Source organism: Balaenoptera musculus, chromosome 13 (assembly GCF_009873245.2).
Source record: "Balaenoptera musculus isolate JJ_BM4_2016_0621 chromosome 13, mBalMus1.pri.v3, whole genome shotgun sequence".
NCBI lineage: Eukaryota > Metazoa > Chordata > Mammalia > Artiodactyla > Balaenopteridae > Balaenoptera > Balaenoptera musculus.
The window spans coordinates 8,820,541-9,062,319 of NC_045797.1; the positions used below are offsets into that span (position 1 = coordinate 8,820,541).

Here is a 241,779-nt window from a genome sequence, read left to right on the forward strand (position 1 = left end):
GTCTGGCACGAATTCAGCACTTCATAAATATTAATCAGATGAATGAATGAACAGTGTTATTTTGCAGAAAGAGATAGTGGGATGAGACCCAATGGGATGACTAATAGGTGTTGAGGAGATTAAGATATTGAATTTGCACTATTCTTTTGAGAAAATTGACAGTAAAGGGGATGTGAGAAAGTAACTGCTTGGAAAGGGGCAGCAGGGTCAAAGGAAGTTTCCTGTTTTAAACCATCCAAAGGGTGACATCAATGGCATAGATGAGTCTGGTGTTGGCAGGCCTCCTTCTCTATCCATGTCCTCAAGGAACTCAGCCAGTGTGCCATCAGGATGTGACAAGTGCCTTTCTGAGTCGTGTCCTTTTAGGTTCAAACGTCTATGACAGAGTTGCTGGTCCCCTACTCTCAACCCTCTTCTAACCATGGTTGTGTCCACTGCTCATCTCTTACCCCTGTTGTCAACTCAGCCCCACTTCGGGTGGGACTGCAAGACGTTTTCTTTCTAGACAACTCTGGCAAAACGTTAAGTATGACCTTTGAGAACTGCTGACCTGAATATTGGAGGGTTGGTTCCAATAGAAACTAAGAATTTCTTCATTTTTACTTACAGAATTACACGGTGATAATGAAAGTTGAGTTTTGTAATGAGTTTTAAATATCATCACCCGGAAAAGCTTTACCTCTGGCCATACAATCATAGCCTGTTGGAATATACTTGATGAACTGCCTCTTTCGCATGTGTGAGGTTGGACAAATCACTTTGTTTTTCTGAAGCTTCAGTTTCTTCATCAGTAAAATGAATGAGGGGCTGGATTAGACTCAGCTTGCAGTCAAGGATACATACATGTTCAGACCACATGATCCACCCTCCAAATCAGGGTATTTGAGGGTAGGACCAGGCCTATGTATTTTAGGAAGCCTCTACAGATGATTCTGACATACACTGCTGGTTACTGGCTTAGATTCTTTTAATTTCTAACATTTTATATTAATACCCCCCATTTGCTTAAAGTAAAACCTGTCTAAGAATAGCGCTAAAATTTCCCTCACAAAATTTTGGCTACCATTGCATATAAATTGGTATTTTCTTTTTTTCTCAAGAGATACTTTATTCAGATGAATAATTCACTTATAATAAAAGAAACCCAAGTACTAATGTCTTATTAATCTATATGGCTATAGTACATTCCCATGATTTAAATGAAACTAAGTACTTGATTTAGGAAGAATCCTACCGCAATAAATGAGATATCTTAATTAGGAAATGTTCTATAACATTCATGAGGAACGAAGGCAGTGTAAGAGTCTCCAAGCAAAACTACCTCATTTTATTACCAAACCTTTAGGCCTGAGAATCAGAGGAAAGTTCTCATACGGAGGATGAGAATAAAGAACTGAAACTTACCATGGAATTGAGAACAGAAATTACAGGCATGGTTAAAAAGCAGAACATAGTTGCAGGGAAATCACCTTCTTGTAACAGAACCCAGTGGGTGAGTCAGAAAGCAGATGAATGAGAAACCCTGGTGGGACAGGCTCAGAACAGTGATGGGCCCCAGTCTCTCCAGTCCGTGCAGAAAGGCAGGAGCAGCCATCTGTGGATGAAGTCAACCCTCCACCCCACCGCAGGGAATATATACCTCCCACTCCTGGCAAAGGTGCAGCAGGACAGTAATTCTACTGCTGCTAAGTGCCTCCATCATGCCAAAACCAAGCCTCAAAATCAGAACTGGCCTGAGTTATAGAAAGTAAAGTTGTTTTTCTTGCACACCCAGGTTTGTGAACTGCGATCCATCCCTGCCACAGACTTGCTAATGTCATTACCTTCGTTACTGTTATCTCTGTCTTCATGTTGGGAAACTTTCTCCTCTGCTCTGTGGCTGGAATGTAGATAACTAACATACCCTGAGTCCTTCCTGTTCAAGTCACCATCTCTCCTCCCATTTCTCTGGGTATAAATTGCCCGCCCCTCTTTCCTCCCTTCACTAATAGCAGGAGAATTCATTTATTCTCTCCTTCATTTCATTCAGTCATTCTAAAACTGCCATGTGTTAGAGACCACTTTAGGTAACAGAAATATAGCAGGGAATAGACAGGCTCCTTCTCTCCTGAAGATTGCATTCTGAAGGTGAGGGACAGAGAGTAAACAAATAAATATATAATGTGTCAGGTGGTGACAAGTGCTCTGAAGATAAATATAGTAGGGTAAAGGAATGAAGAGAGACAGGAGACAGATGCTATTTTAGAGGTGGTCAGGGAGGCCTCTCTGTTGAGCTGACATTTAAGCAGAGAGTTCTGGGAACTTATAAAAATGCTTTATACACATGATAGCCACAGATAACCAGCCAGCTGGCACAGTAGGGGGACTGTTCCCTTGACAGTATGCCCAGAGCCCTGTCACAATCTAAGGCTAAATCAAATGACTTCTAAAAGACTGGTAAACGCCACCTGGATGCATAGCTTCACTGATGAAAGAGAAACTGACCAAAAATAAAAACTGTAGCAGCAGAAATGGGCTTCCATTTAGGGAACAATGTTCCCTAAAACATATGTAAAATTACTCAGCAAAAGAATAAGATTGTGACAAAACCTAAATACCTAAAACTATCCAATTGGCATTTCCGAATAGTGTTTTCCCTTATGCAGTATTGATTTGCAAATGTTAAGAGAAGGTTGAGAAGTTCATGGTCCCACATTTTCCAAGCTTTCATAGGGAAATGGATAGTATGGGCTCTCAATTGCAAATGAGGGAGGTGACTAGCTAAGAGTAACTAGAGATCCTCGTGGTGATGGAACAGCCCTGTATCTTGATTGAGATGGTGGTTACATGAATCTACATGTGATAAAGCGGGATAGAACTAAACACACACACAAATAAATAAATGAATGCATTAAAACTGGTGAAATCTGAATAGGCGCTATGGATTGTTCCAATGTTAATTTCTTACTTTTGACAGTATATATTTCTGCAAGATGTTACCATTGGGAGAAACTGGGTGAAGGGTACACAGAATTTCTCCTGGTTTTATTTCTTGCAACCACATGTGAATATGATTATATCAAAAAGTAAGTTAAAAACAAACGAACAAACAATTCAGGCATTCTGAGCCCTGAGCCTAAGCCTTAACGATGATGTAGGGCCAGTGGTTGCAAATGTTTTATGTGTCAAGGGATTCTTTAATTAAACAATATAATCTTTTTAAATTTCTGTTATTCTGAGATGTTCTGTTTATCTCCTTAATGGACAAGAAGAATAAATCTAATTTAAAATAGTTTTACAATACATTTATTATTTTAACTAAGTCCTTACCTTCTCATGACATAATCCACATAAAACATCCCAATTCAATGTAGGGGGGAAAAAAAACCAGATTCTAAAATATTGTATTCCTTCCACAATTTCCCATTAAAATACAAACTTCTATAGATAGAAAAGTGATCAAGAGGCAAAAAAGCTTTAAAATGATTCTCAATGTCCAGCAACACAGCTTGAACTCCCCCGCATACCACTTGCACGCGCTGTGCACTTGGAAGCTTTAGGAAGAAAGAAGTATCTTTGCTCTGCATCCCAAGAGCTTCGCTCCAAACCCATAGGAAGAATTCTCTTTTGTTTACCTTTGTTGTTTTGATTTATCTGAAATTTACAAAATAGGCACTGGAGGATACTGCATCACATTTAATTTTTTCACATTTATTTGCTTTTAATAATCTACACAAAATGTTATGCTTAATTGTGGAAAAATGGATTTTTGAAAACTTGCCTTTGAAGAACAGATTGGTTTATCCCAGGATGATGGCCTGGCTGCTGTCTGGATGGTGGTGGGCCGGCTCTGCAGGGACCACGGGCGGGGGGCGGGGTGTGGTCTGCAAGACTGTCTGGAAACCGCAAACCCGGGCCTGAGAAGCTGGAGAGGAAATTCCCCAGGACACATCAGAGCTCAGAGCCCTGGGGACCTGGAGAGTAGGAAAAGGGCGAACCTGACCTCAGAACTCAGGGCAAGAGCTGAGCGGGGGCAAGAATCCTCTCTGTGCCGCAAAGTGCGGTGACCGAGGGACCATCCCACCCGTGCAAGACCCCAGCCAGTGAGGCTCTGGAAAGCCTGTTTCTCCTTCACCTCCTCTGCCTGACCCTTCCCTCTTTCTATGGTAGGAATGGACTAGCTGAGAAAAAATATAAAGAATATTTTAATTGTAACTTTAAAAAATTACGGATTTCCCAGCCCAAGGTATATCATTATTATTATTTTTTTAATCAATGAGAAACATTTTCCTCGAGCATTCTCTCATGCCCTTGGGCCCTTGGCCGCTGCATGACCCATCTCCCAGGAGTCAGGTGCCAGGTGACAATGACAATAGCTTTGACGGGTGCAGTGGTGTCTCAGAGCACAGGAAAGGACAAATTGTGCAAAGATGTGAGGTGCAGCTAAGTTAACTTGCTGCTTTTTAGCGTTCATATTTGATTCTAGATTTTTCTGTTAAGTTATGCAGAACCCAAATCCGGGTGAATGTCACTTACTTTGTAGCCTCCAGCAATAAGTCCAAACACTATCAGATACCTACTTGTGCAACCTAGGAAATTAGTATAATATTTAAGGTATCAACTCAGCTCACAGTGATCCTTTTACTGCCCCTCTTACCAGGAGTGGAAGAGCCCCTGGTAGCCTTGACTATCCCGAAATACTCCCCCACCCTTCCCATCCACCCCTGCACCCGCCCAAACACATCTACTGGGTCCTGCTACTCCTTCCTGAGAATTGACAGTCTGAAATTCTGGTTCTGTCTGTTCTGTGTTTTGAACAGACACTGCAGCCCAACATGTTTTATGCCATGGGGCATAACAGAACACACATCTTCAAGGGTAGGAGTGAAGCACACGAGAGGCACATAGAGGGAAAATGTCCTCCGAGACATTCCTCTTCCAACTCCCTTTCTGAAACCCAGCCATAGCTCCAACTCGGGGGTCTATGAGACACTCCGTTTTTCTTATAATAATGTCTGCCTTTCTGGCTAATCTGGCCTGAGTCAGTTTATTTTACCTTCAGTGGAAGTGTCCTAATGAACCCTGGTAGGGTCTGCAAGGTCACAGACTGCTGATTTGCTGTCACAGTGCCTAGCATGTAGTAGGGACTCAATGAACATATATTGAATTAATGCATAAAGGATACCCTGGGCAAGCATGCCATGCGTGGGAGGAAATGTCCGGAAAGTAGCATTCCCCTGCTTTGTGGGAATGACGGAGGAATGGTGGAGCTAGTTATACAAGAGAACATACTCAGAGGAGAACTGGCAAGCGGGAGTCTATCCAAAATCCTGTAAACATCCTCTCCATATTTTGATGATTTCCCAGATTGTGAATTTACCTTCAACTGTAGAAGCCAGATCTTAACTTTTCCAGCCTCCCTTTCCACTGGAGTACAGATATTTGACTTGTGAGACACCGCTTGGAGGCCAACTCCAAGAGGAAATGGGCAGGACCTAGGGCACCCACATTGCCTGTGTGCTGGGCAGAGGCAGAGGCAGTTCTGGGGATGGACCTTCCTGACCAGGTTGGTTCTGTGAACAGATTGTGGACAATGTCCGTAAAAGCTCAGCCCAATGTGTCCCTTTAGCTCTTCTAAGGACACTGTGATCTTTCTAATGCCTCTTAATAAACTGACTAGAGTGGATGCAGGGAATAGAAGCTGGAGTATTCCTCACGCAGTCAGAGCTGAAAATCACGTCTGAGAGTCAAGATGAGAATCCAAGATGAAAGCAAGGAAAGTAGGAAACCAGGAGAATGATCTTTTCTTTTTTAAAAAATTTTATTGGAGTATAGTTGAATTTCAATGTTGTGTTACTTTGTGTTGTACAGCAAAGTGAATCAGTTATACATATAGCCACTCTTTTTTAGATTCTTTTCCCATATAGGTCATTACAGAGTATTGAGTAGAGTTCCCTGTGCTATACTGAATGGACCTAGAGATTGTCATACTGAGTGAAGTAAGTCAGACAGAGAAGGACAAATATCGTATATCACTGATATGTGGAATCTAAAGAATGATCTTTTCAAACAACCAATTTTGAGATTAATTGATTTTTCTCTATTGTTTGCCTGTTTTCTATTTCATTAATTTTCATTCCTATCTTTATTATTTACTTCTTTCTATTTTTATGAGCTTGATTTTCTGTTTTTATAGCTTCTTAAGGCAGAAGCCTACATCATTGATTTGAAACTTTCTTCTTTTCTAGTGTAAGCATTTAAAGTTATCCTCCTTCTAAGTGATACATAAACTTCATCCCACAGATTTTGATATGTTGGGTTTTCATTATCCTTCAGTTAGAAATATATTCTAAGATTTCCAGTTTGACGCATGCATTAATTAAAGTGTTTAATTTCCAAACGTGTTGGGGTTTTCATATTCCTGATATCTTTCTATTGATTTTTATTTTAATTCCATGGTGGTGAAAGAACATACTCTGTATGATTTCAGTCCTGATGAACTTATCGAGGACTGTTTTATGGCCCAGGAGATGGTGTATCTTGATAAACTCATAAGCACTTGGAAAGACTGTGTGTTCTGTTCTTCTTAGGTGGAGTGTTCCAGAAACATTGATTAGGTCAAGTTGGTGGAAAGTGTTGTGTAAATCTCTGTTCTTATGATTTCTGTCTACTTTTTCTATTAAATACTGATAGAGGAATATGAAAATCAGTTTGGTAACTTTGGATTAGTCTAGTTCTCCTTTCATTTTCATCAGTTTTTAAGGTTTTCTTTTTCTTTTTAATATTCACAACCCCTTGTATCAGGTATCTATTGCTGTGTAACAAATTAGCCCCAACTTAGCTGCTCAAAACAACATGCGTTTATTATCAGGAATCTGGGTATGGCTCATCTGGGTGCTTCTGGCTCAGGTTTCTCACAAGTCTGTCATCAAAGCGTCAGCCTGGCCTGTATTCACAGTCATCTCAAGGCTCCCAGTTATCTTCCAAGCTCACTCATGTGGCTGTTGGCTGCCTCAGGTCTTTGCTGGCTCTGGGCTAGAGCCTTGACTAGGGGGCCTATCCACAGAGCTATTCATAACACGGCAGCTTTTGTCCCCCTGAGGGGACAGAGAGAGACTTTTGTAACCTAATCTTTAAGTAAAGTCATATCACTTTTGCCACATTCTGTTTATTATTATTATTATTTATTCTGTGATGTTAGACTCAGCCCATACTCAGGGGGGGGGTTACAGAAAGCTGTGAACAACAGAATGTGGAGATCATTGGAGATCATCCTGAAGCATCCCACACACTCTTCAAGGCACTCAAAACAGAAAGAGATCTCAATATGTATACCTATGGAGACATATGTAAAAAAATATATGTACATACATATACATACATGTGTAAATATATACATATTTGGTGATACTGGATTGTCTCATGGCATCTGGAAATGCTAAGCAACCAGTCCTCAGGAGAGTGAGGCTCAAGGCAGCTATGGGGACTCTGCAGCAGGAGTTTGTCGATGGTCCTATGTAAGCTCTCGTCATTTACATAACTCAGAATTCATCCCCCATGTCCATATTTCTTAGTCATAAACTTCAAGAGAATCTGATTGGACCAGCCTGGGATAGGAGTTCATAGCCAATCAACTATGGCAGGGAAACAAGATCATGGAGGATAAAACCCATGACCAGAGGTCCACCCCTGTGGGCAAGGGAGCAGTGCTCATAGAGGGAGGATGGGTTATATGCCAGGTAATCACCCTGGTGATGCTCACAGGTAGTGCTTCCGTCAGAATACGTTGGCAGTGGCTGAAGCCGAGAGTGGACTGGCTCAGGGGAGAAGATCTACCTGAAGACCAGGGGTCTTAGGGGGCAGAGGAACATTCATAGTAGCCCTTGTGTCCTACCCATGGTCTTTGTGTGGCCCAGGCTCAGGCCCCACACCTTTCTGTACACCTCAAAGAGATCAAAGGTCTCTGTGCACCCTGTTAATGACCAAAGGAACTTTGGTGTCCTGCCAGGGTCACAGAGTAACCTAAGAAGAGGAGTTTGTCTCAGGGTTGGACTCAAGTCTTAGGTGTTGGACTGTGCCAGCAACTGTGGCCTCAGGAGGCTCTGAGCACTCGGCCTCCTCAGCAGGCAAGAGGAAGTGGTTCTGTGGTCCCACCAGATGTTTCAAGGCATGGGCATTATCTCCTGCCACTCTGGGCTAAGTTTGGTTGTTTCAAATATTTGGCAAGTGCAAAAATTCTTTGGATGAAATATGACCCAGGGCTTGATGACTTGGTGTCTCTGGTCAGGCCCCACTGGCACAAGTGATGGTCTAGGATTCCTTCTTAGCCATATATAGAGAAGCTAGATCTGGGGCTGAAGCAGCTGAAAGCCTATTATTGCTTTTTTTTTTAAAGAGAAAATTCCAAGCATACCTAAAAGTAGAGAGACTGGCATAATGAACCCCTGCACCAATCACCCAGCTGCAACTGATCAATTCATGACTAATCTTTCCTCTATAACCCTACGCACTGCCGCCATTTACCCTGTAGATTATTTTGAAGCAAATTCCATCATATAATTTCATTCATAAATATTTCAGGATGTATGTCTAAAAGATAAATTCTCATTTTAAAAAATCAATAACCATTATCACATCTAAGATAATTAAAAATTCTTCATCAAAAATCCAGCCAGTATTCCAATAGTCCCTTTTATTGCCTTTTTAATGTACAAACTCTAAAAATTAAAATTGGAATCCCCCCAACTGCTTTTAAAAGCATTCATTGGTGATAATATTCACAATAAAATATATTAAACCATGAAACAAAACAAAAAAAGCATAAATGATAAAAAGTTTAAGTTGTTCTTTACAATGTGATAAATCATGAGAAACTGAAACCAGTTTCCATCATCTTTTTTCAGGCTGCTGCTTCTTATTTTCCAAGAAGGAAAGAAAAAAAGGTTAAAGCCTGAAGTTGTCATTAGGGCTATTAGATCATCCCACCCTCTCTCCTTCCAGCCACAGGAGAGATTACAGTTCCTCAGTCCCTTAAAGTGAGGTGTGGCCACATGACTTGTTCTTACCAAAAGTTGTGAGTGGAAGTGATGAAATGTCAGTTCTCATCAGATAATTTAATTTCCATTACAAGCCCCTCTGAAGCATTCTTTTCACCGTGCTATAGTGAGTGACTCAGGTTACTCCATCACCTGGGGTCCTGGAGGAACAGGTAGCAGATGAGAGAAACAAATTTGTTGTTTGAAGTCACTGAGAGTTTGAGGTTGTATGTTATCAAGGCATAACCTGGCCTACCTTGACTCATGCAAAGTGTTTAGGCTTGAGCAGGTGATTTCAGGGAAGGTCAAGCAATGGCTAATAACCTTTTAGCGAGAACCCTCTTGAGGGACCATTGGATTCACCTCTTATGATTTTACTGAATTGATCTGTGCTGTCGTTTAGGTAGAGCAGTGGAATCTTAATTCTTCGGGCTTTGACATTATTATAAGCGGAATACAATAATTAAAAGAGCACCCTGACAAATAAAACACCTTAGATGTATAAAATATTAAATGGACCTGAAGTTGAAACAAAAGATGAAACCCTGGCCTGGAGCGTCATGTCTCTGCCCTTCCGTTACCTTGGACAGCTCCCTTCATTTCTGGGCCTCGGTTTCCTGTTCTGTAATGATAATCATTATTACAAAAGTGACACTACTGGGCATCTTACACAGGCTAGATAGTTCCGTGGAACTTAATTTATTTAATCCTTACAACTAGCTTTCAGTAGTTAATTTTTTGTACCATTTTTAAAAACACAAACCTGGAAACATATTTAGAGAGGCTGCATAATTGCCCAACAATAGCTGCACATGGAGGGGGTACTTCCAAAGCCATCCTCAACTAAAGGTTTAAGGTCCATTTCTTGTTCTAAAATCCTGTGGATTTTTTGGTGTAAGGCTATTCACAACTAGTAAAACCACATTGTCAAAAAGAGAGTAATGTTTTCTCCAACAAAAAGAATCGTTCTTTTATTTGCAATCATATTTTCCATCGTGTGACAGAGCACATACTTTATGAAGATCAAGGACTCTGCTATTAATATTCCCTGGCCTGTGCACTATCAAAGGGATTCAAAGCATCAAACCTTTATGATAGAATTCAGATGCTAACCATAACGTAGACTAACTCTGAAACACAAATATTCCCCCTGAGAGCTTGCGCAGACTTTCTTTCCTTTTTTCTTTTTCTTTCTTTCTTTCCTTCTTTCCTTCTTTCCTTTCTTTCTTTCTTTCTTCCTCCCTTCCTTTCTTTCTTTTTTTTGTAAATTCTTTTCTTTTTTTATTGAAGTATAGTTGTTTACAATGTGTTAGTTTCAGGTGTACAGCAAAGTGATTCAGTTATACATATATATATATCTACTTTTTCAGATTCTTTTCCCTTATAGGTTATTACAAAATATTGAGTATAGTTCCCTGTGCTATTCAGTAGGTCCTTGTTGGTTATTTATTTTATATATAGTAGTGTGTATATGTTAATTCCAAACTCCTAATTTTTTCCTCCCCCCCTTCTCCTTTGGTAACCATAAGTTTGTTTTCTATGTCTGTAAGTCTATTTCTGTTTTGTATATAAGTTCTTTTGTATCATTTTTTTTAGATTCCACATATAAGTGATATCATATGATATTTGTCTTTCTCTGACACAGACTATTTCTTTGCTGACACCTTTCTTTTCAGAATAATTCAAAGACTTGTTAATTCATGGTCATAAAGACATTTTGCCAGACACGTTGTATGGTTTTACAATACCAGACTTACAACACCAAATTTAACTTGTGGTTAAAATATTGGAAATTAAAGTAATGATGTTTAGAGAAGGTAGAATTCACTTTATGGAAAACACTGCTTAGGCATATGTGTCTGTGTGTGTGTGTGTCTGTGTGTGTGTTACAGCTATGATATCTGCTCTCAGACCGCCACTACCAACTCCATACATAATGGCCAATTCTTGATTCCCCATTTAGGGAACTCACACTAGACTTGGCAGAGAGAATTGTGTCTCTCCTTCTGCATCTTCATCTCAGCTAATGTTATTATTTTACTGTCATACATTAATGTTTTAATTTTGTTTTTCATCATTTCTGGTCTCCATCTGAGCATCTTAAATATATTGGTCCTCATCTTAACTGAATATTCCTGAAATCTTTACAGTTAGGTTAAATAATAGGGAGAGGTAGGAACACCAAAGTCTGTCAATACATTGTTCAATGTCATTACCCCGCCTCCCAGTGGCTTTCCAAGGCTGCTAATTAACACCCGACCATGATATCTTAAGTACAGGTGAATGATTACTGAAGTAGGTTTCTTTAATAATGGTGTTCAGGAAAGTTCAGAAAGTCAGGGCAGCCTAAAATTCCATATCAAAGTTCTTATTGAGTATGAGAGAGGACAATGGTACAGGAGGTGAGAGGAACAGGGAAAATACTGGAGGTACCCTCTGTCCTCAAGAATATTATTTTCCTCCTTTGAATGGAAAGACCACCAAACCACATGAAACAGCTCAAAAAGTTATAGGATTAACAGTTAGGTACTGGAGTCTGTTGAGACTTTGAAACGGCAGGCTGAAATTTTGGTTTATTTCCAACTAGGCTGTTTGCCATGGAAATGTTTTTTGAGAATGCTAGAAAGACTAACATAGGCTTGTAAAATGTGTCAGTTAGCTTGGAAGGAAAATGTTGAACAAAACCATAGTTAATTCTAGCATTTAATGCAAAATGCGTATTCGTAGAGGTGTAAATGTGGTAGCAGTTACAGTCATCGATGAGGCCTTAGTTCAAGTAAATTTGGAAACTGCAAAGGCATCTAGTTTTCTTGGAATATCTGAGTAAAAAGCTTCTAATAGGATGAAATCCACATAAATAGTGGGCTCAACCCACCATCTCCCAAAGCTACTATCCTCATCCTGCATCATGAACCTTTCTGGGGTTTATCTGCCTTACCCTAGGCTACAGCAATTTACCTAATAATTGAACAGACTTAAACCTGGGGCTTCATGAATTGATTTTTTTTCTTTTTAAGAATAATGCCATGGAAAACCTACCAAGGAATAAGGCACGCAGCAGACAAAATGAGCAGATTACTCTGTATATTAAAGAAGATTGTCAGTATGCTACATTTCTTCTTATTCCCTTATTGCTGTGGGCTTTATTCATACTCTGAACTAGATGAAAGATAACTGAAAACAAAGGGAAAACAGTAGAAGTTGCAAAGGCTGGATAAATAAAGATATTGGTGGAACCCAGAGTTGCCTTCATTTAATTCTCCTCCTCATCTCTCCTTTGGTTCACTCCCTCCTATTACATTTTGTACGTATCTATCTTATCCACTAAGACTTTAAGTTCCCTTGAGGGAAAGGACTATGTCTTACCCATCTTTATCTTTTGGAATTATTCATTCATTCATCCATACATCAGTCATTCCATAAGTGTTACTGAGAGCCTAATATATTCCAGAAGCTTGGGATACATCAGTGAACAAAACAGATGGAGGTGAAAGACAGATCAAGACAACACATAATGAATAAGTAAATTAAATAGTATTATAGAGAGTGATAAATTTTATGGAAAAAGAAAAAATGAGCACAGGGTGAGGAGGATTGGGACTTGGGGTTGGATATATTATTAAACTGCAGTATTAACAAAGGTGATCAGAGTATGCTTCGCTAAGAAGGTGATGACAGAGCTAAGACTGAAAGGAGGTGAGAAAGTGAGCCAAGCAGGGAACTGGGGGAGGAGAAAGCACTTCAGACAGAGGGAAGAGCTGGGACATAGGCCCTGGAGAAGCATCATCCCTGGTATGTTTGAGGAACACAATGGAGGTGAGTTCAGCTGAAATTAACTGACCCCAGGGGAGTGCAGTAGAAATGGAAGTCAAAGTTCATGGGGGGCCAGATTGTGTAGAGCCACGTGGGCCAGCAGAAGACCTTTGGTTTTTACCCTGAGATGGGAGCCACTGCAGGAGGGACGCAAGGTATCTTATGTTTTAAATGGTCATTCTGCTGCTGTGTGGACAATAGACTATAAACATGCAAATTTATGTCAAAAAAGAAAGTAAATACCACCAGAACTTAAAAAAATAAAATCAAAGCTGAGTTTATATACTTGTCAGGCAAGGAAACACATCAGTGAAAAAGTTTACTAATTCATGAATTGGGAAAAGTCAGGGTTTTTTAAGTGCTAGAAAGAGGAAAGGGGGGTTCATGGGGGTGATGCTAATCTAAGATTGAAAACCAGCACCCTCATAGGAAAGAACAGTGCTGGATCAAACAGGGAACTTTGTTCACTGGGCAGAAACAAGTCTTCAGTTAGGTCTAATAAGGGTCTGGCCTAGGGGTCACTCAAAGTTCACAGTCCTTTATCAGCTTCAGTTGGTTTGAACCAGTTGCGGTATAACATAGCATCCCATTTTGATATCTCCTAGGCAAGGGCTGTAAGTGGAAAATTTTCCTTTTACAGTTGGGCACAGAGAAACCTGTTAGGAAGTTCTTGCAGAAATCCAGGCAGAAGATGATGGGGCTCATCCCAGAGTATACCATGGAGGTGATGAGAAACAGCAACTGATGGTTGGAGTTGCCCTGGAGACCGGAAAAGCTGTGGGTGGAAACGGTTTGGGGAGCAGATTAGGAGTTCATGTGAGTTTAAGATGTCAAATAGATGCAGCAACAGGGACAGTGAGGTCTGGCTGGTGACATAAAGTTGAGACTTGAAAAAGAGTATAGATGGTGTCAAATACCAGGAGCCCATGTGCAGTCAACCACTGGGCCAGTGAGATGGAGCCCTGGGGACTCCAACAGTATTTTCCCCTCCAGGTCCCAAATTTTAATTCATATATATTTTTATTGCAATGAAAGTATTCTTGTAAGCCTCCTTAGATATTTTGTGGAATGAAGTGGGAGTATAAATCAATGATCATTGCAACTTTCACTGTGCCTCATTTGGTGTTTTAATTTCCCCCAATTTATTAGATATCATTATACAGATAAGGAAACTGAGGCCAGAATAGTTGAGTAGTTTGCCTAGCATCATGTAGCTAATAAAGGCTGGGCTGGGATTTAAGCCCAAGTTCACCTGAGTCCCTTTTAACTCTGCTTCCGATAGTTTACTAATCTGGGTAGAGAACAAAGTTGACTAGAAGGTGAGGAGTCCCAACTGTTTGTAGTTCTGGCATGTTCCAACTTAGTGCAATAGTCTTTAAACTTCAGCATGTATCAGAATCACCCAATGGCTTGTTAAAAGACAGACTGCAGGACCTCAACCCAGAGTTTCTGATTCCACATGGCCGGGATGTGGTCTGCTAACGTGCATGTCTGATAAGTTCCCAGGTGATGCTGACGCTGCTGGTCTGGGGACGACACTGTGAGAAGCACAGGTTTAGCCGCTTTTCGCTGATTCTGCCAGTGAAATAGCCTGCCAAATGCCCAGGTCTCTCTAATTCCCCAAAGGGGATTAGAGGGGTGTCTGCTGCTAATTGGAACTTCAGAAGGGTCCTTGGTGATAATTCCTTCGCTTTTTTTTTTCCTTTTTTTTTGGCCGCACTGTGCAGCTCGCGAAATCTTAATTCCCTGACCAGGGATCGAACCCGGGCCCCGGCAGTGGAAGCTCGGAGTCTTAACCACTGGACTGCCAGGGAATTCCCAGTTCCTTCAGTTTTAACGTAGTTCTCTCCTTCCCAAGGCACATGGCTGTTGGGGGAGAGGGGATGATGGGGTGATGGCGGTTCAACTCCAGGTGCTCTCCAACACAGTTTACCAAGCTGTCCAGTAAGTTCTTCTTTTATTATTATTCTCCCAGCAGTCTCTTTGCCCTTTCCTGGGAACAAACTTCCATCATCACCCTTGTGACTCCCAACATCCATCAGGCACGGGGGGGTACAGGTATGGTGGGCCCTAAATGCTTACACAGCTATTGGGGGTGGGGGGCTTAAAGAACAAGAACACAAGCTTATAAACACACAATTAGATGCAGGGCCTTGGAAGAAACTTGTGCAAGAGAGGGGCCCTAAAGCTTAAGCTTCATTAGCTTCATGGGAAATCAGCCTCTGATCAAACAGGTCTGTATATGTCTAAGCTCCAATTATAGCCATATGCTTAGTTCCCATGGGGCTCTTGAGCCTCAGGCTAATCAGAGGATGTGGTCGATTCCTGTGTAAGAGAACCTGAGCATTTCATGGTTGAAGAGGCTTGTCTGCCCTGAACCTGGTAGTCGGTGAAGGGCTGCTGAGTCCTTGTGCCGCACATTGAAGGTAAGTTTTGACCCAGCTAAGGCACTCAGTTACTTATCCTTGGGCTTGATTTCTTAGGTGAGTTAAAAGCCTTCCAGATACAAACATGGAAAAGCCAACTTAGAGATAATACTAATTATTCCTATTTAATTATATCGAGAACAAAATTCGATTAAATTCTGACTCTAATATTCAGAAAAGTAAAAGTGCTTTTCAAAAATCAGGGTAAGGCTATTAAAATATAAAGTGCTTGCTTGACAAAGAAGACTACTGCATAGGCTAGCACTGTGAGTTTCTTTTGTAAGTCTTCCTGAAATTTTATTTTCCCATGTAGTTTGTTCCAAGACCTATTAGGGGTGGACTTGGCCTTCATACGAGGATTCACTCAACAAATCCTCCTAAGCATAAGCAAACGGCTCTGTAGTTAGGGGAAGTTACTAAGATAGTTACTAAATTAGGAATTAGGGGAAGTTACTAATTGATTAAAGAGGGAGTTTGTAGCGAACAGCCACGCCCACGAAAAACCTTGACCTAAGATGAAAAGGGCATCTAAGAGGCATGAGGTGGCTTCCTGAAGGAAGAGAGACCGCATTTGTGTTGAGCCTTGAAGGAAATATGTGAATAAAATGTCTTAAGAATTATTCCAAGACGGAGAAAGCCAGCATGAACATTGGACGCTGTTCTTAAGAACAGTCTGCCCTCTGCCTCCAGGGACACTGCTGCTTTACACACACACACACACACACACCCCAAAGGGCTTTCCCGCAGCAAAGTGGGCACAATCCAAGGGCAGGAGGATTCCATTAAGCGTTCCTGGGTTTTATGTCTTGAAGGCTACAAAGATGAATAGAGCAGGTCCGCGTCCCCAAGGCAGCGCCACCAGGAACTCAATCAGGCCGTGGGTATTCTCGAAGCGGCTGCGAGGCGGAGGTGCGGCCAGGAGGAGTCACTGGAATGGATTTTCCGCGCTGGGCCTCGAGGTCTGGACGCGCACTCAGTCCTCTAGAAGGCTCTCGCATTGCAGTACGAGGGATGCAGGGGTTCGTCCCCTGCTCACAGCAGCGTCCCAGCCTGCCCCAGCGCCCTGCAGCCCCTCCCCGGCACCGCCCCCGTACCAGGGCGGCTGCGCGTCCAGGACTCCCGGTCCTCACGTGATCGCCGTCACTGCCTCCGCGAAGCCTGAGCCGCCATCATAAGTCCTGGCGGCTGGGCCCTGGCCTGCCTCCCTCCTCCTCCTCCCCGGCGGGCCAGCGGTGACGGGTTGGGGGGGTGCTGCCCTCGTCCCTCCGGGCCACTGAAGCCGAGGGCCTCCGAGGGCGGGACGAGGAGTTCCGACCCACGGACCCCGGGGCGGGCAGACAGACGGGCGGGCCGCCCAGGTGACGACACGGCGGGGGCGGTGCCGAGGGCTGCGCCCCGCCCCTCGCAGGCCAGCGCCCAGAGCCCGCGGCCCGTGCCCGTTTCCAGTATGGCCGCCTGCTGTGCTTGACCCGCGGCCTCTCCGCTTCGACTCTCCGTAAGCGATGCCGAGGCCGAGGCCGTGAGTGACACTCTCGCTCACACGCACGCACGGACCCAGACCCACGCCCGGAGCCCGAGCCCTGGGCCCGGAACCGCTCTCGCCCCCGGCGCCGCGGCCAGAGCCCGGACCACGGCTCCCGCGCCGCCGCCGCCGACTAGCCGAGAAGGACCGCGCCGGATCTCGAGCGCGGCGGCCCGCGGCCGGCAGGGATGGGGAAGCGGGCCGGAGGAGGAGCAGCAGGAGCCGCCGCCGCCTCCTCCACGTCCCCCGGGGCCGGTCTGGAGCCCGCGGCCAGCCGCGGCGGGGGCCCGCGGAGCGCGGCCGCCGGCTTCCTGGGAGCGCTGCACCTGGTGATGACCCTCGTCGTGGCCGCGGCGCGGGCCGAGAAGGAAGGTGGGTGTCAGCCGGCCGGCATCTCCCGGGCCCGGCCCCGCGGCTGTCACCGCGCCCTCGCGGAGGCCGCTGCCGGGCTGCGACCGGGGAGGAAGGGCTGCGGCTCTGGGTTCGGAGGGCGGCCGAGCGCGGGGCTCGGTCCGGCGCGAAGTTGCTCGGTCGAGTCCCGTCCCGAGCCGGGAACTTGCGGTTCGGATGCCAACTCGCGGCGTTGGCCGCACGGAGTTGCTCTTGTTCTCCGTGATTCCTTCCCCTCGTCTTCCCTCTTGTCTCCTGTCACTGCCATTTCAAAACTTCCTGAGTTCTCATATATTATTGCCACTTGGCTCAATAGGTAGGAGGGGCATATTTTTAGACTTGATTGCTGTTAATAGGCAAATTTGAGGACACTTTTTTTTTGGTTGCGGTTTTAATAGCGGCGTGCGAACAGAGCTCACTTTAAAATGTAAAAATAGCGAGACTGGTGGAGAGGCTTCAAGACAGCTTACCGAATTTTACTTTGCATTTGTTCAAACATTTTGGGGGGAGGAATCTTGTTTTTTCAGCTTCCCTTTTCAGTATCGCTTTGCAGTATTGATGATTGTTTAGCTAACAGTTCTGTCTTTCTGTAGCACAATTCTGCTTAGCTCTCTATTAAGCTATTGAAAGTCTGTTTATATTTTTTACCTGTTTTAAGATAACTAATTGGGTGTCATTGTCTTTAATGTGAAAGACTTTAAAAACCAATGTCAAGTTTCTAGTTTGCAAACCTTTATCTATAATTTACAGTTAAGGGCTGACCCCTATTTTTAAAACTCTCGTTAGTATTGTATGACTGTAACACCGGTACTTTTACAGGGTTAAAAATCATTTTGTAACCGAGAAGACCAGATCTGTAATTTTGTCATTACTACGTGTTTTTGAGCCTGGGGAAATGAGTGACCGCAGAGCCTTCATGAAGAAATCACTAAAAGTGAATGGTTTCTAAAAACCTAAGCAAAACTTGTTAGTTTAGCTTCTGTTTCACACTAAACTGCCACTGAAAGAAAATAATTTCTTGCCACAATGACTTTAGGGTTGATGTTCTTTCTACTTTACGACTAAAGTCACTTGCTTTTTATTGTTACTGAGGGCAACAGCAAAGCAAACCAAATTAATGTTAAAGTGCAATGTGTTTCAGTTTACTGTTTATTTTTTGGCTCAAAACAGTACATTCTCTCACTTAACTCTAAACAACCTTAGTCTGGGTTAACATAGGTGGAAGTTATTCAGAGAATTGCCATCTGTAGAAAGGATTAATTGACAGAGGCAAGATTATTTCCTGAATAAAATATTGCTGCTTTAGGACTAGTCAGACCTGGGGTTGTCATAGTTAATCTTTGGTTACAGATCTGCAGTTGGTTCTTGTGTGGCCATGGTGCCCAGCACAGCCTGGCATGTAGTTGGTGTCCAATAAGTCTGAAATAGTACAATAAGTTAACGTCTCCTTGAGTTTAAAGTAGTACTTGGCAGGTATTGTGTCCTGCTTTTTCTCTGCCTTTGCTTACCTTGCACAGTGCCAGGCACACAGTAGGCATTTAACATTTGTTTGAGTGAGTGATTATATTCATGGGTCATTAGCACAGGGAAATAAAATGATTGAGTCTAGTAAAACATTAAGTTTGTATTGTCATTCTGCTGCTTATTTTTCCAACAGCCATTTTATGTGCTAATTCTCGGTGTATAGTTAAGTAAACAGATCCCTTGTTTGAGAAATGTCAGCCTAGGTTATATTTGCTAATTTCTCTTTTGTATAGTTTATAAGTTTTAGTACACCTCTTCTAATACCCATAAATGTAAGCGTTAGGGGAGGAGAATACCTGCCAGGGTGTACAAGGATGAAAAGATGTGGTCGAATCAGCCAGAGGTCCTGGCAGAATCAGACACCTTTTGTGGCCCATGTTTTGTCTGGATGAACAATTTGGATGGAGAAATTAGCTATTCAAGGTATTGATGGTAATTATACTAATATAGAACACAGGACTCTGCCCATCATAAATGGATCTGGCTCTAATCAAATATTCCATGAAGGTAGTTCCAAAAATGGCCAGTGCTTTCAGCCTCCTTGCTGATCAGATTCTAGTAGTTTTTGTTTGAGTAGAAGTGAGATTGATTTTCTTACATGAATGTGATACCGCAAATTTGGCACCATTCACCCCCCAAAGGATGCTGTTGGGTTTTTTTCCAGAAAATCTGGGCAGATTTATGAAGGTAGCTGAGTTCACTTTGTCCATTTACATCCTGAGGACTTTTTGTGTTTATTTTGGCAGTATAAACCATCATAATTTTTCAAAGTTAAGACTTACCTGCAATTTTAATGATGTTTCTCTGGGCATTTTGTGTTTTAGTATATTTCTATTGCAGCAGTATCTCACTAGAAAATCTTCAAAACAAAATAAAACTCATTGTCTTTGGAAGGAAAGCAGCAGAAATAGCTAATGCAGTTTTTCATGTTTGGACTAGATCTTGTTAATTTTAAGTCAGAAGCGTGAGCCATTCTTTGTCTTAACATCCTGTATGTCTTAACACTCCTATATCTTAACATCTGTCTTCACTGATCTATGGGGGTGTGAGCCCAGAGAAAAGGGACCTTTGAAGATGTTTTGACTCTGCTCTACAGTTTGTAAGGACCTCTGAAAGAGTTGCCAGAGATAGAAGTTACTGTAATTACTACAACTAACTTACTTATTCTGGATTGGTGTCAAGATTTTTCTTGAAGCGAAGATCTAGATATTAAGAAGAGTTAAAACAGGGGTGTGTGTGTGTGTGTAGTGAAAAAATATTAAAATATATATAGTGAAAATATGTGTGTACATCTTAAACGTATAACTTTTAGTGGTATTTTTATTTGTAAATCAGCCCATTCATTATTACAAGCAAATAAGAGCTTTTAAAAAAAAGCATCATATATCATGTATAATATAGTTTCATTGTGAAATGTGTATTTGGAGGGCATGGTTGTCTTTTAATTTATTATAAATGAAGAGCTACATTTTATGTATCTAGTAAATATAAAGTTGGATAAATTCTCAGGAATGTGATTGTTTTAGTCTGTGACAATTTATATTTGTGTCACGTGTTTTATCATTAATTGGCGATTTATGGCAGGGCGAAGTTTGACAGTCTTTCTTAGGACTTTTAAATTTGTCTACCAGATACTTTAGTTTCGTGCACAAATTAAAGCTGTATTTGTGACAGAAGTGCAGAAGGAGGGTACGAAAGTGTTCTCTCTCCAAAGCATATGAACAGAGTGCTTAGGAATAAAGGCCAGAAGAAAAGAGATAAAAACCTAATTTGATTAGGTTTTTTTGTCTTAGGATGGTAGAATTGATCAGGAGCGGTATTTACTTTCTTCTAATCAAATTATTACTTCCTAATGTAAAAATGTTTTTTAAGAGTGATTTTCTTAAGAGTGAAATGTTTTAATCCTTGCATGGGGGTAGAGTGATTACTTTTTAATTTAGGGCCTAGTAAGTAGAATATTCATTCATAGTGCTTCACTAAAGAACTTTCGTTGCTTGCTTTTACGAAAAGCTGTTTGCTCCTGCCTGGATCATTGGAATCCTCTAGTTGGAAAAAGTGTGTTCTCTCTTCCTCTTGCTAAGGACAGTTTTGCTCCTCTTTGTAATCCCTGCAGCCATCCCCATAGACACCTGCCAAAAAAATCAGCTTTTGGGAGTAGGTGTGAAATCATCTAATTTGTTATCATCCAGAGTAGTAATAAGCAAAACTACTCTTGGGGGAAAATGAAATCATTGTTGGTGCTTGATCTTTCAGAAATTCTCCTTCATCTGCATGTAGCTTGAGCTTTCTGATTGGCCTTGTCAGACTGAGAGGCCTTTTTTCTCTGGCTGAATTTTTCCTTATCTGCTGTAAGCAGCATCAGGCACTGTTGATAGCTGCTGCTTGGAACTTTTCTTCCTTCGTTTCTGTGACTTCGTACTTCTTGGTTATCATCCTGCCCTGTTGTCCCCGTTGTCTGTCTTCCTTCTCATGCACATCTGGCCACCACCACATGCTGCACATGTCCAGAGCAGAACTCTCTGGCGCTACCTCTGGTTTCCCAGTTTTTATTAATGCCATGATTATTCTCTCTGCCACGTTGGTATCGATTTTGACCGTTTACCGAGTGGCATCAGTGTCTGTTAACTTTCTTGGGCAGCTCTCCCACCGCCTCTGGCCTCCTGCCTGGGGCACTGCCCTAGGCCCTCACTTCCCAACTCTCTCCACTTCTCTAAAGTCCTGCAGTCCCCTCTCTGAATTTGCACTGTCTTTGTTACTCAGCTGTCATTCATTTTGACACTTAATCATATACTGCCTTGTTTAGCTCCTTAAATTGTTTTATGGGTGTCATTCTTCACCCAGACTGGAATTTCTATGGGGCAGAACATCTATCAACATCTGCAATATGTATTGATACATAACAGGCATTCAGTTTTTTTTTAACATCTTTATTGGAGTATAATTGCTTTACAATGGTGTGTTAGTTTCTGCTGTATAACAAAGTGAATCAGTTATACATATACATATGTTCCCATATCTCTTCCCTCAGGCATTCAGTTTTAAACAGAGCATTGCCTAGAATGACCTTATCCTCCCCTTCTCATATCTGAAACCTGGATTGAGAGTCCAGAGTACAGGTAAAACTCTGAACTTGGATGCAGGTATTAGCAATTCTGCTACAGTAAGACATAGGGTGACACTACTTTTTTCTTCCCTACATGTTGCTTTCTCTTGTAACTAAAATGAGTAACATATACTTATCTAAACCATCACTTTTGTTACTTTTAGATTTTAATATTTCAAGTCCTCATAAAACCCCAATTTATAGATCATGAAGCAAGCACAGAGAAATTAAGTTATATTCCCAAGGTAACAGAGCTGGTAGGTAGTTGAGCTAGGATTCCCTTGCAAGCCGTCTCTCCCTAGAGTCAAGCTGTTTAATCCTGAATGAGTACTTAAGGTAGTAGATTCTGTTGTGTACCAGCTGGATAAAGAACAGTCCTGCCAGTTCATGCAAAACCAATGTGTTAAGTGTTCAAGTGAGGTGAATTTTTTTTTGTTTTAAACAACCGTAAGCATCTATATCACTTTCTATTAACTTCTTAACCATTAAAATGATCACAGGCCACATCTGGATCATGTACGTTCTTAAAAGGAAACCAAGGAAACTCATGAATGGATGATCCATGGAATTTGCTATTTGGCATTTGGTATTTGGATCCAGGTATTTGGTATTAGAAGCCACTAACTCGACTCTTAGTTCTTGATGATTTAGGTACCTGGTATATTGCTTAGGTTAAAATTACACTGCATTCTGTGAATTCATGTACTTCTTAGTTCTAGATTGGTGTGACAAGTTAGTCTAGACATTTGGAATAGTCTCAGAAACTGGCCCTGTATTCAGAGGAAATGGAGATATCCAAAGGCTTTTAGTGGCATCAGATTTTGACAGTGGTGAAATCTCTTTCAGACTTCTGTGAGAAGTCTAGGAGCTCCAGATGTTCATTTCTGGTGTTTTGTTCATTCTTATGAAGGTGTTTTTGGATTAGGTGGTCATTATCATCCGTAGTAGATCAGTTTTTCTTTCATTCCTTTGTGATTGCTTTAGAAAGATTTTTAGAAAACTATAACTCTTGATTCATTTTGTTGAATATAGCACTTAGGGCAAAGGTCTGAAAAATGTCTAAGGTCTAAGAAGATCCTTGACATGGTCTGTCATGATAGAGCATCAGACCCATTTTATTTATTTATTTATTTCTATATATAATTGCGGTAAAAAACAAAACACATAAAATTTACCATCTTAACCTTTTTTTTTTGGCTGCGTGGCATGTGGGATCCTAGTTCCCCAACCAGGGATCGAACCCATGCCCCCTGCATTGGGAGCGTGGAGTCTTAACCACTGGACAGCCAGGAAGTCCCTGCATCTTATAAGTGTATAGTTCAGTAATGTCAAGTATATTCACATTGTTGGGCAGTGGGTCTCAAGAACTTCTTCATCTTGCAAAACTGATACTCTCTACCCATTAAACAGCAACTCCCCATTTTTCTCTTCCACCCAGCCTCTGGAAGCCACTATTCTACTTTCTGTTTTTTGTGAATTTGATTCCTTTAGATACGTTATATCAGTGGAATCATGCAGGATTTAACTTTTTGTGACTGGCTTAGTTCACTTAGCATATCGTCCTCAAAGTTCATCATGTCGTAGCATGTGATGGAACATCTTTCCTTTTTAAGGCTGAATAATCTGTTGTGTATATATATGTCACATATATATAATTATATATATGATATCTATATTTATAAAATATATATAATATATATTTATATAATGGTATATATTTATAAAATGATATATATATTTATATAATGATACATATATACACATATATATCATTTTCCCATTTTGTTTATCCATTTATCCACCAATGGACATTTGGGTTGCTTCCACTTCTTGGCTATTGAGGATAATACTGCTGTGAACATGGGTGGGCAAATGTCTCTTTGAGAGCTTGCTCTTAATTCTTTTAGGTATATACCCAGAAGTGGGATTGCTAGATCATATAGTAGTTCTATTTTTAATTTGTTGAGCAACTGCCATACTGTTTTCCATTGCAGCTGCACCATTTTACAGTTCCACCAACAGTGCACAAAGATTTAGTTTCTTCACATCCTCGCCAACACTTGTTATTGCTTTCTTTTTTTTTTTTAATAGTGGCCATCCTAATATATGTGAGGTGATAGCTCATTGTGGTTTTGATTTGCATTTCAGTAATAATTAGTGATATTGAGCATCTTTTCTTTTTTTTTTTTTAGACTTATTTATTTTATTTAATTATTTTTGGCTGTGTTGGGTCTTCATTGCTGCGCGAGGGCTTTCTCTAGTTGCGGCAAGCAGGGGCTACTCTTCCTTGCAGTGCATGGGCTTCTCATTGCAGTGGCTTCTCTTGTTGCAGAGCATGGGTTCTAGGCGTGTGGGCTTCAGTAGTTGTGGCACATGGGCTCAGTAGTTGTGGCTCATGGGCCCTAGAGCACAGGCTCAGTAGTTGCAGCTCATGGGTTTAGTTGCTCCACAGCATGTGGGATCCTCCTGGACCAGGGCTTGAACCCATGTCCCCGGCATTGGCAGGCAGACTCCCAACCACTGCGCCACCAGGGAAGTCCCGAGCATCTTCTCTTATGCTTGTTGGCCATTTGTATATCTTTTTTGGAGAAATATTTATTCAAGTCCTTTGCCCATTTTTTAATTGGGTTATTTTTGTTGTTGAGTTGTAGTAGTTCTTTATATATTCTGGATATTAACCCCTTATCAGATAAATGATTTGCAAGTGTTTTCTCCCATTTTGTAGGTTGCCTTTTAGGATTGTATTCTTTGATTCACAGAAGTTTTTAAGTCTCATGTAGTCTATTTGTCTATTTTTGCTTTTGTTGCCTGTGCTCTTAATGTCATATCCAAGAAAACATTGCCAAATCCAACGTCATGAAGCCTTTCCCTGTAGTATTTTCTTCTAGGAGTTTTATAGTTTGGGGTCTTACATTTTGATATTCATTGTGAGTTACTTTTTGTATGTGATGTAAGATAAGGGTCCAAATTCATTCTTTTGCACGTGGATGTCCAGTTTTCCCAGCACCATATGTTGAAGAGACTGTCCTTTCCCCATTCAGTTGTCTTGGAACCCTTGTATAAAGATCATGTGACGATGTACATGGGAGTTTATTTCTGGGCTCTCTATTCTATTCCATTGGTCTATTAATCTCTCTTTATACTAGTACCACACTGTTTTGATTACTCTAGCTTTGTTATTTGTTTTGAAATCAGGAAGTGTGAGACCTCAACCTTTGTTCTTTTCTTTCAGGATTGACTATTGGGTTCCCTTGATATTCCATATGGATTTTTTTTTAACCTCTTTATTGGAGTATAATTGCTTTACAATGGTGTGTTAGTTTCTGCTTTATAACAAAGTGAATCAGCTATACATATACCTATATCGCCATATCTCCTCCCTCTTGCATCTCCCTCCCACCCTCCCTATCCCACCCCTATAGGTGGTCACAGAGCACTGAGCTGATCTCCCTGTGCTATGTGGCTGCTTCCCACTAGCTGTCTGTTTTACATTTGGTAGTGTATATATGTCCATGCCACTCTCTCACTTCGTCCCAGCTTACCCCTCCCCCTCCCCGTGTCCTCAAGTCCATTCTCTACGTCTGTGTCTTTATTCCTGTCCTGCCCCTGGGTTCTTCAGAACCTTTTTTTTTTTTTTTAGATTCCATACATATGTGTTAGCATACGGTATTTGTTTTTCTCTTTCTGACTTACTTCACTCTGTATGACAGACTCTAGGTCCATCCATCTCACTACAAATAACTCCATTTTGTTTCTTTTTATGGCTGAGTAATATTCCATTGTGTATATGTGCCACATCTTCTTTATCCATTCATCTGTTGATGGACACTTAGGTTGCTTCCATGTCCTGGCTATTGTAAATAGAGCTGCAGTGAACATAGTGGTACATGACTCTTTTTGAATTATGGTTTTCTCAGGGTCCATATGGATTTTAGGATGGATTTTTCTATTTATGCAAAAAATGCTGTTGTGGTTTTGATAGGTTTTGCATTGAACCTGTAGATTGTCTTGGGTCATATTGATATCTTAACAATATTACATCTTGCAATCCATGAACATGGGATGTCTTTCCACTTATGTGTGTCCTATTCATTTTATTTCAGCAGTGTTTTGTAGCTTTCAGTGTACAAGTCTTTCACCTCCTTGGTTATTAGATTTATTCCTAGATGTTTTGTTCTTTTTTGATGCTATTGTAAATCACACCTGCATTGTATGACTAAGGGTTGTGAACTAGTTTTTGATAAAAGAAACATGGTCTGCTTTTGAAACAACAAATTCTGCAAGCTTAAGGTAGTTCCTTAGATTACTTGCCTATAAAATGAAATGTATTTTAAGCCTCTTAAGTTCTAACAGTTTGTGACTATTTTCTTAATCAGTTTTGATTATAAAATGTGACAGTCTAACTTTGGTTCTTAAGAACTATTTTTTTTCCTATGTAGTTATAGTATACATTTGAATCAAAACATGTGCTAATAAAAACCTATCTCAGCAGTAAATTTGAGAAATAGCCTAAGCCAACTCTACTGGTACAAATTAATTAGCGTTTGCATTCATGGTATGGCACAGGCCCTACTTAGATTTTATTTGGAGGGGAATGAGTAAATTGGAAGCAGAAGATTTTCCTAGGGAATTGTTTCTGGTACAAAGTTGCTTTCTAAGACTTAACTGTACTTATAAAGAGCTTTGAAATAAGGTTCAAATTTGTCATTCTCAAGTTTTACTTGGTGTCTAAGCAGTGTCTAAGAGAGGGCGGTGTGCTTTTCTAACTGGATCACTTATAAAAAGTGCTTCCATGAATTTGTGATATGGGCTCATGTGAAGTATTGCTTCTTGATTTGCAAATGGATAATAGAGTAGTGGTTAGCACTATCAAGAGGTAATGTCTCTTTTCGGGGCTAGTTCAGCAGTAGTTATGTTTCACAGGTAAGGGAGTTATTTCATATTTAGAAGTTTACCTCGCTGTACTGGGGGCTTCTCTTGGGTTATGGCTGGACTCAAAAATAGGTTACTGAGAATAGTGTTGACAAGAGAGGAAAGTAAGAAGGGAGCAGGCTGGCAATTAGATCTAATTTTATTGGAATCCTAGAGATTCTTGTAAATCGAAAATAATTTCTGAATATTGTCAGTTTCTTCCCAGCTGCATCTGGGTTTATTTATACTTGTATAGGATCTTGAGCTTCTGAAGGTTAAGGACTGGGTCTTATTCTTCCTGGACCTAGCATATTACGGAGTTCAACACATGGAATTCTGTCTTGGTAGGAGAAGCAGTAAACCATAAAGATGGTCATAAAGATGAACCAGAATGAAGAAAAAGTATTTATGAAATGATAATATTTATACAAGTTTGATATTGTACCATTTCAGGAATATATTATGTAAGCAGTTATTGCCTATAATTGGTAATGCCTAGAATTACTTGATGATGATTGCTAATGTTTATCAAGTTCTTTCTTTGTGTCAAGCACTGTACTGATTGCTTTGCATGCCTTACCTCTTTTAATCCTCACATTAATGTTGTGCGGGGCCACAGTCCTTCTTCCTTCTTCTCCTAAACCTCTTTGTTCTTGGCTACAATTCCTCTGTGGCTGTCAGTACTGCTGGGAGTTGCTTGTTTGTGAGAGTACAATAAAGGATTTTAATCTCCAATAAAATGAGACAGTGTAGTATATAATAATTCTTCTTGTGCATACAACTTAGAGGTCAGTTTGAGAAAACTTAATTTCACACAAAAAATTCATGTTGGTTGTAAAAATGAAACATTATAAAATATGGATGAGTAAATTGAGAAAAATTTCTGTAATCTATCAGGTAGAAAGAACCAACATCAGTCATCATCTCTCTTCCTTCTCCCCCATTTTTCTCCCCGCTACTCCCCATTTAAAAAATAGATATTGCCAAAATTGCCTTTGAAGAAAACTATCAATTCATGTATTTCAACAATTCTGTGTGAGGGTGCCTGCTTTCCCACATTGGCTGTTATCCTTTTAAGTCCTTGCCCACTTGGCAATAAAAGACATCCCTTTGTTTAATTGATTTTAAAAAATTGCTAGTGTTTCTTAGGCATGGTTTCATACCAGGTTGAGTGATGCAGTTAGGTGTAAGATGTATCTCAAGTTCAGAGAGAGGAGGGTTAGAGCTCCAGCTGGGGTACTAAGATCACATAACCTCGAGAAATTCTGGGTGACGCAAGGCAGTGTTCTATTTATGGACCTAAATCAAAGTGTGCATCAACAAGGAAGGAATTCTGGGAACCACCATTCCACTGTGCATGGCAAGGAGATGGGGTAGGAAGAACATACCAAACTCACCCCGTGAGTTATCTAAGTTAATGAGAGAGACGTCCACAAGAGGTAGGAAGTTGAGAAGTAGAAATAGTGATTCAGAGTGTGGGTCTGGGCTCTGGCCATCTCCTGCTTTCTGGCGATGTGTCTGTAGGTAAGTAGCATTAACCACTGTCTGTCTCAGGTTCACTATCCATAGAGTAGGGGTAATAATAGCACCTCTGTCATGGAGTTATTGCAGAGATTTACCAAGGTCGTGGGTGTCAAGCCCTTAGCACAGTGCCTGGCACATTAAAAAAAAAAAAAGAATTGCTGCTAAGACTGAACTGTTTTACACGTTTGCTGGCTATTTGTATTTCTTTTGTGTTGTTTGATCACATCTTTGTCAATCTTTCTGTTGGTGTTTGAATTTTTCTTTTTGACTTAAATGAACACTTAATTAAAGATTTCATATTTTTCCAAGTTTCCATTTGCACTTTTATGTTTTACTTTTCTATTTATTATTATTATTTAAAAATGTATTGGCCAAATCTGTCACTGTTTTCTTTATAATAGAATTTTTATAACTGTAGTCATGAGAGATAGTATTCTGTTTTCTTGTAATGTCTTTGCTTTTGGTATTAGAGAAATACTGGCCTCATAGAAATAGTTGAGAGGTATTTTTTCCTTTTTAGTTTTTTGAAAGAGTCAGCATGGAATTGGTGTTATTTTCTCCATAATATGTGGTTACCAATCAAAGAATTACAATTGAAACCATCTGGGCCTGGAATTTCTTTGTGGGTTTTTTTTTTAGTTATAATCTCAGCTTTTAAGATACAGGGCTGTTTAGGTTATCTGTCTTTTTCTGAGTGGGCTTTGGTAATTAAAATCTTTCAAAGAATTTGTCTACTTCATTTAAGTCATTAGATTTATTGAAAAAGTTGTACATAGTGTTCTCCTATTTCTTGAATATTTGTAGAATCTGTAGTAGTGACGCTTCTCTCATTCCTGATATTTATAACTTGTGTCTTTTCTAATTTTTCTTGATCTGGCTAAAGGTTTATCAATTTTAATATTCTTCTGGCAAACAGATTTCAGGTTTTTTTTTCTCCCTATTAATCTCTCTCTGTCTCTCTATTTCTGCTAAGATTTTTTATTATCTCCTTTCTTCTGCTTACTTCATTACTTCTAGTTTTTTAAGGTGGAAACTGAGATCTTTGATTTTGAGGCCTTTGGGGATTTACCAGGGATCTTTTTGTTATTGAGTTCTAACAATACATTGTTATGATTTTTATTTAAACTGTCCTTTTGTTTAAACTGTCAATGATTTTTTAAAAAGATTTCCAAGAGATTTGCATACATAGGTGTGTGAATATACATGTATATACATTTATTTATTTGTATATGTTTATATATATTTACATTTAGTTTATATCATTACTTATAGTTACCATTTCTAGTGATTTTCATTCTTTTGTATATTTCCACCTGGTATCATTTTCTTCTTGAAAGACTTCCTTTAACATTTCTTGAAGTGTGTATCTGCTAATAATGATTTATTTCATCTTTTATATGTCTGAAAATGTCTTTATTTTGCTTTTATTTTCAAAAGATATTTTTGCTGTGTATAGAATTATAGGTTAATATGTTTATTTCATATGTGAAGTGTCTACCTTCACTTTCTTCTTCCTTTCATTGTTTCCCACGAGAAATTTGATGTCATCTTTATCTTTGTTCCTCTGTATGTAATATATCTCTGATGAATTTAAGATTTCTTTTTTGTCACTTGTTTTGAGCAATTTGATTTGATGTCACTTGGTATAGTTTTTTTTCATGTTTCATGTTTGTTGAATTTCTTGATCTATGGATTTATAGTTTTCATTAAGTTTGGGAAATTTTCAGCTATTATTTCTTTGACTGTTTTTCCTATCCTCCTCTCCTCAAACCCAATTTGGGTACTCTGGGTATTCATGTATTAGGCAGCTTGAAATTGTTCCCACAGCTCACTGTACTACTTAGTTTTTGCATTTTTCATTGTGTTTTGTTTTGGTTGTTATTGCTGTGCCTTCAAGTTCATCAGTCTTTTCTTTTGCAGTGTCTCATCTGCCATTAATCCCATCCAGTGTATTTTTCATCTCATACATTGTATCAATAGTTTTCATCTCTAAAAGTGTGATTTCAGTCTTTTTTATATCTTTTATTTCTCTACTTATTAACTTAACACATGGAACACATTTATAATACTTTTTAAATTGTTTTGTCAGCTGATTCTAACATCTGTGCCGGTTCTAGGTAGGTTTCAATTGATTATTCTCATAGTAGTTCATGTTTTCTTAACTCTTTGTGTGCTTGATGATCTTTAATTGGATGCCAGACATTTCAGATTTTACTTTGTTGGGTTTGTTGTTTTGGCTTCCGAAAAATACTCTTGAGCTTTGTTCTCAGATGCAGTTTAGTTAATTGGAAACAGTTTGATCTTTTTTGGGTCTTGCTTTTAAGATTTGTTAGGTGGGTCAGGAACAGGGCTCAGGCTCGGATCAGTTATTTTCCACAGCTGAGGCAAGACCTTCCTGAGTCCTCTATCCAAAAGCCCATGATGTGTGGGTTTTTCCAGCTTGACTGGTGGGAACAGGCACTGTAACTGGTTCTGTGAGTGCCCAGCACTGTTCCTTCTAATCCTTTTGGGTGGTTCTTTCCCACTTTAGGTACTGATCAGTACTTTGCTGAGTACGGTGACCCACTGTAGTTCTCTATGCGGCTCTCTCCTTTATGATATTCCGTCCTGTGAACTCTCACTGCCTTGGTTTCCTTGGACTCTCAGCTCTGTCTCATCAACTCAGAGAGTCCACCAGACTCTATCACAGTTTCCCCTCCCTGTGGCCTAGTAACTCAAGGCAGTGAGCCAATTGTAGGGCTCGCCTTGTTTGTTTCCCATCTCTTAGAGATTGTTTTCTTCGTTGACTGATATTTAGGATCTGAAAACTATCATTTCATGTATTTTGTCTGAGTGTTTGGTTGTTTCAGGTGGGAGGGTATGGTCCCTGTTACTCCTTCATGCCCAGAGGTAGAAGTCTAGACATCTATATCAGTTATTATTCTCCAGTATAGCCAACGTTGTTATTTTCAGGTGTTATTCCCAAACCTGTTGCTACAGAAAAAGTTTTGGTGATTTCAGATCAGATAGTGTGTTAGTATCCTATTGCTGCCATAAGAAATAACCACAAGCTTGGTGGCTTAAAAGAACACTAATTAATTATCCTACAGTTCTGGAGATCAGAAGTCTGAAATGGATACCACAGGCTAAAATTAGGGTGTTGGTAGGGCTGTGTCCTTTATGGAGGCTCAAGGGGAGAAACTGTTTGCTTGACTTTTCAAGCTTCTTGAGAGGCTGCCACATGCCTTGGCTTCAGCCAAGTCCTTCTTATGCTGCCATCTCTCTGGTCCTCCCTTTTCTGCTTCCCTCTTACACTTTTACGGATATTGGGCCCACCCAGATAATCCAGAATAACCTTATTATCTTAAAGTCAGCTGATTGCAATCTTAATTCCATCTGCAACCTTAATTCCCTTTTGCTTTGTGACCTAACATACTCACAGGTTCCTGAGATTAGGACATTGACATCTAGTGGGTGGGGGAACGTCATTCTGCCTGCCAGAGATAGATGGCTTTCAGCATCCTTCTCATCTGCTGCACACGTTTTTCTTTCTCTTTATGGTGAAGAAAAATGATATACTAAGGATTTTCTTCCTAACCTACACACATTAAAAAAAATTATTAGAAACAGTGAAACTCTGTAAACCTACATTTTAAAAAATGTGTTGTATATAGCTTGTCTACCATACATAATATTTAGAGGTAGTTTATTTTAATTTCAGATACAATTCATATATTAATTTTTGTGGTTTATTTGCTCAACTTGTGAATTGAGAACTTTTCAGCCCGTCGTATCTGGCAATCTGTAAAAACTTCTCAAGTGTGTGAAGTATTGCCACAAATGTAATTTTAGGCAGGTGTCAACCTACCTTATATTTCAATATTTTTTTCTCTTAAAATCGTATAATAGTATCTCTGTCCCCACCTCCTACCCCCACACACTCTTATCACAGTTAACTTCTTGTGTTGTTGCTTTTTATCATGTATAACAGCCTCAACTGGCTGAACATCTGTTCCTCCACCTGGCTGGGTTCTGCCTAGGGTCTCGTGCCTGGTAAATAGACAAGGTGAAGGCTTTGCAGATGGATGACTTTTCTTCACATATTAGTTTATCGTTTACTAGCTGTTTGTGTCCTGGGGACAAATTATTTAATTGTGGACTTTTCTCATCTATAAAATTGGAACACACGTGCTTAATAGAGTTGTTAGGCACTTTACATAGGTACTCAAATGTTAGTTTTTGATATCTTTACAGAGAAGACTTCCTACCTTCTTACATTTTTTCTTCTTTTTCTAGGCTGTTTCCTCTGGCCTGTGTCTCTATTTTCATCTTCCCACCACTCCCCCCCAGGTAAAGAAACTGTGCCTGGAGCTTTTGTTTCTTGGATCAGTTCTTAATTCCCTCTTGCCCCTTACTGAGCAAGGAAAGCCCAAGGACAAGGGAAGCCCAAGGACACACCCCAGAGAGGTAGCCATTTCTTTAAGGTGTCGTGTTTTATTTGAATGATATATGCAAATTTTGCATTCCATTCCATGCTGAAAACAATTTTTCCTAAGTGAATATTCCTGGAAGATATTTCATGTTTCCTACTTCTTGTTCACAGCTGTCCATTCCTGGAAGTACTTTTTAACTGGCTACAGCAGCGCTATTAAAGTAGTTCTCAGTCAACAAAGAGAAAGGAATGGAATGTTGCCAGGGTCTTGGTTTGCAGCGGTAGACTAACCTGGACCCTCTCGCGTTCCTGCACAACTTAGCATTGGACAAGTTATGAAAGGCACTGAGTAAAATTTAGAGAAGTGGACGATTCTCCATCCCTTACAGTAAGACCAGGCAGTCCACTGTTGCACGACAGACTGCTTTGGAAGTGAAGGCACATGGTGGCCACCAGCTACTTGTGGGAGAAGGGGTTTGGCTTTCAGTTTCATGGGTCTATTCCTGTAGATTCTTACTACATCAGTTTCTTTTTTTCCTTTTTTTTTTTAAATTTGAGCAGGTTGTATACAGTGATATATGAGTAATTTTCGCCAGATGGGTATGTAGATATGTTTCTGAATCATTGTAGAATGAGTACTCCAAGACTTTGGAATATCTGTGCAGAAAGATACATTCAGAAATATCAGAGAAGGCCTGAAAGTGTCATTCATTAGATTTTGAAAAGGAGATGTTTTCAAAAACGTAAGCTAGGCGTTTGGGTGTCTGCAGACAGAGTTAGGGGAAGGAGGTCTGTGGAAAGAGGTGGATGGGTGGCAGAAAGACCTAAATAAGGTGAGCTTGGCCTGGGGCCTGGAAGAAACTAGTAATAAAGCAACATTGTCTGTCTAACCTCCCCACCACGCCACCTCCAGGGGGATGGTCTTAAGATATACAGGGTGATTTCTCTTCAGAACCTTTGTACAATTGCAAATAAAAGTCTTAATTTATACATACTCAGTGGTCATAACACATCAACAGATTACACTTGATTGAGTTAAGTCAGCTAATTCACCAACATAAGTGTTGTCATTTCCTTTTTGTTCTGGTGGGAAGGCTGTGCCTTAGAAACTGGCTTGGGAGGTGAGCTCGGGAAGGGTCCCCTCCCCCTGATGACAGCTCTCTGTCTTCACCACACAAAGGCGAGTGGAAGCCGTTGGGAGTCACTCTTGCTTTGTGCAGGCTTCCCCCACAAGCACACGCCAGCACTGCTTGGCGAACTTTCTGATTTATGTTTTGGTCTGAACATCTCCTTTCTGGGGTGAAACTCGTTCTCAGAGGCCTGTTTGCAGGGAGATAGGAGTGCCCACTGTTATCTGCATTGTGCATGAACACAGCACGTGCTCAGTACATCTTGACTCAGTTGGAAATTGAATCACACACTGAAGACTGGTTCATGACCATCTCTGTGTTCACCTCAGAACTTCATGTTGATTTCTTAAAATGTTAATACTTAAAACGTTAACACCACATTGGTTTTCTTTTCTTTTTTTTTTAAACATTGCCCTTACCTAGAAGTCATATCTCAGGTTCTTATTTGGCCACCAGACTAGGCTGAACACTGGCAAATTAATTCATTAATTTTGATGCAGTGGGTGCCATGTCCTAGGCTGGGTCTAGAAAGATAAAGACGCAGTTCTGGCCCTGCAGGACCCTCCAGCTTGGTGAGGTGAGCAGGACTGCAGACAGATGCTCATGTCACAGGTCACAAGTGCTTATCAGGATAGGCCAGTTACTGCGGGCAGGGCTCTCCAAGTGTACACGTGAGGTGGGGGGACAGAGGACCTCAGCTGGGAACTGTGAGAAAAGACGTTCACTGTGATCCAGTTTACACGTCTCTTACTGGGACCATTTCTTCCTTATAAGCAAAATGCTGGGCTTTGAATAAAGCTTTTGGGGTCCATAAATAAACACATTTTGAACTGACCTTGTGCTTAGAATTAGTAACTCATATTGGGGTCTTAGGCTTGACACTGTAGCTTTGTTACGATGTGTCTCAAAGAGGGAGTTTTATATTTCTTTTTCCTCCTCCCTTCCTCCCAACCTAAAAAAAGAAAAACCCTAAAAAATGATGTAAGACATCCCAACAGGATGTTTCATGTGGGAAGACAGCATGGTTTGATAAAAAGAAAAGCAGTGAAGCTCTAGTACTTACTAGCCCTATGACTTTGGTCAGGTTACTTACCCTATTTCGTCTTAGATTAAATGGGAATAAAGGCACTTTATGGAGAGGTTGAGGAGATTAAACTTTTGGTTTGAGGGTGCTTGATAAATCTGTCTACCATCACCTTCCCTCCTCCAGTATCGACCCTCTTGAGAAATTCCCCATTGTAAGCTTTGGATTAGCGAGTATACAATCTTTAATGATAGGTAATTTGTTCATTACCTATTAAAATTCCTTATTTCCGTGTGGTCTTTATACTTTGATTTTTTATTCCCTTTTCCTTTCTGCCAGTTGGTTTGTACCAAGGAAAAGTAAATAGGTGGAACCTTTTCAAGGCTTCCTTCCTGTTGTCACACATGTGAACACATTTCCACACTGTCCCATTTTCAGCTACACTTCCCATTCCCTGTCAGTGTGCATCTTTCACGCAACCAGTGATCAGCGAGCCTGCCACTGGGCTCTGAGAATATGTTTAGGAGTAAGATGTAATCATTCACTTCCAAGAATTTCTTGTTAGAGAGCCAGGCATAAACAAATAATTATAGTGTATCAAGGTTGTGTGTGCAAGCGGAGGGACTTGGGTGGACTGTATAAAAAAGCCTGTGTTGTTCAGCCGTATATAGTGGAGAGAACATTACCAGTAAGGCTGTTTGGTCTGGTGGACGTAACCCAGGCTTACAGCGAGTCAGGACACCGCTCTGTAGTTCCATTCAACTCATCTTGCCACCTGTCTAACAAGTGTGCCCCTTAGTTGTTGTTTCAAGTGGCGGGCAGGTGTGGCTGAATTCAAACCTGTGAACACTCCTGGGAGAAGTCTGGTCACAGCAAGCTCCCGTCTTCCTGGTACGTGATCAGTCTTGTCATCTTGCCTGAGGAGCCTGGCTGCCTGTCTCGTGTAGAGACTAGACATACAGTTGACTTGGGAGTACCGCCGTGACTACTGTGACCTTGAGAGGGTTTTCCAGCCCTCACGCTTCGGCTTCCTGATCCGCTTTAATGGAGATGGTTGGAGTATCTCCCTTCTAGGGTTGGTGCGAGGACGGCGTCGGGTCATCTTGGCAGGCAGTAAGTGCTAGATGAGTGCTGGCTCTTGTTGATGTCGCACATTCATATTATGGACCAATCTGTATGACTTGTGTAATCCCAAGAGAGCCAGATTGCAGTTATGTTCAGCTGGACCAGACTGACTCCTTGGTCTGAAGATATTCCATGTATTCAGCTCAGCAAACATTTATTGAGGGCCAAGAAGTGTGTCGGATGCTGGCTTGGTCATTGAGGCCTCGGAGATGCATAAGAGGTAATTCCTATCCTCAGGTAGCTTATACTTTGCATTTGTAGCGTACTCTTTGCCAAAGTACTTTTAAGATCAGGACACTCAAAGAATCAGATTTTAAAAGTGGAACAAATGAGAAAATTAGAAAAGTGTTCTCTCTTTCAAAGGAAAATATCAAGTAGTTTAAGTAAAATTGTCCCTTCCAGACCTTATTAACCACCCCAGAAGGACTTCATCTGAGTTGGATACCAGACACTATGCAGGTTTAACATCTGCTGAATTAATGTTGCATTGAGCAGAGAACCAGTCGGCTTCCTCTGAGGTTTACATGTTCAGTATATGCGTCAGCTCTAGTAATCAGATAGTTTGACCTACTATATATCCATGACAGAATTTTCTTTTATGACAAGGGAAGAAAAATATACCCCTGTCAACTTAATGATGACAGGTTAAATTAAAAGTTAAAGTTGATAATCTTGCTTGTAAAGTTTTTCTTTAGTTTCTAGTTTCACTTTAAAAAATTGTTTTCTTTAGGTTCTGCTGTCTCGCCCTTTACAGAATTTTCCTTACATGACTATTCTTTCTCTGCCCAATTAGATTTTTAGATCTAGTTAAAAGAGCCACACCAGGAAACTTGGCTAATGCCACCTTTTCTACCTTTATGTGAATTTCAGAATTATATTTAAATCATTTCTCCATGAGCAGACTAAAGAAGGATAGAAGCGAGCTTTCAAAGGTAGCCAAGTTACAATCTAAATTCATTGGAGAGTTTCTTCAGATTTCCGGAAGCAGTAATTTTCATTGCACTAGGGACTATGTAAACAGTCTGTGCTGTTCGTGTGATAAGATGAGCTGGTGCCCAGTCATAGGGCTTGTCACACCACCCAGAGTCATTCTTCCTGGTTTCCACTAGGTGCTTAGCTGAATGGCCCTACAAATGGCCCTGATAGTTGGTGCTTAGTAAGTGGTGGCTATTATGTGCCAGATACTGTACACAGTAGTGCCTGTTTAAACAGGAAATGTAAATGCATATTTTATAGATGAGGAAACTGGGGTTTCAAGACCGTGAGTCAGTGTTTTCCCAAACTTTCCTGATAGTAGTTAATTGTATACATTTAATTTTATCCTTTGATAATGCCTCCCTATTTTAGAGATTAATATCTTCCTTACCAGGATTTGCTGGGATTAAATAAGAATAATGCATGCAGATTGTCTAGCTCAGTGCTCAGTATGTACAAGGCATTCAGTAGATGTTGTTAGACATTTTTCTCTGGTTATTTTTATCTTGCAGTGTTTTTCTCTCTGGAAGTGAAGGTGTATAAGGAAAAACAATCTGATTGCAAAAGGATTGATTTAGTCAAGGACATTATTTCTTAAGTATGTATTTAACAAGCTCCATTCTTAGTTACATGTGATTTTTGCTTTCCTCGGCAACATTTGACTGTTTTAAGAAATTGTTGGTAAATATTGACTTCTTCCTTAACTGTATTCCCCTGTGCTTTATATGCAGTGGAACTGAATTTATTCTAAAGGGGGAGGTATGTGACTTGCATACCAATTTCAGTAATAGGAAGTGACATGAGCAAAATTGCAAGGAAACAGAGTCAAAGATCAGTCGTGAAAAAACCCAGTGTAAAAACAGTGCTGTAACAATTCTCCCAATTTCCTAAATTTAACAGCAGTACTTTTGAACTTGTAGGTGGTGGTCTCCTTTATTTTCTTTTGTCTGAGGACAGAGGAGTTCTGATTGAGAAAGAAAAGGAGACCTTTGACTGCAGCTATATGTGGTAATGGGTGCGTAGGGATTGCTAATATCCTATTGGCAGAACGGTCAGGAATGTGAGCGCTTGGTCAGTTTTTTTGTTGTTTTTAAATTTTATTTATTTATTTATTTATTTTATTTTTGGCTGTGTTGGGTCTTTGTTTCTGTGCGAGGGCTTTCTCTAGTTGCAGCAAGTGGGGGCCACTCTTCATTGCGGTGCCACGGGCCTCTCACTATTGCGGCCTCTCCCGTTGCGGAGCACAGGCTCCAGACGCGCAGGCTCAGTAGTTGTGGCTCACGGGCCTAGTTGCTCCACGGCATGTGGGATCTTCCCAGACTGGGGCTCGAACCCGTGTCCCCTGCATTAGCAGGCAGATTCTCAGTCACTGCGCCACCAGGGAAGCCCTGTCAGTTTTCTTGGAAGTAGTTGGACTATTGTAGAACATTACTACCCCGTGTCACTTCTGTGTAAGTCTGTGGGTCAGAAAACTGGATTGACGAAAGTGTTTATATTTGAAAAGATAACTTATTCTTTCAAATATTAATTCCGTATCCAAATATCTTGCACTTTTTTTTGGTCTTTTTTTCACCTTAATTTTTTTATTCCTGGATATAAGATTCTTTTTTTTTTTTTTAATTTTTTTTATACAGCAGGTTCTTATTAGTTATCCATTTTATACATATTAGTGTATATATGTCAATCCCAGTCTCCCAATTAATCCCACCACTATCCCCCCCCACCCCCCGCCACCTCTTTCCCCCCTTGGTGTCCATACGTTTGTTCTCTACATCTGTGTCTCTATTTCTGCCCTGCAAACAGGTTCATCTGTACCATTTTTCTAGGTTCCACATATATGAGTTAATATACGATATTTGTTTTTCTCTTTCTGACTTACTTCACTCTGTATGACAGTCTCTAGATCCAACCACGTCTCTACAAATGACCCAAGTTCATTCCTTTTTATGGCTGAGTAATATTCCATTGTATATATGTACCATATCTTCTTTATCCACTTGTCTGTCGATTGGCATTTAGGTTGCTTCCATGACCTGGCTATTGTAAATAGTGCTGCAATGAAACATTGGGGGGCATGAGTCTTTTTGAATTATGGTTTACTCTGGGTATACGCCCAGTAGTGGGATTGCTGGGTCATACAATAATTCTATTTTTAGTTTTTAGTTTTTTGTTGTTGTTGTTTATTTATTTTTGGCTGTGTTGGGTCTTAGTTTCTGTGCAAGGGCTTCCTCTAGTTGTGGCAAGCGGGGGCCACTCTTCATCGCAGTGCGCGGGCCCTCACTATCGCGGCCTCTCTTGTTGCGGAGCACAGGCTCCAGACGCGCAGGCTCAGTAGTTGTGGCTCACGGGCCTAGGTGCTCCGTGGCATGTGGGATCTTCCCAGACCAGGGTTCGAACCCGTGTCCCCTGCATTGGCAGGCAGATTCTCAACCACTGTGCCACCAGGGAAGCCCTATTTTTAGTTTTTTAAGGAACCTCCATACTGTTCTCCATAGTGGCTGTATCAATTTATGTTCCCACCAACAGTGCAAGAGCGTTGCCTTTTCTCCACACCCTCTCCAGCATTTGTTGTTTATAGATTTTCTGATGATGCCCATTCTGACTGGTGTGAGGTGATAGCTCATTGTAGTTTTGATTTGCATTTCTCTAATAATTAGTGATGTTGAGCAGCTTTTCATGTGCTTCTTGGCCATCTGTATCTCTTCTTTGGAGAAATGTCTATTTAGGTCTTCTGCCCATTTTTTGATTGGGTTGTTTGTTTTTTTTAATATTGAGCTGCATGAGCTGTTTATATATTTTGGAGATTAATCCTTTGTCCATTGATTCGTTTGCAAATATTTTCTCCCATTCTGCGGGTCGTCTTTTCATCTTGTTTGTAGTTTCCTTTGCTTTAATATCTTGCACTTTTAATAGAAATTTACCACAGTACATTTGCTTAGAAGAAAAGCTTTGTAATACATGATGTAGTACAAACAGTTATCGAAGTGAAAATCATATTGTTCTAGCAATCTTAAAACTTTTTAAAGCTGACTACTTCCTAGGACCTTAAAAAAAAAAAAACGCCATTGAGAAGCCTCACAACTCCTTTTCTCTCCCCTTAACACAGAGGAGATTAAGAAAAGACAGATACTAGGTGAAGCTGCATGCCCTAGGGGTATTTATTTAGAGCATATATAGCTGTAGTAATATGTGCCTAAAACAGCCCTGTAAGGTGAGTGAACTTTATTGAACTTGTGCCAGCTTTCCTTTTTTTATGTTTAACAGCTGTATTGAAGTATAATTTGCATACAATAAAATTCACCAGTTATAAAAGTGTACACTTAATTAGTTTCACAGACATACACAGTCATAATATAGGACATTTTCATCATCTCAAAAAGTTCCCTTGTGCCTCTTTGCAGTCAGTGCCATCTTCATATCCTGGCTCCAGGCAACCACTGATCTGCTTTCTGTCACTATAGTTTTGCCTTTTCTAGACTTTAAAATAAATGGACTCATACTGTGTGCAGTCTTTTGTGCTTGACTTGTTTCCGTTTGCATAATGCTTTTGAGATTCATTCACGTGGCCTCTATGGCAGTTTGTTTCTCTTTATTGCTGAGTAGTGATCCATTACATGGATATAGTACAGTTTATTCACCTGTTGGACATTTCAAGTTTTGGTTTATTGTAATTAAAGCTTTTGTGAACATTCAAGTAAAAGTCTTTTTTATGAACAAATATTTTCATTTCTTGTAAATAAAAACCTAGGAGTGGGATTGATGAGTATATTGTACGATTACGTTTACCTTTATAAGAAACTGCCACACCATCACCAGCCAAATGTGAGTTCCAGTTGTTCTTGCTGTACATCCTTGCCTACTTGGTGTCCTCAGTCATTTTAGTGGATGTGTGGTGGTATTTCATTATGGTTTTAATTTTCTTTTGACTAATGGCTAATGATATGGGACACCTTTTCCTGTGGTTCTAGGCTATTTATATATCTCTTTTGTTAATGTTTCTAGTCAAATCTTTTTGAGTTGTTTGTCTTATTAACTTTTGCAAGTTCTTTAATATTCGGTGTGTGTGTGTGTGTGTGTATAGAGAGAGAATAAAAGTGGCAAGAATGGACATCCTTGCCTTGTTCTCTATTTTAGGGGGAAAGCATTTAGTCTTTCACCATTAAGTATGATATTAGTTGTAGGTTTTTCACAGATGTTCATAGTCAGGTTGAAGAAGTTCCTTTCTATTCTTAGTTTACTCACAGTTTTCATCATGAATTGGTGAACTTTGCCAAATGCTTTTTCCTTATCTGTTGAGATGGTTATATAGTTTTTCCTTTTCTTTCTTTTTTTTTTTTCTTATTATGTTAGTACAGTGTAATACATTTTTTTAAAAAGGTTAAACCAACCTTGCATTCTTGGTATTAACCTCGTTTGGTCATTATATGTTATTCATTTTTTTGTATATTGCTGGACTCAATTTAGTAAAACATTGTTAGGGGATATGGATTTTAGTTTTCTTACAGTATTTTTTGTCTGTTTCTGGTGCCGGGATAATGTTGGCCTCATAAAATAAATTGGGAGGTATTTTCTCCTATATGTTGAAATATTTGTATAGAATTGGTCTTAAATCTTTCATGCTGTTTTGGGAAACCATCCAGAGCTCAGACAGGAAAACTACAAGGTGATCCTGCTGAAACATTTTACTTTGACACAGAGCAAAGAACTACTCAAGGACTAATGGGAACATATCAGAAGGACACAAGAGCTGGCTTGAAGGGACACTAATTGGCCAAATTTGGAACATTTTGAGCATCAAAAAAGGAATAATAACAGTAATCAGTTATTGGGGGAAAAATCCATGAACCCGTAGTGATATTCAAAAATGGAAAGTGTGGAAGGAATTGAAAATGGCATTACCAAAGAATGACATGTAGTAAAGTTATAAGGAATGGTTGAATTAGCAAAGCATCATTTTACAACCACCAGTGTAATAATTGATTCAGGCAAGAATCATCAGTGGATGCTAAAATCACTGGTGAAAGGTTGTTGGGTAGATGCACACTATATCAGTGTTCTCCCTATGGATTACTTATTAATTACCAAGGGAGAAAGACATCTTTATTATGGGAAGAGCTGGTGGAGTCTACATTCACTAAGTGATCCAATTTAGCATCACCAGTAATGTCAGACAGACTGGCATATCTGCCTGATGATGGGATATACGATGTCATCTATGCATTATTCTTGCCAAAAACGTTTTATATGAATCTAATTATAAGGAAACAGTAAAGCAAATCAAGATTGTGAGACATTCTGTAGGACTATTCTTTATTCTTCAGAAATATGTCATGAAAGACAAAAAAATTTGAGGAGACTTCTAATTTAAAGGAGACTAAAGCAACATTACAGCCAATTGTAATGCATGATCCTTGACTGGATTCTGGACTGCAAAAAAATAAGACACTTTTGGGTGGATAATTGAGGAAACATAAATGCAGACTACATATTTTAAAATATTATGTATCAATATCAAACTATTTGTGTGTGATAATAGAATTGTGCTTACGTTGAAGAATGTCCTTATTCTTAGAGGATACATGCTGAAGTATTTACTGGGAAATGTTGTGATATCTGTAGCCTACTTTTAAATGGTTTTGGGGGAAAATCAATGTATACAGAGATGGAGAGGAGGAGGGAGAATGTGCTAAAACAAATCTTACAAAATATTATTCTTTCAGTTTTTCTGGAGGTTAAAATTTTCTGAGTAAAAAAAAAAATATGGCAAAACATGTTTTCCTGTTTGAGAAGGAAGGCCTCAGCCTTCACCAGGAGCCTAGAGCAGTTGGCTCTGCAGCCCACCTGCACGTTGACCTTGAGTCTTAGCTCATTGAAGACAGACCCTCCAGCATCAGCTCCTCCTGTTAACCTCTCCCTTCTCCTAACCTCCCTTTGTGTCTCTTTACCTACATGTTTCTTCAAGGCTAGCCCTTCCACTCTTCTCTTGACCCTCTGAGGCAGCCACTTTACGGCCTGGCTTCTGCTTTGCCACTGAGAAACCTGTCTCAGGACTTAGCAGTGGCTTCCAGTTGGCCAAATCTGGTGGCTTAAAGTCTTTGCCTCCTCTTTCCCCCATGCTCTCTACGTGACAGCCTTTGACACTGTTGAACCCTCCTCTCTCGGGGCTTCCACGATACGTGCTGTGCTCTTCTGTTCCTCTTCTCAGACACTGTTACTGTCAGTAATGCCTCTGCTGCCTGAGGGACGTTCTGCTGTGTATTAAACTGTAGGCTTCGGTTCATTTCTTCCTTGGTGGCTTTTTACATCTTACAGCCTCAGTTTTCATATCATTGTGGGTGTCTCTGGTTGTGACCTCTTTCCGCAAGTTCAAATACTGTTTTCGGACTGCTTGCAACAGCATTTTCATGTGCATATTCCATTGTTATCTCAAGTCCTTTATGTCTGAAGTTGGAACTGAGCCTTTTCCTTTCTTCATACTCTGCTCAAAGCTGGTCATCACCTGGCTCATTTGAACAGACATTTCAGTCACCAACCTGTAAAGCATCTGTGTATTACTATAAAATGCAAAATCCCAGAGAATGTGCTTCTTTAGAAGTAGGCCCAGAATCTCCATTTTACTGAGTATTGAGATAACTTGGTGCAGAGATCCAAGGATGCCACGTTGAGAATTTCTGTTTCAGTCATTAGTTTAAAGGTTAGTTATTGTACTAGTTCACTGTGGAAGAAGCCGGTCTTATTGAGAGACTCCCTCTAAGTATGGAAGATTGTTGAGAGGCAGCCTGGACTTGAACTTTGCACACAGGAAGAACTGAGCTCTCATCTTGACCTTGCCATTTACTTGCTGTGTGACCTTAGGCAATTACTAGACAAATGGGAAGAACAGCACACAACTTCTAGGGCTTCCCTTTCCAGGCTCTTCTCTGGTTCCTTCCGATGCTCCCTAAATTCCAGGCCTATGAAAATGACTGTTATTTTCTGAGAGTACCGTAATTTCTTACACCTCCAGTGCCTTTGCCCTGTGGTGCTCTCCGGTAGGAAGGCCCTACCTTAACCTCCTTGCTCACCTGTCTGACTCTCACTTGTTCTTCACATGAAACCACTATTTGGAGACATCTGCAAACCCTTGTGGCTGAATTTGGTGCCCCTAGTTCTTGGTTTACTTGTGTCCCCTCTTAGTCTATGAGCTCCTTGAGGACAGGGCAGTATCTAGCCCTATCCCTAGCACGGTGCCTGTGTGTAGTAGCTTCCTTTTAAAAGTTCTCTCTCTCTTTTTTTAATAAATTGTCAGAGTACCTACTGTGGCATTAGCTAATTGTATTTTGGAGGCCCAGTTTTGAAATTTTCTTCCTCATTTGTTTGTCAACATATTTGGTGGCCTTGCGAACAGGGAGGAAACTTTCCAGTACATTTTCAAAACAGAAAATGTATGTTCTTCTGGAATACAAGTTTTAACAACTTCAACACATTTTTCCCCTAATTTTGAAGGTTAACTTGTTTCTTTTTTTTTAAGTTTAGGTCTGTAATTGACTCACCCCACAATGAGATCATAAAGTAACCTTGCCCCTCCCCATCCTATGAGTTAGTCTTCTGTTTATAGCCAGTAGTTAACACCAAAAATGGTATCCCTAGAGCTTTGAAGCAAACCAGGGCAGAGTAGAAGTAAATTAAGATTTGTGCTTGGTTTCTAGAGAGGAAAAGATATGTATAATGACATATTTATATTCATGTAATCAAAAGTAAAACATATATGAACAAATATAAAAATAAGAAATAAAAATTCATAGTAATGCTAAAATTTATATTTAAGTAAAACATTTAATACTTGGGTACAATAGGATTTTTTTTTTTTTTTTTTTGGTTTGGAACCTGCCAAATTGGTGTCTTTTAATTTTTACTCCTTGTAAAAACTTTCACATTTATTTACATATCCAATTTCATTTTAAAATTAATGCTGTTGGCTAAGTTTTTAAACTTAAAATTTAAATCAGAGTTGGGAAATAAGCTATTAAAGACTAATAGTGAATAAAATTATTGAACCATACATTTACAAAAGTCATGTTTAATAGTAAAAAAGAAATCTAGTTTTTACTACTTACTGAAGAAAGGAGAGAAATATTCTCTAACTCTTTACTTCTAATTATAATTCTCAATTTGACATCACTTATCTGTTTTCACCCCCAATTAGTTCTATACCCGAGAAAATTTTCCAGCTTTTAAGCGTTTTTTTTGTTTACCACTTATGGAATACAACTTAACTGTTACTTGTAAGAGTTCCTTGAACGAAACTTGCAATTTTAAATTGAACCTGTAAATTGTTTGATCAAGGTATAGGAGATCAGTACCACATGAGTTAAAACAAAGAATGGAATTTAAACAGTGTCATCTATATAATCACCAAATTATCTGATGGGACATTGTAACTGTTTCACATTTCTACTCAGCACAAGCAAGAATGAAGTGGTTCTAAGATACTAGAATATTTGGCATTTTTTTTGCTTATGAGTGTCCAGTTGCTCTTTGTTGAAAAGGCTCTTCCTTCTTCCCATGAATTGCTTTCTGCACCTTTGTCAGAATCAGTTGGGCATATTTGTTTGGGTCTGGTTCCGTTCTGTCCCTTTTATCTCTATGTATATATTCCTCTACCAGTATCACGTTGCTTTGAGGGTTCTAGCTATATAGGAAGCCTTAATATTGGGTAGAGTAATTTCTTACACTTTATTATTTCTCAGGATTCTTTTTTTTTTTTTTTTTTTTTTTTAAAGTTTGAGTGAAATACCATTCAATCATTTTTTCAAAATGCTTTGATATATATATTTTTTTAATTTTTATTTATTTATTTATGGCTGTGTTGGGTCTTCATTTCTGTGCGAGGGCTTTCTCTAGTTGTGGCAAGCGGGGGCCACTCTTCATCACGGTGCGCGGGCCTCTCACTATCGCGGCCTCTCTTGCCGTGGAGCACAGGCTCCAGACGCGCAGGCTCAGTAATTGTGGCTCACGGGCCCAGCTGCTTCGCGGCATGTGGGATCTTCCCAGACCAGTGCTCGAACCCGTGTCCCCTGCATTGGCAGGCAGATTCTCAGCCACTGTGCCACCAGGGAAGCCCCACTCAGGATTCTTTTAACTATTTTAGGGAGTGTGCCTTCTATGTAAATTATATAATAAGCTTATCTATGTCTATAAAATATCTCTTGCTGAGATATTGATAGAAATTGCATTAAATCTGTATATTAATTTTGGGAGAATTGATATTTTTACAATGTTGAGTACTCTGACCCACAAATACAGTATATAAGTTCATTTATTTAGGTTTTTTAAAATTAGCATTTTGTAATTTTTAGTATATAGATCATATACATATCTTCTTAAGTATATACCTATGTATTGTGTTCTTTTGGATTGATTGTAAATGGTGTTTTTAATTTTAGTTTCCACGTGATCATTGTTAGTATGTAGAAATGTTTTTTGTTTGCTTGTTTTGGGGGTTCCAGTAAAATTTTAAAATAGGCAGTCAGGCCTTTGGTTATAGATAAAGATAACCTTCAAAATGAATAAATTGATTGAGGGAAATTAATCTGTATGCCAGAATCAAGTTCAACACACTTTAAAGGAAGACAACAATATTCACACATTTGACAATGTGATATTCACAGTGTCCTGTATCCAATTAAAAAAAAAAACTAGATAGAAGCAGGAAATTTTGACACGTAATCAGGTAAAGAGCAATCAATAGGAAAAAAAAAAAAACAGAAATAATAGTTGATAAAATTAATAAAGATTTCAAAAATGCTATTATAAATTCAACTGTTTAAGGGTAAATATAAACATAGAGGGAGAAACAGAAGATAAAAGACAAATGAACATTGTGAAGCTGAAAGCACAGTCTTTGAAATAAAAATTGATAGGCTAAATAACAGATGAGATACTGAGAAAGAACAGTGTATGTAAGGACATAGCAATAAAACGATCAATATAGAAGCAAACAGTAAAAGCAGGGGAAACTCTGAGTTTTGGATGCCTGTGGAACAATGTTACGCAGTCTAGCATATGTAAAAGTGGAACCCTAGAAAAAAGAAAAGGTGGTTAGAATGAGAAGAAATATTTTAAAAATTAATGGTCAGAATATTTCCTAATTTGATCAAAATTATAAATCCACAGATTAAAGTAGTTTAATGACCCTAAGCAAGATAAACACAAGGAAAATTGCATCGCAACAAATCATATTGAAATTGGTGAAAACAAATGATAAATAGAAATCCTAAAAGCAGTCAGAGAAAATAAGCACATTTTATTTAGGCTAACAAAGAAAAGAACTGTCACTCATTTGTCATGAAAACCAATGCAAATTAGAAGATAATGGAATGAAGTTTCTCAAGTCCTGGGGAAAAACAAATATTATCAGCCTACAGTTCTGTGTTCAGTGAAAATATCCTTCAAAAATTAAGATGAAATTAAAGACATTTTCAAACAAGCTAAAGCTCAGATAATTTGTGAATAGCCAACTCGTACACAACAAATGTTTTAAGACGTTTTTCCAGGCTGGAGGAAAACGAAGCCAGATAAAAACAGAAATGCAAGAAACAATGAAGAACAGCAAAAGTTTGTGGGTAAAAATAAATGGATATTATACAAAACTAATGATAATAATGTAGATTTAAAACATTTGAATAATTAAAAGGAATTGCCAGAATTATGCTAATGGTCGCATGGGATTAAATGGCTTTAAGAGTTCCTAACTTTGAGTATTATTGAGAAAGTGGTAAATGTAATAATGTGTATTAGATTGTAGTAAGTAAAGGATGGCTATTCTATAATCACTAAAATAATAGTAAAAATAGTGCATTAAATCAATATCCACATGGAAAAAAAATGAATCTTGACCCCCAACCTAACACCATGCATAAAAATCAATTCCAGATGGATTACCTATTTAAATGTTAAAAGTAACAAGAAAAGCTTTTAGATGAAAACATAGGAAACTGTCTTAATAACTTTGGAGTAAGCAGAGATTTCATATACAGGACATAAAACAAGCTCTTCATAAGGGAATGATGTGAAAAGTTTTGTTAAACAAAAAAAGAACACAAACTCAATACATTTTATTTGATACTGCAGTAACCTTGATGCCAAAGCCAGCAAGTATAGCTCAAAAGGAAAATTATAGTCCAATCTTAGTCAATAGTAGGGATGCAAAATATTAATAGAATATCAAATCAAATCCAGCAATTTATTTTTAAAAAGTATCTTATATTAGAGTTAATTTATATCAAAAGTACAAGGCTAAATTCAGTATTAAAGAACATATTAATATATCACCACATTAACAAATTAAGAGAAAATTGCCCTCTCAGTAGATGCAAACAAACAAACAAAAATCTAGACAAAATTCAGCATCCATCCATGATTTAAAAAGTAAACCAGAGGGCTTCCCTGGTGGCGCAGTGGTTGAAAATCCGCCTGCCAATGCAGGAGACACGGGTTCGTGCCCTGGTCTGGGAAGATCCCACATGCCGCGGAGCAACTGGGCCCATAAGCCACAACTACTGAGCCTGCGCGTCTGGAGCCTGTGCTCCCCAACGAGAGAGGCTGCGATAGTGAGAGGCCCGCGCACCGCAATGAAGAGTGACCCCCGCTTGCCGCAACTAGAGGAAGCCCTCGCACAGAAACGAAGACCCAACACAGCCAAAAATAAATAATAAATAAATTAAAAAGTAAACCAGAAATAGACAAGAACTTCCTTCCCCTAATAAAGGACTTTGTCAAAAACTCTACAGTAAACAGTTTTCTTACTGGTAATATATTTAAAAGCATTTTTCTTAAAGTGAAAATAATAAGGGTATTTACGTGGAAAAAAATGGAAATGATAGCTGTTGGGAAAACTAAAAGTCATTATTCATTGACTATGTTTGTCTCCAGAGAAGACCTAAATAATATGTAAATTATCGTTATTAATTTGGTAGTTTAGCAGGATTACTACAAAAGTAAATTTCATTTTTATGTGGAAATGTAAGTTTTTAAATGGTAGAATTTACCTCAGCAAGTTAAATTAAAAACTGGTACTTAAATCTGGGGAAAAAATGTGCAGTGCCTTTGACAGAATCAAAGTCATAATGATGCCCGTTTTCCCCCATATAAGTAAAAAATGCAATAAATGTCATCAATAATACTGACAGACTTTTTTGCTGGAAATTTATAAGGGGATTCTAAATTATATCTGAGCATGCTAAAGATGAAGAGTCAAGAATTTGGGGGCGTAGAAGAGGGAAGAAGCAGTGGAGGAGGAGGAGTGGGGAACGCTCTTTCAGATATCAAGATCTATTACAAAGTTAACATAATTAAGACAGTATACTGTGGATGCAGGGATACAAACAGGCCAGAGGAACAGAATGGAGATTTCAGATAAGAAATCTCCATTCAGGCGCATCCCGGATGGTATGCCTGTAGACCAGAATGGAGATTTTCAGAAACAGACACGTGAATATATGAGAAAGTGATGTAGACGGAGGTATCACTGCAGATTGTGGGGGAAGGAACAGGCTCTCTCAGTCACTGTGCTGGGATGCCTGGGCACCAGTGTAGGAAAAAAATGGAAGTAAGTTCTGTCTCAAAGCATACACAAAAATTAATTTTAGGTAGATTAAGGAGTCAAAAATTAAAGGTTAAATTTTATTAATTTTATAAATATAGAGCATATAAAATAAAAGAACGACAGGATCGGACTACACTAAGATTAAGCATTTCTCTTCATGAAAAGAAAACAGGAAAGAATGAAAACACAAGCCACAAGCTGAGAGAAAGTATCTGCGGTAGGTATAGCTAACTTCAATGAATCACAAGACCAAAAATAAATAAAATATGAACAGAAGATTTGTGACAAAGCATTTCACAGGAAAGGAAACATGAACAGCCAATAAACATATATTATTCACAGATTTCTTCGTAATCAGAAAGATCCACATTAAAAACTCAAAGATACATCATTGATACCCACCAAATTAAGAACAATTATTAAAATTTTATCATTAAAATTTGTGATTTCTTTTCTCATTCCAAGTAAATATACACTTCCATTCCTAATTTGGGGCTTTTCTTTAAAATAAGGTCCCTATATTGTAAAAACTTCAGACCTACAAAACCCGGATCCATTTTTTACCTCGGTGTATACCCAAGAGAAACTCATGCACACGCAGAACAAAAGACGTGTATGAGAATGATCATAGCAGTACTGTATGTAACAGCACATAATCAAAAACAATGCATATGTCTACGGGCAGAAGAGTGGGTAAAAACAGTGATAAATTCATATATTTGAATATAATGTATATTATAGTGAATAAACTTCAGCTGCATGGATAAATCTCAAAACGTACCCTTAAAATAAAGACTGTGAGTTGGAGAAATAAATATTACGGCATGATGCTATTTATAAAAGCTTCAAAAACAGGAAAAACTTAAAATGATATTTTTTAGAGATACATATATATGTGTTAAAACTATAAAGAATAGCAAGGTAATGGTAAACACAAAATAGAGGATAGTGGTTACCTTGGTGGTGCGGGTAGGAAGGAATATCAGATGGGGGCGAGCAAATGAGTGATGGCAAAAGTGAATTTTTAATATTTAATTTCTGAAGCTGGATGGTGGGTATACTCGTGGCTTTATTATCTTTAAACCATTCATATTGTTTCATAATAAGAATTTCTAAGAGTTCTAAAAACCTACAGCTAAAACTCAGTAACCTCATTAAGGGGAGTGGCTGGCAAAATAGCCCTGTTCTCATTTCATGCATTTCCCTTGGTGATGATGAGACAATTATATTAATAAATGTTATTTAAGCTATTCTTACATAAATCCTTCAAGTTAATTCCTTGAGCCTACTAGAGTAGGAGTAGATTGGAGTCCTTGAAATAGTCACAGTTATTTTGAATATATCTTAAATTTCTGTTAAGGTTGTCAAGTCTTGAGGGGTTGAGATGTGAAAAGTGAAGCTGTTTGATGTCGGAGAAGTTACTTAACATTTCTGTGTCCCAGTTTTCTCAAAAATGTTTATTATTTATGTCCCGTTGACTTCCTGATATCCAAACTTGTTCCTCTTTCCTTGCTTAAGATAGAAAACATAGGGACACATAAAGGACAACCATGGTCCAGGAGATGTCATTATCATTGCATCCACAGTAGGCTGCAACTACCTGGAGTGGAAACATGCTCACAGACCAAGAGATCAGTCACTCAGGCCACTGTCACCTCTGACAGAAGTCTTAAATACCCAAAAGGGAAGCACACCCAGGTTCATGACACCATTTAGGCTGGGGCTAGAGATAGAGAACCTCGTGTCCTTCTTATCTTTCCTTTTGGTTCAGTACCTAATAAATGAACTTCTTTCCTTCAAGAGCCTACCAATTTCTGACGCTTAATTTAGTATTAGGTGAATTAGGAACAAGTGGACCGGGATGCATATGTATTTTTGAAGCAAACCCATATAATCCATTCTGCAAAAAGCCTTCCCAGGAGTGTCATAGAATGAATCAGACCTATCTGTGTCTTTCCTGCCCTCTATCAGAATATTAAGGACCATTCCAGAATCAAATTTTGAAGTAGAGGTCTTGAATGTCTTCCATGCTTCTCTCCCATAAAATGTTATTAAAACATTTTAGCTTGTTGAAAACACAGAATATTTCCCCTCCCCCACCTCACCCCACCTTAACTATCTCTGTGGCTTTTGGTAAGTGAATTAATCTCTCTGGATACACTTTTTTCACGTAACTTGAAGTAGTTGAATTATAATTCTCTATACGTTCAGTTAAATAGAAATCCTCCCTCTGATCTTAAAGGGAATTAATATAAAATTTAATGTTTCTCTTGCTTTATTAGCAAATTTGTTTTACCATGGTATATTCCTTGTGTGATAGAGTACTGTCTTTGAAAAAATATATAATTTGTTTTCTAAGACCTATGGCTAACATTAGCTCAAACTACTTTTTATTTTACCCTTGAGATAGATTCACCTAAGTAATATTTTCTTTGCCAACTTCAACAGCCTGACTCAATATTACTTTTTGAGTCACTGTCCTCCTTTTCATTTCCAGTATTTTCTTAGCCATAAGTTTAAGAAAAGCTTTTGTAAAGCCACACTGAATACTGCTAGCTCTTTATTTCCTTTTCTTTGGAAATTGTAAGTATTGTAGTTAAATTATGGGGCTCTTACTCTTTGCCCCAGAGACTTGACTCCATCCGTATTCATTTTCTTTTTTCCTTCTCTCAGCTCTAGATTCTTTTTAACACTGTGGGTGTCCAGTTTAAAAATCCAGCTTTCCACCAACATGGAGGATTTTCTTGGTATCTCTTTCACGAATTCTTTCTGTGGTCTATAGAAAACCTTGGCCAAGTGTGAACTTAATAAACTTCTAGTTTCTAAAATCTCTAATTCCCGCTCTTGCCATAAAATACACTTTTCTCCTCAGTGCCCCAATCCAATTGAGTTTCTGCTCTGATCCTGTAGCCTAAAATAGATGGCAAAAAGAACATAAAAGCAGTAAATAGATGAATCCATTGAAAAAGGAAAAAAGAAAATGATGGCAATGAGATCTCAGAGCAAAAATGTGAAGAAAAATTTAACAGAAGTGGGGCTTTTTTAAAGCAAAGAATAAGGAAGCAAAACACTAAACAAAATAGATGAAAGCAGTTCTGCATACAGCAAATACTTTTTTAAAAATACCATACAACCAGGGGATGAGTTAAATCTCAGTAGCATAAGACATAAAGATTCTAGATTTAAAAGTATCTGAGAAATGGGATAGAGAGAGGGAAAGGACAGTTGACCTGTTCATTCAGGGCAAAGAGATGATATCCACTCTCTGCAACAGAAGGGTATGATATGTCAACCCAGTAGGACCAGGCAGTGGTCTTCAGCCCCACTCCCAGAGTTTGGGGAGAACATAAGAATAGGAGAGAGAATAAAGATCTTAGTCCTGCAAAAACTAGAGTATATCTGCACCTGGTGTGTAAGTAGAGTCATCTTAATATTGGCAAATAGAAATACTGTTAATTCTAAAGTTAATCACAACATGCATGTAAAACCCTAGTCTTATGTTAGCCAGCAGTCTCCCTCAGGGAACTTTGGGATACAGACATCTAACACCATATTGTCTGGGATTCTGACCACTGAGAGAGAGTGATTGCTGGATAGGATGTGCGATAGACAGGAAGAGAAATTGGCTAAAATATTGATAGTATCAGAGTGTGCAGCAGAGATAGCTAATCCGGATTCCTCTTCTACTTACTAATTTCTTCTAAAATAGGTGTATTTGTTTCTACATGCAGCTATTGGATACAACTATTAAAAACATGCAGTTTTAAGTCACTGGAATCTAGAGAGTGTGCTAGGAGTATTTTTGGAATAAACATCTCTATTAGGTGGGTATTAAAATAATCGTCTTATGACAAATATTTATTGGAAAACAATATTTGCGAGGTAATCGATTCTTCTTTTTCGTCTCCTCCCCTCCTCCTTCCTTTTTTTCTTCATCAAATACTTAAAATTGATTTTAAATTAACACCTATTATCTCCGTTCTCCAACTATGAAACTATTCTAAAATAAGGTTTAAGGAAGATTTTAGAAAATGGAAGTTATGTATTTATATAAACTTACAATTTTGGAGAATACACAAGTATTTGTCATTAAAAGGACTAGTTTATATTAAGGTTATCGTCTTTTCCCCTATACTTAGAGTGAGGATTAATTTTAAACATTACATAAATAGGAGAGATTTAATTAAAACTTGAAAAAATGTGTTACTGTTAGTGGAATTCTTGCTGCAGTTACCTTTGCAAACCAATGTTAATGAAACTCTAGTTCAAAGTGGGTTTGGGGAATTGAGATAGCTATTTATTTTCTTACCTGAGATGCCATGATAGTCGTCTTAGTAAAATAAAGAGCCCAATTAGGAGTGTTCTGATTTGCAGATATTGATGAAGTTTACACAAACTGCTAGGATTTTTCATTTCAGAGCCCGTTAAACAAGGTCAGTGAGTGAGAAAGGGAAGTACTTCTTTGCATTTTGAAAGCCTTTCACCTGTGGAGCCAGAGAATGGACTTGCTCCTATGGCAGAGCCAGGTTCCGCTCTTGCCCTCAGCTGGCTCGTGGTCCCTTCCCCCCAGTTTGGTATCTCTAGGTATTGCCAAGCTATAAATTGCCCTAGAGAAGGGAAGAGGTTCTTCAAATGTAATTGATTTTTGTGTGTTGATCTTATATCCTGCTACCATGCTGAACTCACTTATTCTGGGAATTTGGTGGTTTTTCTTTTTCTTTTTTTTTTTTGTAGATTCCTTTGGGTTTTGTACATAAACCATCGTGTCATCTGCAAATAGGGACAATTTTATTCTTCCTTCCTCATCTGTATGCGTTTTACTGATTCTTATTGCAGTAGCTATGATTTCTAGTACTGTGCTGAAAAAGATTTGTGAAAGCAATATCCTCACCTTTTCCCCAGTCTTAGGGGGAAACCATTCATTCTTTCACCATTAAGTACTGAAGTTAGTCATAGATTTTTTTTTTTTTTTAAACATCTTTATTGAAGTATAATTGCCTTACAATAGTGTGTTAGCTTCTGCTTTATAACAAAGTGAATCAGTTATACATATACAATATGTTCCCATTTCTCTTCCCTCTTGCATCTCCCTCCCTCCCACCCTCCCCATCCCACCCCTCTAGGTGGTCACAAAGCACCGAGCTGATCTCCCTGTGCTATGCGGCTGCTTCCCACTAGCTATCTATTTTACATTTGGTAGTGTATATATGTCCATGACACTCTCTTACCCTGTCACATCTCACCCCACCCCCTCCCCATATCCTCAAGTCCATTCTCTAGTAGGTCTGTGTCTTTATTCCCGTCTTGCCACTAGGTTCTTCATGGCCTTTTTTTTTTTTTTTCCTTAGATTCCGTATATATGTGTTAGCATACTGTATTTGTTTTTCTCTTTCTGACTTACTTCACTCTGTATGACAGACTCTAACTCCATCCACCTCATTACAAATACCTCCATTTCATTTCTTTTTATGGCTGAGTAATATTCCATTGTATATATGTGCCACATCTTCTTTATCCATTCATCTGTCGATGGACATTTAGGTTGCTTCCAGGTCCTGGCTATTGTAAATAGAGCTGCAATGAACATTGTGGTACATGACACTTTTTGACCTATGGTTTTCTCAGGGTATATGCCCAGTAGTGGGATTGCTGGGTCGTATGGTAGTTCTATTTGTAGTTTTTTAAGGAATCTCCATACTGTTCTCCATAGTGGCTGTATCAATTTACATTCCCACCAACAGTGCAAGAGTGTTCCCTTTCCTCCACACCCTCTCCAGCATTTATTGTTTCTAGATTTTTTGATGATGGCCATTCTGACCGGTGTGAGATAGATTTTTGCGGATGCTCTTTATCAAGTGGCGGAAGTCCCATTCTGTTCCTAGTTTGCTGAGAATTTGTATCATGAATGGGTGTTGGATTTTGTCACATGCTTTTCCTGCATCAATTGTTTTGATCATGTGATTTTCTTATTTATCTCTTGGTATGGTGGATTCCATTGCTTGATTTTCAAATGTCTTGCATAGGTGAAATAAATCCCATTCAGTCATGGTATATAGTTATTTTTACGTATTGCTAGACTCAGATTGCTAGTATTTGAGAGTTTTTCTGTCTAAATTAATGAGGGATACTGGCCTGTGGTTAAAAAAAAAAAAATTGTCCGTATTTTTGTCTGGCTTTGATATCAGGGTAATACTAGCCTTATAAAATGAGTTGGGAAGTATTCCTGCTTCTGTTTTTTTGGAATGAATTATGTAAAACTGATGCTCACTCTTCTTTCAGTGTTTGATAAAATTCTCCAGTAAAGCCATCTGTGCCTGAGGATTTCTTTTTCTGGGGAATCTGTTGCCAAATTCAGTGTCTTTAGTGGCTGTAGGTGAATGCGGGCCTTCTAGTTCATCTTGGTTGAGTTTTGGTAGCATGTGGGTTTTGAGAAGTTGGTCCATTTTTTTCTAAGTTGTTGAATTTATGAGCATAAAGTTCATAGTATCCTCTTACTAATCTTTTAGTGGCTGCAGCAATTACAGTGCCATCCCCTGCTTCTTCATTCCTGGTGTTGATGACTTGTGTCTCTCTTTGTTTCCGTCTTGCCTAGAGGCTTGTCAGTTTTGTTGCTTTTTGCTTGACTTCTGTTTAATTCATTTTTCTGTTATTTACCTATTTTCAATTTCATTGATTTCTGCTCTTATTTTTATTATTTCCTTCCTTTTATTTGTTTTGGGTTTATTTGTTCTGCTTTTTCTAGTTTCTTGAGGTGGGAACACAGATTATTAATTTGAGACCTTTTCCTCTTTTCTAATGTGAGCATTTTAGTGCCATAAAAATTTCCTCTTAGAACTGTTTTTGACGTATTACATTTTTATTTTTATTCATTTCTATGTGTTTTAAAAATTCCATTCTTTCTTGGCCCATGATTTGTTTAGAGGTGTATTGTTTAATAAAGAAGTGTTTAGATGTTTTTATTTTGTGTTTCTGTTACTGATTCCTAATCTGATTCCATTGTGATTAGAGAATGTAGTCTGATTTCCGTGTTTTTAAAGTTGTTGTTGAGGTTTCTTTTATGGCCCAGGATGTAGTCTATCTTGAGGAATTGTCCAAGGTAGCTTAAAAGGAATATGTATTGTGTTGATGTAGGTGGAGTGTTCTATAAATGTCAGTTAGATCCTATTGGTTGATGGTGTTCAGGTTTTCAAATATTGGGTTGAACGAAAAGTTCGTTTGTGTTTTTTATAACATGTTATGGAAAAACCCAAATGAACTTCTTGGGTAACCCACTATTTTGCTTAGATGTGTATTCTTTTATATCTTATCTTTCTTTTAGTTTTACCAGTTGCTGACTGTGGGGTGTTGAAGTCCCCAAATATGGGATTTGTTTACTTTTCCTTTTAGCTTTACCAGTTTTGTTTCATTATTTTGCAACTATGTTGTTTGGTACATACACATTTGGGAACAGTATTTCTTTTTGGTAAGTTGATTCTTTTATCTAATGATAAAATGATACTCTGTCCCTGCTCTGAAGTCTACTATATCTAATACATAGCTCTACCTTAAAAAAAAAAAGTTAGCATGATAAATCTTTTTCTAACCCTTTAATAATACAAAATCTGTTTATGTTGTGTTTGAAGTATATGGTTGGATAATCATTTTAATCATTCTGGCAGTTTCTGCCTTTTAATTGATGTGTTTAAACCATTTACATTGAAAGTGATTATTGTTATGTTAGAGCTTAATTCTTCCATTATATTATTTGTTTTCTGTTTGTTTCTTCTTTTTCTTGTTTCTGTATCTCATTTTTCTTATCTTTCTGTGAGTTACTTCAACATTTTTTAGGATCCATATTGTTTAGTTTATATTGCTTTGTGTATTTCTTAAGTGGTTGCTTTATACATTACAGTATATATGTAACTTAACATAGCCTCCTGATATCAGTGTTTTACAGCGTTGACTACAGTGTTAAAACCTTGATTTCATTGAGAGTCCATGGCCCTTACCACTCTTAAAAATATAATTTCCTGAAGTATTTCTTCTCCATACATTGTGCTCAACTGATGTCATTATAATTTTGTTTCAACCATCAAGTATGATTTAAGAAACTCATGAGGAAGAAGAATAGTCTATTATGTTTACCCCTATTTTTTATCATTTTCTTTATTCTTGTTTCCTTTATGAAATTCCAAGTCCTCTTTATCACTTTTTTTTGGGGGGGGCTTCCCTGTGTTTTTACTTCTGTACCAGCATCTTTTAAAGAGTAAAAGTTTTCAAAAATTTTAATCAAACTCAATTTACCTTTTTTTTTTTTTAATAGTTCATTTTTTCTTTTTTTCTTTTTTGTATCCTATGTAAGAAATCTTTGCCAAACCCAGGGTCACTAATCTTCTCCTATGTTGATGTCTAGGAGTTTTAGCTCTTACATTAAGTTATGTCAGTAATTTCAAGTTGATTTTTGTAAGTGCTGAGGCATCTAGGTTCTTTTTTGTTTTTTTCTCTCCTTTCCCATATGACTGACCAGTTGTACCAGCATTACATATTGAAAAGATCATTTTTCCCCTGATTGAATTGCCTTGGTACCTTCGTCATAATCTATTGGCCATATATGTGGGAGTCTATATCTGGAGTATCTATTCTATTCCATTATATATTGTTTTTGTGTCAGTATTATGCTGACTTGATTACTGCGGCTTTATTTTAAGTCTTAAAATCAGGCAGTGTTAGGTTTTCCAATGTTTATGTTTTTTAAAATTATTTTTCCTATTTTGGGTCCTTTGCTTTTCATATACGTTTTAGAATCATCTTGTAAATTCCTACAAAAAAGCCTACTGAGATTTTGATTAGAATTGCATTGAATGTCTAGATCAGTTTCAGGAGAATTGCTCTCTTAACAATACTGAGTGTTTTGATTCACAAACACGGTATATCTTCCTATTTATTTAGGTGTTCTTTAATTTCTCCCAGTCGTGTTTTGTCAGATATATCCCTTAGGATATCATATGTTTTGATGCTATTGTAAATGGTTTTTAATTTTTGTTTCCATTTGTTCCTTGCCAATATTAGAAATACATTTGATTTTTTATATTGCCCTTGCATGCTGCCACTTTGCTAATCTTGCTTATTCTGCTAGAATTTTTGTAGATTCCTTAGGATTTTCTAAATTGAAGTTGATGATATCTGTGTGTAAAGACAGTTTTATTTTCTCTTTTCCAATCTGTATGCTTTTACCTCTTTTTCTTGCCTTCTTGCATCGGCTAAGACTTCAGATATGATGTTGAATAGTTTTAAGAGGGAATATCCCTTACTTTGTTCCGATCTTAGAGGGAAAGTATTTTGTCCTTCACCATTTAGTATGATGTTAAGCTGTGTCTTTTGTAAATGGCTTTTGAAAGCTTAAGGAAGTTCCTTTCATTCTTACTTTGCCAAGATCTTTTTGTCATGGGGGGATGATGAGTTTTGTCAAATGCTTTTCCTGCATCTTTTGAGATTATTATTATTATTTGTTGTTGTTGTTTTTAATGTTTGGTGGGGATTTTTTTGTTTGTGTTTTTAGTTTTATAGGTTGGGTTCCTTTTTTTTTGAATGTTAAACAAATATTGCATTTTTTGGATAAACCCTATATGATGATGATGTATTTATCCTTTTTATACATTAATGGGTTATATTAGCTGAAATTTTAATGAGAATTTCTGCATCTATTATAATGAAGAATGTTGGTCTGTAGTTTTTCTTTTCTTTTAATGTCTTTGTTTTTGGTATCAGAGTAATGCTGGCTTCATAAAATGAGTTGGGAAGTTTTTCCTCTTCTATGTTCTGAGAGAGTTTGTGTTGAATTGGTATTTTTTTCTTCCTTAAATATTTGGGAAAATTCATCAATCTATGGGGGGTGGGCCTACAGTTTTCTTTGTAAGACTTTTAACTATGAAATCACTTCTTTAATATATATAGGGCTATTCAAGTTAACTTTGTTTTTTAAACTGATATTTGGCATTTTGAGCCTTTGAAGGAATTTATCCATATCATAATCTGAATTGTTGACTATATTGACAGACTTTTTAATGATATTCCTTTACCGGACTTACGTCTATAGGAAGTGTAGTCATGTCCAGTCTCTCATTTCTTATTTCTAATATGTGACTTCACTTTACTGACAGGTCTGGCTAGAGATTTACCAACTTTATTCGTCTTCTCAAACAAAAAGCTTTTGACTTCTTTGATTTTTCCCTACTTTCTGCTATGTTGTCAATTTACATTTCTTTTATTTTAGGTTTAATTTGCTGTTCATTTTCTAATTGCTTATATTGGTCACTTCTTTGAGCATGTGGGATAAAAACTACATTAATAAGATATGAATGATTCTCACCTAATATTTAGAATATGATGTTATGTATTGTATACATATATGCAGTGCAGATATTACATATGTACACCATACATCTCATAATATATGATTGCATATTGGACGTACAAGGTAAAATCCCTGCACAATAATTGAACTGGCATATCATTTTAACTGACAGTTTTAAGATGGCTATAATACCACTGTAGTCATAGACACTTCTGTGGTTTATCATTTTTGTCACAGTTAATCTGTGACAGCTGTTGGGATACTAAACACCTCTACAACCAGTATTTCCAACTTGGCATAATTAGGTAAGGAGATTTACTATAGCTCAGTATGTGGTCTTTTTAAAGGTTGAGTGTGTTTAAACATTCAAATTTTTGTAAGTCTTGTGTAAATGATTTTATTTTTTGTGAACTTTTTATTTGGAATATTTTCAAACTTTCAGGAAATTTCTAAGAATCAAAACAAAATAAAAAACACAGGGCTTCCCTGGTAGCGCAGTGGTTGAGAATCTGCCTGCTAATGCAGGGGACATGGGTTCGAGCCCTGGTCTGGGAAGATCCCACATGCCGCGGAGCAACTAGGCCCGTGAGCCACAACTGCTGAGCCTGTGCGTCTGGAGCCTGTGCTCCACAACAAGAGAGGCTGCGATAGTGAGAGGCCCGCGCACTGCGATGAAGAGTGGCCCCCGCTTACCGCAACTAGAGGAAGCCCTCGCACAGAAACGAAGACCCAACACAGCCATAAATAAATAAATAAATAAATAAATTTTTAAAAAAACACACAAAAAAACAAAACAAAACAAAAAAACACACACACATACTTTCACCCAGCTTCACCTGTTGATGACAATTTACCCCATTTGCTTTAGCAATTGCTCTGTATTCTTCTCCTCCCACACACATGTGCACACTAAAGAATGAATTTCTATACATGAAAGAACTGTGAAGCTTAAAGCTCTTCTGGAGTAGGTATCACATTTTGTCCCATGGCTCTACAGTATTTAACGTGCCATACAGGCAACCTTTTAAGAAAAAATTTAGGGAATAGAACACAAAATCATGCAATATCTTTTTGTTGTTGAATTTTAAAATACTGAGATATAATTCCCATATCACAAATTCACCCTTTTAAAATGTGCAGTTGAGTGGTTCTTTTAGTATGTTCACATTTTAGTATGTTCACAATCTAATTTCAAAATATTTTCAACACCCCCAAAAGAAGCCTCATACACATTAGAGTCACATCCCATTTCCTCCCAGCCCCTAGCAACTGTTAATCTACTTTTATTTCTGTGATTTTCCAATCTGGACATTTCATATAAATAGAATCTTAAAATATGAGTCTTTAGTATCTGGCTTAGTTCACTTAGCATTATGTTTTCAAGGTTCATCCGTGTTGTAGCATGTATCAGTAATTCATTCTTTTTTTGTGGCTGAGAAATATTCCATCATATGGATTCATCACATTTTGTTTATCATTCATCAGTCAGTGGACACTTGGGTTGTTTCTACTTTTTGGCTGTTATGAATAGAGCTGCTATGACATTTATGTAGAAGTTTTTGTACTCAGGTTTTCAGTTCTCTTGTTTATATATGTGAGTAGAATTGCTATGTCTATGGTAACCTTTTTGAATAACTGCCAAACTGTTTTCCAAAGTGACTACTCCATTTTTTACTCCCACCAGCAACTTATGGCTTTCCAGTTTCTCCACATCCTCACCAATACTCATTATTATCTGTCATTTTGATTATTGCCATCCTAGTATGTGTGAAGTGGTATCTTGTTTTGGTTTCAATTTGTATTTCCCTGAGGACTGATTTTGAGCATCATTTCATGTGTTTATTGGTTATTTGTATTCTCTTCTTTTAGAGAAATGTTTATTCAGATCCCTTGTCCATTTTTTAAATTGGAATATTTGTCTTTTGGGGGGATGAGTTCTATATATTTTCTGTACCTAACTCTTAACAGATAAATAATTTGCAAAAATCTTCTATTCTCTGGGTCATCTTTTCACTTTCTTGACAGTGCCCTTTGAAGCACAGGAATTTTAATTCTGATGAAGTCCAATTTCTGTGTTCTTCTTTGCTTGCTTAGCTCTCCTAGCTTAGAAACATTGCCTAATCCAAGGTTATAAAGATTTACCCATGTTATCTTCTAAGAGTTTTATAGCTTTAGCTTTTACACCAAGGTCTTTGCTCCATTTTTGAGTTAATTTTTACATACAGTGTGAGTTAGGGTCCAGCTTCATTCTTTTGCATGCAGATATCCAGTTGCCCAACACTACTTGTTGAAAAGACTATCCTTTCTTCTTTCTTCCATAAAAGAATTGATCATAAATATGAGGGTTTCTTTCTGGATTCTCAATTCTGTCCTATTGATCTACACATTTATCTTTATTCCTAGTACCACGCTGTCTTGATTAGTGTAGCTTTGTAATAAATTTTGAAATCAGGAAGTGTGAGTCCCCTACTGTGTTCTTCTTTGTCAAGATTGTTTTGGCTATTATTGGTTTCTCGCATTTTCTTAAGTGTTTTAAGATCAATTTGGAAAAAAACAAGGTGGGATTTTGATAATGATTGCATTGAATCTAAGATCAATTTGGGGAGTATTACGATCTTTACATTGTTAAGTATTCCAACCTATGTCTTTCCATTTCTTTAGATCTTCTTTCATTTGTTTCATTGAAACTTTGTAGTATAAAAAGTATATTAGTCTTACACTTGGTCATGGTGTATAAGCCTCTTTATATGTTGCTGGATGTGTATTTCTTATTTTGTTGAGGATTTGATATCCATATGCATAAGGGATATTGAGCTGCAGGTTCCTTTCTTGTGATAACTTTATCTGATTCTGGTATCATAGAATAAGCCTCATAGAATAAGTTGGGAAGTGTTTTCTCCTCTGTTTTATTTTGGAAAAGTTTGTGAAGCATTGGTGTTAATTCTTCTTTAAACATTTGGTAGAATTCACCAGTGAAACCATCTGTCCCTAGGCTTTTCTTTGTAGGAAGATTTTTGATTACTGTTTCAGTCTCTTGTTATAGGTCCATTCAGATTTATTCTTGAGTTAATTTCAGTTATTTGTATTTTTCTAGGTATTTATCCATTCATCTAATTTGTTGGTGTACAATTGTTCCTAGTTATTCTCTTATAATTCCTTTATTTCTGTAAGTTTGGTAGGTCCTTTTTATTTCTAAGTCAATAGTAATGTTCCCTGTTTCATTTATGGGTGTTTTCTTGGTCAGCCTAACTAAAGATTTGTCATTTTTGTTAATCTTTTCAAAGAACCAAGTTTTTGTTTCACTGATTTCTCTGTTTTTTTGTTATTCTCAATTTTATTGGTGTCCACTCTAACATATTATTTCCATTTTTCTACTTGCTTTGGGTTTAGTTTCCTCTTCTTTTCTCCTATTTTGTGAGAGTTTTTATCATGACTAGGTGTTGGCTTTTCTTAAATACTTTTTCTGATTCAGTTTATATGACCAAGTAATTTCTCTTCTTCAGCCTGTTGATAGTGGTGAATTATTTTGATTGATATTTAAATTTTGAACCAGTCTTGCACAACTTGAATAAATCCCACTTGGTCATGGTGTGTAATTTTTTATACATTGCTGGATTCAATATATTAAAATTTTTTTGCACATTTTTTTGGGGTCCAAGTTAATGAGATATATTCTGTAGTTTTTTAAATAGTCTGTGTGATTTTTCTTTTGGAAAAAAAGTTTAGTAGCATATATATGTAACATAAAATTTACCATTATAACTGTTTTAAAATGTACAATTGAGTAGCGTTAATTACATTCACAATGATGTGCCACCATCATCATCTATTTCCAAAACTTTTTCATCACCCCAGAGTCTCAGTAATCATTAAGCAGTAAGTCCCACTCCCCCTTGCTCTAGTGCCTTGTAACCTCTAACCTACTTTCTGACTCACTGAATTTGCCTATTCTAGACATTTCATGTAAGTGGAATCACAATATTAGTCCTTTATTGTCTGACTTATTTCACTCAACATAATGTTTTCAAGGTCCATGCGTGTTGCAGCATGTGTCAGAACTTCATTCCTTTTTATGGCTGAATAATATTCTGCTGTATTTATACACCACATTTTATTGCTCCATTCATCTGTTGATAGACAGTTTATCATACAGATCCTGTTGTGGGCTGTGGTTCCAATAACCAGCTTAATTTTCAGAGCCCTGGTGGTGGTATTTTGGTCTGCTTGTTTTGTTTGTTTGTTTGTTTTGGCCACATTGCGTGGCATGCGGGATCTTAGTTCCCCGACCAGGGATTGAACCCACACCCCCTGCAGTGTAAGTGCAGAGACTTGACCACTGGACCTTCAGGGAAGTCCTTGGTCTGCTTGTTTTGTGTGGTGCCTCTGGTGCTCCCACTGACCTTTGCTTGTGCTAGGGATGAGGGAGCACAGTAGGGTGAGCTTCAGTGTATTAGTGATTTTCTGTTGCTTGTTTAGAGTAATTGGTGGTTCTCAGCCATTCATTTTGTAACAAGTTTGCTGATCTTTTTATATAAATTAAGCACTTTAGGATAAAATAAAAATTATGGTATTTTATCATAAGCTATAACATTAATTTTGAAAAACATTTGTGACTCACCATTTTAGATGTGTGGTGTATGTCCAACACATCTGAGTTGCGTAAAACTATATTTTGAGTTTTAGTAAACAACATGGACACAGCCTTCCTTTAGGAAGTTGGTAATACTGAGTGGTCTTGATAAAATTGGAATTTGACTTATGAATTCCTTTGCACTTTTTTTTTTTTTAATTTATTTATTTATTAATTTATTTATTTTTGGCTGTGTTGGTTCTTTGTTTCTGTGTGAGGGCTTTCTCCAGTCGTGGCGAGTGGGGGCCACTCTTCATTGCCATGCACGGGCCTCTCACTGTCGAGGTCTCTCGTTGCGGAGCACAGGCTCCAGACGCGCAGGCTCAGTAGTTGTGGCACACGGGCTTAGTTGCTCCGCGGCATGTGGGATCTTCCCAGACCAGGGCTCGAACCTGTGTCCCCTGCATTGGCAGGCAGATTCTCAACCACTGCGCCACCAGGGAAGCCCCTCCTTTGCACTTTTAATGTGGGAAGAAGATAACAAAGTAGGTGTACATTACTTCTTTCAGATAAGAAAATTAATGAGGAAAGAAACAAGGTTCCAGTCATAAAGTATCTTTATGGATAGAAGGGACCCATACAAACCTAGTCCAGAATGTTTAAAAATATTTGTTACTGAGCCTTTTGTTGAAATAAAATCCTGAACAAGTGTAACTATAAAAGAGGCATTAATATCATTAACAATAATTAATTCTGAGATAGTAATGCCATTATTTTAACCAATATTTCTTTTCTTCCATTTTCCAGACTCTGTGCTAGATGACAAGCAAACCAGAAACGATTTACAGGTTGTGATAAGAGTTAAAATAGGGCATGGATAGAGGGGACAGGGAGTGGCTTGGAGCAGTCACTGGGGGGCCCCTCTGAGGGTACTGTTGAGGCTGAGACCTGAAGGGGGAGACACCAAGCATGAGAAGAGCGTTCCAGGCAGGGTGGCTCTTTGACGCAGGATTTGGGAGTCCTTTCAAGTCCTGCCTGTGTGCCCCTTTCTTCTCCTCTTGGTTTTTAAAAAAATCATGGATTTCACTAGTCCAGCCTCCTCCCCTCATGTGAGGAGACTGTGAAGGCCAGAAAGTAAAGACCTGATGGTCACAGCCTAGGATCCTGATGCCCGGTGCACACCCCCACGCCCCCATACACACACCCAAATGACTTGTATTCCTACTAGCTATTTACAACATTCATTGTTTTCATGAATTATTATAAAAGATGTCTGAAAACAAGCATTGTATCTAGTCATCATTTGCAGTGTTCAGAAAAAAGAATCTCTACCTAAAAGAAAAAAAATATATAAAACCCTAATTATAGTAGAGAAAGATTTGCCCTTAAAGTGAAGATATTTTTGTCTTATAAATGTCATTCTTTACTAAATGAGATAGGGAAGTAAACTCAATTTCTGATCTTCTGTTTTGAAAGTAAGTGATAAATAACTGACACACTGAGATTTTTCCGCTGAAAATAAATGTCTTTGTTACTCTCAGACATCATAGTGATGTGGGTGAATATGAGGAGCTTAAAGTAGGTCTTACCAAGCCCAGCTTCACAGAGTAAATGCCAATAGAATCATAAAAGCCAGAACTAAAACCTCTTGTGTTTATATGTCCTCCTTTCCTCCCTTGTTATTGGAAATACATGGCTGATTTTTAAAATTAGGTTGCTTGAAGGTACTGTTGGTTGTGAACATTGGTGTCACTTTACTTTGAAAGTAAATAGTGATGGGTTTAGAAGCACAGGTTCTGGGGTCCCATTGCTGAAATTTATGGCCCCTCTCTAGCCACTTTCTTGCTGAGTGACTTCGAGCCTAACCTCGCTGTGCCTGCTTATCTTCAAATGGAATCCATAAAGTCTATGTCATAGGATTAGTTTGAAGTTTAATAACACAGTGATTGATAATTATTAGATGGTATTCTTATTTCTCATACATCAGATTGCTGCTTTAACTGGGGAACATTGAGACAGTTTGGGATTCCTTTAGAGTGTAAAATAAGGGACAAAAATTCTTGGGAGAGGAAGTAGCTGTCAGTTGTGGTTTCAAATCTAGAGATATGGAGATGTGTGAACTTGACTTGCTTTGGTTACTTTTTGTAATGTATAGCTTAATAACTGTTAACACATTAAATGAATAAGTACATATTCTGTTTTTCTAGGCATATAATTTGAAGTTACTATGATTGATCATTTAAAGCAAAATACTCTAATTTGTTTTATGCCAGAGTTGAATCCTATTCATTTCTACATGTTTTAAGGAAAGCTGTTGATGTATAACACAATATTTCCCTTTCAGGACTTTATAAAATAGCTGCCGCTCTTAATTTTTTTCAACTAAGGTAATTCATGTTTTTGTTTTTTTTAAAGCTCCTAATTAAAAATACAATACACCCAAATTATATTACTGCTTTTCTTTCTTTAGTAAAGTTCTCATCAGTTAGATAAAGGTCTGATCTAGCTTGATGATGGGAACTTACGTGTTGGTCATTATATCATAACTCTAATAGCAGGCACCAAATATAGCACATTTCTATTACTTTTTTTGGTCTGTTTTCTCTGCTAACTAGATGGAAAGCGTCTATCTGGGAGCTAGACTTTTTGTCTGTACATTGTGAGCATCTGACTATTCAGTTAATTCTTGTTCATTGTGTTCTTACATCAGTAAATCTGTATTCAACAGGAGTATAACAAAAAGGTTTTCTGGATCATCTAAAATTTCACTTTATGTTAAAAGGGTGGGGGAGGGGATGAGAAATGGGATGGGTGAGCTGGGCGGAGCCTTTTACATTCACAGTCCTTTTTTCTTAATGGTTTATCACTTTATTTGGAGACATTTTTGTGCACTCCACATGTACTCTATGTCAGTAATTCCGTTGGAGCCATTAGCTCTGATCTCACTTTTGAAATGCAGCTACAAGCTAAGACTAGAGGTAACCAGAAAGAGTTCGTTTGTATCAATGTGTGCAAATACCAGTACTTATACCTGAGCAGAAAGGTGGGATTTCATTCACGCACTCAGTGTTACTGAATGTTCTCTATATACCAAGAACTGGTGGGGAATGAGCAGGGTAGAGCAAGTTGGAGCTGTGGTTGAAGAGAAACACAAGAAATGGAGGACAGGGCTTTCCCAAAATAAAATCAGGGTGTGATTAAGAGAATAAGAGGAAATCGATGCTCAGCAGGCAGGAAAGACACCATCCTAGTAGGTGAAGTGATCTGATTAGCTGGCATCTCATCTGCTGCGTGACTTTCAGCTTTGGTCATACTGAAAAAGCCAGGTACATGGGATTAGACAGTAGGCTTCTTCATGGACTACCCAAAGACCAACAAAGAGGAGCCAGTGAGGATCATGTTAAGCCAAGTGAAGCACCATTGTTTCATGGGTTTTAAAAAATAAGCTTTTCATTTTAGAACAGTTTCAGATTTATATAAAAATTCTAAATATAGTACAGAGTTCCCATATACCCCCCTCCCAGTTTGCCTGATTATTAACATCTCACATTAATATGGTACTTTTTTTGCAATTAATGAACCAGTATTAGTACATTATTATTAAGTAGAGTTCATATTTTATTCAGGTTTCCTTAGTTTTTACCTGATTTCCTTTTTCTTTTTTAGAATCCCATCCAAAATAGCATATTACATTTAGTAGTCATGTCTCCTTAGGCTCCTCTGGTCTGTGACAGTTTCTCAAACTTTTCTGGTTCTTGATGACCTTGACAGTTTTCAGGAGTGTACTGGTCAGGTGTCTTGTAGAATGTCCCTCAGTTGGGATTTGTCTGATGTTTTTCTCATGATGAGCCTGGAGTTATGTGATTTGGGGAGGAAGACCACAGAGATAAAGTGCCATTTTTGTTATGACATATCAAGGGTACTGTCCACGTGACTTTTCCCTGTGGATATTGACCTTGATCATCTGACTGAGGTAACGTTTGTCAGGTTTCTCCATTGTAAAGTTACTCCTTTTTTCCTCTTTTCCATACTGTTTTCTTTAGGAGTCACTGTATGCATCCCATGCTTAAGGAATGGGGAGTTATGTTCCACCTTCTAAGTAGAAGAGTTTCTATATATTGTTTAGAATTCTTCTGCCTGAAAGTTTTGTCTCTTCTCCCCCATTGTTTATTTATTCATTCATTCATTTATTTATACCAGTATGGACTCATAGATATTTATTTTATACTTTGGGTTTTAATCCAGTGCTGCTTTACTTATTTTATTGCTCAAGTTGTTCCAGCTTTGGCCATTTGGGAACACTTACTGTTAACTCTTACATCTGTTTGACATATTCCCATCAATGTAAGGCTTTTTTTTTTTTTTTAAGCACTTTCTGGCACAAGTTGCTCCCATTTCATCTTGTGTATTTCCTGCCCCAGTCCTAGATTCAGCCATTTCTCCAAGAAGCCCCAGTTCCTTTTATTGGAGAATGGTAGTAGAACCCAAGATCTAGGTGCTAGATGTGCTTTTTGCTACTGGGTTGTAATACATGTGTGTATACTAACCTGTGTATATGCACATCTGTAAATATTTCTATATGCAACCATCTGTATCTGTATTAAGCTCAACATGAGTTTGTACTGATGTTGCCAACTCTAATCCATTACCACATAGATTGTTCTAGCCTCCTTCCCTTGCTTTTGTGTAAACTCTTATTCCGACAGTGAGAAATCTCTCACCATCCACCATCCATATATTGTTCAATTCCAGTGTACATGTATAGCAGCGTCAGGATAGTTAACCCAAACCCCTGTGGAAAATAACTTTATTAACTAGAGATGGTGCTTATGTACAGTTTCTGTTGCCTTTAGTCTTACAGATTCCACTCATTTCCAGATTACTTAGGTCAGCACCTTTCCCCACTCCACCCTACTTCAGGGAGATGGTTTCATACCTTTGCTATGTAGTTAAATTGTTTTGTCATATTCTATAGTCTATCCTGGGATTCCTGATCTCCTAAATGATGTTTTTTTAATTGCATACAGTAGGTTCACACTTTGTGCTGTGAAGTTCTGTTTTTGACAAATGCATAGTGTTAATTGCATCTACTATTACAGTATCATACAGAAGAGTTTCACTGCTTTGAAAAATTCCCTATGCTTTACTTATTCCACCCTTCCTTTCTCTCTCCAAACCCCTAGCAACCACTGATCTTTTTACCATCTCTATAGTATTGCCTTTTCCAGAATGGCATATACTTGAAATCATAGAGCATGTAGCCCTTTCTTTTACTTTTTATCACTAATATTCCATTGTATGGTTAATCTACATTTGTCTCTTTATTCAGCTATTGAAGGACATCTTGATTGTGTCCAGTTTTTGATGATTATGAAAAAAAAGCTGCTGTAAGGAATTGCTTGCAGATTTTTGTGTGGACATAAATTTCCAAATCAGTTGGGTAAATATTTAGGAGCACAATTGCTGGATTGTATGGTAATCGTACGTTAGCTTTTTAAATACCCTGTCTTTGCATTGTACTCAGTTTCTTGGAATGGAATAATCTCCTTTTGCCATTCTCCTTGCCCACTCCCCTACCAAGTCAGTTTTGACCATTGATCCCAGGTCCTGTCATCACTACAAATGAGCAAATGATATAGAACTTCAGCTTACCATTTTGGGGGGAAATAAAATCCTCTAGTGATGTTTCCTATGTGCTTATGTTATTTTCAGTTAATCTATCAGTGAAAATAATCAGCTGCATCTAGTTGAATTTTACTGTTTTGTGCTTTCTGGCAGTATAGCAGGAGTAAATATTTTGTGAGTGGCTTACATAGCCTGTAGGTTGTTAAAAATACTTTCTAATTGGGTTGTATTGTTTTGGTTTCATAGTTACTAAAATCCTGAAGTATTAGTCAGATTTTTCTCTTCAACCATCACCATCAAGCAGTATATTTTCAAAATATTAAGTTGTAGTAATTAACTTTAAAAGATTTTATTTAAATGAAATTTATGTTCCCATTAAGTGATAATATGTTTTGTTTCCTTCACAGCATTTATTCAGTCAGAGAGCATAATAGAAGTACTGCGTTTTGATGATGGAGGGCTTCTACAGGTAATTTTATTTTAAACTTGAAGAATTATCTCAGTGTCAAGCCTTGAATAACATCTGATTATTATTTTTCTTTTAAAACGTAACTGGTTCATATGAAATATATTTTATGAGCTTCATATGCAGACAAGGCAGTAGAGTCATTGGTAATAATAAAAACCTCCTTAGCTGTATGGATTACCTTTTAAATAAAATATTTCTGGTGGATGTTGGGAGGTCAGGTGGGGAGAATCAGATCAGGAGCAGTGGAATTGGTGGTAAGCTCTATTAGTGTGGAGCCAGTGAGTGAAACACTGAATTCGGATATTGGACCTCAAAATATTTATCTGGAAGAGAACTTCTCCAGAGGATATAAGTTCTGCAGATTTACATCTATATCATCCTTCCACTAGCCATTCTAAGCCATGTCTTTATATATATTATACATAAAATTAGAAAGTGTAATCTGATAGAAATCCTATTCTGCCTTTCAGACGTAGCTCACTTATCACCGTGAAGCCTATTTTAGTCTTCCCAGCTAAAAATCAGTTCTAGAATTTCAGAGCTGAAAGAGACAGTAAAAGCCATCTTAACCAACCCTGATTTTTGTGGCTGATTTTCTCCTTCCAAACTTTTTTCATATTCTATGCTTGTCTTACAGTACTCACCACCTTTGTAATAATAACATGTGTTTTTAAATACCATGTTATTTGATAGCATGGCTGATAATTTTTTTATTCATGTTATATTCAGGGGAAACCAAGGTTTAGATTAAGAAAGTTGCCCAAGATCCCATGACTTTGCAGTAATGGCACGGGTATTAGAATTCTGGTCTTCTCACTCCAGGTGTGATTGTTAGTCTCTTTGTTATATGATGCTGCCTATGATGTATTTGTTTACTTACTTATAACTAAATACATGACTTAAATAGTTCTCCTGTAGCTTATAATAAAGGCAGGAAAGTGAAAATTAAAGTTAGATCAAGGCAATAGAGAAATAATTCTGCTAGGGACTTGGAATAAGATTTCTCTTTGTGTTTTAGCATAAATTTAGATTTCAGACACTAAGCCAAACAAAGTAAGCAAGGAAAAAAGTGATGGGTTGTAAGGTTCTTTTTCTCTGACAGTGAAGCAAATAAATGTTTCGGATGAAAACTTTTTCCCTGTTTCTAAATTTTTAAATAAACTTATTATTCTACTTGTACATAAGAGATGTTGAGAAACACAGCAGGCAGTGGCTGCATGGTACTTGCAGAAAGTCTTTGTATGGCTTTTTATATTTTAAAAGTGAATAACAACTGAAGATACATAATGATCTCTAGTTTTGTAAAGCCACCTTGCTAGAAAATGATCTTAGTCTCTTGTTCTAGTTCTTTAATCTGTTGCAAGATGAGAACTTGGAGAACCTATAGAAATGACTGTTTTAAACATCTCCCTTTTGGTGATTTGCAGGATCTAGAGAGCAGGCAATTCAGGACTGAATTTCTAAACAATTCTCTGAGTGTAGTTGTCCTTTACTGTTTGAAAAAGGATTTATTATGTCCTTCAGAAACAAGTTGCAAGTTGATAATCCATTTTGAAAATTCTGAAGCTTGACATGCGTTTTTGCTGGGGGAGGCTGTCAATTCACGTCTAAAAGGACTTGGGTGTGGAAGAGCTCGTCAGCTGGGATGTCATTTGCTCATCCTCTTTGGATCTGCTGAAATGCTTGGACCAGAGCTTGGGGGAAGCCTCAGAGTTCTATAGCTAAGGTAATTTTAGACTGGAGTGTTAAGGGCAGGTATTACCACTGGTTACCTCAGCCACAGTGAGACCTCACTAAGCCTCCTGCAGAATGCCTAATGTTGAGATGCTATATATAGTGGATTATATATCTGCAAGTAACAGAACATAAGACCCCTCTGAATAGAAATTTATAAAAATCATTCATTTTAATGTTGAAGAATGTTTCATAGGAACAACTGTTTTGATTTTGACATAATGTCATTCTTTCTGGCGATAATTTGCCAATAAGTTCAGCTATTTCTTAAACAGCTCCTAGTTTCTTGTGACTAGAAGTATGTTCATGTAGCATTTCTGTGGCAGAATGTATATCGGGTTTCTCCAAATTAAATTAAAGCTAAAGCAGGGAGAGAGTCAAAGCAACAGCCTTATTTTACATTATTTAAAATTAGAATTTTGCTTGAGAGCATTCGTTCCCAGATTGTGGAATTTATGTTACATTCATGTGGCTTGGTTCATGGTGATTTTTTAAGTCCTAAAAATTAATTGATGATAAGTCAGTAAAAACTGTAAAAACATTAAAAATTTGCTAGAAAGTTTGGACTTGATTTCCTATTTTATTTTTAAAGAAAAGGAAAATGAGGCTCATAGAATATTCAGTTACTAGAGCGAGAATCCAGCATCCAGTAAGTACCCAGCTTCCTGGTTCCAGAGCTCTTTCCACAGTATGATGCATGTGCATTTCTTTCCAGTGCATTCCATGCATTATCACTAGTAATGTTAGGATATGATTAGAAATTATAGCAATCCTCTTAGCCCATGTTTTCTTTAGTTGGTGTTTTGACCATTGTAATTCCTGCTTGGCAAGGCTACTAAGATTTGGTATGTAGAATGTAGGAAGCTGAGTCAGTTCTTAAGGTGAGCAGACACTGAGGATTCTGCCTCAGGATCTTGCCAAGAACCCCAGCTGACACATATAATAAAGGATATCTATTAAGGAAGAGGGGTGTGGAAAAAACTATGGTAAACAACATACTTAACAGTGAAATGCTGAAAGTTTTATCTCTGAGATGATGAATGGATCAAACAAAGATGCCCACTAAATACCACTTATATTCAACATCATGCTAGTTGTAACGAATAAAGTAAGACAAGAACAGCTACTGAAACTTGTGCACCTAGAGCCTGTGCTCTGCAACAAGAGAAGCCACCACGATGATAAGCCCGTGCATCACAACAAAGAGTGGCCCCGGCTCACCACAGCTGGAGGGAGCCCGCATACAGCAACAAAGACCCAACGCAGCCATAAATAAATAAAATTTAAAAATAAATAAAGACAAGAAAAAGAATTAAAAACTAAAAGGATTGGAAAGGAAGAAAAAAATATTATGCACCTCAGATTATGATAGTTTATGGCGGTCATCCAAAGCATCTACAGATAAGTTACTATATTCAATAAGCAATTTAGCAAGTTTGCAGGATAACAGTTGATACATAAAAAACAACTGCATTTCTTCGTTTATGTTGAGCCATATGAATTATACCACTTCTATAGATCAGAAAAGGCAACAGAGTCTAGCCAGACTCACACATATATGGATACTTGATTTATGAATAAAGTGTCGCTGAAGAATATTGGGGAAAGAAAATATTGGGGAACAGTCAATAAAGGGTGCTAGGACAAGTGAATATCTATATGGGAGAAATAAAACTTTGACCTCACACCAATAACAAAAATAGTATAACAATTTTGGGACTCTGGAGTCTTTTGAAGGCTTATAGCTTCAAGCGGAAGTCTTGAGGTAAATTAAAGTAAAATATGGTCCATTTCAGCTCTTAGCCTAGAAGCAGTTACCCACCCTCAACCCCTGGCCCTGTGGCAAGCAGCTGTGCATGTTCATCAAACAGCTTGCACACAGCTTGCAGAAGCCTGTGGGCAAAAAAGGATTCTGTCCTCCAAAATATTGGGGATCCATGCCCTGATTGCTGCTTTTGATTGCAGAGGTTTAGACAGAGAGGCAGGCAGCCACTGTTGTTGCAACTCCCCCATTGTTAAAAGTTCCTCACCCTGAAGTGAACCAGAAGATTTAAAGGGCTGACAACCTTCAAAAGCCACTGCATATATGGGGGAAATTAGAAAATCACTTTGAATGTTCAGGGAAAGGCCCAGGTTCATAAAACACTTGAGAAGGCCTTAAGTTTACACCTCAGGCTTATCTTTGGCACAGACATAGCCTACATCATAAAACCAAAAACAATAAACAGAAGCAAACAGATAGCAAACTCTGGAAAAGGAGGAGAATCTGACACCCAGAGTTACTACATTATTAAATTCAAATATCCAGTTTTAAACAAAAAATCACAGTGTACAAAAAGAAACAAAGTATGGCTCATTCAAATGAAAAAATTAATCAACAGAAACTATCTGAAAAAGACCTGATGGCAGATCTACTATACAAATTTGAAGTAGATCTACTTTAAAACAGTCATCTTAAGGATGCTCAAAGAACTAAAGGAAGATGTGAAGAACATCAAGAAAACAACGTATGAATAAAATGGAAATATCAATAAAAAGATAGAAAACCTAAAAAGAAAACCAAAAGAGGGTGACATCATCAAGATGGCAGAGTAGGCAGCCCTAGCTCTCATTCTTATACAGAAACACTGACATAAAAGTAAATATTGGTACCAAAATACTTCGAAGAGAAATTCAGAATCCATCAAAGAAGCAGAAGTACCCCTAGAAAGGCACAAACTGAGAGCAGTCAGATTTTGCTGATAAGAAGAGTACTGACTTTTCTTTAATCTTTCATCTTTTCCTCAGAATCGAGAATTTCCACTGTCTTATCTTCAAGTTTGATGATTCTTTGTTTTGCCTGCTCAAATCTGCCTTTGAATCGTTCTAATGAATTTTTCATTTCAGTTTTTGTACAATATTTCAGTTTTGCAAGATGAATAACTTCTAGAGATTTAGTGTACAACATGACTGTAGTTATAATACCGTATTGTATACTTGAAATTTGCTAAGACAGTAGTTAATTGCTCTCACCAAAAAAAAAGAGTACATGAGGTGATCATTTCACAATGTATATGTATATCAAAACATCACATTGTACACCTTAAATATAAACAATTTTTATTTTCCAACTATATACCTCAGTGAAGCTGGGGAAAAAAGAAATTAAAAAGAAAATTGAGCTGAAAATACAATAACTGAAGTGAAAAATTCTCGATGCTGAGGAACAGGAAGATTAAAGAAAAGTCAGTAGAGCCTAAGACCATCAAGTGAACCAACATATGCATTGTGGGAGTCCTGAAAGGTAAAAAGAGAAAGAGACAGAGAGAATACTTGAAGAAATAATGGCTGAAAATGTCACAAATTAATGAAAGACATGAATATAAGCATCCAAGAAGCTCGATGAACTCAGAGACTCATACTGGGACATGTTAAATCAGACCTTAAAAAGGCACAGAAAATCTTGAAAGCAACAAGAGCAACGGGACTCATCACATAAAAAGGATCCTTGATAAGTTATTAAGAGACTTCTCATCACAAACTTTGGAGACCAGAAAGCAGTGGACCCATATATTCAAAGTATTAGAAGGAAAAAACTATCAACCAAGAATCCTATAACTGGCGAAACTGTTCTTCAAAAGTGAGGGAGAAATTAAGACATTCCCACATAAACAAAAGCTGAGGAAGCTCATTACCATTAGACCTGCCTTGCAAGAAATGCTGAAGGGGGAGTCCTGCAGGTAAAAATGAGAGAACACTAGACAACAATGTAAAGCCATATGAAGAAATAAAGATCACAGTAAAAGTAAATACATGGGCAGTTTAAAAGTTGGTATTATTGTAACAATGGTTGGAAACTCCACTTTTTGTTTTCTACAAGATTTGAGACTAATACATTAAAAAAAAAATAGTCTAAAAGCAAGGATTATTGTCACTTTGGTTTGTAACTCCACATTTTGTTTTCTATATAATTTAAAGACTAATGTACTTAAAAGAACTATTATTTTGTTTTTGGATACAAAAAGAAGAAGTTCTGTGACATTAACAACCAAAAGAAGTAGGGATGGAGCTGTAAAGAAGTACACATTGAGTGTGATTGAGTTAAATCTGATAAAAATTCAAATTAGAGTGTTATAACTTTAGGATGTTAGATTAATCCCCATGGTAACCACAAAGAAAATAATATAGGAAATACACAAAATGAATTTAAACATTTCACTACCAAAAAATCAACTAAACCAAAAGATGACAGGACTACAGGAAATGAGGGATGAAAACAGTATAAGGCATATAAAAAACAAATAGCAAAATGACAGAATTAAGTATACTGTTGAAGCTGAGCTGGTAGGAATTCAAACAAGTTTGTTGTAGATTTAAGATATAAATTATAATCTCCAAGGTAACCACTAAGAAAATAATGTAAAATATACATAAAAGGAAATGAGTGGCCAACTTCAGCTTGTGTAAGCTAGAAGAAGTCAGTTTTAGGCATATACAGTCTTATCAAGGGTATGTCGGGAATTCCCTGGTGGTTCAGTGGTTAGGGCTCCACACTTTCACTCCTGAGGGCATGGGTTCAATCCCTGGTTGGGGAACTAAGATCCCGCAAGCCACAAAGCCAAAACAAAACAAAACAAAAAAAGGATATGTCGTAATAAGTGTGTAATAATTACAGATAAGAGCACAAGATTTGAATTCTGACACATACTGTTTGATCCTGGACTGGTAAATATAATTTGAGTGTCTCCAGTGTATTAAGAACTGCAAGGACCACTAGAGATAGAGACAGTTGTGGCAGTTATGCACTTTGAATTATAATGTAAGGAGATGTTATTACAAATGAAAATTAAATTATTGATATGTCTTTATAAAATTCAGGTTACAGTAGGGTTTTCAGTCTTGGCAATATTTATATTTTGGACCAAGTAATTCCTTGCTGGGAGATGAGGAAAGAAGACCGTTTTATGTGTTGTAGGGTGTTCAGCAGCATCCCTGGCCTCTACCCTCTAGATGCCAGTAGCCCTTTCAGTTGCAACCATCAAAAATGTCTCTAGACATTGCCAAATGCCCCGGAGGACAAAATTGCCCCCAATTGGAACCACTAGGTTATAGGGATAAACTTACATATTATTTTTGTGATAAGAGAATTTAATACTGTTTGAGAATATACCACATACTTATTTTTGCAGAGTCTTTTCCATTTGAGTGGAAGAATAGTTCATTTTCCTCCTTTATATCCCTTTGGGGTGCTCTCTGAGAGAGACTGTGCTCAGACTGGTGTGGAATGTGGAGCCTAGCGGTGAGCTAGGCTGAGACTGGAGCCCTTAAATGCAACAGAAGAATGGAGTCTGAATTGTGGGTGGGAATTGTGCTTATCTTTGTAGATGCATAGTGAAAAGATCATTTGCAATATGTCAAGCGTTACCAACTTTAAGTATCTGTGATTCAGTGAAGTTTACTTTGAAATATTGTAGGTATGTCTTATATTTGATAGAAGATACAGAAATACATGGCACAGGCATTTTCTAGGGCCCTGAGTACTCCTGACAGACCCTTATCTCTGAGCATAAAGTTCAAAGGTTTCCACTAATCAGATGGTGAAATAGGAAATCTCAGTCTCTTCTAGGGATTGCTTCATAGTTTGGTGAGCTGACCATCTTTTTTCATATGATTACTGGCCATCTATTTTTCTTTAAGTGATTTGCCTCCTGTTCTTTGCTTATATTTCAATCACAATATTCTTTTCCCCAGTTTCTTTATTTTTCTTTCTTTTTGCTGTTCAGTTATAAAAATACTTACATAAATAGCAAATCTTTTCATTGTTACTAATGTAACCCTTTTTTTGCTTGATTTTTCTCTTCTTTTCTGGGGGGTGGGGTGGGAGGAGGCATTTACCTTGTTTATTTTTGCTCATTCTTTGGCTTTCAACATTTTTGCATCATTTTGTGTTAGGTCTTTACAGTCTATAGTTGGGCTTTGTTTTTTCGACCTGATCCTTTTGTCTTTCTTAACAGACGAGTTTATCTCATTTAATCATGCTATATATGTGTTTAATCTATTCCATCTAATTTTTATGCTTTCCTTTTTGGTTTCTCTCAATTTCGGGGCTTAAGTTTCAGATACGTATTTAAGATATGTTTAAACCTTCATTTCTCAAATTACTTCAGAAACAAAATAGTGTCTATCGTGATCTTTCCTTTTCTCTCAATATTTAGGTTTGTGCTGAGATTTTTATTCTTACTATAGTTAAATGACTTTTCTATTTTGTGGCTTATACTTCAGAAACAACATTTACTTTCTGCTTTTCTAACCTTATTTCCACAGTTCCTTTACTGTATCTGCTTATCTTTCACAAGACAGCTTCCTCATTTGCAATTCTTCATGAGTAATCATCTTGGCCAGATTGTCTTCATGAAGATATTTTTTTCCCCTCCAGAAAGTATACATGGGTGCTACACTTCCTGAGTCTCCTTTCTGTCAGCTCCAGATGGGGACCGCAGTTTGGCATGTCCTAGAATTCTTAGGTTGTACTTTTTATTGAAGTAAAAGTGACACATAGTAAACTGTGCATGTTTAAAGTGTACGATTTGGAAAGTTTGACATATTATACACCTGTGAAAGCATTACTGCAATCAAGATAATAAATATATGTATCCATGGCCCCCAGAAGTTTACTTGTGACCCTTGGTAATCCCTCTACCCTCACTCTCCATCTCTAGGCAACCACTGATTTGCTTTCTGACACCATCAGTTTATACTTTAAATCATTTTATATAAATGGAATCATATAGAATGTACTTTTTGGGAATTTGACTCAGCATGATTATTTTAAGAGTTATCAATGTTGTTGCATGTATCAGTAGTTTATTCCTTTTTCCCCATTCAAATGTTATTTTCTGTTCTTTTAAAAATATTTTTTCTAAAATAATAAAGAAATATTTAATAGAGAAAAAGAAAGGTTCCTAGTCTTTGAGTTTACTCTTTTTTTATTGCTAAGTAGTATTCTACTGTTCTATCCCATACCACCATTCATGTGTCACTTCATCTGTTGATGGAAATTTGGGTTGTTCCAGTACTAACCTATTACAAATAAAGCTGCCATAAACATTCATGTATAAGTCTTAGTATGGACTTATGCTTTTGTTTCCCTTGGGCAAATATCTCGGAGTGGTCATATGGTGGGTGTTTTAAGTTTAACTTGTAAGAAATTGCCAAACTTCTTCTAAAATGGTGATTCTGTTTTACATTCCCGCCAGCAGTGTATGAAAGTTCCAGTTACTACACATCCTTGCCAACCCTTAGTATGGTCAGTCTTTTCCATTTCCAGTTACTACACATCCTTGCCAACCCTTAGTATGGTCAGTCTTTTCCATTTTGGACGTGATTGTAGGTTGTAGTGTATCGTTGAAGTTTAAATTTGCTTTCCCTTGATAACTGGTGCTGAGTATCTTCTCATGTGCTTAACTGACATTTGTAGAATTGCTCATTTTTAAAAATTGGGTGGTTTTCTTATTATTCAGATTCATAAGTTCTTCACATGTTCAAGATACAAGTCCTTCATCAAATAGGTGATTTGCAAATATTTTCTCTCAGTATGTGGTTTGCCTTTTCATTTTCATAGCAATGTCTTTTGGTGAGCGTATTTTTAAAAATTTGATGAAGTCCAATCCATCAGTTTTTTCTTTTATGACTAGTGTTTTTTTTGTTCTGTTCATGAAATCTTTGTCTGTTTGAAAGTTGCAAATATAATCTATTTCTTTTTGTCAAAGCTTTATAATTTTAGTTTTTATGCTTAGAACTATGATTTATCTAAAATTAATTTGAGTGCATGGTGTGATATAAGGGTAAGGGTTCATTTTCCCCCAAGCTTCGTCCACTTGTTCCAGCACCATTTGTTGAAAAGATACATGTTTCTCTACTGAATTACATTGATGCCTTTGTTGAAAATCAAGTTGACTATAAACGTGTGAGTTCGTTCCTGAGTTTTCTCCAGTTCTATTGATCTGTTTTGTCTGTCTTTATACTGGTGCCACACTGTCTTGATTGCTATAGCTTTTTTTTCTATTGTAATAAAATATGCATAACATAAAATTACAATTTTAACCATTTTTAAGTGTACATTTCAGTGGCATTAAGTACATTCGCATTTGTTTCTGCATCACCACCATCTGGCTCTAGACCTTTTATTTTCATCCCAAACTGAAACTGTGTGCCCATTAAACAATTCCCCATTCCCCCTACTGCAGCCCCTGGCAACCAGCATTCTACTGTCTGTCTCTATGAATTTGTCAACTCTAAGTACCTCATGTAAATGGAATCATATAGTTTTTGTCCTTTTGTGACTGGCTTGTTTCATTTAGTCTAAGTGTAGACTTAGTTTTCAAGGTTCATCCATGTTGTAGCATATGTCAGAATTTCCTTCCTTTTCAAGGCTGAATAATATTCTTTTGTATGTATACACCACATCTTGTTTCTTCATTTATTCATCAGTAGGCGCTTGCGTAGCTTCCATGCTTTGCAATTGTGAATAATGCTGCTGTGAACATGGATATCTAAATGACTGTTGAGTCCCTGCTCTCTGCATTCAGTTCTTTGGGGTATAAACCTAGAAGTGTGATTGCTGGATCTTCTAATCCATATCCTACACTACAGCCAAAGTAATGTCTTTAACACTTAAATCGTCTAGACCATGTCTGTGTCTCTGTTTCTCTCCTGCAACTTCAGTCCCCTTGTACTGCATTTAGAGTACAACACAAGCCAGACTTCTTAGCATGGCTTCTTACCAGGGCACAACATAACAGGGCGCTGCCTCACCTCCAGCCTCACTTCTGCTTCTCTCCTGCTTCTCTCTAAACTCCAGCCAAATAGACCTGCCGTCTGTTTCTTGAGCATCCAGGCTCTTTCCTGTGCTAGGACCTTTGCACGTGCTGTTTTCTCCACCACCACACAATCCCACCTCCAAACACAGCTCTTCTTTATCCTTTAGGTTTCAGTATACATGTTATCTCTTCAGACAGGGCTTCCCTCATGACATATTTAAGCATGTCACCTATTTATTCTCTTTCATAGCATCTTTCCAATTTTTCCAGAGTCCTTTATTCAATGTATAAACACATATTTATTTAGTTTTAAAATAACTGACACCCCCTACCCCTACCCCACCCCATACCTCAAGCTCCATGGTGGCAGGAACCATAGTAGACCAGCACCTGCACACAGTTGGGAAGGAGTGAACAGTGAGAGACACGTGTAGCCTCACAAAGTAATTGGAAAGAGGACTCTTCTCATAGGATGTATTGGTTTGGCAAGCTTCTAAAAATCAGTTCTATTACTTTGCATTACTTCCATGTGTGTTTAAAATTTAATCCAAATTATTCTCTCATTTGAATTATATGGTGTGACAAATCATTTCATATGATTTAGGGATCAGGTTTAACCTGAAAGTAAGTATAAGGTCAAAGTTGAAACTGTAATAAAATATGTTGGATATTCTGTATGTCTGTAGTATAAAGATTTGGTTTCCATGTTTTCACCATTGTTTTCTTCCTTCACAGACTGAGACAACACTTGGACTCAGTTCATACCAACAGAAAAGGTAAGGCAGTAATAGGTATATATATTTTTTAATATATAAAATTTTATGTATTTAGTACGATACTGACATACTTTCAGGTCTTTCTCGGGGATTCCTGCTCTCCATTTTCCCCATACTTTTTTTGGTGAGGAGGGAAAACAAATAGTAAATCACATTATATCATGTATTTCAAGTATTGTGTATGGAAGACCAAGTTTAAATCTGAATTTGCATGTCGTGCACTGTGTAGCATTCCTTCCGCATCACATGCAATGGGGTTTACTTGTAGCTGAAACTCCCCTTGCTTTGGAAAAGTTTCGGCTTTATAGCTCCCAGTGACCTCTCCCGTGGTCCTCCCCGCTTTTTATGGGCTGAGCAGTGCTGCCCTCAGTTGTCATCAAGGGTCTACCTGCAGGCCCCTGGCAGAGGAAGTTACCGTATAAGGAGAGATGATTCTAATTACAGGAGACCCTAACTGGTTGTCTTGTTGACCCCCCTTGTTTGACACATGAGGACTCTGAGATTCTTAGAACCAAGGGATGTGCTAACAAGGTTAGACTGGCAGGGTTTCAGGTAGAATTCATTATCTTCTGATCACCAGCCCCGTGTTGCATTCCCTTTGATATTCTTATATCAAATATGGAATCCTTCAGTGTTCGCTGTATTTTCTCTCCTTAGCCAGAAGAGCAATATAGAGTTAGTTAAGAATGAGGGGAAATGCTGTGAAAGAGGCATAGGGGAGCCAGTGGAGGCGCATGAAGGAAAGTAGTGGTGATGGAGCTTCCATGGTGGGGAAGAGAGGTGAGAGTCTGCACAGTCTGCTCTGTGCTGGGGCTGTGGATACACTCCCTGCCTTGAGACGTCTTGAAGGACAGTAGAGACACAGCTTCTGACGAGGTTATAAAGCATATGTGTTGATGAAATGACAAAGGCAATCTGCTCTCTGAAAGAAGGCAGCTCACTTGAAGAGTATATTATAATCCAATGATAGAAGCCTCAGGGCTTAGTTGTAGGGGATCAGGTACCTGAGACACATGGGTGTGCCTCACATGGTGTCTCACTTTCATCATCAAAACAGTCCACAAGGCCTAAGGCACGGCTGAGGTGAAGTTAGCCTCTGACTGCAGCTCCTGGTCTCCACTACTGGCTGCCTCTGCCAGCCTCTCCTCGGGGGTACCCCCGTTCCTGCTGAGCATTAGAGATTGCTGAGACAGACACTTTGTGGCTCTTGAGCTCCTGTGGTCGTTTCTGCACCGATTTCTGACTTCTTGTGCTCCCCCATTGTATAGTCCATTTGCTGCCCTGTGACTTTTCTAGTAAGCCAAGAGGTTCAGCCCCATCCTTTCTTGTGTTGCCTAGACATGATCTCCTGAGTGAAAACTCTCATTCTGTAAGTGAAACGTAACCTGCTCCAGGGAAATTTATATCATGAAAAGCTTAGTTACAAAATGATTCTGTAGCTAATGGTGGCGAAGCTAGTCTCTGGCGACCATTCAGTCCCTCTCCACCACGACTGTTACTATCTGCTTCAGCCCCAAGGGCTTCCAGACATTCTGCAAAGAGAAGAGTTGCTGCTTTCACGAGCTCAGGATCATGGGAAGTAAAACTATGAAAGAATTTTCCAAGATACTGTTTTTTATATTTCTCTCCTACCTTCTGGTTCACCCTTTCTAATTTGTTTTAATACAGTTATCAATTACATGATAATATTTTGTTTAAAAAGATGCCAGCTACATAATATAATGGTGGATAATGTGCACGTAGTGTTCCATTAGTGTTTATTTTAGTTGAACACCAAAATGTTATAATGAGTACCAGTAATGATTTAATATTTTGGGACCTGAGGCCACCTTTTATAAATGTCTTTTCCTAGGGTTGTGGAGCCCTATGGTGGGAGATTAGGAATTAAAGAGACCTGAGTTCTGTGTTCACCAGATGTGTAGCCTGGAGAAAAACTATTTAACTGCTCTGAGCATGACTTTCATTTGCATGCTGGGGAAGATCATTTCTCGGCCTGATGTATCTTATATGTGATATAAGGTTATGCGTTATATAAGGTTGCTGTAAGGACCAAATGAGAGACTTATTTGGGTAACAGTAGTTTGCAAACATTAAAATGTTGTATAAGTTGTGGGTGTTTGTTAATTTATTTGTTCAGTCATTCAGCAAATATTTACTGGAATCTTTACATACACCAGGCATTGTTCTAAGAATTAGTGATTCAGTCATTGTGTTTGTTATCTATTGCTGTGTAATAAATTACCTCCAAACCTAGAAGCTTAAAACAGCAGACATTTATTATTTTTCTGTTTCTGTGAGTGAGAAATTTGGGAACAGCTCTGCTAAGTAGTTGTGGCTCAGGGTCTCTCGTGAGGTTTCAGCCAAGACATCAGCCGAAGCTGCAGTCATCTGAAGGCCTGGGCCCGGTGGGTCCTCTCCAAGATGGCTCACTCACATACCATTAGCAGAAGGCCTCAGTTCCTTACTGGCTGTTGGCAGGAGACCTTAGTTCTTTGCCATGTGGAACTCTCCGTAGGGCTGCTTGAATGTTCCCGTGTCACAGCAGCTGGAGACCCTAGAGCGGGAGATCCAAGAGAGAGCACAAGGAGGAAGCCACAGTGTCTTTTGTAATTGAGTCACACAGTCACTTCCATCATATTTTATTCATAGGAAGTTACCCCCAAGGAGAGCAGAATTAAGCCCCCACCTCTTGAAGAGAGGCAGATCAGAGAATTTGTAAACATATTTTAAAACTACCACAGTGCTGGCTGGGCCAGATAGTCAAGACTCCTGCCCTGGTAAAACCTGTGTGCTAATGGGGAAAGCAGACAATAAGCCACCAAATAAAGGAACAGAATATCAGCTCGAGAAAGGCCTGGGGTAGACAAGACTCCATTGCTTCTTTAGATTTGACCATAACGAAGGCCTCTCTGAAATCATGGTTCAGCTTACCTGGTGAAAGTCTTAGGGCAGAGCATTTCAGACAGAGGAACAGCTAGTGCAAAGGTTTGATATTGGGAGCAGTGTTGTTGTTATTATATTATGTTGTTATAAGAGCTGGAAATGTTGGCGTATACAGTTAGCTAAGAAGGATACATGTGTGTATCTGTGTGTGTATATGTATACACAGTGTCCACAAGAAGAACCAGAGTCTTCTGATCTTTAAGTTTCCTGGTATCTCTAGGATATAAGCCAAAAGTACTGGGCTACGGAGTACTTTTCAAATTAAGGTGGTTGAGGTTCTTTAATTGACTGTATAGTTTGCTTTTTATTAAGTACAACCATTTTGGTTGCCTGCAGTTAACCATAAGCATCTAGAAGATTATAGTTAGAGCCAGAACTTGCTAATACCTTAATGGCAGATAAAGTCTGCTCACAATTGCAGTTTGTCTAATATCTGTTATAAATCTTGTGAAAAAGTTAAAGGGAATGTTCTTAAGTTGTTTTTTAAGATTCCTTTTGGGTTTATACTCAGATTTATTTTCTAGCTCTGGAGCTTTTAGCCACACATGAAGTGACATATATGCAAAAAACAGTACTACTTTGCATAAATCTTGAAGACTGTAGTAATTTTGATGGTAGACTTAAACCCAACCATATCAAATATTATAATAACTGTGAATGGTTTCAACACCAGTTGTCAGACTATATTAAGGAAATATCTAAGCATATATTGTCTACAAGAAAGGTACTATATTTTTCAATTTATATTTAATTTTTTTATCATTTGTTTTGAAATAACTTTAGAGGATAGATGCAAAAAGAGTACAAAGAATTCCCATATATATCCCATGTATATCTTAACCTAGATTGATTCCCCATTTAACATTTTACCACATCTGCTTGATCATTCATAATCTCCCTCTCCACCTCTTCTTTCGTTCTTCTCTCTCTTCCCTATCTTTCTATATATAGGTATATAGGTATATGTAATTATTTTTCTGAATTTTTTGAGAATCAGTTGTAGACATGATGCTCTTTTATTTTACCCCTAAAAACTTAAGTGTATAATTCTTATAAATATAGACATTATTTTACAAGCCACAGTAAAATCAGGAAATTAATACCTACATATACTACTTAATCTACAGACCTTATTTTAATTTTGTCAATTGGTCCATTAATGACTTTCACTTTAACAAGTAAAGAAATTCTTGGTCCAAGATTTTACTTCTCACCCTCACATTTTATGTATTTTGTTTATTATTTTTTAAATTTTATATTATTTTTTGGCTGCGCCATGGAGCATGCGGGATCTTAGTTCCCCGACCAGGGATCAAACCCATGCTTCCTGCATTGGGAGCACAGAGTCTTAACCACTGAACTGCCAGGGAAGTCCTTCCCCTCACATTTTAATTCATTGTGTTAAAATTTACACATATTTTTTTTATTGTCCATTCAATAGCAAATTATTGTAATTTATTTTTAATATGTTTGTTTTTTAACTTTTAAACTAGAGTGGTAAGTGAATTATGTACCATCATCACAGTATTAGAGAATCTGAGTTTGACTGTATATTTACTATTACCAGTGAGTTTTACACATACATTCATATGTTTTTTTGATGTCAATTAGCATCCTTTTATTTCTGCTTAAAGAACACCCTTTAGTATTTCTTGTAAGTCAGAAGTGGCTATGATGAACCCTCTCAACTTTTGTTTGTTCAGTGAAGTCTTTATCTCTCCTTGATTTCTGAATGACAGCTTTGCTGGGTATAGTATTGTTGTTTGACAGTTATTTTCTTTCAGTAGTTTGAATGTCATCCCACTCTCTCTTTGTCTACAAAATTTCTGTTGAGCAATCCACCTGTACAGTACCTCCTCCTTATCTGCGGGGCATACATTCCAAACACTACACTATTACTGCAGATAGTACCAAACACTATATATACTCTGTTTTTTCCTGTACTGACAGTGGGTCACATATACAGCAAGGGTACAGTGGACAAAGGGATGATTCATGTCTCGGGCAGGGCAGAGCAGGACAGCATGAAGTTTCATCATGCTACTCAGAAGGGTGTGCAGTTTAAAACTTATCTATTTTTTATTTCAGGAATTTTTCATTTAATATTTTCAGACCATGGTTGACCGCATGTAACTGAAACTACAGAAAGTGAAACCACAGATGAGGGGGGACTAATGTAGTCTTATGGAGTGGGGAGTGGGGTGTTCCTTGTATGTGATGTGTCACTTTTGCTGCTTTCAGAATTCTCTCTTTGTCTTTGACTTTTGACAGTTTAATCATAATGTGTCTCATTGTAGGCCTTTTCAAGTTCAACCTGTGTGGGGTTCTTTGGGCCTCATAACTCTAGATGTCCACTTATCTCCCCACAACACTGGGGGAGCTAGATGTCCACCGTGGGCTCTCTTTCCCATCTGAGAAACTGTGGGCGCTAGGGGGCCCTCTCAGTGCAGCGCTGCACCAGCCTGGTGGAGAGGCGATATGACCAGAGTATAGCCATTTCTCTTACCTTTCTAATACAGTTTTTTTTTTTTCTTCTTCTTTTTTCCTGCTCTCTGTGGTCCAAGGATATTCTTGAGCCTCACCCCTGTGTTTTGGGATTTTCACAGTGGTATCTCATCTATGGGTAGTTGTTGGTTGGTCTTCTTGTGAGGGGGACTGAAGTCAAGAATGACCTATGTTACCATCTTGATGATGTCACTCCCCAAAAGACATCATTGATAATAGGAAAAGGAGGGACAGGGAGAAAATGTTCACAGTACAGAACATTTGACAAAGGACATGTATCTAGAATATATAAAGAACTCTTACAACTCAAAATTAAGACAGACATGCCAGTTAAAATACTTTGAACAGACACTTTGCAAAAGAAGATATCTGATTGAACAATAAACAAATGAAAAGTTGTTCAACATCATTAGTCCTTAGGGAAATGAAAATGTAAGCTAAAATGTATTTTTTGGAAAATATTGATATAGGAGTAATCTGTATCTTTTCTCTTAAGTCACTATATAGCTGTCTCTAATAAAAGTCATATTGGGGACCATTTTAAACTGTTGGTGACTTTTTAAAAAGTTTTACTTGTTAAAGTGCTTTTATTCCCCTCTTATTTCTGCTTGCAACGCTTACTGTGGATCAAGCTACAAAAGAGTAGTTCCCAAATGTGAGAGTGTACATAAAAGTGCCAGTTTCTGGGCTCCATACTAGATGCAAGGAATCAGATTCGAGAGGCGTGGGGCCCTGGAATCTGCATTTCTACAAGCATCCTAGGTGATTAAGATGTAGGTACACCACAAATCATTCGTTACGAAATATTGGCCCGAAGAGAACCTTTTGTTTAGGTAGTAATTGCCCCTAGGAAAATATTTTAAATTTCACAGTTTAAACAAATTCCCAAAGCTCCAAGAATGTCTTGTATGCTTCATTTGGGAAGGTCTTGTGTGCTTAATTTCGACCTAACAGTTCACCAAGCAACACAGATTTCATGTATCTCTCCAGTTGTTCCCTCGCTTGAAGTCAGAATAGTCCTTATTCATCTCCTTCTCCCCAAATAAACAGTTAATGTTTTAGTGAAAATAAAATATTGTATTGAAAGTTTCAGAAAAAATACAATCACTGCCGAAAGCATAAAATCATGTATTACTTTTATAATGTCTAAGATTCTGTTTCTTTGAAATGGACAAAGGATACCATTTTTCATATTGCTTCTTCCCTAGTTTATTTTTCAACATTATGGATTTGTAGACATTTGCTTTCTGTTAATAAAGCACTAAACAGTGTCATGGCCATTCTAAATAAACAGTAGCAGCCATTTCAATCAGCTGTAGGTATGTGATAGCTATGTTATTGAATTTTTGGTTTTGTTAAAATAAGATTATACCTGTGACAATTTGTGTTGTACCCACTCAAATATTAAATTGGTCCTTAGATATAGATCTGCTGTTGTTTTGAAAATATGCCTTTATTTATGAGGGAATTATCTGTTATGTATTGTCCCCTCTATCTCATATTCTGTGAGCATCCTGTAAATGTCACGATAACAATTGCTGGACACCACTTCTTTGGAACATTTTACGGGAGGTCTTAGCCCACATAAGGCATGAAAAAGGAAAACGAGGTCTAAGGATTTAAAAGGAAGAAACAGAATTGTTGTTACTTGCAGGTGATCTGTCTACAGAGACAATCCAAGATAGTGATCATTTTAGCAACACATATAATGGCAGGGGAAAATCTAAGCGAATCTATAGACAGACTGTTAGAATTAACTCACCAAAATGCCTGGGTTTAAGATCAGTACCCCCAAATCAGTAACTTTTTAATATAAAGCAATCACCATGTATATCTATCTGCCTACTTGACATCTCCATCTAGATAAGACATCTCAAGTTTAAATGTCTAAAACAATACTCTTGAATCCCTACCCAACTACCCTTCCCCACTTCCAACCCACTCTTCCATGTCATGACTACGTATCTAGTTTCTCAGGCCAAAATCTTAGAGTTAAGTCATCTTGATGCCTCTCTTCTTTCTCTTACACTCCATCAGCATGATGTCTCTAGCTTCCAAAAATATTCAGAAAAGAGCCACTTCTCACCACCGTCCCTTGCAGTCATCCTGGGCCACAGTGGCTGTCCCCTCCTCTCTGGACAACTGCAGGGCTTTCCTGATTCACTCTTGGGCTCATGCAGTCTCTTCTTCATACAGCAGCCAGATTTGACCTTTTAAATGTGTTAGATCATGTTACTTCGTTGCTCAAACACTGTAGAGGCTTATTGTTACCCTTAGAATAAAATCCAGACTTATGCAAGGAGACCTGGCCTCCGTACCGCTCTGATCTCAGCTCCGGTCTCCTCCCCCTCCTTCCTGCACTCTGGCCACTTCAGCCTCCTGGTTCCTCATCATGCCAAGGACATTCCTGCTTTCTTCCTCCAGATCGCTACCAGTCAGGTCTCAGCCCCAGTGTCCCTCCTCAGAGAGACCTTCTCTGTTCCTGCTGTGTTTGATTTGTCTTTATATGTTGGACGTCATCACGTGATGTGTTCTACTTTTGTTTTCCCCATTGGCACGTTAGTGCCGTGAGAACAGGCTCTTTGTTCTCGTGGCCCCAGCCACTAGACAGCCCCTGACGTTCAGTATATTTGCCTTGAGTGAATGGGGTGTGCACTGCACTTTTTCCGTTGCCTGGCCACTTTAAACATTTCCACTTGAAATTTGGGGGTTAGACTCTCAGTTCTGTGAGAGAGAAAAAACTGTATCTTAATCTCCTTTGTATCTCTAGCATCTAACACAGTCATTGTTTATATATATGTGAATTACTGACTTAGACACATTTACTTTATGCATTACACTTTTTTTTTTCTTGATTGGATGGAGATTTTATGTAAGTTTGAGTTTCACACTGTTAAAATTGATGAACTGATCAGTATCTATTGTTTTAAAGGACCTGAAGAGTATCCTCGTTATAGTATGTCTAAGAAGGGCAGAAATCAAGAGGGAGTAGATTCTGTACCTCTGGCTACATGTGGCAACTGTCTTGTGAGGAATTGTGCTTTCATTGTCCCAGTGTCTTTAGTTTTGTGCTTTAGTAAAGTATAATCTTACATTTGGTCTTTTCCTTCTCGTGTTTGTCATCTTTAATGTTCAACATATGTAGAAGGATTGTCAAGCAGCACAGAGTAATACTCTTAATTGGTAAGGCTAAAAACACTTTTAAACCTTATTTTTTTAAGCTCAATTATTCCACTGCTCAGACTATTTAATCTTTATTGAATTGACTTAAATCTAGATCTTCTACATTTTCTGTGTGTCCTTGTCTATTTCTGTTGTATTTCCTCTATTTCCTGAATGAAATTACTATATCATGGGAAGCTTGTGCTCTTTTGAATTGCAGAGGTGATGGAAATAAAATAGTCTCACAAAATGGGTTTTGCTCTTACATCATTTCTTAAAATACAACAGAAAGATAATCTACTGTTTAGAAGCTTTAGTGTCTGAATGACTTTCTCCCTCTCTCAGTATGTAAACAGATGACTTTAGGTATGTGGACCTCCTCTCCAAGGTTATTTATACTTTGCATCAATGTTAGGTTGTGGTGATGTCTAGGAGGTTTGCTTATTCAGGAATCTGTTTTAGTGAGAGGTTTTAGTATCAAGGGGAATAGTTAGAAATGATACTCAAATATTTAGGCCAAGACATCATAGATCAGTATGTTCCAAACTCTCAGATTAAATAGATATTTCAGTTCTTAGAAATTTCTATCCCCAAATTGACTTTTGTTTAGTTCTTTGACACTCTAGTTACAATGGGATCATGAGTTTTTGTCTTTATAGATTGCCTTCCAAGAACAAGTAATTATTTATTGTTCACTGTACATGTATTAAAAATCCAAATGAGACAGTTCCCTGGCAGTCCAGTGGTTAGGGCTTGGTGCTTTCACTGCAGTGCCCCAGGTTAAATCCCTGGTTGAGGAAATGAGATCCCTTAAGCCGCGTGGTGTGGCAAAAAAAAAAAAAAATCCAAATGAACATATTAAGGTATATTGTTATCAATTATATCAACCAAATAAATTTCAACAGTCTATTTGAGCAGTTTCTGTTTTTGCATACCTTTGAATAGGAAAAACACTCCTTTTTTTTCCCCATTTTTTAAAACAAACGTTTATTGATTTCCTCTAATAAAAAAGTAACGCATATCTCTAATATAAGATTCCACTTTTCTTAAAGAAACTTTATCATGACAAAACTCAAGTGTCTGACTTTGGTTTGGGGAAAGACATATGTTGAAGAATTGCTTCTTAGGCTGTTTTCTTTTTACTTACAGTATATCTCTGTACCGGGGTAATTGCAGACCTATACGATTTGAGCCACCAATGCTGGATTTCCATGAACAGTAAGTTTAAAATTTTCAGACCATAGCAATATTATATATATTTTATGCATGCATTTGTCTTGCCTTTTGCCTGTGTTATCTTGTATGAGAAAGTTACATGTTTTAGTCATCAGGAAAGTAAATGATGTTGAATACAGTTTGAAAATGGGAAGTAAGTATCTATTATGAATCTAACATATAATATTAAATTTTGAAGTTTGAAAAATATCCACATTTTGGAGTCTCTGGTTCAGAGGATCTTATCTTCAGAAGCAGCATTAAACTTAGGGTTACCTTTCTGATTAGCACTTCATTTCCATTTTTATTATTTAACATTTTTCCTTGTAGATGTAGAAGAATTTATTAATTTGTTTGATGTATATGCTTTTAAAGTACAAACTTTTATACATCATCAAATAAATAATATTATCACCAACCCAGGAGGCCAAACAAAAGCAGATCCTACAGGAAGACAAGGTCCAACCACAGAGTACTTCCTCAAACCATAGTTCTGCTTACCTTCTGCCTCTGGGTCTCAGGTTTTGCACATCTCAGATACACTGAGGGGAAGACAAGTCTTCACCCTTATTTGGTTCCAACCCAATTTAGCAGGTAGGTAAAGAGAACATCTTAAATGATATAACTACTAGAGTAATGCCACTCTGGTAAGTTAGCAGAAGACAAGAAGTTTTTAAAAATTTTTTTTTGTTTGTCCTTTTTTTTTATATAATTTTTATTGGAGTAAAGTTGATTTACAATGTTGTGTTAGTTTCAGGTGTATAGCAAAGTGAATCAGTTATGCATATACATATATCCAGTCTTTTTTAGACTCTTTTCCCATATAGGTCTTTACAAAATACTGAGTAGAGTTCCCTGTGCTATACAGTAGGTCCTTATTAGTTATCTATTTTATATATAGTAGTGTATATGTCAATCCCAATCTTCCAATGTATCCCTCCCACTCCTTTACACGCCCCCCCCCCCCGCCCCCCGGTGACCATAAGTTTGTTTTCTACATCTGTGACTCTGTTTCTGTTTTATGAATAAGTTCATTTGTACCATTTTTTTAGATCCCACATATAAGCAATATCATATGATATTTGTCTTTGTCTGACTTCACTCAGTATGACAATCTCTAGATCCATCCATGTTGCTGCAAATGGCATTATTTCATTCTTTTTTATGGCTGAGTAATATTCCATCGTATATATGTACCACATCTTCTTTATCCATACCTCTGTCGATGGATATTTAGGTTGCTTCCATGTCCTGGCTATTGTAAATAGTGCTGCAGTGAACATTGGGGTGCATGTATCTTTTCGAATTATGGTTTTCTCTGGATATATGCCCAGGAGTGGGATTGCTGGATCATATGTTAGCTCTATTTTTAGTTTTTTAAGGAACCTCCATAGTGGCTGTACCAATTTACATTCCCACCAACAGTGTAGGAGGGTTTCCTTTTCTCCACACCCTCTCCAGCATTTATTAGAAGAAAAGAATTTAAAAGGGAAGTTGGTAGGGGGAGCTGTATGCAGGTCTATTCTGATTCAATAAATGAAAACTGTAATTTTTTTAATGTTGTCAAAGTTGTAGTTAACCGTTTTCTACTAGTGAAGGCATTAAATTTAAATAATTTCTGTTTAAATATTTCAGAGTATTTTTAAATTTGGAAGTGTATTAATCTTTTGATTTGAAACCAGGTACCTGAAACTGTTCTTCTACACTAAGATGTTAATGTCAAGTTTTCATTTAGTTCTTACATGTACCACAGTAGGCAGCCTTGCATTCTTTAACATTCTTTAATTAATTTTGTAATAATTTCTTTACAATCTCAAACCTAGAATAATCAAATATATCAGTTATACTTGTACAAAACCATGGTAGAGTAGTCAGCATAAGAAGAGCTATCTGATAACAACTCCATCTTTTCAGGTGTTTACAGAGATCATGGATTTTTGGGGTGGGGCTGCAGACAGAAGTTTGTGTGCTTCCTTTTGTACCTATAGATGGAATCAGTATTTGCAAGTAGTCGTTATATAAATAGTAAAATTGACTTGTGGGTGTTAGGTTTAAAGACCATAATGTTTAGATAGGAAATACATCACTATTGCTTCTGTCCTATAAAAAGGTTTAGATACGATGTTGAGATGGCAACAACATAGAGTTCTTAATCCAGTCACAGTAATATATCACCCATAGTCTCCTTCTGTCAAATGCAAGATATTTAATGAAACATGGCATGCATTTTGATCTTTAGCAAGAAAGTTCATTATTTTTAAAATAATGATGAGTTCTATCTCTCTGATGAACTCTAATCTAGGACTATGGCATGGGCCATGTTTATGATGACACCATGAGCCTGGGGACAGAGGAGATCAGGGTACAGTAGCAAAACTTTAAGTCTAACGTAGTGAGTATTCTTACTTTGAAAAGCTTAGCAGTAACCACTTTAGAGAGATTGTTTCAGAAGTTATATCCAACGTTTTTCACCTCATTTTTTTTTAAGGGAGTTTTGAAAATTTCATGCATCCCTTGAGATAAAGAAATTTTCAGGTGTGCAAAATATCCGAATCGAAATTGGTAATTCCTGTTCCAAATTATCTGTCCCTCAACGCTTTACATAATGCCCCACCCCCCAAATAGGAGAAATTGAGATAAGGGCAAGCAAAATTCTGGACTGGTAGTTTTAACCTTTTTTGGATCATGGTTTTCTTTAAAAACAGATGAAAGCTATTAGAACCTCTTCCTTCCTTTCCCCAGATGCACACACACACACACACAGTTGCACATACAAATAACATTTTGCATATAGGTTCAAGGGTTTTATAGCCATCCCCATCAAAGTCCATATCTGGATCCTTAAGCGCTAGTAAAGATTCCTGTTCTAGGCCACAGATTATTAAATCACCACTACAAAATTTACTGGGGTTTTGCCCAATATGCTAGCAGTACATGTTCACTGTAGTAAACTTAGAAAATGCGTATCAAGAGAAAGAAGTAAAAATTTACGAGTAATCCAACCACCCAGAAACATAAACATTGAACTTCTATCTTCAAGTCCTTTTTCTGTGTATCTGTATTTATTTATTGAGTTACAAAAATATAACAGTATTTTCTGAACATAAACTATTTTATAACCTTTCTTTTTTAAAAAATTTATTTATTTATTTATTATTGGCTGCATTGGGTCTTCGTTGCTACACACGGGCTTTCTCTAGTTGCGGCGAGCGGGGCCTACTCTTTGTTGTGGTGCGCGGGCTTCTCATTGCAGTGGCTTCTCTTGTTACGGAGCACAGGCTCTAGGCACGCAGGCTTCAGTAGTTGTGGCACATGGACTCAGTAGTTGTTGTATGCAGGCTCAGTAGTTGTAGCTGGCGGGCTCTAGAGAACAGGCTCAGTAGCTGTGGCGCATGGGCTTAGTGCTCCGAGACATGTGGGATCTTCCCGGACCAGGGATTGAACCCATGTCCCCTGCATTGGCAGGTAGATTCTTTTTTTTTTAACATCTTTATTGGAGTATAATTGCTTTACAGTGTTGTGCTAGTTTCTGCTGTATAACAAAGTGAATCAGCTATACATATACATATATCCCCATATCCCCCCCCTTTTGCTTCTCCCTCCCACCCTCCCCATCCCACCCCTCTAGGTGGTCACAAAGCACCGAGCTGATCTCCCTGTGCTATGCGGCTGCTTCCCACTAGCTATCTGTTTTACGTTTGGTAGTGTATATATGTCCATGCCACTCTCTCACTTCGTCCCAACTTACCCTTCCCCCTCCCCGTGTCCTCAAGTCCATTCTCTGCGTTTGCGTCTTTATTCCTGGCAGGTGGATTCTTAACCACTCACCACCAGGGAAGTCCCTAACCTGCTTTCTAAACATACATACTGTGCATTTTTTTTATTCCATAGAATTTTCTGTTACATTATTTTATGGTATCAAAGAACAGCAAATTGTATGGATATATTTTAAAAATTCATTTATTGTTTTAAACTTTTTGTTCTTATAATCAGTGCTGAAACTCATGCTTTAAGCACAAGCATGACTAGTTCCTCAGGAGAGTCCAAAAAAATGGAATTAGGAGGTGAAAGGATATGCAGAATGTAAAACATTTTTAGTTAATATTTAGGCTAGAAAGTAATTAGGTGTCATGTACAAGGAGCACTGATAGGAATCAATGAATTAATCTACGACTGGAGAGGACGATGTGCTGAAGATGTGCGAACAGACAGGTGCACTCCAGTACAGACGAGGGTTGGGTTATACGATGAAGAAAATTGTTTGAAGCAGAGTGTGAGCTCTTGGTTACAGCACAGAAAAAGGGATAGCGGAGTTAGACTGGACTGTTCCCCAAAGCAGCAAATTTGTATGCTGCTCCAAGAGTGGAAACAATAGGAAAAAAAATTTACCCTTAATTTAAACTTTTCTGTGTCCAGCCTGAGAGCACTGAACGGAGTTTGTTTTTATCTCATAAAGGTAGAAGTGGATCTATAGAAGTAGGAGTTGGGAGCAGATGTGAACACATGTATTAGAGTTCAATCAGAGGAACAGATCCAGTCAGATTTGTGTGTGTGTGTGTGTCCCCGTATATGTTTATGTGTGGGGTTTTTATAAGGAATTGGCTTATATAATTGTGGGAGCTGGTTAAGCAAGCCCAAAGTGTACAGGGGCAGGCACTCAGGAAGGGAAAATTGCGAGCAGGCTGGAGCCTCAAGGGCAGGACCTGAATATTGATGTCCACGGACAGGTACTTGGGGAGGATCCCAAGGAAGCAGGGCAATCTCAGATCCAGCTGTTGTTGGGAGTCTCTTAGCTCAGATGATGGCCAAACTCTCTTTGAAAGCTCCAGGCATGTTATACATACTTTAAGAGGCTCCTCTCCAAAAAGAATTTTTCATGGAAGGTTTCATGCAGTCATACAGAAAAATGGAACAGATAGTGAATATATTCTTAAACTAAATTCAATAATTAAAAATTTTGCCATATTCACATTTTTGTTGATTTTTTTAATCATTTGTAGCAGACATGATGACATTTCATTCCTGCATTCTGCATAAGTACAGTCCCATTATTGGTATTGTAAGAAAATTAACAGTAATTACGGAGTGCCGTAATCCCTCTGTTTTGGTCAGTGCTGTCATTGTTTGGGTCTAAGTGATAGAAATCTAACTGAAAGGAGTTGAGCTAAAATAAGGATATACTAGGAGGAATTCCAAGGACTGTAATATATTTGCAGAAAGTTCAGAGTTGCAGTGGGACCTGGGAACGACAGGATGCACGTTATCCAGCACCACTAGGCCTTTCTTCCCCCCCCATCTCTTATCTCTGCCCCACTTGCTGTTGGCTTCTTGTCTCCCACTGCCCGTATCTTTTCCCTACAATGATGAGAGCAAATCTACTGACTGTTCTTCAGACCCACATTCTCTAGCCTCCCTCCCTCGGGGAATAATAGCTTCTTTTACTTTAGCTGGAAAAATCTGAGAGTAGTACAGTCATCACCCTGGCTTAGGTGAGGTGGGTACCTCACCACTCGGATAAGGATGGTGTTTGGTGGTGGACGTGTCTCCCAGGGGGTGTCTCTGTAATTATCAGGATTTCACCCAGAGAAAGAAAAGTCGTGCAGTGGGCAGTAACTACAGTTGAAGCCCGTTACAACCTCCCTGGCCCGTTGAACCCCCGATGACCTTCAGTCCTCTGTAAAGCACGCCTTCCCCAGCCTGCCTGACAGAGGTAGAAACTGCCTTCCTCTCTGCTTCCATGGTGTGGTGTTCACTCCACAGAGCTGGGATGGATCCACACCCAAAATTTGATTTAGATGTCAAGACTGATTCACACACCAAGAAGGGCTGAAAAGATTTAATATCCTCACATAACGAACCTTTCTGGGGAGAGCAGGGAGGGCTCCCAAGGTCTGAAAAATGGCTTGAGAGAGCAGAGAAAGGAAACTGGCTCGGCTCTTACGCTTAGGGGGTGAGGCTGGGTAGGCTTGCATGGTCTGAACTTCTTAGTAGATCGGAGAGAGAGTGTGCAGGCTTTCCTGTGGGCTTGCCCAGATGTGGGGCATAAGGTGAAGGGACATTGTGGGGCTTGAAATCTGTCAGCAATGAGACATCAAAACTGGAATTGGGTTCTTCATCACACATGACATCCTCTACTAACTTCTGTCAGTGCTGGTTATTGCTCTAATTGTTTCTTTTGACGTCTGCTTCCCTATTAGACCCGACTATCAAGATAAATACACACTATTTATCTTTACATATCTGGCACGTATTTCACACTTAACACATGCCGTACATTGTCTTTAAGTCCAGCAAGATTACCTGCTGATTTCTTCTGCTACAGTAAAATTCATTTTGCATTTTCAAGTGTTTTTGCAGCACTTCATTAAACATTTGCTATACCTTTTCTTCTTGATCCAGCAATGTACTGATTTAATTAATGCCCATGCTGTAAACGTTTCATTAGCTTCATATGTCTAGCAGTAATTTTTGGACTTGAGAAGTAGCCTTAACAGAACACTTCATAATATTTTTTTCCAGAAATTGTAAGAAATCAGAAATCATTGCTCACTGTACCTTGACTTATGCACTGAAGTTTTGCCTTATGTTTTCTGTGAACTACTTCTACTGCTTGTGGTCATTTTTGCTAAACCAGAAGCCATTCTTAATTTTAAAACACCCTTTGCAGTAAATGTAAGAACTTTTGAGTCGGATGAAATTTATCACTCCAGGTTGCATTCAGTTGCCAACCAGGGTCTCCAAGACGGTTTCCTGTCCTTTAGCAAGGATGCAGCTCTAGCTCCGTGGCTGCTTTCTAAACCGCCGTGGCCTGACTCCTCTCACTACCCTGGCCGTCCCTACTGCCCTGTAGAATGTCTTTGACGTTTGATCAAATTAACTTTCTTGAAAAATAGGCTTTCTTGGTTTACATCCATTTTGTTTAAATTTATTCTTTGATTCTACTCTTTTGCCCCTTCCCTCTCCCTCCCTCTCCCTCCGCCCTTCTTTTCTTTCCCCACTTCCCCCCTCTCTCTCTGTAGCAGTCAGCCTGGAGCAATCTTGGGCCTGACCACCACCTTCCCCCCACCCCCTGCTTTACTCACCCCCTGCAGTTATTTGTGCCAGTGCTGTTAAATATTTTTCTGTTTCCATAACAACTCCTTTTTTCAAACATTTATTGCTGATTTAAAAGATTCTTTGGGTGGGAACTTGTTTTACTGAGTTCTTTGGTTTATATAATTATTAAGTACAGAAAATCTTGATTTCAAATCTAAAAGTTTAAAACAGAGATTTAATGGCTCTTAAAAAGTGGAAATTGAATAAACTTGCTAAAAATGGAGGTGTTTATTGTCAAGTTCAGTTCTTGAGAGGCATTTCTCCCTAATCACTTTTTGGTATTCCAAGAAAATCAAGTAGGCCCTCTTTTCTAAAGGAATGTTTGGTGCTTTTTAGCTTTCCAATTTCTAACTGTTCAATCAACACTCCAGCTCAGCCCTCAGTCTAAAATGTGTTTGAGACGATGGTCAGATTTTGTGGTAATCGAGTGGTCAAAGTACTGCATATTGATTTGGCCCAAATTCCTGCCAGAGGTTGTGTTTAATAGACTGCTGTGTCACTGTCATTCACAAAGTTTGCCTGAGGGCAGCTACTCAGCCATTTCTTCAGCTGTTTCATGGCACTGCATTGTCATCTTTCTGTGGCTAGAAAAATTGCCATTGACCACAAAATTGCACCTTCTTTCTAAGCTAGTCTCTAATTCATGAGTGCTTCTTCCTAATTCTTTTGAGCCTCAGACTCTTGTAAAATATGGACAGTTAGTCAGAAGCTCTGCTCTTGACAGCACAGAGAACAGCTGTATATCTCAGCTTGGTTTATCTATAAATAATTCACACTAACCCCCTTGGCCCTCCTTCTGTCTTTGGAGCAGCTGATAATGGAAACAAACTGGACCAGCACTAGCAGGCATTTGAAAATCTTTGTCTTATTTTTAAAGCTTACCTGTCTAGCCAAGCAGTCACACATGGTGCTTATGACAGGCAGGATTCTAAGATGGCCCCCAGATTCCTGGCCCCTAAGGTGCACATACACCTTCTCCCAATTGTATTCAATCAAGCACTAATCTAGATGTTGCTGTAGAATTTTCAAAGAATTTTGAAAATGTAATTAAGGTCCCAAATCAGTTGACCTTTAAGATAGGGAGGTAATCTGGGCACCTGACCTAATCACACGAGCCCTCTACATCTGGCTGTGGCAATCAGAGACAGAAATGTTGGAGATTTGAAGCATTTGAGAGGTATTTGATGCAAGGGAGTTTCTTTGTGTTGGTTTTGTAAAGGGCAGGGGCCATATGGCAAGAGACTGAGAGCAACCTAAACGTTGCCAGCAACCTGCATGAGCTTAGAAGGGGACTTTGAGTCGTGATGTGTGAGACCCTGAGCCAGATACACCAGTCATGCTGTGCCTGGACTTCTACCGTACAGAACTGAGAGATGATACATGGGCATTGCTTTAACCCTCTCGGTTTGTGGTACTTTGTTAGGCAGCATAGAAAACTGATGCACTGCTTATTTATTTACAAGTAAATTTGTATTAGTACCTGAGCATAGTTTTCCATGGTTCAGTGTGACTTCTCTCCTCAGTCTTCCACTTTGTCAAGGGAACTGAGGAGAGGGAGAGGCAGGGGGAGCTGTTTGTATGAGGTCTGTAAGCTGGTCCATCCAAGGAGACCTCCCTCTGCTTCCATGGTGTGGACCACTTGGAACTGCAGGAAGCCTGCTCTGTGTGTGCATGAGTGACTGGAATAGCCTGCTGACGCCTTCCCTCAGTTCTTGTTACTCCAGACTTCTCTCAGCAACGTAAGTAGATGACCCTTCTCCAAGGGTTCATTTCTGGAGGGTGTGGCTTAGGGCCTTTCCTCTTGGATCCCTAGAAGAAAGGGTAAGGCCAGCCTCACCAGCATTGCAAACCAAGCTTTCTGATCCGCCCCTGCTTCCAGGCTCCTAGAACCTCCAGGCTTGTTTCCTTACCCCAGAGCCCTCTCCTGTAGCAGGCCATCTTCAGTCTTGTCTTCTTCAAGGATCCCCCAGAGTACCTGTCTGTCTTATACCCTGTCTTCTTTATCTAAACGGAGATTGATTGCACTGGGGTCACTGGAGGAAAAACATTAAGAACAAATTCATAGGGAGGAGAAACACTGGTTGCCCGGTAGCCTGTGGGACATTTGAATTGTAAAAGAGCATGTTTGTTGAAAAAAGCACATAATCGGTGAACTTACTGGGTGGAAGGAGGGCATTTTTATTTCTGTGTACTGTTATTCTACTTATATGTGTATAAAGCTTGAGGAAGAAGAGTTTTACCTTCCATATTGTCTCTGTAAAGCTTCTTCCTGCAGCATCATGGCCGCAGTTTGAAGTGCCAGCTGGATCTGTACCTACTTCCCTAATTACTTTATGGTCCCGTGACCCTGCCTGAGATGAATGAGCCTGTTGGTTAAGAGGTCTAGCTCCTGAGAAAGTCTCTACCTGAGCAAGAGGAAGTCCACGCACTGGGGGCTCCTGAGGGCACGCAGCCTCCTGCCTCCTAACCCTAAATGCGTTGCTGCAGACCTGCCTCTGGATGCCCCTCTGTCCCTTCCTCAGGGCCCAAGCCTTGGCTCACCTTTGGGTTTTTTCCTCATGGCTGAACTGTAAGCCACAGAAAGATTTTGAACCTCGTGATGGACAGGCTGTAAGCCACGGAGCAGTTTTGGACCAGGTTTTTGCTTCCCTGCAAAGCAGGAGACTCGTCTGTGGGATCCTGCCTCTCAAGGGCAGTCTGTGGGTACAGCCTCTTAGTGACCGCTAATGCCGCAGGATCACCTGCTGTCAGCTGAGAGACTTTAAGGGAGTTCATCTTCTCTACAGCCTTCCCGCTTCTGGTAAGAGCTGGTGGCATCTGCAGTGATGAGCTCTCAGAAGGGGAATATGTCTTGGTTTAAGCCTTAGAGGCACCAGAAGACATTGAACCTCAGCAACAACAAAACTTCATGTCAGCATTATAAAGAAATTCTCAGATGGTGTGTAAGATAAAAAGCAGCACAACGCATTTTCAAAACCTTTAAAATGTGTTAAATGTTTACAAAAGACAGTGAAGAGTTCTTATTTATATAGTTTGTGGACCTTATGCATATGAACGTGACTTTTTTGGGTAGTATGGAAAGAAGGTATTGTTATCCCATTCTAGAAAAGACAGAATGTTTAAAACAACTCAAGATTCAACTGTAGATGAAGCTGCAGAAGAAATGAATAAAGTGGTGCTGAGTTACATTTGATGTTGATTTAGGTGATACAGAATATGAGAATCAAGTGAAATAATGTGACTGTGTTAAAAGTCAGGTTGAGTGCATGTAATTCTGCCCAACTTTAGACTTTGAGGGTTTTACCCCCAAAAGAAGAAGTCCTAATAAGGAAGTTAGACAAACCTCTAAGGAAACAGACTAAAACTTCTGCTTGGACAATAAAATGAGCTTTGAGTTTATTTATCATAATGTTTAATTATAACACTTCCACCCTAAATTCTCTAATATTCTATTTAGATAAAATTTGTTAAAGTACTTTTCAAATTGAATTATTGAGGGATCATATCACAACATATGGGGCTTACTGTCTGACTAAACAGGATTCAGCATTGATGGTTATATAAGAATCACCTGTAAAGATAAGGTAGCATTGTTACAGTGGTGGCTCAAATGTAGGTCCTCGGCAAATACCTTTTGATTCATTGACCTTGTCAAGTAAACAACTCACATAGCAAAGCCATCTTGACTGATGTGGTCACTCTAAAGCAAAAGGAAAAATAAAAGACTCTGAATGCTTTATTTCACTTTTATATGATGATGCTTAACAATTATAGGGCAGTGTTACTTTCCAGAGTATTTTCATTACTTTACCACATTATTTTCACCTTTTTTCTTTTTTATGAAATATAATATACAGACAGAAATGAATAAGACATATGTATAGTTTTGTATCTGCCACCCAGTTAGAAATTATTCTTATGTAATTTTAACGTATGTAATTATATTTTAACATATAAATAATATTGTGATATAGCTCATTCTGGTTTTTTTTCCAACTTTGAGATATAACTGATATATAACGTTGTAAGTTTAAGGTATATAGCACATTGATTTGACTTACACTGCAGAATGATTACCACCATGGCATTAGCTAACACCTGCATCACATCACATAATTACCATTTCTTTTTTGTGGTGAGAACATTTAAGATCTTAGCAACTTTCAAGCATATAGTACAGCCTTATTAACTATAATCACTACGCTGTACATTAGATCCCCAGAACTTATTCATCTTCTAACTGGAAATATGTACTCTTGGACCAGCCTCTCTCCTTTACCCCCAACCCCTAGTCCCTGGTGAATACCATTCTAGTCTTTGTTTCTATGAGTTCGGCTTTTTTAGATTCCACATATAAGTGATATCATACAGATTTGTCTTTCTCTGACTTACTTCACTTAGCATAATGCCCTGAAGTCCATCCGTGTTGTTACAAATGGCAGGGTTTCCTTTTTTCTCATGGCTGAATAATGTTCCATCGTGTATATATACACCACAGCTTCCTTATGCATTCATCCATCGATGGACACTTAAGTTGTTTCCATATCTTGACCATTGTGAACAATGCTGCGGTAAACCTGAGAGTGCCATGTATCTCTTCGATACCCTGTTTTCATTTCCTTCAGATATGGGAAGAAGAGGGGGTTGCTGGATCATAAGGTAGTTCTGTTTTTAATTTTTTAGGGAACTTCCATACTGTTTTCCATAGTGGCTGCATAGCTCATTCTATTTCTTACCTTGTTAAAGGTCTGTTTTTGTTAGAATATTTCTCTGCTCTCTTATTTCTAACCACAGGAGTAAAATAGTGAGTACTTACTATACCGTTAACTCCCCCTTTGATGGCTACACATATTGTCTCTCCTGCGTTACCACCACAGACAGCCCTGCAGTGAAATCCTCTTACACGGTCACTTACAGACCGTCATGAGAATTTCTTTGGAATATAAGCCCAGAGTGGAATGCATAGGTTACAGAGTGTGAGTACACTTCACGTATCTAGGTATGGCCTGATTGCTCTTGTGAATGGCCTTTCCTCTCTGTACTCCTCCGAGCAGTCCACTAGCATTCCTGTATTGCCATGTCCCCTGTATTCGCACTTAACGTTAGCCAACTTTCTAATTTTGCTAGTTAAATAGGGATAACATGATGCCTTGTTAATTTTGCATTTCTCTGATCACTAGTAAGTTCATATATCCATCTCTATATGCTTATTGGCCTTTCGAGTTTCCTCTTCCTATAAATTGCCTGTTCATATCCTTTGACCATTTTTCTTTTGGGGTTCTTAGTAATTAGAAATTCCTCTTATAGTCTAAAAATAACCTTAAAGTCTAAAAAGATATTTAGACATTGCAAATATCTTTTCCCAGTTTGTCATGTGTCCGTTAAATTTTCCCATCCGGTATTTTGTTGAACAGAAAGTCTTAATGTTTTCCCCAACTTCTGAAAAATTTAAAAGTACAGAGAAGTTGGAAGAATAATATGGTGAACACCTACATAACCTTTATCCAGATTTCACCAAGAGTTAACCTTTTCTTTCTGTCTGTTCTTCTTTGTACACACACACAAACTCCACCTTTTTTCCTGGAAGTAAATGTATACATCATATTTCACCCCTAAGTTCTTCCGTGTGTGAATCCTAAGGGACTGCTCCTACGTAAGCACAATTCCATTATCACACCCAAAGAATCTAATATTGATACAGTAACATTATCTAATATATAGTTTACATTCAAATTTCCCTAATTGCCAAAAGCAATATAGTCTCCCATCCTCTAACCAGGTTTAAATTAAGGATGACACATTGCATTTGGTTGGTAGGTGTCTTTAATCTAGAACAGTTTCCTACCTTTTTTCTTTTTTTTTATTCATAAGATTGAAATTTTTGTAGTCCAGGTCAGTTGACTTATAGAATAGCCCACAAACTGGATTTGCCTGATTATATCCTAATGATTAGATTTCAGGCTAAACATTTTTGTCAAGAACATTACATAGATAATGTTGTATATCAGGGTAATGTAATGTCCATATTTCTAATTATTGTTGATGCTGAGTTTGAGCACTCATCGGTAGTGTACTATCTGCCAGATCCTGTAAATTGTAAAGATGGCTTTTCCTCTTTGTAATTAATAAATAATCTGTAGGGTTGCTATCCTGTTCTCCATCAGTCTTTCATCTAATAGTTTACCTCATCAGTACCCATAGACTCTTACCTGAATCAGTCATTACATCGATAGTTGCAAAATGGTGATTCCTTTTTTCCCCTTCAAATTCTATCATTGTTTTTTTTCATTTAGGAATCAAGATCTTCTGTAAAGAAGTATTCCCCTCTTTTCTTTGATCATCACTGTAGACCAAGGGTTAGCAAATTATGGCCCTTGACACCTGTTTTTATATATAAAGTTTTACTGGAACATAACCATACCCATTCATTTACGTTTGTCTATGGCTGCTTTTTGCACAACAGTGGCAGACTGGGTAGTTGTGACAGAGATTGCATGTTCTGTAAAGCCTGAAATATTTACCGTCTGGCCTATTACAGAAAAAGGTTGTTGATCTCTGCTGTAGACTCATGGGTTTTGTTTTTTAATCAGTGTGTTATAACCCTTTACTTTCACTGTTCTTTTTGCTCCAAATTTTACAGATTTTGCCAGTGGGAGCCTCTTTAAGCTGATTCCTTTTTCTTTTTTTGATACGTCCTATTATCTTTGAACACTTCTTTGCTTTCTGATACAACAAACGTTCCAGACTTCCTTATGTATGCTTTGTCCAAGACCTGGAATTAGCCAAAACTAAAGAAGTCCTGGTTTCTTCAGTGGGAAATGACATTTAGAAACCCAGATCTGGGCACTGAATGCGCTCATTGCCCCTATATGTCATTGCTTCTGTGCTCATGTGGACCGATCTCTGGAGGAATATATACATGTATATATACATATGCATTATGTATGTATATATTGATATGTATACATGCATAAATCATGGCCCATACTGATAAGTCCAATTCATATTTTCCCAATTCAAATCCAGCCTCACAGAGTTCTTTCTCATCTTTCCCCATTTTGTATCAGCATCTCTCTTTTCCCCAAAGTATTTGGTAGAATAGTCCCTTTAAATATTTGGTAGACTTTGCCAGTCAAGTCCTTATGGACTGGAGTTTTCTTGGTGAGGAAGTTTTAAATTGCAGATTTAATTTCTTCAGTAGTTTTATTTTCTGTAATGCTTACATATTTTTTTCTTAAATTTGTCAGTTTTGGCAAGCTCTGTTTTTCTAGGAGTACAGCAATTTCAGGATTTTCAAATTTACTATCATGAAGTTAATATAATTTTATAATTGTTTTACTGTTTGTAGCATCTGTAGTGATGTCTTCTTCATCACTGCTGGTATTGATATTTTATGCCTCCTCTTTTTTCTTTATTCATCTTGCCAGGTAGTTAACAATTTATTAGTCCCCCCTGCCAAAATGGGAATTTTTGACTTCATAAATCATCTCTATTTTATGTTTTACTTCATTGATTTCCACTCTTATTTGTATTATTTCTTTCCTTGTACTTTATTTTAATTTGCTATTCTTTTTCTAATGACATGGATGCTTAGCTCATTAATTTTCAGGCTTTCTTCTTTTCAAATATGTACATTTAGATTTATGAATTTTTGCTTAAGCACAACTTGAACTGTATTCCACAAGTTTTTAATGAGTTAATTTCTTCATTTTGATTCAGTTCCAGATAGTTCTTAATTTTTATTCAGATTTCATCTTTGATCCATGAGTTGTTTACACATGTTGGTTTATTTACATATTTATAGAGAATCTGTTTATCTGTTTGTTATTGATTTCTAGTTTAATTGGGCCAGGACTAGAAAATTCTGCATATAAAAGTGTTCTGAACAAAGAAGACATAGAACAAATAGAAAATAAGTAGCAAGATGGTAGACTTTAACCTTAAAAATAATTACATTTAATATAAATAGTCTAAACACACCAATTAAGAAACCAAGATTGTCACATTAAAAAAGCAAGACACAACTAACAACAGAAACCCAAAATATAGGAAGCAGCACTAACAGAACTAAAGGGAAAAAACAGACAGTTCAATAGTAATAGTTGGAGATTTAGGTACCCCACTTTTGATAATGGCGTTTGGAAAGGAAGAATTAAACCATCTCTATTTTCAGATGTTATACTCTTGTACATAGGACATCCTAAGCAATCCACTTTTTTTAAAAAATAGAACTAATAAGTTCAGCAAGGTTACAGGATATTAGATCAATATACAAAAATATTTGTTCTATACACTAGCAATAGACAATCAAAATTAAGAAGACAATTCCATTTACAATGGCATCAAAAATAATAAAATACTTATATACAAATTTTTTAAAAGGAGTGCTGTATACTAAAAATGCCAAACCATTGTCAAAAGAAATTAAAGAGCTAAGTAAATAGAAACCATCCCATATCCATAAATCAGAAGACACAAATGAGAATGGCAGTACTCCCTAAATTGATCTGTGGATTCAACACAATCCCCATCAAAACCACAACTGACTTTTTTACAGAAATTGGCAAGCTGGTATTAAAATTCACATGGAAATAAGAAGGATCCAGAATAGCCAAACAATTTTTTAAAAGGAGACCAATGTTGGAAGACTAACAGCTCCCAATGTCAGAAACCTTCTAAAGAGCTTTAGTAGTCAAGACCCTGTAATTACTGCCATATAGATAAATGGGAAAGAATTTAGATTCCAGAAATAGAACTTTATATTTATTGTAAATTGATTTTGACAAGGGTGCCAGGACAATTAAATGAAGAAAGAATAATGTTTGCAACAAATGGTGCTAAGACAACTGGCAAAAGAATTAAGTTGGATCCCCTACCTGACACCATACACAAAAATTAATTCAAAGTGTATCACAGAGCTAAATGTAAATGTAACAAAGCTAAACTATAAAACCTTAGAGGAAAACATTGTAATGTATCTCCATTATGCAGTGGTTTGTACAATATTTTCTTAGATATGGCTCCAGAAGCACAAGTGACAAAAGATAAAATATACACATTGGATTACATAAAAATTTAAAACTTTTGTGCTGCAAATGATACCATCAAAAAAGTGAGATAGCCACAGAATGGGAGAAAATATTTGCAAATATCTCCTAGGAGGCTTATATCCATAATGTATAAAAAACTCTTGCAACTCCTTAAATTTTGCTGTGTGCTTATTAATACAGGGTTTCCTTATCTCTCCTTGTTGACATTTCACAAACCCTTTCAATCAAGAATTATTTCAAATAATTTTTTAAAAATTTTGGGTTTTGCCCATTGTTTTTGTCCATATTCTTCAAGTATTCCTACACTCCATTTTCCAAATATTACCACTTCTAGTTATGTTCTACATATCTGTTTTTCTTTTGATTTTTATAGCTCTATCTTTTAAAATATTCTAAATATATATTCTTTCTTACTGAATTTGGAACTAGATTGTCAATCTGATCTTCCAACTCACAAATAGATTTTTATCTACCTATCCCATCCATTATCTTTATACATTATGTTTTCTGCTGATATTTTCTCTTGTTTTCTATAGGCTTTCTTCATTTTACTAGTATCTTGCCATTTCTCCTTAAGCATATTCCATTATGCTTATTTTTAATTCTTGGTTTAACTTTTGCAGCTTCAGGTATGCATTATTCAGCCTTTACTAGGTTATGCTGTGATCACAAACGACCCAGTGGGATCTAGACTGGAAGAGCACTCCTATCTGTGAAATGCCATTTACTTGGCAGAAGAAACAGAGTACAAGAAGACTCTTAAAACTTAATGATATATGTCACTTTTGCTCACATTTCATTGGCCTAATGTTAATGAAGTGGAGAGATATAAGCCTCTCACCAGTTCAGTCAGCAAATTGGGAACAACATTGTGGTCTATCACAACACTGTATATGTTTTCAACTTGATTGTACTACTCCTCACAGATCATGTTATTTTGATGTGTGAACTTCTGAGTTGCTGTCTTATAATGCATATTGAGGAAGAGCAGAAGACCAAGCCTTGCTCTTTGTCTCTTCTTGTGAACTTAAGAAGAGAGATGATCCCCAAGGTGGAGGTCCAGTTACATACACACATTCACATAAAAACTATTGATTGTCCTATGTTCCCACCACTCTATCTGACAGTGCTTAGGCAGAAGTGTCTGGAAGAGGTATCTTCCTAAATTGTAATCTAGCAACTCTAGGGCTTTGGAGGACCAGAGAGAGGAGTGTAGAGGTGGGTGTGCTCAAGTGTAGCTGATCATCAGCTTCTTACCCCAGTGAGCCTTTCTGCCATCTGGGTTGAAGGGGGAGGCTTTGATTGTACCAAGGCAAGCAGGGAAGGGACTGGAGAAGAGGAGAGTTACTCCTGGCTTCTCGTTGTCGGCCTGGGCTGCTCTGTGTCCCTCACTTTTCCCCACCTGCCAGTTCAGGCAGCCTTCTGTTCCCCCAAGGGTTTCTTCCTGTTTTTGGTTAATCCTTGGAATCAGGGATTAATTTCTAAAGTTTTCCAGCATTGTTGTTTGTATATGCAGCTGTTCGGGGGTGTCAGGGAGAACCAGTAACGTATACTAACCAATTCACCATTTTAAAAGGAACCCAAAGCCCCTGGTTTGTTTTTTTTTTTTAACTAGTGAAAGTTATCAGCTGTTCACTGTTTTATCAGTTTTCCAACATCATAAGTTACAAGTGATAAACTGAACTGAGGAAAAGGCAGGGGCAAAAATTCCTGAAGGACAAAAGCATGGTGGACAGTTGAACCACATATAAAATGTAATTCTGGCGCTGCATCTTCAACTGCTTAGAATTCGAGGTTTATACAGATGAAATAAAATTTCAGAAAACATAGGCCAAAATGATTGTACAAGAAGAGGACCTTGTGACAGAAGTTGTAATTGAATTAGAACATGAGGGTTTGGATTCACATAGAGGATAGGGAAGAAAACACAGAGCAAAGACATTGGTAAAGGCATGGGGGTCATGCACATGGAACCAGCCTGACTCAGGTGGAAACATAGGGAATCACGTGTGTAAGCTGATTGATTCCAGATTAGGGGGGCTGATAACCACTTCGTAACAGCAGGTGGTATTACAGAAAGAAAGAAAGGGATCTGACCGTTTTGTTCCCTGCCTGCTTCCTCAGTAGATTGTAACCACTGAGGTCATGGGCGGGGGCAAGGGCGGGCAAGCTGCCCTGTGCACGCTGTCACCAGGTGCCTGGTTCTGTGCTAGACAATACGAGGAATACACAGTGCACATACAACGTAAACTTCGTCCTTAAGGTACTGATAATCTTGTTGATGAAATAAGACAGGCGCCAATTAAGTAACTAGAGAGAACTCTGAAAAAACGTAATTTATATGCAGAATTCTCTTAAGCTGTCAAGCTAGGAAGCCTGTGCAAATATGATTAGCAACGTAAGTACTTAATGGACTACATACTGAGGAGGTTTCACTTTTAAGACAAACTATAATGTGGATGCCATGGGGAACATTAAAATGAATCTGTGGATATCAGACCTCGAGTGTGTGCTTTATACTGTTCCTTTGAAAGGGTTAGAGCAGGAACTAGAGCCAGATGGCCTGGATTCAGAGTGAGGTTCCAAGTATGACTTTAGGCAAGTTAATTAAGCTTTCTGTGCCTCGGTGTCCTCATCTATTAAATGAGTATAACAACAGCCCCTAACTCATAAGGCAGATCTGCTTACAGAACGTTGCCACTAAACTTCTTCTAAATTGAAGAACATCTATCAGTGGAATTTGGGGAGAGGAGGATAAGATTCAGAATTAGTAGAGAAGCAGGCGGTAGGTGATATTACAGAAAGTAATAAAGGGATCTGACCGTTTTGTTCCCTGCCTCCTTCCTCACTAGATGTAAGCTTTATCCAGTTGGAGACTTGCCTCCTTACATCCCAGTACCTGGCTCAGTGTGTGACATACAGTTGGCACTCAATAGTTTTATTTGCTGAATAGCTAATGCATGCATTTTATGTGTAATTTTAGATATAAACTAATTTAATATATAATTTCATACGTTTGGGTATGTATTTGTCTAAATAATTTTGATGTTTAATTTTTTAGCAACTAGAGGTTACCTCTAAAACTAGAAATTGTCTTTGAAGTATTTGTAACAGTTTTCTTTTTGTTTTTACAGACCAGTTGGAATGCCAAAAATGGAAAAAGTTTACTTACATAATCCTAGTTCTGAAGAAACTATTACTTTAGTATCAATATCTGCTACAACATCACATTTTCATGCATCATTTTTTCAAAATAGGGTAAGCATCTCTGCTGTATTTGATTTCTCTTGAGTTTGAAATTGAAATGTCTAGGTTTTTTAGTGTATAATTTTACTTTGCTATAATTAAAATCTGGTTTGAATGTTTCATATTTATTCTGGACTTTAGTTTGCCCCATTTCCTGAGAATTATCACTTCTACTCTTCAACACACATTGTTTTTCTCAACATGAAACAGCCTAACAAATCAACTTTGAAACTTAAGCACTCTGAAAAATGTAGCATTCATATATTCAGTTGGTTTTCTTGTCCTTCCTAATAATAGGTAATTCCTCAGCGTTGTGTTAGTTTTCTATTGCTGTGTAATAAGTCACCACAAACACCCACTTATTAGCACATGGTTCTGTAAGTCACAAGTCCAGTGGGTCCTTTGCTCTGAGTATCTTAAGGCTGTAACTAAGATGTGAGCTGGGCTGAGTCCTTGACTGGAGACTCAGTGGAAATCCACTCCCAGACTCATTCAAGTTGTCGGCAGAATTCAGTTCCTTGTGGTTGTAGAACTGAGGTCCCCGTTTCATTGCTGGCTGTTGGCCAGAGACCTCTCTCAGTTCCCTGAGGTACCCACACTCCTTGTCACCATCTTCAAGCCAGCACTGGTGCGTCACATCTCCCTCATGCTTCAGAAATCTGACCTCCTCTCCTACCACCAGTGGAGAAAACTCTGCTTTAATCATGTCATTGGGTCAGCATTACCTGGGTAGTCTCCTTTTTGATTAACTCACAGTCGGCTGACTAATAATCTCATTACATCTGCAAAATCCCTTTTATCAAGTAGTGCAGATCACAGGTGTGGTATCCTTCATATTCACAGTCACAGAAATTAGGGCAGGAAATTTGAGGGCCTGTTTAGGGTTCTTCCTACACAGGTGTCCTCTAAAATTTTACTTATAATCATTTTTGTAGATAGTATGCAAACTTGTTACTATAAAAAAAATTTTTATCTGGCAAAAAAAAAAAATCTTAATAAATTTTTGATTTGAGAGAATGCATTAAGCTTTAATATATAGGCTTCCAAAATAATTAGCTAAATAGCAAATGTCAGAGGGAAGTAAATGAATGGAGCCTGATTTCCTCTTCCGAGGGTTTTCACTGACTCCTTTGAAGAGATATGACTAAATAACTAATTTTTAGCATATAAGTTTATATCAATTATTTTGATTTTTACATTTCTCCTTTCTAAAGTCCTGGCTTCATCGTACGTTGTCATTAAGTAGCAACTTCTAGGGTAAATAATGGCATATAATTTTGGCTTTTTTAAAATTTAAAACTATTTTGTAAACAAGGAATGGATATTCCTTGTTTATAATATCAGCATATTTTGATGATAAAGTTTTAATTTTCTTGTACTCTTGGAAAGCATCCCTTTTCTAAAATATTTTCTAAAACAAGTTTCCCTTGAGTTATTATTTGTTTTACCTAAAAGATATTTCCACAATTTTTATAAATGTGCTGATGGTCTCAAACAATCAAATCCCAGTGCTAAGAGAGACCTAGTCCAGTACCCTCTTTATATGAATGAAGAGCTGAACCCCAGAGGGCTTTGCCTGTGGTCATGCAGTTAGGGACAAGAGCCAAGGTGAGGGTCTAGGTCTGCTGTTGGCCTCCCCAGGGATTTGTATCTTATTAAGCTACAGGGTGGGTCATATACGTTACAATCTGTGTATGGAGACACACTTAGGTATAAATGGAGTCATCCAGCTTTCAGGCATGGCCAAAGTGTAGAGACATGTTGGGTTAAAAGGTAAAATAGTGAAGTGTAATGGAAACAGTTTAAAAGTAATTCACAACTACACTACAGATTTTATTTTTACCTTGTTAACTTACTTTGCTAATTCAAGCAATGTTTTGTTGTTTCTAAACATCAAGCTTCACCCTTGGTAGAGGCCAGGGTTTTTACTTTTGTCATGTTCCTATCACAATACAAAGCAGACCAAATAAATAGCAGAGTTACAAATAGATTCTTACAGGGGCTAGCCAGGTAGACGATGCAGACCAAGTGGAATGAGGGGTGACCTGGAAGAGCACATGTCCCATCCAAAGGCACCAGCCCCCACTTGGCTCCAGCCAGTGGTGGCCATGTGGGAATGTAAGCTCATGCACAGTTCTTCTGATTTTCCAAGATGAGTCGGAAATAGGAATTTTTATAAGATAATAGCTACTGATTTTACAAATTAAAAATGAATTTGACTTTAGAAAAACAGTTAGTGTGGACCAAAGAAAGCTAGTTAAAGGCCACCAATTTGACATTTCTGACCTAGGCTTTCCCAGGGACTTATTTCTGCAAATGAATCTTATGCAAAGGGAAGTCTTTCTGAAAAATTCTTCAAAAGATAATCTCGATCAAGGGATCAATCTAAGAAGAAGATATAACAGTTGTAAATATTTATGCACCCAACATAGGAGCACCTCAATACATAAGGCAAATGTTAACAGCCATAAAAGGGGAAATCGACAGTAACACAATCATAGTAGGGGACTTTAACACCCCACTTTCACCAATGGACAGATCATCCAAAATGAAAATAAGGAAACACAAGCTTTAAATGATACATTAAACAAGATGGACTTAATTGATATTTATAGGACATTCCATCCAAAAACAGCAGAATACACTTTCTTCTCAAGTGCTCATGGAACATTCTCCAGGATAGATCATATCTTAGGTCACAAATCAAGCCTCAGTAAATTTAAGAAAATTCAAATCGTATCAAGTATCTTTTCCGACCACAACGCTATGAGACTAGATATCAATTACAGGAAAAAATCTGTAAAAAATACAAACACATGGAGGCTAAACAATACGTTACTAAATAACCAGGAGATCGCTGAAGAAATCAAAGAGGAAATCAAAAAATACCTAGAAACAAATGACAATGAAAACACAAAGGCCCAAAACATATGGGATGCAGCAAAAACATTTCTAAGAGGGAAGTCTAGAGCAATACAATCCTACCTCAAGAAACAAGAAACATCTCAAATAACCTAACCTTACACCTAAAGCAATTAGAGAAAGAAGAACAAAAACACCCCAAAGTTAGGAGAAGGAAAGAAATCATAAAGATCAGATCAGAAATAAATTAAAAAGAAATGAAGGAAACAACAGCAAAGATCAATAAAACTAAAAGCTGGTTCTTTGAGAAGATAAACAAAATTGATAAACCATTAGCCAGACTCATCAAGAAAAAAAGGGAGAAGACTCAAATCAATAGAATTAGAAATGAAAAAGGAGAAGTAACAACTGACACTGCAGAAATACAAAGGATCGTGAGAGATTGCTACAAGCAACTCTATGCCAATAAAATGGACAACCTGGAAGAAATGGACAAATTCTTAGAAAAACACAACCTTCCAAGACTGAACCAGGAAGAAATAGAAAATACAGACAGACCAATCACAAGCACTGAAATTGAAACTGTGATTAAAAATCTTCCAACAAACAAAAGCCAAGGACCAGATGGCTTCACAGGCGAATTCTATCAAACATTTAGAGAAGAGCTAACACCTATTCTTCTCAAGCTGTTCCAAAGTATAGCAGAGGGAGGAACACTCCCAGACTCATTCTGTGAGGCCACTATCACCCTGATACCAAAACCAGGCAAAGATGTCACAGAAAAAAGAAAACTACAGGCCAGTATCACTGATGAGCATAGATGAAAAAATCCACAACAAAATACAGGTAAACAGAATCCAACAACACATTAAAAGGATTATACACCATGATCAAGTGGGGTTTACCCCAGGAATGCAAGGATTCTTCAGTATATGCAAATCAATCAATGTGATAAACCATATTAACAAATTGAAAGAGAAAAACCATATGATCATCAGTAGATGCAGAAAAAGCTTTTGACAAAATTCAACACCCATTTATGATGAAAACCCTCCAGAAAGTAGGCATAGAGGGAACTTTCCTCAACATAATAAAGGCCTATATCACAAACCCACAGCCAACATCATTCTCAATGGTGAAAAACTGAAACCATTTCCACTAAGATCAGGAACAAGACAAGGTTGCCCACTCTCACCACTATTATTCAACATAGTGTTGGAAGTTTTAGCCACAGCAGTCAGAGAAGAAAAAGAAATAAAAGGAATCCGAATTGGGAAAGAAGAAGTAAAACTGTCACTGTTTGCAGATGACATGATAGTATACATAGAGAATCCTAAAGACCCTACCAGAAAACTACTAGAGCTAATCAATGAATTTGATAAAGTAGCAGGATACAAAATTAATGCACAGAAATCTCTGGCATTCCTATATACTAATGATGAAAAATCTGAAAGAGAAATGAAGGAAACACTCCCATTTACCATGGCAACAAAAAGAATAAAATACCTAGGAATAAACCTACCTAAGGAGACAAAAGACTTGTATGCAGAAAACTATAAGACACTGATGAAAGAAATCAAAGATGATACAAACAGATGGAGAGATATACCATGTTCTTGGATTGGAAGAATCAACATTATGAAAATGACTCTACTACCCAAAGCAATCTACAGATTCAGTGCAATCCCTGTCAAGCAAAAAAATTCACAATTTGTATGGAAACACAAAAGACCCCGAATAGCCAAAGCAATCTTGAGAAAGAAAAACGGAGCTGGAGGAATCAGGCTCCCTGACTTCAGACTATACTACAAAGCTACAGTAGTCAAGACAGTATGGTACTGGCACAAAAGCAGAAATATAGATCAATGGAACAGGATAGAAAGCCCAGAGATAGGCTTCCCTGGTGGCACAGTGGTTGAGAGTCTGCCTGCCAGTGCAGGGGACACGGGTTCGAGCCCTGGTCTGGGAAGACCCCACATGCCGTGGAGCAACTGGGCCCGTGAGCCATAGCTGCTGAGCCTGTGCGTCTGGAGCCTGTGCTCTGCAACAAGAGAGGCCGCGATAGTGAGAGGCCTGCGCACCACGATGAAGAGTGGCCCCCGCTTGCCGCAACTAGAGAAAGCCCTCGCACAGAAACGAAGACCCAACACAGCCAAAAATAAATAAATTAATTAATTAATTTTTTACAAAAGCCCAGAGATAAACCCACGCATGTATGGTCACCTTATCTTTGATAAAGGAGGCAAGAGTATACAATGGAGAAAAGACAGTCTCTTCAATAAGTGGTGCTGGGAAAACTGGACAGCTACATGTAAAATTAGAACACTCCCTAACACTATACACTAAAACTCAAAATGGATTAAAGACCTAAATGTAAGGCCAGACACCATAAAACTCTTAGAGGAAAACATAGGCAGAACACTCCATGACATAATCACAGCAAGATCCTTTTTGACCCCCTCCTAGAAAAATGGAAATAAAAACAAAAATAAACAAATGGGACCTAATGAAGCTTAAAAGCTTTTACACAGCAAAGGAAACCATAAACAAGATGAAAAGACAACCCTCAGAATGGGAGAAAATATTTGCAAACGAAGCAACTGACAAAGGATTAATCTCCAAAATATATAAACAGCTCATGCAGCTCAATATCAAAAAAACAAACAGCCCAATCCAAAAATGGGCAGAAGACCTAAATAGACATTTCTCCAAAGAAAATATATAGGTTGCCAATAAACACATGAAAGGATGCTCAACATCACTAATCATTAGAGAAATGCAAATCAAAACTACAATGAGGTATCACCTCACACCAGTCAGAATGGCCATCATCAAAAAATCTACAAACAATAAATGCTGGAGAGGGTGTGGAGAAAAGGGAAGCCTCTTGCACTGTTGGTGGGAATGTAAATTGATACAGCCACTATGGAGAACAGTATGGAGGTTCCTTAAAAAACTAAAAATAGAACTACCATATGACCCAGCAATCCCACTACTGGGCCTATACCCTGAGAAAACCATAATTCAAAAAGAATCATGTACCACAATGTTCATTGCAGCTCTATTTACAATAGGCAGGACATGGAAGCATCCTAAGTGTCCATTGATAGATGAATGGATAAAGAAGATGTGGCACATATATACAATGGAATATTACTCAGCCATAAAAAGAAACAAAATTGAGTTATTTGTAGTGAGGTGGGTGGACCCAGAGTCTGTCATACAGAGTGAAGTAAGTCAGAAAGAGAAAAACAAATACCATATGCTAACACATGTATATGGAATCTAAAATAAAAATGGTTCTGAAGAACCTAGGGGCAGGACAGGAATAAAGACACAGACATAGAGAATGGACTTGAGGACACGGGAAGGGGGAAGGGTAGGCTGGGACGAAGTGAGAGAGTGGCATGGACTTATATATACTACCAAATGTAAAATAGATAGCTAGTGGGAAGCAGCCGCATAGCACAGGGAGATCAGCTCGGTACTTTGTGACCACCTAGAGGGGTGGGATAGGGAGGGTGGGAGGGAGACGCAAGAGGGAGGAGATATGGGGTGTATGTACATGTATAGCTGATGCAGTTTGTTATAAAGCAGAAACTAACACACCATTGTAAAGCAATTATACTCCAATAAAGGTGTTAAAAATAAAAAAGATAATTTCAATGTGTATATAGTCAAAGAACAACTTAAAATCCAGTCTGTGTTTTCCACTATCAGGAGATAGAATTAAATAGTAAAATAATCTATACCTATCAAAATCTACATTTAGGTACTCTAGATTTAGCTTTAAAAGAGATAGCCAAAACCTATGCTACCTTAAGTTTTTTTTTTTTTTCTTATTCTTCTTCTTGCTTTTCATTTTTATTCCCTACAGTAAGATACTGACTCCAGAAGCTCAAGAAGTGGAGAGGAGAGATGGAATTAACTCTTGGGAGAAGAAATAACCTTATTTCCCCTCCACTTAATTTTATGCCCATCATAAGAGCCTTTGGGGAAAAATGAAAAGAGTTTCTCATGTCCAAGAGAGCAAAACCTTTCTGTATGTTTATCCTAACTCTAATTGCCTTGTCATCTTTAGAATTCCTGGTCAGATCATGTTTCTTTGAGAGTAAAACATTTTCTGTAAGTCACTTAAGTTTTTGATTATTAACCAGTATCATCTCTACGTTAACTAACCAGTAGGAAATACAAAACAGAATAGTTATTATTTAAAAGGCTAAGTGTTACATAACTGTATTTTAACACATACACACATACAAATAATACCCCTTACTAAGGTTTTGATTTTAAGATCACCTGAAAGTCAAGAACAAGGGTAATAAAAGGAATATGGTTGTGTGACAATTTGTTTTTCTATATATAACTCCTGATAATTGTGGTTTATAATTATCTGTTGACTAAACTATAATTGTCTAATGAATTATAATTAAAATTACATAGTGTTAAGACTGCAGTTTAGGCCTATTCATCTTCATGGCTATACTGCATATTGGCCATAAAATATGTAATGTATGGCTTGTGACAAAAAATACAGATTTTTTTAATACTCTATAATAGTCAAATTTTAATTACCATAGAATTGTGGAACTGGGTACCTTATAGACATTGGTGAACAAACAAAAAGTATTTTTTCCTTGATTCTGTAGAGCCTTTTGTTTGATTACCTTTTCAGGTACACTGAAGATTAATTAGGATAAACTTTGTTTCAATCTATGGCTAAAATGAAAATGTTTTTACCCATTTATTTTAGTATGCTTAATATAGTAAACAATCTCTTCTCATAGGTTGAAAATCATTAATGAATATTAATGATTATTTTTTAATTATATGTAGAGACCTGGACATTTTTTGTTCTATTTCTGATATCCATACATGTTAATGGGAATTGAACAAATATGATATAGCAGTAGCAATGATATAGCAGGACAGCCTTTCCTTATTGAGTGTTCTTGGCTCCCATGTCAAATATTAGATAACCATATATGCAGAGGTTTATTTCTAGGCTGTCTGTTTGTTCCACTGGTCTACATGTTTTATTTTTATGCCAGAACCATACTGTTTTAATTTCTGTAGCTTTATAGTATGGTTCGAAAGCAGGAAGTTTGCTGCCTCCAGTTTTGTTGTTCTTATGATTGGTTTGTGTTTCTATACACATTTTAGGTTTGTTTTATCTCTGTTAAAAATGCCATTGGGATTTTGATAAGATTGCATTGAATCTGTAGATGAGTTTGCTTAGTATGGATATTTTAAAAATATAATTCTTCTGAGCCATGAATAAAGGATATCTTTCCATTTGTCTTTTTCAATTTCTTTTATCAGGGTCTTAACAGTTTTCATTATACAGGATCTTTTGCCTCCTTGGATAAATTTATTACTAAGTATTTTATTGTTTTTGATGATATTGTGAGTAGAATCATTTTTTTTTTTAATTTTTCAGATGTTTCATGGTTAGTGTATAGCAACACAACTGGTTTCTGTGTGTTGATTTTATATCCTATAACTTTACAGAATTTTTTGATTAGTTCCAACAGTTTTTTGGTTAAGTCTTCAGGATTTTCTATAGATAAGATCATATCACCTGCAAATAATGACAACTTTTCCTTTCCACTTCTGATGCCTTTTATTTCTTTGTCTTGCCTTAATTGCTTTAACTTAGACCTTCCAGTACTGTGTTGAATAAGAGTGGTGAGAGTGGGCACCCTTGTCTTGTTTCTGATTTTAAAGGAAAGCTTTCAAATTTTTATCATTGAATGTGATGTTAGCTTTGTGTGTTTGTATATGGTCTTTATTATGTTGAGGTGTGCTCCATCTATACCCAATCAGTTGAAGGTTTTTATCATGAAAAGATGCCGTATTTTGTCAAATCCTTTTTTATTGTGTTGCTGAATTCACTTTGCTAATAGTTTTTGAGAACTTTTGCATATGTATTCATCAGGGATATTGTTTATAGTTTTCTTGTAGTGTCCTTGTCTGGCTTTGGTATCAAGGTAATGCTGACCTCATAAAATGAGTTTGGAAGTGTTCCCTTCTCTTACTTTTTGGAAGAGTTTGAGAAAGATTGACATTAATTCTTCCTTAAGTATTTGATAGAATTCACAAGTGAAGCCATCTGGTCCTGGAGTTTTCTGTTTTGGGCAGTTTTTGGTTACTGAGTCAATCTCCTTACTCATTATTGATCTATCGAGATTTTCTGTTTCTTCCTGATTCAGTCTTGGTATGTTGTGTGTTTCTAGGAATTAATCCATTTCTTCTAGGTTATCCAGCTTGTTGGCATAGAATTGCTCATACTGGTATCTTATGATCCTGTGTATTTCTGTAGTATGTCTTCTCTTTCATTTCTGATTTTATTTATTTGAGTCTTCTTTTTTCTTGGTTAGTATGGCTCTTGATCTGTCAATTTTGTTTATCTTTTTGAAAAACCGGTTCTTAGTTTTGTTGATTTTTTTTTTCTATTGTTTTTCTGGCCTCTGTTACATTTTATTTCCATTTTGATCTTCATTATTTCTGTCCTGCAAACTTTGGGCTTAATTTGTTCTTTTTCTAGTTCTTTGAGGTGTGAAGTTAGAATGTTTATTTGAGATCCTTCTGTTTTCTTAAAATATGCATTTATTAGTATAAACTAAGTTTATCCTTTTCAGAATTGCTTTTGCATCATTCCATAGATTTTGGTATGTTTTGTTTCCATTTTCATTTGTTCAATGTTATTTTTTATTTCTCTTTTGATTTCGTCTTTGACCCATTGGTTGTTCAAGAGAATGTTGTTTAATTGCCACATAATTGTAGATTTTCCAGCTTTCTTCTTGTTGATTTCTAGTTTAATACCACTGTGGTCTGAGAAAAATACTTGATATGATTTCAAACTTATTCTTCTCTATGTGCACTTGAGAAGAATATGTATTTGCTGCTGTAGGATGGAATGACCTATAAATGTCTGTTAGGTCCATTTGGTCTAATGTATGGTTCAAGTCCAGTGTTTCCTTGTTGATGTTCTGTCTGGATGATCTATCCATTGCTGAAAGTGGGATATCAAAGTCCCCTACTATTATTGTATTCTTGTCTATTTCTCCCTTCAAACCTGTTGATATTTGTTAATATATTTAGGTTCTCCAATGTTAGTGCATATATATTTATAATTATTACATCTTCTTGATGAATTGACCCCTTTATTATTATATAATGACCTTTTTGTCTCTTGTTACCATTTTTTACTTAAAGTCTATTTTGTCTAATATAAGTATAGCTAACCCCATTTTCCTTTGGTTTCCACTTGCATTGAATTTCTTTTTTTTCTTATTTATTTATTTGGCTGTGTTGGGTCTTCATTGCTGTGCGTGGGCTTTCTCTAGTTTTGGCGAGCGGGGGCTGCTCTTTGTTGCCATGCACGGGCTCCTCATTGCGGTGGCTTCTCTTGTTGCAGAGCATGGGCTCTAGGCATGTGGGCTTCAATAGTTGTGGCACATGGGCTCAGTAGTTGTGGCTCGCGAGCTCTAGAGCGCAGGCTCTGTAGTTGTGGCACACGGGCTTAGTTGCTCCGTGGCATGTGGGATCTTCCTGGACCAAGGCTGAAACCCATGTCCCCTGCATTGGCAGGCGGATTCTTAACCACTGTGCCAGCAGGGAAGTCCTGAATTTCTTTTTCTATCCCTTCACTTTGAGCCTATGTGTTTCCTTAAATCTGAAGTGAGTCTTGGAGGCAACATATAGTTGGGTCTTGTTTTTTTTATCCATCCAGCCTCTCTATGCCTTTGATTGGTGAATTCAATCCATTTACATTAGAGTAATTATTGATATGTAAGGACTTCCCAGTGCCATCTCATTAATGGCTTTCTGTTTGTTTTATATTTCCATTGTTTCCTTTCCCCTCTGTTTCTGCCTGCCTTTGTAAATTGGTGATTTTCCACGGTGTTATATTCTGTTTCCCCTTTCTTTACCTTCTGTGAATCTACTCTAGGTTTTTGCTTTTTGGTACCATGAGGCTTACATAAAATATCTTTAGATAAAACGGTCCATTTTACATTGATAGCAACTTAATTTTGATGTCATGCAAAAGTTTTACCCTTTTACTCCCTCCCTTTAATGTGTTTTGGTGTCATTATTTACCTCTTTTTATATTGTGTATTCATTAACAAATTATAGTCACTGTAATTATTTTTAATAATCTTCTCCTTAAACCTTATACTGTAGTTAAGTGGTTAACACACCATCCTATTACAGAATTAAGTTTTCTGTGTCTGATTGTACATTTACCTTTACTAGAGTATTGTATACTTTTGTATGTTTTCATGTTGCTGATTAGCATCTTTTGATTTCAGCTTGAAGAACTCTTTTCAGCATTTCTTGCAAGGCAGGTGTAGGGGTGATGAAATCCCTCAGTTTTTGTTTGTCTGGGAAAGTATTTCTCCTTCATATCTGAAGTATAGCTTTGCTGAATAGAGTATTTTTGGCTGGCAGGTTTTTTTCAACACTTTGATTTGTCATTCCACTGTCTTCTTGCCAGTAGGGTCTTTGCTGAGAAATTGCTGATTGCCTAATGTGTTTTCTTTGTAGGTTACAATCTTTTTTTCCCTGACTGCTTTTAGGATTCTCTCTTTATCTTTGATTTTTGACACATTCATTATAATACGTCTTGGAGAAAGGCTTTCTGCATTTAGATAATAGGGTAATCTGTTAGCTTCGTGAACTTGGATGTCTAAGTCTCTCCCCAGGTTTGGGAAGTGCTCAGCTATTATTTCTTTAAATAAATTTTCTGCCCCCTTCCCCCTCTCTTCTCCTTCTGGAGCTCTGATTATTCTAATATTTTTTGATGGAACTCCATAGATCACATAGGCTTTCTTCACTCTCTTTCATTCTTTTTTTCTTTGTTCTGTGCTGTGTTATTTCAAAATTCCTGCCCTCTAGCTCACTTATTCTATTTTGCATTTTATCTAACCTACTGCAGATGCTCTCCATTGCATTTTTCATTTCATTCATTGAAATCTTTAGCTCCAGAATTTCTGTTTGGTTCTTTTTTGTGATTTCTTTCTCTTTGGTAAATATCTCATTTTGATCATGTATTTTTTTTAATTTACTTATTTTATTTATTTGTTTTTGGCTGCATTGGGTCTTCGTTGCTGCTTGTGGGCTTTCTCTAGTTGCGGCGAGCAGGGGCTACTCTTCATTGCCATGCGCGGCTTCTCATTGCGGTGGCTTCTCTCGTTGCGGAGCATGGGCTCTAGGCGCGCAGGCTTCAGTAGTTGTGGCACGTGGGCTCAGTAGTTGTGGCTCATGGGCTCTAGAGCACAGGCTCAGTAGTTGTGGTGCACAGGCTTAGTTGCTCCACGGCATGTGGGATCCTCCCAGACCAGGGCTTGAACCCCTGTCCCCTGCATTGGCAGGTGGATTCTTAACCACTGCGCCACCAGGGAAGCCTGATCGTGTATGTTTTTGAGATTTTGTTGGATTATCTTTCTGAGTTTTCTTGTAGCTTGTTGAGTTTCTTCAAAACAGCTATGTTGAATCTTTTATCACCTAGACCACAAAATTCTGTAACTTTGAGCTCACTTCTTGAATTACTGTTCTTTTAGTGATGACATGTTTCTTTGATTTTTCACATTTCTTACAATTTTGTGTCGCTGCTTTTACATTTGAAGTAGCAGTCACCTCCTTAAATCTTTACTAGTTGCCTTCAAATGGGGTGTACTGTTCATTGGTGCTGTTATACGTCTAGGGTTTTTCAGAAGGTGGTGGTGCTATAGCTCAAGTTTGTGCTTTCTCCGTTGCCCACGCGTCCTGGTATGTTTTTCTGATAGCAGTCCATGTACCGGCCTTGCTCTTGTTCACTTGGGAGTGCACACAAGGAGCCGTCTGCAGAGTTGGGGGAGGTGTGGATTTAGCTCTTGGGGCAGTGGGGGGGCCTGCAGACCTAGTGGGGAGATCCTCCAGTGAGATACTCCAGAGACTCCTGGATGAACTTCCTGCTGAAGTCCTGAGCACAGTCAGCAGGAACTGCCTACCTTTAATGCCCTTTGATATTTTTATCTGCCTCTTTCCTGATCTCCTACCTCCCCCAGTTATGGAAGTCCCACCTCAGTACTCTGGGTGCTAGTGGAGAGAAACAGGATTCCCAGCCACGTCCTGCACAGCCGGAGGAGTTGGGCACTCACTCACTGCTCTCCTCCCCCCACCCCCTCATCCCTGCCCAGGAGAGGTCACCATCCCATGCAGTGTTGCCTTAGCATGGGTGGGGGAGTTGGCCCTGGGAAAATTCCTCTTACTATCTTCACTGCAACCAAACTTTTTTTTTTTTTTTCCCTTCCAATGGCATGCTAGAATATCTCCTTGGGAAAGGTAGACTTCTGCAAATTATCTCTTGTCCATCAGTATCTGCCCAGGTCAGCACTCTCCAGGTTTTTTCCCAGCTGCAGTGAGAGGGGTTGGGGCAGGTTCATTTGTCCCGCGGCCTGTACAGAAGTCTGTCCGCCTGTTTCCAGATGCACAGGTGGGCAAGACAGCTCCCAGATCCTCAGGCGTACGGAGCTGGATTCCACAAGTCCCACAGAGGCACTTCTGTTTGTAGATGGATATCTAACCCGTTGTTTTAAAAGGAGGACAAAAAGGAGGAATGTCTTACACCACCATGATGCTGACGTCACTCCTCCAGTTTTAAATAGGATGGTCAGAGTAGGCTTCATTCAGAGGGTGACATTTGAACAGACTTGACGGAGGTAAGGGAGAAGACTGTAGGGAGGGAAATGGAATATATGGAAGAAGAACATTCCAGACAGAGGGTTCAGGCAGTAAGATCTCCAATGTGGAAACATGACTGGTGTGCAAAGGGGACAGTGTAGCTAGACCAGAGTGAGCAAGGGTGAGAGGAGAAGTAAAGGGGGGTGGGAAGGGACAGACTGTGAAGGGTCTTAGAAGCTGTGATAAGGATTTGGGCTCTTATCCTGATTGAAATGCGAGGCCATCACAGATTTTGAGCAGAGGAATGAATGATAGCTTATGTTTTATAAGGATCACTGTTTATCAGAAATAGACTGAAGAAGGGTAAGGGGAGAATCGGGGACACTAGTTACCTTGGCTGTTGCAGGACTTCAGGGCAGCATTACTCTGAGAAGAGTGAAGAAGTGAAGAAAGCCGCATTTGGGATATATTTTCAAGATAGGAATAGGATTTTCTGAGGTGGGATTGAGAGAAAGAATAGTCAAGATGGACTCCAGAGTTTTTGTCCTGAGCAGCTAGGAGGACAGAGTTGCCATCAGCTGAGATGGAAAAGGCTGAGGGTGGAGTAGGTTTCGGGAGTGTGGTCAGTAGTTCAGTTTTGGACGTGTTAGATTTGGCATGTCTCCTAGACGTCCAGCTGGGGGTGCCAAGTAGGCAATTGAAGTCTGGTGTATGAGGGAAAGGACTAGACTCAAAATAGAAGTAAAGATGAGAATCCGTGGACCCGGGTGAGATCACCAAGGGAGCAAAAGGCCACGGACTCTGATCTATGGTACAAATACGTGAGACTTTGCTGCAGATAATTTAAAACTAAAGTTAGCACGCCTTGTGTCGTCATCTTCATTACTTTTTCCTACTGTTTTTTTTTTTAATCAAACTAAATTTATTTTATTTAGGAAGTTTGTTGTACCAGAGGGAACAAAATGATGAATTGTAGCAAATCTGATGAATTCTTATGGGAAGATTACATTCCTGAGCCTGAGTTTATTGTTCTGTTTCATCACTCTTTTGTTACATTGTTAATTGTCATTTGGAAGTAGATTTTCCCTGTTATTAAAGAAAAGAAAAGATTTGTTCTGTGTGTCTCAGCATCTTCTTAAAGTATTCCAGTCTTTAAGTTATAAAGAGTTGATTGGATGTTGGGAACTATCAAAGAGAACTTGTACTCTCGTATCCAGGCTCTTTTTTCTCCCAGGAAAGCTTTTAACAGCTTTCAACAAATACTGAAATCTGTTTTCAAAGAAATCTTTGTACTAACGTATGTTTGTCCATGTAATAGACTGAAGACAGCCACATCTGGCATTCTCAAAGAAGCACATAACTACTACATGTAATGCTGCAAATCAACTTATTTCCTTTAAAACTTCACTGAATAATTCCAAGGAGTACAACAAGGTTCCTTATCACATATGTGATTTGCAGATCTTTTCTTCTAGTCTGTAGCACATCTTTTCATCCTCTTTATAAAATCTTTCAAAGAACAGAAGCTTTTAATTTCCACGAAGTCCAGCTTATCAAATTTTTCTTTATGGGTTATGCTCTTAGACTTGTAGCTAAGAACTATTTGCCTAAACTGAAGTCACAAAGATTTTCTCCAGTTTCTATTCCAGAAGTTTAATAGTTTCAGATTTTACATTTAGCTCTGTGATCCTTTTTGAGTTAATGTTTGTTTATGGCGTGAGATATAGATCAAGAGTTATTTTGTTTTGTTTTGCATATGGATATACAGTCGTTACTGTACTGTTGGTTAAAAAGACTATCCTTTCTCATTGAAATACCACTGCATTTTGTCAAAGTCAGTTGACATTGAATATGTGGGTCTGTTTTTTTGGACTTCCCATTACGTTCTAATATGTATCTAATAGATATCTAATATCTCAACCCTTTCACCAATACCACACTGCCTTGATTACAGTAGCTGTTTAGTAGTTCCTGGAATTGCAGTGTGAACCCTTCAGCTTCGTTTTCCTTTTTTAAAATGGTTTTGCTCTTCTTATTCCCTTTTCTTGCCATCTGAATTTTAGAATCAGCTTGTCAATTTCTTTTTTAAAATCCCTTGCTAAGATTTTTTTTAAAATTTTTTTGAATTAATCTTAAACATATAAATAAGTACAGATAATCTTGTATTCCTCACCCAGTTTCTCCTAATGCTAACTTCTTATATTGTATAATCATAGTATAATTATCAAAACCAGGAAATTAACATTGGTAAAGTACTGTTAACTAAAAACTTACATGAATTTTAACAGTTTTCTATCAATGTACTTTTTCTGTTCTAGGATCTTATTTCACATTGTATTTAGTTGCATTTAGTTTCTCCTTAGGCTGAAACTTTTATTGCAGTTACGCTGGATACATAAATCAATTGGGGGAGAATTAACATCTGAACAATATTAGCTTCTGATCCATGAACACAGTACATCTCTCCATTTTTTTAAGTCTTCTTTTATTACTTTAAGCAATGCTTTGTCATTTTCCGGTCACAGAACTTGCACATTATTAGATTTATATTTTTGTGTGTGCGTGTTATTGTAAATGATACTTTTTTAAAAATTAGAATTCCAGTGTTTATTGCTAAGATAGGGAAATACAATTGATTATTATATATTGACCTTGATTCCTGCAACTTCATTAAACTCATTATCTCTTATGGGCATTTTTGAAGGTTATTTTTGGAATTTTTTATATAGGCAGCCATGTTGTCTGAATAAAAACAGACCTTTCTTCCTTTCTAATGTATGTGCTTTCTATTTATTTTTCTTGTCTCGTACTGGCAAGTACTTCCAATACAATGTTGACTAGCCGTCATGAGAGAGGACATCCTTGCCTTGTTCCACATTGGGGGGAGGGGGAGGGTAGCATTCAGTCATTCATCATTAAATCTGGTATCTCTGGGTCTTTTGTAGATGCTCTTTATATGGTTGAGGAAGTTCTCTTCTATTGACCTAGTTGACTGAGATTTTTAATCATGAATGGATGCTGAATTTTGTCAAATTATTTTATGCACCTACTGAAAGGATTTTTCTTCTTTAGTATGTTGATAATATCAATTACATTGGTTTGATTTTTGAATGTTGAGCTAGAATTTCATTGTCATGATAAAAACCACTTGATCATGATGTGTTATCTTTTTTATATGTTGGCTGGATTCAGTTTGCCAATACTTTGTAAATGATTGCATGTCTACATTCATGAGGGATGTTGGCTTGTAGTTTTCTTGTCAAATCGTTGTCTGGTCTTGGTATAAAGGTAATACTAGACTCATAAAATGAAGTGGGAAGTGTTCTCTTCTGTATGCTGAAAGTTTATATAGATAGGTGTTATTTAATGGTTGGTATAGAACTCTGCCATTCTACCAGTGAAACCATCTGGGCTTGGGCTTTTTCCTTGTGGGAAGGTTTTTTAACTACAAATTAAATTTTTTTAATGGTTGTTAAGACTGTTCTGGCAATTTTGTTTCAAATGAGCTTTGGCAGATTGTTTTTCAAAGAGTGTGTCTATTTCTTCTAGTTATTAAATTTATGGGCATAGAGTTGTTTGTAATATTCCTTTATCATCCTTTGTATGTGTAAAGGTTGTATTATGATGTCCACATTTCAGTTTCTTATATTTTCATCTTCCTCCTTTTTACTCTTGGTCATTCTGTGTAGGGTTTTATCAGTTTTATGGACCGTTTTGGTTTTACTGATTTTTCACTGTTTTTCCATTTTCTATTTCATTATTTTAAGTTCTTGTCTAATATTCTTCCTTTTCCTTATTTTGGGTTTAATTTACTCTTTTTCTAGTTTCTCAAGGTGGAAACATAGATTATTGATTTGAGACATTTCTTTTCAAGATAAGCGTGTAATACTGTAATTTTCTTTCCAAGTATTGCTTTACAGCAGCATAGCACAGGGAGATCAGCTCCATGCTTTGCGATGACCTAGAGAGGTGGGATAGGGAGGGTGGGAGGGAGGCTCAAGACGGAGGAGATATGGGGATATATGTATGCATATGGCTGATTTCACTTTGTTGTACAACAGAAACTAACACAGTATTGTGAAGCAATTATACTCCAATAAAGATCCATTAAAAAAAAAAAGAGTATTGCTTTAAATTTTGATATGTTGTGTTTTCATTTCCAATTGATTCAGAATATTTTATAATTTCCTTTGTGACTACTTATTTGACCAGTGGGTTATTTAGAAGTGTGTTGTTTACCAGTATCCTATTACTGATTTTTTGGCTCAAGTGTGACCTCCATCTAGCATTTATAGCTTCTAGGGATTCTATGCACCAGAGTTTTGTAGCCCACACTGGGCATTTAGCAGTGTGTAAAAATTTTAGCCGAATTCATTTTACCGTCTTGCACGTTAGCCTTATCTTCTTCCCATTCTCTGTTGTGGGTGAGCTGGTACTCACATTCCACCTCTTCTCGAAGGTGCTTGTCTTTCCTTAAATTTGGGGCTAGTTGATGCACAAACTGTGATGCGTTCAAGAAAAGTTACGATTTTGCAGATTATTCTTTCTGTTTTTGATAATGCAGGAGAAATTCCCAGCTTTCTACATCCAAAGGTGAAGACAGACATCTCAGTGCCATATATTTTAAGCTATAATTTGGGGAGCATTTTAGAGTTCTAGCCACAGAGGCAGAATGAGAGAAGTTAATGACTTTACGTATTAAAATGCACTTTAAGGCTTCATTGCAGGCAGAACTGCATTTGCAGTCTCTCAAACTTCATGAAGCAACCCTATTGTTTTGTTGTAATAAAATTTTAATTTGCTAACCACCGTGACATTCTCAGTCTCTGCACAAGGTAACAGGAAGGAGTTCCTGCATGTATTATCACCGCTCCCTTCTTTTTTAATGTAAGTTGCTGGCACATTTTGTTCCTTGTGTGAATGTACGACAGAGGTCAAGGGGTTGAGGCTGGGCTTATTTGTTTATTCGAATAGTACAAGTGGCTGCTCAGTAGTAGAGTAGAACATCTGTATAAGAAGCTCGGCTTCAGCTCAGCTCCTCCTTGATCATCTGATGTTGGAAGAGCCTGTAATTAGGTACTTCATTCCAGCCTAGTTATTGTTGAATGAACAGAATCCAAGGGAACCATCTGTTGTACAGGGTTTTAGAATCATGATTGACAAAGATATGTGACATCCAATATGAAGTCATCTTTTTTTTCCCATTGCAAAATAGTTTGGCTAATTTAAAACTTAAACCTTTAGGAGGAAAAGGCTAGTTTATGCAAATGATTCTAAGATGTTTTAGAGGACTTTAGCTATCTTTTTTTTTTTTTTTTTTTGGCTGCGTCGGGTCTTAGTTGCAGCATGCGGGATCTTTCGTTGAGGCACACAGGCTCTTTGTTGCAGCACGTGGGCTTCTCTCTAGTTGTGGCACGCAGGCTCTAGAGCACACAGGCCCAGTAGTTGCGGTGCACGGGCTTAGTTGCCCCGCAGCATGTGGGATCTTAGTTCCCCGACCAGGGATTGAACCCGCGTCCCCTGCATTGGCAGGAGGATTCTTAACCACTGGACCACCAGGGAAGTCCCGAGAACTTTAGCTGTCTAATTGTGGTCACCATGATCTGATTTTTTGGTTACTAATTTAACTTTATTTATTGCTTTTCTTTTTCAGAAAATTCTTCCAGGAGGAAATACATCATTTGATGTAGTTTTCTTGCAAGTAGTAGGAAATTGTAGAAAATACTTTATTTATTAATACATCTAATCAATGGGTATTCACTTACCAGGTAAGATCAGAATGAAAACTTTATTTATAAAATACAGTATCATATTCAACCTGTCATGTGACAACCTTTTGGGAACTCTTCAAAAATTCAGGGGATAAGGGAAAATGTAGGAGTTTAGATTCAGAGAATTTTTTTTTAACTTTTAATTTTATATTAAAGTATAGTTGATTAACAGTGTTGTAATAGTTTCAGGTGTACAGCAAAGTGGCTCAGTTATACGTATACGTGTATCCTCTTTCAAATTCTTTTCCCATTTAGGTTGTTATATAATACTGAGCATTTTTATACTTACAACTGTGTTTGTGAATATCCCTGTTCAATCACACTGTGAAACAAATGCTCTTAAAGCTACAGCTAAAGTATTACTGTAAGATTGGTTGGCAAAAGAACAGTTAAAAATATTTTCACAGTGACTAGGTTTTTTTTTTTTTTTTTTACTTTTTGCACGCTTACAAAGTGATAATAGTTTCAGTATCAAAACTTATGTGCCTGCTTTTCTTTGGTAATTATATTGTTTAAAATTTTTGATAAACTCTTTTCTATGTGCAATCATTGTTTGGGTTATTAAAGAAAGTGAATGTTTTGTGAATCAAGGTTTTTATATATCAAGATTACTAAGAATAATTACTTATTTGACACTGTGCTACACACTTTACATGCACTTCTGCCTGCATTACAGATACTGTTATTCTCACTTTTTTTAGATGAGGAAGGTGAAGTTTAGAAAGGTTAAATAATTATGCTCAAGTTATTGAGCAGGGATTCAAACCCATGTCTTTATAACTACAAAGACCATCCTCTTAACCACTGAGCTATACTGCCCATGGAACTCAATTGTTTAAATTCTTACTTGGCTAGTGTCTTAACTTTACAGTTTATATGCTTTTGTTTTTGAACATTTCTTCTCCACTACCCAGGACACTTCATGTATTTTGGAAATTAGTGTCAGAGTAAACATTCCATTTTAGTCAAGAATCGATGCTTATTTATGGTGAACAAGTCCTTATTGGTCGTTTGATAGGCAGTATATACTTTTGAAGCCAGTATAGATGAGTAACTGTGACATGCTGTACAGAGCACTTGGCATATACTTGCTGAGTAAATGAAAAGACCACCATGAGAATATGAAGACCTGTGCCCTACAGTGGTGCCCCCAACTGACCTAGGTGTTTGTGGCCCACGGGTGACCTGAGGGTCATGATCAGGTTGTTCTCAAGGTGAACCTCGGTGCCAGGTGTCTTCACCTCTTCGCATCTAGTCTTTCACCACGTCTTTCTCCTAAATGTACCTCGGGTCTGTCTGCCTCTCTCCTCTTCACCCCCACTGCTCTCTCCCAGGCCGTCCCCACCTCTCCCTGGATGACGACACAGGAGCCTCCTGACTGCCCTTCCTCTCCTCCACAGCCCCTCCTACAGTGCATTGTTCTCTCTGTAGCCAGAGTGATCTTCTCTGAGCATAAATCAGATCCAGTCAGCTCCTCACGTAAATCCTTATGTTTTCCCATTGCTCTCAGAGCAAAGTGAAAGCTTCTGACCAAGGCCAACAAGGCTCTAAGGATCTGACTCCCGTGTAGCTCTCCCACCTCATCCCATTTGACCATGGTTCTCATCTTATTCTTTGTCTTCAAACAAGCCACACCCTTTCCTGCCTCCTGCCCTTTGCCTGTGTACTTGCCCTTGCAGAATACACTTCACTGTTGGCTTGTTCTCATCTATCAGGTGACGTCAGTTCACGTCATCTCCCCGTCCACCCTCTCTTAAAGAATTTTCCCACCCTCACTCCAGCCAGTTACTCTGTATCACATTACCCATTTTTCTAAACCTTTTTATTGTTATCTAGGCTGTCCCTAATACTAGGATGTGAGTTTCATAAGAGCAGGCACATTATCTGTCTCGTTCACTGTTGAATTGTTCAGCAGTGCCTGTGGTTGTACCTAGCACATCATAGGCACTTAATAAATATTTGTCATTTGAATGACTGGCTCACCCTGTTTGGTCAACCCACATTCCTGTGGAGGAATGACCTGGGACTGTGCTTGGTATTTAAGAGATTGTCTGGGCCCTACATCCATCTTCTGATGGTTGGAACAGGGAAATCTTTTAATTCCCTGTTTCCTCCTTTTGTCTATCCCATGACTTCGTGAAGGACTACTATCATTTTCATTTCTAATATAGAAATCATTCCAAATGTATATATATGTGCATTTATATATATATATAAAAGAATATATATATATTCTTGATGTATATCAAGAATTTGATGTATATCGAATAGGTAGCCAAACCAAGTATAGAAACTACGTGTGTTCCTTTTAAAGGGAGTTAAGATTTTTTCCATAAGTTGACCTCACCAGTTTTCCCTAGAGCAATCAGTTATAACTATAAAAATGTTATAAAACTATAAAAGCAACTAAAATTGCGTCTTTTTTCCTCCTTGGAATCAGGTATTTGGTATTGGAGTTCCAAATCCATACCGATTGAGGCCATTCCTTGGGGCCAGAGTCCCTGTGAATAGCAGTTTCTCACCTATAATAAACATACACAATCCTCACAGTGAGCCTTTACAGGTGAGTTTATGGTGGTGCTTTTGAATGTGTTTAACTTTAGTGGAAATTAATGCTTAATGTGAAATCTCAGTTTGTTATAGTTTTCAAGACTATTTAAAATAACGTGGTACTGAATAATAGTACTAAAGAGAGAGATTCTTTTATTGCAGCTTGTAGTCTGAATTTGGGGTTATATCAGTCCAGTTATCGAATTTTTGGAACCATTTTTTAAAATGACTGTGGTTGTGTCTGGTGTTAGTTTTAAGCACCTCTACATGTAATTTAAGAAGAGTTTTCATCTATACAAGGCCACTGCTTTTCTGTGCCTTCAGCTCCATCTGGCCCAGTATAAATTTTTAAAACCACTATTCGTATTTATTTCTAATATAATAAGTTTTGGTGATGGCAGCCTAGAAATTAAAAATTCAAGGAAAGGGTAATATAGAACCATTGATTAAAGCCAACTTATTTTTTTATTTTAAAAAATCCAACTCCATCCCTTACCCGTTGTTTTAGTAGTAATTATTTCACATTTGAAATCCCTCCTCACTCGTGCTTTGTCTCTAAGACACTGGGCGTGGACTGGGCGTCGCTCCTTCAAATATTTCCCAAAATTAAATCCCCACCCCATGCCCCCAGTGACTTCCAGCCGTTTGACATTTGCTGCCACTGTAGCTTTCTAGTTTTGTTGTCTGCGTTGTGTACTCCTGGAGGACTTTTGTGATAAAACAGTAAAGGTTTTCTACCATTCTCATACTTCACCCCAAATTGGCATTTAATTAAATATATCTTTATTTTTAAGAGATAGGGTTACCTGCCTTTAAAGAAAAGTCTCCTGCCATATTAACCCTTCTGTTCCTTGGTATTTACCCAAGAGAAGGAAGGAGCACATGAAACCCAAAGACTTATACATGAACATGGTGTTTCATAACAGCGTTGTGCCCAACATCTGTAGTGACCAAAACTGGAAACACCCCAAATGTCCATCACAAAGTAAATGGATCAAAAATTGTGGCATATCCATAAAATCAAAAAGAAATGAACTATTAGTACATAAAACAACATGGTAGATCTCAGATTAAATTACACTGAATAAAAGCAGCCAGACACAAGAGTACATACTGTAGATTCCATTTATATAAAACTCTAGACACTACAAACTAATCTAGAGTGGCCAAGAGCAGCTCAGTGGCTGCCTGGGGATGGGAGAGGGCAGAGGGCGACAGGTGGATTGCAAAGGTCATGAGGAAACTCTGGGAGGGAAAGGATTTATTTAATATCGTAATTGTAGTGGTAGCTTCATGCCTGTATACATGTCAGAATTCATCAAGTTGTACACTTTAAAAATGTGTAGTTTAGAGCTTCCCTAGTGGCGCAGTGGTTAAGAACCTGCCTGCCAATGCAGGGGACACGGGTTCGAGCCCTGGTCCGGGAAGATCCCACATGCTGCAGAGCAACTAAGGCCGTGTGCCACAACTACTGAGCCTGTGCTCTAGAGCCCGTGAGCCACAACTGCGGAGCCCACGTGCTGCAACTACTGAAGCCCGCGCACCTAGAGCCCGTACTCTGCAACAAGAGAAGCCACCGCAATGAGAAGCCCACGCACCGCAACGAAGAGTAGCCCCCACTCGCTGCAACTAGAGAAAGCCTGTGTGCAGCAACGAAGACCCAATGCAGCCAAAGATAGATAGATAGATAAATAAATAAATAAATAAATAAATAATTTTTTAAAAAATGTATAGTTTATTGTACATGAATGGGTTGGGACTTCTCTGGTGGTCCAGTGGTTAAGACTCCGCACTCCCAATGCAGGGGGCCCGGGTTCGATTCCTCATCAGGGAACTAGATCCCGCATGCCGCAACAAAGATCCCGCACGCAGCGATGAAGACCCCGCCTGCCGCAACTAAGACCCGGCATGGCCAAATAAATAAATAATATTTAAAAGAAAAAATCATGGGTGTAGGTACAAGCCACAGAGATATATTAATAGTAGCTGTGATTTTGCTACAGAAGACTTCAGATATTTTCATACTGCACTGATATTGTTGCATATGCTGAAGAATGATATGCTCTTCACTGTGTCACAATTACAGTAGTTATTAGATCTGCTGCTAGATCTTGTTATAAATGTGTGAATAAGAAGCATTTGTGTTACTATAAGGACTGCAAATTTTGTATTTCTAAATATGATACTTTCCATAAATTGTTTCCTTAGGAAAAAATAGAAATAAATGTCCTACAGTTGGATTTCCTAAAATCCAGTCTCTGAAACAGCTACAACTATTTCCGAGTTCAGTATTTCAAAGTTACCTTGTTTTAATTAAATATACCACCATTGCTTACCCATATGAGCACTGCCTCTGGTGATGTGACACCACACTTATCCCACATTTATATCTGTAAACGTCTTTAATTTCTTCTGATGAACAATTAGGGGTGTCAAACGTTTCTGTATAACAGCAAATCACTTGCATCGAAAACATGATTTTGACTTACCATCATGTGCTCCTTTGTCACAGGTTGTAGAAATGTACTCTAGTGGAGGAGATCTTCACCTCGAGCCTTCCGACAGGTCAGCAGGGAGGCACCAGGAAAACTGTGGGTGAGTGCTGACGTGTTCTTCTCTCTTGTGAGCTCACATGAGACCAGTTACTCTCTTAAATACACCAGAAAATACTTAACTCCTCATCACCCAAAGAATACGGGTGACTTTCCGTAATTATTGTCTAATATTAAAGTTATATCAAACTAACACAACATTGTAAAGCAACTGTACTCCAGTAAAAAGTAATTTTAAAAAAATAAATAAAATAAATTTATATCAAATATACTTGAAAATTGGAGAGGACAGAAATAGAATAGTAATTTTTGGAAAGAGCAGTGAACAAAAATTGGTGTAAGCTTTAAGCCACTGTGTGGAAAGAAAGAGGTTTTAACTATTCTTCCTCAGAATAATATTGGTAAAGTTGTCTCTGAATCTAATCATTTATAATATGCTTTACACTAATATTGAAGAAAAAAAAAAAAGCCATGGGAAGGACCTGCTACATTTTTTAAGGTAAAGCATTGAACATGCAGACTTACTGTTGATGGAGGAGATGCCATTTGCAGAGGGAACATAGTCAGGCCCTCGTGATAACTTAGAAACTTTAAATTTTTAGGCGGTCTATAGCCACATTTAATGGCTATTTAACATTTGACCAGTATTCTGTGTCCATGGTTAGAGAACCACTTTTTCTTGGAGAATACTAGCAAATATTAACAGATTAATGAATACATAGTAACTACCTTATTTACAAAGGTTCCTGCCATAGAGGGTTGTTTTTATTTTTTTTAATGTTGCCTACCCAGCTTTAATCAAGAAGGGAAAGTCATAGAAAATGCAGTTCTTGTACCGAGGTCACTAAAATCGCTGCTCATTTCGTAATTGAAGACACATGGACCTGACCACTATGAATAGGTTCTGAACATCAAAGTTTCTTTGTTAATTGCTCTGTTAAACACACACCAGCCTCTAGATTCTGTCTCTGACCAGTCTCAGCCAGGGAAGGGATGTGGAGGGGACATTTTTAAGATATTGACTTGGAACATTTAAGAAACCGATTTGTCAGTGACTAGGTTAACTTCTAAGATGTAGAACACTCTAGCAGTAGAAATATGTAGTGGATGGTCTTTTTATATCCTTTCACAAAAATGATATACCTTGAAATTATGATATTGTTTGAAAAGCTTTTGGAGAAATAGTGTATAAAACAGGGCTTCATAGAATTAACTATAAGCAATTACAATTTGTTTTATAATTCTAGATAGAAGAACTAAGAATTTACTATGAAATATAACTGGATTCTAATAAATAAACAAAAAATTCAGATTCTAATTAGTTAAGAACTGTAATAGAATGGTAGCAGACATGCAGATTGTTTCAATACTCCTAGCAGCTACGAGAAAAGATATAGTGACTTATTCCTACAAATCTAGAGTGAGAAAAAGTCAATTGGCCTTGACCTCACCCCCAGCCCATTTCAGTGTACATGAGAAAACCCCAGCTCCTAAAGATGGGGAAGTGGATGGTCTATCTCTAGTGGCCCCAGGAGGGTTCCAGTCACCTCTTTCCTACTTTGAGACTAAAAAGTTAAGAGAGTAGAGGCAAGTGAAGACCAGTAAATTCTAAACCACGAGGATTTCCTAAAATAGGGCAAAGGTGTGTGCAGAAAAACTCTGGTGGTCCCAAGGGAGCCAGATTATTCAAAAACAGGAAAGAATTATACCTCAAAAAAAATTTTTTTTCCAATGAGTCTTCCTTCTAGTGTATATGTAAGTGTTCTCTTTTACGAGCCTAAAAAGTATGCTATCTTACATGCTCAGAGCCTTACTGAACGCGGTTGGTGAACTGTGGATTTGCTTGGGAAGCTTTGTTTTGTTAGGTTTTTAAATGAAAAGAGAGCAGAGTCTACGCTCTCTTGGTTATCATTTAAAGAGAATCCTAAATGGGCAGAAGACCTAAATAGACATTTCTCCAAAGAAGATGTACAGATTGCCAACAAACACATGAAAGGATGCTCAACATCACTTATCATTAGAGCAATGCAAATCAAAACTACAATGAGGTATCACCTCACACCAGTCAGAATGGCCATCATCAAAAAATCTACAAACAATAAATGCTGGAGAGGGTGTGGAGAAAAGGGAACACTCTTGCACTGTTGGTGGGAATGTAAATCGATACAGCCACTATGGAGAACAGTATGGAGGTTCCTTAAAAAACTAAAACTAGAACTACCATACGGACCCAGCAATCCCACTTCTGGGCATATACCCTGAGAAAACCATAATTCAAAAAGAGTCATGTACCACAATGTTCACTGCAGCTCTATTTACAATAGCCAGGACATGGAAGCAGCCTAAGTGTCCATCAACACATGAATGGATAAAGAGGATGTGGCACATATATACAATGGAATATTACTCAGCCATAAAAAGAAACGAAATTGAGTTATTTGTAGTGAGGTGGGTGGACCTAGAGTCTGTCAGACAGAGTGAAGTAAGTCAGAAGGAGAAAAACAATACCGTATGCTGACACATATATATGGAATCTAAAAAAAAAAAAAAGGGTTCTGATAACCATAGGAGGCAGGACAGGAATAAGACGCAGATGTAGAGAATGGACTTGAGGATATGGGGAGGGGAAAGGGTAAGCTGGGACGAAGTGAGAGAGTGGCATGGACATATATACACTACCAAATGTAAAATAGATAGCTAGTGGAAGCAGGCCGCATAGCACAGGGAGATCAGCTCGGTGCTTGTGACCACCTAGAGGGTGGGATAGGGAGGGTGGGAGGGAGACCGCAAGAGGAGGAGATATGGGGATATATGTACATGTATAGCTGATTCACTTTGTTATAAAGCATAAACTAACACAGCCATGGTAAGCAATTATACTCCAATAAAGATGTTAAAATAAATAATATAAATAAAGCATTTAGCTAAAAAAAAGTATATTCTGAAACTGTTGTCATATGACAGAGACAGTTAATGAGTATGCTGCTAAAAAGTGTAGGGAAAAAGTATTACAGAGATGTATCAGGAAGTCCATCATTAAAAGAATTTGTTTAAAAAATAAAAATAAATTTAAAAGAAAAGGGAGAATCCTTTTTGCAGTGACCTAGAGAGGTAGGATAGGGAGGGTGGGAGGCAGCTCAAGAGGGAGGGATATGGGGACATGGGTGTATGCATATGGCTGATTCACTTGTTGTACAACAGAAACTAACACAGTATTGTGAAGCAATTATACTCCAGTAAAGATCTGTTAAAAAAAAAAAAAAAAGAGAATCCTGTAAACTTCTGAAAAGCAATTTCCCTTTGATGGTGATGTTTCTGTTGTTTAGAGAATTTCAGGAACCTGAATTATTATACCCAAGCACCAGCAATACATCAAAGAATAATTGATTTTTATAGATTAAGCTACCTCTTAATGATGATTTTGCCGCTGACAATTTGTTTTCATATGACTTTATTTCTTTCATTTTGCTCAGTTTACATACCATACTTCATTAGTTTTAAGATATGTGTGTTTTTATCATTTAACATCCTCCAAAATTGGACTGTGTGTTTATATCAGTGGAATTGAATATATTTGTTTACTTGGCAATATGATTTTTTCTTAGTAAGTATATAAAATAATAATGCATCTTTCAGGTGAATGTCATCTTATTCAGTAAACTATGGTGGTTTTGCTACATTATGGTCTGTTAACCTTGTCAGGAAATTCCTCCTTATGAAACCAAGGGAGTGATGAGAGCCAGTTTTTCGTCTAGAGAAGCAGATAATCACACAGCTTTCATAAGAATAAAAGACTAATGCTTCAGACAGCACGGAGTTTTATCATTCTTCCAGTTGAGGTGGAAGTTACCACAGGTGAGTGATGACTAAGGAGCTGCAAGTTTGTTTTAGTTTCAGTACAATCCTACTCTGGCGAAGTGAAATATAATTGGTTTTCTTTCTTTTTTCCAAGCTCCTGGAATTTATTCCTCAACTGAAATGTTAGATTTTGGTACACTGCGACACAAGGTAAAAAAAGAGACAGTGTCTTTATAGGTCGTTTAAAAATCCCTGTAGTCATTGCTGATGGCTCTACTTAACTCCTTTGTAATTAATTCAAGCTTTGAAAGTTATTTCTCAGTGGGTTACATGATCTTGTAGAAATCTACTTTGGGAACTCAGAGCCCTTAGTGATTTATACCCATTCCTCTGAGGGATACCACTGCTTACAAGATGGGGAAAGCAATGTCATGGATAACTTAAGTCTTCTAAATGGAAGATTGAGGCATCAAGTAGTTTCTTAGTTTCTTTTAATCCAGTTTCTCTCACCTATTTAGTTATGCTGAATCTTTTCTTTTAATAGTAAAATAAAGGAAGTAAAAGATGTACTTCTGGATTTTTGGTTTAGATAGGATTATTCCATTGCATTATAATAACATAATGTTAGAAAATTGGTCCCCAATGGTCAGAGAAAGAATTCAAATTCTAAATTGAAAAATAACCAAAAAAGGATTTATTAAGAGAAAAGTAAGAGTACCTGTAATATGGATTCCTGTGGGCCATATGTAATTTAAACTTAGTTGTTTAGGATTGAAGACCCATTTTTGAAAATTAGATTTGGTTTTAATATAATAATTTTATATTGTACTTTACTGAATTGCTTCATTATGCTTTGCAGGAAAACTAAAAGATTAGTGATAACGTCAATTTCACTGAAAAATTTGTTTTGTTTTGTTGTTTGGTCTGATTGTTTAGGAGGGGTCACTTCCTATAGTACTCACTGTCCTTAAGAGTAAGGCAAATTCCTGTCTGGGAATGTGATTGTCACATTCTTTTTATAAGTGTGATTGTTATTCTAGTTCACATTCTGAAATATATTCCGTCTGATATCTGAGAGAGAAAGATTCTAACTTGCTATAAAGCATACCATTTTAAGAAATATTTCTTTTCCTCAATTTTACAGATCTACCAAAAGTTTTAAATCTTCATTTATTAAATTCAGGAACAAAAGATGTACCAATAACAGTAAGTTTTTACTTTTTTTTTTTCCAAATTTATATATTCTTTGTTTTTAAACTTATGACAAAGTTTAAAATGATTAAACTCTTGCTCTAAAGGAATTCTGTTTTGTGGTGACCTGGTGACACTTTGGTTCAAAGTGTCATACAAGAAACCTGTTCTGCCTCTCTAATCAACCAGATTTCAGGATGAGAAGGGCATGTGGACAATCTTCTCCAAGCTAAGTGTGAACCAGAGTTCATGAGGTTCCTGTCTAGGCCTGTAGAGTCTGATAAATCCTAGGATCTACGTGCCATGTGCAAAGAAAAATGGGTTGTTAGACTTAAGGTACGATTAAGTAAAAAGAGAGAAGAAAAGATTCAGATGAGTTGGAAAGAGAAATAAGGAAGCAAAGAAATATGGTAGGTAGTGGTTGAGTGCTGTTAACATTTGTTTCTGGTACCCCTTCTAACCCGCAGCGGCCGTAGTTACCTTGACAGCACGCTGTAAACTAGGGTCCTCTCTCCCCGTCACACATACTCGCAGAACAGGTGACTTTGATGCCTCGTAGTGGAATTGGAGTGTCATGAGATGGTGAGCAAGGTCACTGTGCATTAAAATGTGGTTACCTGGGATGACCATCTCTCCCATCACTTGGGGTTTGTATACTGTCTTCTCTTTGGTCTCTATTCCACCAGTTGGTGGTAAACTCTGGGTTTGGGCAGGGATGGGCAACGGTCTGTTAAGTCTCAAAGCCCATCTGATCTATTTCATTTTATCAGAGTTCTCTGAATTTAGGTTTTCTGACATCAGCACAGGTTATAATAAAAATATACTGCTTTCCTCTTCCCTTATTCTCTTTGTAACTTGGGAACCTCACCAGGAGGTGAGGTTGTGAGCTAAAGCAAAATCTGGGTAGACCTTGCTCACTAGTAGAGTCATAGTCTAAGCAGTGTCCTGCCATATGACCTAATATTTCTTCCTGCTAGGTAGGAGAACTGGGGGTGGGTTAGGGGAATGGAGTCTGGTAAAGCAGCGGTCCCCAAACATTTTGGCACCAGGGACCGGTTTCGTGGAAGACAGTTTTTCCACGGACCAGGGTGGGTGTGGGGGGATGGTGCAGGATGGTTCAGGCAGTAATGCAGGTGATGGGGAGCAATGGGGAGTGGCAGATGAAGCTTCGCTTGCCCACCGCTCACCTCCTGCTGTGCAGCCGGGTTCCTAACAGGCCGCAGACTGCTACCGGTCTGCGGCCCTGGGGTTGGGGACCCCTATGGTAAAGAACTTCCCCCAATCTGCAGTGGAGCTGAAACTACCCCAACCTGAGGCTCCTAGCACTCCAGTGTTAGGCCGACTGAGAGGGACCTGCCCTGAAGGTGCCTGAGTCTGCTGGGGTTCATGCCCCTGCTCCTCAGTGGAGTCTTCAAGGGCCTGGCACCCTTCCACAGATGACAAGGTACAGCTCCTTTGACCTAGCCACCCTGATACTATATTTTTCTTAAAAAAAAAAACACATAATGCTGACTGTTACTGCTATATTGAGGGGTTAGTGATTGTTTTTGGCTCTTTAATCTGTATTGAAATTTTCACAAGTCCATAGAAAAATGAGCAAAATAAGAGCAATATAAATATTTATAAAAATATGAGTGTGTTAACATAATTAACATAAAGTTGTAAACACCCTTTCTGGATAAGGACTATTCTGAGATAATGTCGTTGTTTCTTTGACATTAAAATGTTTGTTGTTTTATTATTAAAGGTAGTAGTTGGGGGAGGGTTATTTTTGTTTTTGTTTTTTTAATAGAATAAGTGGGGAAGTGTTCTTTCCTCTTCTGTTTTTGGGGAGAGTTTTTGAAGGATTGGTGTTAATTCTTCTTTAAATGTTTGGTAGAATTCACCAATAAAGTCATCTGGGCCTGGATTTTTCTTTGTGGGAAGTTTTAAAATTATTAATTCAATCTCTTTACTTGCTACAGGCCTGTTCAGATTTTCTTTTTCTTCTTGAACCAGTTTCAGTAACTTATGTCTTCCTAGGAATTTTTTCATTTCATCTAAATTATCTAATTTGTTGGCATACCATTGTTCACAGTGTTCCCTTATAACTCTTTTTTTTTTTTTTCCTGTGAGGTAGGTAGTAATGGCCCATCTTCAATTGTTGATTTTACCAATTAGAGTCTTCTCTATATTAAAAACAAATTTTTGGTCAGTCTAGCTAAAGGCTTGTCAATTCGGTTGACCCTTTCAAAGGACCAACTTTTGGTTTTGTGAATTTCCTCTTTTTTTTTTTTTTTTGGTTTGATACTAAAATACCCTTTGTTTTATGAATAAAGGTAGTAGATAGTAGGAATTTCTCCTTCCCTGCCACCAACATCCTCACATTTGCAAAATAAAAAGTTAGAAAACCTCTGTTAGACTTCCACACACACACACACACACACACACACACACACACACACACACACACACACACACACACACACACACACACACACACACACACACACATTTTAGATTTTACCAGTGAAACGCAAAGGCCTAAGAATCACTGCTCTGTTACGACATTTTAAAACCTCACTTTGTACTCAGAATTGTGATTCATTTTGTTCAAATTTTCTAGTTTAGTATATCAGACTTTCCTCTGTAATGGAGCGTGATTCCTTCTGCTAGATTTGTCCAGGTTGCTTTGGCTACAACCTACTTATGTTCTTTGAACTTCTTGGTCCTGGATTTCTTCTTGAGCCCAGTTGGCAGCATGAAGCACAGTTACCGCATACGTGATGATGTGCATACAACTCCCTTCCTAGCCCTTTCCTGCCCACATGCTCAGGGCACTAACCTCCACGAAGGAGAACTCCTGAAGCACACCTTCTGGCCGCAAGTCCTGGGATTCAGTAGCACATTTGCCTGTAGGGCAGACCCTGCCTATTGGTGGATCACTTGCCATTGCCTCAGTTTGAGATGTCGGATAATTTTTACTTTTTATGTGTTCTGCATGCTGTTTGTCTCTTACTGGTTTCTTCAGTCTGTGGGATGCCTTGTACAGAGGAGGAACTCTCATGCTTGTTGGGCAGACTTCAGGCCTTGAAGTCACTTCTCCAAATGTGAGGGCTTAGAGACTTGATGGGAAAGTGCCTTTACTTAGCCCAAGCATTCTGGTCTAACTTTTTACATACAATAAATGGACTCAAACAAATGTCTTTTTCAGTAAACATTTTCTAGAAAAATGAAATTAGCAATTCTAAGAATGTGAATGAAAAAATGTAATTCATTTATGATAGGTAATTAAATATAAATAGGCCCATGTTCCTCCTCTTCTCTTTTATTAAGGAGTTTTAGGATACATTGTAAGTGAACATTTTTGTTCTTACCATGGGTTAGACATATCTAGGTTCTTTACACGGATTACCTTGTTTGATACAGCTCTCTTGTACACAGGTCCTTGTTTTCCAAATAGGGAAAATGAGTCAGACCTTTTTATTTGTTTGTTTGTTTGTTTGTTTTTATTAATTAATTTATTTATTTTTGGCTGTGTTGGGTCTTCGTTTCTGTGCAAGGGCTTTCTCTAGTTTCGGCAAGCGGGGGCCACTCTTCATCGCGGTGCGCGGGCCTGTCACTATCGCGTCCTCTCTTGTTAGGAGCACAGGCTCCAGACATGCAGGCTCAGTAGTTGTGGCTCACGGGCCTAGTTGCTCCGCGGCATGTGGGATCCTCCCAGACCAGGGCCCGAACCCGTGTCCCCTGCGTTGGCAGGCAGATTCTCAACCTCTGCGCCACCAGGGAAGCCCAGACCTTTTATTTTTAAGTGACTTAATTCGACTGTAAAATGTGCAAGTTACATGAAAGTATATTAGGAAGATAATGATACTTATTAATCAAGTCTTTATGAATGTATCATTTTATATTCAATATTCCTATTAACCTATTGATTTACGTATATGTGTTTAGATCTACATTTGTATCTACCTATGTATGTATTTTTTTCTAACATCTGAAGCCTATACTCTGCCAGTGTTTTGGTAGTTTTATCTAATTTCCTCACTCATTCCTTCATTCACTCATTCAGTAAATATTTAATAAGCATCAACTATATGCTGGCTTCTGTGCTAAGTACTGAGAATACAGAAGGGAATCAGACAACCAAAGTCTTTGTCCTTACTGAGCTCATTTATTAGCTGGGAGACAGACAAACAGGTATGTAGCATAATTGTAAATTGAGAAATAAACAGAATGGCATGTAAGTCGGGGAGGGAGTTGGTTTAGATAGAGTTGTCTCTGAAGAGCTGACGTTTGTAGTAATAACTCAAGAGTGAGAGGTAGGCACCCATAAGAAAAGCTGGTGGCCAAGTGTTCCCATCAAAGGGATCAGCAAGTGCAAAGGAATGGCTTTGATGTCAAGGGAAACAGGGTTGGGGGGTGGTTTGAATGGAAAAGATGAAGGCTGGAGAGTCAAGCAGGCCTCCCTGGGGCCCTGGGAGGGGGTTAGATTTTATTATAAGTGCAATGGGAAATTACAGAATTTTAAGCAAGAGAGTGATGTCATTTGATTTATGCATTGTAAAAAGTCAGTGTAGCTGCTTGTGGAGAATGAACTGAAGAAGGTTAAAAATCTGTTGCATGGTCCACTTGAGAAATGATGGTAGCTTGGACTCCTTGCCTTATCAGCCAGGGGATGAGCTCATCTACCATGGAAACTGAGTTTTAAGAGAGCTTTCCAAGGTTTTTCCTGTATTTTTCTCCATAATATGCCAGACCTAGAGACTGGTGCATTTTTTTAAGGGTCCCTCCCTCCCTCCATTTCACAAATATATAGAATTTTAGGATGAGCTCAACAATGCTAAAAGCCAGAGGGTTTTTTAAAATTCCCCTTCAGGGAATTTAGAGTCTCTTCATCTTTCAAGATATAAGACCACTAAAGCAAGCAGCTCCAATTATAAGTTCCTCGCCTGTCAATGGACAAGATGCCCAGGTCCAAGCCTTCCTGACATTGTCTATAATGCAACTTTGAGAATATGGTTTTCCTCAATATTTACAAAACATTAATGCTATATAAATGATGGAATAAGTTTGCTTGAGATGTCTTAAGGCACCTTTGTATGAAGTTTCCTTGCTAATTAATGAATAAGAATCACAGCTGTACTTAATTTTACCAATGTCAACTTGACATGAACCTTAGCTCATTTGTGCACCTACTGTTAAAAATACAATCGCTGTATACTGAAAGGTTATTTTTCTTGCTTGCTCAAAGTAGTTGAGTAGTTTCAGAATGTCCTGAGCCTTGAGTTTCACTTGAGAGTTACTGAGCATTAGCTGGGTGTGAATGTCGTGAGAAAGGCTGGAACTACTGGGTTGGCCAAAAAGTTCGTTTGGGCTTTTCCGCTGTTACGGAACAAACTTTTTGGCCAACCCAGTATACTTCGAGCCTATGCAAACTGCCTTTCCTGGGAATCTTGCCCTGTTTTTTTCCACTTCTTGATTATCTTTAAGTAAGCAACAGTTAGTGACTGGTACTAAAATATATTGTTAGTATAAATATGCTTATTACAAGTTAATGATTATTTATTATTTTTCATTTAAAACCTTCAGAATGAGCCAGCTATTTAAGTGTTTTGCTTGTTTTGTCTCACTTCGTTTTTGTTTCCTTGGAAAACAGGTTTTAACTGATTGGGGGATTTTTTTTTCTTTTAATGGTAACCAGTGAACAATTTAATTTAGACCATTTGTATAAAACATGAGTCAGTTGACTATTATTTTACTGTTAGTGTGACATGTTTTAAGGTAATAATACTGAATGTAAAGTTTTCCTCTGGTAAGAAAAATCTTAAAGTGTGTTTCATGTGAGAAAAACATTTTTTTCATCAAATATTTATTCTTAGTTCTTACTACTTACTGTGACTATATGGTAATAGATACCATTGCTTAGCTGTTTCTGGCATGGGGTTGTGCTTGTTACTGATGAACCACCACTTACATTCTTTAAGTGTGTTTGAAAATGGTCAAGGTTCCATTGCTGCTGTATCGTAATCAGTAGAGCAAGTGAAAGAATTAGGAACCGTATGTGTCCTCTGTAAACTGTAAGGCTTTATAAGGTCATCTCTCTAACAAATCCTGACCTCAGGATAAATGTGGCTAATTCAAAAAAAAAAAACAGCATAATTAGGGACTTCCCTGGTGGTCCAGTGGTTAAGATGCTGCACTTCCACTGCAGGGGGCCCAGGTTCAATCTGGGTTCCTGGTTAAGGAACTAAGATCCCACGTGCTGTGTGGTGCAGCCCCCCCCCCACCAATAAAACAGCAAAATTAATAGAATCACAAAATTTTTCAGATAGGTGGAAACTTAGAAAAAAATCTAATCCAACCCCTAAGATTTTACGGGTGGGAGAAATAAGGCCCAGAGTAAATGGGCAGCAGAAATAAGGCCCAGAGTAAATGGGCAGCTTACTCAGACTCACACTGCTGGTTAAATAGTATCCTTCTGTTGTAAACTCATCACTCTGGGTCTCACATGTACTTCTCTACTGCTTTCCTTTCCTTCGGAAGAAGTTTTTAGTGTAGTGTGATGAAACCAAATGAACCTTTTGTCCAGTTTGTAGTTTATCTTACAGTCAAACTGCTTTGTTTTACTGTTAAAAATACGCGCGCACACACACACGTATATATAGATACATACATACCCTTCAAGGAATGAAGAGATTCATACTTTAAATGATTGCTAATAACAGCAAGCTTATTGATAGTAAATATATTGATATGAGCTAGTCAACTCCCAGCTCCATTAGAGATTCAAAAGCAAATGAGGAGTTCTCAAAGAAGAAGAAGAAAGAAAAAGAGTTAAAATGCTGGGAGAGCCTGAGGCCAAGAGCTAAGGCAATTAAGATCTCCAGCACAGGAAACTGCAGGGCCATCCTCCCAGGCCCAGTAAAAACACCCTAACAGCTGAGGACTAACGGCAGTGGGAAGGGAGGTGCCCTGCTGACTGGGACTAAATAGCAGTGTCTGTCATCACTCTGTATGTAACCAACTTTGTTTCCTATGATTGAAACACAGTGCAAGAGACTGCTTTTCCTCACACTCTTCTGAGGTGCTTCTTGTGCCTTCAAAGGACTGTCCTTCATTCTCTATAGGCAGATTCCACCTTTATAAATGAGCAGAAAAGGTGGGTGGGGAGCTGGGCGAAGAACCTAGTGCCTCACGGGGATTTGACTGTGCCCATGTTAGCAGGATTGCCTGATGAGTGTTCCTTTCTACTGGAAACATCTGGCTTTGACAAGTTTATAAAGCCCCTGAAAATTCAACAGAAATCCCAGAAGTGTTCTGAAATCAAAGGTATATTCAAATTGCATTCTAAAAGAAGATTTTTGATCAAGACTTGTGTTCAGTACCCCAATTTTCATTAGTATATGTTTGGGCAGTAGGATGCCAGGTGAAGGGCCCTGGACCAAGTCAGGACAGCTGGTTTCCAGTTCTGTCTCTGGATGCCAAGCTGTTGAAACATCACTCAATATTGCAAGGTGTCCTTCATCTGTAAAACAGGGAAGGAAGTTGGTATCTTTAAGGGCCCTTCCCATGAAAAATGCTTTGTGTCAGTGCAGATTATCATATTAAAAAAGTAACTGCACTTAAATAGTATTTATTTTTTAAGCTTGCTCAAGAAGTGCAAGCTTTTACTGTTTTGTTGTTGTTGTTTTAGGTTTAGTTGTTGGAATAGAAAGCTCTCAGTTTGTTAAGTTGAAAGCGTTCTGACCTCTTCCAGGTTGCGCATCCCTGCCAGCTGCCTCACCGCTCACCCCACAGCTGGGAGTGCAGCCCCTATCACAAGTCCTCATGTCCCCTTCTCTTATATATAAATTAGGCATTCATTTAGAAAATAAATACCTTTTCTTCTATTTTGTGTATTCATACCCATTGTACTTTTTACAGTCACTTTATCATACATTTTTCTTCTGGTCATCATTTTATTTCATAAAAATAGTCTAATGAAGTTAATTTGAGGTCTTATCAGCTTAGCCTACTCTATTTAAAGGGACCGCATAAAGTTAAACTTTTCAAGTTTTGATTCTGCTTTACTTTTCGCTATAAACTGAACCACTAGATGAAAATAATGCTATGTAAATTTTTCTCTTTGCAGAGCGTTCGACCTACACCACAAAATGACGCTATAACGGTACACTTTAAACCAATTACATTAAAAGCTTCAGAAAGTAAATATACCAAGGTTGCAAGTATCAGCTTTGATGGTAAGTATTCAACTTTTTCTCTCTGATAGAGTGCTCTTATTTTGATAAATTAGAAGGCATCTATGTTGACATCTTTATATAGAAACCCAGACCATTTTACAGTCAGATTTTATAGTACTGGTTAGGTTGGTTTTTCTTGTAAATCATCACCAACTCTTATTTGATTGTTTCACGAAAGAAAATATTGTAACTTCATAAACCTAAATTAATATTAGCAAATACATTAGGATTGGAATTAAATTTTTGTTATCTGGGCTCTTTCACATATATACCTATTATGCTTTGCCTTAATTATGAAGTCATTAATTTTTGTAATTAAGTGAATATATATTTGAATTTCAGAAGCATGTTTGAATTTAAGAGCAGAAATAAAGTACTTTCTGTAACATTTCCATATATTGGCTTTTATTAACAAGGCAGACTGTCCTACCTAAACTAAAATAACTGCCTTCATGATACAATTGTCAAATTAGATAACAATTATTTCAAACATGTATACTGTGTATTTTGACATTTGAAATATTAACCCAGACTTTAGCATATTTTAATAGCATGTTTTTATTCAGTTTTGCCCACTTTACTAGAACATTTACTGAATTTGCTGTCATAAAATTTTTTGAGTAGTGATGTAATGGCTGTCTAGCTGTATATGTAATTTAAATTTAATGAAAGCTGGAACTCCAAGTGGGACTTTTCTCATAAGGGCACGGGCAAGTGAGGAGCCCTGAAGCTTAAGCTTTGGCCTCATGATAAAGCCATCTTTGCTCATGGTCCACATTTTACAGCTAAGCTCCTCATCAGAAGAGAATATTTGGTCACTGAGTGACCTGCTGAGTGTGGTGCAGTGTTTGTGAGAGCATCTGTGCTCACTCCATGCACGTGGAGAGTCTGGGGAGAGTCTGGAGCAACTGCACAGTTGGCTGCCAGCACAGTGTTCATCCTATGAGCTCAGAGAAAACTCCCGAAGAAGCTAAGATTAAATACATGGCATACTTCCACAGTCCAGCTGTCAGGAAATAATTGGTATTGTAGAAGGCTTGGTAGCACAGATGTTTCCAAATGTGTGATAAATTGTCTTCTGTGTTGCTAAGATACCAGCCATGACCACCGGTATCAGTGTCAGTATCCGCAGGTACATTGTCTTCCCTTACGGAGAAAGAGAGCACCCAGTAATAATTTCTGACCCCAAGAACAACATGTAGGACCTACCCTTCTGATAAATCCAAGAGTGGGGGGTATACACTGGGCAGCTGCTGTGCTGTGTACTTCCCCCCAGTCCTTCTTTTCAGCTCCTGTAATTGACAATTCAGTGCTTTTTCCAACTGAGATAAAATGAAAAGTCAGGAATGGTGGTTCTGAGATTCACAGACCCAAAATCCAAAATAAGTGTTTCTTAAAGAAATGATGTAAAATTAAACACAAAAGACAAGGGGGAAAGCAATCTTTTAAAGCAGGGTGCTACATTTCTTAAAAGTGGTTTTTAATTATCATGAAGTAAAATCCCTCCAACCTTGTAAATCAAACAACCCTTCCCACCTCTCCATCACCACCCCCGGAGTCCAATACAATGGTAGTACCCTTGAGATTCGCTGTGAAATCAATCAAGAAATGCGTTGTTTTACATTAACTCTTAGAAATTTTCAAGGGGGGGGCTTCCCTGGTGGCGGCAGTGTTTGAGAATTCTGCCTGCCAATGCAGGGGACACCGGGTTTCAAGCCCTGGTCTGGGAAGATCCCACATGCCGCGGAGCAACTAGGCCCGTGAGCCACAATTACTGAGCCTACGCGTCTGGAGCCTGTGCTCCGCAACAAAAGAGGCCGCGATAGTGAGAGGCCTGCGCACCGCGATGAAGAGTGGCCCCCGCTTGTCACAACTACAGAAAGCCTTCGCAGAGAAACGAAGACCCAACACAGCCAAAAATAAATAAATAAAGTTAAAAAAAAAATTTTTTTCAGGGGAATTCCCTGGCGGTCCACTGGCCTGGGTTCAATCCCTGTTAGGGGAACTAAGATCCTGCAAGCCGAGAGGCGTGGCCAAAAAAATAATTAACTAATTAATTTAAAAATTAAAACTAAAAATTTCAGAATGTGACATGAATATTAACTCCACAGTGTTCACTTACCAAGCAAGCATGTCTCATCAAGTCATGATTCTTTATGATTTTTAACTGAATTTTCTTGAGGTTTTGACCACTTCATTGCTAAAATATAACTTGATAAGATACTATGAAATGCCTAAATTATGGCCCTTGTTATCAGCCTTATGTCAGAATAAATAGCAAAAAAAAAAAAAAAAAATTAAAGCATCCAGAAACGGCTCTACAGTAAGCAGAAAGAAATGAGGTTTAAATGGAGTTCAAAAATCTGAATTTGCACACCGTCTGTACATAGCCACATACTAGATGTCATACCATTTTGTTGTTGTGCTTTTTTTGTGCTAAAAGTTGGATAACAACATTTGCAGAACTTACCATATAAATTCTTGTCATAAGTGGAAGTGTTCCTGAGTACTTAAAAGGGGATAAAGATACACAGCTTCTTTATTTGCTTTGAAAAGAATATCTAATGGGTACACAGATTGGATCCAACTGACTCTTTTTCTGTAATTCCGATGGAATTATCAGAAGTGCTACAAAACTTAAAGGTTTAACTTCATCTGGTGAGGAACAATATGATGGCAGGGAGGGTATATGCCTCCTCTTACACTATAGGCTAGGGTTGGCTAATAATAAAAAGTCAGAGCTCATAACTCTTGACATTTTTTGCACCAGGCTACTTTATTTGTATTTATAGCAAGACTCTGGCCACACAAGGAATGTTATTTCTTAATCTAGCTGTAAACTAGCAGTTCTCAGTTTGGGGGGCTGGGCATTTTGCCTCCCAGGGATGTTTGGCCATGTCTACGACACTTTTGGTTGTCCACGACAGCTGATGTCCAGCACGAGGCCGTCCTGTGCGCCGCCCAACATCCCGCAGTGCACAGGACAGCCACCCTGCCACCCAACAGCGAGTTTACCTGGCCTGAAATGGTTGTTCGTAGTGGCCAAGGCTGAGAAACCCTGCTATAGGTAAAGCCAAAGCTTATGGCTGTAGAGAAGTAGCTCAGATACAGCGCTTTTCCTCCTGAATTGTGTTCACTTGCTAATTCCTTACCTGTTTTTCCCAGTACAGAAAATTAAAATATCTTTCCATTTTTGTATGAAAAATGTGATATGTCAATTAAAATGCTGTAAAAGTATTCTTTTGCCAGTTTGAAAAGCTCAGCCTTCTTAAGATTTTGTCAGTCCACATGCAAAGTCACTCTCGTCCTCCTCTGTATAAACTCTTTGGTAGCAAAAGGTGACAGATTATGTTTTATGCTTCCTTTCAGCTCAAGGCAAAAAAACCATCTCAGTTTTCTGGGAAAATAACTGTTAGAGCAAAGGAAAAGAGTTATTCTAAACTTGAAATACCATATCAAGCAGAGGTTTTAGATGGGTGAGTTTTTCTTTAAAATAAACTATATAACTTTTATTAATCAGTAAATTAAACTTTTTATTAATCAGTAAATTCATTGATCTTAGCAAAAGTAAGTAGCCAAATTCACATAAACTCCTGGAATTTGGTGTTGAGAAGAACAACTTCAACTATAAAGGAGAAAAATCTCCTGTATTTTGTTTATTTTTTTTACTTTTTTAGAAGAAAGAGGTAAATGGGCTGATATGATTTGGGCTTAAATGAAGTCTTAATGATTCCATAATACAATAGAAAAATGAATCTGATTTTAAATCATTTGAACCATTTCCTTTCTGTAATTCTTTTGTAACATGCAAGTGGCTATGGCTTGTTATTAAAGTATATTGTCACTTGAAACAAAATCATTTATATTCCTTTATAGACTCGTTAAAACGCTGTTCTAGAATTACAGCTTTTTATAAATGGGCAATAATATATGTAGTTCATTTTCTAATTATACTTTAACCAATAATAGTTTAATGTCCAGCACGGCAGGGACTCCATGTGGTCAACCACTAAAATGTTTATAGTCTTAGTTCTCTAATGACAGTCCTAATGCTGAACGTAAATTATTACTCACAGCGAAAGAACTTGGATTTTAAATTAACACGTGGAAATAGAAATAATTTATTTGTTTTTGTTTTTTTCAATAGTTATTTGGGATTTGATCACTCTGCAACACTGTTTCACATCCGGGACACTCCTGCTGACCCTGTGGAAAGGCCAGTTTACCTTACTAACACTTTCAGTTTTGCGATCCTCATTCTCACGATGTGTTGCTACCAGAAGAAGCCAAACAATGTTTAAGTATGTCGGGGAACCCTCATACTTTTAATTTTACTGATCTGCCAAGCAAATGATACTGACACATTGTTTTTTCTCTCCCATCATTTCCTAGGTTCACAACTTCAGCAAACCAGTCTTAATCTTCCACATGGATCAGGATACATCTTACTCTGTTTTTTATGCCATCCACATCATCCATGCACATAGATAACAATATTTTACTTATTACCAATGCCTCTAAGTTTCATTTACCTGTGCGGGTATACACAGGTTTTTTAGATGTAAGTATGCTATCTACCTTTAAATTTTAAACTCCCTATACATCTTTTGTGTTTTCAGCTACTGTCAGGCAATCGTGTTGCACACACTTAAATTTTGCTGTTTCTGTGCTTTACAAGTTGTCCTAATTCCTCCCTCGTCAGTACTTACAAGATTTTCACCCTCCCAGCAGCCATGTCTCCTCATGATGCAGTTGACTCCTCTAGTTACGCCTCTATTTAGATCTTTTCCACATTCCACTTTCTCTTGGTTTTGCTTTTAAACTGTCATAGTCATGGGGAAGCTAAAAACAAGCTAAGTGGAAGAAAGATAATAAGCAGGGAAGAAATACTATAGGGCGGGTGAAAAGGAAACTATGTAGGGAAGAGATGACCAAAACCAGGAAGTGCAAGAATGAAGAAGAGAACCAGATAAGAAAGAGGGAATAGGTGGGAAAGACACAGCTGGAATAGTCACCTAAATATGGCAGGAAAGGAAATAAAGGTCTTTCTAGTACAAAAAATAAGCCAGGGAAAAAAATCCAAACAAAGCTGTGCTTACAATTATCAATGAAAGAAGTTTAGATAAGAAAGAAAACTGATAGGAAAGATATAAAAGAAAAAAAGAAAGTGAAAACATAGAAATGTAGTTCTCCAAAAAGCTAGCATCAATAAGAATTTTAGAGCTGAAGGGACCATCACTATTACACCACTCCTTCTGCATTTCTTTTGCTTAAATGACTACAGGTGTGTAGCTGCTTTCATGAATGTGTGATGTTTGCTGAGACTGAGGACTTTTTGCCTAATTCTCCAGGGCTCCACTTAACCTCACCTAGCACTTTAGTTTCCTGCTGCTTTTATGTGCCTTCAGAGGAGAACTAGCAATTCAGTAGAGGCCATGAGTGTTTTCATTTCTGAGTAATCAAAATATTTCCATTGTGCAAAGTTCTTAATTATATATTATGTATGCGTATATTTACATAAAATATAGGAACCTTAGTATATCTTAATACAGTTATTTTTCTTGATAACATTCTCTTACATAAGTGTGACTTTACATTTAATCTAGTTCTTTTATATCTTTCCAGTACTTTGTATTACCCCCCAAAATAGAAGAACGTTTCATAGATTTTGGTATACTGAGTGCTACAGAAGCAAGTAATATTTTATTTGCAATTATAAACAGCAACCCAATTGAGGTAAAAAAAAAATTGTTTTTATTCTAACTCACATTTAAGGATTTTATGCTAGTGCCGCAATAATCACTTTCATATCTTTCTCTTTTTTAAGTTGGCTATAAAAAGTTGGCATATCATTGGAGATGGTTTATCAATAGAACTCGTAGCTACTGAAAGAGGCAATAGAACTACAATAATCTCAAGCCTTCCAGAGTTAGAAAAATCCTCTTTATCAGACCAGTCATCAGTAAGTTAACTTTTTTATTGTTTCCTTAAACTTAGATGTAAACCTCAAATAGAAGACTAGTCATCATAATAGTTTTATGAGAGTTGCAATAGCACTGGCTATTTGATGTTGAAAGGACCTTATAGGTAGTCTACTTAAACCCCCTCCTTTCATGGTGAGAGAGCACTTGAGACTCAAAGGAGTTAAGTTATAACACAAGTGTCCTTACAGGAGAAATTCCCATGGGTAGTAAACTAACCCTGTGTTCATTGAATTCACTAGGCAGAAGAGATAACCCTGCACATTGATAGAAGGTGTTTTCAATTATACAGTAATATTTCTGGTCAATTCTCTGTACTGATTAGAAGAGAGTATCAGTGAGGCAAACATCGTTTGGTGGATCTCTGTGTGAATCTCCCTATATACTTTTACTCTATCTTATGTACAGTTGGTCATAAAAGAGCATGAAACAAGAGTAAATGAATATAGCAGTCTAAGCCCTGATCACTACTGAAAAGAGAACTTGGAGTTTATACCTACTCAGAACAGAATTAGTAGAATCACCTTGTATGACTTTGAAGGAGCAGAACATATGTCATCTGTAGGTTAGCATAGAACTTCTTGTGGCAGTTTTACAAAAGGAAAAGCAAATGTCCTTATGCACAGAGGTTACTGACAAATATGCTTCCATGGAATGCCGTAGGTCATAAAAATTGGCTTAAACATTGAAACATCTCCCAAAATAGGTTTTTTGGAGGACAATCTGGCAATATATACCACTCCTGGGAATTTTTCCCATGGAAGTAATTTAAAGAGCCAAAAGCTCTGAGAATGCAGATGTTTGTGATAGCATTATTAATAATTCCGAATAACTGGAAACAGCCAAATGCATAAAGTCATGATTTTATGATTGAATATTAAAGCAAGTAAAAAGCTGCAAATACAATTGTATGTAGAAATTTGGAAAAGGATTTCTGAAAACGTGGGAAATAGTACTAAATAATGTGTATTCTAATTACAGTTGTGTGACATTCAAGCTACATAATCAGATATTGTGGTCGATATATGGGTGTTTGCATTTTAATAATTTATAATGTTTTAAATTTGATTCATAAATAAAGCCTCCTTTTAAAACAAAAAAGAATATGCCCATGAGAAGTAATATTTGTCACCCCAGCCGAGGTTTTATTTTTAATACAAATAGAATGCTGAAAAAGGATAATAATGAGACCAGCCATTAATGTGTTCATTTCAACAATGAAGTTACAGTAAAATTGTATGTATATCTAATCTGAGATGGTTGAATTATACTGTTTTTTATAAGACATTATAAATTAATAATTTTAGGACTCTGGATCATTTCCTCGTACTAAATAACATGTGTTAACACTTACTACTTAAATTTGAGAGGTCCACTCAGTAACATGAAGCCTGCTTGAAACTTTAGGGTTTTAGAATTAGGTTTTATATAAAACTGTATAAACACAAAAACAAGGGACAGAAAGATGAGATCACTGTTATGAACGCTTACTTAAAACAGGAAGTTGTAGTGAGTTGCCAGCTTCAAAATAGCAACTCCACAATATGTGTTTTTTTAAGTTTGTAATGCCTAAACTTTCAACTGCTTTCCACCTGTTTTCCAAAAAGCCAAACCTGTGAACTAAATAAGCATCCTGTTCCTTATGAAACACACATTGCCAACAGCTCTCTGTGCTCTTCAGACACATGCTCTTATTTGGCTGGTTAGAGTCATGATGAAAATGTTAAAATTGCACAAAACCAACACAGAAATGCTTATAAAAGGGGGAAAGTGAGTATGTTTGGCATATCAACATTTGTTATTTTGAAGTAAATGTGAACTCTAGGTAAAATATAACTACTACAAACTAAAGTACAACTTCACAAATTGAATTTCATGTTTTTTGGAAGTATCATGATTGAAAAGGTTAAGTGCCAGAAACATCAGCAAATAGCTTGAGAAAACAAGATCCACATTCTCCTTTCTTTCACATTTTTATTGCTTAACTTTTCCTTCTTTCCATGATTCTTGATGTTTCCATATGATCCAATCTCAGTGGATCTGAAGACATGGTTATTAGAACATGACAGAGTTAAATTCAGAACTTGAAGCATAACCAACTTTGTATTAATACTTGTGCCCTAATGCGGCCAAAGGGTCAGTGGAAGGCTGTGTCCCTCTGCTGCAGCCCTCACCCGCTTTGACCCTGCACGTACACGGTTGGGGTGTGAGGACCACACCCCTCCCCAGCTTTGCAGCTGAGAAGTCAGCTGTTCCTCAGGGAACTAGTTTTCTCAGTGGCCCATGGAATAAGTATAGTAGGTAAACATCCAGGGATGGGCATTATTTTGAGATATTTGTATGTGATGATATGGTAATTCAGTGTTACACTGGTACAGGTTAGGATTTTGAAGTCAGTTTATCACTGTAGCTTTCTTTTCCATTTTAATAGAAAACTTCAGCCAGCAAGGCTGATGAATTATGTCATTTCTCCTACATACAGGTAATATTAGCTTCAGGATATTTTGCAGTGTTCAGAGTCAAACTTACTGCAAAAAAACTGGAAGGGATTCATGATGGGGCCATACAGATCACAACAGACTATGAGGTAAGGACTTTATTTACAGGGATTCATGTCAATGGGGTCTTTCTGAATAATTCAGTCTTTTATTGTTGTTATAGAAACAGAGAACTAAGTTTACTCAGAAAGTTACAGTTTACCACTTTCATGCCTTAAAAACTGAGCTTTTGAGAATAATTTACAGAATATTGGTGTTCATTAGCTCATAGTTTTCTGATAAAACCCAAATCTTTTGACTAAAAACAACTTCAGAAAAATGCATTTGGCACATTTAGAATTGCTGTTAGAAGCCTGCTTACAAATAGTTGTAGCATTGCACAGACCCTGACTGAAATTCCTGAGATAGGTCTCTCTCTTTTCTGAGGTCATAAATATCCTCCTGTGTAACATTTCCAAAAAGGAAGATACAATCAGGAAATCACATCTTAATTTGAGTTCTCACAATCATATTTACATGTCATTCTAAGTCAAGGAACCAAGTGAAAATCAGTGAACTTTTTAAAGGCTTTTTGTGGGGTTTGACATGTTGCATTCAATGAGACTTTGAAGAGACATATTTCTGCCACACCTAAATATTTTGATTTATTATTTCAGAGCTCTTTGCTGAAGTCAGCAACTTGCTACCCTTGTTCTCCTATCTGTTCAGTACATACAACCCCCGCATGAAAGAAAACTAATTCAGAATAAACAGAATTGGTCATTTAATAATAAATGATATGTTGGGAGTATGTCAAATTAATTACCTCCAAAAATAAGGAATCCACATTTATCACTTTTGATGGGAATAAGTACATTTCATATCTTAGCAAAGTATCAGTATCTTTGTGAATTGCAAATAAGAGTACGAGTTGAGATTCAAAATCTGGAACGTTCAACTCATTTTTTCAAATTAGGTTGATGTTAATTTATTGCTGAGTACAAAAAATAGAGAGCTATGTAACTTTAGAAAATGCTGGATTTTCATTCATTGTTTTAGGAGAATAATTGAACTTTACTTTTTAAATTAATAATCTACAAAATAACCTATATTATGAAAAATCTGTTCTTCATTCCTTCCCCATTGTTTGGTCTTGTTTACCATGTTTTCATCGAATCACTGAGAAGTACATGGAAATTTATTGTATTTCAGTGCATTTTATGAAGTACATGGATAGATTAAACAGTATCCATGGGTGATTTTAATTTTGCTTATCAGTTGGTTAATGCTAATATACATCCCAAGATTGTTTCTTTTAATTCCCCAAAATAACTGTCCCCCTGCAACTACTGTCAGTGTCAATCGCAGACTTAAACACTCATTTCTCTGTGGTTTGCTTCTTCCCTCCACAGATCCTAACAATTCCCGTGAAAGCTGTGATCGCAGTGGGTTCTCTGACTTGCTTCCCAAAGCATATGGTTCTTCCACCTTCTTTTCCAGTAAGACAGTTAATTTGTAGCCTTCTTCTGCTAATTTTTTTCTCTTTGCCTTTACCTCTATGTTCCTAGAATTCAACAATAAAGTCAGTTACTCTTTATTAATCACTTATTTTAAGGTAAGACATTGTACCAGCTTCTTTAGGAGACATAAAGAAGAATAAGAAATAGTCCCTTCTCTCAAAAAGTTTTCAATCTAGAATGAGAAATGGGTCCATGATTCATAGACGTAGAGCAGGATGTAGAAATTGCCCTAAGAGGTGAAAAATAACATGCTATGAAGAAAATACATATCTAATTGATGAAGATGCCGTGTGAATTGGCTTGGAATTTCTTCTGGCAGGGATAAACAAGGGGTAGCAAGAATAACATTCAGGGCCCAGGGAACAACCTGAATAGAGACACAGGCAGCAAAGTCTGAGATGGCTTTAGGCAGTGGTGAGTTGTCCAGTTTTACAAGAATGCAGGGAAGTTTCAAGAGAGAAGATGGAATGGTACCTTGGAGTGATAGCATGAAAAAAATGCAATGCACTTAAGTCCATGAAAATCTAAAGTTTTTGAGCAGAGGCTGGACGTCGTCAGAGTTAAGCTTTCAAGACTGGCTCTCTGGCAGAAGTAAATGTAGGACACGTCTGGGAGTAGCAATAGTGTGCCTGGAAGCCAACCCAGAGACTCTGGCCACGGTCCACAAGGAAAACGTCAAAGGGAGGTTTGAGCTTAAGGCGTTGGCAGAGGCAGTAAATCTCTTTCATACCTCCACGCCTTTGCTGCTCATCTGCCTTGGCTGCCCTTCCTCCTCTCCTACCTTCAAGAACTCCTACATGTCTTTCAAGATCCAATTCCATTGTCCTCTCCTCTCTGAAGATTTCTTCACGAGACAGTACTAGTTATTTCATGTGTTCTTCTGAAACAATTTGAGATTACTTCTCTTGCAGCAAGCCTCACATTGTGCTGTAAATGTTGCCTTATGTGTTGGTCTCCCCAACAAGACTCTGAGATCTGGTGGGAAAGAGATGAGGGATCTTATACCCAAGTAGCAGGGATCTATAGTAGATAATGGGTGGATGAAGGAGCAAAATGATGAAAAAGAGAACATAGGCAAGAGACATTTCAGATAAACCGTTTGAACTGTACTTGAATATCTTGAGGAGGTCATACTAATGGAAACAGGTATGGGTAGGTAGGTAGATAGAGGACTCAAGAATGTGACATAGAGTTTGAGCCTGGAGAACAGGGAGGAAAGAAACGGGGAAACCAGGAGGCCACCTTTTGCAGGAAGATAGTGTAGTCGATTCAGGACGCCTTGGAGCAGATGGAAGTGTCTCTCAGCTGTGGTAGGAGACCTGACAGGTTAAGAGAAACAGTACATTGCAAAATCTTAACGCTATATACGATAATACCTAAATTCAAAATTTAGCCTCTTAAATATAAATTAGCTTCAAATATAAATTTGAATTAATAGGTTCAGCACACCTAAGTTTGGGTCTTAATTAAATCTTTGTCTTCTTATCATTCCACTTTGTACTGACTATACAGAACTCTTGACTTCATTATTTATCCAAAAGAACCTTCAGTTGCCTTTTCAATCCATGATCTCCTTGATCCCTGCATAAATCCTGGAAGGGAATAATTCAGTAGATGACTAAGTGAAAGGCTCATGGACAGAGTAAATGAGAAGGCATCTATAAAAACAAGGTGTTGGTTTTGCAGTACTTCAGATTAAGCCTTCAGGTATCTTCAGATGGCTTATAGGATCAGATGTTTGCTTGGAATTACAAATTAACTTGATAATTGGTCTTAATTGGGCTGCTGTAACAAATTACCATAGATTGGGTGGCTTAAACAACAGACGTTTATTTCTCATGGTTCTGGAGGCTGGGAAGTCCAAGATCAAGGCACCAGCAGATCTGGTGTCTGGTGAGGGCCTACTTCCTCGGTTTGCCGATGGGCATCTTCTCATTGTATCCTCGCACAACCAAAAGAGCAGACAGGGAGGGCAAGCTCTTGTGTCTCTTTTAAGGGCACTAATCCTGTTCATGAGGGCTCCACCCTCATGACCTGATCACCTCCCAAAGGCCCTGCCTCCTGATACCATCACACTGGGGGTTAGGATTTCAACATGTGAGTGTGGGGGAGCACACAGACATTCAGCCCATAACAGTCATGAAATTCTGTAAAATCTCTTATCAGATGGAGACTACTAGAGCCAAGTGATGAAAACTTGGTACTTAAGAATGAACATTTCAAATAACTCACAGTTTAATACTTCATATTTGAATATCATTGTAAAATGAACTTCTGTATCTGTTACCTCTTTTGATCCCCACCATACCCCTGAGAGACAAGACGTGGGCACAAGAGTAGTAGTTATTACAGGTGCATGAAGACCAGGTAACTGCCGGGAAGACACAGCTGGTTGGAGGCCAAGCTGGGACTCAGCATAGGCTTCTGCTTTCTTCTCTTATGTTCTTATCCTCACAGCAGCGTCCCCACCCTCTAACATCTTTCTACTCTGGTTAGACTGTAAATGATGAGTGTTAGTCTTAACTGCACCATCATTCAACTCCTTTTACTGTTCATTTCTTAACTTCTTTGTCTTTTTTTTTTTTTTAAACCTTTATTTATTTATTCAGCTGTGCCAGGTCTTAGTTGCAGCACGCAGGATCTTTTAGTTGTGGAATGTGGGATCTAGTTCCCTGATCAGGGATCAAACCTAGGCTCCCTGCACCGGGAGCGGGAGTCCTAACTGCTGGACCACCAGGGAAGTCCCGACTTCTTTGTCTTTCAATACCAAATATTAGACCAGCAGGTCTGGTCATTTTAGAGACTTCTTCAAATGACTAGGAATCAGGTTATAGGATTCTGGTTCTGTATTCAGACAAAAGAAAGTAAAATATTATAATATGATTCTTATTGATGATTATTTGAATCATGTAATTTTTTATTTAAAATCTGGTACCCTGTCATAGGGAGAAGCATGCAGCTGATAAGAGCAATCATTGGTAATTTAATGATTTAATCTGTATGCTGTTTTAATATGATGCTTGATAACGTGTGTTTTTTGAAAACGTCTAATTTCTCTTTGGCACAAATAGTATTTTTCTTTTATAAAGAAAATAGCTTTGGATTTTAGAGTTCAGTTATTTCATCCTGAATTTGGATACTTTTAAGGCAACTTGGCCTTGGTATAATCAAACCTTTCTTAACAAACTGACAGTGACTGCTTCCTTTATTCAAAGCTAGCTCTGTACCTTTGTTAGTATGTGAACATTTTTACTTTAATTCATTTTTATGAAATTGCAGAGATTTTTCCTGCTAATTTATCTGTAATGGGCCATAAAAACAACAAAATACATATATTTGGAGGAGGGGCTCTGGTTACAGATTTAAAGTTTATCAACTTTTGAAAATTGTAAATGTCCTTTGAACTTTGGTTTCCTAGAAATATGTCTGTCAGCTCTAAAGTGTGTGTTCTGAAGAAAATCTACCATTTACAGATGAGTTTGTTTGTTTTCTTCCTTCAGGGGAAAATAGTTCATCAGAGTTTAAATATTATGAATTCCTTCTCACAGAAGGTAAAGATCCAACAAATACGATCTTTGTCAGAAGATGTACGATTTTACTACAAACGATTATGGGGCAATAAGGAAGATTTGGAGCCAGGGAAAAAATCAAAGGTTTGAAAATGTTATATTTGCAAAAATTCCCATCCATTAGTCCTTTGTTATTGTGACCTTCTGTGGATTTGGGATTCATGGTTCTCCTGTGCCTCTTTATAGATTGCAAACATTTATTTTGATCCTGGACTGCAGTGTGGGGATCATTGCTATGTTGGCTTGCCTTTTCTGTCCAAATGTAAGTTATCTTGCCGTTCTCTCTCATGCCCTTCACTCCCTCCCCAGAATGCTCTTTAATAAAAGGCGGCCACTTTTAAAGCCCATCCCTGTCTCTTGATGCTATAGAAATCATTTGAAGGGCTGACTACGTCATACCATTTGTCTCCTTGGTTTAGCTGAACCCAAAGTACAGCCTGGTATAGCCATGCAGGAAGATGCTTGGGACGCTGACTGGGATTTGCATCAAAGCCTGTTCAAAGGGTGGATGGGAATAAAGGAAAATTCCGGTCATAAGTAAGTGGTTTTGCTTCATTTAAGTATTTGAGCTGTCTTTGCCAGGATGAAACATGACTTTCTAAAGTTATTCTTATATTAGGTTATTTTATTTCTCTGTAGGTAAGAAAATATGCCTAATCTTCAGGAAATTATAATGAGGCATCTTGAATTGCCATTGTAATTGTATATTTCTCAGAAGTATGCACACTACCATTTTGTCTTTTTCCAGTGTTCTAGATGCTTCCTTAAAGTCAAAGAAACTCGATGAAGTTGTCCTTGTGCAGGATAACTTCATTGTTTACCTTAGACACATCCATTTGCATAAGAAAGAAAGTTTCTACCTACCACTGACCTCTGTTAAAGGCTAGGAAAACACTTTCTGGCTTTAACCTCACAGGAGGAGGAGTGTCTCTGCTCCTCCTGAAAAGAACTGCTTCCTCCCTTTCCAGAGCTGAGTTGTTAGGGGTGCCTGGCCCGTTCACATGGGCTCAACCTTATGTCTGTGGCAGGTAGAAAATGTCCCAGCAGCAAATCAGTACCGCATCTGGATTCAAAAGCAAAGACACACTTTTGTGGCAGTATAGAAATTTGATCTTTCTGTGTACTTCAGAAGAGAATTTGACTAGCAAACTGATGAAAACTGTTCTTCTCCATTGGCTGATTTGAAATGTATTTGTCAGTATCATCAGGATCTTCCAATTTGTAGTACTGTTAAGATTTTCAAGCCATGAATGATTAAATCTGCAGGTTTCTATTTATCTGAACTATCTGCTGTGAAAAGTTCTCTTAAGGCAAAAGAGAGTTAAATTTTAACTTTAAAATGGTTAAAATTAGTACAGAGACTACTTCTAATGAACTCACTAAGAGAACACTAATTCAAACACTCCTTGGCCCTCTGCAGTTCCACAGCAGACATTGTAAGGTATAGGTCGCCTCCACAGTTTAGCATCCAATTATGAATAAATAACTTGCAGTGCTGCCCTAGGTTCATCTGCCAAGGAACCTCTTCACGCCCCACCCCCTGAAACCCCTGCTTTCCTCTCTGTGAGCCTAGTGTTTCACTCCTAAAGACCCAGGCTCCCTGCCTGCCCTGTGCCACTGTGTCCCAGTTGCACAGTGAATGTGGCATTTTCCCTGCCCCTGCCTTTGTCTTACTTTCTCAGCATGCATGTTACAGAGAATTTGTTACTCGTCGTACAAAACCAGTACTCTCACCAATATTAGGGTGTCATAATTCAGTAGTCTTATAGGATAAAACAGGCTTCAGTGTTTGTGCCCAGGCACCTTAGCCCCATTTATAATATTGTTTCCTTAGGGAATGTGCTCTGAGTTCTTAACAGCTGGCTTATAAATACTCATAAGTAGGGAAATAGTCAAATGAGGCCCTGAAAATTGCTCTTAACTATATATATCTGGACAGAATCCTCTTATGTGTTACCTCTTCAACTGATGTCTTCATTGTATATCAGGATTTTGTTTTGTTTTTATCTCAAGTGGGGAAAAAGCCATATGCCAAGCAGTGCACTGCCTTCTTATTAGTTCTACTGAAAATATTTGCCTGCTGTTGGTGTCTGAATCTTTCCACTAAACATGCAAGATCCTTTAGGATCCCCATAACATCATGTTTTCTGAATATCCCTGCCTTTTCCCTTTCGTATTCAGTACGTAAACAATACTGTACAGGTGATCAGTGATACTTTGGCAGCTCTTTGTGCCAAAATAGAGACATCTTCATACATGTCTCTATGAAAAGCATAATTAAATATTAGAGCAAATAAAATTTCTCAAGTACACAAGCCTAATAGAATTTCCTGTATTCAGAAAACTCAAATATTTCATTTTGTTACAGTGACTTACAAATTGTTTTCTAGATTGAGCGCTATATTTGAAGTAAATACAGACCTTCAAAAAAACATACTGTCAAAAAATCACTGCCGAGCTCTCCTGGCCATCCGTCCTCAGCTCACCCCGTCACATGAGGTTTCCCCTTACTAATACAAACTGCTCTTCAGTAAGTATTCAGAGTGACATCAGTTCTGGGAAATCTGTAATAGGGTTATGAAGTATCTGCTCTTTTTTTTTTTTTAACATCTTTATTGGAGTATAATTACTTTCCAATGTTGTGTTAGTTTCTGCTGTATAACAAGTGACTCAGCTATACGTATACATGTATCCCCATATCCCCTCCCTCTTGCGTCTCCCTCCCACCCTTCCCTATCCCACCCCTCTAGGTGGTCACAAAGCACTGACCTGATCTCCCTTCACTATGCGGCTGCTTCCCACTAGCTGTCTGTTTTACATTTGGTAGTGTATATATGTCCATGCCACTCTCTCACTTCCTCCCAGCTTACCCTTCCCCCCTCCCCGTGTCCTCAAGTCCATTCTCTACATCTGCGTCTTTATTCCTATCCTGCCCTTAGGTTCATCAGAACCATTTCTTTTTTTTCAGATTCCATATATATGTGTTAGCATACGGTATTTGTTTTTCTCTTTCTGACTTACTTCACCTCTGTATGACAGACTCAGGTCCATCCACCTCACTACAAATAACTCAATTTCATTTCTTTTTATGGCTGAGTAATATTCCATTGTATATACGTGCCACATCTTCTTTATCCATTCATCTGTCGATGGACACTTAGGTTGGCTGCATGTCCTGGCTCTTTTAACGGTGGCAATCTTTCACTTACTGTGTCTTTACTTTGTTTAAGGAAGAAGAGATTACGTTAGAAAATCCTGCAGATGCTCCTGTCTACATTCAGTTTATTCCTCTGGCCTTATATTCCAACCCTTCCATCTTTATAGATAAGTTAATATCAAGGTAGGCATTGCTGGTAGATTATCAAAATGTTTTCATATTAGCAGTGAATTATTATTTTACACATTTAAAACTTTATTTCAGCTCATACAGTAATAGATTGGGCTTAGAGAAATTCTGCATCTGTAATTTAAGTTGAGAGAAGGTTCTGGGGAGAGAGAGGGATATTATATTAAGCATCTAGAAAAGCTTCCAGTTTAAGACAAGAAAAAAATAATATAGAACTCCTTCCTAAAATTTATAAAGAGGAAGCAAGTGGGGAGCCTTTCAAATATTTTAGTTTTAAAAAGTGAACAAAATAGTAACTGTAAATTGTGGCTATTTTTTGAAGGCTGTTAATCTGATAACATTGATCTCAAAATCTGCCAAAAGATAAGCACAACCTTAGTATTTATAACCCCTTTAATTATGATGCTGTTTACAAAGAAATATGTGTATGTTTTTTTATTTCAGGTTTAACTTAAGTAAGGTGGCAAAGATAGATTTAAGAACACTAGAATTCCAAGTCTTCAGAAACAGTGTAAGTATTCAAACTTCATACTATTCCAAAGAAGTAATTCTACAATATGATCAGTGCAATTGTGAAAGAAAAATATTGACCATCCTTAAATTGGCTGAAGGGCAAGTTACTGAAGAAGTCAGAATGGTCTAGTAATTATTTTAGAGGCAAAAAGCCCCAGAAGAATGGGTGGGATTTAGATTGCCATGAGACACCCTTAATAGAAGGTCCTGTTTGTGGGCATTAAACATTAAGCTCATGAAGGTTCATAATAATGGCTGCCAGAACCTCTGAGAATATGTAGATAAGGTATATACTGATAGATAATTTTTTTTTTATTAAGCCTCAAAATATTGAGCTTGGTCATTTAAATTTTTATTTTGGATACTTTCTAATAAAATTGTAAGCTCCATGAAGGCCAGACCCACGGCTAGCTGTATTCATACTTAGCGCAGTAGAGAGCATAGTTTTAACTCAACAAGTATTTTAAACTAATAAATGTATACGTAACTGTGTGTTTCTAGGACCAAATATTCTCTATCATACGGGGCCGGGCTGAGCAGCCACTAACCACTCATGATTATATAAGAACTTAATGTGTAGGATCTGTGTCAGTCAGGAAATTAGCACTTGGAACTAAAGCCACCTGCAAACTGGCCCAAGTCTCTTGGCCTCGACGCCCTTCCTCCTGCCCAGCCACTCTCATCCAGCCTTAAACAGCCTGTTCACACCAGCCCTGCTGGCTGTGGAAGCCTGCACTGATTCGGCTCTCTGGCTCTCCCTGAATCTTGTTTGCAAGCATGTTAACTGTTTTTTGTTTTCTTTTTGACGTATGGTAGGTACCTTGTTTCCCAGTTCTGGGTATAAGCTCCTTGAGGGCTGTCTTCTATTTGTATGGTTTCCTTCCCACATTTATAATACGAATGGTGTTGAGTGAATGAGAGAAGTAGGAATCTAGTTAATCCTCCATCATCTGAATTACTCTGAGTGAAAACAGTAAACAGCCAGCTCCTTCCTCTCCTTGCTGTGAACTCTTTTGCTGAGCACGGGTCCCAGTCTGTCAAGTAGCCACGGGAGCCTTCCTGCCATGCTGTGGCTTTGCTGCTTCCCATTGGAATGAGGGAGGTTGGCTCCTAGAATAACCATGGCTTTGTACCCTACTAGCTTGGTCACCTGACCAAGTAAATAACCTTTCCAAACTTCAACTTCTTCACTTGTAAGTGAAAGTTAATAATTTGTATATTACAAAGTTTTTGAAAAGGTTACAAGACCAACATGGAAGCCCTTAGATGGGTTGCTTGGGACATAGGAAGCCCTCAATGAATGTTGACTGGATGAGTCAATCTGTGGCTCACCAGGTGGGAAGGAAAGGCAATACGAAGGTTTTCAGTATTTCATGAGCACCTACTATGTGTCAGCATTATGCCAGTTGCATTCACATTTATAATTTCATGTAATCATTACAATAGCCAGGCTGAGCTATTACTAACCACCCTAAGAATAAGTTATTCCCTTGTTCTGTTGGTGGTGGAAAAACAAAGCTCAGAGAGAGGAGTAAGTAACTTGCCCAAGTTCCTACCTGTCATAACTGGCAGGGCCAAATTCAAATCTAGTTCTCTCAGAGTCCAGAACCCTTGCCCATACTTTCGTGACACATGGTCATTACTGGTTAGGAATCACTAATTAACCTGTCCAACTTGATGTTTTGTAGTTCTTGAAGGATTTGTGTCCTTTCCCATAGCTTTGTGTTTTAATGTATAAGGCATAATTAGCCAAACCTTTATGGAATTTGTATTGTCTATTGTCTATTTTTAAGTAAATCTTAAATAAGAAAGTAATTTTTAAAAAAAGAGAAGTAATTTTCCAATGTTGTATTTTTCTTTTCTGCTGAGTAATAATAGGTAGAATACTAGACTGAAATTTAGACAGTCTTATATTCTAGTCCATGCCCTTCTCTTGGAATCTTTTTTACTTTGCTTTTTCCATCCATAAAGTGCCAACCATAATAAGTTCAAGGTTATCTAGACTCCAATATCTAGAAAGCTCAGTAACCAGAAATTCCTTTTACTCTGCTTTTATAAGAGAGGAAATACTCATAAGAAGTAAATGACCTAGTATTTACCTTTTTTTATCTTACCAAATCTTTAGTGGTACCTACAAGATATAGGTACTGTGAGAGATAGGAAGATGAATAAGAATACTCTAGACCTCAGGAGTTTATTCTAAATAAGAAATGCTGGAGGAGGTCTTAGGGTGAGCTTAGGATAAATTCTATCACAGTTCTCTACAGTGCTATAAAACTGTGGATCTCAGAATATTTGGTCTCAGGATTCCTTTACAGTCTGAAAAATAATTAAGAATTTCTACTTTATCTCAATTTTAAAAAATTATTAAGGACTCCAAGAGATTGTTTGTTTATGTGGTTGTGCATCTATCAATATTTACCATAGTAGAAATTAAAACTGAAGAGATCATTAAAATATTGATTTAATTCATTTAAAATAATAATAAAATAATAATAAGCCCATTCTATTTGACATAGATAATATAAAAATGAAAAAATAGATATATATTATTTTAAGAGCCATTTTGTAAGAAGAGTAGATTGTTTTACATTTTTACAGAGCTCTTCAATGGCTCTCTGACTTAATATACAGATAGATTCTCCTATCTGCTTCTGCATTTGGTCTCTTATGATACATTGTTTTCGATGAAGTATATGATAAATATCTGACCTGACCTGACACATTCATGTAGTTGCAAAAAGGAGTGTCTTAATTGCCTTTTTAGTTATCATAACACCATGCATCAGTCATTTGGAAAATATTGCTTCACTAAGATATGAAGAGCTTCCAAATGTTGACACAATTCACTCTGCAGTATCCAGAAAATCATATTCATTCTTACAACCACTAATCTCATCAGGGAGTTCTTTAACTATTGGCTCTAAAGCTCACAGGCCAAAATTCTAAATTTCACTGAAACACTCAAATTTACCATTGGCAACAAATGCTTCAGTTGTTCCCTTAAAGGAACAGATGCACTTCATTTCGTAAAAATGTCTACTAACTACTCCAGTCTGAATAACCATATATTGACTGTCAGTCGTTCTTTCAAATATAAATGGTGTTGCGGAGGCAGGAACTAGTTCAGTTGGCATCTGAAACGATAGCTCTCCCAGACAGCATGGTCCAGCATGCTGCAAGGGGTACTGCGTGCGTACTCCAGTTTATCACATGGTATTGAAAAGGCACGTGCTCAGTAGATAGCCTCACCTGCCAGAGAGCAGACAGCAGAAACAAGAAGAGCTACAGTCCTGCAGCCTGTGGAATGAAGACTACATTCACAGAAAGATAGGCAAAATGAAAAGGCAGAAGACTATGTACCAGATGAAGGAACAAGATAAAACCCCAGAAAAACAACTAAATGAAGTGGAGATAGGCAACCTTCCAGAAAAAGAATTCAGAATAATGGTAGTGAAGATGATCCAGGACCTTGGAAAAAGAATGGAGGCAAAGATCGAGAAGATGCAAGAAATGTTTAACAAAGACCTAGAAGAATTAAAGAACAAACACCTAGAAGAATTAAAGAACAAACAAACAGAGATGAACAATACAATAATTGAAATGAAAAATACACTAGAAGGAATCAGTAGCAGAATAACTGAGGCAGAAGAACGGATAAGTGACCTGGAAGATAGAATGTGGATTCACTGCCACAGAACAGAATAAAGAAAAAAGAATGAAAAGAAATGAAGACAGCCTGAGAGACCTCTGGGACAATATTAAACACACCACACATTCATATAGCGTCCCCAGAGGGAAGAGAGGAAACGAAAGAAAGACTCTGAGAAAATATTTGAAGAGATTATAGTTGAAAAACTTCCCTAACCTGGGAAAGGAAATAGCCACCCAAGTCCAGGAAGCGCAGAGAGTCCCAGGCAGGATAAACCCAAGGAGAAACATGCCAAGACACATAGTAATTAAATTGACAAAAATTAAAGACAAAGAAAAATTATTAAACGCAACAAGGGAAAAAACAAACAAATACATACAAGGGACTCCCATAAGGTTAACAGCTGATTCTCAGCAGAAACTCAACAAGCCAGAAGGGAGTGGCACAATATATTTAAAAGTGATGAAAGGGAGGAACCTACAACCAAGATTACTCTATATCGGCAAGGATCTCATTCAGATTTGACAGAGAAATCAAAAGCTTTACAGACAAGCAAAGCTAAGAGAATTCAGCACCACCAAAACCAGCTCTACAACAAAGGCTAAAGGAACTTCTCTAAGTGGGAAACACAAGAGAAGAAAGGACCTACAAAAACAAGCCAAACAATTAAGAAAATGGTAATAGGAACATACATATTGATAATCACCTTAAATGTGAATGGATTAAATGCTCCAACCAAAAGACACAGGCTCACTGAATGATACAAAAACAAGACCCATATATATGCTATCTACAAGAGACCCACTTCAGACCTAGGGACACATACAGACTGAAAGTGAGGGGATGGAAAAAGATATTCCATGCAAATGGAAATCATAAGAAAGCTGGAGTACCAATACTCATATCAGATAAAATAGACTTTAAATAAAGAATGTTACAAGAGACAAGGAAGGCACTACATAATGATCAAGGGATCAATCCAAGAAGAAGATATAACAATTATGAACATATATGCACCCAACATAGGAGCACCTCAATACATAAGGCAACTGCTACAGCTATAAAAGAGGAAATCGACAGTAACACAATAATAGTGGGGACTTTAACACCTCAACTTACACCAATGGACGAATCATCCAGACAGAAAATGAATAAGGAAACACAAGCTTTAAATGACACAATAGACCAGATAGATTTAATTGATATTTATAGGACATTCCATCTGAAAACAGCAGATTACACTTTCTTCCTAAGTGCGCACGGAACATTCTCCAGGATAGATCACATCTTGGGTCACAAATCAAGTCTCGGTAAATTTAAGAAAATTGAAATCATATCAAGCATCTTTTCCGACCACAGCGATATGAGATTAGAAAGAAATTACAGGGAAAAAAATGTAAAAAACACAAACACATGGAGGCTAAACAATATGTTACTAAATAACCAAGAGATCACTGAAGAAATCAAAGAGGAAATCAAAAAATACCTAGAGACAAATGACAATGAAAAACACAGCGATCCAAAAACAAAAAAAGGCACGTGCTCAAGGGTTGAGATTTAATAAGATTAATATTTATTACTGTTTAATCAGTAACAGTTTTTTTGGTTTTTTTTTTAACTGCAAGTGCATGGCAGTGAGGAAGACAGTGGCTACTAGGGAAGTTTGATGCCACTGCCTTGCTTCTAGCTAAAGGGTCAGCAGTTTTACCCACCATTGCTTTTGCTGACCATCAGTGCAAAGGTCAACACAGTGAAAAAGGCAAAGAACGTCTGTCGGTGTTCTGAAAACAGTTTTGACACCTGAAAAGACCTCTGAGATCCCCAGGGGTCCATGAATCCCTCTTAAGAACCACCACTACAACAAATTATTGAGAATTATTGAGGGCCTTAGTGATATCCCAGAGGCATTACAACATCCTAAAGTATTTTACAAGTCATCAGAGTTTAAATTAGTTGTTTTGGCGAATATATGTATAATGTATAACGTGTTCATCAATTACTCAGAATAGTTCATTTAAAAGGGAACCTATTTACCAACCATTTTGGAGCAATCGAAACATTGTTGTCCTAGTAGACATGGACAGAGAAGAATTTTCGCTGTAGAAAAAATATTTGCCTCAGAAGTGAGAATTAAAAGTAGTGTGCTTCACAAAGTCTATTGACTATGAAGTTATGTTTGTAGAATCGTGCTGTTGAAGTAGATAGATCTGTATATAGTAGAAAAATCATGCAAATGCACTCTCCTTTCACAAGGTAGCAGAGCCATGTAGAACCATGGACATTTATACCCAAGTATTACCAACCCTTCCCCCAAAAAGTTTAAGGTTAATGTAACTTGAAATCAGAACAGTGTAACCTTATATGTGAACTATGATTTTTTAAAAAATAAAAAACAAATGTTTTTTAATTTTATCTATAACTGTCGGGAAGTCATATTTTGATTATTAAACTAAGCTATTGAACTTTAAATCAATCAAGTGCTTATGAAACAGTAATTACGGCTTAGCTTTCAAAATAAATTCAAAGATAGATTGATATGAATTGGAAATATTTTACAAATAAAATGGTACAACCTTAAGATCCTCCAGCTGATAGTCTGTCTGAGGGGAGGGGCAGAAAAACAGTGACTGAAAGGGGGGACAGCACCGGTAGGGACTTCGGGGTGCTGGGTGTTCAGTACACAGCTGTTTGCTTTGTGCTAAACGCTGAGCTACTCATCTCTTAGGTTTGTGTCCTTTTCTGTTTTTGTGTCATGTTTCAAAACTTTAAAGTTAAAAATAAAAAGATCTGTACACAAAAACAAGGTTTAGTACAAACATGAAGACTTGGTGACCTGGGGAACAAAGCCCTTTCTGGGACTTAATGCAGAATATAAAGTGTCATCATTGGTTGCCCAGCTCTGCTTGCCAGCCATCCAGCCTCTAAATCATCAGGGATAGAATTGTTTATATAGTTGATCAATTCGAGGAACTAATACTGGGCTGTGGATGGGGTAAAGGGAAAAAAATTTTTCCAGAGAATATACTAATGACTCCTGTTTGTTTACCCAATGATTCAAGGCTCATCCGCTGCAGAGCTCAACAGGATTTACAGAGGGCCTCTCCCGACATTTAATTTTAAACCTAATTTTAAAACCTGGAGAAAAGAAATCTGTCAAAGTAAAGTTTACTCCAATTCACAATAGAACTGTTTCTTCCCTAATCATAATCAGGTATGTTCTGTGATTTAAGTGTGGGTTGACTTTTAGTACTTACATAGAGTCCTTTCTTGATTCGTTTCAGTATTAATATTTGCATTAATTTATTTATGAAATAGGGTATTCATTTTGCCCAGAATACACACACATACCACGCCTCATGAAAGATACCTTTGTGACTATATTTTTATCTAAAAGACCTGAATACTGTCTTCCTGTACCACGTGTGACTCTTCAAAGTGAAAAACTCTTGCTCCTTTTCATGTAAACATTTAAAAATTTTTCAAGTGCAAATTAAATTTAGTGTATTAATTTTTACATGGTTTATAAAGTAACAGTAAAAATTATAGTTCAAAAGATTGTGCAAATTTAATGGGAGGAAAATCTGTGGTTCTTGTTCTTACATAGAAATAACCTGACTGTGATGGATGCTGTGATGGTCCAAGGACAAGGAACAACTGAGAACTTGAGGGTGGCAGGCAAGCTTCCAGGTCCAGGGGGCTCCTTGCGCTTTAAAATCACAGAAGCATTATTAAAAGACTGTACAGACAGTGAGTATTCCTATCATATCCAAGGGCAGAAATTTCAGCGTTTGTTGTCAACAGTAAATAATTCCAAAAACAAGAACAGTATTTCTACATGTGCACATGTGTACATTAGTGATGGATACTTAAGATTTTTTTTTTAAATTTATTTATTTATTTATTTATGGCTGCGTTGGGTCTTCGTTTCTGCGCGAGGGCTTTCTCTAGTTGCGGCAAGCGGGGGCCACTCTTCATCACAATGCGCGGGCCTCTCACTATCGCGGCCTCTCTTGTTGCGGAGCACAGGCTCCAGACGCGCAGGCTCAGTAATTGTGGCTCACGGGCCCAGTTGCTCTGCGGCATGTGGGATCTTCCCAGACCAGGGCTCGAACCTGTGTCCCCTGCATTGGCAGGCAGACTCTCAACCACTGCACCACCAGGGAAGCCCGATACTTAAGATTTTAAGAAAACACCCTGACTTGCTTTCAGCGTTGTTTGGTTTGGATCTTAAAAAATTTGAAGTGTCAGTATTCATTGCATGCCTTAGATGATTTACTCTGAATGTGAAAAATAAAGCACAGTAAGTCCCCTACATATGAACCTTCAAGTTGCAGACTTTCAAAGATGCAAACATGGGTTTGCATGTCCCATCACGTAAGTTAGTTCACGTGTCTGGCGCACATTGTCACGTGTGTGCATCCTCTACAAGTGATTGTACTTTTGTGTACTTTACAGTACTGTGTAGAGGACAGTAGTACAGTACCTTTATTTCAAGCCCAGGATGTCCGGAAGCAAGCGTAAAAGCAGCGGTGATGTAGCTGGTACTGCAGGCAGCCCCTGTATGCCAGCTGTTTACTGTACTACTGTACTTTTCAAGGTACTGTACTGTAAGAATAAAAATGTTTTATTTCTTGTATTTGTTTGTTTTTTATGTATTATTTGTGTGAAACGTATTATAAGCCTATTACAGTACGGTACCATATAGCCAATTGTGTTGGTTAGGTACCTAGGTTAACTTCGTTGGACTTACGAACAAATTGGACTTACGAACGCACTCTTGGAACTAAACTCGTTCATATGTAGGGGTCTTACTGCAAAATTAAACTTCTGCCATCTAAAATGACTTAACAAGGTAGAGTACTTCCTGGCGAAATCTGGGTAATGGCTGATCTCTTTGCCCTGAGGAGCTCATTCATAATCTCTGGGATACATTCATGAAGAATGTATTATCATTGCTTGGACCTGGAGCACAGGATAGCAAGATTTATACTCACTCCTCATTTTTTTCCTTTAGGTTTGAAACTAAGAGAACCAAATTTCACATTGAAAAGAACATTTAAAGTAGAGAATACAGGACAACTTCAAATTCACATAGAAACCATTGAAGTCAGTGGGTACTCATGCGAGGGATATGGCTTTAAAGTTGTCAATTGTCAAGAATTTGTACTAAGTGCCAGTGCCTCTAAAGACATAATCATTTTGTAAGTATTTTCTCATAAGATAATGAATCACTAACTTCTCATTAACTTTTTATACTGGAGTTGTTCAAACGTTATGCTAAAATTGTTTTCATACTCACAAAAAAAGGTCTTTATCCACAAATATATTCATTTGATTTTTTTTTTCACTTAATCTTTGGTTATTTCTTCATATCTTTGTTTTCAAAATTGTGAAACTCCAAAGTGGATCAGATAGTCTTAGAAACCAGTTTCAAAATTATTTTCAAGATTGTGTAGGAAACTGACTATAAATTCAGTCTCAGCAGCAGAGCAGACACCTGTGTTACACACATGCAGTTTTTCCGTGTTGTGCAGTGTGTACAGATGTGTGATATTTTGGTCAGAAGACAGTTTTAATGCCTACATCGGCAATAGTTGCCGCATATTTTAACAATTGATAACTTGTAATGTTATAAAGTTGATATAATAAAATGTAACTTCTGTCCCCTTAATGGAACGATAATTTCATGACCTTCAGTGGACACTTACTTTATAAGTAACTACATTACTCCATGTAAGGCATGGCACTTGGCACCTGAAGGTACAGTGAGGAATAAGACACCTTTCCTCAACGTGCAGATCGTGTGCTTGCGGAGCATACAGTTAACAAAATAAAAATAATATAATTAGGGCAGAAAGCAGTGCTGCAGGAGATGAACATCAGTAGGGCTAGGGTGGTTCTCTACACACACAAAAAAAAGGCATTGGGAATGCATCGTAGGAGAAGAGTGTGGATTAAATAAAGGAGGAAGGAGGAGGGAAGGGAAAGAAGCTCAGAGACTACTTTCCTAATTAATAATCATGGGAAGCTGATTATTGTTCTCTTTTTATGTAACTTCTCCAATTATCCACAGAATATAGTTGTTTTGGTTATTCACCTCATAGGACAATACTTTGTCCATCTTAAAATGAGAAAGTTGAATAAAAGTATCAAACTCTAAAATTCTGTGTTCTGTTTCAAAGGCATTATATTTAAACTGTTTGCGGTATATTTTTAAAAACTTTAGTCTCACTGCCATCATTCCGTTTTAGGTTTACTCCTGATTTCACAGCTTCTAGAGTTATTCGTGAACTGAAGTTTATAACAACCAGTGGCTCTGAATTCGTATTTGTATTGAATGCATCCCTTCCTTACCATATGTTAGCAACCTGTGCAGAAGCCCTGCCCAGGCCCAACTGGGAGCTGGCTCTGTACATCATCATCTCAGGAATAATGAGGTACTTGTGTCTTCTTTCGAGATTAGTATTTAGGCATCACTTGACACTGTTTATCATGGGCCCACTACGTGCCAGTCACTGTTCTGAGTGCCGGGGATTCACCAACGAACAAAGCAGGCAGACCTCTCTCGTCAAGCCTACATACACCAGTGGGAGCAGTCAGAACTGAACCCTTCTTGGGTGGCATATACGATAAACCAGAGTCTTTTCTACCTTTGAAATTTGTTATACAAATTAAGTACAGGTTAATTTCTTAAAGGAAAAAAACACGCATAGTTTACCAGGTAGTTACTCGATTTGGGCATTTGTACTGTACTCAACATAATAGTTTATTCTTCTGGAGTCATACCTAAGCAACATAAAACTGATGAGAAGTATTTTTTTAAACCCTCAACATCCTCATCTTTTTTTCAGCATATTTCTTTATGTTTCTTTAAGAATGAGATATACTCGCCTCTGAATTAACTTACATAGTTACCCTGCACATCCTTTAAGGGAAAAGAGTTGGCCTAGAGAGTTAGAACTAAAAGAAAAGATAAGAGCTGCTGCTTCTTGGTAAAAGAAAAGCTACCCTGCAGTGTCTGTTCTGATACAAATAATTATTTCCTCCATACGAGCCTCCGTGTACGTTGGCATTCTAGAAAAGTCAGTATGCAAACTTTCATCCATAATGCTTTTTTGTCATGTCACAGGCATTTTGTTTTTTATATCATACTGTACTTTACCAAGAAACTTGCCTTTAATGTCACATTTTGTTACTCTTGCACTCACAAATGAACCCCGATTCTCCAACTTCTGTACCCCTGCAGTGCACTGTTTCTTTTGGTAATTGGAACAGCCTATTTAGAAGCTCAAGGAATTTGGGAGCCATTTCGAAGGCGACTATCCTTTGAGGCCTCGAACCCGCCCTTTGATGTCGGAAGACCATTTGATCTCAGGAGAATCGTTGGTATTTCATCTGAAGGAAAGTATGTTCACCTGCCGGAAATAAATTCTCCAATATATATAGATTTGGCCGATGTAATTGAAAGAAAAAATAAGTTTCTTCTTTTCATCTTTGCTCAGGGGGAAAAATCTTTAATACCCTGCGTATAGTGCTCTGTTACTAAGAACTCATAGCGAATGCCATGTTTTTATTATATTGATAAGTGTAAAAATATTCTCAGTTGTATCAATACCTCAATTCCTAAATTGTCACTTAGAACAGACCCAGTCCAGTTGTGGAAAGTACCCTATTTCTTGCTGTTTTTTCCTTCGGGTAGTTCATATTTATGGTGGCTATGCTGTTGAAGTAATTTTTTTAATCTTAGATCTTGTAGGTTGCTATTACTGATCTGCAGTTGGTCCTTTTTCAGCTTGAACACACTCAGCTGCGACCCCAGTCACAGTAGGGGGTTCTGTGGAACAGGCAGCTCGGCGTCCCGGCCCAGTGCCGGGAGTCATAAGCAGTGTGGCCCACCCGTGCACGCACACAGCAGTCACAGCAGTAGAAACTCAGCTGACGTGGAAAACGTCAGAGCCAAAAGCAGCGCAAGTACCTCGAGCAGGACTAACGCCCAGTCGGCGAGCAAAGCCAGCGCCCTGGTCTTAGATCCACATGCCGTGGCCCAGGGTCACACAGCAGGCAGGAAGTCCAAGGGGGCAAAACAGAGCCAGCACGGCAGCCAGCACCATGCCCACAGCCCGCTGGAGCAGCACTCGCCACCGCCACCGCCAGTGCCTCAGCACCAGGAGCCACAGCCCGAGAGGCTGTCCCCCACACCCCTCGCGCACCCTTCCCACCCAGAGCACCCCAGCAGCACACGGCACAGCTCGGAGGACTCAGACATCACCAGTCTCATCGAAGCCATGGACAAAGACTTCGACCACCACGACTCCCCACCCCTGGAAGTGTTTGCAGAGCAGCCGCCTTCACCACTGTCGAAAAGCAAAGGTAATCATGGGTTCTCACGGCCAGGAAAGCGTGACATGTGAGGGGAGAGCCAGCGCGTGTTTAAGGGGCTACTGTGATCGTAGTTGTGATGAATAACTAATTCAGTAGGTGTTCTTCTGGCTCAAGTTCATCTCTGCTCTTGGACTTCAGCTTTTCCATATCAAGATGCAAATAGAGGTATCCATTTGTCATAAAAGATATTTGTATTTCTTAGATTACTTGCCAAATTCAGAAATTTATTGGACATCTACTGTTTTCCTTTTCAACTGCGTGTGATTTACTGCGTTACTGTGGTAGGTTGAGCGTTTTTTTTTTAATCGTTAAAATAATTTTAACAGAACGGAGATCATCTGCCTTTTAACTCAAAAATAGGACTTCTGCACAACCTGTGCTTTAGAGCAGGGATTGGCAAACTACAACCCGTGGGCCAAGTCATCACCTGTTTTTGTAAATAAAGTTTTATCGGGACCCAGCCGTGCTCATTCGTTTACACACGGTCCATGGCTGCTTTTGTGCTGCAGCAGTAGCAGAGCTGAGCAGCTGCAACAGAGGCTGTAAGGTCCACAAACCAGAAAATATTTACTGTCTAGCCCTTTCCAGAAAAAGTTTGCTGACCCCTACTTTAGAGTTCTTCATGCTGTATTAGTTATCCGTTTCTCGGTAACAGTTACCCCACAACCTAGTGGCTTAAAACCCTACCATTTACTATCTCACAGTTTCTGGGGGTCAGGCATCTGGGTGCAGCTTAGCCGGCTTCTCTGGATCTCACAAGACGGCAGTCAGGGTGTTGGCCAGGGCTGAAACCTTCGTAAGGTTCAGCTGAACGTGGACCTGCTTCCAAGTTCACTCAGGTGGTTGATGGCAGGATTCATTTCTTCACGGCCTGGTGGACTGAGGGTCTGGGTTCCTTCCTGACTGTGGCCAGCCACCTCTGCATAGAGCAGCTCAAAGCCGTTGTTGGCTTTACCAGAGCAAGCAAGTAGGAAGGCAAGAGAGAGAACAAGCTGGCAGGACAGAAGTCATGGTCTTCTGTGACCTACTCTTGGAAGTGACCCCCCATCACTTCTGCAGTGTTCTCATTAGAAGTGTGGTCCAGCCACACTCCGGGAGAGAGAGTTCCACGAGAGCATAACGTGGGGCTCCCTTCTTAGAAGTCTACGCGCCACACATACATAGGCAGGCTAATTTGTAACTTCCAGAATCAAAATGTGAAAAATAGTGAATGGCCTCTGGCTATATTTCAGTTGATTCCCTTTACAGCCTGAACTTTTTTGCATCTTCCTCTCTCTCCTGTGGCAGCCATGCTAATACATTACTCTAAGCCTATTTAAGTCCCTCCCTCACTGAGGTACTAAGGAGTTTTTGCCTTTGGTTTGCACAGGGAATAGGGAACCTGGCAGCCCTGAGAGGCCAGAAGAAACCTGACGCCCCAGAATCCAGGAGTTTTCTTTTAGAGAATTTCTTAGTTCCAGTGATATGAAGACTAGTTCTATATGGTCTTCTTAGAAATACTTGCATTTGGATTTGTAAAACAGTAGAAAGTCTTGAATAATATTTAACTTCTTCCATAGAAATCTTTATTTGTTGTTATCTCATTAATAGAGCTTACATATTTTAGGGTAATTTTTATAGTAATATTAAATGAATGCTTAAAGTTCCTTTTTTAAATTAGATCAAGCTACATAATGTGTTTTTCTCCGATCGAGAGCATGAATAAAATAAACATATATTATCCTTTCTTACCACAAAGAAAGGCTCTGGCAGTCAAGGTGAGCGCCTTGTCGCTTGTGTCTAAGATAGTCCTCTAACACCACCATAGGCCCGTTTTTCTTTTCAGGGCCATTCGTCTAGAACATAAAGTTTAAAATTTTATAATGTTTTTTATTGTTCACAGTGGTCCGAGAGTCGACCTACTAAAAGCTGTGTAATGATGGAGCGTGGGTACCACATTATTAGTGATTCTTGAGCGCACGAGGAGGCAGTGATTACCAGCTTCACTTGAGCGGCCACCCCACTTGGTAGCCTTCCCACTGCTGCTGTGTGGAAAGAAGGAAAGAGCCAGATCTTAGTTTTTTTTTTTTCTTCTTCAATAAGTGGTTTTATTGACGTATAACATACATGTAGAAACTCAGTCTTTTAAAACAACTTTAAAAGTTGGGCGTTGATCTTGGGGCTGCAAAATAGTGATAGATCATAAAACCATAGACTCTTAGCTGGGTGGAGCCTTTATCGTCTCTCTAAAGCTTACCCCAGCGCCCCTGCTAAAATAGTCTCGTGTTTACATTAAATATGAACCTTTTCTTTTCAGAAGCACCCTGTTCTCTCCCCTGCCCTCCCCAGTAGCTCAAAGAAATCTTCCTTGTAATGAGCTTCAGTGACATCTGGCCTTTGGAGACTGTTCAGAAGGACCCTTCTTCATGTGAACGGGGTCTCCCTGCTCTTGCGCTCTCTGGGTACATGGCTTGCAGGCCCTCCAGTCACTTCTCTAGCCGTCCCAGCGGTCACTTTTCCTCCCGGGAGACGGGGCCCAGAAATGCCCTCTGTTCATGGCTGCCTGAGCAGGGCCCCTATGGCTGTACTTCTGTGGCTTCTCCTCCTGTGACACGCGAGTCCTGGGGACTGGATTGAGGGTTAACCCTGAGAACGCGCTGAGCCCGGTGCAACCATTTTCAGTGTCTGCGTTCACTGCAGAGACAGTGGGCTCTGCCGTTGGCGGTCTGAGGGGCAGCTGTATCTCAGGTGGGAGAAGCCAAGTGGTGTGGGCTCACAAGGCCAGGCTCTGCCTTCAGGCAGACCCAGACCAAATCCTGGCTCTGCCACTTACTGTGTGACTTGGAGGAAATTACTTCTCTGAGCCTCCGTTTGTTACCTTTGAAGTGGAGAGAATAGCTTCTACTTACATGGCAGGGGGTAGGCACTGCTGTGATTTTTAGGGCAGGAAATGGCGCTGCCATCACTAGGCTGCTGGGTTGCAGTTGGCTGTGGCCCATCCCAGTGGGAATGTCTGCTTGGAACTCGGTCTTGAGGGTGAGGAATGGGATAAGCAGAGAGCTTAAGCTCTCTGAGATAAGCAGGACAGAGGCCCGAGGACAAGGCCAGCAGACAGTGCAGCAGGAAGCAGGTAGCAGATGCAGTTGGCATGTCCCAGCAAGGCCAGAGCAGAGGTAGAACCGAGCTCCACAGAGCCTGGAGGACCTTGGCAGGAATAGTCTCTGTGAAATGAGCCTAGAAGCCAGGTAACTGTGGCTTAGAGAGCACCTGGCACGCCAGACCGTTACCAGTGGCCGCTTCTTGGTGTGCGTGTGAGGGGCCAGTGAGTGAGGGGTGGAGGTTACTCTTTAATCTGTAGTTTCCATGTTCTTTGATTTTTAACCAAAAAAAAAAAAAAAAAAAAAGATGTGTATATCTTGCAGTAGTATTTTTAATGAAGAAAGAAAATAGGGGAACACGTTGCTTGAAAATATCTGTGGGCCAAGGACAGAAAGGGGGGTAGAGCTGAGAGCAGCGGTGTTGTCGGTGCTTCCTGACGTTCCAGACACGACCGCAAGTGCCTCGGGCACCTGGGTGATGGGCGTTGTGCCGACCCTGTTTGCAGGGGAGAAGCCCAGTCTAAGAAGGGTTACGTCAGGCAGACCCAGGAGCCAAGCCCAGGCCCAACCCTAACCCTCAGCTCGCAGCTGCACGACACCACCTCCTCCACAAGGAGGAGCAGCATTTGAGTAGATAATTGGTGCGACCCAGTGCCCAGGGAGGTGGGTGGGTGGGACCCAGCTCCGCAGAGTATACAAGGGCACGTGTTCCACAGGCGTGTGGACGCAGAGGGATTGGTAGCTTCTGAGGCCGAAGGGGAAGCGGTAGGGTAGAAACAGAACGTAGAGGAAGTCTGGAATAATCAGACCTCAAATAGCTGAGATTTTGGGAGTCCATAGGACATGGGAATTGGATTTGCAGAGCAATCCCTCGGGCAACATCGGGGACCCAGCTGAAGGTCACTGTGGCCTCCCTCACGCTTGTGCCGTTCTTCTCCATTGACTGTGCAGCCCACGGGTGAAGGGTGAACACGGGGTGGTTGGCGCCCTGCAGGGCAGGGACAGCAGAGAGACCCAGGGCTGAGAACGTCGTGGGGCGTTGGCAGGAGAACAGTGGGCGTGCCACGCTGTGCGGAATTGGCAGGACCTTAACACAGAAGGAGCCTCACCGACAGGGAGAATGGACAAGTCAAGGGCCGAGGCTCCAACAGGTCAAGTTACAGGGATGATGGAAGCAAGGGAATGAGAGGAGACCAAGGTGTGAAAAGGAGGCGTGAGGGTTTAGGGTTTGGGAGAAAAAGCAGTTCCGGGCAGTAACAGGCCCTCAGGTGCAGCCTGGAAGTGAGGCATGGGGGTGTAACGGAAGTAAAGCCCGTTAGCACCAGCGAGACCTAGAGGTCCACCGTCCTTTATACAACACTCGAGAGCCACCTTTGTTGGAATTCAGGTTTTCAGAAAGGTATACGATGATGTGCCATGTGACTCATGAGACCGTAAAAGTAGCTTCACATCAGTTCAGTTCAGTTGTGCCACCAAAAGAGGTTTTGTTTCTAAATGAGTTGGGGAGAAAACGCTTTGAAAGCTTTTGGGATTTCAGAGTGACTGATAAGAGATTGTCATCCCGACCTATACCAGGCCTGGGCCTGGATGACGGGAGCTTGAGAGTCCAGGATGTCCGTGAGTCACTGCCGGGCTCCTCAGTGAACACTGGGGGGTGCGCAGGCCCCACTGTCGAGGCTGGGCAGAGTGTGTGTGCAGGGTCCTAGGGGTGCAGATCTGATGGGTCACCCCCCCTGCCTCCGGGCCGCCTGCCGAGGGAACAGGCAGACTGGATTTAGAGCTGAAACTAAAATCCACTGGGAACACTCCTCGCTGCAAAGCAGGGCATCTGCTAAGTACTGGTGGAGCCCGGGGCTTGGCTGACAAGCTTTCTGCTCCCTCCTCTATTACTGTGTACAGCCCCACAGGCCAAGGTAGTTAGCACTTGGAGTGAAGGTAACCTGATTGGCCCAACAGAGGCAGAGACGCTGGACGAGAGTGAGCAGAGAGAAGGGCTAGCGTCGGCTCTAGGGAAGCAGGCCCTCTGGGGTCAGCTGGCCACCGGGACAGGAAGTGCAGAGGCCGCCCCCACATAGAGGAGCCCTCCCCGCCCCGCCCTGGAAGACAGGGTGTTGGGTAAGTGTTTTGAGGCCTTGCTGCCCAGAGTTGACGTCCAGGGGTCAGCAATAGTGACGTAACTTGAGAGCTTTTAGAAATGTCGAATCTTGGGCCCCAACCCAGACTGCCGAATCAGATTCCCTATTGAACAGCATCCGCAGGAGATTGGGATAACCTGTGTTGAGCCATTACAGCCCCACTCACTAGGGGAATGTAACCAGTGAATGTCTCTGGGGGGTGGTTTGGGGCTGGGCCCATCTAGTCGGTTTTTTGTTTTTGTTTTTGTTTTATTCAAACAAAGTCACAAAAATTATAATCATCCTCATCAGTTCACTCAGTCCCATGTAATTAATTTTTTTTTTTATCTTGATCTTTTGTTAACACTTTTATGAATTCATCAGTTTTCCATTAGAGTTCTGAAAATGCTTATTCATTCAGTTCAGCAGTATAGTCAGTTACCAGAAACCTGTACTTGTCAGAGTCTTTTCCATGAATTCCTTGAAGATGAAACCCTTTTATAGGAACATATTTGCAAAAGCATCAGAGTACACCCAGAACTGTCTGTAAGTGACAAAAGATTTTAAAATGACCACGGTTAAAGATTTGATGAAAGTTCATAATAATGCAATTGACAAGGAAATTTAGTTATTTCTGAGATATACATTTTAAAGTAATAACTAGAATTATGACTTATAACATTATACCACAACATAAAAGATTTTTAGGAATTTCACGTAATGTCCATCTAGTGGGTTTTTGGGCAGCTGGGAGTTGGCCTTAAAGATAGTGGAGAGAAATGCCTAAATGGGAAGACAGAAGCTATCCTTTCCCAGCATTGAGTTGTATTAAGTTTGCTCTAGAATATCCATGATATTTTATTTCTAGAATAAAGAAATCCAAAATCTAATAGAACATAATACTTTTATGAAAACCCTAAATAATTGAACTCTGTGCCGCATAAGGTTTTGCTTGTGCAGCCTTTTTGTCTCAGTCCCGTGTACCTTGTTGGTTCTGCTTAGTGCTTCAGAAGGTATGTACCGCCTTCTAAGGATACAAGGAAAACTAGAACAAAGGAGAATGTGGGTCTGCCCGCAAATTCATAGGTAATTCCTTTCCTGGGATAGATGTAAAATTTTTTCACTTAATAAAAATTCTTTTCTACCTTCTAGTGGGCTAAACCAGTATCTTCACTATCTAAGCACAGAGCTTAATATGACAAAATAAGATGGTAATTGCTACTGATTTTTGAAAACAATATTTACTTTAGCTTAAAGAACTCCTGTAGAGTTTCCTTCATATGCACCTTTTGGTATGTTTTAGGTTATCATACTCATATTGAGGTATCATTTCAGAACAAGTAGAGAGAAATAAACTTACATGATCAGTACCGACCCAAATAAATCATATGTTGGTCTGTACTGTTTATTGGCATCACTTAGACCTTTTAAACAGGCAAAAGATGAAGAGAAAGACAGATTCCTGTCAGAATGGATGATCCTCTAGAGATTCTTCCGAACCTTCAGTCAGGTGTAACTGTCATTGCCTGGCTTAGGTCCACAGCTGCCAGGCACTGCACACGTTCAGAGAAACCATTTGCTAGTAATTGAAATTGTCCTGAAGTAATTCTTTTGGGTGGGCATTAAGTGAAACGATTTAAAGTTGGAGAGAGACAACCAAAGCAACTTGCCCCAAACTAGTGATTACAAATTCCTTTATTCGCTTCTTAGTGAAGACAAAAAAGTAAATGAGTAGGACATATTTTTTTTATTTATTTATTTATTTTATTTATTACTTATTTTTGGCTGCATTGGGTCTTCATTGCTGCGCGCGGGCTTTCTCTAGTTGCGGTGAGCGGGGGCTACTCTTCGTTGCAGGGCGCGGGCTTCTCACTGCGGTGGCTTCTCTTGTTGCGGAGCACGGGCTCTAGGTGTGTGGGCTTCAGTAGTTGTGGCTCGCGGGCTCTAGATCGCAGGCTCAGTAGTTGTGGCACGTGGGCTTAGTTGCTCTGCGGCACGTGGGATCTTCCCAGACCAGGGCTCGAACCCGTGTCCCCTGCATTGGCAGGCGGATCCTTAACCACTGCGCCACCAGGGAAGTCCAAGGACATATTTTTTAAATTGATAATTCATATTTTGCCTACTTTTAAAATGATTAGTGGTGGTTTAAAGGATTAAAGCACATATAAAACAGTGAATCAAAGACAGAAAGTAGTTTTCGATGTTTTATCTGTTTGTTTTTAATTATGGTGCTATCTCAACAAAAACCTAGAATAAAGTTCGTTGTTACCATTCAGTGTTAAATTGTGCTGCAAATTTCCTGGCGGCTGAGGCCAAAGGGAAGCATCGTTATATAGTTCTCCTGCAGGAAAAGGAGGCAGGAGAGTTCATCTGAAGAAACAGACTTTGCTGGCATTGAAGTCCTGCCGAGGAATCTGAGGACACTGGGTGATAGACTGGGCGTTGTGTCTTTGTTGCAGAGAGAACGGGAATGTTCTTCACACAGATGCTTTATACGGGCCGTGTAACGTTGAATCTTAACTCCCCACCGCATCGTGCCTCCTAGATGTACGCTCGGCCTCGCCCACACGCACAGCATCTGTGGGGCCCGTGGGTGTATATGCAGTCGCTTGTGGTCGGATCATCTCGTAAGGGTCAGAGCATCACTGTTAGGTGAAGATGCCGGACCCGTCAGCAGCAGGTGGTGCTCGGTCGCAAATACTTCGCAGCCTGCCTCATGTTCTTGTACCCACTGAGGTTAGCCCCCAGGGGTCCTGCAGGTGGGGACAGATGGTTTGTGTCAATAAAGAGTTTCGAATGCACTCAACTGTTAGGAAATATATACTTAATTAGGCCTTAAAGTAATGAAGAAACTATTTCATTCTGACCATTTTTAAGAGCATCCACCAACCGGATACCTCATTTTGAGGAGAGCTGACCCTGTCATCTCGCCGAGATGCAGTAGCTGCAGAAAGTAGCCCCTGTCCGAGTTGGGTGGGAGGGTTTCATACTCGCCCATTGAGTCTGGATGAATGCCTGTCACCTGTCAGCAGTGTGAGGTGGGTTTGGGGGCCCACTTTCTAACTTGCACCTCTTGTTTTCTCTCAGGCCTCCTACCCCAGAAGCACACACACAAGGAGCAATAAAGTACCACTTCTCACAGTCACCAGTTAGGCATCCATAACCTCTCCACCACCTTCCTGCCCATGATGGAACTTAGGTGGAGAAGAAGCTTATGCAGAGAGTCCAAGTGAGACTTCCTGCTTCCCTTCCAGGTCTGAAACTTCTTAACAGAGCTTGTGTGTTTGGGGATGGCAGCTTGAGATAGATGGTTAGGGCTTCGGAAGGCACCCCAGGTTTACTTTGCCAGCCAGCCATGGCCAACCCTTCTTGGGGGGAAGGATGCACAGGGACACCAGGCCTCTTCTTACCCCCTGGAGTCAGGACATGAAGACCAGGGCAAGAAAGCTTGTCACATAAGGGCACTGGCCAGCCTCTCATGGTCATTGTCATGTCCTTAGCAGGCTTATCTTCTAATTTCTAGTTCATTGTTGATGATTAGAATTTAATCTGTCAAATGACTTTCCTCACTTTCTTTAATTTGGGCATTCAAATTACGTATCTCTGGAAGTATCAGTAGCCTAGGAGCCATAGATTATATACAGAAAAAAATTTTTCAGTGGTAGCTATGTTAAAAAGAAGTTTGTGTATTCACGGATTGCGGAAAGCAGCCAGTTTTCTAAAGTATGTCAAAAGCCATAAAAATAAAATAATGCACGCGCGTCCTTTGAAAACCAGTAAGCTCATATCTGGAAATTTAACATCAGGAGATGATCTTACATACCTCATGTTTTATAATAGTGAAAATTGGAAACTAAGTGTCTAAGAACAGGGGGTTTGTAATTAATGCAGCCTGTCATTGAAGGTAATTATGCCTAGAGTGTCTGTGTTATAAGAACTGGACGGAAGACCATTGTCTACTTCCATGAACTATGCTCCTTTTGTTTGTTTTAGTGAGTGGAATAGGGCGGACCAGTGGTCAGTTGTGAGGTAGACATTTGTAAATCTCCCATTTTTCACGGACGGACAAGAGGTTAGAATGAGAGATCCAGTCCTTGGCATGTTGAGAAAAAAGTTGGAATAGAGTTTGGAAGGGTGGCTTGCAGGCCAAATGGACCTGTTATTTGCAAAAGAAAAAAATGTGTTTAGCTTTTTAGAAGTAAACAACACTTGATGCGTTCTGAAGGATTAATGTACTTGGCAAGGATTAGTACCCACGCCATGAACATGCCATGACTTGGTCACATGTGACCTCTTGGGGACTTTTTGCTTTTAAATTTCAGTGAGACATACACTTTTTTTTTTTTTTTTTTACTTTTGAGGTAATTATAGATTCACACGCAGTTGCAAATAATAACGCGGAGAGATCCCTTGTACCTTTTACCCAATTTCCCCCAATAACGTGTTGCAAAACTGCAGTACAGCATCACACCCAGGATACTGATGTTGATGCAGTCAAGACACAGGGATCCCTTATGGGCCCTTTTCTAGCCACACCCACTTCCCTCCCACTCCCCTCCTCCCCCCCAGCCCAAACCCCGGAGGAGGTTTAATCATTTCTCCCATCTTATAATTTTGTCACTTCAAGAATGTTATGTAAATGGAGTGAAGCGTGATTCTGGATTGAAACCTGGGTAAGTTGTCATGAAGGATTGAGATGGAGAAGCTTCTGGACTTGGGGCAGCAAGTCTCAGAGCAGGTCTCGCTGTTGGTGTATTTCACTGTTCAGAAAGGCACAGAACTCACTTCTGCGGCTCAGCAGACACTGGCTGAGCACTTGCTGTGTGCTGAGCCTTGTAAGGCACTGAGGATGGAGAGCCCAGTGCGGCCTAATCTCTGCCCTTCAGGTGCTAAGACTGTACAAGGAACAGAGCTTAGGGGTGAGTGTTGACCGCAGTAGGTCAGCGAGCATCCTCAGCCAGGAGTCTGCCCGGCGATGGTGGGAGGGGGTAGACGTAGGGTCAGTGGCCTCGGGGACAGTTTATCCAGGCAGTGGTGTGAAGCCTGAGGAACCTGTCGTTCATGTTGGGTATATTTCTCCTTTGGTCACTGCTGGAAACATACTCTGAGTTTACTAAGCTGCTTCTCCCTTCAGCTTGCACCGTCTTTACTTGGATGGGTTAATTTTCTATTACTGATCATGCATCAGTTAAGTCATGGTTCCCATAAGACTAGGAGACCTCCTCCACTGTGTATTGAGTTAATTTATCTTTGAGAGGGCTGTCTCCCTCAGAATTCCTATTCCCACTTCCCAGGTTCCTACTCTCTCTTCTGTGCCCAGCAACAGCACGGGGATGTGAAATGGTAGCTTGGCCTCTGGAAACTGAATGTTCCACGATGGGCCAGGGGCTAAGGAAGGGCTCGGGACAAGGCTAGAGCAGACCTGGAGAGATAGATGGGTCCAGACTGTAAAGGAGTTTGAACGTTATCCTATAGAAAACAGACAGAATCAAGTTTTTGTATTTAAGAAGTGTTTCAAAAGGAAAGTAATGCTGTTGGCAGGGTGGAAGGTATAAGGAGACACAACAGGAAGACGGGGCTGTTACAGTAGGCCAGGCTCAGGTCAAGTCCTGAGCTGAGGAAGTGGCAGTGGGAGTGAGGTAAGAAAGGAATTAGAGGTTTTAGAGGTAGAATCCACTTGAGTGACTACTTGATGGTGAAATTGGGCTGTTTGGATCATTTCATCCAGGTGGCTCGGAATTGCCCAAATTCAACTCTGTACTTCGGGTACCTTTCCTCCTGAGACTCCCACGGGATATACACACGCAGAGGTCACGAGAAACCGGAAACAAGGCAGCCAATCCTGTGCCTGCAGTGCCCAGCTCAGGTCTCATAAATCTGTGTGGAATTTACAGCCCAAGCCAAGGATTCTCAGATCAGCCCTACATTCCAGTCCCCAAGACGGCTTGTTGACACCAATTGCCAGGTCCACCCCCAGGGTTTGGTTCAGTACACCTAGAGAGGGGCCTGAGAATTTGCATTTCCAGCAGGTTCCCAGGTGATGCTGATTCTGCTGGTCTGGGAAAACACTTTAAGAACTGAGGGGCCCTGAGGAAGAGACCCGTGGGAACAAGCTTGCCAGTGGCAAGAGGGAGACAGACGCCACCCCCAAGCGTGCAGCCTCGCAGGGAGCAGGGACTGCTTACGGGTACACGTGGGCCTGTCCTCCGTCTGATCCACTCAGATCATTAGTCCTTTCTCTGGGGAAGGAGCACTCTCTCCTCTCCCACCAACTTTTGAACTTGGGAATAGAAGCAGCAGAAGACATCACACATGACAGTGAGGTAGCCACTAGCCTGGGTGGTTGGACTGATGCAGATACTGTAGAGCAGGGATCCTCAGCCTGGCTGCATAGTGGGTCCACCAGAGTCGCTTGTTAAAAGTATACCCACGTCCAGGTCCCACCGAGAACCGCCTAATCAGAATCTCGCGGGGTGGAGCCCGGAGCAGTGTTCGTTAAAAGCTTCCTAGGTTGTTCTAAAGTGCAAGAACCATTATTTTAGACTGAGAACCCAAAAGATGTTTCTAGGATGTTTAACTCAGTTTGGGACATTTTAGGTTTGAATTGCTTATGTCAAATTAATTAAAGTTCAGCCCCAAAGGAAAATATGAAAGGAAAGGGAAGAAGTTCCAAGGGCAGATTTCCAGGGAACACCAGCAAAGATGAAGCCAGGTGTCAGAAGAATCACAGTACCGGAAGAGGGTGATGATGTTGGGGTCCAGCAGGGACAGGGAGGGGGATAATCCAAAGAGTCCAGTGGAACCGAGAGGTCTTGTAGAATGAGAGGTGCTAGAGGTCACCCGCACTGACAGTTGGGCTGTTGTCAAAATCACATTCTATAAGGTGCTGGGGACAGACGGCCACGGGCAGCATATTAAGAAGTCAGTAAAAGATGGGGATTTGGAGGTAAAAGTGTAAACTACTCTTTCATGAAATAAGATTTTTTAACTAACTACTGGTTTGCTGTTTCCTTTTCTCCTTTATTTGTACATCTATGGCTTCAAAATTTGAGTCCAGTTTTTTTTAAAAAATAACTTCCAGATCTTTTCTATTTATTAAGGAGGTTTCAGGTTATTGTGAATACAGATTATTTATACAGATAATGCCTCTCATCCAGTGAACCTGAGCATGATAAAAAGGTATAATTTCAGGTGAGAAATGCATTGCATGGGGGTTTAATGTCGGCCATGCGGGAAAATTTGAAGTGCTTTCAGCATGAACCGCTAGACACTCAGACTCTGAGAAATCCGAGGGCTCGCAGGGCCAGAGCAGGACAGGCTCCTTCCCTTCTGCCACAGCCGAGAGGGCTCTCGGCGTTATGTTACTGGTGTTCACGGCTGTGTTCCCAGGACACACAGCAGTGCCTGGGAAACGGCAGGCGCTCAGATGCGTCGAGGGTTGTTTTCTCATCTGTCTTGGGAACATCCACATCTTTTAAAATAATAGGACTTCCCTGGCGGTCTAGTGGTTAAGACTCTGTGCTTCCAATGCAGGGGACGCAGGTTCGATCCCTGGTAGGGGAGCTAAGGTCCCACATGCCACGTGGCCAAAAAAAAGAATAATAATAAAAAATATAAAATGCTATGGTTGAAAAAATTAAAATAAAATAATAGGCTTTTCGTAGCTCTGTTTTACCCTCTGTCCATCTGTAACATTAGCTGGTACTTATATACCTGGCACTGTCCTAAGGGCTTCATGTAATTCCTCACCACAACACTGTGAGGTCGTCTCCCCCAGTCTGCAGATGAGAGGCCAAGGTCACGCCGCTAGTTAGGGATTTGGACCCAGTTACTGGGGTTCTCAGCACCGTGCAGGTGACATACATGCAGCTCAACCCGTGTCACCGTCAGGCTCCCATCTCCAGAGAGATTTGAAAGGATCTCTGGTTTTCACGTCTGTGACTTTTCAAAGCTACATCACCTCCGGGATATAAAAAAGTACAGGTGACCCTTGAACAACAAGGGTTTGACCTGCATGGGTCCACTTATACATGGATTTTTTTTTTTTTTCAGCAGTAGACACTGCAGTACTACACAGTCCATGGTTGGTTGAACCTGCGGGTACAGAGGAGCCAACTCTAAGTTATACACCGATTAGTTCAAGGGTCAGCTGTCTTCTGAGAGGCGTACAGATTTGTCACAACTAGTGGGTTTGCCAAAGCTCATGGAACTGTACACTTAAAATGGGTGTATCTTATTGTATATAACTCACACCTCAAAAAAGTTGATTTTTTTAAATATTCTAATCGAAAAGTCAAACGTGATTTCGAAAGCTTTAGAGAAGAACTGGAGTAGAGAAAGAAACAGTTATTAATCAGAGTTCAGTCTCTTCAAAAAGTTTTAATAGCTTTGTTTTCCAAGCTGTTTAAAAGTCAAGTGTCCTTTTACATTGATTGTCATCCCCAGGGAAAGGAAAGCCTCTTCAGCGCAAGGTAAAACCACCTAAAAAGCACGAGGAAAAGGAGAAGAAGGGAAAGGGGAAGCCCCAGGAGGACGAGCTGAAGGACTCCTTGGCCGAAGACGACAGCTCCTCCACCACCACAGAGACCTCCAGCCCAGACACAGACCCGCTCCCCAGGGAGGTAGGACGGCCCGCAGGGCAGGGGTCACACACCGTGAACGCGCTGCGCTCAACACGCGCACACGCCCGAGGGCCAGTGCTCGGGAGTGCACAGGCGCGCCCAGGCAGTCACTCCCTGCAGAAGCGCCACTGCGCTGGGCCTGAATGTCTTCACTTCCCCGGGGAACAAATTAGGAAGGCTGCTAGTAAGGTGAAATAGTTAGAGATTGGAAACACAGCTTGAAAGTTAGGGACCATCTGGAATAGGAACGACTCCGGCTCATGCAAATTGTTTCAGATTTTAAGTATCCAGAGAGGATGAGGAGGAATTCTGTCACCTGGATGGATTATAGTGGCCGTGTCCTGCCGTATCACCGCTGCTGCAGTGGGCCCCGGTAGCAGGTGGCGCAGGGGCTGTGACCTCGGCACGCCGGGAGGCCGCCTCCTCATCCTCCGCTCCCGGGGGTGGGGGGTCACGAGCATCAGGGCTAACACTGCAAAATGTCCAGACACCGTGGCCATGAGATAAATGGAGGGTAATGTTACTCTTGTGACTGTGTCAGGGAGCGTGAGTTATAAGTGGTATGCATGCAGAAAAGTGAGGGCGTACTTCTGTTTCAGCATTTCTATTTTTAGATAACTGTATTTCAAATTTAAGATGATCCAAATAGAGCCTTTAATATTGTAGAGCAGAATTCTTTTTCAGTCGTAATCTAGTGGCTTAAGAAATCATTTCTTAAAGATATCCAGCAGTGTCATCCACATATATTAATTTTTAAAATAAAATGTACACGTGACACTTTCTGGCCAGCCGCCCTCCCCTGTGCATCCCTGACGTTTGGCGGGTGCTCTGGGCCAAATGTCAGGGTTGGGGCTGGCGTTGTGTCCCGTATCTCCTCTGTGACAGATGACTGCAGAGGAGCAGAATGCCAGCTACTGATCCCCGAGTGGGGTCCCAGCCGTCTCTGATATGAATAAGCGTTTGGAAAGCGTTCTCAGCACAGACTTGCTCCACAACTTTGCCCCACTTCCTTTCTGCCTTTCCAGCATTTTCCTAACCACTCCTCAGTGGACCCCCTCTGTGCACCCACTGGCATCATTCTCCCTTCTCTGCTGTTGGTTTTCTCCTGGTTGTCCCATCTCCTGCCCTGTCATTTGCTTCCTTACAGACACAGCTCAGGACTGGCGGCCTCCGTGCCTGTTACCCTTCTCCCGGCTGAGCAGTCTGTAGGCCTCCCCCTCAGCGGTCTTGCGTAGAGCTTGTGTGCTCTTGTCTCTTTGTGACTGATCTGTTTGCCAGTTTTGTGCATTTTCTTCCCAACTGGATTTCAATCTTGGGAGGTCATTTTCTCTTGGATGAATGCCTTCTCCATCCCTATTCTACCCATGCGTTCAGCAGATACATGTTGAGTACCTGAGTGCTGGGTGCTTGAGAAGCAGCCGTGGACAAAAGAACCAGGTTCTTGTCCTGCAGGGGCTCACGGTCTGCAGAGTTCTTGACCAGTCGGGTGTTCCGGAAATACTTACTGCATGACTCAGAATAGTCTCAAGAGGTGTATGGGCAGGAGGCTCTTTTACCCTTTCTCTGCAGTTAGATAGATCGGTCTGTGTGACCTGTTAAAATCCAGGCTGCTGGAACCGTGCAGCCGGATGCTGTCGGGTGGACGCTCATCTGCCCTGTGTTGGGAGCTCCCCCCATACTCACAGCTCTGCCCTTCGGCCGGGTATGTCTTCCCCCAATTGGCCCTGTGCACCCTGAACACAGAACCAGGTTTCTGTTGTATTCATTTCCCATCTGTGCTGTGTGTGGTCCTTCTGCGCGTGAGCTGTGCACGCCCACTCCACAGGCGGCTCCCGGGCGGGGTCACCGGTGCCTGAACGATACCTGCCCTGTTTAGAGACAAGCCCCCTGGGCTCACGCCTGGGTGTTGCGGCAGCATCACCTTACTCTGAAACACACGGTACGGTCTCCATGCTCACCTGGTCGAGGACCCAGGGGCAGCACTGCTCTGAGATGCAGCTGGGCTGTGGCCTTCTCAGGCCACATCGCCAGTCATGTGTAACTCTGTATTGTAGTCCTGACTTAACTTTTCTTGCACAAAAGGCAAGGTTTTGCTCCCCAGTGCTTAAAAACAAGAAGCTACCCATCTGTTGCTACCACTGTCAGCACCCACCCCAGTCAGGATATGAGTATAAGTTAAAGTGACATTCGTTATAACTCACACTCACCAAAACATATTTATAGTAAATCAAAGACTGAAAAATTGACAGACCCACAATAAAGAGAGATTTGAAGAAAGGAGCTTATCATTTTTATACATGTGATGTGTGTATCTACTACATGTTTGGTTTTGTGTCTCTGCCTTCAGACAGGACTATATCAGGCATTTTTGTTAATCCTTCTCAGCAGTTGCATCAATTTTTTTTTTTTACAGGATACAGAAAAGCAAAAGGGAAAACAAGCCATGCCTGAAAAACATGAAAATGAAATGTCTCAAGTGAAACAGAAAAGCAAAAAACTCTTAAATGTTAAGAAAGAAATCCCAACAGATGTGAAACCCAGGTAAGAAAAATGAGTTCAGAGAAATGAGGTATGTAAAAGAAGTTACTGGTGAGAACCAGGTAATGTTTTCATTTGCTTGGTTGGTTTTTAGGGGGTTTTTTGCAACAGAAGCTGCATACCTCATGACGTTCCTCTGGGGTTTTTTCTAATGCCCAGTGTTCACTGTCTCTGGTGAGGGACAGCCACATGCTTCCGACGTCAGAAGTATAAAAGGCAGAGTTAAAGCTACTTGTGAAAATGGAGGAGGAAAATGTAGGTTGGTGATCTGTTTCCAGGCAGAGAGCCGTTTCACTTCTGCACAAAGATGGCCTTGGTGGTTTAGCCGCAGGTACGAGCCTAACTTCTCTCAGCTAGAGCTCTGAGTCTGCTCACTAACCCAGAGCTGCCATTGGGATCTAGAATTCTGTGCTGTAAAACTTGGGAGAACTTATTCTTAACCTTAAAAAAAACCAGTGCTCAGGGCAGATGTGACTACCAGACAATTCTGCCATGACGTAGCTCCCGTCCAGTTCCCGTGGGGCAGGTCCTGTTGGGCCTCACAGGGAGGGCGACCTGCAGAATGTTGCCCCAGGTCAGTGACTGAGTTGAACTATTGGGTTATTCGTTACCAAGTTTACTTCGTACTTTCACTAAACTTTGGGTCTGCCTAGTAAACTAATCCTAGTTTCAGTGTGGTTAGTAATGCCCTTTCTAGCTCACCATATAAAGTGGCCATCTGCGTGGAAGCCAGTATTTGCCTTCTTGTGTGGGCATCGACCCAGGAAGTTGAGGGAATTAGGTATAAATTGATAAAGGAAGGCATTTATCATTAGAATTGCCCTTAGCTGTGCGGGTCTGTTCTTACTCTGATTCTAGGAATAAAACTTGAGCTCTGCAAAAACATCAATAAGCTAGACTCTGTCCCTAGATTATACAGTTTAACCCGACAGGGGCCGTCTGTTCTGTAGAACCAGAAGCTAATAAGAAATTAGTGATTACTGCAGTAAAATTTAACCTTGTCCCTGAACTTACGAAATAACACAGGATGTGGCAGTGATTAGTAACAGAGTATTTATGCCTAAAAGTTACCCTTTTGTGCAAAATGTCAGTTTAAGTGACCTAACCCCACGATTCGTTGAGAACGATCTGACCCAGTTAGAAGCAATGTCAAGTGGAGTAATGGCTGATACACTTGAGTCTCCCCTGAGAGGAATCAGCCTGAGGTACTTTGGTGCTAATGTTCTGGCACCCCAGGACAGGAATTAACCCTCGTCTAGTGGCTAGGGATTATTCTTCTAGACCTTTTTCAGGCTTAGTTGACTGAACAGATGTTTTAAAGTAAATGAGGCTAAAAAATCCAAATTATGAAAAACCCTAGTTTCTACATATGCTGAGATTTTGTGAGAATGGACAGTCATGCTCTCATTCTTATGATCATAAATTTTAAAACCCAGCTTCTAAGAATTATCTTAGTGAAACCATATCATAGGTGGCTGTCACCAAATCTGCACTGTTTATTCTCCTTGATGCCTGAGGTCAGTATTTTTAAGACAGATCGTACGTACATGTTAATCCTAACTCTCATCCCTCTTCCATTGATTTCTGTCATATTGATTTTTTTATGAAATAAGTTGGCCATTAGCAGATTTGACTTTGAAAGTTTGTAAACGACTCCACTTGATGCCCCTGACTTTGCAGGGATGTTGAGTTTACTGGTAAACCCAAAGCCAGAGCTGCCCGCTCTCCAGCCCCCGTCAGGAGGAGTTAACTCATGTCCTTTTGATGTGTAGTTAACAGAGAAATCATTACCAGAAGACAGTTGAAGCAACGTGCTCTAAATTGTCTTTTGTAACTGGAGAAATCTATATCAACCCTGGTCTTCTCATCTCCTGTATCTAACCTCTTTAAACTCACTGATCTTGTTTTGTGTTTTTCTGGATTCAGGGATAAAAGTATTGAGTCAGAATCTTTTAGTACATCAGTCAAATTCAGAGTTCAAGACCTTTTTTTAATAACCAGAAAGGTGGCCTCTGAATAGAGCCGTTTGCTGTCTCCACTCGGTTGTGACAGTAAATCCCCTGTGCTGTCCTGTGCTGGTCCCGCCCCAGTGACACCTGACGTTCCTGTCACCTAAGAAGTGCTCTCAGCGTGTTATATGTGATTCCACGTATCTGAAGGAAATAGATGCACATTTTTAAAAAAGAGATATTAATAAGGCATATATTATGACTTTCTTTTGGAAGATTTATCTGGTGGGGAAAAAGCATTTATATATCAGTTGGCCAAAAAGCTGATGTTCTAATAGTAAAATCTGTGGGTTTAGCTCACATTTGCTTTATCAAAAATTAGTCTTTAAATATTATCAGTATTGTTGGAACATTATATTATATCACCTCCAGGCCAGAAGACCCAAATCTTTAAATGCTGGAGAATTCATTTTCCTATAAGTAAGTAAGTGGTAATAAGAGGAATGGCTCCGACGTGGTCTTTGCCTATGTAGCCCCATCCTACCTAACTCCCAAGAGTTGACTTCAGAAAAACCACTAGGAGTGTGGAGCAGAGGGTTACAAGGGCAGAGATCTGGTCTCCCCTTTTTTTCCAGCTTATACGCTGTAGAAGTGGGTCTGTAGACCTCCAGAAGACTGTATTTTAGGTCAGAGATGCCAGGGAATGAGAGATGTCGGACACTAAAAGGACTTCAGGAGACCAGGAAAGGCGCAGGGCTCCCTGGTTTAGGATACCAGCTCTCCATTGATTCTTTTGTTTTCTGTTTATCAACGTATGTTTACGTAACTTAAATGTAATAATCTAAAATAAGCAAAATGTGTTATAGAATGATTGTACCCTCTGTCAGGGTCTGCTTGAACAGCGCACTCGGCTCGGGGCCGTGGGTGCCCCAGTGCACGCTCCGGCCTCCAGGCCCTCAGCACTGGGAAGCCCCTCACCTTGCCCTCAGCTCTCTGCCTCCCCTCTTCCCCCAGACGGGGGCATGGACCGAGCGTGACGCGAGCAGCAGGAAACTCATGAGCGTGCGTTAGCGTCCCAGCGAGCTTTCTGTTCTTCTCTTCTCCAAGGAATCACCTAAATTAAGTTGGCCCTTAACCATTTTATTCAGAAGCCTTAAAAAAGGCTTCTTGGTAGAGATCATCTGGTTTAACTTAGGAAAGTATGAGTCAGCAGAAGTAAAGTAGTTGTCTGGCACCTTTTTTCTTAAAAACCAACTAACTCCACGGTGGTGCAGAGTGAAGCTTTGTGTAGACAGTCGCCAGCCCCACACTTATAAACGACTTGCTTACAAACAGTTCACACCCACCCAGCTCCACCACCACCACTGGGTGTCTCTGTCAGGGGAGCCTTTGTTTTTTAAAAGGTGGCATTTTTAAATAACCCTGTCAGTCAGAAGTAGAAGGGCAGACGATGTATAAAACTGTAGCATCAATAGTCTCGCCCGTAAACAGATTTTTTCATGTCAGTTTGTTATCCCACCTAAAATTCTACTTATGTGGGTTAACCGAACCCTTCGAATTTTTGGCTAGCTCTTACACTAATTCCAAATATACTAACACTTTATTATAGAAAAATTGTGAAATGTAAAGAAACAAAAGAATGAAAATGACCTTTGACCTCCTACCTTATAAAATGTTTATAAAGAGCCTCTGTTAAAATTTATCTGTTTATGAAGTCATGCTTCACGTACTGTTCTGTCATCTGCTTACCTTTTTTGCTGGGGGGTGGGGTGGGGGCGGTGCTGGTGGTGCCGTTGGATCTGGAAAGCCTGACCCGTTCTGACCTTTGCACTCTGGTGTGGACCAGCGTGGTCTGTGCCTGGCCCCGAGCCCAGCAGGAATTGGCCGCCCCCCAGGGAGTGCGAACTCGGAGGGGCAGCGGAAGGAGGAGGAACCTGAAGGGTGGGGCTGGGGGCTGAGCGGCGTGTGGGAATCACACGCCCGAGGGCTGGGGCAGGACGTGCGCTACAGTGGAGAATGCCAGACACGTACCCATTTAGAACATCTGTGTCGACCGGTAAACTTTGTAAGGTTTTCGATGAAAAGCAAGCTATTGGCTCAGCCTTAAACTGACAGCTTGCAGCCATCACCAGGAGCCCAGTGGAGATGCGTGATGATTTTTGGAAGAATTCTCGTCAGGGGCCGCTGGGTTCTGTCCGCTGTGTCCCACCGTTCCCCGGGAAGACGTCCTTTTCCTGCTCTGTGTCAGCCCAGCTGCTGTCAGAGGCCTCCCAAGCCTGCGACTTGATCTTGGTGGGCAGCACAGAAGCAGCTTTGTAAAAAAGGTGTTTAGGGTCCATGTGTTTCCATTGTTCACCAGGCTACTTTATGTGGGCCATCTCCCCAGTTCATTTCTCCTAGAGATTGCTTCTCTCGGCAAATTTTAATGTTTTCTTCATCAGGCTGTGGAAACTCAAAATAGCCGAGGTGCCGCCCATTTTGCCTTGCTGACAGGAAGGTCAGAGCCAACTCATTGTCCTGTTTATATATGTTTATTATGTTAAGCTTACCTCTAAATATTTTAGAAGAAATATACTCTAAATAGATTAATAAAAATAATATTTAAGTTTTCGCCTAAGATGAACCCTGAGTTCAAGAATAAAGAAGAATATTCATCTCCCCCACTCAGCCTCCACCTTAGGCAAATAAAGCGGTCCTGCTATTCTGCCATGGGCTCTTGGGGTAGGTCCCCCAGGAACTTAGCCCTGGTCAGTACACAGTGCCCGTGAGAAAAATGCGTTCAAGGTTTTGAGTAGCAGAACCTTGGGCATTTCTAAGTCTGAGACCCTTCAGAATCTCCATATTCCGGAGTCCCACAGGCAGTCTAGCTGCCGGGTGAGACTCACTCACGAGCAGGATGACTGCACGTAGTAGCTGCTAAACGGCTAGTCTGTGCCGGCGGCTTCACACACCTCATCTGGTGCAGGGGTTCCCACCCATTACACACTATTACACAACGGGCCTCAGTTCCCTGTCCGCACTCAGAACAGCAGAGGGTAAATCTGCAAGTGCGCGTCTCCTGAACAGTACTGGAGCTGCTTGGAACGCGGCCAGCCCTCAGGACTGTGGGTTGATAATGCCTCAGGAGGCCAAATGAGTAAAAGAAGGTGTTGAAATTGTAGAGGGGTCAGCGACTTCTCCTCTCTACTCTGAAACAAAGGGCTGCGTTTGAATGTTCCACCTGTGATTGTCTTCCAGTTCTTTAGAGCTACCATATACCGCCCCTTTGGAAAGTAAACAACGTCGAAATCTCCCAACCAAGATTCCTCTTCCAACTACATTGACAGGTGGATCCAAACCGCGAAATTCCCAGAAAACAAAAGGTATTTTCATTTTTCATCATACAGATGCCCTAACGATTCGTTGTGTTAGTAGTTGTGAGTTGGCAGTGATCAGTCAGTAGTTACCAGTCATAGGACGGCTACGGTTGGGTTCTCATTCTCATTAGAAGAGAATGGGTTCTTTGAAATTGGCCCGAAAGAAAGGAATTATCCTCCATAACAGCCTTCTTTTCTGAATTCTGTACAGGTACAAACAAGTTAGTGGATAACAGGCCACCTGCCCTAGCAAAATTCCTCCCAAATAGTCAAGAACTAGGCAACACCAGTAGCTCAGAAGGTGAAAAAGACTCTCCACCGCCAGAGTGGGATTCCGTGCCCGTTCACAAGCCCGGCAGCTGTAAGTATGGTGACCTGGAGACCACAGGGTCTCCGCACCCACAGCCCACCCAACTCTGGGCCGGAGAACTGTGGGGGGGATGGCCGGGGCACGTATTGCTTTAGAAGGAGACCCAGCGTCTAGTCTGCCGGAGCCGGCTCGTAGCGGCCAGCAGAAGCTGCTGTTAAATAGTCTGCTGGTCGTTAAACGGTTGTAGCTTAATCGGCCGTGGTGGGAGTATTTATACCAGAGAAATCAGCGGACGATTCAGAGGGCTAGTAAGCCAGCACCCCAGTGCCGAGTGTAGGGAATGGAAAGGTCTGCGTAGAGCGGAGACTCATCCAAAGAAGTACCACCTCCTGAAAGCGTTAACTCAGCAGCCCTTTACCCGACTAGTTTCTCATACATTTGCAGTGTTGACTGTTTTTTGTAAAAATGCAGTTTATTCCCAGTTTACCCACATCTTTTCCATAAACCTATGTTAGTTCTCTCACTAGCCTCTTGACCTCGTTCCTCCGGTCAGGCCTGCAGGAAATTGTGAAAGTAGCACCATCTCCTAGAAGAGGGTGGAGGTCCTCGCCCTCTAGAAATTTAGGACCTGGAACAGAAGACGACAGAGACCAGCACAGTGAGGGCCTGGTGGCAGGGCTTGGGGGGGTCAGTCCCTTAGGGCTGATTTGTCTACACTCACTGAGGTGTCAGAACGGCCTCCGTTTGACCCATTTGTGCCAAAGGGAAAATGAGGGTTGAGCACCAGGTTTGAGGTGAAGGAGGCTTAGAGAAGAGGGGGTGGTGAGTTGAATGAGGGCGAGGAACTCGGAAACTCGAGTGAGGTGTGCGGTAAGCACGCACCTTTGTAAATACATACTGGAAAGAGATGCTCCCTGGGTTAAAACCTGCAGCCCCGTAATTGCTGTGAAACTTTCTGGTGCCTTTTATAGTACTGTATTTTTGCCTGAGATGAGAGATATAATCCAAAATCCCTGGTCATTCAAGAAGTGTTGAACGAGTCTCTGGGTCGTTCCGGTGTCCGGGCTGATGCTTTCGAGTCCTTAGGTCCCCTCTGAGGTTTCAGCTGGACATTGGTCCTCAGCTTATACCCTGGGATTGGGGTGGTTCCTGCACAGAGGAAGCTGCGTTCCAGTGTAGGGAATAAATACCATGTGCCCAGGGAGCCGGTTTCATGGGGTTGCCTGGGGCCCAGTGAAGTAAACGCAAGCCCTGCCGGCATCAGCACCGACACAAGCCCGAGGGGTATCCTGCAGGGAAGGTGTGGGCATCAGGTCAGCAAACCCCAGAGCAGGTGAAGAAGGGGTTCTCCACGTAAGCAAGGGTGAGGGCAGGGCGGGTGGAGACGGGTCGGTGGATAGGTGCCAGGACCATGGGGGAGGGGCAGGGAGAGTCACCGGGGCGGGTGCACGGTGGCGCGGGAGATGGGACAACTCCGCCTTCGAAGAGAAGGGTGCTTTGTTTGGTGGTGCCGGGCCGGGGCCTTGACACAGCACGGGAACTCGTAGCCTCACTCAGGCCCCAGCCCCCAGGCTGTTGGGAGAAGCACCCGGTGCTGGAGGGAATGGTCGGGGCAGGGGAACCACCATGCAGAGCCGGCTTGGGTTCTGGAAGTGAGGGGGACAGGCCCTCCCACGGAGGGGGAGCAGAGCAGACCATCCTCACTGTAAAGGCTCGAAAGGCCCGCCAGGAGGGGGCCGGGGAATAGGCCCCAAGCCGGGCAAAGCCTGCTGGGCAGGGAGGAGAAACGAGGGGGACGACAGGCCGGGTGTTGGCCAGGGTAACGGGCGAGTGGGCAGCCGTGCAGACCGGGGGCCCCAGAGGCCGAGCTCGCAGAGGCCGGGCCCCTTCCTCACACTTCGCATCACAGTAGCTGGAGCAGCACCCAGGTGTGCACCATAGATGCGCGAGGTGGTACCTTTTTCTGATACAAGTTGTATGTTTCCATTCGGTGAGTGCAGAATCAGTATTATTTTGTGACACTGAGAGCTTTTCTGTTTTAAATTTTTAAAACAGCTGTACCTTAAAGGGCAGCAGGAATATAGTAGGAGTTCCTATCCTTGTGAAACAGGGACCGGGAGCGGCCCCGCACCAGGCGGGCCCACGGAGTGCGGGGGTCATCCTGGAGGAGCTGGGGGTGTTCTCCTGGGCCCCGCACCTGCGCAGTTCGGACCTGTGTGGAAGCGCAGAGGCTTTCAGGTCCCGGCGGAGACTCCACCTGCCCGTCCCTGAGGGGCGTAGCGAGGTCTCCTCCCAGCCTGAGGTGTGGGAGGGAGAGGACCGCGCCCTCCGCAGGGCCTGCAGAACGCAGCCAGCCGGGAGGTGGGTCACATCGGTGATTCCGGGAAAGGCCCAGAATGCAGAGAGAGACACGACTTGCCTTTTTTTTCTTTAATCAGAACACGTATGACAGCTGTAGGTTTTTCTTGTTAGAAGCACTTGAGTCCTGCATAGAACCAGCTAGAACGCCAGAAGTAACCGAAACTGAAGGGTAAAAATCCAAGTATCACATTGAGACCCTTTGTTTTTAACTTCCAGCTACCGACAGTCTTTATAAACTCTCTCTGCAAACCCTCAACGCAGACGTCTTCCTAAAACAACGCCAGACCTCGCCGCCGCCCAGCTCCCCGTCGCCGCCCGCCGCGCCCTGCCCGTTCGCGCCCCGCGGCAGCTACAGCAGCATCGTCAACGGCAGCCCCGGCAGGTAGGCCCGCGGCCCGCGCCTGGGCCGCGCTAACCCGGTGCTGCTCCCCGTGGGTGGGGGTCCTCAGTGGCCGCAGACGGCCGTCCCTTCTCGCCTCTTCCCTCGGCGGGCTCAGCGCCCTCCCCGCGGCGCCCCCTTCCCACCCGTCACCCGTGCCCGAGGGGCACCAGGGTCACGCTCTGGGCCAGGAGCCAGGAGCATACTCAGCGTGGACTGAAGACCCACAGCAGCTGCGCTGTGGGCAAGGCAATGGGTCTGCGGGTCGTTCCCTCTGACCTGAGGCGGGTGAGCGTAGCAGCGAAAGGGCGGGACCTGGAGGAGGTAGGAGCCGAGCAGGGAGGGCTCCTGCCCGGCAGTGACAGTGACCCCGATGGTGATGACACCCGGGCAGGGGCCGCCTGTTCCCGCACACGCGGCGGCGCCCAGCCTGACCCACGGCCACCCTGCCCGTGTGGGAAGAGGCGGGAGGCCCCGGGCCTGGTGGGCACTGGCCGCCGGGGCCCTCGCGTGGGGGCTGCTCACCCGCCCGCACGCTCCGCTCCGTCCCGCTGCCCGGCATTCCCTCCGGGACGGGACTGCCTCCTTTCCTGGCCCCTGCCTCTCTCCTGCACCTGGAATTTTACCTTTCCCCACATTCCTTCTCCCCGGCCCCCCCAGGCTACACAGCCTCAGGCTGCAGAGCATTTCCTGAGGCCTGGCCAGGCCCTGTGGGCTGCCCGGGGCTGTCCCCGGCTCCCGTCACCAACCCCGGGTCCGGCCGCCTCGCAGGCCCTGGGACACGTGCCCGGGGGCCTCCGCGGCTGACAGTGCCCATGAGGACTGAGCTTTTCTCTCCTTGCTTCTTCCCTCAAGCGACTCTAAAACAAAGCAGTCAAATGGAAGCAAACACAAACTGACGAAAGCAGCCTCGCTCCCGGGCAAGAATGGCAACCCCACTTTTGCTGCAGTCACGGCCGGGTACGACAAGAGCCCAGGTGAGTGCTTGGCACTGGGAGACCGGGCGCCGCTGGGCCTCGGGCCTGGTGGAGGCACCTGCGGCCTGGCTGCTTTGATTGATTCGGAGCCCACTGTTACAGGTGGGAACGGCTTTGCTAAAGTTTCTTCAAGCAAAGCAGACTTTTCCAGCAGCCTTGGCGTGCCACACACTCCCGTTGACAGCGATGGCTCAGACAGGTACGTTTGGCCCTTCTTACCAGGGGAAGGCAGGAGGGTTTCCCAGGCCAGTTTAGCATCTTCTATCGTATGTGTGCTTCGAGGCGTTTGCCCCTAGGTGACAAGCAGGTGTTTGTCGGTGGCGGTCAGGAGCCTCTCTGTTGGGTGGGGCAGAGCCCCGAGTGCGTGCTCCCACCTGGCTCCCTGACGGGAGGAGGGGCCGCGACGTGTCCCGCCCCAGCGGAGGGAGGCAGACGTGCATTCCACCTTCTGAGTCTCTTCTGATTCTTCTCCGTTATCATGGTTGTTGTGAAAAGGATGTGATCCGATCATTAGAAATAAATAGAAGAACAAAAATGCACTCGAGAGGAAGGACACGGAACAAATTCTAGGCAGTTTATTGTAAATTATTGGACAGGCCACTTCTTTGACCCAGAGCAACCACAGTGGCCTGGTGGCATGCAGCGACTGCCTCGGTTCATTTTCCCAGATAAATAACAATGACAATAAGATTATAACTGTCAGTAAGTAGAGTCCCAGTTTTACCTGCTTGACACTAAAAGGAAATCCTAGATTTGAAATAATTTTTTAATAAATCTTCCATTACCGAAAGGGAAACAAGGAAGAAACGCCTCTTTTCTCTGCATGACACTTGCTCTGAGCCAGGCTGTCAGCTCGCGACAGGGTAGCCTGGGCTCTGAAGTCCTCCGTGCCTTCCTCCTTTGTGTTCTGGAAGGTGTCTCCAGTCCCCACTTCTGCCTGTAATGCGTGAGCCCCCAGCTGAAGCAGCGCCTCCTGTGTGTGAAGCCGTGCGTGATGGATCTGTCTCCACTAACCATCACATTTTTGTGTGTTGCATTTTCCTCTTATAACGTTCAGCTCGGGTTTGTGGAGTCCCGTCAGCAACCCCAGCAGCCCTGACTTCACACCCCTCAATTCGTTCTCGGCCTTTGGAAACTCTTTTAACCTAACTGGTGGTGAGTGTTTAACACTAGACCCATGACTAATGAGCCTGTGGACAAGGACGGAGGGAGGATAAGGTCCACTTTCACGTGTGGAGGAAAGTACGATGGTCATTTAGTGGACATTTTTAAAGGATGCCTTTCCCTGTATCAGTGCAGTCAGGCGGCAGCAGATGGGCCGACTTCAGGGAAGTGGGTCTGTCCGTGCTCTCCTGGATGGGGTCTGGCACAGCCGCCCAGGTGCGAGGAGGCCCAGCGAGAGGCCCTCAGAAGGGTCCCCTGTCCGCTTGGCACCCCAGCCCGAAGGTGCGGTGGTCTGCTCGATGCTCTGCAGGTCCCAGCTGGCTCGTGTTCCGCAGAACTGACTTAAGAGCTGCAAGAAAGGATTCTGCGTCTGAGATGTGACTCCTGGCCATGCTAGGGCTCTTTATTTTTCTTGCTGTCCAGAATTAGGGGCAACTGTGTGAATTTCACATAAGCTGTGATCGTCATGTTTGCACTTGACCATCCAGTGATAGGTGTGGGTGAGGTATTCAGACCGCGTGCTGGGGTCTGGAGAACACCCCCCCGCACCCTGTTTTCCCCGAATGTGGTGGGAGCTGATGGAGGGGGTGGGATGGCTCCAGGTGAGCAGCGGGGGGATGCGGACCCCTGAGGGGACGCTCCACCTGCCCAGGGGAGCACGGCCAGATCCAGCACGGACTTGCCTTTGCTTCCTCACTTCCAGAAGTTTTCAGCAAGCTCGGGTTATCACGATCGTGCAATCAGGCCTCACAGAGGAGCTGGAGCGAGCTGAGCAGTGGCCCCTCGTACCTCTGGGACTCTCCAGCGACCGAGCCCAGCCCTTCCTGGCCAGCCAGTTCCGGTTCCCCGACCCACGCGGCCACAGTGAGTCCTGGGCTTGCGCCCCACCCGCTCACACGTCATCACTGCTGTCGCTGTCCCGTGGGTGGTGCTGACAGATACAAATGACAGACAGCAGCTCGGAAGGCGTGGCTTAGCGCTTTCACCATCTCTGCTGCTGTGTCTCCATTTCTGCCAAAGTGACCATCACTCTTCAGAGCCGTGATGGTCAAGAAGTTAGTTACGGGAGGAACAGCTGAGCAGCTGGGGGGTGACGTCTGAATCCTCTCACTTCAGCCTCTCCCGACTGAATTAGACCGCGGGGTGGCTGGTGGCCCGTCTCAGGTCCCACCACCTCCAGAGTCAGACGGTGCCAGAGCTCGGCATATGCCTGATCCCGAGAAGCACCCGTGTCTCGGCTTGAGCTTTTCTAGAGTGCATCTGTTTGCTTCTCAGCTAAATTGTTCTGCAAAGATCATGCTCCAAAAAAGTGTTCTTACCAAGGAAAATGATTACTGGTTTCGGCTTTTACAAAATCGTGACAGACAAATATGACCCCACTGTGATTACTTCTTCATCCTCAGGAAAACTAAATTAGATGTGCATTGTTTAATGGTAGATATTTTAGCTTCATAGATTCCAGAGTTTGTCTTCACTTGTAATCATTCTGTCCTCAGTTTTACAGTCATCTTAACCATTCTTTAAAACAGGGTCAGTCACGGGGAGGGGTAGGGGGAAGCTGGGACGAAGTGAGAGAGTAACGTTGACATATGTACACTACCAACTGTAAAATAGATAGCTAGTGGGAAGCAGCCGCATAGCACAGGGAGATCAGCTCGGTGCTTTGTGACCCCCCCCTAGAGGGGTGGGATAGGGAGGGTGGGAGGGAGACGCAAGAGGGAAGAGATATGGGGATAGGGGAATACATGTATACATAAAGCTGATTCACTTTGTTATACAGCAGCAACTAACAAACACACCATTGTAAAGCAATTCTACTCCAATAAAGATGTTAAAAAAAAAAAAAAAAAAGAAACAGGGTCGGTAACTGTTCGAGACTTTGCAGGCCATTATTTCTGGTGGAGCCTGTCCAGCTCTGCCCTGGGTGCAAAGGTGGCAGGGGCGGCTCGTAAACACACCGCTGAGGCCGCGTCCCCCCCAACTTCAGCCACAGAAGCAGGCGGCTGGACGCGGCCCCCCGGCTGTGGTTTGCCGCCCCTTCTTTAAAACATCAGGACCGTCTGCTTAGACTCTGAGGTGGCTGTGTGTATAAAACATTTGTTTTAAAATAACTAAAATGAAAGAACCGTGCGGTCTAGCCCATTTTTAGCGTAACCGTCGCCGCTTTACCCCCTGCCTGCCTCCCTCGAGCCTGACGCTCCCCGTTGTGTGTTTTGTTTCGTCAGCCGATCCTTGGCAGCACCAGCAGCCTGTGGTCCTCCACTCCGTTCAGCAGCTCCATCTGGTCCAGCAGCCTGCATAGCACCCTCCCCTTCACCAGCCCTGCCAACGCGCTGCCAAGCATCGGCCTCGTGGGCCCCGAAAGCCCCTCCGCTCCTCACACACCCTCCGCCGCCAGCCCCGCCGACGACCTGGGCCAGACCTACAACCCGTGGCGGATATGGAGCCCCACCATCGGAAGGAGGAGCTCCGACCCCTGGTCTAATTCGCACTTCCCTCATGAGAATTGAAATTAGGCAAAAAAAGAAAAGAAAAAGAAAAAAGTGGGGGCCCCTCGTCTAGATCATGATACGCCCATTTTCGAGACATCTTTTTAAGGCTCTTTCTTACCGCGGGAGCTTCCCACCCCCCACCCTCCTCATCTTTGCAAAACAGACTCAAGCAGGGCAGGCTTGTACCACTCGCTTCTTTCAGATCTTTCTTGCAATTATGATAATATGAGATTTGCTGTTGTGCTTTTAGAGAAAAGTCTGGACTCAGCCACAAACTCTAACAAGACCTGTACATCTGAAAACCTTAACTGTTATCAAGTTTCCACCACTTGTCTTCTTCCATTCTTTATTTATCTGTATGAACACAAATTTGACATTACAGCTAAGGAAATAACTTGAGTTGATTCAGAAGTCCTGGCATGTGACAATTTTATTAAATTACCAACTTTGGTTTTTAATAATTTCAAAATATTATGCGCCAAGATCTAATTTTAAAAATGTATGAGGACTTTGTGCTGAAAAATAGAGTATTTTTTTAAAATAAGGCTGTCTCGGTTTAAAAGCAGATTACAGAAATGTAAGTCAACTTTAAGAACAGTGAATGAATGTAAAAACATTCGGTTGAGACCATATGCATTTTCTGTGCTGTTTGTACTTGAGGTATGTAACATTTGTATACCTGAATTTATTTTAAAGATAAACTGAAATGCACATAGCCAAGTCTTGAGATACAAGATTGAATGTGTATTTCTTAAAAATACAACTTTGTGTTGTACTTTGAAATAAATGATGCTTTTTTCAAAAGCCTTGAATTGTTGTGTCTTTTTTTTTTTTTTTTTTTTTACACACAAGATGCATGTATTTAGATTCTCTCACACCAAAGTAAGCCATTCTGTCATTGCCTTATCCTGTGGAGTTGGACTTACCATGGCTAGAAGCACTGTGGTCTAATTAAATTCTGATTATTTCCGTAGTATTCCCTAAAGGCCCTTGATAGGGACTTACCTGGTGGCACAGTGGTTCAGAATCCACCTGCCAATGCAGGGGACACGGGTTCGAGCCCTGGTCCGGGAAGATCCCACATGCCGCGGAGCTACTAAGCCCGTGTGCCACAACTACTGAGCCCGCGTGCCACAACTACTGAGCCTGCGCTCTAGAGCCCATGAGCCACAACTGCTGAAGCCTGCGCGCCTAGAGCCTGTGCTCCACAACAAGAGAAGCCACCGCAATGAGAACCCCACGCCCCGCAACGAAGAGTAGCCCCTGCTCGCCACTAGAGAAAGCCCATGCACAGCAACAAAGACCCAACGCAGCCAAAAATAAATAAATAAATTTATAAAAAAAAAAAAAGGCCCTTGATAGAAAAAAGTTCACACATCAAGCATGTTGACCCTTCTCCAATTTCAAAACCCCCACAGCTCCTCCAAGTGGTGCCTGTAGAGACCATACAGATACAGGCAAGTTCCATGGGCAGTTTGGTCTAATCTCTCAGAAAGTGTTGCCTGCTCCAGCTGCCTTTACTCATCCTCCTTTTTCCAATCTATAAAGCCAGTCTTTGCTGGGTAACCAGAGACGCCAAACATAAATGTTCTGTTTGAGGTCAATTAGACGATGAAGAAATCCACCCGTCCAGCTCAGAGTGGTTTAGTTGAAGCATCGTACAGAGAGATTTTAAGTCTGACCTTTTCTCTGCTTTGCAGCGAAGCTCAGCAGAACCAGCCCCATCGCTTTCCCAGCCTATGCTCTGCCTGGGACTCGGGACACCAGCTTCCTGTCCGCTCAGAGCTCCGGCACGTCGGCCTCATGGCAGACCTGGGCCTTGTACAGTCTCACTAGCAGGGGCTCCTGTGCGCAGTTGCAAAATCGAGACATACTTAAGGCTTGGGATTCTCTTTGTACACCAAAGTAGTTCATAAGGTGTTACAAAGCCACTGAACAGCTGAGCTTCATATAAACCCTCATTTACAAAAGATTTTGTTGGCAGACTTTACCTCAGTCAGAGTATCTCAGGGATCCTAAACTTGCTCCTTTGGAAGAATCACCTGAAACTCCCAAACGCCTTCCTACTTTCATCCCTCATCACGGGACCCTCATCTGCAGGCTTGAGAAACACCAAACACCTGGAAAAGGGAAAACATACAAACAGGTTTCTGCTGTTACCTGGGTTTTCCAGATAACTCTTAGGGCAGGTATTTGAGAGGCACCATACTCACCAACCAAACCTGAAGCTTTGACGGGATTCAGCCTAACAATTTTCAGTGAAAAACTGGTTAGCACAATCGTTTGCTTTGTACTAGGCCAAGGTTGAATTTTAAAGCTATATATATAGCTTTAAAAGATATCCATTATTTTATTTGAATACAACGTATATAAAAATATAAATATATTATAAATTTTTATACCTTTATAAATAGTATTTATATTACATTACTACAATTCATGAAGACAATATGTTAACAAAATTTTAATGTCCAGATTGTTAACTTTAAAACCTTAGACCTAAATTAATCTTTAAATATTTGTTACAGTTTTTGAAAAGAAAAAACTGATACAAAAAGAATTTTAATTTACCCTTCTTAAAATGGCAGTTGAGTAACAAAATATGCAAATGATTTTGGATGATAATATATTTTTGCCATCTCAAAATTTTAAAGTAATATAAGTACTCATAAGATATTTGACAGTTTTTATACTTCTGTCTAGAAGTCTCATGTCTAAAGAAAAAAGGACAAGTTGATTACTGTTGTAAGTCATAATTAACACAGATAGTTATACTGGGTACAGTAATTGCAGACACATTTGGGTTATACGCACAGGATAATTTTGGGTGGGCCAAAAAGTGCCTTCAGTTTTTAAGTAAAAATAAAAGACACATTTTTCATTTCACCAAGAACTTTATTGAACGACATATTCACCCTTTTGTTCTACTACCTTCTGCCATTTTTCAGGCAACTTCATAATTCCATCTTCCCAAAACTTTTTATCTTTTTGAGCAAAGAACTGTTCCAGGTGCCTTTTACAGTCTTCCAGGGAACTGAAATTTTTTCCATTAAGAGAATTCTGTAAAGACCGAAATAGATGGAAATACAAAGGTGCAATGTCTGGTGAATATGGTGGAAGAATCAGAACTTCCCAGACGAGCTGCAACAGTTTTTGCCTGGTCATCAAAGAAACATGTGGTCTTGCGTTTCCCTGATGGAAGATTATGCATTTTCTGTTGACTAATTCTGGACACTTTTCATCGAGTGCTGCTTTCAGTTGGTCTAATGGGAGTGGTGGTTTTCCAGAAGGAGTTCATAATAGAGGACTCCCTTCCAACCTCACCATATACACAACATCACTTTCTTTGGTTGAAGACCGGCCTTTGGTGTGGTTGGTGGTGGTTCATTTCACTTGCCCCATGATCTCTTCCATTCCACATTATTGCACAGCATCCACTTTTCATCACCCGTCACAATTTGTTTCAAAAACAGAATATTTTCATTACATTTAAGTAGAGAATCACATGTAGAAATACGGTCAAGAAGGTTTTTTTCACTTAACTTATGTCAACCCAAACATCAAAGCGATTCACATAACCAAGCTGGTGCAAATGATTTTCGCTGCTTGATTTGGATATTTTGAGTATGCTGGCTATCTCCCGCGTGGTATAATGTTGATTGTTCTCAATTAATGTCTCGATGTGATCGCTGTCAACTTCAACTGGTCTACCCGACTGTGGAGCATCATCCGGCGAGAGATCTCCAGCACAAAACTTCACAAACCACTCTTGACACATTCAATCAGTCACAGCACCTTCTCCATACACTGCACAAATCTTTTTTTGTGTTTCAGTTGCATTTTTACCTTTCTTGAAATAATAACGCATAATATGCTGAAAATGTTGTTTTTCTTCCATCTTCAATATTAAAATAGCTACACAAAAATTCACCAACTTTGATAAGTCTTGTTTTAAATGCACATTGATATGACAGCTGTCACATACAATCTAACGAAATTGTTTCAAATGAAGTTAAAGACAACTAAGTGCTACTAGAGGCATCTTACGGAAAAAACCAAACAAACCTTTTGACCAACCCAATATTTTCTTAATTTCCTTTTTGGCTTGTTCATTGTCATTGTGTAGAAATACAACAAAGTTTTTTGTGTTAATCTGTATCCTGCAAGTTTGCTGAACTGGTTTATTATCTCTCAAAGGTGTGTGTATGTGTGTGTGTGTGTGTGTGTGTGTGTGTGTGTTTCCAATTCGGAAACTTTCATTTCTTTTTCCTGCCTAATTTATCTGGCTAGTAAGTCCTGTCCAATGTAGAATGAAAGTAACAAGAGTATACATCATTGTCTTGATACTGATATTAGGAGGAAAGTTTTCAGTATTTATTTATTTATTTAGGCCGTGCCGGGTCTTAGTTGCTGCACGTGGGATCTTCATTGTGGCATGCAGGGGGCGGGATCAAACCCGGGCCCCCTGTATTGGGAGTGTGGAGTCTTACCCACTGGACCACCAGGGAAGTCCCAGATTTCAGTCTTAAACCATTAGGTATGATGTGAACTGTGGATTTTTCATAGATGCTCTTTGTCAGACAGAGGAAGTTCCTTCCTACTCATAGTTTGTTGAATGTTTCTATCATGAAAGGTGCTAGATTTTTGTCAAATGCTTTTCATCTATTAAGATGATCATGTGGATTTCTTTCTTTATTCTGTTGATGTGGTGTATTACACTGATAGATTTTGTATGTTGAATCAACCTTGAATCCCTGGAATATGTCTCACTTGGTCATGATGTATAATCCTTTTAATATACTGCTGGATTGGTTTCCTATTTTTTTGTTTTTGAGGATTTTTGCACCTATATTAATAAGGGATATTGGTCTACAGTTTTCTTTTCTTGTGATGTCTTTGGCTTTGGTTTCAGGGTAATAGTGGTCTCAAAGAATGAGTTAAGAAGTATTCTTTCCTCTTTTTTTGAAAGAGTTTTAAAAGAATGTGTTAGTTTTTAACAAATGAGAGCTAATTAAACCTAAAAGCTTTTGCACAGCAAAGGAAACCATAAACAAGACAAAAAGACAACCCTCAGAATGGGAGAAAATATTTGCAAACGAAGCAACTGACAGGATTAATCTCCAAAATAGACAAACAGTTCATGCAGCTCAATATCAAAAAAACACCCCAATCATAAAATGGCCAGAAGACCTAAAGAGACATTTCTCCAAAGAAGACATACAGATGGCCAAGACGCACGAAAAGATGCTCAACATCACTAATTATTAGAGAAATGTAAATCAAAACTACAATGAGGTATCACCTGACACCAGTCAGAATGGCCATCATCAAAAAAATCTACAAACAATATAAATGCTGCAGAGGGTGTGGAGAAAAGGGAACCCTCTTGCACTGTTGATGGGAATGTAAATTGATACAGCCACTATGGAGAACAGTATGGAGGTTCCTTTAAAAACTAAAAATAGAACTACCATATGACCCAGCAATCCCACTGCTGGGCATATACCCTGAGAAAATCTTCATTCAAAAAGACACATGGGGCTTCCCTGGTGGCGCAGTGGTTGAGAATCTGCCTGCCAATGCAGGGGACACGGGTTCGAGCCCTGGTCTGGGAAGATCCCACATGCCGCGGAGCAACTAGGTCCATGAGCCACAACTACTGAGCCTGTGCGTCTGGAGCCTGTGCTCCGCAACAAGAGAGGCCGCAATAGTGAGAGGCCCGCGCACCGCAATGAAGAGTGGCCCCCGCTTGCCACAACTAGAGAAAGCCCTCGCACAGAAACGAAGACCCAACACAGCCAAAAATAAATAAATAAATAAATAAAAATTAAAAAAAAAAAAAGACACATGCACGGGAATTCCCTGGTGGCACAGTGGTTAAGAATCCACCTGCCAATGCAGGGGACATGGGTTTGAGCCCTGGTCTGGGAGAATCCCACATGCCATGGAGCAACTAAGCCCGTGCTCCACAACTACTGAGCCTGCACACTAGAGCCCGTGAGCCACAACTACGGAGCCCGCGTGCCACAACTACTGAAGCCCACGCACCTACATCCCGTGCTCTGCAACAAGAGAAGCCACCGCAATGAGAAGCCCGTGCACCACAACAAAGAGTAGCCCCCACTTGCCTCAACTAGAGAAAGCCCGTACACAGCAACGAAGACCCAACACAGCCAAAAATAAATAAATAATTTTTTTAAATTAAAAAATTAAAACTTTTTTAAATTAAAAAAAAAACAGACACATGCACCCCAATGTTCACTGTAGCACTATTTACAATAGCCAGGACATTGAAGCAACCTAAATGTCCATCAACAGAGGAATGGATAAAGGAGATGTGGTACATATATACAATGGAATATTACTCAGCCATTAAAAGGAACAAAATTGGGTCATTTGTAGAGATGTGGATGGACCTAGAGACTGTCATACAGAGTGAAGTAAGTCAGAAAGAGAAAAACAAATATCATATACTAACGCATATATGTGGAATCTAAAAATATGTTATAGATGATCCTATTTGCAAAGCTGAAATAGAGACACAGACATAGAGAACAAATGGGGGGCGGGATGAATTGGGAGATGGGGATTGACATATATACACTACTGATACTATGTATAAAATAGATTACTAATGAGAACCTACTGTATAGCACAGGGAACTCTATTCAATGCTCTGTGGTGACCTTAATAGGAAGGAAATCCAAAAAAGAAGGGATATATGTATACGTATAGCTGATTCACTTTGCTGTACAGTAGCAACTAACACAACATTGTAAAGCCACTATACTCCAATAAAAATAAATTAATTTTTAAAAAAGAATGTGTTAGTTTTTCTTTGAATATTTAGTAGAACCATCAGTGAAGCTAGTTGGACCAGGGCTTTTCTTTGTTGGAAGTCTTATTACTGACTCAATCTCTTTACTTCTTAGAAGTCTATTCAGAATGTCTATTTCTTCTTGAGTCAATTTGGTAGTTTATGTGTTTCTATGAATTTATCCATTTCATCTAGGTTATCTAATTTGTTGACATACAGATATTCATAGTATTCTTACATTCCTTCTTATTTCTGTAAGGTTGGTAGTAAGGTCCCCACTTTCATTCCTAATTTGACAACATTCTAACAGCACTGAATCTGCAGCAAACCTCCAAATCATAGACATACCCTCCAATGACCTAATCAGAGGTCAAATCCTGTAATAGGTTCTTTTTCACACACTACTGCTGGAATACAACAAGGTTCACAATGGTGTGTATTCTACCTCATCAACAAAGCATATGCTCAAATTGTACAACTACAAGTATGCTCCTGGTGGTCTTTGGCTGAAGGGCATTGAGAAGTGGAATATACAATGGGTACAGGGACTGTGGAGTTGGTCTGGACTGGATTTCAATCCCAGCTCTGCAGTGAACCTTGACGATTTTGTGAATACTGGTCAGGCATTTTATAGAATGCCCCTCAATTTGGATTCTTCTGATGTTTTTCTCATGATTAGACTGGGGTTATGTGTTCTTGGGAGGAACACTACAGAGGTATACTGCCATTTTCATTACATTATATGAAGCGTATATACTATTAACATCACTTATCGCTGTTGATCTTGACCCTCATCCTGGTTGAGGCAGTGTCTGTCAGGTTCTCCACTATAAAAGTTACAGATCTTCCTCGACTTATGATGGGCTAACATCCTGATAAACAGATCATAAGTTGAAAATATCATGTCGAAAATACATTTGATACACCTCACCTACCAAACATCATAGCTTAGCCTAACCTATGTTAAACACACTCAGAAAACTTACATTAGCATACAGTTGGGCAAAATCACCTAACACGAAGCCTATTTTACAATAAAGTGTTGAATGAGATATGTAATTTATTGAATACTGTACTGAAAATGAAAACCAGGGTAGTTGTCTGGATACAGAATGATTCTAAGTGTGTCTGTTGTTTACCCTTGTGATCACACAGCTGACTGGGAGCTGAGGCTCGCTGCCACTGCCCAGCATCATGAAGGAGTATTGTACCAAATATTGCTAGCCAGGAAAAAATCAAAATTCAAAGTACAGTTTCTACTGAATATGTATCATTTTTGCACCATCATAAAGTAGACAAATCGTTAAGTCAAGCTGTTGTATGTCAGGAACCATCTGTACTCTTTTATTCCTCATTTTCATGCTGTAGTCTTTGGAATGAAGTCACTATCTACAGCTCAGACTTAAGAAGTGGGAGTTGTGCCCTACCTCCTTGATGATGGAATATCTACATAAATTATTTGGAATTCTTCTGCCTGGGAGTTCTGTCTCTTCTCTTCCATTTATTTATTTATTCATTCATTTACTTATTTATTTAGTCAATTATTTATTTGTATCAGTATATACTCATGGAACTTTATTTTATGCTTTGGGTTATAATCCAGTATTACTTTATTTTATTGTGCAAAAATGTTTCAGCTTTGGCCACTGGGAACTCTTTCCATTGGTTCTGTGCCCTGTTGCACACTACCATCAGCGTGGGTTTTTTTGGCAGGGGTCGTCTGAGCACTTCCTTATTTTCTGGCACTACGATAGTCTCCAGTCTGATCTTATATATTTTCTGCCCTAATCAGTGATTTCTCCAAGGACCCCAGTTCCTTTTATTGGAGAATGGTATTGGAAACCAAGATCTGAGTGCGAGGTATGCTTGTTGCTACCAGAGGATCATTGCTTCTAGGCCCTCTCAGCTGACAAGGCAAGGAAATATACATGTGCATACTAACGTATGTATATATACATATCTATAATTATTTCTATATTTAACTATCTATCTATGTTAAGCTAAACATGAGTCATACTAATGCCTCTAATTATGATATGGAACATCCTAGCTTCCTCCCTTTGTGTATGTGTAAACTCCCACTCCAACAATGAGAAAACTGGACCCCACCATCTGCTATCCATTTACTAAATTATTCAATTCCAGTATACAGTATCAGAATTGTTAACCTGAACTCATATGGGAAACAACTTTATCAACTAGAGTAGAGTGCTGATGTGCAGTTTCTTTTGCTTTTGGTCTTACAGACTACACTCATTTCCAAAGTTATTTAGGTCAGCAACTTTTCCCCTATCCCCTTCAATGAGGTTGTTTCATACATTTGTAATAAAGCTAGATTGTTTTGTCATATTCTTCATTCCATCCTGGGATCTTCCTAAATGATTTTTTTTTAATTTTTGTACAGTAAGGTTCTTTTTTTTTTTTCTCCTAATTTTTTTTTTAACATCTTTATTGGAGTATAATTGCTTTACACTGTTGTGTTAGTTTGTGCTGTATAACAAAGTGAATCAGCTATACGTATCCCTCTTGCGTCTCCCTCCCACCCTCCCTATCCACCCCTCTAGGTGGTCACAAAGCACCAAGCTCATCTCCCTGTGCTATGCAGCTGCTTCCCACTAGCTGTCTATTTCAGTAAGCTTCATTCTTTGTGCTGGAAAGTTCTATAGGTTCTGACAAATGCATAGTGTCACATATCCACAATTACAGTATCATAGAGAATATTTCACCACCCTAAAAAAACCTTCTGTGCTTCATTTATTCAACCCTCCCACCTTCCCCCCAAACACCTGCAAACCACTGATCTTTTAACTATAGTTTTGTCTTTTCCAGGATGTCCTATGATGCAAATAATACAGTATGTAGCCTTTTCACACTGGTTTCTTTTGGTTAGGAACATGCACTTAGGATTAAACTATGTCTTTTCATGGCCTGATAGCTCATTTCTTTTTATTTCTGAGTGATATTCCATTGTATGGATAGACCAAAGTTTGTTTATACTTTCACCTATTGAAGGACACCTTGATTGCTTCCAGTTTGGGTTGATTATGAATAAAGCTGCTATAAATCTTCATATACAGATTTTTGTGGACATAGATTTTCAAGTCACTTGGGTAAATACCTAGGAGCACAACTTGCTGGGTTGCATGGTGAGAAATGGCCAAATTGCCTTCCAAATTGTCTGTACCATTTTGTATTCCCACAGCAGTGAACAAGAGTTCCTTCTATTCTGCACCCTTGCCAGCAATTGATATTGTCAGTTTTATGGCTTTTATCTATTCTAATAGTTGTTAGCAGTATCTCAATGCTGTTTTAATTTGCAATTCCTTAATGAGAAATGATACTGAACATCTTTTCTTGTGATTATTTGACATATTCTTTGGTGAGGTGTCGGAGCAGATATTTTGCCCACTTTTAAACTGGGTTGTTTGTTTTCTTATTGTTAAGAATCCTTTGTATAATTTGGATACCTCTCCTTTATCAGATATGTGTTTTATAAGTATCTTCTCCTGAGCTGTGCTTGTCTCTCAATTTTCTTAACAGTGTCTTTCTCAGAGGAGAAGCTTTTAATTTTAAGAAGGTCTGACTTATCAATTTTTTCTTCCATGGACTGCTTTTCGGGTTGTATCTAAAAACTCTTCACCAGGAGTGATGGTGGACTGTGAAACTCCGGCCATTTTTCCTGAGGGGGAACATTAAACAAAACACTACAGACGGACTCAAATAACTTTACAGGAGCTCTGGAAACCGGTCAAAGATCTACAGCAACCAAGCAAATGCCCCATCAAGAAAAAAATCACATTCAGAATGGTAGGAAATTTCACAGCATTTTTACTCACCCTTATCCCACCCAGTATAGCACAGTGTCATCAGAATGAAGTGGCCTGATTCCCAGTTCCATTCCTCAGGACAGAAGGCGCAGAGGATAACCTGTTTGCAACATTTTGATCTGTAGACTGACACAGAGACTGGCTTCTATCTCACCTGACTTGGAGCTCAAAAAGGGAATGGTGGCATAATTTGGATTTCAGACTGGCAGAGGCCACAGAAGACAGTAGTGGGTGCCATGATATGTGAAAACTGCAGAGGAACTGCATACATACAGATGCTTGGGGGAAAGACATTACAAGTAATAATATTTCTCAATGATAATAGAGAAATAAATAGAGCATCTAAGGCTCTGAGAATAAGTTGGAGTGAGGCTCTTTGGGAAATTAAGACATTTGAAATCAGCTGTGTATATAGAAGAAATTTTTAAAAAGCACACACACAAGCCCAGGCAGAATACATGCATAGAAAACATCTGATAATATCTTCAGCCTCTACCCAGGGATGACCACAAAACTCAAGGGCCCAGAGTCCTAGAGCTAAAGCCGGGAGACTGAAAAAATGCAGACCACCGGGGCACTATTCATTCCTCCTGGTCTGATCCACTCTTGTACCAGGGGCCTGATCAGGCCTGGGTCTGCCTCCTTCCTGAGGAGGCCAGAGATCCCATCTGAACAGCTTTCCTACAGCAGTGTCCCACTTCAGGTGGCCAGGCGGGAGTTCCAGACCAGTGTGGTCTCCCAGGACACTGACACAGCAGCCAAGTTTATTGGTGCTGGGGCCACCACAGTTGGTGTGGTTGGTTCAGGGGCCAGTATTGGAACAGCGTTTGGCAGCTTGATCATTGGCTATGCGAAGAACCCGTCTCTGAAGCAGCAGCTCTTCTCCTATGCCATTCTGGGCTTTGCCCCATCTGAGGCTACGTGGCTCTTCTATCTGATGGTCGCCTTCCTCATCAATTTTGCCATGTGAGGCTCCATGGAGGTCACCTACCCACCCCTGCTGCTTGGACTCCAGGTCATGCCTGGTGCTGGAGTGTGCTAAGCTTTACCATTAAACACAATGTTTCTCTAAACTCAAAAAAAAACAAAAAAAAACAAAAAAACTCAAGGGCCCATAAATTAGCAAAGGTCTTCCATATTGGTCTACAAATATTGGAGATGCAACTATTTTTTCAAATGCCAAATTTTCAATGATCACAAGGCATACAAAGAAACGAGGAAATACTCATTTAAAGAAAGAAAATAAATCTCCAGAAGCCATTTCTGAAGAAACACATGCATCAGTTACTAGACAAAGACTTTCAAAGGAAACTACCTTAACATAGTACAAGCCATATCTGGAAAACCCACAGCAAATGTCATACTCAATGGTGAAAACTGAAAGCATTTCCTTTAAGATGAGGAGCAAGACAAGTATGCCCACTTTCACCACTTCTATTCAACCAAGTACAAGAAGCTCTAGCCAGAGAAATTAGGCAAAGAAAAAAATAAAAGGCATCTAAACTGGAAAGAAAGAAAGAAAATTATCTCTGTTTGCAAATAATATGATCTTATATGCATAAAATCCTAAAGATTCTACCAAAAACCTGTTAGAACTGAATAATGAATTCAGCAAAGTAGCAGGATACGAAGTCAATACACAAAAATCAGTTGCATTTCTAAACACTAACAATGAATGATCCGAAGAGGAAATAACAAACACAATTCCATTTACAATAGCATCAAAAAGAATAAAATATTTAGGAATTAACCAAAGAGGTGAAGACTTGTACAATGAAAATGATAAAACATTACTGAAAGGAATTAAAGATGTATATAAATAAAACACATCCCATGTTCATGGGTTGGAAGACAATATTGTTAAGATGTCAGCAGCACCCAAAGCAACCTACAGATTCAATACAATCACTGTCTAAATCCCAAGGACATTTTTTACAGAATTAGAAATGCCATCCTAAAATTCATATGGAATCTCACAGGACCTTGAATAGCCAAAATAATCTTGAAAAAAATAACAAAGTTGGAGGCCTGATTTCCAAACATATTACAAAGTTACCATAATCAAAACACTGTGGTACTGGCATAAAGACAGACATATAGACAAATGGAAAGGAATAGAGAGCCCAGAAATACACCCTCATGCATATTGTTAAATAATTTTTGACAGAGGTGCCAAGACCATTCAACGGGGAAATGACAGTCTTTTCAAGAAGTGGTGTTGGGAAAACTGGATGTCCACATATAAAAGAATAAAGTTGGGAAGATGACGGTGTGGGAAGACACAGAGTTAGCATCTCCCCACAACTAGGGCACCTACTGGCCACTGGTGGGGGACTCTGACGCCCAAGGAGATGGGAGGAACCCCAAAGTGAACCGGTAGGACATAGGGGGACTGAGGGGGAAGGAGAAGTGGAGGCCAGACAGGATCGGTGCCCCTGAGGCCAGGGAGATCAGGAGAGGCAGGTGGAAGGGGCCCTCCAGGAGGAGCAGGACAGGAGCGGAGGGCATTTGCCCTGCCCACTTGGACCTGGGGAGCCTGCTGAGCTCCCAGGCCAATCCCCTGCCCTCCAAACACCCCTCCAGGCTGTGTGGGTTCTTGGGGACATAGGAGGGAGGCCCAGGATATAAGGAGAGGCAGGCGGGAGGGGCCCTCCAGGAGGAGCAGGAGAGGAGAGGAGGGCGTTAGCTCTGCCCACTCAAGCCAAGGAAGCCTGCTGGGCTCCCAGGTGAGGTCCCCCGCCCTCTGAGACCAGGGGTGGGGGGCACGCCTGGGGCCCTTCTGTTCCTTGAGCCTAAGCCCCACCCACCTTTTACAGTGCTGTGGGTCCTGAGTATTGGCCCCGCCCACTGCCCAAACCTCACCCTGCTTAGGCTCCACCCTCCACAGCCAAGGTCTTTTCTCCCTTTTTATTTTTTCTCTTCCCTCCTCGTCTTCTTTTATTATTGTGGTACTGATGTAGTTTCCAGTTGTTGATTCATCTATATTTTTATTTTTATATTCTTTCTAACATATCTGTTATTTTTCTAGTCTAATTTTATTTTTTACTTTATTGTTTTTTGTTTTTTATTTTTGCCCCCCCACACAGCTTGTGGGATCTTGGCTCTTGAGCCCAGGGTCGGGCCAAAGCTCCTGCAGTGGGAGCTCCAAGTCCAAACCACTGGACTAACAGAGAACCTCAGACCCCAGGGAATATTCATCAGAGTGAGGTCACACGGAGTTCCGCATCTCAGTACCAAGACCCAGCTCTAATCAATAGCCTACAAACTGCAGTGTTGGAAGCCTCAGGCCAAACAACCAGTAAGACAGGAACACAATCCCACTCATAAAAAAAAAGAGAGAGAGAGACAGCAAAACAGTATGTCACAGATGAAGGAGCAAGGCAAACACCTACAAGACGAAATAAATGAAGAGGAAATATGCAATCTACCTGAAAAAGAATTCAGAGTAATGATAGTGAAGATGATCCAGAATCTCAGAAATAGAATGGAGGCACGAATTGAGAAAATACAAGAAATGTTTAACAAAGATCTAGAAGAACTAAAGAACAAACAGAGATGAACAACACAATAACTGAAATGAAAAATACACTAGAAGGAATAAATAACAGAATAACTGAGGCAGAAGAATGAATAAGTGAGCTGGAAGCTAAAAGGGTGGAAATAACTGCTGAGGAACAGAATACAGAAAAAAGAATGAATTGAGGACAGTCTCAGAGACCTCTGGGACAACATTAAATGCACAAACATTTGAATTATAGGGGTCCCAGAAGAAGAAGAGAAAAAGAAAGGGTCTGAGAAATATTTGAAAAGATTATAGTGGAAAACTTCCCTAACATGCGAAAGGAAATAGGCACCCAAGTCCAGGAAGCACAGAGAGTCCCATACAGGATAAACCCTAGGAAAAACACACCAAGACACATATTCATCAAACTAACAAAAATTAAATTCCAAGAAAAAATATTAAGGCAGCAAGGGAAAAACAAAAAATAACATACAAAGGAATCCCCATAAGGTTATCAGCTGATTTTTCAGTGGAAACTCAGCAGGCCAGAAGGGAGTGGAAGGATATATTTAAAGTGATGAAAGAGAAAAACCTACAACCAAGATTACTCTACCCAGCAAGGATCTCATTCAGATTCGATGGAAGTCAAAAGCTTTTCAGACAAGGAAAAGCTAAGAGAATTCAGCACCACCAAACCAGCTTTACAACAAAGGCTACAGAAACTTCTCTAAGCAAGAAACAGAAGAGAAGAAAAAGACCCACAAAAACAGACCCAAAACAATTAAGAAAATGGTAATAGGAACATACATATTGATAATAACCTTGAATGTAAATGGATTAAATGCCCCAACCAAAAGACACAGAATGGCTGAATGGATACAAAAACAAGACCCATATATATGCTGCCTACAAGAGACCCACTTCAGACCTAGGGACACATACAGACTGAAAGTGAATGGACAGAAAAAGATATTCTGTGCAAATGGAAATCAAAAGAAAGCTGGAGTAGCAATACTCATATCAGATAAAATAGACTTTAAAATAAAGACTGTTACAAAAGATAAGGAGGGACACTACATAATGATCAAGGGATCAATCCAAGAAGAAGATATAACAATTATAAATGTTTTTGCACCCAACATAGGAGCACCTCAATACACTAGGCAAATGCTAACAACCATGAAAAGAGAAATCAACAGTAACACATTAATAGTAGGGGATTTTAACACCCCACATACACCAGTGGACAGATCATCCAAACAGAAAATAAATAAGGAAACACAAGATTTAAATGACACAATAGACCAGATAGATGTAATTGATATTTATAGAATATTCCACCCAAAAGTGGCAGAATACACTTTCTTCTTGAGTGCGTATGGAACATGCTCCAGGATAGATCACATCTTGGGTCACAAATCAAGCCTCAAAAAATTAAAGAAGATTAAAGTCGTATCAAGCATCTTTTCTGTTCACAACGCTATGAGATTAGAAATCAATTACAGGAAAAAAACTGTAAAAAACACAAATATATGGAGGCTAAACAGTGCACTACTAAATAATCAAGAGAACACTGTAGAAATCAAAGAAGAAATTAAAAAATACCTAGAGACAAATGACAACAAAAACACAATGTTCCAGAACCTATGGGATGCAGCAAAAGCAGTTCTAAGAGGGAATTTTTTAGCAATTCAATCTCACCTCAAGAAAAAAGAAAAATCTCAAATAAAGAATCGAACTCTACACTTAAAACAACTTGACAAAGGAGAACAAACAAAACCCAAAGTCAGTAGAAGGAAAGAAATCATAAAGTTCGGAGCAGAAATAAATGAAATAGAAATGAAGAAAATAATAGCAAAGATCAATAAAACTAAAAGCTGGTTCTTTGAGAAGATAAACAAAATTGATAAACCATTGGCCAGACTTATCAAGAAAAAAAGAAGACTCAAATCAACAGAATTAGAAATGAAAAAGAAATAACAATTGACACTGCAGAAATACAAAGGATCATGAGAGATTACTACAAGCAACTCTATGCCAATAAAATGGACAACCTGGAAGAAACGGACAAATTCTTAGAAAAGCACAACCTTCTGAGACTAAACCAGGAAGAAATAGAAAATATAAAGAGACCAGTCACAAGCACTGAAATTGAAACTGTGATTAAAAATCTTCCAACAAACAAAAGTCCAGGACCAGAAGACTTCACAGGCAAATTCTATCAAACATTTAGAGAAGACCTAACACCTAACTTTGACATAAACCACAGCAAGATCTTTTTTGAGCCACCTCCTAGAGTAACAGAAATAAAAACAGAAATAGACAAACGGGACATAATTAAACTTAAAAGCTTTTGCACAGCAAAGGAAACCATAAACAAGACAACCCTCAGAATGGGAGAAAATATTTGCAAATGAAACAACAGACAAAGGATTAATCTCCAAAATATACAAACTGCTCATGGAGCTCAATATCAAAAAAAAACAATCCAGTTAAAAAATGGGCAGAAGACCTAAATAGACATTTTACCAAGGAAGACATACAGATGGCCAAGAGGCACATGGAAAGATGCTCAACATCACTAATTGTTAGAGAAATGCAAATCGAAACTACAATGAGGTATCACCTCACACCAGTCAGAATGGCCATTATCAAAAAATCTAGAAACAATAAATGCTGGAAAGGGTGTGGTGAAAAGGGAACCCTCTTGCACTGCTGGTGGGAATGTAAATTGATACAGCCACTATGGAGAACAGTATGGAGGTTCCTTAAAAAACTAAAAATAGAACTACCATATGACCCAGCAATCCCACTACTGGGCATATACCCTGAGAAAACCATAATTCAAAAAGAGACATGTACCCCAGTGTTCATTGCAGCACTATTTACAGTAGCCAGGACATGGAACCAACCTAAATGTCCATCGACAGATGAATGGATAAAGAAGATTGGCACATATATACAATGGAATATTACTCAGCCATAAAAAGAAACGAAATTGAGTTATTTGTAGTGAGATGGATGGACCTAGAGTCTGTCATACAGAAAGAGAAAAACAAATACCATATGCTAACGCATATATATGGAATCAAAAAAAAAAAAAAAAAAAGGTACTGATGTACCTAGTTGCAGGGCAGGAATACAGAGGTAGACATAGAGAATGGACTTGAGAACGTGGGGTGGGAGGGCGAAGCTGGGGTGAAGTGAGAGTAGCATCGACATATATACACTACTGAATGTAAAATAGTTGAATGGTGGGAAGCAGCAGTGTAGCACAGGGAGATCGGCTCGGTGCTTTGCGATGACCTACAGGGGTGGGATAGGGGGGATAGGGAGGATGGGAGGGAGGCTCAAGAGGGGATATGGTGACATGTGCATGCATATGGCTGATTTGCTTTGTTGTGCAACAGAAACTAACACAGTATTGTGAAACAATTATACTCCAATAAAGATCTATTTTTTTAAAAAAGTAAAAGAAAAAAAGATAAAGTTGGGCCCTTATCTTACACCTATACAAAAATTATTCAAAATGGATCAAAAACCTAAACATAAGAGATTAAACTATAAAACTCTTAGAAGAAAACCAAGAGGAAAAGCTTCAGGACACTGGATTTTGTAATAATATTTGGAATATGATATTAAAAGTAAAGGCAATAAAAGAAAAGATAAATGGACTTCATCAAAATTAAAACCCTTTGGGGACTTCCCTAGTGGTCCAGTGGTAAAGAATCCACCTTACAATTCAGGGGACACTGGTTAAATCCCTGGTCAGGGAACTAAGATCCCACATGCCGCAGAGCAACCAAGCCCACGGGCCACAACTACTGAGCTCACGCGCCTCAACTAGAGAGCCTGCGTGCCACAAACTACAGAGCCCACGCACCCTGGACCCTGCATGCCACAACTAGAGAAGAGAAAACTCACACACCACAACTAGAGAGAAGCCCGTGCACCACAACAAAGAGCCCGCATGCCGCAACTAAGACCCAACGCAGCCAAAAATAAATTAAATAAATAAATAATAAATCTTTTTAAAAAAATTAAAACCCTTTGTACATCAAAGGACACTAATAACAGAATGAAAGGCAATCCATGGAGGAGAAGAATATATTTCCAAATCATATATCTGACAAGGGATTAATATCTAGATTATACAAAAAACTACCACAACTCAGGAACAACAACACAGACACACACACACAAAAAACTGATTTTAAAATGGGCAAGATATTTCAATAAACATTTCTCTGAAGAAGATATGCAAATGACCAATAAGCACATAAGAAGATACTTAACATCTTAGTCATTAGGGAAATGCAAATCAAAACCACAAGGAGATAAAACTTCGCATCCACTAGGATGGCTGTGATAAACAAAAATAAAGGAAAAGAAAAGAAAAGGTAAATAGCAAGTGCTAGTAAGGATGTGGAGAAATTGGGACCTTGTGCGTTGCTAGTGGGATGTAAAGTGGTATGGCTGCTGTGGAAAACAATTTGGTGGTTCCTCAAAAACTAAACATAAAATCAGCATATGATCCAACCACTCCACTCTGGGTATACACCCAAAAGAACTGAAAGCAGAGACTCAGACAGATACCTTTGCACCCATGTTCACTGCAGCATTAATCACAACAACCAGAAGGTAGAAGCAATCTAAGTGCCCATCAACAGATGAATGGATAAGTAAAATGTGGTTTGTACATGCAAAGGAATATTATTCAGCCTTAAAAAGGAAGGAACTTCTGACATATGCTACAACATGGATAAAGCCTGAAGATAGAATGCTAAGTGAAATAAGCCAGAAGGAAAGATATTATATTATTCCAATTATATGAAATATCCATAACAGACAAATTCATAGAGACAAAGTAGAATAATGATGACAGGGGCTGGGGGTAGGGAGTAATGGAGAGTTAGTGTTTATTTGGGTACAGAGTTTCAGTTTGGGAAGATTAAAAAGTTCTGGAGATGGGTGGTAGTGATAGTTACAGAACAATATGAATGTGCTGAATGGCACAGAACTGAACACTTAAAAATGGCTTAAATGATAATTCTTATGTTATTTACATTTTACCATGATAAAAAAATTTAACTCCTTATCAAATGCAAAGTTATCTAGATTTTCTCCTATGTTTCCCTCTAGAAGTTTTATAGTTTTGTGTCTTACATTTAAGTCTATGATCTATTTTGACTTAATTTTTGTGAAAGGTGTAAGATGTGTCTAGGTTCTTTTTTAAAGATGTGAGATATATATATATAATGGAATACCACTAAGCCATAAATAGAATGAAATTTTGCCATTTGCAGCAACAGAGATAGCCATGGAGGGTATTACGCTAAGTGAAATATGTCAGAAAAAGAAAGACAAATAATGTATGATCACTTATATGTGGAATCTAAAAAATACAACAAACCAGTGAATATAACAAAAAAAGAAGCAGATTCACAGATACAGAGAAGAACCTAGTGGTTACCACTGGGGAAAGGGAAGGGAGGATGGGCAATATAGGCGTAGGGGATTAAGAGGTACAAACTATAATGTATAAAATAAGCTATAAGGATATATTACACAACATGTGGAATGTTTTATAAAATAGCCAATGTTTTATAAAATGCACATTGAAACTGCCAAAATGTAAAATAAAACAAAAATAAAAGAATTCTAAAAAGAAATGAGGTACAATTTTCCAAGACTGAACCAGGAAGAATTAGAAAGTATAAACAGACCCACCACAAGTAATGAAATTGAAACTGTAATTAAAAATCTTCCAACAAACAAAAGTCCAGGACCAGATGGCTTCACAGGCGAATTCTATCAAACACTTAGAGAAGAGCTAACACTGATCCTTCTCAAACTCTTCCAAAAAATTGTGGAGGGAGAAACACTCCCAAATTAATTCTATGAAGCCATGATCACCCTGATACCAAAACCAGACATCTTTTTCACAAAAAAAGAAATTTATAGACCAATATCACTGATGAACATAGATGCAAAAATCCTGAATAAAATACTAGCAAACAGAATGCAACAGCACATTAAAAGGATCATACACCATGATCAAGTGGGATTTATCCCAGAGATGCAAGGATTCTTCAATATACACAAATCAATCAATGTGATACACCATATTAACAAACTGAAGAATAAAAACCATATGATCATCTCAATAGATGCAGAAAAAGCTTTTGACAAAATTGAACACCCATTTATGATAAAAACTCTCCAGAAAGTGGGTATAGAGGGAACCTACCTCAACATAATAAAGGCCATATATGACAAACCCATAGCAAACATCATTCTCAATGGTGAAAAACTGAAAGCATTTCCACTAAGATCAGGAACAAGACAAGGACGTTCATTCGTGCCACTATGATTCAACATAGTTTTGGAAGTCCTAGCTACGGCAATCAGAAAAGAAAAAGAAATAAAAGGAATACAAACTGGAAAAGAAGAAGTAAAACTGTCACTGTTTGCAGATGACATAATACTATAGATAGAAAATACTAAAGCTGCCACTAGAAAACTACTAGAACCAATGAATTTGGTAAAGTTGCATGATATGAAATTAATGCACAGAAATCTCTGGCATTCCTATACACTAACAACAAAAAATCAGAAAGAGAAATTAAGGAAACAATCCCATTTGCCATTGCAAAAGGAATAAAATACCTAGGAATAAACCTACCTAAGGAGGCAAAAGACCTGTACCCAGAAAACTACAAAACACTGATGAAAGAAATCAAAGATGACATAAACAGATGGAGAAATATACCATGTTCTTGGATTGGAAGAATCAACATTGTGAAAATGACTATACTACCCAAAGCAATCTACAGATTCAATGCAATCCCTATCAAACTACCAATGGCATTTTTCACAGAACTAGAACAAAAAATTTCACAATTCGTATGGAAACACAAAAGACCCCGAATAGCCAAACCAACCTTGAGAAAGAAAAACGGAGCTGGAGGAATCAGGCTCCCTGACTTGAAACTATACTACAAAGCTACAGTAATCAAGACAGTATGGCACTAGCACAAAAACAGAAATATAGATCAATGGTACAGGATAGAATGCCCAGAGATAAACCCACGTACATAGGGGCACCTAATTTATGACAAATGAGGCAAGAACATACAATGGAGAAAAGACAGCCTCTTCAATAAGTGGTGCTGGGAAAACTGAACAGCTACATGTAAAAGAATGAAATTAGAACACTACCTAACACCATACACAAAAATAAACTCAAAATGGATCAAAGACCTAAATGTAAGACCGGACACTATAAAACTCTTATAGGAAAACATAGGAAAAATACTCTTTGACATAAATCACAGCAAGATCTTTTTGGACCCACCTCCTAGAGTAATGAAAATAAAAACAAAAATAAACAAATGGGACCTAATGAAACTTAAAAGCTTTTGCACAGCAAAGGAAACCATAAACAAGATGAAAAGACAACACTTGGAATGGGAGAAAATATTTGCAAATGAAGCAACTGACAAAGGATTAATCTCCAAAATATACCAACAGCTCATGGAGTTCAATATCAAAAAAAACAAACAACCCAATTAAAAAATGGGCAGAAGACCTAAATAAACATTTCACCAAAGAAGACATACAGATGGGCAAGAGGCACATGAAAAGATGCTCAGCATCACTAATCATTAGAGAAATGCAAATCAAAACTATAATGAGGTATCACCTCACACCAGTCAGAATGGCCAGCATCAAAAAATGTACAAACAATAAATGCTGGAGAGGGTGTGGAGAAAAGGGAACCCTCTTGAACTGTTGGTGGGAATGTAAATTGGTGCAGCCACTACAGAGCACAGTATTGAGGTTCCTCAAAAAACTAAAAATAGAACTACCATATGACCCAGCAATCCCACTACTGGGCATACACCCAGAGAAAACCATAATTCAGAAGGACACATGTACCCCAATGTTCACTGCAGTGCTATTTACAATAGCCAGGACATGGAAACAACCTAAATGTCCAATAATAGATGAATGGATAAAGAAGATGTGGTACATATACACAATGGAATATTACTCAGCCATAAAAAGGAACGAAATTGGGTCTCTACAGCCAGAGACCCCAGGACCAAGTTCTGTCTACCAGCAAGCTGACACCAGCTCTGAGACACCACTGACCCCCTCAACTAGCCACCCCAGGATTCAGTCCCACTCACCAGTGGGCCAACACCAGCTTTGGGACACATCTGACGCCACAGCCAGCCATGTCAGGAACTGGCTCACTCACCAGCAGGTGGACACTAGATCCGGGACACCTGGCCCTGCAACCACCCACCCCAGAACCTGGCTCTGCCCACCACTGGGCCGGCACTAGCCCCTGGACACCTCAAGCTTCACAACCAGCCACCATGTGACCTGGCCCTGCCCACCAGAGGCCTCCACACAAGGCAGGGCCTGGCAGCCAATCAGACTGGGGGCTGCCCATGCCTACAGACCACCCACAGTTGTCGGCCGGCCACAAGAGAAGGACTCATGCAGCCCCCATAGGGGGCACCCCTAGAGCATATAGCTCTACTGAAGAGAGGTGCAAGCACCACTGGGAGGTATAGGATGTCTCCCATAAAAGCCCACTTCTCCAAGGCTGGAAAATGTAACCAACCTACCAGATACATAAAAATAAAAACAGCAACCTAGGCAAAATGAGGTGACAGAGAAACATGTTCCAAATAAAGGAACAAGATAAAACCCCAGAAGAACTAAGTGAAGTGGAAATAGGCAATCTATCCAATACAGAGTTCAAGGTAATAATCATAAAAATGTTCAAGAACTTGAGAGAAGTTTGGATGAACAGAGTGAGAAGTCAGAAGTTTTTAATAAAGAGTTAGAAAATATAAAGAAGAGCCAAACAGAGATAAAGAATAAATAATGGGGGGCTTCCCTGGTGACGCAGTGGTTGAGAATCTGCCTGCCAATGCAGGGGACACAGGTTCGAGCCCTGGTCTGGGAAGATCCCACATGCCGCGGAGCAACTGGGCCTGTGAGCCACAATTACTGAGCCTGCGCGTCTGGAGCCTGTGCTCTGCAACAAGAGAGGCCACGATAGTGAGAGGCCTGCGCACCGCGATGAAGAGTGGCCCCCGCTTGCCACAACTAGAGAAAGCCCTCGCACAGAGACGAAGACCCAACACAGCCATAAATTAATTAATTAATTAATTTTTTTAAAAAAAGAATAAGTAACGGAAATGAAAGATTCTCTAGAAGGAATCAACAGTGGATGAGATGATACAAAGGAACAGATCAGTGAGCTGGAAGATAAGAGTAGTGGCAATCATTGCTGCTGAACCGCAAAAAGAAATAAGAATAAAAAGAAATGAATTGGGAGACTAGGATTGAGATATATATGCCAAAGTGTATAAAATAGATAATAAGAACCTGCTGTATAAAAAAAAAATTTAATTTAATTTAAAAAAAAAAGAAATGAGGACAGTTTAAGAGACCTCTGTGACAACATCAAGCATGCTAACATTTGCATTACAGGGGTCCCAGAAGGAGAAGAAAGAGAGAAAGGCAGGGAATATATTTGAAGATATCATAGCTGAAAACATCCCTAACCTGGGAAAGTAAACAGACATCCAGGTCCAGGAAGCACAGAGAGTCCCAAACAGGATGAACCCAAAGAGGACCAAGAAACAGAGTAATTGAAATGGTAAAAATTTAAAATAAAGGGTGAATATTAACATCAGCAAGGGAAAAGCAACAAGTTCCATACAAGGGAACTCCCATAAGGCTACCAGCTGACTTTTCAGCAGAAACCCTGCAGGCCAGAAGAGAGTGGCAGGGTTTAAAGTGATGAAAGAGAAAAACCTACAACCAAGAATACTCTGCCTGGCAAGGTTTTCATTCTGATTTGATGGAGAGATCAAAAGTTTTACAGACAAGCTAAAGCTAAAAGAGTTCAGCACCACCAATCCAGCTTTAAAAGAAATGTTAAGGAACTTCTCTAAATGAAAAAGGAAAGGCCACAACAAGAAATATGAAAATTATGAAAGAAAAAAATCTCATTGGCAAAGGCAAATATACAATAAAGGTAGTAAATCAACCACACAGAATGCTAGTAGGAAGGTTAAAAGACAAAAGTAGTAAAATCATCTATATCCACAACAAGTAGTTAAGGGATAAACAAAACAATAAGATGTAAAATGTGATGTCAAAATTAGTAAACAGGAGGGGGGGAGTAAAAATGCAGTGTTGTTAAAATGCTTTTGAACTTAGAGATCATCAACTTAAAATAATCCCATATATATGTAGATTGCTATATATAAACCTCAAACCAAAAATCTATAATAGATACACACACAGAAAAGAGAAAGCAATCCAAACATAACACTAAAGACTCATCAAATCACAGGTGAAGAGAACAAAAGAAGAAATAGGCAATAACTATGTATTATCTTAGTATGGTATCAAATGGTAACTAGACTTATCATGGTGATCATTTTGAAATGTACAGAAATATTGAATCACTATGTTGTAATAACATAGGTTAATTATACTTCAAAAACAAACTCACAGCAAAAGAGATCAGATTTACAGTTACCAGAGGTTGGGGTGGGGAGGGAAATTGGATGAAAGCAGTCAAAAGGTACAAACTTCCGGTTACAAGATAATAAGTACTACAGATGTAATGTAAAACATAATAAATATAATTAACACTGCTGTATGTTATCTATGAAAGTTATTAAAAGAGTAAATTCTAAGAGTTCTCATCACAGGAAAAAAATTATTTTTCTATTTCTTTAATTTTATATCTATGAGATGATGGATGTTCAACAAACTAATTGTGATAATCATATCATGATGTATGTAGGTCAACTCATTATGGTGTACCTCTTAAACTTATATAGTGCTATATGTCAAATATTTCTCAATAATACTGGAAGGAAAAAAACAAGACCATCATTACCCACCATGGAATTGTCAGTCTTTGCTCCTTTGTGAAAGATCATTTGCCTGTATTTGTATCTACTTCTCAGCTCTCAATTCTGTTCCATTAATTTATGCACCTGTTCTTTTAACACCATGCCGTCTTAATTATTATAGCTTTCTAGTTAGTCTTAAAACTGGGTATTGTGGGCTTCCCTGGTGGCGCAGTGGTTGGGAATCTGCCTGCCAATGCAGGGGACACGGGTTTGAGCCCTGGTCTGGGAAGATCCCACATGCCGTGGAGCGACTAAGCCCGTGAGCCACAACTATTGAGCCTGCGTGTCTGGAGCCTGTGCTCAGCAACGGGAGAGGCCACGACGGTGAGAGGCCCGCGCACCGTGATGAAGAGTGGCCCCGCTCACCGCAACTGGAAAAAGCCCTCGCACAGAAACAGAGACCCAACACAGCCAAAAATAAATATAAATAAATAAATGTATTAAAAAAAACCCAAAAAAACAAAAAAAAAAACTGGGTATTGTGAGTCCTCCAACTTTGTTCTTTTTATTCAGTATTATTTTGATTACTCTAGGTCTTTTGCCTTTCCATATAGACTTTATTTTATTCTTTTTAATTTATTTATTTTTATTTATTATTTTTGGCTGTGTTGGGTCCTCGTTGCAGTGTGTGGGCTTCTCATTGTGGTAGCTTCTCTTGTTGCAGAGCACGGGCTCTAAAGCACGCGGGCTTCAGTAGATGCAGCGCGTGGGCTCAGTAGTTGTGGCTCACGGCTTAGTTGCTCGGTGGCATGTGGGACCTTCCCAGACCAGGGCTTGAACCTGTGTCCCCTGCATTGGCAGGCGGATTCATAACCACTGCACCACCAGGGAAGCCCTCCACATAGACTTTAGAATCATAGCTACAAAAGAGCTTATTGGGGTTTTGATTGGGATTGTGTTGAATATATAGATAAATTGACAGACATATGGCATCTTAACAGTATTGCATCTTCCAATGAACAAGGAATATCTATTTATTTAGATCTTCTTTGATTTATTCTATCAGAGTTTTGTAGATTTCCTCATATAGATATTATACATATTTTATTACATTTAAAATTTTGTGTGCTATTATAAGTGATATTGTTTTTTAATTTCAAATTCCAAGTGTTTATTGCTGGTATATAGGAAATCAATTTACTTTTGTATATTAATCTTGTATCCTGCAACTTTGCTATACCTTCTTATTAGTTCCAGGAGTTGAGGATGGGGGGCGGTTTTTTTGGTTGATTCTTTGGGATTTTCTGCATAGGGAATCATGTCGTCTGTGAAGAAACAAAATCTGTATATTTTAAAATTTCCTTTCTTTGTCTTGTTACACTAACTAGGACTTCCAGTATAAGAGGAATATGAAAGATGAGAGAAGACTTCCTTGCCTTGTTCCCCATCTTAGGGGGAAAGCATCCAGTTTCTCAACATTAAGTTTGATGTTGCCTCTAGGGTTTGTTTGTTTGTTTATTAAGATTTTATTTTTAGGGCAATTTTAGATTTACAAAAAAATTAAGGGGAAGGTATAGCGATTTTCTGTATAACCCCTGCCCACACATGCATAGTCTCCCCCATTATCAACATCCCCCACCAGAGTAGTACATTTGTTACAATTTATAAACTTGCATTGAGGGCTTCCCTGGTGGTGCAGTGGTTAAGATTCCGCCTGCCAATGCAGGCGACAGGGGTTCGAGCCCTGGTCCAGGAAGATCCCACATGCCGTGGAGCAACTAAGCCCGTGTGCCACAACTACTGAGCCCACGTGCCACAACTACTGAAGCCTGTGCGCCTAGAGCCCGTGCTCTGCAACAAGAGAAGCCACGACAATGAGAAGCCCGTGCATCACAACAAACAGTAGCCCCTGCCCGCCACAACTAGAGAAAGCCCGCGCGCAGGAGCAAAGACCTAATACAGCCTAAATAAATAAATAAATAACCTTAATTAATTAATTAATTAAAACTTGCATCGAGACGTCATAATCTCTCAAAGTCCATAGTTTACATTAGGGTTTACTCTTGGTGTTGTACATTCTATGAGTTTGGACAAATGTATAATGATATGTATTCATCATTATAATACCAAAGAGTATTTTCACTGCCCTAAAAATCTTCTGTGCTCCACCTATTCATCCCTCCCCATCCCCTACCCCCTGGGTAAAATTCTTACTCTCTCCATAGTATTGCCTTTTCCAGATGTTGGAATCATACAGTATGTAGCCATTTTAGATTGGTTTCTTTCACTTAATAATATGCATTTAAGGCTCCTCTATGGCTTTTTTTTTTTTTTTGGCCATGCTGCACGGCTTGCAGGATCTTAGTTCCCAGATCAGGGATTGAACCCGAACCCTCAGCAGTGAAAGCACAGAGTCCTAACCACTGGACTGCCAGGGAATTCCCAAGGCTCCTGCATGTCTTTTCATGTCTTGATAGTTCACTTTTTAGCACTGAATAATATTCCAATGTCTGGATGTACCATGGTTTATCCATTCACCTACTGAAGGACATATTGGTTGCTTCCAAGTTTTGGCAATTATGAATAAAGCTGCTATCAACATCCATGTGCAGGTTTTTGTATGGACATAAGTTTTCAACTCTTATGGGTAAATACCAAGGAGTGTGACTGTTGGGTGGTATGATAAGAGTATGTTTAGTCTTGTACAAAACGACCAAACTGTCTTCCCAAGTGATTGTACCATTTTGCATTCCCACCAGCAATGAATGAGCATTCCTATTGCTCCACATCTTCACCAGCATTTAGTGTTGTCAGTGTTCCAGATTTTGCTCATTCTGATAGGTGTGTAGTGGTATCGCATTGTTGTTTTTATTTTAATTTTTTGTTTTTTCAAACTTTTATTTACTTTTTGACCATGCTGTGTGGCATGCAGGATCTTGGTTCCACAACCAGGGATCAAACCCACACCCCCTGCAGTGGAAGCATGGACCACTGGACCACCAAGGAAGCCCCTCATTGTTGTTTTAATTTGCATTTTTTCCCGATGATATATGATGTGGAGCATATTTTCATATGCTATATATACCATTTGTGTATCTTCTTTGATAAAGTATGTTAAGGTCTTTGCCTCATTTTTTAATCCAGTTGTTTGTTTCCTTATTGTTGAGTTTTTAAAACTCTTTGTATAATTAAGATAACAGGCCTTTATCAGATGTGTCTTTTACACATAATCTCTCCCAGCCTGTGGCTTGTCTTCTCATTCTCTTGACATTGTCTTTCACAGAGCAGAAGTTTTCTAATTTTAATGAAGTCCACTTATTATTTTGGGGAGAAATCAAAACTAAGACCCATAAGACCCCAGAACACCTTCTGTGTGATACATACAACCCAGAGTGCTATGGACACAAAGGGGTCAATCCAGTATAATCATTAATTTTAAAAGATCCTGCTATTTCTGCTTCATAGACAATAATACACCTGCCGTTCAGCAGACCAGCCCTTGGCCGGGGTGAAGAAAGATCAGATTATTCACAGTTTGTATTCTGAGTGCATCCCACTTACCTCCTTACCACAGGGAATTCCAAACAATAAGAAAAGCAAATGTAAATAAATTAGGGAAAGGAAGAAGAAATAGCTATGACATATTAAAAAACAACAACAACAAAAAGATCCTCTTTTTGATCACATAAAACCTGCTTTAAACTTTCCAAGTGGGCTGAGTTTCTAGTTGTTAATTACAAATACTGTTACCAACACAGCAAATTACCTCTGTGACATGACAGTATTGAGTTTAAGTTCCATCATCAACATAATAAAGAATTATTTCCTTAGTATTGCTTTCTCCCCATTTCCTTATTAATTAGTAATAGGGTTTGGAAATTTCACCCACAGTCTTAGATCCTGCCTTATTATAAACAGATATGATTAGTTACTACAAGGAACTCAGATACTACCCCCAGCTTTATCTCAACAGATATAAACTACATTTAAAAATCACCCACCTCCACATGATCTCTGGTACTGTTAACAACTACCACAACACTTTGATTTGAAAGTATTGATCCTTAGATTCATATTTCCCAGATCAATAATATACATCACTTTTTCCTGGCTATTGGACATCCATTCCTTATGGAAATCTTAAACTGAGGATTTTTAGGAATCTCCTAGAAGCCACTAACTTCTGATTCTTCAATACCCTTTTCAGTCCCCCTACTTTACTACTGAGACCTTTTTATAAAATATGTGTTTACTGGGTCATGCTGAAAACTGTATTTCATAGTGTAAGTCATTGTAAAAATAAATGTGGAAGCCACTGACTTAATCTGACCCCATACTTTGCCTCGCTCCAGCTACCAGGGCACTTCCATTTTGGTCCATCATCAACAATACCCTCATGCCCTTAACCTCCTCTGAATGTTCTGTTCACTTCTTTGCTCAAACTGAAACCTAACAACACAGGTCTCATAAACACAACTGTGGCAAGGATAGACGTCATTAGAAGTACTCCAAGCAGGAAACATTCTGCTTTATCTTGATCCTCATTGGACTTACATAGAGTTTCTGTTCCTCACTCTCCTCAACCCCTGGTGATATCTAATCTACTTTCTATCTCTCTCAATTTGCCCATTCTAGATATTTCACATAAGTGGAATCAAACAATATTTGTTCTCTTGTGTCTGGCTTATTTCACTTAGCATAATGCTTTATCCATGTAGTAGTATATATCAAGACTTCATTCCTTTTTATGGCTAAGAAATAGTCCATGATATGTATACACTACATATTGTTTATCCATTCATCTGTTGATAGACATTTGAGTTGTTTCTACCTTTTGGCTATTGTGAATAATACTGCTATGAACATTACTGTACAAGTATCTGCTTGAGTCCCTGCTTTCAATTCTTTACGGTATATACCAAGAAGTGGAATTTATGGATCATTTGGTAATTCTATGTTTAGCTTTGTGAGGAACCACCAAATAATTTTTCATAGTCCTGCACCATTTTACATTCCCGCCAGTAATATATGAGGGTTCCAATTTTTCTACATTCTCACCAACACTTGTTATTTTCTGGTTTTTCACTTTTAAATGTTTTTATTCTAGCCATTTTAGTAGATATAAAATGGTATCTCATTGTGGTTCTGATTTACATCTCCCTAATGACTAATGATGTTGAGCATCTTTTCATGTATTTACTGGCTACTTTTATGTCTTCTTTGGAGTGGCTAGTTTTATATCTTCTTTGGAGAAAAGTCTATTCAAGTCCTTTGTCCAGTTTTTAAGTGGGTTAATTGTCTTTTTGTTGTCAAATTGTAGATGTTCTTTATATATTCTGGATTTTAAATCCTTATCAGATACATGATTTGTAAATATTTTTTTCCATTCTGTGGGTTGTTTTTTCACTTTCACGATAATGTCCTTTGATGCACAAAAGTTCTTGATTTTGATGAAGACCAGTTTATCTATTTTTCTTTTCTTCTTATAATTTTAGCATCATATCTAAGATTCCACTACCAAATCCAAGGCCATGGAGATTTACCCCTATGTTTTCTCTTAAGAATTTTATGATTTAACTCTTATATTTAGGTGTTTGGCCCATTTTCAGTTAATTTTTGTATATGGTGTGAAGTAGAGATCTGACTTCACTCTTTTGCATGTGTTTATCCAGTTGTCCCAGCACCATTTGTTGAAGAGACTATTCTTTCTCCCAATAAATGCACTTAGCACACTTTTCAAAAATCAATTGTCCATACAGACGATACCACAAAGCTACAGTAATCAAAGCACTGTGGTATTGGCACAAAACCCAGACATATAGATCAATGGGACAGAATAGAGAGCCTAGAAATAAACCCACACACCTATAGTCAATTAATCTTCAACAAAGGAGGCAAGAATATACAATATAGAAAAGACAGTCTCTTCAGCAAGTGGTATTGGGAAAGTTGGACATAAAAATCAATGAAATTAGAACACTCCCTCACACCATACACAAAAATAAACTCAAAATGGCTTAAAGACTTAAATATAAGGTGGGACACCATAAAACTCCTGGAAGAGATTATAGGCAAAATATTCTCTAACATAGATCATAGCAATATTTTCTTAGGTTAGTCTACCAAGGCAAAAGAAATAAAGGCAAAAATAAATGACACCTGAATCAAACTCATAAGCTTTTTCACAGCAAAGAAAACCACAAACAAAATGAAAAGACAACCTAGAGACTGGAAGAAAATATTTGCCAATGATGCAATCGACAAGGGCTTAATTTCCAAAATACACAAACATACCATACAACTCAATATCAAAAACACAAACAACCCAGTCAAAAAAATGGGCAGAAGACAGACATTTCTCCAAATAAGACATACAGATGGCCAACAAGCACATGAAAAGATGCTCAACATCACTAATTATTAGAGAAATGCAAATCAAAACTACAATGAGGTATCACCTCACACCAATCAGGATGGCCATCATCAAAAAACCTACAAATAATAAATGCTGGAGGGGGTGTGAAGAAAAGAGAACCCCCCTACACTGTTGGTGGGAATGTAAATTGGTGCAGCCACTATGGAAAACAGTAGGGAGTTCCTTAGAGAACTAAAACTGGAGTTACCATATGATCCAGCAATCCCACTCCTGGGCATATATCCAGAAAAGACAAAAACTTGAATTCAAAAAGATACATGCACCCCAACGTTCCTAGCAGCATGATTTACAATAGCCAAGACATGGAAGCAACCTAAGTGTCCATCAACAGATGAATGGATAAAGAAGATGTGGTGTGTATACACACACACACACACACACACACACACACACACACACACACACTGGAGTACTACTCGGCCATGAAAAAGAGTGAAATAATGCCATTTGCAGCAACATGGATGGACCTAGAGATTATCATACTAAGTGAAGTAAATCATACAAAGACAAATATTATATGATATCACTTCTATGTGTAATCTAAAAAATAGTACAAATGAACTTATTTACAAAACAGAAACAGACTCACAGACATAGAAAACAAACTTATGGTTACCAAAGTGGAAGGAGGGAGGGATAAATTAGGAGTATGGAATTAACAGATACTACCATATATAAAATAGACAAACAACAAGGATTTACTATATAGCACAAGGAACTCTATTCAATATCTTGTAATAACCTATAATGGGAAAGAATAAAAAGAAGAGAAATATATACACACACACACACATATATATAAACAAATCACTTTGCTATACATCTGAAACTAACACAATATTGTAAATCAACCATACTTCAATTTAAAAAAATCAATTGGCCATAGATGTATGGGTTTATTTCTGGACTCTCTGGCCACCTTGAGTGATGGGAAACTCATTTCCTCTAAAATCAACTCCTTCCAGATTGGGTAAGCTCTCATCATTTTCCTAAAATGGAGCTAAAATCTGCCTTCCCTGGACCTTCCCTGATATTTTCTGTTCTGTCTTTGGAGAACCTCTCTGCCCTCTGGCTCCCAAAACCCTGAGGGATTTGATGGATTAGCTGTCCCAGTCCTCCACTCCCCTACCCCCAGGCTGCTTTCCTCCATGGAAGGAAGGAAGGAATATTTATCAAGCACCTACTATGTGCCAAACTCATGCATTTTCTCACTTCACACTCATCACCACCCAGAGAGGTAAGTGTGATTATTATCCCCATTTTGTAGATGAGAAAACTGACACTCCAAGAGGCTAAGTGACCTACCTGAGGTCATAAAACCAGACTCCAGAACTCACACCTTTTCTAATATACCAGGTTAAACCCTGTCAGTTTTTTCACTTCTGCCAAGGACACAGTTTTGAGCTTGTTCTGCATGCTGAAGGGTAGAGGTCAGTCTCTTCAGCCCACAGAGGAAAAAAAGTGTCTAAAGAACACACAGCCAGCAATGAATCAGAGCTGAGATTAGTACCCAGGCTGCCAGACGCAGAGGAGTGGAGAGGGTTTAACCAGATTATAATTCTCCTTTCTAGCTGTGTGTACTTGAGCAAGTCAGGCTACCTCTCTAAGCTTCCATTTCCTCATCTGTGAAATGTTTACAGATGATACAATTGGACTTTCATTCAAAATAGCCAACCAGGTACACACCGAAAACTACCCATTCCACTCCAAACACTTAGAAATGACAGGAAAACACTAACGTGAACAAGAAACCATAGCAGAGGTGCCCAATGTCAAGGGTTGAGGCCCCCACCCACCCATGGGAGGCTGGGACCAGCGCAGGAGCACCTAATATATGAGGTCAAGAACACATGCTCTTATATAGCCCTGCCCAGGTGCACATGGGAGAAATACCCAGAAGTGATGATGGATTCACAACCACTTCATGGAGTTCTCAAAAACTCCCCAACTAGAAGAATTTACATCTGAGGAAACAGAGAAAAAGAACAATCTAAAAAGGGCTTAACATCAAATACATTTAAATCACTCAAAGAGATAAAGGAAGGAAAAACTGACATAAAACAAGAACAGGAGACTGTGAAACAGAAACAGGCAGATATAAAAGAGCTTGGAGTTAGATATAAAGAGTATAATTGACAGAATAAAAACTCAATAGATGGGGAAACGGACCCAGAGCTGGGAAGGAATTTAACGAGGTCACATCAGATTTTGGTGGTAGATACGGAACTAGAACCAAGGCTGGACTCAGGAGTTAGGTTATCTGAGGAGAATGGATGTTCTGTTTTCCTCTCTCTTTCTTGTTTCTCTTACCTCTCCCTGAAGTGGAAGGCTGATGTAAGGACTGAACTCCATAGCCCCTTTCTAGTTGAGAGACAGGGCTTCTATTCCTTGACTGGGCGGGGTGAGACAATAGGTTTCTCTTCGAGGTGGAGAGTTAGCAGCCCTCTCCTCTGGAACTTGAATTAAATTAAACAGAATCTTAATTTCTGAAGAGGAGTTGGTTAAGTAAAGCCTAGGAAAGCAACCAAGAGAATTGCCTCTTCAAAAGACAAATACCACATGATATCATTTATATGTGGAATCTAAAATATGACACAAATGAACCCATCTACGAAGAAGAAACAGACTCACAGACATAGAGAATACACTTGTGGTTGCCAAAGGGGAGGCGGGGTGCAGGGGGATGGACTGAGAGTTTGGGGTTGGTAAATGCAAACTATTACATATAGAATGGATGGACAACAAGGTCCTACTGTATAGCATGGGGAACTGTATTCAATATCCTATGATAAACTATAATGGAAAAGAATATAAAAATGAATATGTATATATGTATGTATCTGAGTCACTTTGCTGTACAGCAGAAATTAATACAACATTGTAAATCAACTATACTACAATAAAAAAA

General features: G+C 39.5%; 2 protein-coding genes across 2 annotated transcripts; both read left to right on the forward strand.

Annotated features, from left to right (window-relative positions):
• The first annotated feature begins 13,153 nt into the window (after positions 1 to 13,153).
• Positions 13,154 to 208,203, forward strand: TMEM131 (transmembrane protein 131). The gene is given in 50 exon segments (XM_036872423.1): positions 13,154 to 17,147; positions 70,414 to 70,475; positions 81,743 to 81,783; positions 91,543 to 91,611; positions 110,888 to 111,011; positions 130,183 to 130,242; positions 130,244 to 130,297; positions 132,741 to 132,863; positions 135,363 to 135,404; positions 135,406 to 135,441; positions 139,105 to 139,191; positions 139,193 to 139,219; positions 139,221 to 139,257; positions 139,355 to 139,409; positions 140,343 to 140,406; positions 148,505 to 148,613; positions 149,257 to 149,258; positions 151,983 to 152,089; positions 152,761 to 152,872; positions 152,875 to 152,914; positions 153,004 to 153,030; positions 153,033 to 153,056; positions 153,059 to 153,174; positions 154,239 to 154,349; positions 154,441 to 154,575; positions 157,077 to 157,181; positions 158,484 to 158,570; positions 162,092 to 162,244; positions 162,347 to 162,422; positions 162,580 to 162,697; positions 164,551 to 164,602; positions 164,604 to 164,690; positions 165,391 to 165,500; positions 165,951 to 166,017; positions 172,731 to 172,882; positions 173,276 to 173,418; positions 174,686 to 174,872; positions 175,923 to 176,108; positions 176,918 to 177,076; positions 177,464 to 178,041; positions 191,690 to 191,865; positions 194,279 to 194,406; positions 199,590 to 199,714; positions 199,920 to 200,069; positions 202,596 to 202,761; positions 203,614 to 203,735; positions 203,838 to 203,934; positions 204,793 to 204,890; positions 205,603 to 205,763; positions 207,125 to 208,203. Coding segments are annotated over 50 exon segments (5,616 nt in total). The 5' UTR covers positions 13,154 to 16,963; the 3' UTR covers positions 207,410 to 208,203.
• A 10,359-nt stretch (positions 208,204 to 218,562) lies between these two features.
• Positions 218,563 to 219,005, forward strand: LOC118906255 (ATP synthase F(0) complex subunit C1, mitochondrial-like). Its single transcript, XM_036873712.1, has one exon. It carries the CDS (start codon positions 218,595 to 218,597, stop codon positions 219,003 to 219,005), a length of 411 nt encoding a protein of 136 aa, XP_036729607.1. The 5' UTR covers positions 218,563 to 218,594.
• The last annotated feature ends 22,774 nt before the right edge of the window (positions 219,006 to 241,779 follow it).

Excerpts from the sequence above, each read along its gene's own strand:
- LOC118906255 (XM_036873712.1), top strand. The coding sequence starts at position 218,595 with ATGCAGACCACCGGGGCACTATTCATTCCTCCTGGTCTGATCCACTCT.